The 288358-nt window shown below is 35.8% G+C and overlaps 1 long non-coding RNA gene across 1 annotated transcript; it reads left to right on the top strand.

Moving 5' to 3' along the window:
* The first annotated feature begins 175342 nt into the window (after positions 1-175342).
* LOC123576173 lies at positions 175343-180889 on the top strand. The gene is made up of 2 exons (XR_006701204.1): positions 175343-175397; positions 180757-180889. It is a non-coding gene; the product is annotated as an uncharacterized LOC123576173 (long non-coding RNA).
* Positions 180890-288358: the final 107469 nt, after the last annotated feature.

Below are 288358 nucleotides of genomic sequence, written 5' to 3'. Positions count from 1 at the left end.
TCAATGGCTTCTAGTTTTCTCAAATGAAGTATGATGTGAGAAATGAAATGGCTTTGCAAACAGGTGGCAAAACAATTGATTTGAAATATTATGTTCTGGGGGCGCCTGGGTGGCTCAGTCAGTGGGGCATCTGACTTCAGCTCAGGGCATGATCTCACCACTTGTGAGTTCGAGCCCTGCATCAGGCTCTGTGATGACAGCTCAGAGCCTTGGAACCTGCTTAGGATTCTGTGTCTCCCTCTCTCTCTGCCCCTCTCCCATTCACGCTCTGTCTCTCTCCTTTAAAAATAAATAAATGTTAAAAAAAATTAAAAAAAAAAAAAGAAATACTATGTTCTGCCTAAAGACATTCAAGGGAAGAATTTGACCCATTAGGCTATTGGTCTTGAAAAGAATGGTAAAAGCAAGGATATGTTTTAGGTCTCTTTGGCAATTAGGGAATTGGAAAAAATACATTTTTATAATATAAAGTTCAAATTCCTGGCATAAACAGATTCCACACTGCTCAGGTAATTTTACACACATTCCAAACTGACCTTTTTATTGTCTTATGAGCATGCAATCTTTATTTCTACGTCCCCTAGCTTTTACTTTTTAACAGGGATTCTCTCTTCTTCACCCCTTTCTCTTTTGGCATGTTCTACAAGAGAATGTTCAGTTCCCCCCTTTCTTCACAAAGCCTTCTCTGAAATGACTTCAACCACAGGAATCTCTCTTGGTGGCACTAATATTTGCACGTATTTTACATTTAATCATAGGCTGGTGTGGAGATTTTTACTTTCCAGGCTTGAATGCCATTCTGTACAAATGGATGGCAAAATCTTCGAGAGTGTTGCATTTATACTGTGTATCATAACAACCTAGTGCCTTATGTATGGTAATGACCCATATGATACCTGTTGAAAGAAAATTCAGGAGAAACAAAGAAGATTATAACACTGTAACAAGAAACATTTTTTTCTGCTTGATTTTTTTGTATAAATTATAAATCTTTAGCAAGACAAGTTTTGAAATGTAGGCATGCACCTTATTAAAATAATATACAAATGAATTTAATATATTTTTCCCTTTATATCTTTACCACAGGGTGAGGTATTTATGTGGTTTAATGCTTAAAACTTGAAACTGAATTCTAGCTTTCATGCTCCCTGTTAACCAACTCATTTTTTTTCTCTTGATTTATGTCTCAATTTCCAAATCTGTTTTCATAAACAATAATAAATGTGTCCTTGGAGGAGATCCATGAAATTTAATTTATGTTTTTGGAGGCCTTTGGGACATTCATGTGAAAGTGTGTAAAATGCAAATTATCATTGTGGATTCATACCTTCGATTTTCACATGTTGTTTCTAGTGCAATTTTGGAGAGTAGGAATGTTTTCATGACTTTGTCCAAAAAGATTCAAACAAAACTTTTTCCTTATGAGCAGGTTGGTCCACTGGTGGCACGCTAATCAGTTTTTCATTTTCTGGTCAATTTTTTTTTTAATTAGCCATAGCTGAAATGTTAATTATCAACTTTGGTAAACTGGAGGCAACTCAGAACACTTGTCACTTTCACAGGCAAGGAAGTGGAAAATTCCCAGCGTCCTGAACCTTTTTACATCCCCTGTGAGTGATAGTCTCTAGCATTTTGGTTAAATCCCAGGCATGCTGTGAGAAATCATAGTGGGAGCTTGCTTAAAAGAAGTCCCTAGGCTCAGCTCAACTAGTCAGCTAAAATCTTTCCCCCACCAGACTCAGGCTCATCACTTAGTAGCTGCCAAGGAAAAGCTAAAGGTCTCTGTCCTGGTTATTGGCCTTCTCTGAGCAAGAACCAAATAAAGGAATGCTTGGCAATTAGTTCAAGCCAAAGAGGCTCAAGACCTGTCTGTCTTTATTCTTATTAAAGACCAGGTTGATAGTGAAGAAAGCTTTAGTAATTAGCACAGAAACAGGCAAGACGTTTCTTTTCAAGCTCTTACTTATATGAAAAAGTAAGATCAGATGAATACTTATCATGGGAAAGAATAGTATGAAAAGTTAAGACAATTGTACCTTAATAGGGGATCACCTTTCAGAACACTGAGGTTATAAACTCTCTTTTCCTGAACTTCTTGAGATTTAGTGATAGGGTACTAATCCCACTTTTTAAAAACTGGATTCCTGCCTGACTGTTTTTATGACTAGGAAAGAACAAGGTCTACTGAGTGCTATTCACTGTGCTATGTTCTTGTTCAGACGTACATATTTAGTCTTCAAAACTGCCCACTGTCCTGTCCAGTGTCACTTTACAGGTTGGGGAAATGGGCAAAGAATTCCTGATACTTCGTGGCTTTTTTCAACCTTTATGTTTATCTTAAAGTAGACCTTTAAAACACTGTTAAAATAATGATAGAACTATGAAAATAAAATAGATATGTTATATAGTGCATATAATATTTATTTCCTTTATATAAAAAGGAAATCTTGGAGGAGGGAGCAAATAAATGATAGAAGATAAATTAAATTCTTTGTCAAGGCAGACGAAGACAGGTGCGGATGAAGGAGAATTGGAAATGAAAAGGGAAAAATTCCCTTGAACATATCAAGTCATAATAAGCTATTTTCAACAAAGAAGTATCTAACATAGTAAATTTTGCAAATGTAGGAAATACATTGGGGAAGAGTGTTACACTTCAAATAAACAAACAAACAAATAAAATGCTTATACTTAGAACTGTCATATTGAGAAAGGCTGGATATTTTGTCAATAAATTTTAACACATAATGCTAATATGGTGTACATTACTCCGGTTACAATGAGTAAAGTCATAGGGAACCTTAAGTTCCATCCCCTTATCCACTAATGAATGAACTAAGGAACATAGACACTATAATTATTCAAGTCACACAGGTAGTTATCAGCATATTGGAACTAGAATGCAGATCTTCTAGCTTCCAGCCTAAATTTTCAATAGTCGAGTCCTGTTGCCTATGACTTTCACAGCTCACCCCTGAATATTAAAAGGTCTTTAAAATTTTTTTCCCAATTAACTGTGGAATAAAATCACAGCATAGGTTTCTTTTGCTGGTATTGAAACATATAGATATGACCTATTTATTCTTAGAGTTTTAGTATAGGACAATAGGGTATAAGAAAAATAATGAAATATTGGAAAAATTATAGAGGTTTAGAAAAAAGCCAATTTGTATAGTATTTATTCAGATATTTTAATTATACATAAAGTGGAGCTAGACCAGTCTAAGATCCTCCTCAACTCTTTGTTCAGATTTTCCTTCCTGTATTTAAATTTCTCAAGATGGGACTTATGAAGTTTCCAGACCCTTTTATCCTCTGTATTTTGTCTTTGGGTTTCCACTTAAAGCCATTTCTTTTTCATGATCCACAACCATTTTCTTCATCTTCACTTCAAATGTAATTCCTCATTTGTTTGTTTTTGACCTGTAGATTATTAACGCTTTTTTGGTTCCTAGAATTGGGCCTTTTTAATTATTGCTAAAGTCTTCTAGCCTCCCCTGGTTAATATTGTGAAATTCTACTGTATTTTCTTAGTAATTTCCCAAATAAACATTGGTATATGTATGTTTTACATATCAATCAGGAGACACTGTAATAAGAAAACTGGGCTACCATTGAGATAGCTGTGTTTTCCCAGGTCTACTAACTACTCTCTGACTTTCCATAAGCCAATATCTTATTTGCTATTAATATTCTCTAAGTAACTTTTAGAACCATGACTCTACAATCCTTTAAGTCTGTGGCAGATAACTATAATATAGCTAATTATGTGAGAAATAAACATATAGATTATTACACAAATCCTGTATCCATTTTCTTTGACTAGTTTGCGGGAACGTTGGATTCAAATTAGGTCAAGTTTATGGTTTTTATCTCCAAATAGACAAAATGAACTCTGCTTTGAGGCATGGCCTTAAATAATACTTCGCATGCCTAAACTGTGTCACAGAGTAATTGTCAACTATGGATGGCCAATTCACAAAACTAACAATGTGAGTGTTAATTAGTATTTTAAAATTGGCTATTAGAAAGCAACTCAAATTACACTAATGATAGGCCAATGGCCAAATCTTTTTGTAGAAATGTAACAACATTTGATTTTATGATTGATAATTGATCCTATAGTCAATTTTTTTTTTTTTAAGTGAATGAAGTCTCTGTTGTATCTCCTCTGGTCTATGCATGTGCTAAGCTCAGGGACAGAGGGTGGGGTGGTAATATCAGCAGGGCACAGTTGCTATTTTTAGCAGAAGGTGAGAGGAGAGCTCTCTAATATTTGCAATGCATTTCAAATGTATCTCTCATACGTTTGAAAATTTTGCTGGAAGAAGGGATGCAGTGTTTCCTATAAACCAGATATGGACAAATAGAAACATGAGCAAATAGGACTGATGTAGGGTTGTCTTGAGTCCTGCCCAGTAGAGCTGCTTGGTGAAGTGGGAAGAACTTATCAGAAAGCAGCACAAAAGTATTTCAAGAGTTACCACCCACCAGGAAAGAAAATACATTTATCTAGAACAATGGAGTAGCAGGAATCTCTTGAGGAGTTCTCAAAGGTGGCTTAAAGAAGAAAACAAAAAAATCAGCTATCACCTTCTCTTGGTGCAGAGTAAGAAGCTAACTTCCATCATTACAATATTAGAACCCCTCTATTCCCTTGACTCTCCCCTCTCTCCTCCTGCTTAGACTATGGTAGTGCCAATAGAGCACTGGCAAAGAAGGTTGGGGAAGAGAAGTCACCATACAGAATCCAAACACTTTTTACCACCTCCATTGCTACTTTCTACATTTAAATCTTCTCTCCTGCCTGGACTATTGCAGTAGCTTTTTGCGGGGTTCCCTTTCTTGGGTCCTTACTTCCTTCATTCTGTCCCTAACAAGCAGCCAGAGTGACTCTGTTAAACTGTAAATCGGATCATGTCATTTCTGCAGTCATAATCCTACAGGGATTCCCATCTCAGAAGGAAAGCTTCAGTCTCTAGAAGGCCAGTATGATCTGGTATTTCTCTGACCGTCTCCTTGACCTCCATCTTTGTTATTCTGTTATAGTTGTCTGACCTCCTCACTTTGCCTTAAGAAAGTCTGGCATGCCCATGCTTTGAGGCTGTTCTACTTGCTCTTGTCCCTGCCCATATACTGTTTTATCAAATATATCTCACTCCCATGTTGCAGGTTCTTATACAAATATTACAATGAGAACTTCCTTGGTCATTCAATTTAAAATGTCAATTTACATATGATGCTTTTTTTTTTTCACTTTTTACTTATTTTACTCATTTATCTTGTTTTTGTTTGTTGGTTTGTTTGTTTGTTTGCTTCCCCTACCCCGACTTAATCTCCACCAAGTTAGGGATTTTCTTTTGTTTTGGTCACTTTTGAATCTTCTGAATCTAGAATACATGGGACATAGCAATGCTGAATAGACATTTATAGAAGAAAGGGAAAGGAAAGAAGCAAGATAGGAAGAAAGGGAATAAAAAGTCAGGACCCTATACTGGATTTCATTGTAACTTGAGTATAGAAGGAGAAAATTTAATCTGTTCGTTAAAAAATGACTGGAGTTTTCTTCCAGTAGAGAATATCTTTTGTGGGGGGAAAATCACATAAAATTTTCTCAACAATGTGTTTATTTGGGGTTAGGCACGATGAATATAGCACATTCTTTAATTGTTGCATGGGGGCGCAATCTAAATCATGTCTACTTGCCTATATAAGAATTGAATGTTGACAGATTTATAAAAGGAATTTAACACATGCCAGGCTATTCAGCATAAATCATAAAAGGAACTTAAGGGTTTTTTGGGGAAATAAGAAGACTCCCTGGAGAGATTTTCAGGACCATTTGAAAAGGGGTATCTTTTTATTTTGGATGGGGCCATCCATTGATACTTATATGTACATTTCCCCAAAATGCTTGCAAAACAATGATGTTTTCCCTATCATTAACTCTTTTTTTAAAAAACGTTTTAAATTGCATCCAATACATGGTTTAGTTTTGACAGTGGGCTTGACCATCTTTATTGAGAATAAGGAAATTATGGACATAAATCTTATTTAGACTGTCCCCAGTACATCTTCTAACCTGAGGTAAATGCACAAACTGGAAGCCTTGAACTTGAGAGTTCGGATACTCTCAAAACTTTTACCACCAGATTTGTGAAGATTCTTGTTACTCAGTAAGACAAGACTGGGGGAGCCTGGAAATGACATGCCTGGTTACTGCCTTTGAGCAAAGCAGCACCATCAGAAGCCACATGTAAAATTTCATTTTAAATGACAGGTTTTGCTATATGAAACTTTATGAGATTTAAAATAATAAAAATAACTACCAGTATTAAGTGCACCTGTGTTTTCATGTGTCAAAAAAGTCCTTTATTTTCCTCTCTGGTATCATACATATCAGTGTATCTTTAAATTTTAGTTACACATTTTTTGTCTTCTTACATACAAAAAATAGGCTTTACTTCATCCAAGCTCTCCATTTGAATCAAAGTCATGGCTGGGATTCCATCACTTTTCTTGGTTGTGTGATACCCTCCCGCACAGACATTTGATTGCAAGAGTGTTGAAACTGACATCAACGTACAAACTTCAGGGAGAAAAGCCTGAGAACTAAGAACAGAAAATTAGATTATTAGTGCTTTCTTTCAACCTTGACAGTGCTACTTTTGATGAAAGATTGAAAAATCTTGGCTAAACCCTCTTTTGATTCATTTTGATTAAACCAGAACATTTTTTATAGTGAAATGTTTATATATCACCGAGAGATAGATGGAAAGACAGCTTTTTAAACTGTAAACTTGAGTAGAAAAAAAGATAGCAACAAGAATGTTTATTTGCAAGTTTAGAAGATAAAGGCAGATACTTGAGAGTATGATTTTCTTGCTCTCATAGTCACTTAAAAATAAATGTAAAATTTTCATTGAAATAAGAGTGTGATCTCATGTGAGGCTTTTCATTGTTGTAGAAAACTAGCATTATAGTCAAATGCACTTTGTTCTCAGAAATATGGAAACCAGAAATGCTGGATTTAATTAGGATAGCTCTACTAATTTGAGCCAGAATTATGACAAGTACTTATAACTTAAGTTACTCAGCAGGACACTGTCTCCTACCAATGATGTCAAGGGCTTGTGTTCTAGTCATAAAAATTGGCTAAGATCCTTAGATTGCCAAATAACACAGCCTCAGAGGGACCATATTGCTTTGAAAGAGAGTGATATGGAGATTTTGAAGAGTCAAAAATGAAGTGACATAAAGAAGATACCTGGTTTGGTATATGTGCCATTTCCCCTCATTTCTATCTAGTTACTAGACAATTGATGGACATTCCTAAAGTGCAAAATGCGTTCAATAATGGGGTTTTAAAATTAACTGCTGAATGTGTTTACAGCCTGTTAATAGTGTCAGTGTATGACAAAGGTGAGTTCTGAGAAGATGAGCCAAGTTTTGAAGCCCAGGGGACTTAGGGCTGGACTACTACCATCTGACTTTCCCATTTAGTTTTCTGCACACGAATCCCCTGTTGACCTTGAGTGAGACCTATCTGAAATATATTGGGGAGAAATAGATGAGAACTGGGCAGTTGAATACTAATTTGGCCTCTGTCACTTATTACCTCAAGCTTTTTTGGCTATTACCTCTAGCTTTCAATTGCAATGCCCTCTTCCTTGAATCTGTGCTCTCTGTGCAGAGGCCCTAAGAACGAATTCCTTAATTTTTCAGCACCAGTGCAACAGAGGTGAAGAGAGTCAGATAATTATTTGAAGCTTCTATGGTGCGATGCGCTACTCAGCGTGTCATTAACTGGAGATTGCAATCGGAAGAGTAAATGATGCCCACATTTATATACATATTTATCATTGCCTATGAATCTAGAGTTGGGCTGCTACAGCAGTTTGATGGATTCAGAACCATTTATTAAATTGGCCTCATATATTTTCAAGGTGATGAGTGTAAAGAATTATGTTTTTAAAGGATTTTCACACACTGAAAATGATCTGTAGTCACATTAATGGGAAGGAGCAAATTGAAGACACTCAGGTGAAGAGTTTAGCACAAGGAAGTGTTTGCCATACTTAAGGAGTTTAGGGTGCATTTGAGGTTAAGGTTTCTGTGTGTATGTTTTGTCAGGTTTTACTTATAATTAACTTAATTTTAAAAACATTTCTAGGGACTGTCAGTGTATTAATGTTTTTGTATTCTTTACTATTTTGGTAAAAAAGTCACTAAAGCATATTGACATTACTGCTCGTTGGTATTGAGAGCCACATTAAACAATGGGAAGACATTGGTTTCATATTGCTACTGCTTTTAAACACTGATGTACTTTTCCGCATGATTATGTTAATTACCTCATGATATCAATTACTACCTTTGCACCTATTGCTTAAATAACTATACCACTGATGTGGCCACACTTGTAAATAACTCTAACACTGTCAAATAGGCTATCTCAAATCAATGTTAGAGAATCCAAAGAGCAGGTTACTATATAAATCTTGTGTGTGTGTGTGTGTGTGTGTGTGTGTGTGTGTGTGTGTGTATGTGTATCAGATGCTTTGGATGTTTTTAAGAAATAGGCAAGTTTATAGGTTTTGAGAGAAGTGTGAAAAATCTATCCCCTTCAGTAATCCCATGATTTCAGAGTAGAAGCCAATAAATCTTACTGTAAGAGAAGAAATACTAATGATGTATTTATAGTTAGTGGGCTCTAATATTCTGGGCTTATCGAACACCAGCAAAGATTGGGAAAAAATGGTATGGGAAGGTCAATCTGTCCTAAAAAGTCACGAAGCTCATCTAGGGGAAGAGAGGCCAAAATACCAGCGTTCTGCCTGAGGGGCTGGCTTGTGCTCGGTGAAGAGAAATGCGATGTCCATGGCATCATTCAGAGATCCTTCACTCTCATGCCCAGAGGAGTGAGATTTACCTTTTTTAACAGAGAAGCCTATGTACTCTGAAAGAGCCAGGCTTACTCCAAGTGGGTAGGGGCAGCAGAGAGAGAAGCAACAGGAGAGGTGCAGGCAGTGTGGATGACTCAGTTAATGAGAATGGGAGAATAACAGGCATGGAGGAAGCCACACGGAGGGACCAGGACTCTTTCAGGAGGAAGGCGGTTACCTGAGAGCTTTGAAGTCCTGGTATTCTCATTGGATAGTAATTTGAAGTCCAAGTGTATTGAAATTAATATCTCTGTTTTTAATGATCTTTTTTTTTTTTTTTAATTTTTTTTTTCAACGTTTATTTATTTTTGGGACAGAGAGAGACAGAGCATGAATGGGGGAGGTGCAGAGAGAGAGAGGGAGACACAGAATCGGAAACAGGCTCCAGGCTCCGAGCCATCAGCCCAGAGCCCGACACGGGGCTCGAACTCACGGACCGCGAGATCGTGACCTGGCTGAAGTCGGACGCTTAACCGACTGCGCCACCCAGGCGCCCCTTTAATGATCTTTTTTTTTCTCATGCCTTAGTGTTCCTTATCTCCTTAACCACAAAAATAATTTTGGTTGTTGAAACTTCGGGAATCAAAGGTTAAAGGTTTTACTGTTGTCAGTCTCTCAATTTACAGTTCATATTTCAAAATCTCCAATGGAAAATTTGGTCAATTTCAATAGTAATGCAACTTTTCCTGCTTCTGAAATTGATAGCAACTGTTATTTAATTTTTAATTTTTCTTGCCTTTATTGTGCTTCCTTAGACATTCACTAAAATGTTGACTAGAAATGATGACCGTGGGCAAGTGGGTCTCATTCCTAACTTTAAAGGGAATTCTTTTAACATTTAATTACTGTGTATGTTTTTGAACTTTTTAAAAAATATATCCTTTATAAAGTCAAGCAAGTTCCCTTCTATTCTTGATTTTTGCCCTAAGTGTATGATGAATTGTTTTTGCATCTGATTTTTCTGCATCTAATGAAATATTATGTGTTTTTTTCTCAGATAAGGCATTGACATAGATAAATTCATGGATATATTTTTCTAATGTTAAATGATTTTGAATTCCCATGATAACCCCTACTTGTCAGAAATATAAATTGCTCTATATTTTAGATAATAGCTTACTGAGACTTTTTATATTTATATTCATAAGTAGGATTAGCTTATAATTTTGCTTTCATAAACTGTTTTCATACAATTTGTGAATCAGTTCCATAGTAGCCACCTAAAGTGAATAGGTAGAATTGTTATTTTTTCTGTATTTGGAGAATATTGTATCAAATACAGAATATTGTATTGTTCTGTTTATTGAGAACACATAGCTGGATTTTTTTCCATTTTGAAAATCAAATTCTTTGAACTGGAAAGCTTAAATATAAATGATTATTAGGATTGGTATTATGTATTAGGATATTTATGTCTAAAAAAATTTTAATGTTTATTTTTTATTTTTTTAACGTTTATTTATTTACTTATTTAGAAAGAGAGAGAGTATGAGTAGGGAGGGGCAGAGAGAGATGGAGACACAGAATCCAAAGCAGGCTTCAACTGTCAGCTCAGAGCCCAATGTGGGGCTTGAACTCAGGAAATCATGAGATCGTGACCTGAGTCGAAGTTGGACGCTCGACCGACTGAGCCACCTAGGTGCCCCAGAATTTATTCCTTCTACAGTTTGTGGAACTTGTTAAAATCATCATTCTCCTTGGCTTTATTTTTTCTTATTTCTTAGCTTCTGTTGAAAAAGTTGAATGTCCTTGACTGTCTTGAGTCTTTTGTCTACCAGATTGTAAGTTAGACATTTCTATCAATATAGTTAATTGAAGGTTTTGGTTAAAACACGAAAGTAAAATATATAATGTAGAGCAAAGGGAGGTGCTAGCCCAATACGCAGACTTTTAAAGGAAATCTTTGCTTTTTGTTTGAAAAGTTAAAAAAAAAAATATGCCTACACTGAGGATGTTAAAAATGAGAAGAGGATTTACAAAGAGCATTTCTTTGGAAAGAGCACTTGGTGTGCTGTGACTCCTATGCCCATCCCATGGAGTGTAGAATTTAACTCTTGCATCAACCTGGTGAGAGGGCCTCACCAGGACCACTACAGCCTGATCTCTCCCCTTGCTGGAAGGAGACATAGGAGGAAGACATTTCCCCCCTGTCTGGGAAAAGTAGAGGATGAAGGAGGTGGGCAGCTAGTTCTTGGGGACAGTGAAGGTGTTGGGGGAAGTGATGTGGGTTTCTTTGAACCACATGCAGGCCCTGTGTGCATTGGAGCTGGTGTGAGTGTTGTCCAAGGTGCTCTTAGATAAGCCTGCCTGGAAGCATTAAATTTCTCAAAAAGAGGTTGAAATCAGATATCTGGCTGCCACATCAAGGGAACTACAGGTTCAGAGGCCACAAGCACCAGGGTCTCTAAAGAAGCCACAGAAGTGCTCTGTGACATTCACTTCAGAAATAGTGCCATTCAAATAAGAAAAGTCTCGATTGCCTCATCTGACTCAAAACTGATCTGGCAAGTCATGGAGGATTCTGCTACAGTTGACTATCAGGTTAGGGAGATAAATCGGCAAGAACAAAGGTGATGCTAGCTGCATCCTTTTCCTGAAGACTGGCAGCCCCAGTCTGGAAGATGAAGGGGGAAGTATTACCTTTGAAAAGAGTCAGAGGATTTCATTATTAAATGGGATTAGGCATCCTACGTATAGAATGAGACATGGAAGTTTCTATTACTTCTGTGAGATCAGAGAAGTCATGAAACCAGTTACCTCGCCATACAGATCTGTTTATGTCCCATGAGTTCTGTTTGATAGTACGTTTTTAGCATGCATATTCAAGTATGCTTATCTCTACCCTTCTCCTGAAAAATACTATATTAAAACTAATAGTTTCTAACAAGTTTTTTTTTTACTTTGCTATGTAAAATTTTAGCATGATTCTATAGTTGTTTATAACTTCCGAGTTTCCCCTTAAGACAGCTTTTATCCTCACCAATGCTGTACCAATATTCTAGATCTTCTTCTAATGCTTTTATACTTTAGTTTCTAATCTTTAGGTTGTTGGTCTCTCTAGAAATTTTTTCTGCATATAATATGCAGCAGAAGGTTTAATGACAAATTTTGTCTCTAAGTGGACTTTTAAGTGGATCAGTGGACTCAGTGTATGATTGTTCTGTTTCTAGATTCTTTATTCTCTCTTCTATTGCTACTTTTATACCATACCGTTTTTACATGGCATTAAAGTTTTCCATGTTTCTTTGGGAAACCTGGAAGATTCCTTCTACCACATGAAATTTGAAATAATATTGTAAATTTTTAGAAATATATCATTGGAATTCTAATTGAAAATTTTATTAGGCTCCTATATTAACTTTTGATATATTTATATTTTTATTTAGGGGCACAGACCATCTTTCCATTCATTTAGGACTTGTTTTATGTAGTTGAAGATTTTTCTTCAGGGCTGCCACAGTTTTGTCATTGTTCCTTAATTAATTCCCAGATTCTAGCTATTGTTACTCTTGCTATATGACTTTGCATATGCAGCAATTTGGTAATATGGGTTTTAGGAAGCAGTCTTTGGAATGTCTTTAGGGACACTTAGGTCCAAATATGCTTGAGGCAGAGCAGGGAACAGGTGTGAGCCTCTTCTGGGAAATGTGGCAAGTGCTTAACTATTGTGAAATTACAGGGCAACCAACCTGTCATTTATTCCTTCCACAAAGATTTACTGAGTGCTTCTTATTAAGTTCCAGGCACTGCTCTAGGATACTGTAGTAAACAAAACAGACAACAATAACCACAACAAAAGCCCTTGGCTTTATTTAGTTTATATTTTAGCAAAAGAGATAGATAATAGACGAGTAAATTGCATACTGTGCTCTACAGTGCAAAAAAAACAAGGAGAAAACTAAAGCAGGAAAGGGAGATAAGAGCTGAGATGGGCTGAATTTTCAGATAGGATGCACATTTCTTTTCTTTTTTTTTTGTATGTATGTATGTATGTATGTATGTATGTATGTATTTTTTAGCTTACATCCAAGTTAGTTAGCATATAGTGAAATAATCATTTCAGGAGTAGATTCCAGTGATTCATCCCCTATGTATATTACCCAGTGCTCATTCCAACAAGTGTCTTCCATAATGCCCCTTACCCATTTAGCCCATCCCCCCCCCACCCACAACCCCTCCAGCAGCCCTCAGTTTGTTCTCTGTATTTAAGAGTCTCTTATGTTTTGCCCCCCTCCTTGTTTTTGTATTATTTTTGCTTCCCTTCCCTTATGTTCATCCATTTTCATACTAAAGTCCACATATAATATCCAATGGAATAAAGACAGTCTCTTCAGCAAATGGTGCTGGGAAAACTGGACAGCGATATGCAGGAAAATGAACCTGGACCACTTTCTTACACCATACACAAAAATAAACTCAAAGTGGATGAAAGATTTAAATGTAAGACAGGAAGCCATCAAAACCCTAGAGGAGAAAGCAGGCAAAAACCTCTTTGACCTCAGCTGCAAAAACTTCTTACTCAGCATGTCTGCAGAGGCAAGGGAAACTAAAGGGTGCACCATTTCTAAAGAGGAAAACAGCATTAATAGAAGAGACAAGACAGGTCATGGATGGAGAGTCAGGTCATACAGTGATTTATAGGTCCTAGTAACAATGTTCACCTTTACTCCAAGTGAGATGGAAAGTCACAGGAGAGTTTCTAGCAGGGTAATGAAATGATATGACTTGGTTTAACTGTACTGTTTTGACTCTGGGTTGAGAATAGACTAAATAGCATTAGCTCTGAAAACGGTAGGACATGGCAGGGAGGGTAGTAGGAACTATTCTGAAGCCAAACAGGAAAATTTGGCTGACTCAATGGGCCTGAAGTGTGAAAGAAAACAGAGGAGTCACAAATGACAGCATTGCTTTTGGTTTGAACATCTGAAAAGATAGAGTTGCCATTTAATTAGATGGTGAATACAGGGAAAGTAGATTTTTTGGCCATGCCTTATAAGAGATAACTATTGGAAATCAAGTAGATACTGAATTAGTGGTTGTTGAATGTGGATGTTAGGGACCAGGAAAGGTGATAGAGAGGTGGGAGCTGTCAGAATATAGATGGTATTTGGTGTGCCTGAGTGCTAAGTTGGTTAAGCATTAGACTCTTGATTTCAGCTCAGGTCATGATCTTACAGTTCCTGGGATTGAGCGCTGCATCAGGCTCTGAGCTGTCAGCTCTCTCTCTTTCTCTCTCTCTCTCTTTCTCTCTCTCTCTTTCTGCCCCTCCCCCTTCTTGTGCATATGGGTGCATACGTGCTCTCTCTCTCTCTCAAAATAATAAACATTTAAAAAACAAAAGACTACAGATGGTAGTCAAAACCATGAATTGGAGATCAACCTACCTAGTGAGTATAGATAGAGAAAAGAATCAGGGACTGAGACTTGGAGTACTTTAGCATTTAGGGGTCAGGAGGAAGAGAGTAATCGGGCAAAAAAGATTGAGAAGAAAGGACCAGAAAGGGAGAAGAAACCCTAGCCAGATGTGTATGCTAAGTGACAATACATCAAAGCAGAGAGAATGATTATGGCAAATGCTGCTGAAAACTCAGATGAGAAGTGAGCATTGACCATCATCTTTGTCAACATGGTGTTTATTGATGACTGATGAGAGCAGATTTGGTGAAGTGGTGTAGGAATAGGAAAGCTATGGGACACTACCTGAAAGAGGAAAAGAGTAAAGGGGGGAGGATGGTTTGAGAGGGGAAATTACAATAAGTTTGTATATTTAGGAGAATGAACCCACAAGAGAAAAAAAAAAGCAAAAAGAAAAAACCCACAAACTGATGTTGCAGAAAACAGAGGAAGAGAATAGATGGAGTGATGTTTTGGAGTAAAGCCAGAAGGAATTGTATTTAATTTACAAGTAAAGCTTTGGCCTTGGCTAGGAGCAAGAACATAAATAGAGAATATGGACATCATAGCAGACAGGTGGGTAGATGTGGCAACTGGAGCTTGTGGGATTTTTCTTCTGATTGGTTTATTTTTTCATTAAAAAAGAAACTATGGCCATTAACTGAAAAATAAATATGGAGAAGGGTATGTAGGAGGTTTGCAGACAGGAAAATGAATGAATCACAGGAGTAGGACTGTTCTAGTTCCAGGCTGTGGTAGGCGTATAAAACATGTCTGATTGCCCCCAAACATTTCTTTTTTTCCTCCTTTGTTGCTGTTCTGCCATTTTTCACTGGGCACATCTTACAGAACACTGTGGCCTTCTTTGCAGCTGGATATGGCTTTGTCTAAATTTAGCCAATGAGATCAGATAGAAATGTTGTTTGTAATTTCTGAGAAATAATCTGAAGAAGGAGGGGCTGAATTTCTTTCTCTCTTCCTGCTTTCTGTTGCTTGCATTGCAGAAGAGATGCCTGCTAGTGGAGTAGCCTAATTGGACCAAGAACAGATAGGCCTAGGTTTCTTAGCTATCAGGACTCAAGGCAAACTTAGGTGCTAATTCATTATTTGGGGCACAAGAGTGAAAGAGAAAGTAAGACTAGGAAGGAAGAAAAGCAAATACAAATTGAGGCACCTGAGTGGTGCAGTTGGTTGGGCATCCGACTTTGGTTCAGGTCATGATCTCACATCTCACGAGTTCAAGCCCTGCGTTGGCCTGTGTGCTGACAGCTCACAGCCTGGAGCCTGCTTCAGATTCTGTGTCTCCCTCTCTCTGTGCGCCTCCCCCACTCACACTGTCTCTCTCTCTCTGTCTCTCTCTCTCTCTCTCTCTCTCTCTCTCAAAAATAAAGATTAAAAATTTTTTTAAAAAGCACATAGAAATTAATGTGCCTCTGAGTCAACTACACCTTCACAAGAAAATATAGCTGATTCCATAATCCTTGGAACATCTAACAACAGGGTGGGAGCAGTTACTGCCAGCTTGTTGCTATCTACTGTCTCTTATGTTCATACTTCTTATTTTGGGATGCTCTCTCCCAGGTTGTCTTGCCCGGCCCTTCCAAGTAGGTGCTGGGGAAGCCAGAATCTAAGCATTTCAGGTCAGGTCAAATGTGGGCAGTGGAGCTGCTGAGGTTATAACCCCTACCTCCTGAGGAGGTTGAGCCACTCCATGGTAGGAGAAGATCAGTAACGGTGACTAGGGCTCTGCAATCACGAGGACTTTGACTTGTTGCTGGGGCTGTTCTGGCCAGTAACCAGGGCACAGAGCTATGGGCTCTTCTTCCTACTTTGCTGTGATCAGCCTGGGAGATCATGGGGTAGTGCCTTGAGTTTCCATTTCGTCACCTGTTTCAACAGAACATTTTGGAGAGTAAATACAAATAGTTTGAAGTAATGTCCATTGCCATTCTTGTTACCTGTGATTCAGGAGGTTCAAGCACCTTCTAAATTTAATTCTTCCGGGCTGTATATTTACCTTAGAATGTAGTATTAATAAATTGGAAAATGCTTATACAGGAGACATGATGCTGGATTCTAGATTCTAAATGTGGAGTGTCCTCACTGCAGTGCCGGTGAGTGTGAACATGATCAGATGGTGCAAGAGCTTAAAACAAAATGCTTGTGGGGCGCCTGGGTGGCGCAGTCGGTTAAGCGTCCGACTTCAGCCAGGTCACGATCTCGCGGTCCGTGAGTTCGAGCCCCGCGTCGGGCTCTGGGCTGATGGCTCAGAGCCTGGAGCCTGTTTCCGATTCTGTGTCTCCCTCTCTCTCTGCCCCCCCCCCCCCCGTTCATGCTCTGTCTGTCTCTCTGTCCCAAAAATAAATAAGCGTTGAAAAAAAAATTAAAAAAAAAATGCTTGTAACACTGTTAAGAGAGGCCACAGTATCTTGTGGTTTAAATCAACTTCAACTCTGTCATTAATTGGGGAAAGTAAAGTGCTTTCAAATATTTTGTTTTATAATTAGAAAAGTCCTCATTTCCATCTTTATTTGCTTTCTAACCTATTCTGAAGACTGTAAAGATATGGCTAAAATTTCTGGTTCTAAAATGGTTGGAGCTAGAGAGGAGAAGGAGGCAGTCCAACTTCTTTCTCTAAAAACGGCATGTGCCAAACGAGTTGTAGAGAGAATGAGGCCTGGCTGGGTCACCTAGGGCTGGGCTGAGGAGAAAGGGGACTAGACTTGAATGGGGCCTTGAAGAAAGGGCACTGGTCAGATAAGGTAGCAGGTTGATAAGGATGTGACAGAACTATTTAAATCATTTCAGTAAGAGGAAGGATAACTAAATTAATCCAGGTTGTGTGGATTGGGCCCTAAAGGTTGATACCCTGTCAGTGTTGCTATAGGTTCCCTTGGGAGGTATTTTGGCTCTGGATGAAGTTCTATTGTTGACTTACAGCTTATAATATTCAAAGGCTTAGCAAGAAAACTGACCAATAAAAAGGGACAGGATAACCAATGGATTTGTAGGCTGGCATATAGGGAGTTTCTGTTTTATCCCTGTTAATGGAATAAAATTATGATGTTTGGCTACAAATGATAAGCCAATGTAAAAGTGGCTTAAGTAGAGAAGTTTATTTCCCTCTCATATAAAAGTCCAGAGGTGAGGGTTCAGGGCTGATATAGATATTATGGCCCATGATATTAGGGAGCTGGTTTTGCTGTTTTTCCATGTGTAGCCAAAGACTGTATGGTCCAACATGGCTACTCTGACTCTAGCCATAAAAATTGTTTCAGACAATGAGAAAGAGAGTAGAAAAAGGGTGGGTCAGGTCTGTACCAGTTAAAGACATTTCCAAGAGGCATCTGGCTGGCCCTGTTGGTTAAGCATCCAACTTTTTATTTCAGCTCAGGTCATGATCTCACGCTTTGTGAGCTCCTTACTGTGGAGCCTGCTTGGGATTCTCTCTCTTTCCCTATCTCAATGCACCACCACTGCCCCCCCCCCACCTCTCAAAAAATATATAAATAAATAAAGCATTTCCAAGAAAATATGCCCAATATATGTGTCTAAATAATTTTCCAGACTTAGTTATCTGGATATACCTAGTTGAATGATCATCCAGAAAGTATAATTTTTATTTGATGTCACCGTGTGCCCAATTTGGGATTTCCATTAGGGAAGAAAGGAATAAAGGAATAAAGAAAGACTTTGCGGGGACAACTAGCAGCCTTTGTCACAATCACCTCAGCCATGGGCATTTGGTTTTCTTAGTCATTTGATAATTTTGAACAGTATATTTGCATTGTAATTTTTCTGTCTCTCATTTTTTTAAAATGTAGTTTATATACAATCATATATTATTTTCAGATGTACAACGTAGTGATTCAACAGTTATATGCATTATGAAATGCGTACCACAGGTAAGTGCAGTTACCTTCTGTCACCATACAGAACTATTATAATATTATTGGCTATGTTTCCTATGCTGTACTTTTCATCCCTCTGATATATTTATTTTATAACTGGAATTTTGTACCTCCTAATCTCCTTCACCTATTTCTCTGATCTCCTCATCCCTCCCCTCTGAAAACCACCAGTTTGTTCTCCATATTTGTGAGTCTGTTTTTGTTCATTTTTTGTTTTTCATATTTCAGAAATTACTGAAGTCATATGATATCCATATTTTTCTTACTTATTTCACTTAACATAATACCCTCCAGGTCCATGTTGTTGTGAGTGGCAAGATTTCATTCCTTTTTATGTCTGAGTAATACTCCATTGTATATATCTACCACATCTTTATCCATTCATCTATTGATGGACACTTAGGTTGCTTCCATATCTTGGCTAATGTAAATAATGCTACAATAAGCATAGGGCTGCATATATCTTTTCCAATTAGTGTTTTCATTGTCTTTGGGTAAATATCCAGTAGTGGAATTACTGGATCATATATATTTCTATTTTTAATTCATTGAGGAACCTCCATACTGTTTTCCACAGAATAGTTGTACCAATTTACATTCTGCGATGCAATTTTTAAAATTAGACTAATATTAGAATTTGTTTTTATTTTATTCCTTTAACGTACTTCATTTAAGCAGTGCAGAATTAAGACTAAAATTTCATATAGAATCTTTATATTCAGTTTCTTCCAGAAATCTAACAGTCATAAAATTCTCACTCAACAGTATTCTTTCATTGTGATGGTATCCAAGTTATGCTTTCAGATGAACATATGAAACAAAATTTATCATAGTGCTGACACTTTGTAAATTATTGTCTTCTAGTTTTTCCAGCATCTGTTTGTCAGCCTAGGAAAAAAAGTAAGTAGGACATACTCCCCACCTCAAGAATTCTATTTAGTTCAACAGGCATGGGGTGCCCAGAGTGTTTGTGTCACAGTGCTAAGCCCTGTGTTCAGACGTAACTAGGGTGAGATCCCTGTCTTTGGGAAGATCTCCAATGATGAGGGAGGCAGTGGCAAGCAAAGCCATAGAATTCCATGTGGTAACATATATACAGGAAGTCATAGGAATGTATATACAGGAATGTAGGAAACTGTTACGCAGGTAAGTACAATCTCTTAAATACCTGAATAAGGTTATATCCTAAATGAGGGAGTATCCAATATTTTAAAGACATGAACTTTCTTCTTAGGAAAGGTAGAGTTAATTTTTACCTCTCAGCCAGTATTACAATTTTAAATTGACCATCATTGTCCTTGGCACTTCTTTATCTTCACTTCCACAGGAACCAATGCCTCATGTGTTTTTAGGAACTGTCCTCCCACTTTCAGACCACGGGGGAGGGTGTGAACTTGATTTTTCTCCTGTGCCAATTCTGGGTTGGGCACTGACTCAGACTCTGTTCAGTGAAGCCGTCCTCCTGCCCATTGAGACTGGTATGAGAATGGGCATCTCACCTAAGCAAAGCCAAAGAGACTTGAGAAACTTTCATTGGATAACGTACAGGTGAGAGGTGAGGTAGTTTTCTGCTAATCTAAGCAGCTCAGGGTAGGTAAGTGTGAATTTGCCAAGTGTTCACCATTTGAAGAAAATCTGCCCAGTGAGGAAGTGAACCAGGACAACAGGATGAGGAGAGCCAAAGACTGGGTCTGGAGGTATGAGTGAATCCATAGATTTAGCTATACCCAGAGCCAATTTTAGCTTCAGTATTTTCACTTCCATGTGAGGGGAAACTTTTTTAGGAGACTTAAACCAGTGTAAACTGGGTTTCCGTATTTGCAAACAGAAGAGTTCTGAAAATACATGGAGGTAATAAGAATATAATGACTGAAATGGCTAGCACCTGGTGTGAGGTTTAAGAATCCCTAACTCTGGGGGCGCCTGGGTGGCGCAGTCGGTTAAGCGTCCGACTTCAGCCAGGTCACGATCTCGCGGTCCGTGAGTTCGAGCCCCGTGTCAGGCTCTGGGCTGATGGCTCAGAGCCTGGAGCCTGTTTCTGATTCTGTGTCTCCCTCTCTCTCTCTGCCCCTCCCCCGTTCATGCTCTGTCTCTCTCTCTGTCCCAAAAATAAATAAACGTTGAAAAAAAAAATTAAAAAAAAAAAAAAAAAAGAATCCCTAACTCTGATTTTTTACATATGGATTCCAGGCAGTGTTCCTTGTAAATATGTTTTTTTTTTTGTTTGTTTGTTTGTTTGTTTTTTATAGAGGCAATGATTCTATGAAAAATAGTTTGTTGAAGAGCACTGCTAATTATATCAATCTCATGGGGCTACATTTTGTTAAAATCTCCGAGAAATCTTGCAGAGGACTAAAACTAGCATCCCTAATTTAACTTGTCCATAGACACCACTTTTCTTCATAAACTTCTATTTTGAGACATATAGTTTTAAAAATTTTGCTCTACACTTTTACCTGGAGAAAGATTCTGGGTCACAGGTCAGAGATAATATTTAGACAATATTTAAGCATTTTGTGGCCTTGGAGTTTGATTCCTAGATTGATAAAAACGAAAAGGAAATCTGTCATAATCACCTAGACAACCTTTCTTCATAAAGCCTAAGCCTTGTTAATATATTTTGTTGAACTTTGGGAATGAATGTCATAGCTGTTCAGATTTGTGACATATTAAAGATGACTATTATTCTGGATAATGAACATGCTGCCACATAAAGTCAGCTGGAAAGGTGAAGTTCATCACAAAATTGTCTGAAAGATTCCAGTCAGACTTTGGCTTAACTCTGACACCGGAGTACTAAGCCACAGTTTGAAAAATAGAATAATTCCTTTTGTTATCGTTGGAAAAATTCCTATGTTTTAAAATGATTTAATTGTGTTTTCAATTTACTTCACAACAAGCCTGATACAAAGCAGGCAGAAAGTAACATTGGAATTAGAGCATTTATTCTCATTTATATTCTTTTTCAGTTATTTCCTAAATACATATAGTGCTGTAAAAGAAACAAAGCCTAATAATTATAGTCAACTACAACAGCAACTGTACCACATGAGCTCTTTTATTTGATAGTGAATTATATAAAAGATTTCAAATACGGTATAGGTGTGAAATTTGCAAGGAAAATGATTTAAAAGACTGTAAACAATATAGGATTATGTTATAGTTGAATCATTAAACTCTTACTTAGACTCCTTCTGAAATGAGGTATATTAAGTGATCAATTACAAAATTACTCAGGAAGTTGTAGGAGTTTCATTAGCAGTTTGAAGAGTCAGAATGTGATCCTCACCGCCTTGGATTCTTTCTCTTCATCAATGAGGCCCTACCCTGACTACTCGAAATAAAACCGAAGCATCTCTCACCGACTGCACCCTCTGATTCCTCTTCCCCAGCCCCACTTTTGTTCCGATGGCATTTGTCATTATAGGATATGCTATATCACTTAGGTATCATTATCTTTTCTTGTCTAGAATATAAGCATGGAAGACGCTTGGACATTTGTTTGTTTTGTTCACTGTTGTGTCTCAGTTACCTAGAACAGTGTCTGACTCCTCATCAGTGTGCAGAAATACTTCATGCTTCAATGACGGAATGAACAGAGGGTACTTTATAAATGCCTGTTCAATACTGTTTGTCCTCACAGTTTCTGGAATAATTATCTGATACAAATGTGCCTTGTGCTTAAATCAGATTATGCTCGCTGATGAAGGTGAGAGGCCCATGGAGAACTCTCCTTGCAGTATCTTCAGCAACGCCTAAAATTAAACCATTAGTAGATATCTTCTTTTCTTCCTTCTCCTTTTTTTAACCAAATAATTTTTTTTAGGGAGGTGAGGTATTATAAAATTGAGATGCCTTTGGGAAGAGTAACACATTCCATGCCTAACATCTTTATGAGATCACTACCTATCATTTCTGCTGTTACCCTCTTGATTCAAGCCAGAGGTATCTCCTCTCTTAATTACTGAAGTCGTATTCTAACTGGGTGCTGTTCTTCCACTGTTATCCCTGTGAAGTCTCTTCTTAGCACAAAACTAAGAATCATTCTTTTGAAATTACCACAGTTGATGGGTCTCCTATGCTCCAAACTTCCAGTGTCTCCTCATTTCTCTCATTTCAAAGGCATGAAATTATTCCATGGCCTGCACTGCCCCATGTAATCCGTGACTGTATCTCCTACACTTCATCTCTACACTTCCCTCTGCTGTCACCTCCTATCCTTTCTCTTGCTTACCATGTACTTCAAATGCACCTTAGGATACCAGCATCATCTGTTCCTTCTCTGCTCTTTATCCAGACAGCCTCCTGGCTAAGTCCTTGCCTCTCTGAGGATTTTGTGTACATGTTGCTTTCTCACTGAGACCTACCCACACTACGCTTTTGAAAATTGTCCCCTCTATTGCCATTCTGAAAGCCCTCTACCCTGCTCTACTTTTTAAATCTTTTCCATAGACTTAGAGACTTCTAACATCGTATGGAAGTTTCTTATTTATTAAGTTTAACATAAATTTGTCATCTCCCACCAGGATGTGGATTCCATGAAGGCAGAGATCTTCATTAATTAGGGTATAGGTCTACCCAAGTACCTAGAACAGCATCTAGCACATCAAGTCCTATTTTTAAAATGAATGGATATATAAGATTTCATTTGTGAAGGACAGGAAAATATTAGCAAAATATAGAAGCCTTGGAAGCCTTGAAAACATAGGCAATAACTGAGAAAGAAACCATAGAGGGTAAAGGGTTTTCATGCACCTGACCTGTCAGCAGACCCTCTTGGGCCAGTCTGGCTAGAAACTAACTTGGATCCCAAGCTTGTACTATGATTATCTGATCATTTACTAACTTTATTTTACCAAATCCCCTATTACATAGAAAGAAAATGAACGGTACTAAGCTTAGTCTCATGCAAGCTGTCATACAAAGGCGTGTTCAGGATCCAGTCGGTGTTAACATGCTTGTTTCCTAATAGGAACTCTTTTAACTCCACTGTTTTGAAAATGTTCAAACGTCCTTCAGTTATTACTCTTTGCTGATGACCTTTTTCTCAAAGTACACCCATAAGACAACTGCGGAGAGATTATCAGAAGCTTTGCTGTATCAGCACAATGCTATTGACTGCTGACAAGCCTGACAATAATTTGGGTCATGGACAGGCCTGAACCAGAGATTTAGAGAGAAATACCAAGCCTTAGTTGACATAAACAAGCCTTGCATTCTTACGGAAAACTCTACAGTAGGCAGTGTTTTGCCCAGGGTTGGACTGATTAAGAGATAAGAAGAAAACTAAGTTGGAAGGCCTGTATTTTCTGGAAGAGCTTTTGAGAACTACTGGTGGCAACTGTATTTGGGCTTTTCTAGAAGACCCTTCTAAAACTAGTAGAGAAGTTTGTCCTGAAAATTATTAAAGGAGTCCACTGGTGAAGAAACTATTAGCAGTGGTTACTTCTGGAAATATGCAGTTTTGGAGTAGGAGAAAGACTTTTCATTTTATACATATTTATACTGTTTGAATTTTTGTGGGGCAGTTAGATTGCTTAAAAATATCTGTCAGCATATTTTATGGTGAATTCAATAGCTAGTATGTGCATCTTGAATCCCATGGAAAAACTTGACTAAAATCATAAAACACACACACACACACACACACACACACACACACACACACACACACATGAAACCAAAAGCTTTTGTATTATGCTCACATCCTGAATCCTAAGGAAAGGGTCACCCTATATCCTATATTAGTGTATAGAGACACTAATAGAACTATAGAGACAGTTCTCATCTTGAAAATGGGCATTATGCTAAAATTTATTTATACCTTAGTTTGGAACATGAGATGCATTTTTTCCCTTTTTAATTAACTTTGCACAGGTAATCAAATTCCATTACAAGTCTCTATGTAACTCAAGAACAAACATGTTCACATATCTGTAAAGAAAAGTGTCGGTAAATCTTAAGTTCTAAGCACATATCAACCATGTCTCAATGAAAGGGAAGGATTTTGGAGCTCCCACGTGGAGAGCCAGGGCTCTAACTGCCTCGCTTCATTCCTGTAAGCAGGATGGTGGTGTCCTTTCTTTGGTTCCCACTGCTGAAAACAGGAAGGCTTCCAAGAGCTCAGTCTTTCCTGAGATGATGTTTTCTGGACCAGAGCAAAGAGCTCTGGCATGGGCAGATGATCTCAGATGGTATGAGAATGTCAGGCAGAACTCAGTCCTGGGAACCTGAGAGCAATGAAAACCAGAGGGGTGGGGCCTGGGGCACTCAGCATGTGCAATGTCTGGGTGGAATTTACCTTTCTTGACCTTCCATATCCTCCATTTTTACCACTGCTCACCTTCTTGTGTTTGGCTGGGCAGAGAATGAGAATCAGCAATTCTAACTGCCCTCTGAGACAGCAGGACAGGTTTCTCTTGCTCTTTCCTTCCTCCTTTTCTTGCTAAGATGAAGAAACCAATACCAGGATGCTAGGACCAGAGCAGGGATCATGTGTGAGGAAATAGCTGAAGAGGTCTTCCTTCCCCTTTTCATATTTCCTTCTGCCAGTGGAAGCTGCCAGCCCAAAATTTGTATTCAGTATACTAAGAGGGTCAGAGGAAAATCAAAGACTAGTCATGTTACATGTCTACAGGTAGGAGTGGCTTCATCAGAGGCCATGAACCAAGCAGTTCTCTTGTGGAAATGCTATTTTACATGCAAATAGAATCATACCAGGACAGAAACATATACTCGTGAGTTGATGAGATATAGTTGTGAGATGATATAACTTCCCATAGATTTTTTTATAGGCAGAAAGCATCATGAAATAAAACAAATTGTTCACGAATTGTAAATGTGAATAAATAAATGAGCCTGGAAAAAGGACTCGGGTAAATGTTCCAACAGGCTTTTATCCTTTGTATAAAGCAATCATCTTGGAGAAACTGATGGAAGTCCGTTGCTTGACTGATGTAAAATTGAGGATGATTAAGACGATATAATGTTTTCTTCTATTTCATATTCTTTGAATTTCAGTGGAAATGCACTCCATATGTTACAAGAATTGCATAGTAAACATATTTTACTTGCTTTTATTTTGGATATTGTTACTTTTAAATTATTGAGAGATTATGAAATGCTATTTTAATATTTTATAATGTATTATAGGGTTAAAAACTTAAGTCAATTTTAAAAGCCAGCTTTAAAAATAGAAGAGTAATTTTAATATTTACATTACCTCTGCCATTCACGATCACAGATTAGGATTGGAATATACCGGAATAATAGCATATAGTAATATTGGAAAACAGTAGCAGAATCATAACAGTGAGTCTGTGTGAATCACATGTGCATGTAAGTTAAAAAAAAAAAAAAAAACATTACCATTATCTTGCCTGATGGAACAAAAAATACTTAAATATTTATTAAGAAAGCCATCATCCCAGGAATTAGATACTTGTTCAGTACATCTTATCCTTCTGGAGCATCTGTTTTCCTTGGGAAATGTTAATACTATAATGACGATTCTAAATGATATCATTTATTGAGCATAAACCTCCCATGACAAAACTGTATGTATTACTGCTATTGATTCCCACCTTCCTGCTTCTCCAAGATGAAAGCTATAGACAAAACCGTCCACTAAGCTTCCTCCTACTTACCTAAATAACTGTTAACTTGACAATCTAAGATACCATTTGTTAATATCAGAGAACCAATATAAGGGAAGTTAGTATTAATGTTTACTGTTGAATGCTTTTGTTCTGTGATAATCACACTTACGGTATTCACAAAAAGGTGAAAATGTATTAACTCTATAAATTTCTGACCACAATTGGAATCTGGAGGTTGTGCCTAAACTGTTAAGTCTTGCTAAAGTTTACCTGTGAACTTAGTTTTAATGTTGAACTATATACAACTGATGTCAGACATAATTTTCAGGTTTATTTGGATAGGGAAGAAGAAGAAGCAAAAGGATTAGCCCATGGAAACACTGGCTAATGAGTGAATGTGTTTGAGAGAAAGAGAGAGAAAAAGGAAAAAATAAAAGGAAGAAAGAAGGAAGGGAGAGAGGGAAAGAAAGATAAAAAATTTTTTTTTAAATGTTTGTTTTTTTTTGAGAAAGAGACAGAGTGCAAATGGGGAAGGGGGAGAGAGAGAGAGAGAGCAAGCAAGCACGAGCAAGGGACAGGCAGAGAGGGAGACAAGAATCCAAAGCAGGCTCCAGGTTCTGAGGTGTCAGCACAGAGCCTGATGCGGAGCTTGAGCTCATGAACCATGAGATCATGATCTAAGCCGAAGTCGGATGTTCAACTGACTGAATCACCTAGGTGCCCCAAGAATGAAAATTTTTTAAAGGGCTACTTTGTTATTTAACATGAGAATGGTCTTGTCTGTGCTAGATGAAGACATTTTCCCTTGGTCTTGGAAAATTCTGGTCTATGAGAGTGAATTGTAGAGACCTGCTTTAGTTTTAAATAGCTATAATTATTTCTTACTCTGCAGATTGGTCTTGGGATATTGAAAACACCAAATATGAGATACTATTGAACCACCCTCACTCTCTCTCATAGGTTCTAGGACATTCTGTAACTTAGCTAGGCTTCTGAATTGTGACTTAGTTGCACAGTTTGGGATATACATTATGGCCAAGTAGATTTCTTCCAGGATTCCATCACTTCTAAAGAGTGAGAAGGGTTTTGAGCAAATACCCTTTGTGAAGACTTTTTAAATAAGAGGCATTCCTTAAAATTAGTCTGAAGTGAGAAGTATATAACCCAAAGATAAGCATGAAGTTATCACACTTCTACATATTTGTGATTGGCAAAACCTTCTGGAGACTGGCAGTATTTTAACAACTCTATTTTTATTAATTCTTATAGCTCCAGACAAATCTTTATTCCAAACTCTCTCCAAATAATATGGAAAATGTACATTGATTACATATTTGAGGACTATAAAATGTGGGGAATATTGTAATTTGGAACATCAAGAAATTCTCATGTAACTTTTTATAAAGACATACCATTTAAATATAGAAAATATGACATTGATTCCTTTGGTTGAACAAAACATTCACAAGACCATTGTTCAGGCTGAAAACAGAGCTGCAAATTTATAAAACCAACGTTCCTACCTACAGAGATAAAACTCGAAAATAATGTGGCGATAATTTCCGTAATGTTTGGTAAATTCAGCTGGAGTCAGAAGCAGAATGTTTATACCTTAAGAATTTACGAAGAATGTGTAAGTGCAAACTCATGTTCACATGACACTCTACTTAACAAATTCTTATGTGATAAAACCAGTAGGGGCAAAAAAGGGAAAGAATGTGAAGAGAACACAAAATGTCTTTACTTGACGCTTAACAAATTTAAGTGTCCTCTCCAGATTAGCAACCGATTCCCTCTTTGAGACATCAAAGACGGTATTCTGCCTTACATTTTTAGCACATCCAATAGAAAGGAAAAACAATGATAAATACTTTGAAAAAGCTGACGATATCCAATTATGGTATTTAGTTTGCTTTGGAAAAGGAAAGGAAATTAAAAAATATTTCTCCCAAATCTACTTTAATTTTTTTTCTGACAGAGGAGAAAATAATGGACTTATTCCAAGTTGCTAAAAAGTGTTATCAGATTACTGTCTGAACATGATACTGAATAATTTACAAGGGACATTTTCCATATTGATGATTCCTCTCCTCATTGTTTGGAATAATGTTAGTTCTCTTGATTTACTGTTGGTCCAAACACAAGTAGTTTAAAGCTGTCATACATGTACCCATAAACTAGTTTAAACTGATGTAAATTTGTGAAAGTTGAAAAATGTTTAAACAATGGCCGAAATTCCATTTTATTTTCCTTTGATCTAGAAACCTTTTCATCAAAAGACTAGCAATGACCTTCTGGGCTTCAGCCATTTCCCCCTGGAACTTGCAAACTGGGAGACCTTCTCTGAAAGCCAGTGTATTAAACCCTGACTATATAATTACAGCAGACCATGACTGATTGCTTCCAGAGCATTCTTCTAGCCACCACAAGCTGTAATATTTCATACGAAAACAGGAAAATCCTTTGCTCAATTAGGCTGGGACATACAAACATAGTCAAAGTGGCCACAGCTCATTGCTTCTGAGAGACCCTTTTTTTATCCAGCAGGGAACTGCTGCACCTGCAGCTGAGCCAAACAAGGCTCACATCTTTAGTTCCTTGATCCTTGGCCAGTTGACAGACCACATCTACCTTTGCTTCTAAACTCTTTCTTAAGTTTCTGGGCGTGTTTCCCTGCATTTCAGTTCTCACACTAATTCTGGGTGGCATTGTTATCTATGAAATGAACCGTCTACATCCCTAGATTCTCAGTTCTTCTCCCTCCACCCCGTTGACCTGCACATCTATGTTATTTTGTAAATCTACTCTCATAGATTTGCTACTTGCCATCACCTACACAATGTCACCTATGATGTAATACATTAAATCCTCCAGCTGGGTGACCATAACCTAATGCTTCTTGCCTCTCTCAGCCTTTCCAGCTCTCTTATTCTGAAATATATTGGGAACCTCTGGTTTCTATGCCTTATATATTTTTCTCTCTGGGTTTAACTCCTCCAGCATTCATCTCTTTCCTTGTTCTCCCTAACATCTGATAGGATTCCCTTAGCCACAGGCTCACTCATACCTGTGCCTGTTCTTTCCACCTTCTGTCTTGTTATAGTTACTCCACCTTCTTTTTCCAGCCAGTTCCTCCCATCTGATATATGGATCCCATTTCATTTGGCTTTCTCAGGAATACTGATCTATTGATCATGTTCCTTCACCTGTAGCTTCAAATGTCCCCTCTCACCTGCCTATTCTCTATCATATATAAACATCCTCAAGTCTCTTCTGTCTTAAAAATGATAGTCTTTCTGTCCCATACTCTCTTTCATCTATATTTCATCCTCCTTCTTTCCAGGAAGATTTCATAAAAAGATATTATACTTGCTGACTCTATTTTCTCATCTTTCATTATTTCTTGGAAATTTTTCTTATCACAGTCACCTATGGCATCTTTTTGACAAATGTGCTATTTTCGTAACTTTGACCCATTGACAACACTTGACACAGCTCATCCCTTACTCCTTAAAACACTCCCTTCTCAGGATTGCTAGGGCAATATTTTTGCCTAGAGTTTAGCCTGTTGCTCTAGCTGCTCCTTTTCAGTCTCTTTGAAGGTGTCAGTGATGTTATTTGTCTCTTAAATGCTAGGCCCTTTTTTCATCTCACTTTTCCTTAATGAGCTTAATGACTCCCATGGCTTCAAAGGCAAAATGGATGTTGACGTCTCCCAAGTCTATATGTCTGATTGCAGTCTCTTTCCTGAGATCCAGAACTGTGGATCCATCCACTTATTGGACATTTCTCATTGCATTTTGTATTGGCACTTTCAGATCAATTCATCCCAAATTGAACTTATCATCTACCGTAGAAAACTTGCTTCTCCAGAAGTATGTATTTAAGAGAACAGGATAGCTAACCATCCAGTTGCCCATACCTGAAATCGAATCCTACAAGCCCTCCCTTTCTGACCAAATGAGTTACCAGGTCTGTTGATTCTACATATATTTTTTTAAAGTTCTTATTTTATTTTTGAGAGGGAGAGAGTGTGTGTGTGCGAGTCGGGGAGGGGCATAGGGAGAGGGAGACATAGAATCCGAAGTAGGCTCCAGGCTCTGAGCTGCCAGCACAGAGCCCTACATGGAGCTCAAACTCGTAAATTGTGAGCCAAACTCAGATGCTTAACCGACTGAGCCACCCATTCCCTGCATTTCTACTTCTTAAATATCTTTCATGCTTGTCCACTAGTCCTAGTTCAATGTGAAGTTTTTCTGTCATTAAAACTTAACCATGGCTCTTCCTGCCTTGTTACTTTTCCATATTATAGATTGAAATCTTGCCAAATTCTGAGTATCTGATTATGTTACTACCTTGCTTAAAATCCAATGAGATTGCTACTATAAGATTTCAAACTCTTGCCCATGGCTTCAAAAGCTTTCTTTTGCTCGTATTTCACCCCTCTCCCTGACCCCATTCTCCATCCTTCAACCATACTGAATTAATTTCCTTTATCTAAAGGTGTTTGGTCTCTTGAAGGTCCAATTCTTTGTCTGTCATTCCCATTTTCTCTTCCTGTACATCTTCTTCAACGTTTCTCCCTCCCATTTCATGACTCAGTTTAAATGCAGATTTTCTCTGGGAAGACTTTCCTGATGCCTCCCCACCCCTCCCCCTCTCTTGATCCCCTCCATGTAAATTCTCTTTCTTCTTGTTTTTGAGATAAACTGATAAACACTATATTGGAATTTCATCTTATCTTCAACTTCTCTATATTGCAACCTCCACTAGTGTCATGATTTTATCTGGCTTGGTTAGCATTATTTCCCTAAAGACTAGCACAGGAACTATGTAATAAATTTTTGTTGCATAAACACATAATTGAGTATGTTAAATTTACTGAAGGTCTTTTATATTTTAAAGATGGAAGTCTATAAAGCTGCTTGTATGCTCCCTGCTTTCCAGGAGTTTATAATTAAAATAGGAAAATAAACCTATACTCCTCATCCTTCCCAACAGGAACTCAAAACAAGCCTCACTGTGCCATTGACCTTTAAATTCAGTGACAGTTCAAGAATGAGATAAGGCAGGAGGGGAGATGGAGATCAGATTATCTATGGCCTTGAAGTCAATCATTGAGTTTCGGTTTGAAGCAACACTGTATTCTTCAAGTAACATTAGAACTGTAAGATATCAACTTGAAAAAAAAAAAGAAAGCATAAACTCGTTTTAGAAAGATGATAGGCCAGCATCATTCTTCTATTTCTCAAAATTGCTTATTTGTATTTCGTCTACAAAGTCTGTTGTTGATAGTCACCTATAGGTCTTGGACATAATTACATTCCTTTGGAGGAATCACCATATTGGCTAGGTTATGGTTGATCACATTTCAATAAAGCAGAGGATTTAAGGAGACATTAAAGAAGTCATCATATCTAGCCCCTCGGAAAGGACAATCATATAACTTCATACCATCCAGCTTTAACAGAGACCAGTGTATGTTTGATATTGGCATTAATATAGCTATTATTTCAGGGAGTGCATAGCAATACTTTTATTTTCCTTTTTAAAAAATATTTTCATAAAATTGTCTTTTCAAAGTTTAGCATTCACTTAATCCTGTGTATTCTTGAGCTTTAAGATAAACATCTGTAAAATGGAGTTAATGATGGTATGTACTTGTAAGGTTATTGTTGAGAATTAAATGGATTAGTCAGTGCTTTTCATCCTTACTTTAGATCCCTTTATTGTATAAAGAAACTATTTCACTAGTTACCCAGTATATAAGCGATAATGAGGTAATGAACCCCAGTTCATTACTCCAGTAATGAGGTAGTTCATGCTGGGTCCAGCCTGAGGTTTCTGATTGTCCCAGGACCTGTCTGGCTACACTGAGGCTGCTTGGAAATGATAATCTTTGGAAGTACATGAAACTCACTGGAGGCACACATTTGGAAAACCCTGACTTCTTAAAGCTCTTAAAATTATTAAACATAATGAGTGCTCAGCTATTACTGTAGCTTTACAATAACTTTCTAAACATGAGGCAGGGTACGTACTATCACTATTTTGTAGATGAGCATCCTGGGGCTTGAGGAGATGTGTGATGTAACCAACAATTTCTTTTAAGAGATAAATGATTTTGAGCAGAAATGAGACCCCAAAACGTCCTCTCCCCAGCTCTTATCCCAACCAAGCAAAAAGACATATGAGGATTACATAGAAGTAAATTAAAGTTAGACATGAAATTTTTAATACACGTACCCAAGTTGAAATTTACTCCTATTGTTTGGTATATCTAGTGTCCCTTCTGGTGGTCGTGTGCTCTGTTTTACAAAATGTGGAGAACATTTTGTATCTTGTACAAAATACAAGAGAACCTTGATTCTGTGGGGATGCTTGTCAATTACATGTATTCTTTGGACAATGATGTATTACCAACTGGATAGAGTTAAATGTGTTAAGCACACAGAGAAAAATCACTAGTGATAAAATATGCTCATATCGTTTCAAGAAGCATTTATCTATAATTTGGTCATGTTGTTTTATTCTTCTGCTTCTCTAGAGAAAAGTTCTTTAAACTTGACCCACTTTTTCTTAATTCAGTGAAGTGGTACTAATTTTATCACATCAGGGTTTGGGGTTTCTTGAAATGGAACTAAGGGGCATAATGAAAATATATGCGCACACACACACACACACACACACACACACACACACAAATTCTAAGGTAATTTATTCCGAGGACAAGAATTAAAACACTTGTGTTAATACAAATGTGCAAACACTTCAAAAGAAAACACAAAGAAAGTAGCCTGGCCAATATTCATCAAATTATATGTAAACTACTAAGACATTTTGCAAAAATAGGGCAGAGTTATATAAATTAGTTGAATTATGACATAGTTATTACCCCAACTTTAAAAATGTTACGAATTTTGCCAACTTTAAAAATTTTATGAATTTCTTAAAAAATATTCCCAGTACTTCATTAAATGCTTTTTAAATAGGACCTAAAACATCATTTTACAAAGTTAGTATTTGAGTAGTTTTCTGTTGACTCTGTACTGTTTTTTCATATTTTAATTAAAATCTGATAAACAACTAATGTAATATGAAATTACATTAGTAGCAAATTGTCATTTTTCTTGATGAAGTTAGGTATTGCCGAATAGTCATGAAAGACTGAAAAAAACCCACAAACTTAATAGATAAGTGGATTAATAAGCTATATTAGGCTGGAAGACACTTACCGGGACTTGATGTAAAATGCCTTTCTATACTGGTAATTTACTAAAATAGTCTTCCTGCTTATATAAGATAGGGTAACATTAGAAGAAAACCTTAATAGAGGCACTTGGGTCACTCAGTTGGTTAAGCATCCAACTCTTGATTTTGTCTCAGGACATGATTTCACGGTTTGTGAGATTGAGTCCTGCATCAGGCTCCATGCTGTAAGCACAAAGCTGGTTTGGAATTTTCTCTTACTCTCTCCCTGCTTCTCTCTCTCTCTCTCTCTCTCAAAATAAATAAACATTAAAAAAAAGAAGAACACCTTAATATATTTGGCTTTTAGTAGGAGACTTAAAAATAGCCTAAATACTCAAACTAGCCTCCTAATTAGCGTTCTTATTAAGATACTAAAGAGCAGGAGTGCCAGCTCTCTCTGGTCTCTGCCACTACAAGAAAGTGATCATCTGCAAACTGGGAAGGGAGCCCTCACCTAACAACACGTCCACTACAATCTTTATCTTGGACTTCTCTGACTCCAGTACTGTGAGAAATAAAGATTTGTTGTTTATATAACGCATTCTTGTACTCTGATCATAGCAGCCTGACCTGAGACCTCTATATAGGGGACAGAAGGGGTGTGGGCTTTGGAGCTTGTCCTATTTCTGGGTTTCTCTAGTGCCTGGACATTTAAATAAATATCCATTTAGTGATAAAGAACAAATCTTAATAGTGGATATGAATACTCACCAAATAAACTGCAGAGTCATTACAATAAAATTAGACTCCCCAAAGAGAAAATCACATAATTCTCAGATGCAGAAAACCTTTAACACTATTTATAACAGAAGCATCTGGCAATACCCAGATGTTCTACCACTTGCCTCTAGAAGAAAAACCAACCATAATTCAGTGAAATATTATTAGAAAACATAATTTGAGTGTTTTTCCCCTTGAATGACTATTGATTGAAACAATGCAGAAATATATTCTACATAGATTAACTCAATTTTAAAAAAAGTATATTATGTGCAAAATATGTGCAAAATTCTAGCAGGCATTGGGGAAAATCTAGAAATGGATAAAATATTATCTTAAAATTATTTTTTGTTGTTGAATTTGTATGGTGTCTACGTAGGCTATGTATAAGTAATAGAGAAAGAAGAGAAACTATTTCCTGTTTTTGATAAGTTTAAAAAAAACACATGCCTTAATTAATGTATTTCATCATAAGCAAGTGCTGATTTATTTTAGGTTCTTAATATAAAATGAATATAAGTAAATATCAAACACTCCAGGAAAGCTTAATATTTCATTTACCTGTAAGTATTAATTGCTTTATTAATGGTTTGGTCCTTTAAATAAACTACATCCATACACATATTACCCTAAACTGTGCTATATTAACGAGAAATATTAATGATAACTTTAAAAGCCTTGAGTAATTGATTTATAATGATTCTAAAACTGGTTTACAGTGGAGTTTATTTTATTACTAACTACTTTTCTAAACATTCTATTCATAAGAACATTTCCCAAGTTTTAGTTTTTATCTGTTAATCAAACATAGTACTAATAGTGTGCATGTTAGATAATACATTACTAGGCCTGAATAATTTTAAAAAAGATGGCTAATTCTCAATATGTTTCTACTAGTTTCCAATAGAGAGTTCTTATCAAAGTACCGTGTAGGTATTAGAAATACTGTATAGGTATTGGCCATGACAAAGAGAAGTTTTTTCAATGATAATATTTGTTGTCAGGACCTCCTTTCTCCTCCATTTTCTGTAACAAAGTTTTATAATTTTTCATTATGTGGAGTATGAATTGTACAGTGTGATGGTCAGTCAAGAACTTATTTTGCTCAGTATGCTTTTGAGTATACATCTTGCTGTGTCTGTATATGATTCCAAGTCTACAATCATCTCTCCAACTTTCTCAGATATCTAAGGATGAGGAAAACCAAAAATGTTATATGTAAGATGTGGCTGAGAGAATGTCCAAAGGTAAATTGCATACAATACTGTGCAAACTCATCTTCAAGGCAGACAAGCCAGAATATTGAAAAATTGGAAGTCGTCTGCATGGGGAAATGAGAATATAAACTCTGCCTGGGGTGGGGAGTTTCATAGCTGGTTTCAAGAGCTCTGATGAAGAATTTGAGCAAGGCACTCCAAGGCAAAACAGCTCCATGAATTGGAAGTTTGAGACCTATACTTACAACCTATTCATCTGCTTTTCGGCCCGTGAGTCAAGCTTCCAGACTTGTCTTCATCATCTGTAGAAATCTTACATCATCACTAAGCAACTCAAAGGCACACTGTAAAGTTCCTTTTGCAAAAAGGAAAGCATTAAACACCCTGTAAAGGATACTGGAACCTCTCTTGGTTCTCCTCCAACTAATTCTTTACTAGTTTGGGTAAATTAGAAAGTGAAGGAACCCAAATTTGGGTTTCAAAAGTCTAATCCAGGAAACTGGTTAGAGCCAGGAAATCTTGTCAGTTCTTTGCCCTGACTCCTCCTCCATTTACAGTCTCTCATTTGTTCCTTCTACATTACTTGGAACTCTTAGCCATTACGGGGCAAACAGGAGATAACAGTTGGCCAGCATACTTCAGGGTTTCCCATTCTAGCTTGGAACTGAGGTCTGGAGGTAGAAGTTCCAAATGTTTATCCTAAAGGAAGAAGATTTACAGCCTTGTTTATATTTGCAAATTGACAATAGCATGCATGTATAAAAACAAGTCTACACACACACGTTCACAAACACAAAAATAGGTATCTTTTTGCTCATGGCTATCTTCATGAACAAGCACATTTTCTTTACACTCACATTTAATTTTCTCATTCTAATTTCTGATTAATATTCATAGTACATAGAGAATCAAGGTATATACTTTTAGACTCACAACTGGAAATTCTTGCTTCCAGAAAAGAGCAGCAGTATTCAGAGAGCTGATACCATTGTGGGATCAATCTACTTTCTTTTTTAAGAGCTCAAAGTATCTAATATACCTACAGATGAGCTGAGAAAAGCATTTACAAGGTGAATTACCTTTTCTATGTATGTTGCTTTGAATTTGTTTTAGTGAATCAAGCCCATTGCTTCAAAGACTTGCAATAGTGTGGGACATTGTTTCTTTTGTAAAGGATTAACTAGCCCAGCATCTTGTGATTTAAAAGGTAAGCTAATTATTGTTTTGGATATTAAAAGTATGACTCCATGAACCTAAAACTTAGCAAAGGAGAGGTTACAACAATTGCAAATGTACTAAGAGACAAATCTAGTGCTCTGATTTACTTTTAAAGTCTTAAATATTCAACATATTTGTAGATTCATATGGCAAATTTGCAAAGGTACACTGGGAAGCATGTGGAAAAAAGCCATTCAGAGGGGAAAAATCACTCTCAGGTAAATTGTAATTACTACTCTGACTTCTGGGCAGTAAAGTCTTTCCCCAGACACTGCAGCAGATTCATCAGTGTGGGCCCATTGTCCCTGTGGGCTGGAGAAGAGCAGTGTTGTTTGGGTGAGTTACTGAGGGGACATCTGTGAAGTGACAGATGTCTGGTGCCTGGGCAGTGCTGGGTAAGCCCATGTTTTGTTCATGAAGCAGCCTCTCTGGAAAAAAAAAATCATTTTATACTTGTCTTTGCAGAACCTGGAATCACACTTCTCTTTAAGTGGTACGTGATTTATACATTAACCTAAGTAATTTTCCTCTTTTCTCTTTATTGCGAAAGTAATTCCAATAGACACTCCGTGGACTAACTCCCCTTTTTGAGGTTTTGTTTACTTACTTCAAACGAAGTGTGTAGCAATGTGGGTTTTTTAAAGGTCAGTTCTCAGGAAGATGAGGAGAGTTTAGATTCTAAATACATTTTCAATACCTGAAACGTCTGTTCTTCCCTTTCATTCCTGAAACCCCAACTAGACCCGAGGCCTCGTTTCTATGGCTTGCAGCCCTTGTCAGAGTTATTTCGACTACAAACAGACTTTTCAATTCTCATGCTTTTGTGCTAGCCTCATAGTTTTAAGCCTTATCTTGGGCTTTTCTTCTTCTTCTCTTTGATCCTATGCCAGAAAAATCTTAAAAGGCAAAGTGAATTTGTGGTGTTTGCTCATTTTTAACTTTGCAGTTCTAAGACAGAAATATCAGAAGCATCAGAAACCTTTACCCCGGTACAAGTGACAGTCAATGACGGCAGAAAAACACACGACGCGGATTTATTTTCAGGGATATACATATCAATATAACGGCAGATGTGTGTGTATTTCTGATGTTACCTGCATTTCTACTGGTGAAAACTTCAAAACTGAAAGCTAATGTAGAGGTGGGGTGAGCAACATTATACAAATTAGAAAATATTTTTAAAAGAACAGAGTTGGGTTTTTCAGTTTGTGCTAGAGTTTGGAGGAAGCAAATGTTGACGATGCCTTTTTTGTCAAAGTGTAAAGTTCCTATAGAAACAGACAAACTATGTTTTATATAAAGAAGCTCCTTTATATAAAGAAAACTCGTGCGCAATTTCTTTTTGGCGATGTTTTAAAATTATCACCGAGGGTGTCAGGAATAACAAAGGAGAGTACTAGTTGGATATATTATACCCAATTTAGCATGGGAAATGTAGCCAAATTGAGGCAAATTGAAGTTAGCACTGAGTTGTTTTTTTTTTTTCCCTCCTTGTATATATCATTTGGAATTTCATTTTGTCTTCTGCCTTTCAGAGGAAGGAGGGGAGCCAGGTAGTGTATTTCTTCATAATAAAGTTTTGTAAATTAAGGCTTACCTGAATTTAATATTTTTGGGCTTTCTGAGTAGCAGGTCAAAGTCTGAGCTCTGAGTTGGGCAAGGAAAACAAGAGGGATGCTGTTAGGATGGTTTCAGATCTCCCACTAGTCCTGTGTGATTTGTACAGCCTGAGAGCAGGCTGCCACCTGCTGCTATGAAACAGAGAGGCACGTGGTCTGCAGGGTTCCCAGCATCTTCTTATTGGCCTCCTACTCGTCAAATCCCCACTGGGACATTAGTCCAATTGTGACCTTCATTTTTTTTTAGAGATCGATCTATTCAGAGAGTAGGAAAATAAATCAAAAAGAAAAACCTTGAAGGATCCTAAAATGCTAGCTCTTAAAGGAAGAAGAAAGAAGAGGTTTTAGTTTCAGGAGTAATTTGAATAAAGACCTAGCCTAGTGATTTCTACAGAGCCCAGTGAGCAAACACTCTTAGGTACAGAACAGGAATTGGTTTTTAACTGCGGCATAAGAGCTATGCAGAGAAAGATCTAAGAGCAAGAGTAAACACCTCCACAAAGCTTTGGCATAACTGCCCTTGTCAAGGAGATAATATGTATCCATTTATAGGAAAAGAGTCAGCTGCAGACTCACAAGGGGCGTTTTGTATCTTCCTCTAGATTACTGCTTGGAGCTGATCTTTGGGTATTGTTTGTTGATTTTCTTTTTTAAGATCTTTTTAAGATCTTTACTAGCTATTTGTACTACGATCCAAATTTTGATTTTAAAAACCAAAAAGGCTAAATGAACCATATTTCAGTGGTGGAAAGGTAAAATGTCAAAATAATTATTTTCTTTCTTCATTCATATATGAAATTACATGACTGTGAGACTTATTTTTGGTCATGAATTTGATTTTAATGTTTTTAAGGCTCTCAGGTAAAGCCGTTTCAGAGACCCAAACTGCTGACATTTAGGCAAATACAGAGGCCAGTGGGTGATGACAGTTAGTTTTTATAATCGAACATGGTCCTAGATATTCTCAAGTCTGATTGCCTAAGGAGGATAACAGGGCTCAGAATAGTGAAGTGAATACCCTATTGTCACAGACCTACATAGAGCACAATGGTGGACAAGTGTCCTATCTCCTGAAATTCAGAGCCTTGTTCTTTGTACTGTCCCATGGTTCCCCTCAAAGTACAAGGCATGGTGACTGGGGAGTCATGTTCCTTTATGAACATGGTGCTTCTAATGATTAAAGGGATCAAGGCTTACCCTTAAGTAATGGTTTACAGTGGGAGAGACCAGGTGGATTTTCAGATTTGGAGAAGAAAAATTTTTCTTTCTAAAAAAAAAAAAAAAATCCTGTAAAGTTGCCCTTTGAGGAATACAGAGGAATAACAACAGTAGGCACCTTTACAAGACCTGAAGCAAATCTTCAAAATGACACTGTATTGGGTCAGCCTTGAAACACCTTAAAATTTTGTTCATTCTCTTCATGGGCTAGTGTGCATGTGTTCTTGTCTATGAGAATATCCAATTCTGCCACAAAACAACACAGATAAGCTGTATGAAAGTCATAAATGTGTTAAGTATAAACAAATAGTAGAGCATGTATTAAAAAGGTTAGGTGGACTGGAGATAATTAATATTCATGAGCTACTGATTTATGCATGAGGCATCTAGCACTATTTATGATACACAAAACATACAAGAGATACTAATTACTTAAGGTACACTAAATATACATGGATACTCAATATACATGAGGTCTTGATTGGCCACTCATTGGTGACACCATTTTTGTCCCATGTGCCTTCTACCCAAGAAACACAAACCCATGGTTGTTCACCAGGTTAATTGTTTACCAACTATGGCCAGATATGATTGTCCCTATGTCTTGCCAGTGTGTATTATTGGGTCAGGACCACTTCAATCCAGGATTTTTTTTTTCATATTTCAACATTCTTTTTTTAATGTTGGTTTAGTTTTGGCGGGGGGGGAGATAGAGAAGATAGACAGGGAGAGAGGGGGAGGGGCAGAGAGAGAGGGAGACAAAGAATCCAAAGCAGGCTCCAGGAACTAAGCTGTCAGCACAGAGCCGGACGCAGAGCTTGAACCCATGGACCATGAGATCATGACCTGAGCCAAAGTTGGACATTTAACTGACTGAACCACGCAGGCGCCCCTCAACTTTAATTCTTTAAATACACCGTTGGAGTGGTTTGGAGACTGATGTGGCAGAAAGAAGGAGAAGATACATGAACACTGTTATAGTACAGGAGGAAACTAATATGCTATTCCAGATGTAAAAGAATAGAATAGTTCATAGACCAATTTAAAATGCTCAGATCACATGGTTTATTAAAGGACTTTAAAACACAGGAAGAAGGAAGGAGAAAGGTGAAATGAGTTAATGCAGTTAAGATAAGCTGTAGCATACTACTAGAATCCTGGGTACACCACAAATTTAGTGCCTTAGAATAACACAAATTTATTACCTTGTAGTTCTAAAGGTTTGAAGTCCAAAATGGGTCTCACTGGACTAAAATTAAGATTGTTCTCCTTTCTGGAGGCTCTGGGAGACAATCCTTGCTTTTTTAAACTTCTATAACCAACCCTTGTTTCTTAGCTCATGGCCTCCTTCTAGCTTCAAAACCATTAATGGCAGGTTGAGTTTCTCATGGTGCTTTCTCTCTGGTTCTGACCCTTCTGTCTCTTTCTCCCCTATTTAAGGACTCTTGTGATTATATTGGACCCACCTGGATAATCAAGTATAACCACTTTTATCTTAAAGCCCAGTGATTAGCATATATATATATATATTATTAAAGCCCAGTGATTAGCATGTATATATATAGTTCTATATACAACCTTAGTTCCACCTTGCCATGTGTGTATACACACACACACACACACACACACACACACACACATACACACATGACATATGGGCACGGAATAGGACATGAACATTTTCAGAGGTCATTATTCTGTTTATCACTTTCTTGGCATTGGACCTAGAAGCTACCATTGTATCAACGCAATTTTTCACATGACTACTGGACTTATTCATTTAATAATCATTCATTTGATATTGATTTACTACCATGTGCATGGCTTCATTAAGGAATCCTCAAAGCCTGCCTGCCTGCCTGCCTTCCTTCCTTCCTTCCTTCCTTCCTTCCTTCCTTCTTTCCTTCCTTAACCTCCACCAGAAAGCTTGTAGCTTTATTTTATCCCTTTTACTGTTACTAAAAAAGATCAAGGAGCTACAGGCAAAATCCCAATCCTGCATGTCAGATGGAATTATGAACTCAAAATTAAAATGACCAAACATCCTGGTTTGCCTGGGATTGAGAGGTTTCTGGAACCCAGACTTTTGGTGCTAAAACTGAGACAGTGCTAAGCAAACCCGTAAATCAGAGCCCTCTTTAACCCCCCTGCCCAACCATTCAGTAGCTTCTATAAGCCCCTGGAATTGGAGAATTGGAGGGTTGTGTGTGTGTGTGTGTGTGTGTGTGTGTGTGTGTGTGTATGTATGTTAGTCTTCGGCAAGGAATCTAAAAGCTATGGCTCTGTGGTTCAAATATCTACAGAGTTGTGAGCATCATCTTACCTTACTTTTCCTAAATTTATCCAATGGTAGAATAAAATGTTTGGAGAGATTATCAAAAAGTTGTCTTTCAATTCTAAAATGATACGATATTTTTATTTTTGGTGAAATTATTACTAAACAGCTTTGAAATAAATAGAGAAAAGTTCCGTGCTAGGGCTCTGTTCTTTTGTTATCACATTCCTGAGAAGCCATGCACAGAGGACTGTTTAAGGCTCCCACTGGTTTTTGGCTATTTACATAGAAAGTACTTGGCTCTTTCTGGAGTCTTCCAAGATCCAAACAAATATTTGAAGTTTGGGGCATTTAAAGATTTTAAATAGGGTGAACAAGCATATAATTAGCCTTGGTTTCGCTCACGGCCCTAGGCATGGCTTTTCCAAGATGTTTAAGTTCTGTAAGTAATTATGATGTGTTTGTGTATTTGTGGCAACATGGTTGTTTCATAAGTACTTTTCTGCTTTCTTACCACAAATGGAAATATGGATTGCTTATTCAATAAAATACTCTAGCGAGCAGAGATCTTGAGATACAGCAAACAGATGATGAAACAACTCTTGAACAGTATGTGGCTAAATATGGGGTTTATACAAAATAGTTGATCATTAATGTCTTTAGAGTATGAAGTTAGGATATATAGGATTTGGGTTAGATGTGAGAAAGAGAGACTATTTAAATACCATTGAAGGGAGTTCTTTTACATCATTTAGGAATGTACATCCTCCAGGGAAAGGAGTTAGAGATGAAGCAAAACAATGGATCCTTGTGGTTGTTGGGAAGAATAACCTGTGCTGTTACCTGTTTCACTCCTGCCTGCTGTGAACACTGTAGCTTCTGTGGCCAGCACATGCCGGCCAAACCTGACATTCCAGACAGGCCCCAGAAGCCACTTTTCTTTTCCATTATCCCCTAATTCAAATGTACCTGGCAAGAAATTCAACAGGCAGGTCACCGAACACTGTATTTGCGCTCCTTAAACTTGCTCACCCTGTTGTATCTAAGAAAGAGTACTTGACTTTTCTCTATGGACAGTGGCAGGGAGTTTGAGCCAGGAGCCCAAGGTAGTATACAGTTTATACTGTTACTCCTTTTCCCCATAGAATACAAATTGAAGATTAAGGGAAAGTGGGAAGTTGAAGATAGGCATATCCAAGAAGCACTTGTGAGTTTGGCTTTTAGGAAGGAACTCAAATATTCATTCCTATTGGCCCATCTCTCTGGCCTCTAGTGCAGAGGATTGGACAGTACAGTTTTCTGCCGTTTGTTCCTCTCAATCTTAGTCATTCCTATGGGCTTGGGTAATTATGAGCTGGCCATCCCAGTGGTGTTCATTTTTTTTTAAAACCTTGTACTTTTGTTTTACAGTATCTCCTGCCTAGGGTAGGACAACAGATAGGAAAATGGGCCTTTAGAATGTAAGAAAAAATTGACAAATCTAAAAAGCACATGGATAAATGTGGTCAGGTAAGACTGGGACCACCACAACACGCTGCTTAATCGAAGAGAGGCAGGGCCAAGTATGTGTGATCCATAGATGAAACTTGCCAAAAGGCCTGAGTTTTGTGTGTCCATCTTGGACACGTAAGATGAGAATGAGTTTCATCAGTGGGTGGCTAATTTAAGACCTAATGAAGATTGAAAGATCTCCTATGCCTTTTGTATATTTAGTACTCACTTGGGCCTTCTATCTTTTAAGACCTATAGTTAAAACTCCTATGCTCTGCTTTATCTGTATTTACTGTGTCTTATGAATTGCTTTTCCTTAATGCATATCTAAGTTATATCCTTTCCATTTGTTTTATAGTCTATAGAAGATTTGAATATTCTAAAACAATAAAGCAAATGTATATTCACACTTCATTAGAACATGTGTAGGAAGTGTATAGTCCTTTTACTATGCTGTAAATGTATGGGGTATACTTGTGTGTATATATTAATGGTTTCCAAGTTTTTCCTGTGATTATGTTAAACTAGATGGTGGATTATATGAATGCTTATGTTATTTTAACAACAGGGTTGAGGATTAAGGAATGAATAGGTCTTTTTACTACCGCATTATTATGCTTAAATAAATCATTGGAGTCAGTATTTATTCATTCAACACGTATTTTTGAGAGCTTAAAATTGTAATCTGGTGGTGAAGACAGTATATGGTGACGATATATATATTTCTAAACTGTGCTATATGTCCTAAGAGAAGTGAAAAGATTATAATTACGGAAAAATGTCTTGGTTGAGGGATGAGAAAGTGAAGAGGTCCATCAGGGAAAGCCTTCCAGAAGCAGCATTTGGCCTGAAAAGGGAGCAGGTCACACGAAGAGAAGAAAAAAGAACACTTTAATTTTAAACTCAAACAGCTCGAAACAAATATTGAAGCCCGTGAGATCTTGTACCTGCTGTAGCTAATAAGATGCAGAATGTTTACATCTAATGTCCCCTTGTATCCTCCACCAACCCAAACAGCATTTGTAATTTGTCTAGCTAGATTTCGGATTTAGTTGTGGTGTCAGATGAGACTTAAGTGAGCTGCCTTTTTCATCAGGTGACTACCTTCAGTCTGAAATCTGCCTCCCAACCGTCTCTTAAACAGGTAAATCATGTGAGCGCTTTTTGCTGGTGATGTTGCCAGGGAGACGAGCCTGCGTTCTCTTTCAAAAACCATGTTTTCAATGGGAAGAATTGCCCAACCCATGACTGCCGTGCTTGATTACTATAGCAGGTGGGGGACAGTGGAAGAGAAAAAAAAATATTCTCTTTTCGCACAGAATATGAAATCTCTTATATTTTATTTAGAGATTCAAAAATGAAAGGCGTAATGAAAAACTGGTGCCAAAAAGGGCGTGATTTTGTGGCTCTCCCCAGGCAAGATTCAAAAGAGAAATGAAAGACTGTAGTTCAGAAGACTTTCAATTAATTTACTAATTAATTTTCAATTTACTATAGATTTCCCATTGTGAGCCAATAGCAGTGGTGTCGTATTTTATTCAAATGCCATTGACCGATGAAGGTAAAATTTACTTATCTCAGTAAAAATCTTAATACACTAGGCTTTATACCATGAAAATCTGGAAGGCTAAAGATGATAATTTTTGCCTTTATTCCAATGACTCTTTCATTTTTTATCAAAGGGAATATGTTCAGATCACTCACATTAGCCTGCAGTTGGGCAAAATCATCAAACACAAAACCTATCTTATAATTAAGTATTGAAAATCATGTAATTTGCTGAATACTGTACTGAAAGTAAAGGACGAAATGGATGTATGGGTGCAGAATGGTTGTAAGTGTATCAGTTGTTCACCCTCGTGATTGGGTGGCTGACTGTTGGCTGTGGCTTGCTGCTAGGAAAGGATCAAAATTCCAGATTAGAAGTATGGTTTCCACTGAACGCATACCACCTTTATACCATCATGAGGTCAAAAGATTGTAAGTTGAACCATCATGAGTTAGGAACCATCTGTATGTGTGTAAATCCCCTAAGACGTCAACATTTGACATTCTTAGTCTCAAATACACAAATGCTCATTTACTTTTTTACTTTTTTATTCTTACAAAATCCACAATTTCCTTGCTTATATACAAAGAGGCTACTTTTAAGGCTACTAGTTGAGGAAAAGGGAGGATTGAGTGCTCTCTGCTTAGCGCATTGAGCTTTAGAGGTAGAGCACTGATTTAGTGTTCTATAATCACATAGAAGAAAATTCACAGAAGCTATTTTGTGATAGGCTATAATATGAAGTGAGGGTATTTTGAGATGATGGAATCAATTCCATGTTATGAGCTACTCATGGTTCTACCATGAGACTACCACCTATGTGAAAAATAGAGTAAATAATTGCTATCACCCCCAATAAGAAGTTAGGGTGACCATTTCTATCATTGTTACCTGAGGAGTGGGTCCTTTTTGATGTCTGACTATAGGGAGTCATTTAAATGTGGGACAGCGGCAAAATCCAATCATAATTTTGCAATAGCTGCGGGCTAATGGACTCACAGTTTGGGGTAAGAAGGGGCAGGGGGAGAAACCCCATGGAACTATTACAGAGTAATATGAAACTATATGATAAAATTTTATCTTTAATATAATTGTGTCAAAATACATTCTTCAGAGTAAAGATTATGGGAGGATAGTCCAAGCATCTTGCTTTCCAAATTAATGTCTACTTACATGGAATACTGTTGAAATATGTATATATTTATTATAAACTATTTCTAAAGATTTTCATTTATGGAACTTGTATTTATCTAACCCAAATATATGTTAATTAGATGATCTCTATGCCACCCAATGATGGGATGTAGATTTCCCACCCCATACCCACCCCTTCCTAGGACAAGGACAGCCTTCTGATAGAGCATTTGGCCAACAGTGAAGTCTATCTCCCTCCTGATCTGGAGTGGGATGTGCTATATAATCTGCCCCTCTCCTGATGCCAGGTTCCTCACGGGCACTCTTTTGTACCCCTTTGTTCTCTTTGCTAAGTTTCTGCTTAGGACTACAGAATTAGCATTGCCCCATTCAATGGTACTTTTGCCACTATGATAACTTCTAACAGTGGGTTTTAATGTATGATGTAATTAATGGCAATTTGAAGGATAACAGAGGAAACTGCAACAGTGAGGGGAAAGTGACCTGGAAATTAGATGTTAAAATGACTTTTCTGTAGTCTAAGGACTGAAGATAAGAGCAGAATAAACTATCATAGGGTTTCCCTCTTGAGAACATTCTAATTAATGACTTTGTGTTCTTTTTTTATAGTCACCCTACTAGAGAGAGCAAGAGGAGAGGGGAGTGAAGGGGAACTAGGGGGAGAGAGGAGAGGCACACTGCTCTCTTATGGTGCAAATGTGTATCTCATCAGGGAAATCCTACCCAATGACTATTCCCTTCCATCAGGATACTACTCCATGGCAGTCTGTTTGCAGTAATAACAAATTGTAGTGTTTGGTAAAAGTTTAAGCAAAAGAGAAGGAATTGGACAAAATGCTTCACAGAAATCTTCTATTTAGAATGGATTTTAGAGCTCCTCTCCCTGCCCCCATCCAAGTTTGGTATTTTGATATTCTTTCCTGCTGGTGGATAGCTCTTGGACAAAACACTAACATTCAGATACATACATTCCCAAGGAAAAACTGCATGTCTTAAAGATAAAATAGTACAGCTCAGTTTAAGATCAATTATTATCTTCATTTTGAGGAGTGGAAACTTTGGGAAATTATACTGCAGTTAGGAAGATGGCCCTTTACATTATTATGCAAAGTTGTTTTTGTCCTCTTTTGTCTCATTCTTAGCTTCCATATTATGCCCATGGGGCCTGATTCTCATACGGCATAAACTGGTATCTTAAACAAAATAGCAATTTTCCTTCCTTTGTCCCCAATTTAATGTGGAGATATCGCAGTTGTGTTCTGAATGCTGATTGGGAGCAAAACTTGTTTATTCTAGATGGTGCAGGCCAGTGATACTCTATTCCATCAGAGAAATAGCAGGCCTCTTTCAGGGCCCCAAGGTCTGGGTTTATATGACTTGGGAAGACTATGGTTGACTATTATTGACTTTGCTCCCTTTCTGAGACTATTCTAGGAAATTTATGAAAATATTATGGACTCAGTATACAATACCAGTTTGGTGTCTGAACCAGGCTGTTTTTGTCTGACTTAGAATCACTCATATTTCTCATATGAAATCGTTTAGACTTTCAAATCAACTTCATATTGATCTAGATCATCATGGAACTTACCAAAGGGGAAACTCTGCACAATCATAAAAACAACTCACATGATAGTTGAGGCCACTCTGACTTACCTTTGGCATATTTCTATATGTAACCCTTAGATCACCTAATGTACCTGTGTCTGTGTTTACAAATAGGACTTAGGTCCACCCATGTACTATACTCACATTATGATGGCTTTAGATTGCAATGGCCACCACTTTTCAGGCAAGACCCTTTATCTTTCCATAAACCCCAATTATGTGAGGAAATTCCCCCCAAAATATATATATATGTCACATTCCATTGAGTGCACTGTAATTATCACACAGAAATATCTGCCAAGTCTACCTTTCCTCGGAAGGCTGTTTCTTCTAAGTGAACTTGGTCACCTGCAAAACTGTTAGAAGGAAACCTACTATATTACCTGCTCAAGGTCATCCCCAAGAGCATCTTTGTTTATGCCATGGGATATTATGTCCTGCTAACCTCTGCTTCTCCAAGTCAAAGGGAGAGGCTAGGATTAGCACAGTGGAAGGAAAATGTCCTATTTCATCACATCAGTTGCAGTGTAACACAAAGACCTTATGGAAATAGTTTCCACAGATTCTAGCACTCTTCCAGAATCTCATCATCTTTTATAAACATATTTCAGTTTCTGGAATTAACCTTTGTAACCCAGTGATTCGCAGGAATAGACACCATGTCATTTGCTCCATTACTGTTTTTCTCTTCTCTGCCTCTGTTTTTAACAACCACTTTCACCTTTCATGAAATTGGAAAAAAAAAGTGTAAATATACTTTACGAAGGAATGATGGGAGGTGTTGTGTGTGTATAAGTGTGTGCACTCCTAAGCCAGACTGACTACACTAGCAGTCTAAACATCTCAGCTCAACACGTTGAACCTATTATGCACAATTTAACCATTGCCCTGGGAATAACAGTACTATTTCTAGTAAATACTAGCTGTAAAACAAAGTAAGATTTATGGTTCAAATCTGTCTCTTGGCTTGCCTTTTCTTGGAATGTTGTTGTTGTTGTTATTATTATTATTATTATTATTATTTTATTTTTTTTTTTATCTCTCCAAATTCTCTCTTTATTCTTTACCTCTAATCACAACTTCCAGGAATTGGTAAACTCTGTCTTTCCCTCTTCCCTTAATCTACCCTTATTTACATTTACTGGTGTCTCTCACTATTATTCTCTCTGTCCTCCTCCAAAGAGTTTTCTAGATGGCTCAGTTTGGGTCATTCTCCTTGATCCTTGGATATTTGCATTCTTTTTCTCTTCAGTTTCCCCGGGATTTCTGAACTAGTTGATAATCTAACTTCCAGGAATATAATCCAGAGTGGCTATCATGTAGGACCTCCACTGAAGGTTCACTTTGGTTTTTGGACTCTAAACCTCTGGAAAAGTACATGTTGCTAATTTTGTGTTCATTGTCTGGGCATAGGCAGGACATAGACCCTGAATATTGAATCCTACCCTAGCACAAAAATTATCTATTGCTATATTAGATAAGATTATTGCTTCTGTCTTTTCACAATTATGAGCTTTTATCAGCAGGAAAGATAAAGGTAATTATTTTTGAATTAAATTTAAAATCAATTTTTCTTAAATCAATTTAAGAATTGATTAAAAATTAAATGAAGCTAAAATGCACTTGAGAGACCATAGAATCCACTGAATAGCAGGAATTTGTATTTTCCTTACTTAGACATCTCAAAAACTATAAAAGTTCATGCCTCTTTGCCTAAACTTAGCAGCCAACATCATATGAAAAGGATTTCCTTTATTTTATTCATGTCCCTTATGAAATTAATCCTTTAAGTGCATATAGACTAAGTCTGAAATAAAGGGATTAAAGGATTGGCTGCAATAGTTTTATATAAAATAAAACTATAAATAACATGTACAACATTCAAGTATTAACAGCATAAACCAGTTCTATTGGACAGCCAACGGTATGGAAAAAAAATAAAGCTATACAGTTCACATGATGATATATAAGCTTTGTATATTATTGGGAATAAGAATGGAAAATACATAGCCAAAGGAGTGAAAGATTTAGCTAGTATTATGGGAGAAATTAAAAAGCAAAAGGGGAGATTAGAAGCCTAGTCAGACAACCACACTACTGGGATGACATTGTGGTAGGGAACGATGCTTGAGTCCCTGAGAAAGGCAGGGGGTGTGTGTGGCTGCAGTAGATAGTAGATGCTGTAGGTCTAAGGAAGAGTCCTTCAGGAAGTAGGAATCAAAAGCTGAATCATTGGGTCAGGAAAGTATTTATATAGGATCAGGTAGAGATAAAAATACTTTGGTCAATCTACTCTCTACAAAAACAACAAAAATGAAATGTATGATTCTCAAGTATATAGAATACAAGGAAATAATCAGACATGTGTTTAAAGAAAAAGGATGTATGCTTCAAAATTTCTTATCCTAGCAAACATTAGAAGCATCTAAATTGTCCAACAATCTATTGCTTAGTTAAATACATCGTGGCATATTCCAACATTGGAATAGCTTGTAGCAATTAAAATAATGACATAGATTTTACCTTCATTAACATGGAAATATGTTCATAATATTTATATATAATAAAGGTAGGTTACAAAACAGTATTGAAAGCACAATTCATCTAATATTGTAAAATTACATTACACACACGCAGGCAGGTGGGCCCAGAGGAATAATTTTGATAATGGATCTCTGCGATAGTGAGATTAAAGGTAATTACTTTTTCTTTCTTATGCTCTTCAATGTGTGTTTTGTAAGCTATTACTTATAATGACAATGTATTGATTTTATCATCAGAAAACAATTGGAAGGATAAAGAAAAGGAAGAATGTGTCAATGTAAAGCCACAGGTTAAAATAGAAGCTTGACATTTAAGCATATTGTCAGAGCATTTGACATTTTCAAAAGATGTATTATGATGAGCAAATAATCTGTTCATTCGTTATTGTTTTCCCTCCCTTGGGTGCAACAGTGCTATTGAAAAATGATTCAGAAGGACATAGACCTGAATTGTTCACTAAATAAGGGCACTTCACAAAGCACCATAAAATGGAAGTAATTACAAGATTCATAGAATTTGTGCTGAAAAGGACCTTTGAGGTTTAGTCCAGCTTTCCTCATTTTACACATGAGTATGCTGAGCCCCAAAGAGGGTACTTGATGTACTAAAACTAATACATGTAATAGAAACACAGACAAGACCAAAACTCAGGATTTATTATTATTTTCTTTTGATTTCTAATTTGGAATCTTTCATCATGTCACAATTATTAAAGGTGATAAGATGCAGAAGTGAAAGAACAGAAGACCCAAACTAACTTTTTTAACTTGTCATTTCTACTTTAAAATGTTGAGAACAGGGACACTTGGATGGCTCAGCTGGTTGAGCGTCCGACTCTTGCTTTTGGCTCAGGTCATGATCCCGATCCCAGAATTGTGGGATTGACCCCTGCATGGGGACTCTTTGCTGAGTGTGGAGCCTGCTTAGATTCTTTCTCTCTCTCTCTCCCTCCCTCCCTCTCCCCATCTTCCCCCATCCTCTGCCCCTCTTTGCCTCTCTGCCACTCACACGCTCTAAAAGAAAAAGAAAAAGAAAAAGAAATCGAGAAAGTGGAAATATGCCTTACTAAACAATTGCAACTTTATGTAAATTTTGTGATTTCAAAAAAATCTAATGATCCCAGCTAACAAAAGCATAGAAAAAATCATGTCTGAATTTGTAATCTACTTAGAAATTAATGTATAAAACATTGGTATACATAATTATGAGTTAAATCAAATGGCTGTAGATAAGGTAGAAATGCCCACATGACTCATAGTCTGTGTTTTGTTGTGTGATTGTAAAAGAAGAGGAGGACCAAAGGTCTGACTCTTGGGAACATAATGATCAATAATAAACCCTAAGGGACCTTGGTTCCTTTAAAGTTACACTAGAGACTTAATGTCAACACCAGGCTTCTGGAGGAATGTGGCTGAATCAGCGCCTTTCCTCCCCTAGAGTGCCTCTTTCTACAGACCTGGCCAGTACTCCATGCAGGAAGAAGACACATAATGGGAAATTACTTGTATCCAAACCATGCTACTTTTGGAGATGATATAAAAATGTGAGATCGTCTTTAAGTAACTAGTTCCAAAGTGAATAATTCTTGTTATTCAAAGAACAGCATCTAGCTTAGTCCCTCCTTGTAGAAAACACACACAGCCATTCATCCATTTCCTTCCATGTAATTAATTTGTTTCAAATACCCTTTTTCTAAACTCCTTGCTAAAGCCATGACATATTAAATCCATATTCTTTTCATCAGCTTCCAAAATGTTCACAGAATCACTGCATGAATGCAACCTCAGCTTCTGTAATGTGGATATTTTTTTTTAGCTCTTCTAGGAAAGAATCCAAAGAAGCTGTAAATCAAAATAGAGGAAAAATAATATGGATAGAATGTCTTGTTCTAAGTTTTGAGGTAGAACAGAAATGAGGTCTACCGTGGTTTGTCTGTCTTTTAATTGTCATCACATTGGTCAAATTAAACTCATTTTGTTTTATGGAGTGGTTATGTATGATCCCCCCCAAGAATTCTATGGAGCGGTCACGTGTGACTCCCCCCCAGGAATTCTAGTAGGATTTCACGTGGAGGAGAACTGAGCTTGTGCCAGGTGTAGTAAAGACAGCTGTTGTGTATCTTGCCCCACGCAACGATGCCAGTTTCCAATATCTTGAGTTCTCAGTAGATACTGCTGGTGCTTGAGTCTGGCAACTGGGCCTCACAGAGAATGGAAGCTTTCTCTGGAGCTGAATGTCCACTGAGAGTCAAACATTGACGGATCCCTGGACAAGTTACTTTTTAGATACCACTTCAAGAAAACCTTAGGTCTGCTGCTTAAAGTACTCAATGGATATAAAGAAAGTCTTGTTTCTAATATTCAGTGTAATTGAGAACCAGAGGAAATTTCATTTTACCCCAAATAAAATTTGGGGGAAGCAGTTGAAGCAAACCCAACAAATTCTGTTTGTTTGTTTTCTTTAGCACTTACGGCTTTTAGGATCTCTGACAATACCAGCCTTAGATTTGTTTAAAACACCATAATCAGTATGTTTCTTTTTCTCAGTTGATTTATATAGAATTTAAATTCGAATCCCACATGAATTTACAGCCGATAGTATTCAGTTTAAGAGAAATACGTAACAAGTAGGGGCTCATGTCTCTGAAGAAAGTCAAAATGCACCGAAAGTTCCCTGATTATTATGTTGCTATTGTCACTACATTTTATGTAATCCCTGAAAACGGGTTAAACCAAGATTGTGTTTTGTAGGTTATTTTTAAGGGTATAAGTTAGGTTATTTTCAAGGCTGTGGTTTGAGATAAGATAGGAATTTATTAAAATGTATTATTTCCTATATTAAAGCCTAATTATGCAAATATATGTGCATATTCTTAACAGTTATGTCATGTTGGGTAAGATACTTAAGTTACTTATATTACTTAACTTTTCCCTATTAGAAAAATGGATGATATAGACCCTACTTCAAAGATGTAGATTTGAAATACATGAGTAGAACACCGTCTGCACACAGTATGCATTCAGTCAATGCTAGCTGCTGTTCTTATTCTATTTCCACATATATGCAACTTAGTTTCGATCTTTTGGGAAATCGGTATTTTACAAAGCAAAATATATGTACTGTTAAACTTAGAATTCCAGTTAAATATACATATTTAAAGTTAAAGAAAAATAGTATTTCATTTTTAAGATGTGAAGAAAGGGCATCCTTAGAAATTCATTGGTGTGGAATCTCATTTAGTAGAATAGTCAAACGCAGAGGACCATTATTATTGAATACTAAATTATAACTGTGTGGGAAAAATGTCCACTTATACAATTGTAATGTGTTTGCATTGTTTTGAGACATCAGCAAGATCGTGAAGATGACCAAAAAGATGAACTTCGTGTGACCTCTGTTAACTGGTTGTTTTCATGGAGAAGATACACAGTGAAGAGTTTCTGATTCCACATCTATTGCACTGAATTTATAGAAAAGGAAGAGAATTTGGAACCAATGTGCTTTTTAAATGACAGTCTTGTGATGATAGGAGAGACACATTTCCCATAAAGCAAAGGAAAAAAATGTGTCTAGATAATTATGTTACTTGACCTATATTATGAAATCCATTTCAGAATTCCCTTTCCTGAGATGCTAACATAATCTCACATAGCAAAGGTGTGCATGTGAATGGGTGTGTGTGTAAAAGAAGAAAAAGCTGCTTTTATATGAAATGTTGCTTTGAAAAACTATCTATAAATTCTCCTTGAATTAGGCTGACAAAGGACCAATAAAGGACTCTAGTTGTATGGGGTACAACAAGAGGAAGTTTTTCTCCTCCAATAGGACTTGGACTTTAGATAGAGGACAGAAACTCATAAGGCAAAGGTGAAATATCAACACACATTATTGCTGCCTCCTGTCCTCCACAGATAGGTTTGGAGGAAACCGGAGTGTCCTGAGCCACAGCCAGTAGTAGTTTCTCACAAATCTAAGCAGGATCTCATAAGCTCTGATGGCAGGAATTGGGAAGAGCCTTTTACCCCCCAGGTGAACTGTATAATTTCTTCTGCAGACAAAGCAGAAAAAGTGGAGAAGAGACTCTCAGACAGAGACGGTTATATCCTGGGATAAGGCTGGACCTGAAAGTTGAATACAAGGCCTTTGGTTTTAGAATATCAGTTGGATTTAGTCCTAACTTCTTTGTGACCAGCCAGGAGTCCTGGAGCTGGACTTGGCAAACAAAGCAGCTAATCAAATCTTCTAAAATATACTGCTGAAAGCCAATTACACTCTTGCATTTCAACCATAACATTGGCTCCTAACTGAATCTGTTGTACTGTAATCAAGTTGCCACTTTCCTTTTTTTTATTAACATGTATGAGCTTCAGTTAATTTCTAGAACAGCTGGTGACCAAAGAAAGGAAGTTTTAGTGCAAAATGGCTTTTGCTCCAACCGCTCTGGGAATCAACTGTCCGGAGGGAACTCTTGATAAGATACCACTTTCTAGGACTATTGTGCAGATTGAATGATGTGTGTGTGTGTGTGTGTGTGTGTGTGTGTGTGTGTATAATTACCTGACCTAAAATATATATATTTTAATTACCTGACCTTTTACAGTTTATATAGTTTTAGAAAATCTGAAATACAGAAGTGCCCAACTACTGAATCTGGGAAAATGCTTGTGATATCTTAAATAATAATGCATTTATATGCACAGCCTTAAAGAGATAATAAAATACTGCTTTGTAAGTGATAAATTATATATTTTGTAGCACTGTGTTATATATATATATATATATATATACACACACACACACACACACACATGTATATATATACATATACGTGTATATATATATATACACGTAAGTGACATATATATATATCATGTAAGTGATAAATTATATATTTTGTAGCATTGTGTTATATATCTGGGTAAGGGCAGAGGGAGAGGGAAAGAGAGAATCTCAAGCAGGTTCCATGTTGTCAGCATAGAGCCGCACGCAGGGTTCAGTGTCACAAACAGTGAGATCGTGACCTGAGCTGAAATCAAGAATGGGCTGCTTAACCACCTGAGACACCCAGGTGCTCCTGTGTTTTTTGTTTGTTTATTTAAAGTTTAATAGTTAATATACCCCTCCCATACTATGGTGTGTTTTCCTGGGTATTTGCTGAAGAGGAATACAAACATATGCCCTCAGAAAGGCTTTCCCATGTCTTCGTAATTCATAATAGCTAATAACTGATAGCATCTCAAATGTCTGTCAACAGGAAGGTGGATGAAAGCATTGAAGTATATCCGTGTAATGGAATACTGTTCGGCAATGCAGAGAATAAACTGGTGACATAATTAACAATAGATGAATCCTCACAACTTAATGTTGAATTAAATGATATGGAGTAAACAATACATACCTTATGATTTCATTGAAATGAATTTCAAGAAAAGATGAAATTGATCTTTGGTGACAGAAATGAAAATAGTGGTGGCCTAAGCATTTTGTGGTTGGCTGAAGTGGAGTGTAAGGGAACTTTCTGAAGTGATAAAAATGTTCTGCACTTTGAGGTGGTGGTTATACATCTGTTTGCATTCATCAGAACTTACTAGGGGTGCCTGGGTGACTCAGTCGGTTACGCTTCTGACTCTTGGTTTCGGCTCAGGTCATGATCTCACAGTTCTTGCTATCAAGCCCCACAGTGAGTACATAGCCTGCTTGGAATTCTCTCTTTCCGTCTCTCCCTCTCTCTCTGTCCTTCCCCTGCTCACGTGCACTGTCTTTCTCTCAAAATAAATAAATAAACTTGAAAAAACTTATTAAATTGTACATTTACGATCTACTCATTTAACTGGAAGTTTTACCTCAACTTGAATACTGCATCTTCTCTGAAATAAAGTTTTCAAAGTAAAAGGATTTCACCATGGAGGAGATGGGTGGGGAAAATCGTAATTAAGTGCATCATCTTTTATGGGAAACAGTGATTAGTACTGATTAATTCCAGACATTGCAAGTAAAAATCAAATGTACATGTGCATATTAAATACCTAAAAGTTTAATATTAGCATAGATATTATATATCTAATATACAATGAAGACTTGGAAGTTGAAGTAAGAAAATGCTTTCAAAACTACTATAGGCTAGAAAGTATCAGGTGAAAAGAAAAACAAATCAAGGAGGCAAATAGTGTAAAAAAAGGGGGGGAGCTAAGTTTAAATATGTTAGTATCACAATAACATCAATGAATCATATTTTGTTTTTTTAAAAATGTCGACTGAGGACTTTTGAGTAATGCAAATTAAAACAGCCACAAAACATTGGTTTTTAACTACTATATAGGAAAAAAACTAAAATATTGACAGTATTTACTGAAGAAATAGGTGTTATTCTTACGTACTCGTAGTGTAAATTGGGATGTAAATTGGGGCAATCTTCTTGGAGAGCAAGTGAGCAGAATATATCAAAAGAACAATTGAATACAGCAGTTCACTCGGAACTTGTTATTTTATGGAACTTACACATGAAGACATGTAGGTGCAAAGACTTATCTACATGGATATTTGTTGCAAAAATTTCTTAACATAGTTATAAATTGGAAATTGCATAAAGCCAATCAAAGAGGGCTAGGGAAAATTGTAGTACATATATGCTATGGAATATGTAAAACAGCCATTATAATTAAAGAGGAACTCTATGCTAGCATAAACATATGGTATGATGTCATTTTTTACTTACTTAGTTATTAAAGATGATTGTTTATTTTGAGAGAGTGAGAGTGCAAGCCCCAGAGGAGCAGAGAGAGAGAGAGAGAGAGAGAGAGAGAGAGAGAGAATCCCAAGCAGGCTCCATGCTGAGCTTGGAGCCCGGTGCAGGGCTTGATCTCAGTAATGTGAGATCATGACCTGAGCTGAAATCAAGGGCCTGATTCTTAACCAACCAAGCCACCTTGGTGCAGCAGTATGATATCATTTAAGTAAATAAATATATGCATGTATACACACGCACACAAATATAGAAGAAAGAGACAAGCATTACCCCAAACTATTCACAGTGACTTCTTCCTCAGGGTGTTTGGAGGTTTGGGACATAAATAAAGATTTTCAGGGGCACCTGGGTGGCTCAGTCGGCTAAGCGTCCGACTTCAGCTCAGGTCAAGATCTTGCAATTCGTGGGTTCGAGCCCCGTGTCGGGCTCTGTGCTGACAGCTCAGAGCCTGGAGCCTGTTTCAGATTCTGTGTCTCCCTCTCTCTCTGACCCTCCTCTGTTCATGCTCTATCTCCCTCTGTCTCAAAATTAATAAACGTTAAAAAAAATTATAAAAAAAAGAGAAAAAATAAATTAAAAAAAAGATTTTCATATTTTACTCCCTATGTATCTAGATTGTTTTCACTACAGTGAGAGTCTCTTTTGTTCTTTATTTTTCTTCATTCTTTATATTTACATATTGCATAAAATAGAAGAAAAATCAAGATGGGGATGGGTGTTTAACAAGTAGAATACATTTTAGTACATCTTAGTAGAATGTAGCATCTAAACTATGGGATGGGTATACTTACCTCAGTGTCTAATAACTTAGGGATTCAACTTCCATCCTTTGAAATATTTATATGCATGTGTAAAACAGATAGGTTAGTGCATAGGGATGCCTGGGTTGTTCAGTCGGTTCAGTGTCTGACTTCAGCTCATGTCATGATCTCACGGTTCGAGTTCGAGCCCTGGGTCGGGCTTTTTGCTGACAGTAAGGAGCCTGCTTGAGATTCTGTCTCCTTCTCTGTCTGCCCCTCCTCCACTTGCACAGAGTCTCTCCCTTTCAAGATAAATAAATAAACTTAAGAAAAAAATAGGTTAGTGGCTAAGAGCAGTATCTTGAGCAGGAGAAAGATTTTTGTTTTAAATCTGATGAAGTCATCTCAATATGCTTAAAATTAAAATATAAGGGAAGTAAACTTTTCAGTTGTGGCACAGAAGTCCTGAAGAGGTAAGAAAGGTTGAATAAATGTGGGAGGGGATGAATAAAAGTTTTTGTCAATATTTTCTGTAAGTTCTCAGGATTTGGGCAGGGGATGCTTTGGGCTACCTTTCCAAAACTCATTTCTCAGAATTATGCATGCCCAAATTATACTCTGGAACATGGTATTTAAAAGATATTAGCTGTTATAAGTATGCTCATTACAAATAAAAGAACCATGCTTTTAAATTGTGGTTTAAAAAAGGTGGCCAGATGTAGAAGTTTTCAGAGGTCGAGGGTATGTTTCGGGGAGCCTGGGTGGCTTAGTTGGTTGAGTATCTGACTTCAGCTCAGGTCATGAAATCGTGGTTCACAAGTTTGAGCCCCACGTAGGAGTCTATGCTGACAGCTGGGAGCCTGGAGCCTGCTTCGAATTCTCCCTCTCTCTGCCCCTCCCCCACTCATGTTCTGTCTGTCTCTCTCTCAAAAATAAATAAATGTTAAAAAAAAGTGTTTCTTTTGTGTTTTTGCGAAATTGTATATATGTTGTCATTACATAATTCACATATTTACATTTTCATTCCCAATTATTCTTATTATTCATTTAAATGTGAATAATTCATTTGTACCTAAATTAATCATCAAATCCATTAGAAATTGAATCTTATAATTTCTTATAATTCTAAAATAAAAAGGGATTAGAGGATGGATGTAAATTTTAGAATCTGTATATTTTCTAGAAAACTAAAAAGAACCTTAGCTAAAGCAGTGCACAAAAATGAATCTTAAATAGGGAATTTAGAACTTAATGGGGAATTAGTGTAACTTAAATATTTTTGAATGCCAGTTCTGTTTCAGCTCCTGGGACCAGGGGCAAGTCTTTGAACTGGACTCTCATCCTAAGTAAGGGGTGATGACACTTATAAGAATAAACAAAGAAAGGTAATGCATCATGTTATAGCAACTACAAAGGTGGGGCACCTGGGTGGCTCAGCTGGATAACCACCCAACTCTTGATTTTGGCTCAGGTCATGATCTTGGGGTTTGTGAGATCGAACTCTGCATCAGGCTCTGTGCTGACAGTGCAGAGCCTACTTGGGATTCTCCCTCTCCCTTTTTCTCTGCCCCTCCCCTGCTCATGCTCTGTTTCTTTCAAAAATAAATAGATGAACTTAAAAAAGATAACTTCTGGGGTGCCTGGTTGAGGCCTCAACTGGTTGAGGATCCAGCTCTTGGTTTTAGACTCAGGTCATGATCTCATGGTTCGTGAGTTCGAGCCCTGCATTGGGCTCTGCACTGATTGTGGGGAGTCTGCTTGGGATTATCTCTCTCTCCCTCTTTCTTCCCCTCCCAAACTTGCGGTCTCTCTCTCAAAATAAATAAATAAAACTTAAAAAAAACAACCTGCTACAATGTAATGCAGAGCAGAGAAGAGGGTCAGTGTGTCAAGTGGACAGGTGATATCTTACACAGCCTAATAGAACTCTGAGAAGAGTAAGTAATCAAGACATGGGGCTATTTGGGTCTTGAATGTACCTGGAGTATTAAAAGAACATCAAAGACTAAGTGATATTTCATTGTGTCTGTGTATGTATGTATATACTATATACGTATATATGTATATCATATCTTCTTTATCCGTTTATATATTGATGTGTTGCTTCCATATCTTGGCTATTGTAAATAATGCTGCATTAATTGTAGGGGTGCGTATATCTTTTTGAAATATTTTCATTTATTTGGGTAAATGCCCAACAGCAAAATTACTGGATCTTATGGTATTTCTATTCTTAATTTTTTGAGGAACCTCCATACTGTTTTCCATAGTGGCTGTACCAAGTTACATTCCCACCAACAGTGCATCAGCGTTCCTCTTTCTCCACATCTTCCCCAGAGAGGCAAGAGGTGGGAGAAATGGGCAAAATGGATGAAGGGGAGTGAGGTACAGGTTTCCAGTTATGGAATGAATAAGTCCCAGGAATAAAAGGTATATCATAGAGAATGTAGTCCATGGTTTTGTAATAGTGTTTGTACAGTGACAAATGGTAGCTATACTTGTGGGCATTGCATAACCTATGGACTTGTGGAATCACTATGTTGTAGATGCCAAGTCATATGGGACGTTTTACACATTGGTAAAGAGTTTGGATTTTATTATAATGTGATGTGAAGACATTGGAAGATTTTTGACCAGGGGAGTGGCATGACTAATTTGCATTTTAAAAATGTCACTTTTGCTACTATTTAGAGAATAGATATATGTCAAGTCTGTAGACAAATAGGTTTTGCAGTTGTCCAAATGGGAGAGATAGTAGATAGGGCTAAAGGGAACCATATGTCCCATTTGCTGGGAAGTGTCCTAGTTTGTACCTGTCATCGCTGCATAATTATTAGTAGCACTCCCTTTCGCTCTCAAAAATAGTAATTGTATTATCTCCTAACTAAGAGAGTAATAGTGAAGGTCCTGTGAAATGGCCAGTGTCTGAGTATAATTTGAAGGTAGAGCCAGGAAGACTGTTTGATAGATTATGTGTAAAGTGGAGAAAAACAGAAATCAAGCATGATGACAAGGTCTGAGGGCTGAGAACCGGGTGGTGCTGTTGAGGGAGAAGGACTGGTGAAGGAGCCTTTGGGAGAGGAAAAGGCTATAGGTAGCATCTGAGATTTGAAGCCATTCTTGAAATTAAGAGTTGTGTGCAAGTGATTTAAGAGAGAGGGAGCAGTAGGAAAGGGAAGCAGAGAAAGCCAAGTAAGGATGCCATGGCAGGCTAAGTCCTAGACTATGTATGATCCAAAAGGAGCTCTGGAGAATAAATTGCATCTCAGAGCTTTTCCTGCCTTAAGACTGTTTGGGTATGATCTTCTGGGGTAAGGGGAGAGAAGCATAAACTCACAGGCATTTCTGGTTCCCTGTGATGTCTAGGCAGTTCCAGTAGCCCAAGGGCTATCCTTTTAAAGAAGGTCGTAAGAACTGAATTTTGCTTCCCCCTACCAAATTCATATGTTGAAACCCTAACCCCTAATGTGATGGTATTTGAAGATGAGGCCTTTGGGAGATAGTGTTACATGAGTTCATTAGAGTGGAACCATCTTGATGGGATTAGTGGTTTTATAAGAGGGAGAGAAAGAGATCACTCTCCCCACTGTGTGAGGACTTTGAAGAAAGGCAGCCATTTGCAAACCAGGAAGAGGGTCTTCACTAGGAACCGAATCAGTTGGCGTCTTGATCTTAAACTTTCCAGCCTCTAGAAGTGAGAGAGAAAAAAAAAATTAATGTTATTGAAGCCACCTAATCTCTGGTATTTTGTTACAGCAGCCTGGGCAGCCAAAACAGAAGATTACAAGTACAGTCTATTAGACTCAAATCATGTCAAAGCTTGAGGGATTGGCACAGAAAACAAGAGGAATCTTAGGGTCACCGGATAGAGCACCAACTACATTGGACCTTGAAGTCCACTACAGAGCTTAAAGTTGGGAGTTCACTTGAGCATGTTCTGAGGCATATTGGATAATTAAATGAGTTGGCAGCTGGATATATGACTCAAGTTAGGAGAGAGGGCAGGAATATAGAAGTGTCTGAATCAAATAGAAGGCATTTTTAAGACTAGACCAGCTGTGATCATGCAGAGAATGAATGCCGGTGAAGAGAGGTGCAGTTCTGTGCTAGCCACTGAGCGAGGCACAAAGAAGTATTGTGTGCCCTGAAGCAATCTTAATTTTAGCTGAAAAATAAGAACAGGCCAAGACAGTATGGCTCTCGAGGAATAACCTCTGTGGTAGATCTTTATAATGCTGTTAATTCGTTTGGCTGTTTTATCTTAGGTCATGACTCATTTTTACATCTCTGTCTTTTGCACCTTTGCATGGGACAAGGTACACTCAGCTTCTTTTTCTTCTTCCCTAAATGGGGAAACATCATAAAAATCACAGCAATTTGGCAATAGGCAATTTTAGACCAAAGGTACAAATATTTGGTGCTGTGATGTCTTTGAAAATCCCTTGCGTTCTCGAGTTACCTCATGTTAGTTTTAAAATTGTCACAGCAAACGAATTTCAATAATTCTAAGTGAAACAAACAAAATCCAAACAAGCAGATCCCATGCCTTCGAAGGCAGGGTAGTGTTAACTAAGTAAAATAGGCAGTTAAAAAACCCAGCAGAGTTGGGATTTTCTGTTGGAGGGATTAACTCCTAAGTAGCCCATAATCCTCCTTTTTTTAAAATGTAAGTCTTTATTATTGTAACTCTTTGCTTTGAAGGAGACAAAGGGGATCTGTAGGCCAACCTCTAATGCCTATTTCATCTCCATAAAGCATCAACTAACCTTTGCTTGAATGCTAACCATAGGAAACTTAGAATTTCCTAAAGCCACACTTCTCCCGACAGTGATAGAAAATCCTTTCTTAAAGGAGACCTTGATGTCTCCCGTCCTTAGTCAAGTCTGGACTGTAGAACTCCATTTTGTTTTTTACTTTTCCTTTTGTCTTTACTTCATCAGCCGCATCCTTCAGATAGGGGTTAGACGGTGCTGGAACGTAATAGCTGGTCACATTAACTACCTTACGAGGACCTTTCTAATGCACTTACTATATTAATCTTCACGACTCTATCAGCATTATACTATTATTATACCCACTTTACAAATGAGAGATGCTAAGAAACTCCCTTAGGTCCTTGAGTTAGTAGGTGAAGGAACCGGAATTCAGAGCCCAGCAATCTGGCTCTGAAGTCCAGCCTTGTAGCCACCATGATATACTGCCCCTCTGGTAGTGATGTTGTCTGTGAGACTTGCTCCCCAACCCTTGCTCAACTAAGGCCTCATAGAATAACTTTAGCTCACAACAGCTAAGGCCACTTGTGGTGGTGGTCTTTTATGTGCTTGGCTTCGAAAGGGCTCAAGCCATTGCCTTTCAGGACACAGGAAATTTATGAGGCAGCTTAGCGTCTCCATGCTAGAAACTGATGAAATTCTATTAATCTCTCCTCCACTAATTTGATTTGGTGTGTTCCTTTCATGGAAGACACCGTCTCGTCATAAATCTGACAGGCCTTGTGCTCACGCTGCATTGCTTTTATTATTATTGTATTACAGGGTTTCAGTAACTTGGATTTAGGATTACAGACATAACTGCCAGACAAATTTACAGCGAGCTGCCAGCCCCACATTTTTATGGCGTGGCTTGTTGCACAGTTTCTTTTAAAAATCTCAACACTTATCCCTTGACTTCAGTTTAAAGATGCAATTTGTGTTCTTTCTATCTATAAAAACTGTTTGTGTTCTGAGATAACCGAAGCAGTTCTTAGTTCTTTATATTTTTGTATCTTCAGTGTAGAATTTGGAAATACTCTTTAATAGGAACGTTTCCTAGGTTAGTCAATAGCAATTAGCCATTACTCTTAATTTGTTGGCATTTCATTATTGCATCTTTAAAAATGCACTTTGAGGACACGCAGTGTCACCTCAAATAAAATTCAAATATAATCTGAATCCTTGTAATGTGACTCTTAATTAGTTTTGAAAAAAGGCAAAGATTGTTCATTATTATGCTGAGGAGGACATCTAATTTTTTAAAAGGATGAAGATAATTATTAATTCTATGCTCGGGATTTTATTTTTTAGGCAAAAAGTATGAAATGTACGGTAATTACCTAAATTAATTAATTTTCACATTAATGACGAGAATAACCAGGCTCTGTTCGTATGCCACTCAGAATAATAAGTGGTTTATTTGTATTATCTCATTAAAATGTGTCAGTGATAATTGTTTTAAATAAAAATACAATACGTTGTCTTAGATTTCCCAGAATACAGTTTGTACTGTATCATGTATAAAATTCCTACACACCATAGGGTCTGCTGTGAGTCCTTTTTGTTCCACGGATCTATATTTTCTGCTCTAGTTGTGTGTCAGGGACACTTGGACAAAATTGTGGAGGAGAGACCTTGTCTGTACATTTTCCGTGGGATGACACTTTATATCGGTGAATATTTGAGCACCCCCTCCAGGTGTGCCTGAAACATTCTAGCACAGATGGGCTCTCTTTCCTCAGTACCCAAGCTACTTCATCCTGTTAAGAATGTTTATTTAAATTTTGATAAGGAATGGGCACCTGGGTGGCTCAGTTGGTTAAGCGTCCGACTTCGGCTCAGGTCATGATCTCACGGTCCATGAGTTCGAGACCCGCATTGGGCTCTGTGCTGACAGCGCAGAGCCTGGAACCTGTTTCGGATTCTGTGTCTCCCTCTCTTTCTCTGACTCTCCCCCATTCATGCTCTGTCTCTCTCTGTCTCAAAAATAAATAAACATTAAAGAAAATTAAAATAAATTTTGATGAGGAAATAAAACAAGAATATGGAATGGAGAGGGTGGAGTTTTTTTTTTTTTTTTCTTTCCATTCATTCCTTCATTGTTTAATACTGTTCGAGCTGTCTTTGGACAGGCCTCTTTGTCACCTGTTTTATGGTGGAGGAATCTCTCAAGTCTCTGCTTGGACCTCTCCAGTGATTGATGTGGAACCTTCACCAGTATGGGACTGAGAAACCAGTGCGGGTAAAACCTGATGTTTGATGCTCCCTTGATTAGAGATAAAAGGATTTTAATAAAAAAAACACTTCTGATGAATGCTAATCTTTTAAAGACTTGAGCTTTCTGCTCATTTTCCCAGTGATTTCAAAAAAAAAAAAAAAAAAAAAAGGAAAGAATCAAAGGAATCAAGACTAGTCAGAAAGTTGAGGGCCTATTAGCTACCCAAGTGGAGATGTTTACTAGTTAGTGAGATGCAAATGTCTCAATTTAGGAGAGAAGTCAGGGCTGGGTGGCTCATTTAATATATAGATACAGATATAGTTTCTTTTGACTATGCATACATTTATTTAAATATATTAGCGCAAGGGCTGAGAGTATACATTAGCATGCTTATAAAAATAGTTGCAGTTGGGGGATGTGAATTGGAGCTCAGTCGACAGGGGCTTTGAATGTTTTCAATTGAGAAGGTATTAATGAATGCTATGCAATATCAAAAATTAATAAAATTTGTAAAAAGAAGGAAATATGCTAAGTCAGTCACATACTTGGGTCAGGCTCTGATGAAACAGAATGCTATCATATGTCAGTGGAAAGATTATTCTCTGTTCTCTTCCAAGTGGATGTAGTGGATTAACCATGACTCTTACCTTCTTATTGCCTTATAAATATGTACTCACCAATTAAGAAACTACCAATATTCCTACATTTGTGGCCTCTTACTTGATGACCCCGAAGATAAAGCTTATTGTACCCTCTTTACTGGTTATCTTCCATCCCCCCCTACCCCCCGCCACCTCTTGTCAGAACCACTCTAACCTCTTCTTGATGCCCACCCATGTTCCCTAGCTAATTAGCTTCTCAATGAATTTAGCAACAGGGACTATATAGGTAGATTAGAAAGCTGAGAGAAAGTAAGTTGCGATATTTCTTCCCTTTACTCCTCCTCCTGCAGCTACATCTTTCACAGTGGTCCTATACCACTACGATGGAAGCTTCTGTAAAAGGAGGGAAAGGGGAATGGGTTTCCTTCTCCATGGCTTCAATTCTCACTGCTGCTTTCTTTGGTAACACTGTTCCTTTCTCTTACTCAGACCCAGAGACCCAGATCTGGTAACAGCTTGTTACTGGTGCTAGTTTCTGGGTTTTCAGTAGCCCTTATCAGTTCCATAAGGAATGACTTCCCTTCATTAATGTCTTCCTGTTAAACTTGCAGAATAGATTGATATTTCTTGAGAGGACCTTGACATATGCACTCTGTTTTTTGTGCTTACTGGATTGAGTTGCGTTAACTTTTTATCACAGCATCTATTTATATGGTCATCTTTGATTTTTTTTTTCTCATAAAGACACATGAACTCTAGCTCTTGTTACCTTTGAAATCTATACAGATTCTCATAAATTCTTGCTCCCTCTATGGCTGCCATTCTAGGGAAAGCTGGTATCTCCTGCTCTGATGACTACATTTCCCCCTAACAGGTGCCTGAGTCTATTATTGCTCCATTGCTGTCTATTTTCGGCACAGCCTCCAGAAAAATCCTTGGGAAAAAAATGGCAGATCTTTCCTCTGCTCAAAGCCTTTCAATGACTTCTCATTGCACTAAGAACAAAAAGAAACCTTTCTAATCATGGCCTAGTGGCTTTACCGTATCTACCCCCTACTACCTCTTTGATTTTACCTTCTCCCGCTACATTCTCTCCACATTACATTCCAGCCTCAGTGACCTTTTGTTGTTGTTTGCATGTGGGGCACTTAACTGCTGCAGGCCTTCGCGGATTTTCCTTTACCTGGAGCACTGTCCCCAGATAATTGTCACTCCCACGGGTGCTTTAGGCCTCTGTGTAAGAACCACACTGAGATAGTCACCCTCTTTCAGAAGTCCCCTTGACTCTGCTTTATCTCTTCTTTGTGGCTCTTAACAGCTTATCTATACTTACATTTTTTTCCCTCCTCTCCCTACACTATAAAGTCAATTCTATGAGAGAAAAAATGTTCTGCATTTTAATCACTGCTTTCTCAAGTAGGTTTTTACTTACCTCAGAATTTATTAGTGGATGTACTAATGCAGATATTTTTATGTGACACATATATGATGTTAGAGAATAGACATATTGGTCATGTATCTTTTTAATTTTTTTATATTTTAATGAATTATTTCTATGTTTCATTGAGACACTGAGTGTATATATAGTTCTATGTTTGTATAAGTGGATCTTTTTGCATAGATCTTAATTACATGTGTTTTACCCAAATTAAAGAGAATTAATGTGAATAATCAACATGTTGATTCTTGTCAATAGCTTGAAAACATCAGTGATCATGGAAAACCATACCAATTAATTTACAAATGGAGACATAGGGGCTGGTTGAGTAGTTACTTTGTGAATATTGTGTGCATTTATAAGTGTATGATCTTTATTATCTCATTTGGTATATATGTTTACTTATAGTGCTAGGTTTTGCTGGTTGTTTAATCTTTATTCCACTTAAGAAAGCTAATATAACCCTAATTTGCATGTGATAGCAATGTGTCTGTTTAAAAATACCTACCTTTCCAGAATCTAAGGGTGGCCATATGACCCCATTCTGATGGGTGAGATGTATAAGTGAGATGCATAATTCTGGGTGAGTTTCTGGGAGATTTATTGTATTTCGGAGTGGGTGGGAGGAAGAGACGACGTCGACTGATGCACACTTGCTAGCTTTTCCAATCTTGTGGAAAATGTGGTACCTGGAATTGGCTCACTGCATACTTTTGTTTGCTCTTCTCCCCATCTCCGCCAGGAAACTAATGTCAGTCACCCGATGTATTATTCTGAAAGCTTTTTTATCCTCATATAGTCAGTTACATATTTATATACATGTTATTGTTTTATGAATATGGAACTGTTGTATCCATTAATTTATGTTTTATTTTTTATAATTAGCAATGTTTCATGAAATTTCACCAAATCACTTGGAGGAAGACCTCTAACTCATTCATTTTATTTTTTATTTATTTATTTTTATTTTTTTTTTAAATTTTTTTTCAACGTTTATTTATTTTTGGGACAGAGAGAGACAGAGCATGAACGGGGGAGGGGCAGAGAGAGAGGGAGACACAGAATCGGAAACAGGCTCCAGGCTCTGAGCCATCAGCCCAGAGCCCGACGTGGGGCTCGAACTCACGGACCGCGAGATCGTGACCTGGCTGAAGTCGGACGCTTAACCGACTGCGCCACCCAGGCGCCCCTCATTCATTTTAATTACAACATAATCATCCATGGTATAGATAGGTGTCAGATTATACATCACTATTCTATTATTGGAAGACAGTCAACTGGTTTACAATTTTCTTTTCCCTTGAGATTTTAAACTAGAATTTTTATGGGGCTAATTGATTATAGATTCATCTACGGTTACACGGAATTATACAGAGATATCTCATGTACGTTTTATCCAGTTTCCTCAGTAATACAATTTTATAAAACTAATATTGAAGTCAGGATATTGGTATTGATACAATCCATTGATCTTATTCAGATTTCTCTGGTTTTACCTGTACTCGTTTGTGTGTGTGTGTGTGTGTGTGTGTGTGTGTGCGTGTGTGTGTGTGTGTGTGCGCGCGCGCGCACGTGCGGTTTCATTTTAGAAAAGTGTATCTCATAGGTGGGCTTGTGTATTCACCAGTATCACAGTCAATATACAGAATAGTTCTTTCACTGCAAGGATCCCTGTAGTCTTTTTATAACCACACCCACCTAAACCTAGGAAAGCGCCAATCTGTCCTCTATTTCTAAAGTTCTATCCTTTCAAAATGTTGTATAAATGAAGTCCTACAATATACAACTTTTTAGGATTAGCTGTTTTACCTCAGCAAAATTCTCTGAAGTTCATTCCAGTGGTTGCATACACCAAGAGTCCATCCTTTTCATTACTGAGTGGTATTCCATGGTGTGTGTGCTGCAAAGTCTGCTTAGCCATTTCTCTGTTGAAGGGCAGCTAGGCTGATTCTAGTTTTGGGCCATTGAAAACAAAGCTAATATAAACATTAATGTTCAAGTTTTTGTGTTAATACGAGTTTTCATTTCTCTGGGATAAATGTCCAGGAATGCAATGACTGGGTCATATAATAATTGTATGCTTAGTTTTATAAGAAGCTTCCAAATGTTTTCTGGAGTAACTGTACCATTTTATACTCCCACCGACATTGTATAAGTATTTCGGTTTATTTGCATAGTCATCAGCATTAGGTATTATCACTGTTGTCTGTTTTTTTTTTTTTTTTTTTACCATTTTGATAGGTGTGTAATGATACCTTACTGTGGTTTTAATACACATTTTTTTTCCAGTGGCTAAAGATGTGGAACTTTTGCTCATGAGTTTAGTTGCTATCGTTATGTTCCTTGAAATAAGTAATGCCATTTATTCATTTTCTAATTGGATAGTTTTATGTTAAACCTTGAGAGTTCTTGTCCCACATAAGGTATGTCAGTCAATTCATGCTGCCGAAACAAAATACCACAGACTGGGTGGCTTCAACAACAGAAACTTACTTTCTTGCATTTGTCCAGGAAAAGTCCAAGATCAAGGTGACAATAGGGTTCGATGTCCGAGAGCCCTTCTCGGGTTGCAGATTGCCACCTTCTTACTGTGTTCTCACATAGCTGATGTCTGTCCTTACAAATACATGAATCTGTTGGATGAGGGTTCCATCTTAATGACCTCATTTTAACCTTAAACAATTTTTAGAGGCCTCAGCTCCAAATATACTACACTGGGGATTAGGGCTTCAACATGGAAATTTGAGGGGATACAATATTCAGTGCATAACATGTGCCTTGTAAATATTTCCCAAGTAGGGAGTTTGTCTTTATATCCTCTTAGCAGAGTCTTTCACAGACCAAATATTTTTAATTTTAATGAAATCCAATTTGTCAAATTTTTATTTTGAACCATACTTTTTTTTTTTTTTTTGTAACGCCCAAAAATCAGTTGCCTAGCTCTAGATCTTGGCAATTTTCTATCTTTCTTTTTTTTTTTCCCAACAGTATTTTTATAATTTCACATTTCACATTTAAGTTGTTACCCATTTTTTCATTAAATTTTGTATAAGGTATGAGACTGAGGCTTGCATTCATTTTCTTTGCCTATGGATGTTCAGTGTTTTCTTACCATTTGTTGAAAAGGCTATCCTTCTTCCATTGAATTGTTTTTGCATGTATGTTAAATCAGTTAAGTATTTTCTTGTAGGTCTATTTTTGTGTTCTCTGTTCTGTTCCATTGATCTATACATCTATCCTTCCACACAATCCTTATTTCTATAGGTGAATACTAAGTCTTGAAATCAGATAAACTGATTCCTACCCTTTTATTCTCCACCCCCCACACAAATTATTTAACCATGCTAAACAATTAAAGCTTTAATAGTTACTTTGCTTTTTAATATAAATTTCAGAATAATTTTGCCTATATCTTCAAAGTCAGTCTTGTCAGAATTTTTATAGGAATTGTGTTAAAAATATAAATCATTATGGGAGAATTGACATTTTAATTATGTTGAGGTTTTCAGTACATTGACATGTCATGCTGATTTAGATCACCTTTGATTTCTTTCAGCATTTTGTAATTTTCAGAATACAGATTCTTTGTATGTGTTATGAACTGCGTGCCTAAGTATCTTATTTTCTTTGTAGCTGTTATAAATGGTATTATGTTTAATTTTGGTTTCTGCATAATCATTGTTAGTTAGTAGAAATGCAATTAATTTTGTGTGCTTCTTATGCCTGAAAATATACCTGGTGACTTTTTTTTTCTTTTTTGTGATGATGACTATTTTCAATAAAATTGTGAGAAAATACGTTTTTATTTTTGAACAACTTGTTTAAAATGAAATTTTTAGAAAGAAGCTCGTCTGTATTTGAGGTTGAGGAATATATCTCAGAGTAGGCATGGTGTTTTGGACAGAGTGTTTGCAAACCTCAATTGCCTAGTGGATAATTCTTACTTAATAAATTTTCCTTTTATTATCATTGCTGTTTTTCATACCCATTGATATATGCATGCATTAGGAAGTTCACCTTTCTCTAGTGCTTTTAAGTAGAAAATCCATGCTAAGTAAAACAACTCTTTCGAAGAAAAATAGCCATAGCTGTACATACACAGTTAAGCAAATATCTGGATTTCACTTGCAAACTAGAAATATGGTAAACATATATTTTGGCTTTTGTTATTTAAATAGTATTTCTTGAGTAATTGAATAATACTTAAATTCTTTGTACAATTTTCTGAGTAGATATAGCCAGATCATATAAAAGGAAATTAAATGTATCCAACAAGCATGTCAACATGGGATTGGTGGAATATTTTGTTACATTGCACTACTTATTAAAAAGTTGGTTAGTTGATCAAGTCAGCATCATTTTATGCTGCTTTCAAATGTGCTTAATACCTGCACATTTATGGAAAAAAAAACCTCAAGATTTAAATATAGAAAGCAATTTTATAAGAGGCAATTTACAAATGATTAGCAGTCTCCCAAAGGAAGTACACAAAAATCAGAGCAAACCAGCACATGTAGCAAGTGAAAATCATCCTTTTAGTGCTTCTACTTGGGAGATGAATTCAAAGTTGTTTTTCTGAGCCCTCCCTTTTCTTCCCAAAGCTGGAAGATGAAATGGTGAACTGGTTTGTGTATAGCATATCTTCAGTGACATGTTTTGGAAGTCAGGTTAAAAATAAAATTTTCTATGCAGAGATTTTCCAGACAGCAGGGAGTAGTCATGGGACAAGGGACTTGCAAGTTTTGTTTACATTGCCTTAATGGTGTAGTTTTTCCCCGGAATCTAACTTGTGCATGTGTATGGCATGACTAAGCAAGTATTGGAGAGGACTGTCTGAGAATAGTGTGAGAGACTAGAATTGGGTCCCAAAGGAGAATGTAGAGGCTCTAGATCCCTAGGACTCATTGAATTTCATTATAGAGTTTGCACAAATTGTAGAGTAGCATTTTGATCCCCCTTTCTACTCCAGGCTGACCTCCATGTATTCCATTACTAGTTTTCCTCCAAGGGTACAAGAGTTTACTCCTCTTGTTGGAAGAAAGTATGGCAATGTGGATTTCAGATATACCTGGGACCCTGGCCACATAACCATACATATGCTATAATTATTATATTGCCAAAACTTCTTTCCTGTTCTTTAATTTCATTTTTTTGTTGAAATAAATCAGTTTGCCAGGGTCTTCTCCCACTCACCTTAAAACACATTTATTCTTTCTTAACCTAATTGCATTGCATTGACACTTACCTTGGTCTATTGGTCACTGTCAGTACCTAATGATTTTCTTCCTTAACTTTTACATGATGAGAACAAGGATGGCAAAATCAGCATGCCATTCAAGAGTCTAGACAGATATAAAAGAGAAGCAGGAGTTTGCAAAACCATTCTGTGTTTTAGTATATGCCACCAAATGTGTAGATAAATTCTATTTAGGGATTCATATATTTTTCTAGTAATTTTTTCTAGAATACTTCACATTTTAGTGACCATTTCTATTATGTTCGGCTTAGATGTTTCTAGTGACAGGAATTGCTGCTTAACATCAGCCTATTCTACATTATTGGGTAGACATGATTACTAGAATTACCCAATTATCCTCTGTCCATTGGTCATAGTTCTGACCTCTAGAGAAACAAAACAAGTTCACTTTTTCTTGTCTATGAAAGAGATTTGTTCTTGCGAATTTAGTGAGTAATTTCTTGCCTAATGTGAATATCCTCACTCAAACCTTCTCAATATGGCACAGACATGATAATCATCCTATGGTTATGCTCAATTTTGCTAGGAGTCCTGCTTTTTATTCCATTATCATCCATTTATTTGGTACCTGCTCTATGTCTGATACTGGGTTAGATTCTGGGGAACATTTACTTTTATGTAACAGAAATTTACATAGTACATTCTCTGTTCTAGAATTTGTTCTTAGTGTCTTACAAAAATTAACACATTCAATCCTCTTATCAAGCCTATGGTTTAGGTACTATTATTATTTCCATTCACATATGAGAAAAGGTTTTGAATGGAGGGAATCTATCTCCAGAGTCCACCAAGGTATGCTGATTCTCATACACTGTGCTTCCTCTCATGCAAAGATCCTTGATGAACAGAGGATGTATGTAACCCTTAAAGCCCACAATGTGCAGCTCAGGCAGAGGAAGACAGTGGGAAAAGGGAAAAACAAGATGCTCCCTGGATGTTTTAGTAATCTCCTAAATCAAGCATCATCTGAAGCAACTACCCTAAGCCAGTTTTCTATATAATAAATCCAGTTTTCTAGTACAACAAAACGTCAATAGTGAAAAAATTATATATATATATATATATATATATATATATACACACATAAATTATGTAATATATATAATTCTTGTGATCACCATACTATACTTCTTTGAATAGTACTTAAGATTTCATTTTATCATGTGATATTGTTCATTTTGGGATTTGAGGATTTATTAAATTACTCAGAATTTTGTTTTCTTTGTTATGTATTGCCATATCAGATTTTTCTAATACTGTTCGCATGCAATTTATTTTTTAAAATACAGATAAAAGAGTATCTCTGTTAAGTTACCTATTGGTCTGGGCCACCTGGGATGAGGTTATTGCATTAGTTATATCTTAGGACTGTATAATACAAGGTCTTCACTACCAAATGTTACATGGAATCCTATGAACATAAATGTAGTAGATCCTGAATGTCCACTACTATGGATGGAATTCCTTCCACAAACACATACACATTGTTTTAAGAATCAAGGGAACATAATCTTGGCAAAATCCATCTTGGTCTATTTTATACATATTTGGAAATATTTTGAACGGTAAGCAACTGTGAACATTGCACACTTGGAGTCACCAGATATTGTAATGGCTTTATAGATCTGAGAAATTCAAAGTACTTCATGGAAGTTCACATGAAATTTCTACATGAAAATTTCTTTACGTAACAGTTTGGCTTTGTGTTAATCCATTTAATATGTAATATACACATACCATTTTACAGAATTGAAATTTAATGCAAATCATAGAATGGAGGAATACATGATTATACTTTGCAAACTATTAAGTGCTAATGAGTAAGAGACAACATTCCTAAGTTACAAGTTTTCAACCTCCAAATTATAGGCATTCTATAGAAGATGGATTACTGTTGGAAATACACAACTTGTAAAATCTCAGCCTATAAAATCTGAATGATCTCAGATTCCCTTGTGTGTCCGTAACATGATTATACAGTATTTAGTTCTCATATATGATCCTAAACTTACAGTATTAATAATGGATACATTTGTTGAATGTTTACCACGTGCTGAGCCCTGTGATAAACTCTTGCTGTGATGATCTTACTACTCCTTAGGTGAACTCTGAAGCTGAGTATTCTTATTATCTCCCTGTTACAGATGAAGAAATTAAAGCCTGGAGGGAATAAGATACTTATCCAAAGTCTTAACACTAGTCAGTTGACAAACTGAAATGGAACTCAGCTTTCGACTTTAAAGCCTAATCACCTCAACCACTTTTGAATCTTTCCTCCTGAAATTAGTTCTCTACTACTATACAAGAAGCCACACACCACTCTTCCTGCTCAGACATTGCCAGAACTCCTATTAGTGGATTGTAGTGACAGCCAGTTTATGATTTAAAGAACAAGGGTGGTCTTTTTAATGCAACCCATATAACTGTCTCAGGTTAAATTCCTCTGAAGCAGATCAGGGAGGCGAGCTCTACCAGGGAAAAGTTTGCTGGGGAAAGTGGTCAGGGAGTAGAACAGGGAAATGGAAGTACCTATTTCCTAAGTATGGATGTGAATACAGCCAGTCCTCACCACAGCTTAATTTTGCAAGTTAGCCCTGGAATATGAAATACACATTGAGGTGTGTTCCAAGGTGAGGCAAGAAAGTAAGAATTTCATACTTCAGCATTTACCTGTAAAAGGTCACCACTCTCAGAGTCACAGACAAGTGTCAAGCTCAGAAACAAATTACACAAAACAGGAGAGGTTGGGCTCAATGAAATGCTAAGTGAATTCAACGGGCAGATCTTAGGTCATTGGTTCCTGATCTTCCTACACTAGGTTCTATTTCTTCATCACATTGTTTATCAAATTCAGTTCTGAAAGTTTTTTTCTTACAAATTAAAAGAAAAAACAACTTAAAGACTTAAAATAATGGAAATATATCAGCATCAATGATGACTGAAAGAAAATACTTGTTTAGATGTAGACATCAAAGTACTGTTACATTTCATTTGGTAAGTTTCTTATTAATGCGCCCAGCCCTTCACCTGTTACTGAATACAAAAATGCCACATTCAAAGTAACACTGCACACTCTTCTTCATGTATTAAGATGGGGGGCGGTGTACCACTTTACAAATATTCTCTAGCATTTCTAGCAGTGCTCACATAAAGCCCTCTGATTATTCTCTGCTTCGCTAAACTAACAATTCGTTTTAGGCAAGGTTCTCTGTTTGCTCAAGGTCCCAAGGAAGTAGGAGGTGGTTATTCTATGTCGTTATAGCCCTAGTGTCTATTTTATTCTTTGATGGTGATTGTTGTCGCTCACAGACCATAATCCACTCATTACCTTTGCTAAAGTTGCTAAACTACTGTGCTGGCCAATAATAAAATATAGCCAATTTACAGATAGGCTCATTAGGATGGAAATCCTACAGTAGACCTGTTGGTTTCCCCAAGCCTGATCTTTTCGCATAGTTCTTTCCTTATCAGGAAACACAGATTCTCTTAGGGCAGGTGATATATGACCCCTTAGCCCAGGAAAATCAAAGGGTGTCTTTGGATAACTGTTTCTTTGCCTCTTGAACATTAAATGGCAGTTAAGAAATTCTCTAATCATTGTCATATTATAACAAGTTTATAGCTCTGACCATCTATATTTTACTTAAAATCAAATATTTGGCAAGTTTTTAGATTATTACTAGTTACAAGTACTGTGTATATGTGTGTGTATGCTATGTATACAGATAGCATGTATCAAGTATTGTTAATAATTACAGCACTTCAAGGCATCTGGGTGGCTCAGTCAGTTGGGCGTCTGACATCGGCTCAGGTGGTGGTCTCGCACTTTGTGGGTTCGAGGCCCGCACTGGGCTCTGTGCTGACAGCTCGGAGTCTGGAGCCTGCTTCGGATTCTGTGTCTCCTCCTCTCTCTGCCCCTCCCATGCTCATAGTCTCTCTCTGTCTCTCAATAACAAATAAACGTTAAAAAATTAGAAAAAAAATAATTACAACATTTCAATACAGGAAGATTGGCTTCCTACCTTGAGTTTACAGATGGAGGCTTTTAGTAACTGATAAAATTCATAACTTTCCCACTGGATCAACTTCCTAGGGTTTCCAAAGCAAAGTACCACAAACTGAGTGGCTTAAAACAACAGAAATATATTTTCTCATGGTTCTGGAGGCTAAAAGTCTAAAAACTATGGCAGAGTTGGTTCCTTCTAAGGGCACTAAGGAGAAATCTATTCCATTATTTTCTTCTAGAGCTTGGTGACAGCTAGTGATCCTCGGTCGTTCTTGGCTTGAAGATACTTCCTCTGGTGTCTATCTCCATTTTCACACACTCATCCTCCCTGTGTCTGTGAGTCTTCACATGACCATTCTCTTACAAGGACACCAGTAGAGGCCTACCATTCTTGAGTATGATCTGATCTTAATTCATTGTATCTGCAATGATGTTGTTTACAAATAAAGTCACATTCTGAGGTACTGGGCAGTAGAATTTCTTTTTTTTTTTTTTAATTATTTTTAGCGTTTATTTATTTTTGAGACAGAGAGAGACACATGGGGGAATGGGGGAGGGGCAGAGAGAGAGGGAGACACAGAATCTGAAGCAGGCTCCAGGCTCTGAGCCATCAGCCCAGAGCCCGACGTGGGGCTTGAACTCACGGACCGCGAGATCGGAACCTGAGTTGAAGTCGGACGCTTAAACAACTGAGCCACCCAGGCGCCCCTGGGCAGTAGAATTTCAACACATTTTTTTGTGAGGCAAAAAAACTTTTTTTTGGGGGGGGGCATAGTTCATCCCATAACCTTCCTTTACTCGGCAAAACAGAAATTCCAAAGCAATTTTGTGTGACTCCCAGTTTCGTGATTTTTCTGTTCTTAGAGTAGAGGGAGAAGAACGCTGGGCATATAGGTTAAAAACTACAAAGTGAAAGGTAAATGGAAATATATTTTCCCCTCTACCTTTTATTTTATAGTAAAGACAGAAGAATAGTACTTTTAGATTTCTTCACTATCATAGCTGCAGAGTTTTGTTGAGCAAAATTAGGGGATACATGACTAAGTTTGTAAATGGATAGTATGAAATTTATCTGTGAATTTGAAGACAAAGAAAACCAGAGTAGAAAAGATGAGTGGCATGTATTTTGAACAGCGTACTTATTAACATACAATATTCCATAAACAGTGTTTCACTGATCTGGTTTGCTTGAGGCTTGAATGTGTATGAAGGATAGAGTAAATCATAAGGAAATGGCTTAAAGGTAAGAAATGTGAGAGTAGAGATATAATTAAAATAACAGGAACTGACAAAAATTGTTTCTTAAGTAAGAGAAATACAGTGCTCATAATTGTAAATGCATTTATTTATTTAAAAAGAAAAAAAAAACATAAGGAACAAGTTAGTACACCTGCTAACATACAGTAGGAGTGAAACAATGTAATTTGGAGAGTAGAGACTTTGCCTTGTAGAGAAACAGCATCAACGATTGAACTGCAAACTAGGAAGGTATAAAGATAGTCTACCTAATGGCACAGGAGACCTAATAGGTCTTCAAAATCAGACAAAAAATTTTTGAATAAATGAATGAAGGAATAACTCCACTATGCATTTTCTTCTAAATTACCAAAACCCACATGTTATTTTTGTGAATAAGGACATAAATGACGCGGTATTTTTCTCAGTAAATCCTTTGTATATTTTTAAGAGTGTCTTTATGAAGACCTGAGCAAAATCAAAGAGCCTACAATGTAATAGGTGATCTATAGGGACTTATTTCCAAACCTCAAAATGTTTCAAATCTTGTTTTAGTTACTAAGAATAGATAGTTTAAGAGACACATTTTGCAATGCTATAATAAAGACAGTAGTTTGGTTGCCCTTGAATAATAAAATTAATTACAAGACACTAATTATTATTGTTTCTTTTTTTTATTTTTTTTTAATGTTTATTATTGAGACAGAGGGAGACAGAGCATGAGTGGGGGAGGGGCAGAGGGAGAAGGAGACACAGAATGTTGAAGCAGGCTCCAGACTCTGAGCTGTCAGCACACAGCCCGACGTGGGGCTCAAACTCATGAGCCGTGAGATCATGACCTGAGCTGAAGTTGGATGCCAACAGACTGAGCCACCCATGCGCCCCTAATTATTATTATTTCAACTTTCTACTCCAACTGAACTATTGTGGCTACAGACTGGGAAGGTAGAAGTTTTTTTGAGAGAAATCAGAAGCCACATATTCTTTTCTAAATATTATGATGATGCTTCATTTTGTTGTGTGGTTCATATGTGCTTGAAAGCATATACTCAATTAACAATAAAACTATATTGATAATCATAACACTATTGAAAGGTATGTTTAAATATTTAATTTTGATCTCAAATTGGAATCATTCCTCCATGCCCTCTTAAGATGAATTTGCTTATATTGATGTCCAAAGTAAAGAAATGACATAATCTGTCTGATGAAAAAGCTGGAAATGTTCAGGTTTTCTAGATTCTTCCAAATGTGATTCTAAATAAAAGTGATAAGATTTTTAGAACCCAAGGAATATTATTTGGTAAGTCATAACACAAAAGCATGCATAACACATCACCCATATGTGACTTAATGTTTATTTATTTATTTTTAAAATTATTTTTGACTAAATGTTTAGATACCAATTCAATTAAACTTAAGATTTTACTTAAGGGCAGATCTTTAAGGCTCACGTTAGGTCTAAAATCACAGAGTGATAGGGTCATTTAGCTCTTCACCTGCCTCTTCAGTGGGCTGCATATTTAATCACAGGATTTAACTGCAGAAGGAATCCAAACTTTAAAGTTTTTGTGGGGGAGGCAGGGAGACAAATTTAGCATATGACATAAAAAAGAAGCCCGACTAGGTTGAAAAAAGAAAAGTTTTTTCTTTATAGAAGAATGCTGGCTAATGTATCTAAAAATAAGATAGAATTATAAAAATAGTTATTTTCCAACCTGCAGTATAATATAATCAGGCATGAATCATCAATGGAGGATAAATCATTGGATGAGAGGTTATTGCAGAACAGGATATTTGTATAGCACCAGATGTAACTCCCCAGATTGCTTAGCCAAGTATACCTACTAATTATAATAAAGGAAATATAATGCAGAAAATTAGCAGTCATCACTGTAACCACTTTAACCATAGGACCAAACTTAACATCACTGATACTGGGGCAACTTGATATATGCCTTTTGATGTGATGCAATATGAAATACAGAGAATCAGCCTTGAAATGTATTTTTCAATAATGCACAACCTGAATCTAATAAAGCTTTCAGCACCTAATTCCTGTTTATAGGATTCTGAAATAAGAAAAACTTAAACAATGCCACAAAAACTAGATAAATCTAGAAGGTTGAAATTCTGTAACACAAGTGACCTGGCTTATTCTAAACAACAACAACAACAATAACAACAACAACAACAAAAACCAAGAAAGAGACAGAATCATAATAATTGAATGCAGTGTACGAATCTGGATTACATGGAAGAATAAACAGATATAAAAGACATTGGAACATTTTAAAAAATCTGAATATAGGCAGTCTGTTAGAGAACATTATAGGATTATTGTAATTTTCTTAGGTACATTTTTAGGATTGAAATTATATAAAGAGAATGTCCTTATTTTTAGTAGACATATGCTGAAAAAGAGTCATTGTGCATGTAACTTACTTTCAAATAAGTCAGAGAAAATAAAGGCTATATTTAGAAATAAAGCAAAAGTGGCAAAATATGAACAACTGGTGAATTCAGGTAAAGAGAAACAATTATGTGTCAAACCATTTTTTTTTCTGTAGGTTTGATAACTTTAAAAATAAAAGGTTGGGGCAAAACCAAACTTGTTCTCTCATATTAGCTAAATTAATTCTAGATTTTAAATCCTTGATTCCTTTTAGGCAAAATACTTAAATGATCTGTGATGCTTTATGGACTAAAACGTGCTTCACATAGTGGCTATAATTTTTGACTATAATAAACTTGCTCTGAATTATGTGTTAATTTCTCCACAGGTAAATATTTTCATTAGGTGAAGTGTTTTGTTTGCTTGATTTAAAAAAAAAAAAAACTGAAATGGTATTTATCATAACAAGGAACTAATCTATTGCTTTACCGTATTTGTTTCTGCTATTTTTACTCAGGAATTTCCGCACTTTTAAATACTAGGGCTCTGAATATTTGTCTTCCGCTATGCCACATGTGACTGGAAAGCTCTGTGCATGACTGCCACATCCTTAGCTAGAGTAGCCAGCAGAGATATGGGGCAACCTGTGTTCTGTCTGCCTTTTTGCTTTCTCTTCTAACAAAAGCCTGATCTTCTCATTATAAGTAATTTTTACATTTTTTTTAAAGTATACTTTGATACATGAAACTTGGTTGCTCTCCATGAGTTAGAGTGCTCTAAAATTGCCTTTCTCTCTTTGGAGAAGTGATGGAGAATCTATGAGGTAGATCAAGCTCTAGTTCTCCTTAGTATTAGCAAAGGGCTCTTCTGGGAGTGAAGAGAGGAGTTTCTCTTCTTTCTTATCCTAGAATTTACAGAGTTTCTGTGCTTACACTTGGCCAAAGAAGGAGGTAAATATACTATTTTTTTTGGTGCCATTGCCCTCTACAGATACTATATATACTTATATTTATGCCAATATTAGCACGATATCCAAGAATATAGCTGAATGTAGTTCCATCCTTTCCATTATGCTGTCGATACAACCAGTCTCACACCTAAGCCACAATGGATACCAAAAATGAAGAGTTCGAGTGAGTATAGTCATTTTAAAATTACAAAGATGTGATACAGACTGGATTAGTGGTAGCACAAGGCATGAAAAGGGGACTTCATCGCAAAATGTTTAGTGAAAGCCTTCTCTGTGGAAATCTCTCTGCCTTTCGTTGTCTGTAATAAAACATTGAATAAAATTTGGTTTTTGATTTCCAAAACTTTATTATTCAATTGGAGAGACAGAATTTGAACACAAATGGCTAAAACCAAGGCAGGATCTGCGAAGGGTCATATGAGTATCCCAGGAGTTTAGAAAGTGCAATTAAATCATCTTTAGGCATCAAGAGGGCAAAGAGATGGCTTTTTCATTCACGTCTTGAATGGATACATGACAGTGGAGGATGCTGGCATCCTGGAAAAAGACCATATGTACAGACAGAAACAATCAGGTGAGCCTATTGCCTGATTGTCAAACACATTTTCAGCAAAAGTATTCTGTAGAAAAATTATGAAAGGCCTTAAGGGTCTGGATAAAAAAATTAAATTTTATTCTTCACACAATGGATTCTCAAAGCATGATTGAGAATCACATGCATCAATTTTCATGGGCTACTTACCAAAAATATGGAATCCCTGTGAAACTCATGAGAGCTACTGAATCTTGGTTTCAGGGAATAGGACTTGCAAATGACCGTGTACCTCTAAACATCTGGATCAGGCTTCTGAAACTGCACAGATTTCCAAGCCAAATTCAGAGAACTTGAGGAGAGACTGACTACATTACAGTGTCAATTTTTTTCCGAGTTGAAATTCTGATGTCATTTCCTGGTTGTATGAATTTATATGTACTGTTCTTAGTTTTACTTTCTTTGGTATAAAGGATGCATAAATAGTTGATTACTCATAGAATTTTTAAGATTACAGGGGCGCCTAGGTGGCTCCTTGGTTAAGCGTCTAACTTTGGCTCAGGTCATGGTCTTGAGGTCTTTGAGTTCGAGCCCACGTTGGGCTCTGTGCTGACAGCTCAGAGCCTGGAGCCTGCTTCAGATTCTGTCTTCCTCTCTCTCTGCCCGTTCCCAGATCACACTCTGTCTCTGTCTCTCAAAAATAAATAAACATTAAACATATTTTAAAACAAAGATTACAAAGATGAACACTTATAAGGTGCTGGACTATGTTGAAAGAATTACTGAAAAATCTACAAATTGATTAGATTGTAGATTATGACATCATCTTTCTATACCCTTTGTTATTTTATCTGTTGTTCTTACTGGTAGCTAATGTTTTTTTTTTTTGTTTTTGTTTTTGTGTTTGGTTATTTGTTTTTTATTCTTTTAATAAATAAACAAAAGTATACTAAATATTCCAAAGGGTGAGAAAAATTCATTACAGTGTCCATGAGAAATAACAAAAATACATTTATTTAGATATCATAACAATGAAAAGTGACATTTTGACAGCTAACATATTTTACCAGTACATAGTATAAAACAAATCAAGCCAAAAAAGGACATAATTTATTTGTTTCCAAAATGCCTAGGAAGAGCCATAGTCATCTGACCACAATTTTAATCAAGTATCACCATACCAGGTAGTCATTTTTGTGTGTGAGTTAATGATGGTTGAGAAGGATGCTGTTTTGAAATTCCCTTGTCCCACTTTTTTCCCTCAAAATATATATACCCCATTGTGCAAAAGTAGAAATATTTGATCCACCAGATCATTTACTAGTCAATTTTTATTTTCTGTCATGTTTTAAACAATGAATTAATATGGAATATTTTATCAATGGGAATGAGATATTCTATAAGTTATCCTATTGATGTCACCAATTGATGACAAAAGCTATTGTAGAACAGCTTTCGGCACATAGTTAGAGCTCATGCAGAGTACAAAATAGAGAATTTCCTACCCTTGAAGATACAGGCAATGGGGGAAACAGGAGAAAGCCCCATATAGTGTTAGTCAGCTTCACTATGTTGCAAATATACCAATATTCTCATGGGATATGGTGATTTTTTTCATTCTTTTCCATGATTTCTAAAATCATACGCTTTTTGGTTACCATTAAAATCCAAATATTTTAAATTGTTGTTAAAAAATTCACATGCCCAGGAAAGTGTTACTCTTAACGTAGTTTAGCAACACTGCGCTATTTTCTTTCTTCCTTCCCATATTCTTTCTCATACAGCTTCAGTACCATGAGTTACTTATATATATTCTGTCTTCATTTCTCTGGAATTTGACCGTTTTCCCCTTTGCTCTGCCACCTTTTTTCTTTCATCCCTTTAGCAAACCTTATAATCAAGTCTTCAATTGCAATTTTATAACTTTGCAAGAGCCACTCGAGTCAAAAATGATTGGGGTTGATTCAACTAGTCTGGTTGGTTAAGGTGGGTGTCCCCTTGCTCCCTCACAGCCCCATGTGCATCACTCCTGAAGCTGCCTGCTTCCTTGGAAGAGGGTTACATACTAGATAGAGGGGGGGCTTTGTCGGTCAAGGGTATAGGAGTAGATGTACTCTCCTGCTAGAACTTCCCTAGAAGCTCTCAAGGTCTGTTTGCTGGGTAGGCAAGCTTCCAAGACTCCAGACACATCCAAATGAAGTGCTCTGTATAGCAGCCTGCCTTTCTTTTTTTCTTTTTTTAATTTTTGAATGTTTATTTATCTTTGTGAGGAAGAAAGTTAGAGCACGAGCTGGGGAGGGGCAGAGAGAGAGGACACAGAATCTGAAGCAGGCTCCAGGTTCTGAGCTGTCAGCACAGAGCCCAATGCAGGGCTTGAACCCATGACCCGTGGGATCATGACCTGAGCTGAAGTCGGACATTTAACTCAGTGAGCCACCCAGGTACTGGCCTTTCTTAAAAGAAAAAAGAAAAAAGAAAAAAAGAAAAGAATGGACATTCTGAAAAAGTTTTGTTTTTGTTTTTTTTTACTTTAAAAATCTTTTACTGAAAACAATAAGCTTATATTGACGAATGTGGGCTCCGCTCTTAGATCACTTGGTTGTTAATCCTAATCATGCAATTTTTTTCTTTTTTTTTCCTAACTCCAGTTTTCTAACCAGACAAAATATTTGGCAGTTTTTGTTTCAGTTTTGTTCACAAAATGACAAAATAGCCCCTTCCTCTAGGTTTTGTATACTAAAGGAGACAATTCATGTAGAGTGCAAAGCACATACTAACTGGCTTAAACTAGAGATTTATTGAAGAATAATGCCTTTATTTTACATTGTGCAAAAGTAGTCAGAATACTGCATATAATTTGCAATGATTCAGGTAGTCCTTTCCACCACTAGAGCAATCCAGTTATGTAATTAAATACTTGAGTAGCTGTAGTACCCCAAAATAGCCACATAAACACAACATTTAATATGGGAACTTACAAAAGCAGAAGAGATCATTCTAATACTGACTTTTGGAAAAACTTATAAGACAAGTAAAATTTTCCCCAAAGAATAAAATGTTTGCCTCTTTGATAAGTTACAGTAGAATGAACACGTGCCTTAAGTCACTGGACCTTAGTTAAGACCCTGGGTTTAATGTCTGTATTTTCTTCTCAATGTTCACATGTATAAAATCAGGGTGATATTGTTTTTTACTGCTCTGTTATAAACTTGCTCTAACTTTTCCTTTCTTCCTCCTTCCCATCTTCCTTCCCTTCTTTCTTCCTTTCCTTCCTTTTTTTCTGATTTACTTTCCCAAACACCCTGCTCTGTCCCAGAAACTCTAATAGATTCTGAAGTGAGCACACTGAAAATACAAATATCATCTTTTCATTCTTGAAGCTAACAGTTTAGTGGGAAGGAAGGAATCTAAACAAGAAATTTCAATAAGACCAGATACATTATATCAGTGAAAGTTCTGGTACTATGAAAAATTAAATAATGAAACAGCTCTAAAGCTTTCTACAAACATAAACCCAACTATTAAACAGGAATACTGTGTAATCCGAAAATAGCCAGTCTTAGACAATGTGCAGTTTAACCTGTGCACATGACATGCTGGACAAAATAATGCTTCTTTTCAATGAAAAATCCCTTTGTCTACAGTGACTGGAATGGTGCCAGCTGTCCGATCTCATCAGGCTCCTTCTCCTCCAATAATAGTAAGGCATTATTTTCATTGTGCTCAAGTGACTGATCTTTCAGATACTGCTGTGCAATTGTTTCTTTCTGTGAAGTATTTCAAATACAAAATAGTGTATAGAGAATAATATAACAAAATTCACACACTCATTATCCAGCCTCAGCAAATCTCATCATTTTGGCATATTCTTCTCAGATTTTTAAGATAAATCATAAAATACAGATACAGTTGAGGCCCCTTGTATATACTTTTTAAATTCCGTCTTCTGTTCTCCTTTCTTGGTGACACCTAAATTATGTGATTATCATTTCTATGTAAATATTTGCAATATTACTATAGTATTTATAAACAATAAGTAGCATTGTTTTGCATATATTTAAACTATATGTAAAATACAATGTGAAATTGTGTCATTTTATATCATATTTTGCTCATTTATATACAACATACAAATATAGAATTCATATGTAATTTATAATATGAGCATACACACACACACACACACACACACATAGATACATACTTCATTTTAGTGGCTATTCTGTATTCCACTGTTGATTATATCAGAAATCGCTTGTCTATCTTTATTGAAAAGCATTAAGATGGTTTATAGTTTTCGCCGTTACAGATCGTGCCACATTGACCATTATTGTAGAGGCTACCCTTTCCCCAAGTTCTTTTTTTTTTTTAAGTATATTTATGTATTTTGAGAGCGGGCATGAACATGGGAGGGGTGGAGAGAGAAGATCCCAAGCAGGCTCTTTGCTGCCATCACAGAGCCTACACGAGGCTCAGACCCATGAACCATGAGATCATGACCTGAGCTGAAATCAAGATGCTTAACTGACTGAGCCACCCAGGTGCCTCTCTCCTTTTTTTTTTTTTAATAGTATGTGAAAAGAAGTCTGGGATGCCTGGATCAAAAGGAATCAGATCTTTAGCTTTACTAGATACCTCTCAAGTTGCTTTCCGATGATTGTACTTACTATCTTTCTGTATCTATAATGAGATTTTCCTTTCTTCTCCTTTCCAATATCTGAGATTGTCAGATTATTAATTGTTTCCAAACTGATGAATGTAAAAGTATGTCTTGTGGATCATTTTATTTGTTTGTTTATTTGTTTTTACCTGATTACTATTGAGATCGATTTTCTATTCGTGTTTTTTGGTCATTTGTGTTTCCGCTTCTTTGTTGCCAGTTTATGTAGTTTGCCCATTTTCAAATGAGTTGTTTGTCTTTTTTCTTATTGAGGTGTTGGAATTCTCTAAAGTTATGCATACTAATCCTTTAGTTATATGACTTGAAAATATTTCTTCCGTTGGTAGTTTGTTGTTCTTTGATTTAGTAACTTTTGATGACCTAAAGGTTAACATTTATGGAATATATATTTAAACTATGTTTAAGAAATCTTTTCTACTCTGACATAAAAAATACTTTACATTTTCTTCTAAAATTTAAATATCTGGTAGGTCAATTCTTTAAATTTTTTTAAATGTTTATTATTTTTTATAGGTCATTTCTTATATTTGCTATTCTTGAAGTTATCTTAACCATCCTTGGCCTTTTGGCCTTTTATATAAATAATGAAATGAGCTTGACAGTTTCCATTGGTGAACATTTTAGATTTGAAAGAAATGTCTTTATGAAATAATTGAGGCAAAATGACCTTATTTTTTTATTTTTGTTTATGTTTGTTTAAAGTTTATTTTTGACAGAGACCTAGGGGGTGAGAGAGAGAGAGAGAGATAGCGCGCGCATGAATGGGAAAGGGGCCGAGAAAGAGGGAGAGAGAATCCCAAGCAGGCTCTGTGCTCTAAGCTGAGTCTTACTTGGGATTTGATCTCACCAACCATGAGATCATGACCAGAGCTGAAATCAAGAGTCACTGCTTAACCAGCTGAGCCATCCAGATGCCCCATGGGTAGAACTACCTTTAAACAAAATTAAGTTTTCCAATTCATGAATAGACTGTCACTCTCCATTTATTCATATCTTAGTTTTGTCTTTCAGTGATGTTTTAAAAGTGCCCTTAAAATATTCCAGTAAATGTGGGGTGCCTCGGTGGCTCAGTCGGTTAAGTGGCTGACTCTTGATACTGGCTCAGGTCTGATCTCACTGTTGGGGAGTTCCAGCCGGGCCCCGCATTGGACTCTGCTCTCACTGTGTGGAACCTGCTTTTGATTTTGTCTCCCTCTTTCTGGTCCTCCCCTGTTTGCTCTTTCTTTCTCTCTCTCTCTCTCTCTCTCTCTCTCTCTCTCTCTCTCACACTCACACACACACACACACAGACACACTAAATAAATAAATAAATAAATGTCAAAAAAAAAAATTCCAGTAATCTTATTGGGTATAATCAGAGAATTTACATATTATTGTATTTTGTTTCTCTGAATTTGATAACAATTTCTCTTTAATTAATACACATTTACACAAATTACGTCAAGTTTTAGATGTTCATCTTCTAACCAAGATTTTTGCTTAAATCTTTATAGGACCTATACATTTGTGTAATCTTTTTAGATTTTCTTTGGAGACACTTATACTCCATTAGAGATCATTTTTTTACCATTTTCCTTCTATCTGATAGCTTTTATTTATTCGGCTTGTCCTACTGCCTTGAGTATGATAATTTGTATGAAGTTGGTCAGCATGGAGATTGGAGAATCATTATCTGATTATTACATCTGAAGGACACAGGTCTAAAGTTTCTCCCTTGAAGCAATATTGCAATTGGTTATCAGGTTAAGAAAATTTGTTTAGTGCTGTTTTACTTTGTAATGATTGATTTTTTTCTGAAGTTATTGTAATGATCACATAGTTTCACCTTTAACCTATCACTGTGGTCTAGTATGTCAATAAAATTTTCCAATATTGAAATATCTCTGATTTGCTTTTAAGAACTGTATTTAGCCATGGTGCTTTTGATATTTTTTTAATGGACTGAAGTTGATGTGCTCATTTCTTTTTCTTTTTAAAAAACTTATAATACTTGTGTATATTGTTTGATTTTTTTTGGATAATATTATTATTTGTGTTCCAGAGGCATTAATTAACTTAATCTACTCTTCTATTTCCCAAAATAATTTATAATAATTATAAAAATGCACTCCTTAGTTTGGTAAAACCACTTAAAAACCTGACTAGAACTGGTGAATTTTTGAAGGGGAGATTTTGGTTGGCTCTTCATATTTTAGTAATATCTGTCTAAACCTCTCTCCTTGCCATTCCCCTTCCTTCCCACTTTGTTTTTGCAGCTTCTTTTTAATCTATTTTCGGCCTTTCTTATTTACAGTTTTTCTCTCAAGGGTACAAATTTCCTTCTGGGTATAATTTCCACTGCCTTCTTGAAGTTTTTATACGTGATTCTGTCACTGTTGTTTACTATGTAATTTCTCTAGCACTTTCTTCTTTAACCCATAAATTATTTAGGATTGCATGTTCAAGTTTCTAAACATACGGTTTCTATGGTGTATTTGTAAATGTGCTATGAGTTTTAGCTATAATTTTGTTGATGCACTATTGCATTTTATCTTGGTTAATGCTTTTTGTTGGTAGGATTGCAATTATTTGGAATCTGATAAGCCTGAGTCTCTGACACGCTCATGTTTTTTTTTTGTTTGTTTTGTTTTTTTTTTTTTGTTTTTGTTTTGTTTTTTTGTAAATGTAAAATATGTCCATGAAAAATCTCTTCTTTCTACAGCTGGCATAGTATTTATATACATGTCTATGCGTGTAAAACATATGTGTAAATATTTAAAGTTTTCTTATTCTTTCTAAAACTTTTGGCCTGCTCGATTTATCCTTATGTGATAGAAGTATGCATATTAAAGTCTTGAAGTTCAGAATTTGCTAATTTCTTTGTATAATTTTTTTCAGTTACTTGTTTTATCATTGTACCTCTTCACAAGTTCATTCTTATTATATGTATTATATCATGGTTATGTGTACTTGATGGATGATTGTGTGATTTTTCATTACTTTTATAACCTTTATATTTTCTAAATTTGTATAATTATAGATATTTGTTTTGTATTTTAGATATCTGTATCATAAGTGCGTATTTGCATCATTATAATACCATTGTTATATCAAATAATATGTAGTGTCCTGCTTTATCTTTATTTCTTTTTCCCTTAATTCTATTTTGGTTGATTATAATTTCATATCTGTCCCATATATGTTTGTACTGCTTTATTTTGAATCTTAATGTAGTTTTGCATTTTGTTTATTTTGTTAAAGTGGTGTACAGCTTGATTTAAAAAATATATAATCTAAATATTTGTTTCATCTCTTAGGGGTGGACATATATATTGTTGAGATATTTAGACTTATTTCTAAATCATTTATTTTTATTTTTTCCTGAGTTCCATCATTTTTCTCTTTTAGCCCCCTTTCTAACTTCTGTGAGATTGATCAGGTTTTCTATTACTTTGTTCATTTTTTTCTTCATTCTTTCTTTCCTTTCTTTTTCCCTTCACGTTTGGTCTGCTATTTACAAGCTATAGACTCTGTGTGTATTTTACTCCATATAAGTAATGCTGATTTTTCACGAAATCTCAATTTACTCTGCTGCATAACTATCTCATCCTAACTCTGATATGGATCCTATCGCCCTATGACCATCCATTGCATATCCCTTGATACGACCTACCATCTTCTCATCATCACTTTGAAATTTACTTTGAGTTTTCTTAACATAAGAATTTGTTGTCTTATAGTCAATAAAGTATTTTTATCAACATATTTTATTAATTTTTGTTCTGTTTTGTCCCAGACATTCTTTCTGGTTTCTTATTTCATAAGTCTTCATGCTTGAATGATATTTTGGCAAGTTATAATATTTTAGGTTGACAGTTAAATCTTCAAAGCAATGGGAAAACATTGCTCCATTATCTTTTCATCATTTAGCACTTTTGCTGATGAACCTATGCAATCTGTAGTTACTTTTTGGTAATCTGTTTTTTTGTTTGTTTGTTTGTTTGTTGATTTATTTTTTTTTCTTTTTATTCCTGAAATTATACAGTTTACTATGCTGTGTCTAGATATGAGCTCATCTTTATTCTATTATCTACTAGGAATATACTTTCAAACTGAAAATTCAGATACTTGCTCAGTTGACTTCTTCTGAAAAGCTTATTTGAAAATATATGATGGAGACTCTTTATTACTTATAGTAAATCCATCTGTATTTTACAGTTCAACCACTTTCTAAGACTCTGTGGCTATTCTAGTGACGTTCTATTAAATAATGTTTTTCATTTCCAAGATTTCTAATAAGACGTTTTTCCCACACCACCTGTTCTTTTTATAGTTAAGCTAATTTTGTGCTTTAGATTTTCACTATTCTTCATGCATTTTACAGGTATTTGTATACCATACTTTGTCACTTATTCCATAAAACTAATTGTGTCTGGAATAAATGTGTTACATGTAGGTTGGATATCTTTCTTAGCCTTACTTTGCTCCATGTGATTTATAATTTGCAGTGGTTAATTCATTGTAATTGATTCATTTATTAATTTGTTCATTTATTTTCTCTCTGACCCATTGCTTTTCCTCATCTATTATGAGTTGCCTCAATCTGGCTGCACTCAGGGGGAAGATATCAGAAAATATAAGGGAGAAGATGTCCAGAATCAGATATTATAATGACCTCTGGATCCACTGTCTCCACAGTCATAGTACTGATCATAGCTTAGCATTATTATTCCATGTCTGGCCCATTGGAGATCTTTGTTTGATTTTTATGTGTGGCAATTTTATTTTGGGTTTCTAGTTTTCAATCTTGTCTCTCCGTGTGTATTTGCAGTACAAGTGTTGAATCAAAGCATGGACTCATTTTGCCATTTTAACTGGAAGTCTGTGACTGATTACTTGTCTCTTTTTGTTGCTAATGTTGTGGATTCTTGTTCATGTACTCATTATTATGTAGCATCATTATGGGAAAACTTCAACTGTCATAAGGCTTTATACACTAAATTTATCAAAATTGAAAATTAATTTGAAGATTTGGAATTAAAGTTTCTCAAATTATTTATTTTGTATGTAGACAGTGAAGTGAAGACATTTGACTAAAATATGACTTAAGGTACTACTTGAAGTAATAATAACTGAAGTATTATAGGTAAATATTATATAAGGAAATGTGGGCATTTTATACAGAGGGGAGAATAATAGGATGATAGTGTGGAATATTGAGAACATTGGGCTCTGAGTTAGGAGATGGGACTCTATTCTGGGCTTTTTTAGCAAATAGGTGAAAGAGGTCAAAAGATTTGGAATCTTCTCTAAAGGTTCTTTGAACCTTTGTCTTATCATTTGTAAAATTAAAACGTTGGGATACAGAACTTCTAAGATTCTTTTTTGTCTCTGATATATGATCCTGATATTCTAATTGGTCTTATGCTTCTGAAATGATGTCTAAAATTTTCAAATCATTTTAATCAGAGTAGAAGCAATTTCTATAGAGGCTAGAACTATAAAGATAATAGATTATAAATGAAGCACTTGGATTTACAAAGAAAAATAACTGACAATAATGCATAGGTAGAAAATGGCATAATAACAGAAAAGAACACAGCCATAGTCACACCTTACTTCAATTTCTGAAGAGTTCAATTTTTTTTTTCTGGAAAAGAATATTCTATCTGAGTAAATGAGGAGTACAATATTATGTTATCAACTTTCAAATTTGAAAATCACTTTGATCTGCCACTTAGTTTTTATTTTAGCCTTGAACATAAAAAAGAGTGCATATCTCATTAGTGCTTTCTGTGCAGCGTCCAAAACATTTTTGCCTACTTCAAGGTTGTGAAGACATTATGTTTTTTTCCTAGAAGCTTTTTTTTAGCTTTTATGTTTATTAAATTTTTAAAAAAAATTTTTAAGTTTATTTGTTTTTTTTCCTTTTAATATAATAGTAGGATCTTTTAATAGAACAGAGAGGGAGGCAGGCAAAACATAAGAGACTCTTAAATATAGAGAACAAACTGAGGGTTGCGTGAGGAGTGTTGCGTGGGAGGAATGGGCTAAATGGGTGATGGACATTAAGGAAGGCACTTGTTGCTATGAGCGTTGGGTGTCATATGTAAGTGATGAATCACTAAATTTTACTCCTGAAACTAATACTATTCTATATGTTAACTAAATTGAATTTAAATAAAATCTTGGAAGGAAAAAAAAAGAGTGCATAGAACGCTAATAAGCACAGTCATTCTGTCATCATATTTCATGGGGGTCTTCCATTCACTGACTTGTGTGTTGTAGGAATAGAGGGAAGTTGAGAAATATTTACTCATTTTCTGAAAAGGCAGGGGAAAACCACTCCACACATTTGATTTTCATCTTCCTTCAGAAATAGAATCATTTTTAAATATAGAAAATCACACAATGATAGTTATTTTGTGTTGATCATGTACTTGGTGTCAGGTATATGAAAAATGCTTTATTTTGTTTTTTGATAATTGAAACCTTGCAATCGATTTCCCTAATTTATAGACACCATGTTTTCAAAGAATCAAGACAACTCAAAAAACGTTATCATGAGTTTAACTGAAGGCAAGTATCAAGTAGGAATCACGTTTGTATTTTTAGTGTCCATCATAATATTTAGTTCATCTTTTGCATTGTTTACTGAACTGATTTTAAAGAGAAGGTAACTCTGAGAATGCAAGGTTTGTAGAGCTTTTAAATGTTCATCAATCTAACAAAATCTACTTGGACATTTCAGAGCTTTGCTAGACTCGTTAAAAATCTTATACAGGGTCGAGAAGTTTTTATGCAAAGCTCTGAGTTTCATAATTCAAACTACTTTATATTTTAGAAAGTGATTTTTGCGTATATTGTATATTATCTATCACCTGCAGAAGTGCATATCATCACATATATAATTTCTGTAGCAAAAAAAAAAAAGTTCATCTTAGGCGAGATAAATAGCTTTCCAACAGATCAGGTTTTGCTGCCAAATGAGGTTGTGGCATACTTCACAAAAACAAATTTTTCAGAGCTTTTTTTTTTTTTGTTTTGGAATTGTAGAGAAAGAATGGTGTGCCTACCTTATATTATCAGAACAGAGAACCAGATGCAGAGAACCAGATGCAAGAGTACAAATGTATGTTTGAAAAGGTCTATTTGTATGCTGCAGAAATATACTGTAATTCGACAACCTTTGAGGACATTGATATGTTTAGCCGACATAATCACAACATTTTTCATGCCCTCTTGAGACAACAAAATTGTAAAGATGACTGATTGGGTGGACTTAATGGGGCAATGTGTGTCAGAAAATTGATTTTTTTTTTATAGGAAGTTAATTTAAAAGGAGATAGACTTAGGGCCTTGACGTCTTCAGCTACATACACTTAGCAATAAAATCAGAAATGACAAAAGTGAATAGATAATTAAAAAAAACAGTTTAAAAATTGATGAGCTGCCATTAAAATCCTGGAGCCACTCTGGAGAGTTAGATTTATCATGTTGCTCATACTGGAGGTCAGATGAGAGCAAATTCAAGTAAAAAAAGATTTCTTCAAGATGGAGAGAAGAGACATTTGCTAAGTAAATAAATAAGTGAATAAGTTAAAAAAAATGTAGTTGACATATAAACTTTCTTTTAACAACAGAGGGAATTTTGTTAAATGTATAAATACATAGTTAGAATTTGACATGTATTCACTTAGGGTTTGCATGTAATTTTAAATTTTGCATCATGCAGCGAGTGTTAGTCTAAATACCCTCTCCGTATTTCAAAGTCAATGGCAAAAAAATGGATGGGGAATAATTCTGCCTATTGTGGAAGGGATGTTGTCTGAAGCAGAGTTACTCATTTTAGCATAGAAAGACACAATGTCATAAATACAACATTCTGAAAGGCAAAATTGTTTCTTTAAGATTTTATCTTCCCCAGGTAAGTAGTGATATCCCTGTTTAGAAAAATAGGTAATATGCATGGAAATTGTTTTGTGTCTGTAACTTTTATTATTCTGTTATACCATGTGGTGTTTTTTACCTCACCATTAGGAAAGAAACACATTGAGTAGTGAGCCAGGGGCTTAGGGAGATTAAATTGGGTGACATCTCAGGCTGAGCACTTGCTGGCTGTGACAGAATGGGAATGACAGCCTGGGGTAAGAGGTCACGTGTGTCTGAGCAGTGCATCTCTAGTTGGAAGAGAGCTGGGCGGCAGTCAGATGGCAGTTCTTGCCAGTTGGACATCCCCTGGCAAGCTGCCTGGGCTTCTGACGCCTATTGTTTTCGCGAAATAACGACTAACTCACAGACTTGCACATAACAGCATTCTGTAAACCAAGAAGAATAGTAATGATAAGAAAAGGCAGTGTTAATATTACATTCAGAGGTCTTAACAAGAGTCCTCTATTCTCAATGCTGGGAGACCATTTTAAATATCTAAAAATGAGTATTTTATAGAAAAAAATGTTTATCCATAATCTAGTATTTATAAAAATTCTAAAGATATGTGTAATGAAAATTTATGAGACATGCTTGGATCTTTTAGGATTTACTGCAGTATCATTCTCTAATTTCATTTGTGGGAGGGGGGAACTGTGGTGTGAGTTAAGATTTGGGAATGCCTTTCACTTCTTTGTGATCAGAGTAGAAAAATATAGCCCTTAATTTGGGGAAAAAGTGTCAAAAGGGTTAAAGGTCTACCAGACTGACCAGGTGGATATTCAATACCAGGGAGCTGCATTTCTGCATTTCTGGAAAAAGAGTTACCATTTTCCCAAAGTTTGAGTCCTAGTGACAAAATTCCTGAATTTAGTTGAATAGAGACAACCTTACACCTGGAGGAATCATACTAGATTTTGGGAATCCCAATCTGCTGATGGTAGACTGATTGACTTTAATGACAAGAACATCTGTGAGATTTATTCCAGAAACTGGTAATAAGGAAGTCACAGGACAGATTCCTTTACCTGAGTAAATGAGAGTGGCAGCATTGAGAAGTATAAGGATTTGATGACAAGTAGATTTGAAGTCCCAGAGTTATGGCTTGCCCTAAAGAAGGGTCATTTATAAAGGAACATTCTAAATAAAACTAGGAGATCAAGGTCAGTTTAAAGTATGAATCCATGATTAACTGAATGTTTGAATGATTACAATTAAAGATTAATGAGGAAGTTAGTAGATTTTACGTAAGTGCATCACTATTTGATAATATAACTGACTTTACTAATTATTGTCACTTAAATTATTTTAATGGAAATACTTATCTCATGCCAATAATTTTCACTGGTAATTTTGAGTGTAGATTCCAGCTATATTTCTGAGTTTGTGACACATGATATATCTGCTTTAAAAATCTAAGGATGATTGCCAAATGCATATACTGGGTTCCATTCCATACATTTTAAATAAAATTACAGAGTTGGTGCTCACAAACCTGCATTTTTAGAGCTTTCTAGTTTTTTTTACTGCATAGTAATATTTAAGAACCATTAGTTTCAACTCTATATATAACATAGCCATGTGTAATTGAGAAAACAGTAACTAATTTAGCCAGTAATAGGTTCAAACACCCTGACTGGGGGATAATCCTCTCGTAATTTTAATCTATAAATGTAAATCTGTGAGACCACAGGTGCCAACATATTATGATTATCATAATTCAGTTTGGTTCTGTATTAATATTTGTACTTGAAATTTTGAAAGATATGACTAATTTTAAGAAACAAATACACAACCAGAGAGTCTCAAAGTGCACGATAAATTTCATCTGTGATTGGGTCCATTACGTCAAAACAGAATGCTGACTGCTAGAAATTTGAAGCAAGTATAAGGTATAGTGTACCCCAATGAAATGTGGAGAATCTAGAGAAACGTATTTCACAAACAAAAAAGAGATTAATTCTCCATTGAAAAGTAAAGCATACGTATACATGTATTGAATTACACTCCGTGTTTTTCCATATTTTCACCGATTATTATTTTAAATTCAGTTTTGATAAGGCATTCCAGTAAGTCCTCTCTACATTTTCCTTTTACCACAAATGAAGTTTCAGTGTGGAGAACATTTTCATTATGAGTAAAATACTTCTAAACGCAATGGAAATGCTTCTGTGGTGCCGGCAATGTTTATAAACCTTATTTTAAATATAATGAAAACTGAGATGAAGGGAGCTTAAATGTTTTTTCCAGGGTCATCTATGCAGTCAGCAGCAGGCAGAATTAAAATGAAAAGCAAATGGTAGCTTATACTTATTAAACTCAGGAAATGGATTTGTTAACTTTAAAAATGAGAGTTATTCTACTGGCAAGAATGGATTTATTTGAGAATAATGGAAAATTGAGTTTGGGAACATGCAAGTTATGGCAAAACCATAGGCAAGCCCAACAAACAAAGGGGAGGAACATGATTTTAGGCGGAAGGAGGAGGAGGTTGGGAGGGGTTGTTTTGAAGGAAAGTTTGGTGGAGAAAAACAGATGTCCATGAGGATCTCACTGGATGAGTTACAGGGGTCGTCAGTTTCTTGCAGGAGATGCCATGTGTACCTTTCCCCTTTGGGGCCTGTCATTGATCATCCCTTCTCACTGATGAATCTTCTTCTGTTGGGGTCTGTATTGGACAGTTCTTCTGGTACTTAATGTTGAGTCTAGTCTCCCCTTCTAGCTTCCCTATTCCATTTTAGTGAGGTTTCCCTTTATTAATGTCCAATATCCAAACACATGTTGTTACCAGCAGGGTATTTGAATTATTGTCTATTTTAGCTACACAGGGGTGTGTGCGTATGTAGGCACACACACATGTCAATTCTCCATATTCATTGTTACAAGGATTTATTTTGTATTTATTTATTTTTTTAATTTTTTTAATGTTTATTTATTTTTGAGACAGAGAGAGACAGAGCATGAACAGGGGAGGGTCAGAGAGAGGGAGACACAGAATCTGAAACAGGCTCCAGGCTCTGAGCTGTCAGCACAGAGCCGGACGTGGGGCTCAAACTCACGGACCGCGAGATCATGACCTGAGCCGAAGTCGGCCGCTTAACCGACTGAGCCACCCAGGCGCCCCGGCTTTATTTTTAATTACATAATTTTTGAGTGATAACTCTGCTTAAAGAATCAAGAAGGATTCTGTTTACCATGGCACCAACCTCGCTTGGATTTTAGGCTCAGAAGGAAGGTTAATTTTTAAGTTTTAATGTAGGCCCTGGTTAAAAACTTTGGAGACCTTTGATAAAAGACCGTAATAGTTAAGTTTTGTTTTTACGTAGGAACTTTTTTTTTTTTTTTTTTTTGAAGAGAGAATCCATTTATAGATAGGGAACTCATCTGATTTTTTAAAAACCAATTATGTTTAAGCCCTAGGGGAAAAATAATAAAGACATTGTGATAGATCCTTCCATCCTTATTTTTAAACTGGTTGAAAGTTTTGAGGATAATTTAAACCATATGTTTCAGATTTACTCACAACTCAGTTCAATAAAGATTATTGAATTGTATGGAGGAGGGGAGTGATAAAGGCATGGACCTCACAGCCAGAGGGCTTATAAATCTTTCCCTCCTTTGCTCCTTCTCTCTCTCCCTTCGTCTTTCTCTTTCTCTCTCCCTTCCTTCTTCCCTTTACTCCTCTCCTTCCCTCCTCCCAATTTTTTTCTGTTTTCTCAGAGAATATTTTTATTGAGATTTCAAAAGGTAATAGAACCCTTTATTTATCAATTATGAATCCCATACAGGAACCAGAGAGAGATAAAAATCATTAGCAGTGAAATAAAGAATGATCTAAGGTTTTTCTAATTGTCTCCTCCACCCCTAAGTCATATCCCTGGAGGCACTGAAGGGAGAGGAGAGAACTAACTACACATAGTCTCCACATGGCTTCAAGGCAATTTCCAGGAAGCCTCACTTTTTGCCCTGAACCCTAGTGCTGAGGCCTTTGGACGTATTTGGTAGCCTCTAATCCTGTTTTGGGCCTCAAGTCAGGTATTCTTATCATGTGGACTCAGGAGATAAGAGAGGCTGCTTGATTTGTGGGCAAGCATCTCTGAAAGAAAGAGCCCCAAAAAACGTAGGCCATATTAATATAGCAAATTGTTTCTACAACTCACAATAAGGTAAGTTATCCCTCCTCCTGTGGTCAAAATTAGGGAGTAGCTAGTAGGAAAAAAGAACAAATCTCTTAAATTTTTTGGAAGGCAGAAAGCAATGGTTACTTTACAACTTTCTGAGCTGATTGGCCATCTTAAGCCCTTCTGTTCCTTTCTCCTCTAAGACATATCCGTGACTCACTATCTTATTACCATAGTGCACTTTAAAGTAAATTAAATAATTTTACCCTTTATAATAGAGTACTAAACCAGTGGCTGTCAGTCTCTTTTCACATTAGAATCACCTTGGTATCATTTTAAAAACTAATAATTTTAGGTCCCCAATCCCTAATAGACTTATTTAATCTGTCTAGGGTGGGACCCACACATTACATTTTTGTAGAGTTCCCCGAGTGATGTGATCATGCAAACAGGTTTGAACACCATTGCTATGATTGGAAATTGGCAACAAAATAATTTAAGTAATACAATATATAAAATGTGACATTTGAACGTTTTTATGATATATAATCATTTTGGAGGTCCGAAATTCTTTATAACCTCTTGACTCAAAAGATTCAGGAACAAAGCTCCATGCAAATCCATATTAAACTCTCTCCCCTTGTCTCCAAACACAGGCAAAATATAGCAGAATCAAATGGCCCACCTGGCTTCTGCCTCACTATGATCTGTTTGAGGATGGAGCTCTGGCACTGGTGTGTAGGACAGATTGAGCGAGGAGAACATGGAAAGAAGCAAGAGGCTGTTTTGATAGTACGTGAGAATGAGATCTAGAGCATGGCAGGTGGCAAAGGCATTAAAAAGGAGATGCCAGATTGTGTTTTATGATAATTACTCAAGCTCCTGCAAGAATCTGAAAATACTTTCAGATAATTTTACAAAGTGAAAATTAATGAAGTCCTCATAAGGGAGCTTAGATTAAAACAAAACAAAAGAAAAGAAATGCCCCCCTGAGCTCCTAGAAAATTACAAATCTTGTAAAACTTACTCCTTCATTCCCAAATAATATTGAATGAGCTTTTGAAGTTTTTCTATGGGATCTTGGGTGTGGCTGCACCAACACGTTTTTGATAGTTGAGGTTAGGGGGAATGACACAAGATTCCACCTGCCCCCCTCAAATCCCCCCACCCCCAATTCTCAGGGTCACCAGCTCCCAACAGCTCTCAGCTCCCATCAGGTTCCTTCTGTGAGTCAGAGTGAGGACTTGTGGGGACCATGGTCAAAAACAGCACAAAAATATGTTCTGCATCAGATTTATGGGAGATTTCTTGGATTAAGAACAGTCAGAAAACAAATTAACGACATTTTCTTCAGGTTGATATATGAAACAGAACATTTCCACGGTGTTGAACTCCTTGAAATGTTAGGACATGTTATCGATGGCTTTGCATTGCTACTGAAAGCAAAACATAAGCAATTTCTAATGAAATTAGAGGTGCTAAAGCTAAAGAAGGCTCTAGAAAACCTGAACAGTGCGTACAATGTGCACAGTATTCTTACCACTACGAGCAACAAAAAAAGCTTACCATCTATGTTGAATTGGCAGTTTTGTATATTTTTTGAAATATGTAAAAATTAGGAGACAAATCTGTTATCAGTCTAATATATGTAAAAGGTCAATGTTTTGACAATTGTAAGTGAAAAAATATACGGACTAAACATAGCTTTCTGCTATATCATGGCCACAGTATATTCTAACTTTTGTCTAATCATTGCTTCATTGTGTCACTTCTGAAGTTTCACAGAAATGAATGAACTTTGTCATCTATGATGTGAGTGAGATAATTATGGGAGTGGTAAGAATTATGACTTGAATTCTTTGTTTTGTTGCACACAGATATAATAGTGTGTTCTCTTTTATAATGTGCTTTTCACATTGCTACAGGCCTTAGTTACATCCTAGGAAACAGAGTATTTCCTAAAATAAAACTAAGGTATGAGCCTTACTCTTCCCTTTGTCCTCTCCCAGAAATATGACAGGGATATCACCTGCCCTAAGCCTTCCTTCATTAGAGATATTACCATACTCTGGAATTTGAGTAAAAGCTTAAATCTCTAGGCTTTTAAAGCACAAAATGCAAATAAAAGCTGAGACAGTAAACCACATTCTTCAGATTATTCCTCACGAATATTCCCCTTCATCTGCAGCTCCCTAGAATGATGAGCACTGGTTTGTGGAGGCAGTGCCGGTGGATGCTCAGCCTGCCTCTCAGCTCATTCCTCCTCTTCCTTCCAAAGGCTCTTGGCAGGGCCTTTCTAGTTCTCCCAACCTACCCTTGGTCCAGTCCCTCCTGACCCAAGGAAGGAGACTTGGAGTTCTGCAATGTACTGCCATTTCCTGGCTTTATTTAAAGGAAATGAAGCAGGTTTCCTCTGTAGAGTTCTGAAAAAGTCGATTCTGGAGAGTTCTTTTATGCTTTTCCTTGGTCAGGTATTTCTCACATATTTTGTTATCAAAGTACCATGCCAACATCGTAACTTGCAGTTGCATGGAAACTGTTTTGTAATGAACAAAATCCCTTCACTAGGGGCATGAGTAGTATTTAATAAAGTCTGTTTGTAAAGCGACAGAAAACAGAACAGTTCAAAAGGAATATCTCAAAGTGTCCTCGTCATGAAACTTTAGATGATGGTCACCATGTAAAAATATAGGCCTAGAGAGGCCACATCTTCCTATTTTTCAATAGAAGCCACAAATCAGAATGTTTAAGAGAAATGACCAATTTGTAAAATTTTTTGGGGGTGGGGAGGAGACCAAATCTACGAGTTAGAATTAGCCCACGGGCTTCCAGGTTGAGACCCTTGGGTTAGAGACACAAGAAAGGAGAGGCTGTGGCTGCAGTTCTGGTTTACCTCCGCGTGGGGGCTCCATAGAGGTGTTCTCCTTGCCTATTAGTAGATGTCCTCTTTGGGCCCCTGTTTGGCATCCTCTACGTCCTCCATTTCCCCTATTCCACTTAGCCCTCTCCACTAGCTCTTATAAATCCTTGATTTATGTGTGGATTGGCACTTTCCACGTGGGAGTATAGGATCCTTGATGGAAGGCATCATCTTCTTATTTTAGAACCTAACAGTATGTCCTCCACTTGCAATCTCAAGGGTACGTTAGATATAAATGATCACGTTTATTCTGTTAACCACCAGGGTGCAGGGGCTGTTAGTATGCTTTTCTTACAAAAGGGGAAACTGAAGCTTAGATGATATATAATCTGTCCAAATGCAGGCAATATGCGGTAAAGCCGAGATGTTTGACTACAGTGGCTGTGCCTTAGCCACTACAGAGCGCTTAACTGCCTAGTCTTCTGATGATCTGCTCTTCCGTATTCAATAGAATGGGGGGAAAAAAACAACTAACATATCAGGAGAAATATGGTACAGTGACCTTGCTACTTGATTGCCAGTCTTTGTGGGCTAAAATTGAAGTGAAAACATAGGTTAAATATTTTATACAATCGTTTTATTTGTCATAACATTCTGTTAGTATTATCTCTCTTACTCTCAATCAGTTTGGAAGATTAAGTACCATTTGCAATACGAATATCTACAGTTGTTAGGATTTGAAACCTGGTATCTGACCCAAAGTCCAATATCTAGTGCTCTTCTTCCCCCCTTATTTACTCACTCTTAACTTCATCTTTAATCAAGGGACTATGTAGCAATGTGGCCTTGCTTTGACTCCTGAAGATACCTTGTCCCTTCCTTTCAAAAGTAGGTACCAAACCAGTAGAAAATCTTGTTAAAGCAGTACGCCGACTCTGTTGCTTTTACGTACGAAAGATTCTGAACTCAAGAGAAGAGGATGGATTTATGGTAATTTTTTATAAACTTTATGTTTTGTATAAAGAAAATGGAAGTGATTACTCGAAAGATATGTTGAAAAGTATCTTAATATGCAAAGAAAAGAAAATATAAAGCTCTTCATGATTTAACTAGACAATAATACTCCTTTTCCTGAAACTTCTCTTCATGTCTAAAACTTTTGGGAATTTCGGGAGAAGCCTTGAAAAGTTTTCATTCAATAATATATCATTATAATATCTGACTTAGTGTCACCAATCATTGCTTTTACTCTGAATTTATAGTCCCTTTTGCTCTCTCATAAGAGTAGTTTGACTCTGAAGGCATTAGTCTTGTCTAACCAAAAATAATGTCATACAATATAGATCTGTCATTTTAATACAGACCTAGAATTTCTTATCCTGAATTTCTACAGATTTTGTTTCAATGACATACTGAAGCTAGAAATCAAAGTATTGAGTTCCAAAAATTCTATGTTATTAATTTAACTCTAAAATGATGGACAATTTAATTATGCATATTTTCTACACTCCCTACATAATGTATGCATATGAATGCTCAAGCAGATTGCCAATTTAGGTCAGTGAGAAAGATTACTTTCACAAGTGTTTTGACTCCTGGTCCTTCTGATTGCTTTTTCTTGATTTCCAAAACAATGTTAACAAACACTGTGAACCATAATCTTCTGAAGAACTCAGAAAAGTCTTGAAAAAGAAGGAAAGAACACACACACACACACACACACACACACACACGGCATTGGAGTAGCATAAAAAAAAAAAAGATAAACTTAAAGGAAAAGGCATTTAGAGTTACAGTTGTTTGTTGGCAAGAAAATACAGGCAAGAAAAATTTTAAGAGTTTAAATGATGTTAATGCAACTGGAAAGCAACGTCCAAGTGCATTTTGCTTTCAGCAAGCAATTTTCTGCTAAGATGTTATTGATAAAGTTAAGTACCAAAGTAGCCATTTGATGGCAGTTTATTTGAACTAGTGTAAGAAATATATCCTGAGTCGTTATATGATATGCTCTTGAAAGTCGGCCAAAGATGGAGTGTCTCACAATTGTCAATCCTTGACCACGATATGATATTGAACTGAAGAGTGATAATCAAACAATGGGCCTGAAGCTTTACTCCAACAATGAAAAATATGTAAATTAAAAGCTACAAAGGATTAGAAAGTTTCCTTTTGTTATACATGCTGTGACCACTGGTCTTATGGCTTCCAGTGAATGCAGAGCTCAGTGGTAGGTAGGATTTAGCTTGGTGCAATGTGACTGTGCTGTTCCTATTGCCTAGAATCACCTACTATTACAAGTGCAGGAGCTTAAGGGGCACAGCTGTGCTGAAGTTGGCATGATCGCAAAGATTACACTATCAGAGATAGATTGAAAAGTTCAGATCTTTTTATCTTCCTAATTCCCTGCTACACACAGATAATATGTATATATATATTCAAGGAATGCATTGTTTTGGGTGAGGGAAAGGTGTCAAGGTTAATTAGAAGGAACATTGAAGTCATCAATTCAAGGAAGGGTTTAAGAAATTGTAGAAGGATGAGGGGTGCCTCAGTGGCTCAGTCAGTTAAACCTCTGACTTCGGCTCAGGTCATGATCTTGCACTCTGTGAGTTCAAGCCCCGTGTCGGGCTCTGTGTTGACAGCTCAGAGCCTGGAGCCTGCTTTGGATTCTGTGTCTCCTTCTCTCTCTGCCCCTCCGCCTCTCATGCTCTCTCTCTCTCACTCAAAAATAAATAAACATTAAAAATTAAAAAAAAAAAAAGAAATTGTAGAAGGATGAAAGGAAGGAGGGTGGAAACTAAGTAGTAACTAATTAATTAACTATATTTGTGGTAGCATTAAATTACTTTTTAAACCATTTTGATGTATGTAACCTTATGTAAATTTTAAACCCAGTAGCATTTAGCATGCTTTATGCATCAGGGTATGGAAAGCAGATAATTCACTGCATTGGTAAATGAAGGGTGAGGTGTTAAAATCTCAATATTAATGAACATTATGAGCTAAGAGACTGAGAAAAGTGCCTTTTCTACTATTGCTTAGAGTTAATATTAATCTGTAATGAATGTATGAAACTGCTGAACACATGAAAATTAGTTCTTCAATACAGCCGGTGTTTTGTTTATGTATCACTGTGTGTTTATATGAATATGACATTGTTATAATTTTATAGTTTGGATCCAAGTGGGGAAATAATGGCATGTAGTGGAAAGAATATGGAATTGACCCTAGAAAACCTGGTTGCCCCATTGCTGCTATTTTCAACTACGTGTACATGGTGCTTCGCTCAAACTTTTTACATTTAGTTTGTTAATTTTTCAGATGAGAATAATTATATCTATCTTAATTGGGTTTTTATATTTGCTGAGATGACATTAATGGTTTTCATTTAATATGTATGAAAATAAATTTTAAACTAAAAAGAAGTATCTATTTTTTGGTTGCTACAATTCTGTTTTATGGCTTATTTTAAATCGTTTGGAAATAATGCTTGCTAGTTCCTCTTTTACTAACTATTCTGTGATTGGCAATGTTGTAGCTGCAATAGTAAGTATGTTTTCGTGTATGGAGAACCCAAGAAATACGCTCTATATTACTGTAGAGACTCTTGTAAGAGACAGTATAGATAAATATAGGCAACTATATTAAGGCACAATATAGCTCAAAAACTTAATGTTGACATCTCAACCAAGTATGCCAGCATGTCATATCTACCTGTTTTGATTTATACTCAGTGGTAAAGATTACAACAAAATGATGCAAAGATCTCTGAACCTCAGATTGTATGTAGTTTAGTGAGAAGTATATCAGTACTGAGACTGTCCCTTTAATTCTATTACATTTCCCTCTTGGCTGAAATAACAGCAGCAAACAGAAAGATAATGGAAAAGGGAAAATGAAATGCAGTATACTGTGAAGAAAAAAAAGAGGGGGCCCCCTAATAGCTGGAACTTAGGGGGATGGAGCAAACATCACGATGAGTCATCAACTACTACAGACTAACAGCATCCCTTGTTCTAGCAGTAGTCTTCGGGTTAGCAGCAGTAAGCTTGGCCTTGGTAATGCTCCCCCTTCAAAGGGTCTGTGTAGACTCCTACAGAATACCTAGAATGTTCTGTTCTAGTTTCATGGGTACAGTGCATTCTTTTATTTCTGTGAGGCTCTTAATCATAATTACTGATTTTTAAAATTCTCTTCTCCCAATATTATGTGCTCATATATTTTCAATTACATTGTTTAGTTGGTGGTTTTGTTTTCTGTGCTTTTTTTCCAGTTTATTTTGGTTTCTCGGTTGTAATGGTTAGAGACTTCAATAATCTGTGATTCTTTTTCTCCATGTGTTTATTTAATGCAATATTTAAAACTGAATATTTTAAACTGACATGATAAGACCCTAATGGAAGCTTTTTATCTTTTTTTATTTTTAGTTTTCTGTCTAACTGGGCTATTCTATAGGTGATCTGACCACTTTATGGGGACGATGAAATGCCAGAATTTGTATAATGTTTATTTGAGGCTTCTGAGTTTCCCTAGGGAGGGCTAATCCTTCAAACTTTTGCCTGGGGAATAGGAGATTTGCTATAGTTATTTGAGAACTGAGTTGTGGAACGTGAGCTCAGCCTCACTACTCAGTGAGGTCTTATCATTCATTCCCTGAAGTAACACTATAGGGAAATATGTTATTTCAAATGATTTTTAAATTTGGAAAAATAAAGTATGTTTTTCTTTTTATCTCAGTTGGCTTCAGTCTGGTCTCTTCCCCCAAGTCATGTCTGCAATATAGAAATTGATGAATATTTTTCTAAAACTCTTGTGACCATTGGAATATAGACTGCACAAGCATCGTAAATTATCCTGGGATTATTCATATTTATACCTTTTTATATTTTAGATTACACATTCTTCACAGAAGACCATGTATATAACCTCAATATATGACCTCAACTTGTTAAAAGAAGAAATTTGGGGAATTTATGGAGGAATTAAGAACTTGGCAAACAAACCCCTCCACAAAAACAAGTGTAAAGGAGGACAAATTGTTACAGACAACCATTTCAGGGTTTGGCGAGTTGACCCAAGGCTAGCAACAAACTGAGAAGTAGTTGTTCATAAACTGCAGGTAAAAACAATGGGAGTGGAAGTAGTCTTTTCTGGATCCGCACCACAACTCTGCGGCTAAGATAACTTTATCAGGACCCGGCTAACCTTGAATACTAGTAGATTTGCTTTCAGAGGGAACCGCCATGCTTTGGAGTGGAAGGCAAACATCTGTGTCTAGTAAAAATTTCATTAAATGTAGCAAATTTAGTAGGAAGCAAGGGAGAACTACAGCTTAACTTGTTTGAGATTGCTATACCCTTTGAGGCAACTTGAAGACCAGACAGAAATTTAATGAGGGGATCCTGGGACTGAAGGATCCGTATTAGGATTAGATAAACACTTTGTAGGTCCATGGCTATGCAAATGTGGGATGGGGGGCCAGAGACACCTGACAGTTAAATCTGAGGCAGATACTAAACGTTCAAAGTTCCCAAACTTTGAATGTGTTCCTCAACTCACACACAGATCAGTCTCTAGAGGGAAGCATTATGGGATGTAGTGATTGAGTAGTCTTTGCCCATTCATTGCCTGACCAGTGACTATGACATTAGGAAATGTTTGGGTGTGATGAAAATACTGTAGAGCTGAACAATGACGATCATTGCACAATACTAGGAATCCTCTGAAAATCACTGTACTGTGTGCATTTGCAATAGCTATATTTCATATTGGGTAAATTGTACTTTAGTAAATCTAAAGAGGTTTCAAAATAAAATCTACTTTCAATATTTTTACCAAAGAAAATTTTGCTTTAGCATTTTTACCTTTTGTATTTATGGGGCGATTATTCCAATTAACAAAGTAATTTCTCAGCTCTTGTCCGCTAAGCATCATTTTTTTCCCACTCAATGATCTGGCAGAAATCATAAATCTCTAGGGTAACAGCTCCTTTTCTAAAGTGAAGTCCGTAAAAACAAAGATTAATCTTCTCATGTTGAAGTAGAGTTACTGTTAAAAATGCAAAACATTACCTTTTTTCCTTGTGGTATACCGACTTTCCTGAGGAAGCTACATATGTGAGTTCCAAGATTTACCAGCTGCCTTACTACACAGTAAAACCTTGGCTGTTATCTATTTACACCTATGGAGTGACCACCTTCCAGTCTGTCCTGGGATCCCAGAGTTCTCAGGATTTCCTTTGTTCCTGACTTTACCAACCCAGATAAAAAATATGTAAATTGTCTTTGGGGACCTATATCCCTGTTCTGAATTTAGACTTCTCCTCTGAGAGAACCGTTGAGAGTTTGGAGAAGTTAGCTGGAGACTTAACTTCAGAATTGATGATAAAAAACAAAACAAAACAAAAAAAAACAACAACAAAAAAAACATGCTGCTGGGGTGACTGGGTGGCTCAGTTGATTAAGCAGCAAACTCTTGATTTTGACTCAGGGCGTGATCTCACAGTTCCTGTGTTTGAGCCCAACATCGGGGTCTGCACTGACAGCATGGAGCCTGCTTGGGATTTTCTCTCTCTGCCCCTCCCCTGCTTGCACCCTCTCTGTCTCTCCAAACAAACAAACAAACAAACAAACAAACATACTTTAAAAAAGTGTGAAGCGGCATGACATCAGACAACTGTATGGTGAGAAGGCTGCAATCAGTTGAAAGTCTTGTCTATGAAGAAGTACCTAATTGTCTGATCAAATAAATGGCGAGAAGTACCTTTGGGGGTGAGGGAAGTATCTAATTGATTTAGAGCCAGGCAAGATTAGTTTCAGCGACACATGGAAAGAGAAGCAAATTTTGATTTATTGTAAGATTGAGTGGTAACAAAGTAATTGGACAAGTCTTTCAAACTTATTGCTATCTAGAGGTATCAGTTTTAAAGAATACAATTTAAGATGGGAGACTAGGAGAGCATTTTGGCATGTAATGCCAAAGATCCAGTAGAGCCTGAGTGATTGATTATGCAGGAAAAACATGGTCAGGGCCAGGTTTTGAGCTGGGAGTAGGGTTAGGGCTAGGGAATAAAGCAGTTATGCCTTTCCAGGTAAGAGGTAGGGCACAGCCATTGGTGTGTGGGGTTTTTTTGTTTATTTTTTGTTTTGTTTTGTTTTTATGAAAGGAAGGAAAATAACAGATAAAGTTTGGAGATCTAGGGGTTGAAATTTTAATAAACTACCCTCAGGTGGTTTCATTAAATAATTACTAAAATTATCAAACTCTTACAATGTAGTACATATTGTGTTAAAACTGTTTCACATGTATTTAATTATTTTTCTGGCAGAGAGCCACAATGTGTATTACTGTTTTTTTTTGTTGTTGTTGTTGTTCTATATCCTATTGATGGAAATATTTTGTTTTCTTGTTATTGCTTTAAATTGTCTTTTAACTTTTTTTTGACAATTGCTTGTTGTCATTTTCTTTCTTTCTTTCTTTCTTTTTTTTAATTCTGAAATATCCTTTACGTGTTGTTTAAATCTCTTAGGTGATGAAGATTCTTCCAAGTTCAAATTCTAGAATGGGATTTATTTGGGACATGAACTCTCTCTTTTTATGGCCAGACCCCATCTTTTCCCACCCTTTCTGCCTACTCATGTAATTACTTTGTAGTAAAATATATCCTTGATTATTTATTATTTGTATTGTGTGTCTATTTTGACATAATTATATAATTGATATTTGGTCATTATTTTTATTTGTCCATGGCATTTTGTAGGAAGGAAGCTGTTCTATTTGTCCTTCAGATGTTTCATTTAACAATCTTTGCATTATGCTTTTAATTTCAATTAATTTATTTTTTTATTTTTTTAAATATGAAATTTATTGTCAAATTGGTTTCCATACAACACCCAGTGCTTTTCAAATGACAGTTTTAGGAGTGCCTGGGTGGGTCAATTAAGTGCCCAGCTCTTAGTTTCGACTCAGGTCATGATCTCACAGTTTGTTAGTTGGAGCCCCACATTGGGCTCCATGCTGACAGCGTGGAGCCTGCCTGTGGTTCTCTCTCTCCCTCTCTCTCTGTCCCTCCACTGCTCACTCATTCTCTCGCTCTCTCGCAAATAAATAAACTTGAAAAACAATAAAAAAATAAAAGACAGCTATATGAATCCTTGCCTCATGTATAAAAAAAAAAATGCCAAGAATGAATAGTTTATTGTGAAGGGGGTAACAGTGAAAAATTTAGTGAAGGGGATACTGACAGGGGTAAATTTCAGTGACTTTTAACAATATACTCCAATGTTAAAAGGTAGAAACATCCTGGTACCATTAAGGCTCTATCTCAATAGGCAAGGATTCAATGGAAATGTGTCTTAGTGTCACTTCCAAGGTGATCATAATGGCTCACAGGAGAAAATAGAAATAGGATCATTATTTTTTTACTTCGTGAGACTTTTAGATGGAAATAATTTCAATGGAAATATCTCATATGCTCGATTCTCTAATTTCTGTTGTGTGTAATGAAAATTGAAGAAATCATATACTAAATTTTAGATTTCAGGTGCCAATGGTCTTTCATTGATCCATATATTACTTTATTGACACTTTCTAGAATAAAAAAAAGGGGTACTGCCATACCTATGTATAAACAACTGTCAAAGTCTATTGATACTATATTAACAAACTGAGATGTGAAGAACTATAACTTAAGTTACTGCCTGAAGAGCCCTTAGATTCTGTGTTATAAAGTCTCTTGATATGCCTGGTTAATCACATAGCATACGTTTATGTCAAACATTTACACTTATAAAACATAATTTTCTATCGAACCGTAAGGTTTTGTTTTGTTTTGTGAGCCTGGTGGAGATTGCTGACTGATTTCTATCTGAAGAGGTCACTAAAACTATTAACGGTTCAATCTCACAGCCATAAGAGTGAGATCCAAATCCATCTCTTTAACCAAAATTGTACTTTCTGTCAAATCTGGTTGTATTTATATAACTTTCTCCTCTAGCAAGGAATGCAAGTCGGTTGACACCTTGATTTTAGCCTGATGGGATCCACACTAGCCTTCTGACCTGCAGAACTGTAAGACAAGAGACTTGTATTGTCAAGTTATTATGGTTTTGGTGATTTGTTAGAGCAGTGATAGAAAACGAATACTCTGAGTTTATAAAAATGTGTTTCACTTTCTTTGGAAATCGTTTGGGTTACTTTTGTTGCAGTTGTTGATGGACTGGTACACCTAAATGATGAGTCAGGATGTCACAGTGTTTAGGTGCCAGGCTGTGGACTCTGGATCCAGCTGACAGTCTGTTAGGTTAGCTTCAAATAGCAGATCCTCTGTTTACCAGTAGTAAGAATTTGATAAGCTACTTAAACCTGCTGCCTTCCACTTAGTTGCTATAGCTGTGACAGATGAAGTAGATGCTGTTGTGCCCTCCAAGTTACGAAGCAAGTACCTCTATCCTCTAGCTTCCAGAAGTTGCAGCTTCCAAAGCTCACGTCAAAGATCTGTCCTCAACTAACAGGAACTACCAAAGTTGACTGGGAAAAAAAAAAGCCAATCTCAGAAGGGTATATACTATATGATTCTATTTACATCTTCTTCTTGGGGTAAGGAAGGAGGGAAGAGGGTGTGGCTATAAATGGTCAACATGATGGGTCCTTGTAGTAAGGAAAATGTTCTGCATCTTGACTGTACTGTTGTCAATATCCTGGTTGTTATATTGTACTATTGCTTTGAAAGTTGCTACCATTGGAGTAAACTGAGTAAAGAGTACATAGGGCCAGCCTGTATTATTCCTTATAATTATAATTGTTTCAAAATAAAGTAATTTAAAAATCCCAAGAAAATCACAAACAATACCACTAAAATATTACTGTCAATTTGAAAGTGACTTTAGAATCCTATGTACTTTTTTAAAAATAACATGTTTGGAAACTTTTTCTGGAAATTCCAATCTTACTGTAAATTTTCTTGAATCATACCTTTATTGATTTTCATTTTTTTTTCTTTTACAAATTTCCTGGTTTTATTCAATGCTCGTACTGGGCATTATTTATTTTTTTTCCTTTTTCTGGCCTACCCTCAGTGATTGCAGGTGTTCATGTTTTGAGAATAGATTTAGTTTTGGGGAATGCTATTAAATAATTAACAACCCGGGTCTAGTGAATGGAACAGCAGTGAACCTAGGGTAATGATCCTTTTGGTAAAAAACAAGACATAATTTGGGGTGCCTGGGTGGCTCGCTTGGTTAAGCAACCGAGTTCGGCTCAGATCATGATCTTGCAGTCTGTGAATTTGAGCCCTGTGTTGGGCTCTGTGCTGACAGCTCAGAGCCTGGAGCCTGGTTTAGATTCTCTTGTCTCCTTCTTTCTCTGCCCTTCCCCCACTCATGCTCTGTCTCTCTCTATCTCAAAAAATAAATAAACAAAAAGAAATATAAAAAACAAGATACAATTAGAAAATGAACTGATTTTATTGGTGATATTAGAACTATCTCTCTAGTAGTTTCCAACGAGGTATTTTAAGTATGCTTTTAATTGTAGTGACATAAAGTGTGTATATGCAGATTCCCAAGCCAAGGAATTTGGATGCTTCCTTTCTGTAATATTTACTTAAAAGGTGTTTAATGATGGGATTAAAATATCTCATTTATCTGTTGGCCATTCCTCATATCAGCAGGGAAAGAAACTGTGAACCAGTGGCTAAGCAGGTACTACAGACTGATTACGTGTTTCTACTGTATTGGCACAGATTGCTATAACCTTCCCCAAGACAGCCCTCGAAAAACAGCTGAGAGAAAACACCAACATGGGGAAAAACCTCTAAGAATCCATTTAAAATGCCCTAAATGAGTGGGCATGAAGCCATGTGAAGTGAGGCAGGGATTTGCCTTTCTGGGAGCGGGGCAGGGCTGTCGTAGCTGTAAGATAATAAAATTGGAAAGACACTGAAATCTTCCCTTGATTCTTCCACTTCTGTTGCCTTGGGACAATTAGTAGCAACTTAGGAGTCCTCATAAATAAAGCCTTGGTGACAAGAAGTCTTACTCTGAGAAGAAACTATAGTGGAAAGTAAAATTTGTGGGGACGTATCAGACAGTTAGTTGCCTTTCCAGTCCTTCTACTGAATCTCTGGGTTTCTTCCCCACTGAATGTCACTTCTTCCTGGGAGACTGAATACTCAGTCAGTTCTAATAATTAAAGAGTAAATACAGAAAGGGCTATTCTCACTTTTACATGTAACAACCCAATTGCAAATATTTTGCTGCTTCCTCAAAAATTTGAGTCTCTAAGGTATCAATTTCCACACAGTTTTACTTTCACTAAAAGGACACAAATATGGTTCCTTAGAACTAAAAGTAAAGATTTCACTTGCCATTTAATGAGCACTCATACAAAGAGGTGACTGCCTTGGTGAGTTTGATCCTAATTTATACAAAACTGAGAGGAGAATCAAGTCTGGAACCCAGGTCCGCTAATGATTTAGCTCTTTTGTCAGAGAACATTTGATTCATTTCACTAAGAACTTTGACCAACTGAAATGCCAGTCGAGGGAGAAGAAAATGTAGAACTTAGAATAAAAGATGAAAGTGATGAATAAAAACGGTGGTCACGTGATCAATTACAGAAACAAGGACTACAATGCCTATAGATATTTTTTCTTGCGTATTATTCATTTTTTGTGTAGTAGGTATTTCTCTACCTCTTCGCTGTTATTTTAAATAAAGTTGTTTTTGGGTAACTTTATAATTTGCCTTTATGTTGCAGACTACATAGATGTGATTGTGACTGTATTACTAACGGAATGAACATTTCTAGAGATGAGTCATGGACCTTTGGGACCATTTTGGGAGTGTGCCTCTTTGTATGAAGACCGACTGCTTTCTGGTATTCAAAAGCATGATGTGATTTTATTATTGTTATGTAGAAGATTATTGTCATGGATAGCAAGATGTAGAGTGCCCTTACCAGCTGACTTCCTGCTCAGTTCTGCCTACGGCTGGCAGAAGAAGAAAAAATGCTTTTTTTTTTTTTTTTTTTTTTGGTGCTTACTGTTTCCCCTCTGGCCGAATGCTACCCAAGGACATGCGAGCGGCATTATTAATGACAGTAGTAATAGAAACAGTAGTAATAGTAATAGTATGGTGACAGCACCCTGCTTACCCTGCTTACAGTCCAGAAAGCAGAAGCATCCAGTGAATACAGGCTGCTGGATTCTTTCTAGCACCTATGTTCCCATAAGAGCAGGCACAGTGACAGTGAGCGGGGGCTCAAAGTCACACAGTCCTTTGGCTTCTTCCCAGCGATGTGGAAGCTTCTGCAGTAACTAATTTCTGTGTAACACTACCTAATCCCTTTTTGTTCCTCCAGGCATTTCAAAGCCTTCATAAAACACCGACGACAAAAACAACACAATTTTTAACTGAATTCTCGCTATTAAGTGTCCTCTTTATTTGAAATAACTGCAGCTGTTTTATTTTTTCTAACTTTAAGTATGTACCCAAAAGAGAAAGTCTTATATACGTGTAGCTGAGCACAGGCCCAAGAAGGCTCACAGCAGCACTATTCATATTAGCAAAGACTTGTAAATAGTTTGAAAACTTATCACAGAGGTTTGGTGAAAAAAAAAAAACAGTGGAATATTATACAGATATCAAAATAAATGAATGTTATGTACATGCAGTAATACGACTGAATATCAATGTGTTTTTATGACACTCATTAAGTATAATTCACATAGCATAAAATTCCCTGTTTTAAAGTACACATTTCAGTGTTTATAGTATATTCACGGAGTTGTACAATGAGCATCACAGTCTTGTTTTAGGACATTTTCATTTCCCTCAAAAGAAGCTCTACTGTCGTCAGTAGTTACTTAAGATTCCATAGCCCATTGCATCTTCCCAGCCCGAGGCAGCCACTAACCTACTTTCTGTCTGTTTCTCTTCTGCAGATTTTGTATGAGTTGAATCATCCAGTATGTTTTCTTTTGTGATTGGTTTCTTTCATGTAATGTCTTAAGGTTCATCCATACTGTAGCATATATCAGCATATCAGTCCTTTTATTTCTAAGTAATACTCTACTGGATGGATATGCCACATTTTGTTTACCCATTCATCAGTTGATGGACATTTAGTCTGTCTCTCTTTTTAATCATAACAAATAATGCTGTTATGAGAATTCATGTGTAAATTTTAGTAAGGACATATGTTTTAATTTTCTTGGGCATATACTTATTAGTGAAATTGCTGAGTTATATGGTAACTCTATGTTACCATAGAGGTAATTGACAATTTGTTTTTCTCAGTGGCTTCACCACTTTATAACCCGTCTAGAAATGTGTAAGATCCAGTTTCTCCATATCATCACCCACCCTTGTCTTATGTGTGTTAACAGTCCTAGTAGTTGTGAATTGGTATCTCATTATGGTTTTGGTTTATATCACCCTAATGGCTAATAATGTAAAGTATCTTTTCACGTGTTTTCGGGCACTTGTATATCATATTTGGAGAAGTGTCTATTCAGCTCCTTTGCCAACTTTTATTTTGGCAATTTGACTTTATTGTCGAGTTGTAAATGTTCTTTATATATTCTGGATATCTTTATCTAAATCTCTTATCAGATATATGGTTTACAAATACTTTTTCGCTTTATGTGGGCTGTCTTTTCACTTTTTTGACGTTGCCTTTTGAAATATACGCATACTTAATTTTGATGAAGACGAAGCATCTATTCTTGTTTATTTTGCCACTTACGCTCTTGGTATGTTATCTAAAAAATCACTTAAAGTATCAGAGATTTATGTCTTTTTTTCTTATAGTTTTATAGTGAAACCTCTTATATTTAGGTATGTGATCCACATTGAGTTCATTTTTGTGTATGATGTGAGGGAAAGATCCAATTTCCTTTTTCTGCATATACATATCCAGTTGTTTCAGCACTATTTGTTAGAAAACTACTGTTCCTTCATTTAATTGTACAATTACATTTTTAAAGAAATGTTTACACTATGTTGTTATTAACTACAGTCACCATGCTGTACATTAGAACTTATTTATTCTAGAACTTATCTAGCCTAGAACTGAGAATTGGTACCCTTTGGTCACACCTCCCCATTCCCTCCCTTTTCCTGACCACATCCAGCCCCTGGTGACTATCATCCTATTCTATTACTATGAGTTTAATTTTTGTAGATTCTATGTATAACTAAGATTATGCAATATTTATCTTTCTCTGTCTGGCTTGTTTCACTTACAGCATCTAGGTTAATTCATGTTGTAAATGGCAGCATCATCTTTCTTTTTTTAAAGCTGAATGATGTTCTAGTGTATGTGAGTGTGTGCGTGTGTGTGTGTGCGCACGCGTGCTCGCATGTGTGTGTATCATGTTTGGCTGCTATGAATACTGCAGTGAACGTGACAATGCAGATATTTCTTTGAGATGATGATTTACTTCCTTTGAATATATACTCAGAAGTGGAATTGCTGGATTACATGGTAGTTCTGTTCTATTTTTAAATTTTTGAGATATCTTTATATTGTTTTTCACAGCAGCTATACCAGTTTATATTCCTATTAAAAAAACACAAGTATTCCTTTTTCTTCACATCCTTGTCAACATTTACTATCTTTTGACTTTTTCGTAATAGATAACTGTCCTAACCGGTGTAAGGTGACATCTCATTGTGGTTTGATTTGCATGTCTCTAATGATTAGTTATCTTGAGCATCTTTTCATATACCTATTGTTCTGTGCATTTCCTATTTGATAAAATGTTCAAGTCCTTCACTCATTTTTTTAATCAGGGTTTTTTGTTTTGTTTTGTTTTTGCTATTGGGTTGTATGAGTTTTTTTATATACTTTGGATATTAGTCCCTTATCAGATATATGATTTTAAGTATTTTTTCCCCACTCTGTAAGTTGCCCTATAAGTTGATTGTTTCTTTTGCCATGCAGTAACCTTTTAGTTCATTTATTTTAGCTTTTGTTACCTAAGCTTTTGGTGTTAAACCCCCCAAAAAATCACGGCTGAGACCAATATCCAGGTGATTTCTTCCTGAAAGTTTTATGCTTTCTGGCCTTATATTTAAGTCTTTAATCATTTGAGGTCATTTTTGTATGGTGTAAGATGATTTCCAACTTTATTCTTTTGCATGTGGCTATCTACTTTTCCCAGCACCACTATTGAAGAGACTGTCCTTTCCACATTGTATATTTTTAGTGTCTTTGTCAAAGATTAGTTGACCATACAGGTATGAGTTTCTTTCTAGGCTCTTTATTCTGGTCCATTGGTTTATGAGTCTGTTTTTATGCTAGGGCCATACTGGTTTGATTACTATAACTTTGTAGCATAATTTGAAGTCAGGAAATATGAGACTTCCAACTTTGATCTTCTTGTTCAGGTTGCTTGGCTATCTGTGTGTGTGTGTGTGTGTGTGTGTGTGTGTGTGTGTGTGTGTTTGTGTGTGTGGTTTTACACACGTTTTAGCATTTTCTATTTCTGTGAAAAATACTGTTGGAATTGTGATAGAGATTGCATTGAATTTTTATATTTCTTTGGGCAGTATTGTCATTGTAACAATATTCTTCCAATCCATGAACATGAGATATCCTTCCATTGACTTGTGTCTTCAAATTCTTTCATCAATATTTCGTAGTTTTCTGTGTAAGATCTCTCACCTCCTTAGTTAAATTTATTCCTGAGTTTGTGTGTGTATGTGTGTGTGTACATGATGCTGTTCTAAATTTAAGTGTTTTATTAATTTTTTAAGATAGCCTATTGTTTATAGAAACACAAGTGATTTTTGTATGTTGATTTTGTGTCCTGCAACTTTACTGAGTTGGTTTAACAGTTTGAAAAAAAATGAAAAAACTCTAAAGATTGAAAAAAATCTTTAAGGTTTTGTAGATATAAGATCATGTCATTTGCAAATGAAGGGAATGCCTTTTAATTATTTTTCTTGCCTAATAGCTCTAGATAGGATTCCAGTATTATGTTGTATAAAAGTGGCAAGAGTATGCACTCCTGTCTTGTTCTGATCTTAAAAGCATTCAGCTTTTCACCATTGAGTATGATGTTAGCTGTGGGCTGCTCATATATTGTCTTTGTTATGTGAGATACATTCCTTCTGTAACTAATTTGTTGAAAGTTTTTATCATGAATATGTTGGATTTTGTCAATCCTTTTCTACACCTGTTAAGCTGATACTATGTTTTTTTTATCCTTCATTCTGTTAATATGGTGTCACATTTATTGATTTCTGAATGTTGAACCATCCTTGTCTCCCAGGGACAAATTCCATTGATCATGATATATAATCCTTTTAATGAGCTGCCGAATTCAGTTTGCTGGTATTTTAATGAGGATTTTTACATGTTCATGAGAGATATTGCTCTGTAGCCTTCTTTTCTTGTAACATCTTTGTCTGGCTTTCTGGTCTCATAAAAGCAGTTGTGATGTTTTCCCTCAGCTTCTGTCTTCTGAAAGGGGATTGTAGAGAATTTGTATAATTTCTTTCTTAAGTGTTTGGTAGAATTACCAGTGAATCTGTCCAGGCCTAGTGCTTTCTGGAAGGTTGTTAATTATTGATTCAATTTCTTTAAGAGAAATTAAGTCTATTTAGCCTATCTATTTTTTCCTAGGTGAGTTTTCACAGATTGTGTTTTCCAAGGAATTGGTCAATTTAATATAGACTAGCAAATTTGTGGGTATAGAGTTATTCATAGTATTCCTTAATTATTCTTTTATGTTCATGGAGTCTGTGGTCATGTCTGTTCTTTCTTTTCTGATATTAGTCATTGTTTTTTTTTATTATGTTTTCTTGCCTAGCTAGAGACTTATTGATTTTATATCTATATTGATTGCGTGTTTTTAATTTCATTGATTTCTTCTCTAATTTTTATTCTTTTATTCTCCTTTGGTTTTAATTTGTTTTTTGTTTTGTTTTTTGGTTTTTGGTTTCTTAAAATGGGAGCTTAGATGATAGATGATTGATTTTAGCTCTTTTGTCATTTCTGTTCTTTATAATTCTTTTATTCACATCATTATGAACCCATTGTACATTGAAAATGTCATAAGTTGAAAATGCATTTAATACAGCTAACACAGTGAACAGCATACCTTAGCCTAGCTGACCTGAAACATGCCCAGAACACTCACATTAGCCTCCAGTGGGGAAAAATCATACAACACAAAGCCTATTTTATTACAAAGTCTTAAATATCTCAGGTAGGTTATTGAACACTGTACTGAAAGTGGAAAGCAAAATGGTTGTGTGGGTACAGAATGGTTGTAGGTGTATCAGTTGTTTCCCTTCATGATCATGTGGCTTACTGAGAGCCGTGGCTCACTGCAGCTGCCCAGCATCATACGCCATGTTGCTAGCCTGAGAAATCATCAAAATTCAAAATTTGAAGAATGGTTTCTACTTAATGTGTATTGCTTTTGCACTATTGTAAAGTTGAGAAATTGTAAGTCAAACCATCATAAGTTAGGGATGCTATAAATTTCCTTATAAACACTACTTGTGTTGCATCCCACAAATTTTTATAAATTGTGTTAGACACATGTTAAGGATTGTTATGTCGTCTTTGGAGAATTGACACATTTATCATTCTGTAATGTCTCTCTTTATTCCTAATAATTTTCCTTCATCTGAAGTCTACATTGTCCAAAACTAGTATAGCTACTCATATTTTCTTTTGATGTCTGTTAGCATGGAATATTTTTTCTCCATTTACTTTCAATTTATGTGTTTTTATATTTAAAGTGGGTTTCTTGTAGACAACATTTAGTTGGATCTTGTTTTTTGACCCACACTCATAATCTCTGTTTTTCAATTGCTGTATTTAGAACCTTGATGCTCGAAGTGATTATTCATAATGTTGTATTAACATCTATATTTGTTTACTGTTTTCTATTTGCTGTCCTTATTCTTTGTTCCTGTTTTTGTTTTCCACTCTTTTTTTTAACTTTTGTGATTTCAGTTGAGTGTCTTATTCTAATTTCACTCCTTCCTTAGCATATCAATTATCTTTTTTTTCTTTTTATTAAGTGGTTGCCCTAGATTTTCAATATACGTTTACAATTAATCTAGTCCACTTTCAAACAACACTATGCTGCATCACAGGCAGTGTAGGTACCTTATGATAATAATCCTTATTTCTCTCTTCAGTCCATCAAAACATTGCTGACCTTTATTTCACTTACACATAAGAATACATGATCAAACACATTGCTAGTGTTATTATTTCAACAAATTGTTATATGCTAGATCAATTAAGAATTAAAAATTTGGGGTACTTGGGTGGCTTAGTCAGTTAAGCATCCAACTCTTGATTTTGGCCCAGGTCATGATCTCATGGTTCATGAGTTCCTGCCCCACGTCAGGCTCTGTCTCTGACAGTGCAGAACCTGCTCTGGATTCTATCTCCCTCTCTCTCTGCTCCTCCCCTGCTTGCTGTCTATCTCTCTCTCAAAATAAATAAAAATAAACTTAAAAGAAAAACAGTAAAAAAATTTAAAAACTTATTTTACCTTTACATTTCTATTTAATGTTCTTCCTTTCTTTATGCAGATCCAACTTTCTGACCTATATCATTTTTCTTCACTCAAAGAACTACTTTCAAGATTTCTTGCAAGGCAAGATTCCTGCTACTGGCAACAAATTTCTCAATTTTTTTTTCATCTGAGAAAGTCTTTATTTATTCTTCACTTTTAAAGAGTAATTTCCAGGGTACAGAATTCATGATTGGTGAGTTTTTGTTTATATGTTTGTTTTGCTCGTTTTCAACACACTAAATATTTCATTCTATTATTTTTAAAATTTTTTTAATGTTTACTTCATTTTGAAAGAGAGACAGAGCATGAGCAGGGGAGGGGCAGGGAGAGAGGAAGACAGAGAATCTCAAGCAGGCTCTAGGCTCTGAGCTGTCAGCACAGACCCTGTAGTGGGGCTTGAACACAGGGACCAAGAGATCATGACCTAAGCCAAAGTCGGATGCCAACTGACTGAGCCACCCAGGCAGCCCTATTTCACTCTACTTTTGCTTACATGCTTTCTGAGAATAAGTCAGATTTTTTTTATCTTTGCTCCATTATAAATCATTTTTTCCTTCCTCCTTTGGCTTCTCTCAGGAGTTTTCTTTATTTATGATTTTCTATAGTTTGAAAATCATATGCCAATATGTAGTGTTTTTGTTTTTAGTTTTCAGTTTGGTGGTTTCCACTGAGATATCCTCATGTTTATAAACTCTTTCCTCAGCTGTGTCTCATCTACTGGTAAGTCTCTCAAAGGCATTAATCCTTTCTGTTAAAGTGTTTTTGATATCAAGCATTTCTTCTTGATTCTAAGAATTTTCACTTCTCTTTTGACCTTGTACATCTGTTCTTGAATACTTTCTACTTTATCAATTAGAGCCACTAACATTCATAATTTTTTTAAAAATCCTGATAATTCCAACATCCCTGCCATGTCTTAGTCTGGTTCTGATGCTTCTTGCTCTGTCTCTTCAAACTGTGTTTTTTTGTGTTTGTTTGCCTGATAGTAGCAATTTTTTCTTGATAGCCAGATGTGACGTACTAGGTAAAAGATCTGCTATAAATAGGCCTTTTGTAAAGTGGTGATGGACCCGGGTTGGGGGTGGGGCAAGCATTCTATGGTTCCATGATTAGGTCTCAGTCATTTAGTGAGTCTGTATGCCCTTGGACTGTGAATTTCACATGCATTTCTCATTGCACCCCCCTTCACTCAGTTAAGACAGGACGTCTAGAGTAGGCTTGAGGTGGGTATTTTAATTCCCTTAAATCAGTTAGGCTTTGGTAAAACTCGAATAGATTAGGCCTAAGTTCAGACTTTGTTAAGAAAAACAGAATGCTCTTGTGTATTGCAGAATAGTTCCTTTTCCTCTTCTCCTGCTGAAGGCATGAGGGGATATATATTATTTTTTTCCCTGATATCCTTTGTGAGGACCTGCTAGAGCTCCAGGAGGTAAAACTCACAGAAGCATGTGGGTCCTCTAATGATAAGTCCCCCTGAGGTTTTTATATCTCAGACTCGACTCGGACTAAGCCTCTGACAACTCATCAACTGTGATTCAGTTTTCCCTACCCTTGGCACTCGTTCGCGTGTAGGTGTCAGCTGGAGGGTTTTTGTTCTCAAATGTTGTGATTTTCTGTATTTGCCTGTTGGTGTCTCCAGTTTTGGAGGCAGGAATTTGTGCTTTGATTTTATTTCTCTGACAGATCTAAGAAGAGTTGTGGATTTTTCAGTTTGTTCAACTTTTACTTATTCTTAGGATGTAGTAGGAGCTTCCAAGCTTCTTACATGACAAACCAGAAACTGAGAGTCCTCTAAAGACATATTATTCCCCAGAGATACTTTACGTTTTTAGATCAGCTTCTTGTTTGCCACAACTGGTATCCACATTATGCATCTGTGATGGCAGAGGATTGCTGCTGATTGTTTTTGGCAAGTGCCCTGGGGATGGGACATGTTTTGCTAAGTATGCTCTGAATCAAAAGAAAAGACATGCTCTGAGAATGAGATTTGTCCAGGGAGCTGCCAGGTAGGCGTAATAATACCCATTCTGTGGGGATAGTTTGAGGGAGCTCCAAAATCATTCTTCCCCCTCCAATGCCTACCAGTCTGTTTTCCCCCACAGCTACCATTGTGGTAAGACTGTTTCAAGGCTACCGAGGAGCTGGGGGTAAAGGGCATAGTAACAGAAGTAGTTTGAATGCCATGGACCTCACTGTTTTTACCAGGATTCATCTCCTTTTCTTAAATAAACACTTCATGGATTATTGCAGACTGGTTAAATTCCAGAATTCAGAAAATAATAATTTTGAAAAATTTTTACAGTGTTCTCACTGCTTTTACAGAGGATTAGATTTCAGACATTCTTATCTTGCCATAGAGAGCGCTTCTCATCAACAATGTGAATTTATGTGACCAAAGTTAAGTCCTAAAAGATAACGTATAGCGTAAGTTAGCTCTTTTTGTAGAATTAAAAAACAAACAAACAAACAAATAAGATTACAAAAAAAGGTTTGGAATATACACTAAAGATTCCAAAAGGCAATACAGGAAACAATAATACTGGGATTTGGGATAATGGTCATCTTGGACAGGGAATGTAGGGAGGGGGGATGGTAGTCACACATGAATGAGAATAACATGAAAAAAATGTATGTCTAACCTCCCTGATTCCAAGTAGGAATGAAGGGAAAAATAAATATCTTTTTAGTTTAAGACCATCTAAAAATTAGTAGCAAATGAAACAAACAACAACAATGACAAAAACAGTGGTCAACTTCAGTTTTCCTAAATTATAGTTCATTAATGTATATTATCCATACAATGACATATTATCTAAACAGCTACATGTGTTCCATGCACTTATATATTTATCCATCCACTCACAGGGGTGTGAATGCATACTCTTCATAAACAGCATCAGATATTTCATATATATTTTATCAGCTGCTTTTTAATGTGTGGGATAAAGGATCATAAATTGAATGTTTATGTGTCTTATTTTCTGATTCAGCTCTACAGCAGAAATTAAGAAACAATCTGTTAAAACTTTAAATAAAAATTATTTCTTACTGTTTTTAAGGAAATGTGTTTATTCTTTGAATGTTGCTCCTCTGATCTTTAGTTGTATGACTACCTCAAAAAAACGATTACTTCTTTTAAGGTTGCACAAACTACTTAGGCAATTATGATGTTGAAAAGGTAGTCAGCAAGGCAGTAAAAATGTAGCCCTTGCTTTAATAAATCTAAAATCTGATTCTAAATGGTTGGTGCTAATCTGCATGCATCATCATTTTCTGCTCAAAATGTAGCTGCCTATAACCATAATTTTGCAGTAGATATTTATGTTTGGGTTTGCTCAATCGAACTACTTACAGTGCTTCACTTATGAACTTGGCCTGGGAATTTATGGTAATATAGTAGTCTTAGAAAAGCTGAATTTAGTGGAAAACACCTAAGTCTCCTAACCCCACTTACCAGTATTTTTAAATTTGGCTTCATTTTCTGCTCCATTTTTCTTTATCTAGCTGACATTGAGCTAAAAGCTAATAGAGCATTCGCTTACTCACTCACTCACTCACTTTAGAAGGATATTTGAGGGGTCTTTCCCCTATCAGATTTGAAGACTAGAATGGCAAATGTTTATAAAGGAAAAATTAATCTCCATAAATCTTTCCAGGTGGGTGTCAGTGTCGCCAAACCATAAGTAGGAATTTATACTTTCTTTCTTGCTCGATGATAAACGTTTGTATCAATAGTATAATAAACATAGTCCAACAAGGGAAGGAAAAAGAAAGTACGAAAGGACTCAGGGCTTAGAAAACACTACAAGACCCATGTGTTGTTATTTCTTTTAATTTTCTACCTCATTAACATCTCAGATGGGAATATGCTGAGTGTGCAGAAGTTGTCCCCCTTTATCGTTAAATGCTTCACTGCAAGCCAGCTCTTTATTGTCCTCAGAGTGTGTGTGTTATACATATTGTGTTATTGTGTGTGTGTATGTGTGTGTGTATATAAGTATATATATATACATATTATATATATAAATATGTGTAAATATATATTTATGTATATATTTTATATATATTTATATTTATATATTTGTATTTATATATGCAAAATATGTGTGTATATATATACATACATCCACATTTGTATATGTAAAATGTTTTACTGATGCCCATACAGTTTATGTCTCCATAGTTTATTTGAACCACAGTAAAAAGTGTAAAAGTATTAGGTCTGGGATGATGTACTAAACTTTTGATGATTTTGTTTGTGAAGTGCTTTTATTTAGTACAAAAATAACCGTATTCCAAGATATTTCATACCTAAAACTGTGTGCTATTAAGCTTTCTATAATATATAGGGAAGTCAGGAATAAGAACCCAGGATATAGGAGAAAGAATTCATTCCAGTCTCATTTCTAGCACTGAATGTTTGGGATAATGGGAACGTCATTTAGATTTTCTCATTCTTAAATTCACTGGAAAGTAAGTATTCGAAATGTTGTTTTCAAGGTCATGATTATTCCGTGTTTTCTTCTCAACTCCGTATTTTACCACAATCTTTAAAAAGTCATCTGTTGTTTTATAATGATCTATTTACTTTCTGCCCAGCTGAGCAAAATATAAATTCCTGGAAAACATAGTCTTTAACTTGTTTATCTTCCTGTCACACATATTAGTGAATCCTAAGTTTATTTGCAGCTTTAAAACTACACAAAGTTCATTTTGTCATTTTTCCTAATGATTTAAATACATAATTTAAACTTTAATAAGTATTTAGCAAATTAATATATTAATTAACGTGACAGAATAAGACCACATGTCCTTTGAAATTATGATATGCTGTCTAAAAAGGCTTTACTCATATTTGTAGACTTATGCAAAGCTACCTTCTTTTACATAAAATTATTATGGCGCACATGTGTCTTTTTGTTGATTTTTCTCTTTAGATTGTTAGTCAAGTGTACATACTTAAACCTTAGCAAAAGTAAATCACTTAATATTTAGTTAGAAGCTTAAGCTGTTAACATGAGGAGAACTCAATATATATATATATATATATATATATATATATATATATATATGTACATACATATAATGTTGCAATTACAAAACGTACAAGATACAGCACTTGAAAATGTTTAACATGCTACATTAAAAATCATTACTTTTCTAAAGCAAACTATGTGACATTACATTTGAAGCTGGGATCATTTTTTCCTTCTCTGCATGGTACTATACAATGTACTTGTTTCTACCAGTACATTAAAAAAAAAAAATCAGTGTGTCTTTTCTTTTTCTTTTCTATGTATTTATTTAGTTTTTTGGTCTCTATCAGTCTGTCTGCTGATCACTTCTTTCAGAATAGTGGAGCTAGTGTAATTCATTTTGAATAGTAGACTATGTTAGTTAAAGATTCAGAGATTATATGCAGCCCCGCATGAGGTATCAGAGCCTGCCGGTGGTAAAGAAAGTAGTCACAATGGAAGACAGCCAACCCAGGGTAGGAGAGTCAGAGCTAAGGAAGGAGGAGGTCCCCTTCGAAGTTCAGCCCGACCGGGACATCAGAGCTCAAGCTGGTTGAGGAGGTTGTTCATGGAGGGGGACATCTGGCATGTCATGTCAAAGTCCAAGAAGCTTGAAGAGGTGTCTTCACAGAAGAGCAGAGCACTGTGTGGTGTCAGAAGTCAAGCAGGGAGTGCAGGGTGTCTGCATGGGAGTGCTGCCAGGCATGGGGCATTGAAGGCTGAGCAGGATGAGGAATGTCCTCATTGCTCATGAATGTCCTCATTAAATGGTGGTGTAGTGACAGTAGCTTGTCCTGGAATTTCTTAGCCTAAGTAAAATGAGGAGGGCATCTGTGCAAAAGAAGAGGAGGAGTTTAGTAGGGATCATGTATTGTTCTCTTACAGGAAGTTGAACAAATAAGTAAACACATGAAGAATAATAGGTGCCAGTTTCCTTATTGTCAAAGAAGGGAATTATAAATATGGAAAGAGATAACATTAGCATCAGCTCTGTGGAGTTGGGTTTAACTGGAAGCATGTGAGTGAACTCATGGTTTTCAATAGATAATATAATCAAATATGAGTGTACATATATTTATGTGTATGTATATAAATAGAATATACATATGTGTTTATTTTATGTAGGGATGGGTGTGCGTGTGTGTGTGTGTGTGCATGTGCGTGTATCTCTAACTCTGTCTGGTAGCAGGGATACCACATAGCAATAATCATATCTAGAAAATAAATCTTGTCTTTTAAATATTCCCTACTAATGAATCAGTGCTCAATGGAAAAATGGCTCATTACCAGGGGCAGGACAATAGAAGACAAGTGTAGAATATCATTTTGTGCCAGAGAGTAAAGAAATGATCAAAGATTGATGGTGACATATCAAAATGATAGCAAATGCCACTTCCTAAAGCTGTAACCATTTACACATCAAAATAAATATTTATCGTATCAGATTACAATCCATTGAATACAATAGAAATAAAGAAAATATGAGTGTATTGAAATTAATTAATTAATTAATGGAAAGTTTGGTAAGTGCATTCATTTTATATGCTGTGTAACAAATTACCACAAATATAGTAGCTTTTAAACAACATAAATTTATTGTCTCACAGTTTCTGTGGATCAGGAGTTGAGCACAGAATGACTGGGTTCTCTGCAAGGCTGCAGTTAAGGTGTTATCCAGGGTCCTCTGTAAGGTTCTCTGCAATCAAAGTGAGCCAGGGCTGGGTTCTTATCCGGAGGTTCAAGTGGGGAAGATTCTGCTTGCAAGGTTGCTGGAAGAATTCATTTCCTGATGGCTGTAGAAGTGTTAGCTTAGTGTTCTCTGACGCCAGCCATGGAGAGTATGACTAGAATGAATCATCTAGCAACACAAAGTCTTATATATTAAAAAAAAGGAAAGAAAAACATGATCACAGGAATGACATTCTGTCTCTTTTATCATATTCTGATTAGAAGCAAGTCACAGTTCTTTCCTACAGAGGATACTGTATAAGAGCATGAATGGTAGGAATGGGAATCATAGGGATCAACTTAGGGTGTGTTTGCAATATGAGGAACAGAATACAGTTGACCCTTGTGCAACACAGGGGTATGGGCTATGACACTTCCCCCAGGCAGTCAAAAGTCCATGCATAGAGTTTAATTCCCCAAAATCTTAACTACTAATAGCCTACTGTTGACTGGGAAGCCTTACCCATAATATAAACACACATTTTGTACATTATATGTGTTATATATTATATTCTCATAATAAAGTAAGCTAGAGGAAAGAAATATTATTTTAAAAAATCGTACAGAAGAGAAAATACATTTACAGTGCTGTACTGTATTTATTGAAAAAATCCATATGTAAGTGGACCCAATACAGTTCAAACCTGTGTTGTTCAAGGGTCCACTGTATTTACACTGTAATTACACAGCTAAAAGTACCATCCCACAAATGACTTATTCATTAGAAACTGAGAAAAGGGTAACATTACAGTAGGTGAAACGTGGCACAGACTCCAGTGATCAAGTAAATCTACCCTGTGACGCAACAAACAGAAATTGTGTGACATCTTACAGAATACAATGAAAACAACACAGCATCACTTGTATAATTTTATCTGTCAAAGTTCTATAATATTAATTTAATCACGAGGAAGCATCAGAGAAGCCCAAACTGAAGGGTATTTAAAAGTACGTGGCCTGGAGCGCCTGGGTGGCTTAGTTGGTTAAGTTTCCAACTTCAGCTCAGGTCATTATCTCATGGGTTCGAGCCCCGTGTTGGGTTCTCTGTTGACAGCTCAGAGCCTGGAGCCTGCTTCAGATTCTGAGTCTCCCCCTTTTTCTACTCCTCCCCTGCTCGTCCTCGGTCTCTCTGTCTCTCTCTCTCAAAAATAAATAAACGTTAAAAAATCTTAAAAAATACGTGGCCTGTAATCTTCAAAGGGGTCAAGGTGATGAAAGTCAAGGCAATTTTCCAGACTAACGGTGACTAAAGACAACTAAATGAATTACATAATTCTGAGCTAAAACCCTATATTGCAAAGAACATTTTTGGGCTAAGTGGCAAAATTTGAAAGAAGTCTGAAAATTACATTGAATTATTGTGTTCATTTTCATTTACTTATTCTGATGGTTCTATAATGGTTATGTTGGAGAATGTCCTTGTTGAACATATTTGCTAATGTTTTCAGGAGTTTATCAGGAATAATGGAAGGTGAATTTAGCAACTGACTCAAATTGTTTAGAAAATAATTATTTGTCATTATATTTATAACTTTTCTTTTGGGGCTTTTACTTTGGGGATATTTCACAGTAAAAAAAAATAATTTAAAAACTATTGATTGTTTTGACTGCCAACGGTGGCATTTCCTAAAGTGTATTCCTCAGGGTATTCATGCCAATTGCATTTAAAATGCTTTAAGTCAAATACATTTGGGAAATGTTGGTTAAATAAATTTAAACAAATTTCTTAAATGCAGGACTTCTTAGAGCCTTAAACATAATAAATATGTTGCTAGTCTCAGAAAGTGTGAAATAATATCTAGTATTTCTTGACTTTGTTATTGTTTCTGTCTCCCCATGAGAATTTCATGGGACTAGAGTAAATGCAAATGTATAAATAAATTAAAAGTTTCTGAGGCAATTATACCAAGCTGTTGTAACTTACCCTTTATCAGTTCTCAACTTCATACTCCAGCAATTAAATTTCTTTGGTTAACAAATTAACGAAATCAATCTATAATAAATATTTTAACTTCTAATCTTTGACATTTTATTTGTGAAAGTATAAAGAAGAACTAAGTATAAAGAAGAAAATAAAATTCATTAGAATTTATTAGAATTCAGAGACCCTGAATACAGCATTTTGTTGTCTTTGTTTTCATTAACTTTTTTCATTTCCCGAGGTACATGTACCTGTCTTACACATTTTATCGTTAGTTTTGTATTGTGTATGTTATACTGTAGCAATTTTTTACCTGACGTTTTATTAGTATATTCATTAGTTAGTAAACATTCTTTAAACCTAATTTTAGGGGCGCCTGGGTGGCGCAGTCGGTTAAGCGTCCGACTTCAGCCAGGTCACGATCTCGCGGTCCGTGAGTTCGAGCCCCGCGTCGGGCTCTGGGCTGATGGCTCAGAGCCTGGAGCCTGTTTCCGATTCTGTGTCTCCCTCTCTCTCTGTCCCTCCCCCGTTCATGCTCTGTCTCTCTCTGTCCCAAAAATAAATAAACGTTGAAAAAAAAAATTAAAAAGAAAAAAAAGAAAAAAAAATAAACCTAATTTTAATGGCAAAACTGTATATGGATATTCTATAATTAGTTTCCCCATTGTGCTAGTATAGGAAATTGAAGGTGATTACAGAATATCTTTATTCTAAACAGTTATGAGATGAAAAGTTTTAAATAAAATTTCTGTGTACATCTTTGATTATTTTGTGGAAAGATAATGTAGAAATAAATGTCTTGAATGAAAATATATGAATAATGGTTTTAGCTACCCAATACCAAATGAAAAATAATAAAAATGTTACAGTTATTCTTACATAGACTTTTTTTTAGGGGAGTTGGGTTCAGAATGAAAATGAGCAGAAAGTACATAGAATTCTCACAGCCTCCCCACTCCACCTCATCTGCCATAGGCCCAACCTCCCTTACTATTACACCTCCCACCCAGGTAGTACATTTGTTCTAATCAATGAACAGAGCTGACGTGTCATTATCATCCAAATTCATAGGGTTGCTCTTGTATTTTCAAAGGGTTTTGGCAAATGTATAATGGCGTATGTCCATCATTATGTACCACACAGAATAGTTTCACTGGCCTCAAAATCCATGCCCTGTGCTCTCCCTCTTCACCTCTCCCTGATCTTTTTACTGTCCCTCTAGTTTTTACTTTTCCTGAATGTCATACAGTTGAAACAGTGTTTTTTAAAAGTGCATCAGAACTTTCCAAACTACCCCACACACTTGACAATCGTGTTAGCGTTAAAAATATTGACCAATTTAATCATTGCAAGATTTTATTTAATTTCAGCCTCGTTCTTGTTATTTGTCTTTGACTAGTCTAGTGCACACTTGCTTTCCCACACACTACCCATAAATTTGTAATAAAATACAGTTATGTTTTATCATGATCTGTGTAGCTTCTCATGAACTTACCCCCACCCACTTCTCCACTCTTGTATCACTCTCCTGTTGTCCTAATATCCGGTACCTTTTAAATTAAAAAAAAAAAATGTTTTTTTTTTTAGAAAGAGAGAATGAGCAGGGAAAGGGGGAGGAGAGAGAGAGATAGAGGGAGGGAGGGATGGAGGGAAAGAAGGAATATCAAGGGAGCCTGAGGCGGGACTGGATTTCATGACCCCTGGCATCATGACCTGAGCTGAAAGCAAGAGTCATACCCTCAACCAACTGAGCCACCCTGGTGCCATTTATCCCCTTTCTCACCATTTGTTTACCCCACAAATACTCAGTACCTACTATGTGTTAGGCATTTTTCTAAACATTAGGCATAAACAGATTAAAGTTCCTACATGATGGACTTACATACTATTCCTAAACTAACCAATCACATTGTCACTTCAGAGCATTAATATTTGTTTTTCTCTTTAGCTACAATGCTTTTCACTACTCATTTGTATCTTTAAGACGGTAGCTCAGATGTCACTTCTAAAGATGTGGCTCAGAAAAATATGCCTTATCAGGACTCTTAAAAATGATCCCCTCTTATCAGAGCTGCTCTTTATTTTATTATCTGAGTTTCTTAACACTTCTTACATTTGTTGCGTTTGTATATGGAGAAATGCTTATGAATTTACAATTTATTCTTGGCTATAAGATCCTCAGTTCAGCCCAAAATCAAACCTTCTGGACTCTATTTCCCATTAATTGTATCTCTAATGCTTAGCATTGTGCCTGGTACATAACAATGGGTTGATAAATGCATCCTGAATGAGGGAATGAGTGAATGATTAGATGGATAAATGAAGAATGAATAATTGAGATAAAGATAAGATGTCATTAGAACATAAAATAATGTTTTTACTCCTGTGTTGGAAGGACCAGGAGAAGGAAAAGTGTTATAGAATTCCTTGCTTTTTAAAAAAAAACAATGTTTTTAAATGTTTATTTCTTTTTGAGAGAGAAACAACACACTGGAGGGACAGAGAGAAGGGAAACAGAGGATCTGAACTGGCCCTGTGATGATAGCAGAGAGCCCGATGTAGGTCTCAAATTCATGAACCATGAGATCATGACCTGTGCTGAAGTCAGATGCTTAACCGACTGAGCCACCCACGCTCCCCAAGTTGCTTGCTCTTAAGCTGAGTCTCGAAAGATGAGTAGTATTCATCAGGCAGATCTGGAGTAGAGAACATTCCAATGAGAGAGAGCAGAGGGAACAAAGGTTTAGAGATTTGGAAGAACATGGTACATGAAGGAGACGAAGAAGAATACCCTGACTGAAGGAGAGAAATGAGAGTAGATCTAAGAACAGATGAATGTGGAAAAATCAGTACAGAGCCAGTCTCATTGTTCATATTGGGTTTATGGTTCAGCAGTAACAACTTAAGTATCATTACCCACGCATGATCTGTCTTTTCACATCATTATTACGCTGGAGAATCCCAATCATGGTTAAAATCAGAGCTTTCTTGGGGCACCTGGGTGGCTCAGTCGGTTAAGTGTCTGACTTCAGCTCAGGCCATGATCTCGCAGTTCGTGAGTTTGTGAGTTCGAGCGCCGCATGAGGCTCTGGGCTGACAGGTCAGAGCCTGGAGCCTGCTTGCGGTTCTGTGTCTCCCTCTCTCTCTGCCCCTCCCCCACTTGTACTCTGTCTCTCTCTCTGAAAAATAAACAAAACATTAAAAAAAAATCAGAGCTTTCTTGTTACTACCTCTTTGGTCTTCTCTGACTCCATCAAGTGAAGCTTATAACAACAACCCCTTCTGTGCTGCTTCAGCACAGAACTTGTGTATAACAGGATTCAGATGTATCACTTACCAAAAGAGTTGAAGTCTCTCCTGAGCTTTTTGGAAAATCTTAAATGCCAAAATGGTGTCTAATTTTTTGTTCTTCTCTGGTACTTAGCACAGGTCTTGGTGGTCCAGACTCAAATGTCAGAGTCATTTCCTTCTGAATTTCCCCAATGTTACCTTCCAACTTGTGACAGCTTATGCAACGCTGCCTAATCATAAATGATTCATTAGAAGCAAACTTAAGTATTGTCAACAGACAATGCAAGTTTGAGATGCTTTGTACTTGTATAAGTAAGGAAGGAATAGTAATGTTGGTGCATGTATCAAAGAAGAAAATATTACTACCAATGATTATTAAATCAGGTTTTAAACAGACAAAGAGAGAGAGATTGAGATAAATAAAACATAAACTCTTCACTTTGTTGTTGAGCTTTATAGTAATGCTTTAATTCTTGCTTATTCCTTCTTCTGGTTGAACCTTAGACAATTAAATTGTTCCTCAAGGGAGAGATTTTCATAAACAGAGCATCATGCTAAATTGTTGCACAGGGTCGCATATTTTGGGGCTGTTTAACTTGACATATTTCAACATGCTCAGGTTGAAGATTTAGCTAATTTTTGCTGTTTTTTTCCCCTTCTGCTTCTGAGAATGCAGATTAATCCAGTTCCATTCAGACTGATTAGAGTTGTTAAATAAGTTACCCATAGCAGACTCTGTGAAATAAATCTAGTAATGCAATTCTCAATGGACTGTAAAAAGCTGTTATTAGTTAATTATCAAGACACTTCTGAGTGATATTAAATTATCCCATTTGTCTTCTGATTATTATTCTGGTGTCATGTAAAATTGTAAAATGTGTGAAGAATGTCCCGTTAAATACTAAATGTCCAACATGAGTGATTTTTACAACCACAAATTCAAGTTTTTACTCCTCAAATTTTAAGTTCCTCTTTGACATTTTTCTTTATGATTCTTTACTTCGTGGACAACTGTATAATTTGATATTAAGGTGGAATTTTTATTGTAGTCATTAGATTTCACTGAAGATATATCACTGTTAGTTCAGCTGACTGAGGCGCCATTTGTAAATCCAAACCTGCAGATGAGCTCATCTGCTCTGCACTAATGCACAGGGACCGGCAGTTTTGCTCACCTTACTGGCCAATTCTGCTGTGCCTGCCTTCCTGAAGCCAATAAACAGTTAATTCACTAACAAAAAGATATTTGGTTGCTTAGTCGATATCACATACTCACTTTGTGGGGTGGCTTTTTAATCTCTAATACAGGAACGTTATATATCTCAGGGTTGTTGTCAGGAAAACAGGAGCTCCTTGGCATTTAGAACCTGTTCAGCAGATATTAACTTAATAGTATTACAAGATCTTACAGATTAATGCTTGGTGGGCTTTATCAGGTGGGTTTTATGAAAGGCATCAGATATAGCAGGAGGTTCGCATAAAATTGAGACAAGAAGTTTCTACTGGAATCATGAGTGTGAAGGTTCTCAGTCTCCATTGTATTTTTACCCTTAGGTTCATGCTTGAAGGTAGAATGGCATTCTTTAAAACTATGGGCCTTCGTGAAGTATTTTCTTTTCTCTTATTGGGTGCTGACTAAATGAATAAATCATCACTTTTCCTGCCTGCTGGTACACATGAAGTAAATCTTTTTGGTACCAACCATTCAGTTAGAGTCATGCTTCTAGGATTTTCTTCTTTTAGACTTATTCCATAAAAAAAAAAAAAAATCCACTCAAGATCTGTGAGCTGCTTCTAGAGGGACCTCTGCCTGCACTCAGTACCTCTTAAAGCTCTTGAAATGATTCACAGTTTTGTATCGCAGCCACCCCTAATATCTTTACCTCTCATTCCTTGGCTTGAATATTATGTTCTCTCAGGCAGGTCATTCAAGAAAGAAGACATATTAAGAAATGGAAAAAATGTAATAATAACATAATTATCTGTGCTTTCCAGGAAAGCCCAATTAACAATTAAAGGCTGTGTTGAAATAGGCTTTATCAGAAATTATGTATTTGTTCTCTATTTATTCCTACGGTGTTGTTACACAGTTCATTGCTCAAATTTAGCAGAAAGCTAAATGATAAGTCAAATGAATGTTGTTTTAAACAGCTTTAACATCCTTCTGAATAACAAGTCAAAAGCAAAAGGACTGAGTTTAATTGCTTAATGATTCTTGGAGGAAGAGGTATTTTAATAGGTTCATTAGGAACTGTGAAGGCAAAATCCAGCTTTTCCTCCTCCTATGTAGGGAAAAACTCAGTTCATCTACTAGGAGTTTCTTCCCTGTTAGTGCCTCCTTTTCTTTTACACAGAACACTCTACTTCTGTCACTTCTGGTCACCAAATTTGTTGAAGGTTCTCCCCCTAACAGGCAATTCTCTGCAGCATCAGCAAAATGTTCTGTTATTTAACTCAATTCTGACACAATCTGTAGAGATCATGTCAGATCCAACAGTGTACAAGCTCAATCCTGTAAGGCTGCTTCCCACCATACTTAGGATGCCAAGTGCAAAGAGCAAATAGTAGGTCCCCAGAAACCCACAACTTCCATCTGATTTGGCTGCCCCCTTCTCAGATTTGACTCATTTGCTAGAGTGGCTCACAGAACTCAGGGAAATGCTTGCTTACATTTGCCAGCTTATTATAAAATATGATAAAGGATACAGATGAAGAGAGTCAGATGAAGAGATCATAGGGAAATGTCTGGGTAGGTCCTGAATGCAGGAGCTTCTGTCTGCCTGGACATGGGATGCATCCCCTCCTGGTATGAATATGTTTGCCATCCTGAAAGCTCCCCAAAGCCATACTTTTGGGATTTTATGGAGGCTTCATTCATCACATTGCATGACCATTTATTAACTTCATTTTCAGCCCTTCTCCCTTTTCAAGAGATTAGGAGCCAGGACTGAAAATTCTGAACTTCTAATCATGCCTTGGTTTTTCTGGTGACCAGCTCCCATTCAGGAGCCATCCAGGAGCCCATCCGGAGTTGCCTAATTAGAATAAGAGATGATCTTAGTTCTCTTATCACTTAGAAATTAAAAGGGTTTTAGGAGCCCCATGATAGGAAGCTGGTGCTGATATCTATATATTTGTTTTCTATTACCTCACAGGAACAGTCTAGCATATGGTTTGAGAATGTTGTTAATCTTTAAGGTGAAAAGATCCTAATTAACAAAGATAAAGAAGAAAAAAAAAAAACCTAAAATAATAAGTAGGAATCAAAGTTAGGAGTTTGCAAAAAAAGTGTAATTTTTTTGGTAAGTATTAACACATCTAAGCTGTAGTTTATTCTCATTTTCTCACAGATATCTAAAATTAATGTAGTTTATATAAGTTAAGAGTATGTCTGGGTTATGAGAAATTTTAATATGGAATTTAATCAGATGACGGAAGTTTAGAGGCTTTTTTAAAGGCTTATATCACCTGATCTAATCTCTTAGGATATTGGCATATCTTTTCAAAAGGAGAATATCATAATGATAAAATTATATTCAAAGGTTGACTAAATGGATTCTGTATTTATACAACTCATGGGCAGAAATAATTTTTCAAAACTTTGCTCCAGTATGCTAGCAACTATAAATTTTGAAAAATTGTCCTTCTTACTAACCTTAGAACAGTGCATTACCCATTATTAATACATTGTCATTTTATGGAAATCACAGATTTGTAAACATAAATTATTTTCTAATAATTATTTTAACATATAGAAAAACTATGAAAAAGTAATGAAAATGTGATATTAGAGAAAATGATAAATATCTTCTCCATTGAAGGAAGAAATTGTACTCCTAGGACAGTACATATGAGTGCGAATGCATAGATTCCTTGCGTATTTGAGCACTTAATAATTGTCAACAGTTTTTGCCCCTAATGTATTATTGTATATATTTATATATCTCCAGGTTTATGTCTTCAAGAAATTGAAAATCTAATTTGAGTTTATAATTCGTGCAAAAGAAAATACACATATATACATGTATACACATATGCTACATGCACTATGTACATACATATATGTGTATACACACACACATATAAGGAAGATATTAATGTTTTCTAGATAAGCCAATCAAGGACAAAGAACAGGAAGGTATTCTCCTTGGAACGCATAAGAAAGCTATGACTTAGAGAGAAAGTCATTTGCCAAGTTGCAAAACTGCTATGAGAAGCCAAGCCCATGCCTTGTTAGTTCTGTGTTTTCATATGGGGACACATTTGGTATTTGAGTGTGATAATTCTGTCTTTAGTGCGCTGGCCCACTCATTGCATGTATTATGTATGTGTGCCACTTGTTCACTAAGCAGCATTCCCAAATGCCCATTGGGGGACATAAAAACTTCGACTGAAAACCTTTTTAATACATGAAGTCATTTAATCACAGGAAACAAATATTTGTGATAAAACTTTAAGATAATAGAAGAAACTCTTGGCCAACTGAGCATTTATTATTACGGCAATGATTATTTAGTTTTTCTGCTGACATTCCTACAAAATGCTTTCTGGAAATTCCATATAGAACTTTTTCACCAACCTATAGGCTATAGATAGGGTTGGCACATAGATTAAATACTACTGCACTACAGGACATTTTAATACATGATGAAACTCTATAAGTTCCCTTTCATGTTTTGCAAGCACTTTTTCTACTCTACGTGTTGATATACTTTAATAGGAAAATTGTTTGACTTGATTACCACCCAGTAATGCTCTTCCGGCATTTTACTATGCATTTGTTCAACAGGTTCTTAATAAATACCTTTGGAAGTGACTTAAATATAGGGCTTTCAATATGTTGCAACCGGAAAAACTGTACATCAGAAGTCAGGGACATCTCACCAAACAAAGGAAGAGACATTTATTATAGGGTTTGTGAGAACTGCAGAATTTAGATAAAATTTAAATGTAGCAGCATATATCAGGCTCAATTAGATATATTGTGACAGACTTAAACTACAAATTCTCACTCAGCTTGAAATAAGTAAACTTTCAAAGATAAAGCTGGATTGAAAGTAAATGTAACACATTTTAATCAGGGATTAGAAATTTAAAATCCCTCTGCCTTCACTGGCCAGCTTACATGGGTTAAATAAACAGACAGGGCCTGGTGGGGATTTTGAACTTCAGAATACTTACCTTCTCTTCTCAGCTCCATCAGCCAGGAGACCGTAGCCCTCGTGTGGCCGTCCCAGACCTTCCAATTTTTCAAATAAATTACAAATTGAGATGTTGGTATAAAAGTCCATTTTTAAATGTTTTAAATTAATTAAATATTTTTATCCCCCAAGATTTATTGAGGTATAATTGTGAAATGACATGTATTTCAAATGTACAATGTGATGATTTGCTATACATATTTACCCAAATCAAGTTAATTAACACATCTATCACCTCACATGGTTATTATTTATTTATTTATTTTATTTTTTTGGTGAACATGCTTTTTTGGAGATCTGCTGTCAGCAAATTTCAAGTATACAATACAGTTTTGTTAAGGCATCATGTTGTACATTAGATTAGCAGAAACTGGACATCTGATAACTCAAAGTTGGTAACTTTTGGCCAATATCTCCTTCTTTCCCCAGTCCCCCAGCTCTTGGCAACAACCATTCCATTCTTTTTCTTCTTTAAATTCCACAAATAAGTCATACCATGCAGTATTTATCTTTCTCTGTCTGACTTATTTCACTTGGCATAAGACCCACCAGTATCTTAATTAAATATTTATAGTAGGATAACCTATCAAAAATCTACACATAAAAAGGAGGAATGTATTAGAAAGTACCCAAAGCAATTGTATCAGAATAAACTCCATAATAAATCATTCCAAGAATAAAGAAACCTCTCAATTCTGAGCCTTTCTATGTGGAATATTTAAAATTCATCTTGCATTTGATATGCTAAATATCACAAATATTATATTTATGAGAGTAATAAAGGGAACTAATAAGCAATTATCATTAGTTCATAATGGAAAATGACTATTGTTGAAATGAATTGAGTAGGAAGCATCAGATTATTAATACAAAATGGCAAAACTTATGCCTGACTCAATAGAATCAGTTTCTGCCTCAATAATAAATAGTGCCGGTGTCTTCAAAAACATGATAACCACATAAATGTAATTTGAAAAATTAAATGCACATTTTTTAAATGCTATTTATTTATCTATAATCAGATACTGTTAGGAAGGACTTTACAGCATGTTATTAAAGATTATCTTAAGTTTAACTATATTTCTTATTTCTCACCAATCTGTTTTATAAAAAAAAAGACTAATACTAAATTTTGACTAGGCTATTGCAGGAGATCTCTCTAATAAAAACAGAATGATGATATGATTTTCATTACCCTTGAGGTCACCCCCTGCCAAATAATTTTATATAAACTAAACATGTTGAGGGTACATACATACAGACATGTACATATGGTCAATTGTCGTGGTAATGTTTAAATATATCACTTGTGCAATTGAAAGGAACCATATAATTAAGACATTCCGTAATTCAAATTACATTCAGAACCTAGATCCCAGAGAACAGAATTATTATTGCTGAAGGGAGCATTAAAGTTTATTTCAACTAGTCCCAGTGTTTAAATTGAGGAAATTAAGTCCCTGAAAATGTTGCCCTTAATATTGTGTGTGAGCTTTGAATTGCCAATTCCAGTGACCTGTTCAGTCTTTCCTCTTGATTGATCTTTCAGCTGAATCTGACCTTCCTGATGTTCTCATATTTGGCTTGTACTGACTGATCTTTTTTAGTTCTTGTTCTTAATTTTTCTCTCTCTTCCTTTTTTTCCTGCCATTGCCTTGTGGGCTGATATTTCCAAAGTTCTGCTCTACATTCCTCTTCTGTTACATTCACATGTACTGGCTTATGACAGCTATTTTTATCGCTTCAGGTATAACCCATATCTAATTTATAGCCTATGACCTTTATCTTGAACCTCACATCCACATTTCCATTCTTTATTTACAAAGACATTGCTTTTCTTCACAATTTTATAGCATCTTGGAAAATATGACACCTTGTCAACCTTGACTGGCATTCAGTCTCTATTTTTACCCTAATCCAATATGCCCTTAGCATTCTGTTGTCTTCTAAATAGATATCATTATTTTGTCCCCAGTGTCTGTGGTACTCTTTTCAAATTCCTCACTCTTTGCAGATCAAGTCTTTCTGGCTTTACTTCCCAAGTTCCAGGCCTCTGAATTACTTTCCATTCCCAAGCATGCTTCTGTTTATTGCATCCTCATAGAAAGAACCCTTGGCTTGGTCTGGGTTCCCATCACATCTTTCTCTAGTAGAATCTTTCTTCTTATCAGTTACATGAGGGACACTAAAGAGGAAACCAAAGTAATCTTTCCTAAGGAGGTACAGTTTACCTTCCAAGTAATTCTTTCATTCCTCAGTATTTCCAAAGGTAGTGTGCTCATTTAAAGAGCAATGTTTTAATCAGCTTTCATCACATATTAAACCAATTTTAGGGGTATTTAAATTAAACTTGATTTTTACTGGTATAAAATTGTCATATAACACATCTTTTTTAAACTCCTTTTTTTCTGTGGAATTCATTTAAATTATTATTTTTAATATTCTGTTATAAATAATGACTAATATTTATTTTTTCTTTGCCTAGATTTCAATAATAATATTTGTATCTATATAAATACCTAAATGACTAATCATTTAAAAATTTTTTTCACTTTTATTTATTTTTTGAGAGACAGAGAGAGACAGAGCACAAGTGGGGGAGGGGCAGAGAGAGAGGGAGACACAGAATCTAAAGCAGGCTCCAGGCTCTGAGCTGATAGCATAGAGCCTGGCGCGGGGCTCGGGCTCACAAACCATGAGATTATGACCTGAGCCGAAATCAGACACTTAAGTGACTGAGCCACCCAGTGTGCCCCATAAACGACTAATCATTTAAACAAGCATACCTCACAGGATAAATAATAAAATGTACTCTTTTTATCTCCATTGAAATTTTACATTCATTCAGTGAGGGAAGTTTTGTCTGCCCTTTGATTAAAAATTAGAGGAAGTCTTATGTCTTTTCTGACCATTATCAATTGATACAAGGTTCTCCTTTCCATAATTAAAATGTCCAGTCCCTTGGAGAAGACAAAACTCTTGGTTTAATGGTGTCTTATTTCTTCCATTATCCGTGGCCTATCACAAATAGGGAACTGGTAGTAGGAGAATGGGGACATATGTGGTTTCTTTTTTGTTTTGTTTTCTTTTTTTATTCCCACATAGACTGTCAGTTTTTGTCCATCCTATCCAGCTTGTTGGGTATGGCTTCAGATACTTCAGGTCAGGTGATAGAGTTTGGGAAGCATGAACAGAGAGGAGGTGAGAAGTCGTTATGGCTGTCTTGTGAGCTGGAGTCATATTCTCTAAGTCTGAGTGGTCGTTAGAGATAGCTCTAGTAGGTGTGTTCTTTAGAGATTTCCTTTCACTGGGCTACTTCACCTACAGCTTCCTTGACCCAAATGAAGTTATTTCTACTGTCGATTGTCATTTATACAGTCTATAGTCTATAGTTCCACAGTCTATTGTGTATTTGACAACACCTTTAGCTTCTGTCTGCTGATGACCCTATGGCTCTCTAGGTGGCTTATCTGGGCCTAAAATGACTGCATATGACTTTTCCTTACACTTGGCCACATCTGGTCCATGAGAAGAATTCATCCCCAAATCTCTTGCTGACAGGGACCAATCCACTCTGTCCTTCAACTACAGGGACACATATTGGGTTCTCCCAAAGGATCCATTTAAGTGCTTCTCACATGGTTTGCTGTGAGGAGCAGACATTCTTTTTATGTACTAGTCATTCCCTCAAAACCTCCCTCCACAAATGGCCTTCTCTCTCTACTCTTTGGAAATACTTATAAATGAAATATAGGTAAGGTTTAAGATTGTCTAACTGGGGGTCGCCTGGGTGGCTCACTTGGTTAAGCGTCCGACTTTGGCTCAGGTCATGATCTCACAGTCTGTAAGTTTGAGCCCTAAGTCAGGATCTGTGCTGACAGCTCAGAGCCTGGAGCCTGCTTAGGATTCTGTGTCTCCCTCTCCCTCTTCCCTTCCCCCACTCATACTCTGTCTCTGTCTCTCTCTTTCAAAAATAAATGAAACTAACTAAATGAATAAAGACTTATCTAACTGGTTCCTGTCCACACATTACCTGCTGGCCATGGAGGACCACAACTCATTTGCATATGCAATATTATTGTGAAATCTTAGCTAAAACTTTCATTTTACCTACGTATTTCACTTGTTAACAGGGACATGTAACTCCATCTCCTGAGTGTAAAATGAAAGTTAAAATGGAAATTCTAGGTTTAAAATAAAAGTTCTAGAAGATGGAGAGGTGTCATTAGAGATTCTCACGCATTTCCCTAAAGTGAACTGGGAGATCGTCATCATATGGAATTCTCAATTTGAGGCTTACGTTTGGAAGTTTTCAATAATAGGTGGGTTCTAGCAGGTATCCTAAACTCAAGTCAAAGAGCTAAAATTAGAAGATCTGGTTTCAGACTACCACAATAAAGTGAATATTGCAATAGAATGAGTCAAATAAATTTTTGGTTATGCAGTGCTTATAAAAGTTATGTGTTTACACCATACTATAGTCTGTGAAGTGTGTAATAAATAGTATCATGTCTAAAAAGAACTATAGATCTTAATTAGAAAATACTTTATTGCTAAAAAAATGCTAGCTGTCACCTATGTTTTTAGTGAATCTTGATTACTGATCAGAGGTCATCATAACAAATATAATAATAATGCAGGAGTTTGAGATATTGTGAGATTTACCAAAATGTGATACATGGAGTGAGCAAATGTTGTTGAAAAAATGGCACTGATAGACTTGCTCATTGCAGGGTTACCATAATCCATCAATTTGTAAAGAAACACGATATCTACAAAGCGCAATACAGTGAAGGACAGTAAATCAAGGTAGACCTGAATAAATAATGGTAAGGTGTGGTATAGCTGGAGGAGAACTGAAGAGAGCTGAAGCTCATCATTGGTGTGCCATACCTTAGTCCCAGTGGCCATTTCGTCACTTCACTTCATCACAGGGTTGGCTGACTCCTTAGGTTCTGGCCCTGTAGCCACTCCCAAGAGAAGGGAAGGGAAAGAAAAAGGAAAAGGAGGAGCCCATATCTTATTACTTTTTTTTCCTATTGAGATTATTTTAAACTTAAAAAGGAATCTCAAAAATTCTACAGATTTCCCATATGTCCTTACTTAGCCAGCTTCTCCTCATGGCAACATCTTCTATTACTATAGAATGTTTATCAAAAGCGCAAAATTAGCCCTGATAAAATATCTTAACTACAGAATGCATTTGAATTTATCAGCATGCCCACTAATGTCCTTTTTTCTTTTCCAAGGTCCCAAATTGCATCGACTTGTCATGTCTCCTTTGCTTCCTCCAATCTGAGACAGTTCCTTACTCTGTCCACATCTTTAAAAGACCTTGATATTAGTGAAGAACACTGAGTGATTATTTTGCAGAATGTATCTCAGTTTGGTTTTGCCTGATAATTTCTTATGATTACATTGAGAGAATGAACTGTTGGGCAGAATACAAAAAAGCTATGTTCCCTTTTTAGTGTGTCATATCAGGGATTATATAACATACCTATGTATTACTGGTGGTACTAATAAGGTGGGATCTGCCAGAATTCTCCACAGTAATTTTTCTATTTTTCTAATTGTTAAATATTTTACAGGGGATACTGAGACTAACTACATATCTTGTTTCTGCTTAAATTCTCTCCTACTAATTTCAGCATCCATTGATGGGATCTTGCCTTCATCAGTTATTATTGTCATATTCTAATAGTGATTTTTTCCATCTTTTTAATTTCTCCTGCATTTATTAATTGGGCTTATATAAAGAAAAATCGTCATGATTATTCATTTATTGACTCAGTCGTTATGTTAGTGCTGATTTTGGGCTATTTTACTATTTGGTATACAGCCCAAAACATGGTTATTTATTTTTTGCTCAGATTATTACAACTTTGTCCATAGGGAGCTCTTCGTGCTGGCTCTTGTGCTCTTTGGATATGCCTCCACACCTTTTGTTTGTAAGCACTTCCTTACTTTCTGGCACCAGAAAATCAGAAGATGCCTCAGATTTATCTTGTATTATTCGTACCCCAACTGTGGAATCAACTACGTCTCCAAAGAGCCTTGGCAGTTATTATTGGAATATAGCACTTAGAAACGAAGATCATGAGTTCTGTGTTTTTTCATTTCGAATGGAGGGTCACTGCTTTCATCCTCTCTTACTTAGTAGATAAGTTATATATACAATCATACAGTAAGCTGTGTGGATATACATACCTAAATTTATTTCTATGTCTTTGTATTTCTCTATCTCTTTATGTGACTATGTATTGATACTTCAACTCCAGTTGACCTGAAAGGGTTAATTCTAACCCTTTTAATTTCTTTGTTTGTATCTTTAAAAAAGTTTTGTTAATTAAAAAAAACGGCTCTCCTTATCTGTAATATCTTAATTTATTTTTTCAAATGTAATATTCAAATACAATAGTTACAGAATTCCTCATAACCTGTACTATTTTAAGAACAAATTTTATAACTGTAATGTATTTATATAAAGTTATTCTTATCTTAACTTTACATTGTCCTGCCAAAGCACTGTTTTCCCAAGTCAGTTAGATCAGCTCCTTTCTTCCTAATACTTTTCAGTGTGGTTAAGTGATCGATTTGTTTTTCAGTTAGATTCACATATAAAGGTCTGTATACCAGCTGAACTCCATATACTATGTTTTTGAAATGAGTTTATTTTTTTTCTGTCTACTTTTTTTTTTTTTTTTTTTAGTAATTTCCACACTCAGCATGGTGCTCAAACTCACGAACCTCAGATCAAGAGTTGCATGTTCTTCCAACTGGGTGAGCCAGATGCTCGACCATATACTTAAAAAAATGGTAGATATATATAACAAAATTCATCTTTTGTGGTATACAGTCCTATGTATTTTGAGAAATACATACAGTTATATATTCACTATTGCAGTTCCACACAAACCATGTTCCATCACCTCATATGTCCCCCTATGTTACCTTGAAACAAACCTTCCCCTCACCCAGTAGATTGACAACTGCTTTTCTGTTTTTCTCCTAATAGTTTGCTATTCCACAGTATATTAATTAAATCATGCAATATGTAGCCTCTTGGATTTGCCTTTTTTCCTTAGCAAGATGCATTTAAGTTTCATTTAATGCTCTTGTATTCATCGAGAGTTCAGTCTTTATTATTGGGTAGAATTCTATTATATGGATATATCGCAGTATGCTCATCTATTTACCAGTTAAAACGCTTTGATGTGTTTGGAAATTATGAATAAACTTGCTGTAAACATTGGCATACAGGTTTTTATGTGAACATAAATTTTCATTTCTCTTGGGTTAAAAACCCAGGAGTGTAATGCTGGGTGATGAAGTGAAAACTGTCTAAGAAACTGCCAAAGTATTTTTCAAAGGGGGTATCACTCTGCATTTCTACTAATGTGTGAGAGTTCCAATTGCTTTGCATCCTAGCAAGCGCTTGTTATTGCTAGGTTTTTAGCATCCTAATAGGTGTATAGCATTATCTCATTATAGTTTTAATTTTTATTTCCTAAATGACACAAGGTATTAAACTTTTTTTTTCACGAATGTGTTTTTGTTTGCTTGTTTATTTTTGGCATTCATATATCCTCTTTGGTATCCTCTCTGAGACCTTTTGCCTATTTAAAAGAAAAAAAAAACTTTACTTTTATTTCTTTTTATCTTAGAGAGAAAGTGCGAGTGGGGGAGAGAGGCAGAGGGAGAGAGGGAACCCCAAGCGGGCTCCATGCTCCATGATGCAGGGCTCGATCCCATGACTCTGGGATCATGACCTGAGCTAAAACTAAGAGTTGGAGACTCAACCAACTGAGCTACTTAGGCTCCCCTGAAAAAGTCTTTTAATTGTTGAATTTTTAATTATTTTCTTTTTCTCATTCCTGGATTTTGTGAGTTCCTTATAATTTCCAGATACCATTTATTTCCCATATATAATATACAAATATTTACTCCAAGTTTGTGGAATGTTTTTCAATTTATTGATTAATATCTTTCACACAGCAAAAGTTTTTGATTTTTAGTAAGTCCAATTCACCATGTTTTTTTTTTTTCTTTTACAATTTATGTTCTTAGTGCTGTATTCAGAAGCTCTTTGTGTAAGTCAGGATCACACAGGCTTTCTTCTGCAAGTTTTATAGCTTTATGTTTGACATTCAGGTCTATTATCCATTCTGAGTTAATTTTTGTATAATGTACAATGAGTCCAGAATCATTTTTCTTGGCTATAGATGTCTAACTGTTCCAGCATCAGTTGCTAAAAAACTGTTGTTTCTTTCAATTGTCTTTGCACATTTGTTAAAAAAGTCATTGACTCTTACTGTGTGTGTATATGTGTGTATGCATGCACATGCATGTATGTGTATGTTTTCTGGATCCTGTTCTCTTATATTGACCTACATAAACCAGGTAATGAAATCCTCCAACTTTGTTCTTTTTCAAAATTATATTACCTATTTAGCAGTTTGCTTTTCTATAAACAATTTAGAATTTTCTGTTAAAATCTATAAAACACAACTGGAACTTTGATTAGGATTGTGTTGAATCTATAGATCAAATTGGGTAGAATTGGACTCTTTATAATAATTTTAATCAATTAAATAATTAAGCCTTAATTTTAACCTTTGAGCCTCCAGTCTAGGAATATAGTATCTTACTCCATTAATTTAGTAGTCTTTGATTTCTTCCTGTGTTTCATCACACTTTTAGAGTACAGATTCTACAGATAATTTGTTGGATTTATATCCTGGCATTTCTTTTGCTTTTACTTTTCTTTCTTCCTTCCCTTCTGTACTAATTTGTTTGGGAAAAAATATCACAGACTACGTGGGTTAAATAACAGAAATTTATTCTCTCATGGTTCTGAGACTAAATGTCCAAGGTCAAAGCTATCAGGAAATTTGACTTCTTCTTAGGTCTCTCTCCTTGTCTTTCAGATGGCTGCTTTCTCTGACCCTTCCTCTGACCACATTCCCTAGTGTCTATGTCTGTGTTTTAATATCCTCTTTTTTTATAGGAACCATTGTCAGAGTGGAATAGGGCCCACCCTAATGACCTGACTTTTTAAATTTTTCTTGAGGGAGAAAGAGAGAGAGAGTACCCCGTGTTTGCACTTGGAGGAGAAGCAGAGAGAGAGGGGAAGAGACGATCCCAAGCAGGCTCCGTGCTGGCAGCACGGAGCTCAATTTAGGGCCCAGTCTTATGAACCATGAGATCATGACCTGAGGTGAGATCCAGAGTCAGACTCTTAACTTACTGAACCACCCAGATGCCCCCACAATGACCTCAACTGAACTTAATAACCTCTTCAGAGTCCCTAATTCCAACTACAGTCACATCCTGAAGTACTGGAATTAGGGCTTCAACATACGAGTTTTTGGAGAGACACGATTCAGTCAGGACAATTTTCTTCTTGCCTGCCTTCTTGCATTCCTTCCATTGTTTCTTCACCCCCATCCCTTTGGTGCTCTTTTAAATGGTATTTTTTAAAAGAAGATTTAAATTTCAATTGTTCCTTGCTAATATTTTGAATTCCATTGATTTTTATGATACTTTGCATACCAAATGATATGGCATGTTGCTGACCTTTTCCATTAGCGCCTTAAATATTAAACTTTCTAATAATAGTTAGGAAATTCTTAGATTCTTTGACATCTGTGTCGTATCTGAGTCTCATTCTTATGACCAATTTGTCTCTTCAAGCTCTGTTTGTTTGTTTGTTTGTTTTTTGTATTTTTGTGCCTCATAATTTTTGGATGAAGGACAGACATTTTTTGTGGGTCATCAGAGACTGAGAGAATTCTCATATCCAGGTATGTGTGTACTTTTCCTTCTGTAGACCTTTAGAGCAGGGTTTCATTTAATATATTTAGAAGTTGGAGTAGATTTGGTGTTATTGTTGCTATGGTTACTCTCACTGCATATCAGATATTACGTTTCTGTAGAGATAGATTAAGTGTAGGGTGGAGGATGGTTTACTAAAGAAATGTGTGTTTTATTCTGAGGTGTAGATCTTCAGTTTGCACTGTGCCTTAACGAAAGCCACTGTACATGTTGTTGTTCCTGTCCTGCCCCTCTTTAAGCACTATTCTGCTGTCACTTGTCATTTGCCGCTTCTTGGCTTGTGGTGGGGTGTGCCCATAGCTTCCCTGACCAAAGCCTCAGTCTTCCATGCACCGTGTCACTGGGTAGAGGCATGTGGTTGTGTCAGTTCCCTTATCCCTCTCTCAGCCACAGTTGTGGGCTCAGCACATAGTACTGCCTCTCATCCAGAAGTCGAATTGTTTTCTTGTTCCTTTTCCCAGTTGTAATAAATTTTTGCTAGTGCTCTAAGGACAACAATTCTTCTTGCCTGCTCCCCCCGCCAAATTAAAGCTTTTGTTCTATAGTGTATATAGTGTATACAGAGACATTTATGAGTTGAATTTTGTTCCTCCTAAAACATATGTTGGAGTCCTAACTCCCTCTCTCTCAGAATGTGATATTATTTGGAGATAGGATCTTTACACAAGTAAAAAAAAAAAAAAAAAAGAAAAAAAAAGAAAAAAGGAAAAGTGAGGTCATTAGAGTGGGCGATGATCCAATATGACTCCTGTCGTTTTAAAAAGGAAAAAAATGGGGCGCCTGGGTGGCGTAGTCGGTTAAGCGTCCGACTTCAGCCAGGTCATGATCTCGCGGTCCGTGAGTTCGAGCCCCGCGTCGGGCTCTGGGCTGATGGCTCAGAGCCTGGAGCCTGTTTCCGATTCTGTGTCTCCCTCTCTCTCTGCCCCTCCCCCGCTCATCCCTCCCCCGCTCATGCTCTGTCTCTCTCTGTCCCAAAAATAAATAAACGTTGAAAAAAAAAATAAAAATAAAAATAAAAAGGAAAAAAAATAGATACACAAAGGTGCACAAAGGGAGAACCTCATGTGAACCTGAAGGCAAATATTGGGGGGATGTGTCTACAGCCCAAGGAATGCCAAAGTTGCCAGAAGCTAAGAGGAAGGCATAAGTGATATTCTCCTTCACAGTCAACAGAAAGAACAACCAACTGATACTTTGATTTCAGACTTGTAGCCTCCAGAACTGTGAGAAAAAAATTCTGTTGTTGAAGCCACTTCGTTTGTGGCACTTTGCTATGACAGCCCTAGGAAGGTTGTGCAGCACAGAGGGACCTTCGTGGAATGCCTTTCCCTCTCACATAGCTGTTGTTCTCTTCCCATTGGGCTGCCTCATTTCCTGGGTCTGTGTCCAGTCTTTTCTGTGAGCACCTGGTGCCATTAATAGAATAAGAACCTGCAAAAAGGTCTGGACTTGTCAATTTCTTGGCCTCTTAGAGATTTCCCGCTGTTGCACAGTCTGCATTTGATCTTCACCAATTTGTCAGCTATTCTGGCTGAACTCTTCTTACCAGTGTCCAGTTTCATTACCCCGACCTGTGTGCTCACTGTGCCCTTGTGTGCGTGTGCCAGATCCAGAGATTTGGTGCCATTTTTTGCCTGGCAATTTAAATGGTTCAAAACAAGTTATACATTTGAAATTAATCTAGCTTGTTTTTATTGTAAGGTGGGGAGCAGCGCCCCCTCTAACTTTCTATATATTTAGGTAGAAGCCTGAGGCCACAATCTCTTTAGTAGTGCTGGAGAAATCCTATATCCAGTGGGCTTTTGAGGGTTATATTTTGTTGTCTGTTTTTATACGTTGCTTTTATTTTGTTTTGTGTCACATCATGCTGTGCTATAACATGTATTGTACTCTCTGTGACATACTCAGTCATTTTCAATTTAAAGTTTGGAAAAATTCAAATTATCAAAGTTTTTTTTTTTTCTTCATCTCTATTTTTTTTATCTCACATCTTTTTTTCAGATTTAATACTTTTCCTTTGTTTGCTTTGCTACAATGTACTTGTTAGTATTTTTTTTTTCTGAAAGAATGTCTGGGAATTGAATTTTCTAAGTTCTTGAATTTCTGAGCCAGTATTTATTTTGGTTTAAATTTAAGTGATACTTTGCCAGAGTAAATGATTTTACATGCAAAATAATCTCTAAGAAATTTACAGACTATACTGTTTACCAGTAACATATATGTTTGAAGATAACAACGTTTGATGTTATTCTGATCTCCTTTCTTTTTAAAAACCTCATGACTGTATTTTTTTAATTGTTTGGAAATTTCAGTGTGCAGTTTGCAATCCTAAAACTCTGGGAAGGTTTGGACCAACCTCTGAATAATCCATGAATGTTATTGTCAGAAGAATAAATTATTGTCTGCCCATGGTCTCATTTATAAGAAACCAAAATTCAAAATGTAAAGACTAATTTCTATTTAGTTTTCTAGTAGAGATATCTTTCTCTTTTCAAAACTTCTTGGGCTGCCTGGGTGGCTCAGTTAGTTGAGCATCTGACTTTGGCTTGGGTCATGATCTTGTGGTTGAGTTCTAGCTTGCTGCTCTCAGCACAGAGACCGTTTGGACCCTCTGTCCCTCCCCTGGTCATGTGCACATACATATTCTCTCTCTCCCTCTCTCTCTCAAAAGTAAATAAATCATTAAGGAAAAAAAAAACTTCAGTAGCAGTCAGTATTTATCAAAACAATATTTTATTAAAGCACTATAATATATTACCATGTGTTATATTTTCCACTCTAGTTTATAGCTAGTTTTAAGGTAGACCTAAGTTTTATTTCTATTGTACCAAGGAATATAAGAATTCCACTATCTTAATCCTTTAGAATTTTATTGAAATTTCATTTAAAGGCCAATTTTAAGGCATTTTCAAAAAGAGTATTCCATTCTATCCACATTCATGTAAGCTCCTAGTAACCACATATTTATTCATTTCAAATATAATTTCTAAAATTAAAACCAAAACACAGAGAAAAAAGTCCATTTTATTTTAGTTACTTATGCAGATTTCTTAAATGTTTTCTAAAATGTCTGTTATTTGGTATATAATATAATATTAATATAAGAAAGCATAATAATATAGAATGTTAACTAGTATTTGAATTCTAAAGTAGCAGTTGCCCTTATTTTCTACTTAGTAGTGATCATGTGTCATTGAAAATTCCCTGTAATATACTTTAGAGCTCACCGTTCCATTTCATTCTTTAGGACTTAATACATATCTGGCTCATATTCTGTGCAAATACTTTGAAACTTGAAAGGTGCTAAAATACCTTATAGATTTCAATTTTCACGTTAGATTTCTTCAGAAGAAAACATGGCCCAACTGTCCTGTAATTAGCTCTGTTTACTGAGATTTGAGTTTTTAATGACTTTCTTCACTATGGACTGGTGTTCCATTCCTATTTCTCTTCTTGGCTCTTTTAAATCAATATATTAATAGAAAATAAGCAAGTAGTTTATTTTAGATGAATATGGTAATTGAAAATTGGAATGAAGAAAGTTATTCATGCTGAAGCTTCTACATGGCATTGATTTTAAAGTTTTGGAATGTTGGGTAAAGAAACTAAAAGTGGTCATAGGAAAATGCTAGCACTGTTGGGTGGTTGACAGTGAGAGATTTAGAGTAATTAGCATATGGTTGCATTGCCCTTTGATCTAATGTAAAAATGTGCAAACATTTGGCTTCTGAGGTCAGAGTGCAAACCTCCACAGTGAATTTAAAATCAAATCATTTTGGTTAAGAGAATAAACTTATTCTAGAGTATGGTTTATCTTTAGCCTTATCTCTATATAATCAGTCTTTATTCTTTGAACATCTATTTGTGCTGTACATTCTGCTAGAAATTTTATGTTCATTAAATTTTCATGGCCATAAGAGGAAGGCATTACTATCCCTATTTTTTAGCTGAGGAAATAGATGCTCGGAGACATTGAGGTAACTTCCTCATATATCGTACTTTTTGGAATCAGTTATGCAAAAGTATGTCTTTCACTAAGATCTGACATCTTTTTTATTGCTTTATGCTGTGTCTCCGCTACTCGTATTTTCTTCCTCAAATGTATAAGGCAACTCTTATTCTGCAAGAAAAATGTAATCTTTCTATGCTAATTGAAAACATTTTATTAAATATGAGTGTTGACTTTTTGAGCTGGGTAATTCTTCTGGGAGTAGGCTCACCTGTGTATTTTGTGTATTTTATGATATTTGGCAGTGTTGCTATTCTCTAGTCACCAGATGCTAATAACACCTCCATAGTTATGATAACCAAAAATGGCTCCAATAATTTCAAATTCCTCTGTGTGTGGGTGGGGGGGAGGAATGACCCCAGGGTTAAGATAGATAGAAAGTTAACATAGTATATGTTTGCTAAGGTGGGGTTTCTTTTCTCTTATTTAAAATATTTTTAAAACATTTTTAAACATTTAGAATATGCCATTTTCTGATGGCATTTTTAGGAGGGGGAAGTAAGGGAAATATGATAGTTGACTTACATTGCAGAAGATATTGTGCTATTTTTATTTACATAAGTTGTGTCTTTTTATAACCAAACAATCCTATGAGTTATAAGTTAAATCGTTATCATTTTGCCGATAATATGTTAAATATTTGGCCCAATCAAACAGATAGACTCTTGATGGGCTTGTGATTCAAATTCTTAGTTTTTCTTTGCACGAATAATATGACCTTCTTAGGGATAATTTTCAGTCTCTTCATAAATAAAGACATGGAAAAATACATTGGAATATATTCATTCCAATTACTGCACTGTTGAACGGTTGAACAACCGCATTTCAAGGGCTAGCTAATTTCATACGACAGTTGTCATCTTTGTTTCCTTTAGTATTTATATTCTTACATCACTCATCAAAAATTTTGCCTCTCATTGGCTTGCAGTGATTTCTTTTACTTGACAATGTATTTCTGGTGTCCATTCCTCAAAAAAGCAAATTCCCTAAGCCAAAAGTCACTTATTGCATTTTCTTACTCTTGTGGTATCATTCAATATGATATTTCTATCGTGTTGGAAAAATTACTTGGGTGATACATTACAATAAAGAGAAATAGTTTTCTTCAAAATTCTGTATTCCTTTAAAGTGCTCTCAGTAAAAAAAAAAAACTATTACGACACACCCAATGCTTATAATATCGGAATATTTGATAGATATACAATATAAATGACCAGTCATTTAATTTGTGTAGTTAAGGTCCATTTTTCTCCTTTAGTTGAGGATAATAGAGAACACTTTGATAAAGAAATAATGAAAATCTGTTCTCGACTAAACACATTTTAAAATAGCTTCACTCAGATGTTATTGGAAAGGAAAATTCATGTTTGTTGGAGTGTCCTTGTTGGGAGACAAACAAACTGCACTTCCATGTATTTAAAACAGTCTCAGTTTTGATGTTAGCAATGATTCACCATCTGCTTCATGGAAAGCGATATCAGCCTTGCAGCTGAGATAAGCAGTTTATGATATCAAATAGATAAATGGAGGGGAACCATCATTCTCTGTCAGAAAGTAGGGTAGGCAAACCAATTTCCATATATTACATTCCCCACTAGTGTTTTTATGTTTCTAACATCTAACTTACATTGGAGCACTGACATTGAACACATTTTTCCTGCTAATCTCTCACTTACATTGGAGAAGTCCAAAGCCCACACCTGTATTTCTACTTGACACTTACTGAACATTGACATATGATGCCCATATCAAGTGATGATGAGGCACAAAGGAAACATCAATTTGTTTAGGGAAATCTTTAGTTATTCTGTCTCTTCTATGAATTGAAGGAATTTACTGGATTTTCCATTATTTTTGGAAAATTACTCAGAATAATTATATTTGTTATTGTTAGTCTTGTGCATGGACCAATGTCTTACTTAGTTAAAACCATCAAGATGACTGAGGCAGTGATTGATATCAGTTTGGGAAATCATGAAAACAGAGGAGCTCAACATAATGAGTTGTAGTTGTGATTTTTCATTATAATTCAGTGAATGCAATGAGCATAGGAACTTCACTGACAGGTTGTTACTCTAACAATTAAAAAAAAAAAAAAACTGATTCCCAGAGCATAATCAATAGCTACTTTTTGTCATATAGCTATTGGCTGTCAGGAAGAATGGCAAATGGCTTGAAAGGGTTTTTTATTTTTTAATCACACCAATTCTGCGACTCCTTTTTGCAGATGAGAAGACTGAGGTTTGAGACACTAATTTATCCAAGGCCACACAGCTATTAAATATGATAGTTTAGAGTAAAACCCCTCTGTTATATTTCATAGATGGTACACTTTGATTCCTCAACACTACCATGTCTGTGGATTCTATTACTAGAATCCACTGGAAAAGGGTGCTACTTTGGAAATCTGGTAAATTATTTAACACATGTTCTATGGAATTACAGCCATATCATGATCTTTACTGAAGGAAAGATGTGTTCTTCTCTTCCCGTTTCCTTTAGTTTTCATTTTTAAATTTGAATTTCTCTCAGTAATAATGCACATAACTTTGTCACATGTTTGTCTTATAACACATATAAGGAGCAGTCTCCTGCCTGAAACCTCCTCATTAGATTTTGGCTTTTCAGAGGTAAATATGTTTTATATTGTTGCCTGATATTTCTGATACTTACATTCCTATTTCTAGCACATGCTTATTCTGCTACTTAGTTTTTGTTTCCAATTTTATATATTATTTGTTGATTTTCTATGGAAAACTATGAGAACTTGACTTTGTTCACTGCACCACTCAAACACATACACTTGTCCTCTCATACTCTTAATAGAGTCCTACCGTAATTTTGGCCTTTATATATATTCAGTGTTTGTATTATGATAATTATGTAAATATTGTTCATGGCTCAGTGACCTTTGTTTAAGTTCCACTCCTAGTCACATTTCTTTATCTTTCTTGGAGTCAGTAGTCACTAATATTTTGTTGAATAGTTTTATAAATAATTTATTTTATATAATCTTCCAATCATTTGACACACTTATTGTGTCTAATTGATCTAATCTGATTGAACAGAATCTTCTTTCCTTCTCCAAATTGGACCTGGTCTCTAGGCCTCCTACAGAGCACTTGTCCTGGGCCCTACCGTCATCTTAAAGAATTCTCTTCCTCTATTTTCCATGTGGATTCTCCTGTTCCCACGATCCAGTGGCATCTTTGTTTTTGTTTATTTCATCATTTTGTAACATATTTTGTTTAATATATTCTGCAACATCTTTATGAGAATAGGTAGATGGAAATTAAATGTTTGAGTCATTGGGTATATTAATATATGCCGATTTTACCATCACAGGCTCAGGTTCTTTATCACTTGAAGGTCCACTGAGAAGGTTAAGAGGCTTCCAGTGAGTATTAAATGAAGTCATCTTCTGCGCCTTCCAGGAAAACTATATTGAAAATTAAGTCCATAATCTAATTATAAGTGTAGCAAAGACACAAAGGAGACTTATGAATAGCATTAACAGCTCTCCTCTGACAAAATTGTGGACCTGATAGAGAAAGAGTGACAGCCTGAACCCTTTTTTGTCCCTTTCTATGAACATGTTTGAGAATCTCCAATTCCTGAACATTCCAAGCTAATAAGAAAATCTCCCTGCATTTAGAGAAGAGCAGCCTCCTCTTGACTTATAGAAACTTCAGTTCAGGAAGGTGTCTCATCAGGTTATGGTTTTGTACTTCAAAGAGGGAACCTCTCAACTCCTGGAGAATAGTCAAAGGGAAGTCACAGCACAACTTGAGCAAAGGAAATTTTGTTTCTTCTCCAGAATTAAATAGCTTATACCCAGAAAGAATTGTAGGACTTCACTTCGGCTATGCTAGGAACTTGGGAAAGCAACTGGGTGTGGCTCTTCTGAGCTGTAGATAAGGGAGACATTCATAAAGGGCCAGAAATAAAAATAGATAAATGAATAAATGAATAAATAAATAAATAAATAAATAAATAAATAAATAAATGACATTGGAATGCTATTTGTGAATCAAAATCAAAGTCCTCGTAAGAACTCTTGGAATCAGTCCTAATATGCTATTGGGATGACTCCTTGAAGCTTGGACGTGTCAGTGATCTAAGGGGAGATACCAAAATTGCTTTGATCCAGAATTGAGGAGAGGTCTAAAGCTTCATGGAAGCAGAATGCTTCATGAGCGTAGATGAAGACCAAAGAATCTACACCCTGGATGTGCTCCCTAGAAGCACTCAAATTTCATTCAATAAGGCAATACACAAGAAATCACATATTTAAGAAGATTAATGGAGATGGTGCATTAGGGACCAGGGTTGAGAGGAAGACATCTGAGGTACAGCACCTCAGTTCCTTAGTACAGAACCAATGAGGATGGTGGAATTCGAGAATATTAGAGTCCATGTGCAGTCAATTAAACATCAGTGACAAAGAGGATATAACATTAGTGGGAAAATTAGTGTTGTAACCAAGTTTCTTTAACATGCAGGGGTCGTCTATTTGATGTCTAATACACCACTGCATTCTTATGACAAGATGGATGGCAAACTGTTTTCTTTAACTTTATAACCAGTAAAAGACCTGGCCAGGAGAAGGCTGATACCAGTCATCACAATGGAAAATCTTAATTTCCTCTTCACTGTCCAGATTTGATCCTATTCTGATTCTCAAAGTCCATCAGTTTAACATTGAGAAGGGTCCCCTTATAGAAAAACTCAGCAAGAGATAAAACAGACATATACATAAGATAGTTCTTACCCAATATTATCCCCAAGTGACCAGTGGCCAATTGCCAATCTAGCTGTACTTTGAAAAAGAGGGCATACTCAGACCTCATTGGAGCTGTTGAATACAGAATTTGAGCTGATTCTGATACCAGGGAGCACCAAAGGCCATCATGGTTCAGGGTAGGAGTGGAGATTGATGGAGGCCATGTATTAATTGAAATCCTAGCCAATGGGTTCAGTAGATTCAGAGACTCACCCTATGGTGACTTCCTTGATTGGCAAGTATAATTGCCAAATGCCTTGGATTGGTTCCCCAATGAGAGGCATCAGAGCCATTATTATAGAAATGTCCGGTGAATCTTCTATATAAATTAAATAGTAAATTAGAAGCAAATGTGCACCTCAGAGGAATTAGATAAGCATCATATTTCCAAAAGTCATAGGATGCAAAAGGGATGGGAGATGTACCTTCTTTATCTGTATGGCCACTGGAAAATTCATATTGGCCATAGTAGAAGATGGCACATCACTGCAAACTTAGTCAAGTTGTGACCCCAAATGCCTATAGCAATGGCCAATTTGCTAATGTACTCTTGGATTAACTTTGTTTTATCCCCATAAAATATTTTTCGTTACTATTTCTTATGGACATTTTGAGAATATCTAATTACAAGTCCTTTGCTTAGGTTCTGAATTTCTGGAAAATTCAGGCTAAACCAGCCATTTTATTTTTAAATTATACATAGCTTCTCAAAATGGCCACCTTGATTTACATTTCCTTTTATCAAGAGTTCAATCCATTGAATCAGTCTTTGAGTCTAGGCTAGGCTTCTGACTTTTGACTAATGGAACTTAGTGGAAGTGCCATTGTGCCAGTTCCAAATTGAAACATAAAACGTTCTTGTGGCTTCCACTCATCCTGGTTTTGGTACTCCATGATTGCCATATGGACTAGTTGCCATATATGATACTACAAAGAGTGAAGCCACTGTTTAAACCATCATAAATCAGCTAGTCACAACCAACTCTCTAGCTAACGGATATGGGAGACTGGCTGAGATCCGTCTGCCTCAAACAAGAAGAGTCACCCAGCTGCTTGGCTCAAAGCCATCCAACCCTCCAAAGGAGAGTCACTTAGATGATTGACAGCTGACTACAGACATATGACTGACCCTAGAAGAAGAATGGTCCAGCTGGGCCCAGACCAAATTACAGATCCACAAAATCATGCGCCACATAAATGTTTGTTGTTGTAAGTCACTAAATTTTGGGAAAATCTATTATACAGAAAAAGCTAACTGATACAGAAATTGGTCCATAGAATAGGAGTGCTGCCATAACAAAAACACTGAACATGTGGCATTACCTTGATGAGGCTGGAAAAGTGGTGAGAAAGTTATAAAAAATTCTGGAAAAACAGCATACAAACTGGAAGAGCCTCCTTACACCTGTTAGAATGGCTATGTATATTTCTGGGAATTTACACATTTCTTCTAGGTTATCTAATCTGTTGGTACATAAGTATCCATAGTAGTTTCTTACAATCTTTCATATTTCTGTGATATCAGTTGTAATGTCTTCTCTTTCATTTATGATTGTATTTATTTGAGAATTGTCTCTTTTGTAATTAGTCTAAAGGTTTGCCAATTTTTTTTTATCTTCTCAAAAACAAACTCTTGGGTTTATTAATATTTTTATTGTTTTTCTTATCTCATGTATTTCTTCTCTAATCTTAATTATTTCCTTATTTCTGCTAACTTTAGGTTTAGCTTGCTCTTCTTTTTCTAGTTCCTTCAGGTATAAAATTAGGTTGTTTATTAGAAATATTCTCTTTTTTTCTTAACAGAAGCATTTATCACTATAAACATCCCCTTAAAATTGCTTGTGCTGCATCTCATAAGTTTTGGTATGTTGTGTGTTTCTATTTTAATTTATCTCAAGATATTTTTATTTTTTTTTTTTCAACGTTTATTTATTTTTGGGACAGAGAGAGACAGAGCATGAACGGGGGAGGGGCAGAGAGAGAGGGAGACACAGAATCGGAAACAGGCTCCAGGCTCTGAGCCATCAGCCCAGAGCCCGACGCGGGGCTTGAACTCACGGACCGCGAGATCGTGACCTGGCTGAAGTCGGACGCTTAACCGACTGCGCCACCCAGGCGCCCCTCAAGATATTTTTAAATTTCCATTTTTTTCTTTCTTCCTTTCATTTTTTTTCTGACCTATTGGTTGTTCTGAAGTGTGTGATTTAATTTTCACATATTTATGAATTTTACAATTTTCTTTATTTTATTGATTGCTAGTTTCATGCCATGTGGCTTGCAAAGATACATGATATGAATTGTCTGTCTCACTGCCAATATTCTCGTTTACTGACAGAACCTCAATTTTGTTCAATTTTGTTGGGTAACAAAATCCCCAGCTACAAAACCAATTTTCTTAGCCTCCCTTAAGCCAGGAGATGACTATTAGACACAGTTCTGGTCTATGCACTGCAATTAGAAATTATTTGTATTATTTATATGAAAGCTCCTAGGAAACAGGACAAACTTGGCTGGTACCTCTCTTTGTTTTCTGCCTCTTATTTCCCTACTGCTGGAAAATTATTTGTGATCTTTGAAAATGAGTCAGCCATTTTGCATTTACTAGAGGAGGGCTAGAGAATCAGAGATTCACTAGGCTTTTATGTTTTTGATTCACTGAATAAATGCTTACAATAAGATATTTATTTTATGAAAAAGATGAAGCCCTACTAGGCTTAATTAATACTAATTTGACTTTTTTGTTATATACATTTCTAACTGTTACAGAGAATAATATGGAATAACACATATTTAGTTCTTAAAATAGGCAGAAATCAATGGCTTTCTTCTAGGTACTAACATAACTCTGGTTTTTTTCCTTGGCCATTATGTAATAAAAATCAAGTATAAATGCAATAACTGAGTGGAAGATATTATGAGTCTTAGTGTAAAAGACTCAGAAAACCTGAAATTCATTATTAAAATTTGTTGCATTTTTCTAACTTAAATATATTAATTATGGAAGAGGTAAGTAAAAGTGACCACTAATGAGTATTTCTCACAAAGAATGACTATGTACAATTTTAGTTTGAATTTTGAAAGAGGAATTCACATAATAGCAGGAGATAAATGTAATTAAAAAGTATCATCTTACCATAAGTCTATTTATCTACTCCTTGTTTTAAATAGAAAATACTTGTGAAATTATCACAAAACTGTGTTGTAAGATGACAGTGGAAAAATTACAATAAGTAGAATGTATTTGCAATTGAAAGAGTAAATAAAATAGAAGCACACAGCAGAATTTCCTACTTCTTTAAGTTATGATTTATGCAATGTAATAATGAAAATATTGAGTGTGAAATCATTAAGAGGCAAGAAAAGGAAGCTATAGAAGGAACTGTACATATTAAGTACATAATGCAAGAATTAAAAGGAGAAAAAAATAATGCAGATAATTAAAATCTCTTTCAAGTTCACTTACTATTTTTTGTTTTAAAAAATATTTTTCTGCAACTGGAAGCAAAGCAATTATCAGGTCTGCTCTGTTCTTGAAAATTGATGTTGTTCCATGTGGTAGTCAGCTCAGGCTGTCATAACAAAATACTGTAGATTGGGTGGCTTAAAGAATAGAAATTTATTTTTCAGATTTCTGGAGGTTGAGAGGTCCAAGATCAGAATACATATGATATAGATTTCATTATGAGGCCTCTTCTCTTGGCTTATAAGTATCCTCTATGCCACTGAATACTTACTGATTTGTTCTTCATGTACGCATGGTTTCTGGTGTCTAATCTTATAAGGGTCCCACCTTTCTTCTTAGGAGAGCCCCACCCTCATGAGCTCATCTATCCCTAATTACTTCTCAAGGGCCGCGTCACCAAATGCCATCAAATCGGGGGTTAGGACTTCAACGTAGGAATTTTGTTGAGACACATTCAGTCCACCACATGATAAAAGCTTTTTATTGTGATTATCAAATTGATTTCATTGGCAAGCTAACAACTTTACTAATATGACAGTGTAAAATATACAAATATTCAATGTGAATATATTACATTTTGATCCATTTAAGTAGGGATGGGTTATATCTTTCATAGTAAAGTCTTTGAAACTTAGTTGAAGAGGATACACATGTGATGACAGTACTTATTTTCTGGATAGCAAGAAGAATTTACTTCCTTTTAGATTTAATCTTGAGTATTGCTTGGACAAAATAATGAGGACAGGGAGTTAGTGGTTTTCCAGTATGTGTTATTTTTGTCTTGGGCTGTGGGTTCACGGACAACCCAATCTAAAGGTAGTCCTGCTACCATTCCTCTTAATCTTTACGCAGCCAAGTCCCAGAATTCTGACATTCTTTTTACACCATAAATCTGAGACAAAATGAATTAAAGTTATGATTGGTGGTGTGGAGAATTCCAAACTGGTGTGAAGAAAAGTGCCAATAAGTTATCAAATTCTCTGAGATCTTATAGTCAAAAAGTTCTTCTGAGCCAAGAAGAAACCAAGGAAATTCCAGGAGAAGTCCCTGGAAGAAGGAAATAGGGGTTTTGGTTTGGGTTGGTTCTTTGTCTACAGTTGAGAGTATCATGCCATCTAAGATGACTAAGGCAGAAGGAGGAACAGATTTGGGAAGCAGTCTGGGGTATGCATTGAACGTTTTCTAGACGCAGCTTTTAAGCCAAAATAATTGATTCATGGCTGTGCGTGGCGAAAAGCTATTGATCTTCACTGTGTGCTTTTTAGTGACTGTGAACTGCACACTAAGTGTTGATATTAGCTGTGTATCTTCCCTTAGTTTTAAAAGAAGTTAACACTGAAGGATATGTCAAAAAGGAGACATTATAAACATTTAATCAGTTTAAGCTGTGATCAACGTAGCCAGTGATGCTCAGGCCAGGACATTCGGTGAAGGAGTTTAGTAACAGAAAGTGTGAGACATGATCCCATTGCAGATGCGTGAGGAATATATTTTACTGATGGTAAATGACTTAATACTCAAAATCCAAAACCTAAATTAAAAATCTAATTATATTTAAGTCATGCATAAAGATAGTTTAAGAACATGCTCATTCTTTTCCCATAGGTCATATATAATACTTAGGTCTTTTTAAAATTACAATATTTAAAATACCAACTAATTGAAGGATTCTATTTTTTATGACAAATTCCCAATATCAATAAAAGAAAGAAGCAAAATTGTGCATGTTTATCTAGCTAGCTTACTTGCTTCACATTTATTTTTTAGGCAAAATGCTAATCATTGCTAATAGTTGTGTGCAGGGCCATCAATTACAGAGTTCCTTTGTTTTCCTCAAAAAAGGAAAAAAGTGTTCTTCAAAGTCTTATAAACTCTAGGGTATTGTGAGATGGGGTTTTGTGTTCCTTGCAGTAAAGACATGACCCTTCTGTTTCAATACTAAAAACATTTGGCTTATTCAAAATCGGGGTTGGCTCTTAATATTATGTTGGTCACAGTAGAAGAGTCTTCATTCTAGTTTCTGAATAAAATAGTTCTCTGCTCAAGAGCACCTGGCTGAAGGTTAGGTCACTTGAGGAACTCTCTCCTACATAGTTGCTCAATAACTTTCTGGTTCTACATATATTCAGTCCAAAGTCATGTGCTTTCACTGTATAATGAAATCATGATTCATTTTAAAGTTACTCTCAAGGGGCATCTATTTTCATTTTGGTTTTAAATTAATGATTTCTTCTAGCCATGCAGTATTCTTCAAAGCCTAATTAATGGGTGTTGCACTACACTATATTTTTGAGTGTCTTATTGATCTTTTTAATGAAGGATTTCAGTGCTGTTTATGAGGAAAAGATCTTATTAAACTATACAGAGGATTTACTTTAAACTTTCCTTTTCTGTGACTGTTCATTTTAATAAAAACTTTATTGGATTTTCTGAGGAGAAACTCAGCAGGAGATGTTTCTTTCATTAGAATATTTACAGTGCTTAAGGGAGTAGAATATGTTAGCTTTTTATTTTCAAATTCATTACACTTTTTCCTTATATTTGGCTAGTGGGACCTTAGGCAGGAAGGAAATTATCTTGCATTTTCCTATACTTGATAATCCATATTTTTTATACAATGATCTTTGCAAAATCTGAGCTTAGAGAAGTTTTACACAATGCATAAAAATTTGGGGAGATAAATAAAATATTAAATTCCTTTCCCAGGATAAAGAGAAATAATAAACACATACACAGTAGAACATTTTATCTAAATTTCATTCCATCTGATGACATTTTCACACTTCTGCAGCAGGTGTAGCACATATGAATTCACTGCAGCTTATTAGATCTATAATCTGATTTTGGCTTCTGGGAATTTGTTTTTTGTTTTTTCGGGTTTTTTCCCCCTAAAGTTTTCATAGGCGTACATTAACTTTAATCTGCACAAAAATATTCACACTGTCTGGAGCTAAGAAAAGAATTCTTATGTAAATGAGTTATTTAAAATTCTGAATAGCAGCTTCAGACAAATGGAGGAGAAATGACAGGGAATTAAAACTTTGGAAGAATATTTTCAATATGGTAATTGGATTCAAATAGTTTATTTTTTTAGAGAACATCAAAGACCCACTCACAAGCCTGTGCCCAGATTAAGTGAAAGTTACAAGACATACATTTGAATATATTTAAACACTAAAAATTTTCTAACAATTTAAAAATGCAATTCCTACATTCATTATACTGCCTTATTATGCCCCAGTCTTCTTCACATCAGTGTTGTGAGTGGGAGTGATAATAAAAATATGATTATGTCTTTCTGACATGGGTATGAGAGACAACTGACCAAATAGGATGGACAATAGGCCAAAACCCTTTGGTTCAGATACACCATTTGTCTATTGGATGAAATATTGATTTTGGCTCCCATTCATCACTTTACTCTTGCTTCATCATGGATTGCCATAAGGAATGTCTGGCTTCTATGATTTCCTCTGAGACGTAGGTGTTTTCTTTTTGTTCTTTGGACCACCTGGATCTTAGATCTCTGACTAGAATCTCTCTTCTCATCTGTTTAAATTTCTATGAATGAAAAGAAAAGTTAATAAAGCAGCCATCATTTTTAAAAATGAACACACTAATACAGTTGATCAACACACTTCAAATCTGATGATGCAAAAAGACTAAAACATTAAAGTAGATAATCTCTTTTCTGCAAATATGGATAAAAATAAAAGTAAGAACGTTCAAATAAGCCATATACTAATCTGAGAATTGAGTTTAGTTAGAGATAAATATGACATTAAATTTTATGAATACATATGTATTTAAAAAAAAACCTTTGAAAACAAAAGATGGATCAATTTATAGTACATGTGATCAGCAAATACATCTCAAGAATTAGAAAACCCTGTAATCACCAACAACTATACATTTTTAAGTTGATATTTAATTGCACAATTAGACCCAACCTCAGATAGTTCTGTTGACAATTTTACTGAATTTTCAAGGAATTTCTTAAGTTGTAAAGTTATCACAGACTATTAAAGGTTGAAAACTGCCTGAATTTGTGTTAAGAGATTAACGGTACACCAATACTAGGACAAAATGGGGGAGGGGTTGTGGATGTTATGAATAGGAAAACAAAACAAAAAATGTTTGTATAAGTGTTACCAAATTTATACGTTAGATAAAAACAAATCATTATCCACCAGTAGTTAAAAGATTGTGTAACATTTGAAAAAATCCATTAATGTCCTTTACATTAACAAATCAAAATTGCAGAAACATCCCAACAGTTGCAGGAGAAACATTTGATAAAATTCTACCAACATTTTTGGTAAAATATCTTTAGCAGGCTGAATAAATGCGAACTTCTTTTTTCTGATAAAAAACTCTTCATTATAAATGTATGGCAATAATACTAACAGTTAAATAATATTCCCACTGAAATGACGAACATCACAAGATTCAATCACCGTTGTAGTTTCTAGTCAATCTAAACTTTTTCAAAAAGAGGAAAAGAAAGTGAAAGCTGTCATTATTTATTGGCAGTAAAAATGTGTCTCCAGAGAATTGAAAAAACTTAATGGATAAATTATAACTAATAAGAGGTTTTAGCACCATGACTAGACACACATCAGTATGCAGAGTAATCAACCTGTGAAGGTTGATTAAGAAACAGGAGGAAAGATTGTAACTTTGTAACAAAAATTAAAAGAAGTAATAATAAATTTAAAACATAAGAAAACTTTGATGAAGTAAGTTATAAAATTAAAGAAAGGGTACATAGATAGGTATATCATGTATTTGAAATACAAAATGCCACTTCTCTCTAAAGCTACCTCTATATTCAATATAATACATTTCTGCAAAACCTACACCAAGCTGTATTAAAATAAAAGTTCATGAAGAAGGACAATTATCAGACCTCAAAATATAATTATAGTTACATTGTAATACAAATACATTATAAGTCACATTTACATGTAAAGTAAAAATTATAATTAAAACCATGTGTTATTAAGTCAGCAATGAAAAAAATATATATCAATGGATATATGGGTATGTGATATATGATAATGTTGATATAGCAACACAATGGATGAAATATAGGTTTGGGTTTACCAATATTGGCCATTCTTTTTTGGAGATAGAAAAAGAATCCTACCTCTCACCTTTCCCAAAATTTAAATGGACTAAAAATCTAAGAGTTAAAAAACAAAATCTAGAAATATTTATCTCACTCAAGCTTTTACTGGAACGTTACCTTTTCAATGAGAATCTACTATGACCACCCAGGTTAAAAGTACAACCACCCCTCCATTCGCTTAACATTATTGATTCCACCATTTACATTAAAATGTAAACTTTTCAACATTTCCGAGTACTTTAGCAGCATACATTTATGCAATAAAAATACTAAATATATAAGTGTGACTTTATCTTTTGATATGTATTAAGGTATGTTGCCACAACCTGCCTTTTCTTCATCATCTTACCCTAAACATCCCTGATACATTTTCCCAATTTATTTTTCACCAGATGCATATATAAGTACACAACTTATTTTCCTCCCCAGAATTGATGGATACTTTTCATGTTTATTAAGGATATATGTATAAAAATCCTATCTTACTATTCGTATTTTAAATCAGGTATTCTGGCCATTATATGTAAATGCTTAACAGAGATTGCCTTGGGGGAAATATTCTCTTTACCTACTGTAACCATCTTTGTGTAAAGATGCCTAATAATTTTCACTTAAACATACATAATTGTATTTGGACATGTAAAAGAAATTCCAATATGGTTCCTCTATGAAATTCTGAATATTATATGAACTAGGTTTCACTGATGATCATAAGACATTACCTAATTACATGAGTACATATATCAATGGATTAAAAGAATATGTTTAGTCTGTGAAAAAAGTTGTTAGTTTTGTCACAAATAATAATAATATGTGTTGCTCCATCTTCCATTTTAGTTCTACTTACTTTTTTATTATGAAGTATAAAATTTAATGATGAGTATTCACAAGGGGCTCACAAAGCATTCATTGTGATACCAAATCAACAATCAAGGCTATATTTACATAAATCAAAGAAGGAAATTTTATGTTAACTGAAACTAGACTCAAAATCAAGGTTTTTAAAATGTGGCAGAAAACTGGAGAAGATTTTAAAAGAAAATACATCTCTCCCTTGATAGAACAAGCTAATTTACAGTCCTATTTCAGATACATGGCAATTTTCCCATGTCTTTTTAACCTAACTTTCTTGTTTCTTTTCATTAACACCTGGTTGGAGCTCAGTACCCCATTGGGAAACACCTGTCCACAGTTAACAAGGTGTTAATTGTAAAAACAATAAAAAGTGGAGTCAGGGAATTAGTTCACAGATTTTCAAAACAAATTATAAATAATTCAAGAGAGTAGGCAATAAAAAAGTAGGTTATTTTAATAAGGATCAGTACTCTATAGTGATTCTAGCTCTGTAACTTTGGGCAAGTTATTAAACCTCTCAGTGCTTTCCTTTACTCAGCTTGAGAATGGAGATATTGATCATGTATATTTCATAAAAATTCTTGTTAAGATCAATGTAGGCAATACAAGTAGATGTTTAGCACATAATAAGCACTGAAAAATCATCATCATCATCAATAGCATCATTGTTAAAATTATTTTTAATATTTTTGGTTGGATTTTCCATATGTGCATTTTTTATGCACATGAATAAAGCATTATATTGTACTATAGATATATGTGGTTTTCATTGTTCTTTGTGCTGTGTTCACTCAGTCAATAGTTCCATGAAAGCTGGTGAAGTGGTCTGTACTATTTTCTCATGGCTAATAATTTTGGGTATACATACATAAAGCAAATGCTGTGAACCAATGTGGTATATCAATATTGTGATCTGAACTTGTTGTACAATTTGCATTTTTTTCTTCATGTGGCCTATCTTTCTACCTTATAGATTTTATCTACAATGGCTTTTAAAAAGTACATTTGATATTTCGTTAAGAGATAGTGAAAGAGAATCAGGCTAAATATTGATATAGAAATTTTGACTTCTACCATACATGCTGACCTACTGGAACAACGATAAGACTGACTACAATACAGGTGGCACGTGTTTTTCAACACTGGAAATAAGGAACACAGTACAGTGGTTCTTGAGAGAAGGAAATGCACAAGGTGAACCCTGTAATTATCTCATGCATGGTAGCATGTCCTGACATGGCCCAGAGAGGTGAGGCCTACACAAATTATGGTAGACCTATTGATCTGAGGAGACAGTGATTTGGTCTCCAACTAGTGGAGCATCTGAGCTTTATAGAGCACAGTCAAGAGAAAGAGGGAGCTCCTAAAAGGGGTCTCCAAAATTCTATGAGTTGTATTCATCATAGGTTTTTGAGTGAAGGCTAGACTACATCTAGAAAACAAACCACAAAAGTCCAAGCAGAGTCTACCTGTTGGGTTGAAACTAAAATACGATACCAGAGTCATGCAATACCTGAGTAAAGAGACATTGATTAGTACCTCACCCCCCAATTAAGTCTCATGAAACTCCATGTTTAAGGAGGGAGAAACATGCCCTAAAATAAATGTCACTTTCTAGGAGGAGGACTAAGTTGAATGTCAGAGTCAACACTCTCTATCCAAAAATAAAATCAAACATATTAGGATCAAAAATTTCAGCCAGCAATTTACCCGATGGAAGAAAATCAATAATCTTTAAAGGAAAATGTTATATCTAAGTCTTTATAATTATAATATACAACGTTCAACATATAATCAGAATTTCTAGACCTGAAAATAAGTAGTAAAATATGACCCATAATCAAGAAAAAGGCATTGAGACAGCCTAAGCATTGCTATTCTCAGATGAAAACTCTGAAACAATTATGAAATATATTTTTAAATATTTGAAAAGAATATGATTATAAAAAGTGAATAGATGGTGAATCTCAGCAGATAACTTGTGACTATTAAAAAGAAAATAACAATCAAATGGAATTTTTAGACTTGAAATGAAAATTTTACTAACTAGCGTTATCAACATTGAGATTGCAGAGATAGAACTGATACATGTAAAGGAAGAGCAATAGCAATTATTTAACCTAAAGAAAAATGAGAAAAATGTTTAAAAAAAAAACCCAGTGTCTCAGCGACTTGTGAGACAATATCAAGTAGTCTAACATAATTGTAATTGGAATTTCAGGGGAAGAGTTTCAAGAGAATGGAGAAGAAAAAAAAAAGATATGTTTGAGTATTTGAAAAAATCATGTTAAAAATTCCCAAATATTTGTGAAAAATATAAGAAACTCAGCAAACCCCTAACTGGCAGGATAAATACCAAGATACACCTCAGCATGTTATAGCAAATTGCTAAAATATAAAGATTAAGAGAAACTTTAAAAGCAGCCAGAAACTTAGTATATGAAATAACTTGGGGCCATGCACACATGTGATGACTGAGTTTTCATCAGACCAGTGTTAAAGGGGAGGCAGTGGAATACTTAATCTTAAGGTGCAAAAAGCCAAAAATATTCTTCAAAAATGAAGGCGCAGTCAAGTCGTTTTCAAATTAAAACATGGAGAGAAATTTGTGCTAGCTTATCTGCAGCATAAAAAATTTAAATGAAGTTCTTCAGGAAAATGACACCATATGGAGGCTTATATTTTCAAGAAGAAATGAAGAGCAACAGAAGTGCTAAATGTGTGGGTAAATATAAAAATAATCTTTCATATATATTAATTTTTTAAAGAGCAGTGAATATTTGAAGCAAAAGTAACCACATTTTATTGTGAGACTTAAATATGTATAAAATACACATGCCTTTAGTACTAAATATGGAAAAAATAAAATAATTGTGCAATGTAAGGTTCTTAAATGTTACACAAAGTCATAGAATGTTATCTTCAGGCTTATAATAATAATTTGTCACTGCATATTGTAATCCTTATAGCATTAATTCTAAACAAATGGTGATTCCCCCCCCCCCCATAATTTGGACATTTGGCAATAAAACGAAACACTTTTGGTGATCTGTGAAGATACAGTCTTACTGGCATCTGGAGGGCGGAGGGCAAAGATGCCACTAAATATACTGCTGTATAAAGGGCAGGCTCCTCACAACAAAGATTTATCCAGCTTTAATGTCAATGAGGTTAATGCTGAGAAACCCTAATACAGAACAACTATTTAAACAGTTAAATAAAAATGTATGGATAAAATGCCAACAGAATTAAATTAGCACATGGAAAAGTATTAACTGACCCAATAGAAGACATGAAAGGAGGAATAAAAGAATGAAAAAAAAGGAAAAACACTTGGCCACCAGGAAGCAAATAGCAAGTTAGTAGACATAAATCTTACCATATAGGGGCACTGGGGGGCTCAGTTTGTTAAGCATCCTTCTCATAATCTCACCATTCTTAAGTTAGAGCCACACTGGGCTCTGTACTGACAGCTCAGAGCCAGAGCCTGGAGCCTACTTCAGATTCTGTGTCTCCCTCTCTCTGCCTCTCCCCTGCTTGCACTCTGTGTCTCTCTCTCAAAAATAAACAAACATTAAAAAAAATTTAAAAAACCTTACTATGTAAATATTTTCATTGTATATTTAGTATATAAATATATTACATGTAGTTAATTAAATACTCCATTTAATAGGCAGAGATTATTGGGATAAAACACACACACACACACACACACACACACACACACACACATATATATATATATATATACATGCTATTTATAAGAGTTTAAATACAAAGAAAAGATTAGATGTAAAATATATGTAAAATAATGAAAATGCAAACATGAAACACAGGAAAGCTGGAACATCTCTCTATCAGACAAATGAGACTTCAGACAAAGAGTATTGTCAGGAAAATGAAGGTATAATGTGATGATAATATGTGTACATTCATCTAATAAAACTTCAAAATACATAAAGCAAAAATCAACAGAACTCCATGCAGATATCAGTAGTTCTGTAATCATATGTGGAACTTTTTATTACCTTTCACATAGTAATTTATAGTAGAACTAGATAAAGATGACAAACTGCATAAAATATTTGAATGCTATCAAACAACTTGACATTATAAAAAACATAACATTGCATAGCCAGAAAGCAAACTTTCACACTGTACATATAATTATGGAACTTTCACAGATTATGGTCTCTTTGACAATGGAAATAGATGAGGAATTTATAATAATAAAATTATTTAAAAATTCCTAAGTGCTTGGATAGTAAAATAACACATTAAAGAGCTCAGAGACCAAAAATCAGAAAATACGTAAAACTTTATTTTTAAGATATAGATAAAGCAGTATTTGAGGGAAATTTATAGCTTTAAGAAATTGTATTTGAAAAAAAAATGCTTAAAATCAGTGATCTAAATTTTCCCTTAAGTTCAATGAAAGCAGAGGAGGTTAAATTCAAAGTGTGAAGAAAATAATTAAGATCAAAGAAGTCTCAATGAAATAGAAAAAGAGATAGAGGAAATTAACAAAAACAAAATCAGACAAATGATTTAAAAATTCATTTATAATAGAAGCGAATAAAAAAACAAGCAAAGTAAAATTTTGGAACAAAAATGTTTAAAAATTCTACGCTGAATAATACAAAATATTGAGATAGCCTAAATAAATGGAGAAGAAATAAATCATTCTCATGAATTGGAAAATCCAATATTGTCAAGATGTCAATTCTTTCAGTCTCAATAAAAATGCCAATAATCTTCCTTTGAAAAATTTGATAAGTTTAATACAAATATGGAAATTTGAGGGACTTGGGAAGACTCGCAATAGTCCTATAACAGATCCTTGTTGTAGGACACACACTCGCGATATCAAAGTTCACTATAAAATATAATAATATAGTATACTATTGGGCAAGAATAGAAAAACAGATCAAAGTCAGAATAGAATAGAAAATCTAGAATAGAAAATCACATTTATAAATCAACTGATTTGGGAAAAAGTTCTAGGGAAAAATCAATGAGAGAAGGAATTTTTTTCCAAAGAAGCTTGAAAAGATTGAAAAGTTTACAAAAAAAGATTTTTTTTCAAAAATCTTTACAAGATATTCATGACAAATATATATGGAATGTAGAAATAATTAATACAAATTGATAGTAAAAGTTGAACAACCCAATTTAAAACCTGGTCCAGAGATTTGAACAAGCATTTCACAAAAGTCATATATAGATGACAAATAAACGAGTAAACCATCACCATCATTTCTTATCAGAGAAATATAAGTTAAAATCACAACATGGTGTATCTACTAGACTTGCTAAAATTAAAATGACAACAAGAACAGTTGATTAGCAAGGTTGTGAAGTAATTGAAACTCTCCTACCTTGTTAAGGAAGTAGAAGATTATATAACCACTTCAAGGACAAATTAAAAAAAATGAGAAGATAAAAAGTTCTAGTCAGGTAAGGATTAGAGATCCTTTGGCATTATAAAGTGCATTGTAAAAATCACTTTAGCCTGAGAGGGTTGACCAATAATTATATGAATGAAGATTAAAATAAAGAAAATCTTGGGTTGCCTGGGTGGCTCAGTTGGTTGAGCTCCCGACTTTGGTTTAGGGCATGATCTTGCTGTTCGTGAGTTCTAGGCCTGCGTTGGGCTCTGTGATGAAAGCTCAGAGCCTGGAGCCTGCTTCCTAATCTGTGTCTCCCTCTCTCTCTGCCCCTCCCCCACTCGTTCTCTCTGTCTCTGTCTCTGTCTCTGTCTCTCCCCCCTCAAAAAATGAATAAACATTAAAAGTTTTTTAAATAAAGTAAATCTTAAAATATTTATTGAGTGAACTATCTGAACATTAAGGCTAATTATAAATGTATATAACCAAGGAACGAGATTTACTAAATCCGTATAGAGCTATTAGAAAAATATTTCTTAAAAAAATCATTAGCAAATAGCTGCTGAAAGGAGCACCATTATGTGGGCATGTGCAAGAATTCTGCTTTGTTTTTATGATCATGATGTTAATGGAGTCTGAAAAGTAGGTAGGCCAACTCATTACTCTGTCCAACATTTCGAACTAGCGCTCTTATAGATCCTCTTGTAAATGTAGATCTTCCTAGCCTCCTCTTTACCCTGCTTTAATTCTTGAAGAAGGAGAGGAATGGGAAGGGGGAAAGGAAAGTCATGTTTTACTCAAATTGAGACTTTACATGCAGTTTTAAGCGCTCCTAAAACTATCACAGAAATATAAGAATAAAATTGGAAACCAACTTGAACACTATGCAGTGATATTCAAACTTTTTTTTTCATTTTTTACCTCCTAAAAGGATTTTGAGAAAAACTCTGTAGATCGTTGCACATTTTGAACTTAATAACTTATTATTGATATTTCATACGGTGTAAAGGATTCTGGCATTTCGTTGGTTGGATCCTGCTTTAAGCACACAATAAAACCTTTTGAAACTGCAAACTCAGATACAATGCTCTTGTTTTCCATCCTTAACAGCTGCTTCACTCTGGTCATTTGCTTAACCTTGCCATAATTCAACCCTTCAGTTAGTGCAATTTAAATGTCTGAATTACACTTAGAGTGGTAGGATAGAATTTAACTTCATTTGTCAACACTATCAAGCTTCAGATTTAGTCTTCACATTTGGGAAGTTCCATTATATAACCTAAATGGCAAAAGTAGTTATTATTAGCCAAAATCACACTGAATTTCCCTAGAAATATCTTTTAATTTAAATATAATCAACTTTTTATTCCTGTGACCGAAATCTCTTTACAGAATTCTGAGATGAATAAGTTAGATCAACTATATAGAAAACCCCACCCTTTGTGTCTTACCTGGATGAAATAGAGTGCTTCCTCTTCAATTATCTTTCTCTTTATTCAGCCCTCACAATACTCTCCTAAAAATTACCTAACATACTCCTTTGGTGCCTAACTGTTTTTACGTCGTGGCTATGCACCACATTAGATGAGGTGGGTGAGATGTATCCCTTTGTTTTGTATGGTGGTAAAAGGGCAGTGTTGAAAGGGGAGGTGAAAACCAAAGTTAGCAAATCACAGCTATTTTCTGGCAGATTGATTTATGGTAAGGACACATTTTGAAGTTGAAGGTCTGGAAATTGACTTCTTAAAGAAGCTATCTATGGCTGTGTCGACATACCTACTAGAAAATCTTTGTGTATTTATAGACACCTAATTTTGAAGACTACTGCTTTATAAAATGATAGTTCAAAAATGTCTTAGTGATGTTTGTCATATTTGCTTTCCACCGATAAGACCTTAAATATTGTTCTGAAGAAAATTACATAAAATACTGATTCACATTAGGAACAAGCAGGGTGGTAAGTATGGATTTGTTCTTCTCCTTCACTATGGTGTATACCGATGTACGCATGTACATGAATGCCCAATTTTGCCTGCGACAGAAAATAGCCATTCATGTTTTATACCCATTATTAAAGAGATTAATAAAGTTATTTATCTACTTAACCACGCTGCTAAGCTCTGTGAATATAAATATTTATAACATGCCATCCCTCATCCAAAAAGCATACAGTGTAGAGAGGAAAAATCCTGACAGTCATTACTTTGCCACTTCCTGAGTGTGTCATCACATGACAGTGATTGGTGCACACGCAGCTACAGAGCACTAGCACGGCTAGGAGCTCGTGGGCTGCAGAATGTCCTGCCATCTGGCATCAGCAGGTGTTGGCATATTTACAGCTGCTTCTGTGTGGTCCCCCGTGATGCTTTCTGGTAGTGGTGGCTCCATGTGGATTAAATGTTGTTGTGCCTATGGAGGTATCGTCATAATGTCTATTTGTTTTATCTTATTTGTTTTTAACGGTAGTCTCAAACTCAAGAAAGAACCAATGCCTCACCGTTAGATTCTTAACCCTATATGAGAAATTTGTTCTTTTGGGTTTTTATGTAGTGTCTCTCTTTCAAATGAGTTATTCCAGAGGGCTGCCTTACATTATGAAAATAAAATAGCTAAATAGTCTTGACTGTGAAAATGAAAGAAAGTGTTTGAATGCATAGAGGGCTATAGTTTCAATTATATCCATGAAAGAAATTGATACATGAAGTCTTTGTAGCTTCTTAGCACTTTGCGTATCTCTTATATTAATAGATTTTTTAAAAGCATATTTGGCATAAAAAGTTAGGCTTATTCAATTTCTTAACATAAGTTCCTGTCATCAAAATTCATTGTCTTTAACTTTATTTTGAATATGTTTCATGGCCATCAAATGAATCTATACTGAGCAGAAAAAAAACAAAACAAAACACACTTTAACGTAAAAACTGCAACCTAGAAACAAAAAAGGAACCTAAATACAGTTTGCATTTTATAGATTTTCCAATGCTTGAGTACAAAGTAAAGATTCCTTCCTGCCAGTCACTAAAAGTATGGCAATGAGGTTCATTTTGTTGCCACACAATAATTTTTATTTACCAAAAGTAAGTCTCAGATAACTGCATCGATTCCTCCACACTTGAGGCCATCTAATAGGGAAGAAAAGCATTGTACAAAGGCATTTTAAAGTAACAGTAGCAGCAAAGGGCAGCTGCTAGATCTTTAATGAGATTTTCTGTTCAGATAAAGTTTAGCGTTCCTGCAGAACAAGATCAATATTGGCTTAGTTTACTTATTTTGGAAGACTTTATAATAGTGATATTTTTAAGTCATGGAGTCTACTAAAGGACTCATGACAGGTGGCAGAAAGATCCATATAATTGCTCAATCCATACTAAAATTGATCACATTCAAAATACTGGCTTATCTTTTCTCTAAATTTGATCTAAAGAAGTGAGAATTTTCTGGACCAACCATATGGAATTCTAGACCTTGTGAAAAGCAAAAGGAGGGATACATAAGATACCAATAAGAAATATATTCCAAATGCCATACTTGCTGGAATATGCACATTTCACAAAACCATGCCTACTCTTAAAATAAGTAACTTCCCTTTCTAGATATGAATGTCTCCTTCCAGCAGACCAATTTGGAAGTGATTAGAATGAACTTAAACTATAACGTAGGGGGCTGGCGGCTTTGGAGGACAAAACAACTGTGGTTGTTATTAGTAGTAATCCTACTGTTATTATTTTTTAAATTTATTAACATTATGCAAGTACTATGTCACACATAATATTTAACGTATGTATAAACATTACCTCAAACACAGGTGCCTAAGAATATTTGTGAGGAAGGTATTTTTAATCTTCATAATTTTATAGATAGGGTCACCAAGGCTAAAAAAAAAGTAAGTTATCCTGTGTCGAGCTATGAATAAGTATCTAATCCAGGGTATAATACTGGGTAAGACTGATGCCAAATCACATGATCTTACCAGTATTAGAAACCTGAAAACCTCTAAGCAAGAGATTTCCATACTAGAATGGTTACTTTCATCTAACGATTCACGAAAGCAAAAGTCATGAAGTAATGTCTTTATCTTCCACTTCAAAAATGGTACGCAGGCATGTAGGATTCACAAAATGTAATTGTCACGATCCCTTAATAAATTTGAAATTTTGATTCTGAGAGACTTAACAGAACTAAACTATAGGATTTCATTGGTTTACTCCCAACTGTATTTTATGAATGCTCTAGTTTGATATTTAAGTTCTTAAACTTGGCTATCTGAAAAGGGAAATTTGGAAGTATCCTTTAGAATAGGAAATGTATTGGCCATTGATCCAAACAGTAAGTATAATCCCTTATTAATCTTCAACTGACAAACATTAATTTTTAACCATGACATTCAGTTTGTTCCATTACTTATGACTGAATCTACATCCTTGTTTATCAGCAAATCTCTTGGGCTGACCCTATATTAGGTAATTTTGTCATGCAATTTCCAATTTCCAAGTGATACAATAGAAACAACTAATAGAATATATTCCCTGCACAACTCCTGAAATTTTAAATGACTTCAGTGTACAATATTTGCATTGAGACTGTAGTAAAATATTGTATTGGTAGATACTCTCTGAAGTACATCAAGAATTTATTTTTTAACTAAAGAAAAGTTCAAGAGAAAAAAAAAAACAACATTATTAGTGAAATCTCTTCAATGCATACTGATTTATTAGATTTTTTAAAAGAGTTGGTGGAGCAAATACCTTAATATATTGCTTAACAATCTACTTCAGGGACAGGTCCCTTGATAGCCTTACATCATACTGATTTGATTTGTGGGAGATGGGAGATAAATACCAGCAAATTTCCACTGTAACATTCTGAACAATATATGACATTAGATAACTAACTGCGTAACTATATGGGAAAAGAATATGCTCAATTCTCAAAAGAAATGTTAGTTCTGTCACATAATATTTGCTTTACATGAAAATTCTGCTAAGTTTAACTACTACGTATTTTTTCATCCCTTAGAAAAAACAATTTTCTTGCAAAATATATTGCTTTTAATGTGAAGTTTTTAGTGTTTAATAAACATTGATTTTAGTGGAACAGAGCAGTGTTCAAAGGTATATTTAAAAATCAAATCAACAGCTTTAGTGTTGGTATACACTGGTGGCTCCCAGCACTCAGTGTTCATCAGAGTCACATGCAGATCTCAGGCCTCCCCCCAGAAATTTTTTTCCGGGGTCTGGGTTTTGGGCCTGAGCACAGACACTTTTTCTAAAGTGTCCTAGGTAGTTCAGATATGCAGGCAGAGCTGAGAACTCCTGGTTTGGATTAACATCGAAGACGTGAACTAAGAACATTTTCTGAATCCTGGCAGAAAATGGAAAGTGATTTTTAAGAGAAATACTCCCTTGATAGAATAAGGTTATTTACCACCCAGTATCAAATACATACCATTTTTTCTGTCTCACAGTCACCTAACTTTCTTATTTCTTTTCATTAATGGTTTGTTTCTATTGGGAAACATCTGTCCGCTGTTTCGCAAGGCATTTACCAGAGAAACATTTGACAGAGGATTCACAGAGCCAGTATGTGGATTTTGAAGGAATAAAACCATTTTTGCGTGGCAGTGTTCCTAAGTTTACCCACATCCCTGAGAAGCCATGCTAATAAGTTAATAAAACCCTGGTAATTCTTACTGATTTTTATAAATATATGAAGCAAACTGAGAGGGGATTCCATCTATTGTGTCTTGTGAGTAAGCTGAAGTAGCAAGGGTAGTAAGGTAGGGAAAAAATAGGCAGTATTTTGCTCTTTCATGAATTAAATGTTTCCAATTGTAAAATTGGAAATCCAAAAATGTCTTCCAACAGTAATGGTGTTCTGTCAGTTGATGGTGGGAACATAATACAGGTCATTTTAACAAAATCTGTGACATGAGAGATGAGAGGCATGACAGAAGCTCTCTTCCTCTCTCTCTCCTTCCATGACACTGTCCTTAGAAGACAGAGGGGAGGGGCGCCTGGGTGGCTCAGTCGGTTAAGCGTCTGACTTCAGCTCAGGTCACGATCTCGCGGTTCGTGGGTTCGAGCCCCGTGTCGGGCTCTGGGCTGATGGCTCAGAGCCTGGAGCCTGCTTCCGATTCTGTGTCTCCCTCTCTCTCTGCCCCTCCCCCGTTCATGCTCTGTCTCTCTCTGTCCCAAACATAAATAAACCTTAAAAAATATTAAAAAAAAAAAAAGAAGACAGAGGGGAAAGCAGAGGAGAGAGGAAATGACAAGCTTCGTTGAGGGGGACCTAATCTATAATTCTGGGATAAGGGTAAAATAAAAGGAAGAATGTACTCACTGTCAAAGGGAAAATTCATGAGCAAGATTATTTTAAATGACAGGATTTTTTTAAAGGATGAAAGAAAAATCTACATTTTTGCAAAACACAGTAAAAAATTATCCCAGCCTTGTAAAAGGACAACATAGAGACAGAAGTAGATTATCCTAAAGTACTTTGAGAAGTCAACATGGCAGAGAAGTAGGGGCAACCTAAGTTCCCTCATCCCAAAAACACAATAGTATTGAGGCCAGAAGACTTGGAATTCCAGGAATCTGGGCTACAGAATGACAGAAACATCTCCAAAGGCCCAAGGGGACAACTTGGCAGGCCATAGACATTTTTAATCTATTCTTTTTACACCCCTTCTATATTTCCTTCCTCTTTATTTTCCTCTCTCTCTCTCTCTCTCTCTCTCTCTCTCTGGATTAAGCCATACAGTTTCTCTGATTCTCTGCCTGGTCAATTTTTTTTTCTTTTTTTTTTTCCCCCCCACCTCTGTCATTTCTCTCTTTGTATGGAATAAGGCTTCTTCCACCACCAACACCACACCTTTTTATAAATTTTTTTCCAGGATTACTCAACGAACAAATCAAAACACACATGGTGGTAGGCCCAAACCACCACTACAAGTAGGGAGATAAAGCAACCACAGTCACAACAACAGAGAGCACACCGCACACTCCAAAAACACTTCTTGAAGGACCAGGCCCTGGGCAGTTTATGACCCCTTTTTAATATAGTAGTGCTCACAGGTGCAGGACACATAATAAGCTATTACAATGCATAAGGGACAGAAAACTAACCCAAATGGTGAAACAGAAGAATTCTCCCCCCAAAGAAATTCCAGGAAGAAATGAAACTAGAGAATTTCTCAAAACAGATAAAAAACAATATATCTGAACAAGAATTTAGAGTAATAGTCATAAGATTAATCGCTGGGCTTGAAAAAAGCATTGAAGATAGCAAAGAATCTATTGTTGCAGAGATCAAGGAAGTAATAGTCACAATGAATAAATGTTGTAAATGATGTGCAAAATAAACTAGATGCAGTGAAAGCAAGGATGGAAGAAGCAGAGGGGAGAACAAATGAAATAGAAGATAAAATTATGGAAATGATGAAGCCAAGAAAAAGAGAGATAAGAAAATAATAGACCATGAGGGGAGAATTAGAGGACTAAGTGATTCAATGAAATGTAATAATATCCATGTCATAGGAGTTCCAGAAGGAGAAGAGAGAAAGGGGCAGAAGGTTAATTGAACAAATTATGGCTGAGAACTTCCCTAATCTGGGAAAGGAAGCAGACATCCAAATCCAGAGGCACAGAGAACTCCCTTCAGATTTAACAGGAATAGGTCTTATCCATGTCATATCATAGTGAAACTGTCAAAGTACAAAGAAAAAGAGAATTTTGAAAGCAGCTACGGATGAACTGGCCTTAACCTACAAGGGTAGACACATAAGGGTAGTAGCTGACTTGTCCATTGGAACTTGGCAGGCCAGAAGGGAGTGACAGGAAATATTCAATGTGTCAAATAGGAAAAATATGCAGCCAAGAATCCTTTATCCAGCAATGCTGCCATTCAGAATAGAAGGAGAGGTAAAGGCTTTCCCAGGCAAACAAAAACTGAAGGAGTTCATGACAACTAAACCAGCCCTGAAAGAGATCCTAAGGGGTACTCTCTGAGTGGAATGCTGGAAGGACTACAAAGGTCCAGAGACATTACCACAAGCATGAAACCTCACATAAACACAATGACACTAAATTCATTTCTTTCAATAATAACTCTGAATGTAAATGGACTAAATGCTCCAATCAAAAGACACAGGGTATCAGAATAGATTAAAAAAAAAAAAAAACAACAAGATCCATCTATATGCTGTCTACAAGAGACTCGTTTTAGACCTGGAAACACCTTCATATTGAAAATGAGGGGATTGAGAACCATCTATCATGCTACTGGAAGTCAAAAGAAAGCTGGAGCAGTCATACTTCTATCAGACAAACTAGATTTTAAACTAAAGGCTGTAACAAGAGATGAAGAAGGGCATTACATCATAATTACAAGGTCTGTCCATCAAGAAGAGATAACAATTGTAAATATTTATGCCCACAAATTGGTACATCCACATATACAAATCAATTAATCACAAACATAAGCAATCTTATTGATACAAATCCGGTAATTGCAGGGGATTTTAATACTCCACTTTACAGGAAGGGACAGATCATATAGGCATAAAATCAATATAGAAACAATGACCTTGAATGATACACTGGACCAGATGGACTTGACGGTTATATTCAGAACTTTACACTCAAAAGCAGCAGAATGCACATTCTTCTTGAGTGCACATGGAACATTTCCAAGATAATTCACATTCTGGGTCACAAAACAGCACTCAATAAATATAAAAGAATTGAGATCACACCATGCATATTTTCAGATCACAATGCTATGAAAGTTGAAATCAACCACATGAAAAAATTTGGAAAGCCTCCAAATGCATGGAGGTTAAAGAACACCCTACTAAAGAATGAATAAGTCAACCAGGCAATTAAAGAAGAAATTAAAAGATATATGGAGGAAAATGAAAATGTAAATACAACTGCAGCATAGGCAGTCCTAAGGAGAAAATACATTGCACTCTGGGCCTATCTCAAGAAACAAGAAAAATCCCAAATATAAAACCTAATCGCACACCTAAAGGAACTAGAAACAGAACAGCGAAGACACCCCAAACCCAGCAGAAGAAGAGAAATAATAGAGATTAGAGCAGGAATAAGCAATATAGAATCTAAAAAAAAAAAAAAAAAAACAATAACAAAACAGTAGAACATCACTGAATCTATGAGCTGATTCATTGAAAAAATAAACAAAATTAATAATCCCCTAGCTAGACTTCTCAAAAAGAAAAAAGAACCCAAGTAGAAAAATGATGAATGAAAGAGAAGAGATCATGACCAACACCACAGAAATACAAACAATTATCAGATAATTCTATGAAAAATGATATGTCAACAAGCTGGACCACTTGGAAGAAATGGACAAATTCCTAGATACCCGCACACTACAAAAACTCAAATGAGAGGAAATACTAAATGGAACTGACCCATGACCAGTGAAGAAATTGAATCAGTTATCAAAAATCTCCCAACAAATAAGAGTCCTGGGCCAGATGGCTTCCCAGGGGAATTCTACCAGACATTTAAAGCAGAGTTAATACCAATCCTTCTCAAAGTGTTCCAGAAAATAGAAATGGAAGGAAAGCTTCAGGCCTCATTCTATGAAACCAGCATTACCTTGATTCCAGCACCAAAACCCCACTAAAAAGGAGAATCACAGGCCAATATCCCCAATGAACATGGATGCAAAAATTCTCAACAAGATACTAGCAAATCGATTTCAACACTATATTAAAGAATTAGTCACCATGATCAAGTAGGATTCATTCCTGGGCTCCAGGGCTTGTTTAATATTCGCAAATCAATCAATGTGATACATCACATCGCATTAATAGAAGAAAGGATAAGAACCATATGATCCTGTCAATAGAAGCAGAAAAGCATTTGACAAAATACAGCATTCTTTCTTAATAAAAACCCTCAAGAAAGTTGGGATAGAAGGAACGTATCCTAACATCATAAAAGCCATATATGAAAAGCTCACAGCTAATATCATCCTCAATAGGGAAAAACTGAGAGTTGTCCCCCTGAGATCAGGAACATGACAGGGATGTCCACTCTCACCACTGTTAATTTAAAATAGTGTTGGAAGTCCTAGCTTCAGCAATCAGACAACAAAATGAAATAAAAGGCATCCAAATTGGCAAAGAAGAAGTTTAACTTTCACTTTTTGCAGATGACATGATAGTCTACATGGAAAACCTGAAAGACTCCACCAAAAAGCTGCTAGAACTGATGCATGAATTCAGCAAAGTCACAAGATACAGAAGTGCTTTGTAATGTGAAGCAACAATGTGAATAAATATTCAATAGAAAAACCCAAAAGATGCATTTATAAAACAGTAAGAGAGGTCAAGATAAACTAGTGATATAAGAAAAAAAAAACTTGCGCCAACACATCATAAAAGTGCTGAAATAATTAGAATGAAAAGAAACGTACAGACATCTAAAATTAAATTGCTGACAACGAGGCTTGAGGTAACTGCAATGGTGATGTATGAAAAAGACAAAGGTATTAAAGTATCAGTGAGAAGCAAAATCACATGAAAGAAACAAAAATTGATCCAATTGGAAAATGATTAATTTCCTCAGTGTAGAGAACTTAGCAAATTTATCAAAATTTTGCAGGAATATAAGAGGAAAGTTCTCTGAAATAAAGAAAAGACTAATCTTTAGTATGAAAAAGTATACCTACTTCTAGAAAAATTTCATGTAGCACATTAGACACAAAGATTAATACTTTGTCATTTATAAAAATTTGTCCATGAAGAAAGAATATTTTGGACATCCATATATAAAAAAGGAAATCTTCCAAGAGAAAAAAATCAAGACAGGCTGCCTCAAGATCTTTGCAGAAACTTTCAATGCATGAGACCTTACAGTAATATGTACTAAATCCTGAAAGAAACAAAAAAGTGATCCAAATACCATAGTCAGCAAGTTGCAGTTCAATGATAAAGCAAACATTTTCAAAAGCAGAACTTAAGAGTAGCCAGGGTTTCTTGCTAAGAGATTATCTGTTTTTTTTGTTTTTGTTTTTGTTTTTGTTTTTTTTTAAACCTATCAGGAGCCTAGATGGCTCAATTGTTAAGTAGTTAAGCACCCAACTCTTTATTTCAGCTCAGGTCATCCCACTGTTCATGAGCTGGAGCCCTACGTTGGGCTCTGCTCTGACAGCATGGGACCTGCTTGGGATTCTCTTGCTCCATCTCTCTTTGCCCCTCCCTTGCTTGCTCTCTCTCTGTCTCTCTCATTCAAAATAAATAAAATGCATTCTTTAAAAAAATCTAAAAAAAATAGGGTTCATTTTAGTAAAACAACAAATAAGAAAAATATGCTGCATTAAAAAAGTTTACATAGAGACACCTGGGTGGCTCAATCGGTTAAGCGTCCAACTTTGGCTCAGGTCATGATCTCGCTGTTAATGAATTTGAGCTCCGCGTCAGACTGTGTGCTGAGAGCTCAGAGCCTGGAGTCTGCTTTGGATTCTGTGTCTCCTTCTCTCACTGCTCTTCCCCTACTCGTGCTCTGTTTCTCTCTCAAAAATAAATAAACATTAACAAATTATTTTTTCAAAAAGTTTATATAGACCACTGAATCTTCTGTAGTGTTGAAGAAATTCTACTATTCCTAAGAATCTCAGTGCACAACAGGTGGGAAATGTTATAAACTTGGACTCTACAAAACTGTAGTATAACTAACAGAAAGTAAGTGGTTATTGTTCAGTATTTCATGAAAGAAATTCAACACTACTGTCTGTAATTGAAATCTATAGTTAAAGACTGCCTCCTTCCCGTAATACAAAATTTGTTTTCTCAATTGTATAAGACTCTTTTAAGAAATACATCTTTTGGTGAAGATATATTTATTTGAATATTGGCAGTTGCTTTAGTTTCTTTCTATCTATATCAAATAACAGTATCTCTACTACTTTTCACTTAAGAGAGTAGGAAACCATATTTTCTTTCTGTATGCATGATTAAAAAGATGGCTGGAATGATTTTTTTTTAAGTTGGAAGGATGCTGGATTGCTTATATTCCTTAAAATGAGTATAAGAATGTATTAGTTTTATTTATGCAAAAATATTTTCAAAATGTTGGTTTCAGTCTATAGTTTTTAATTATAGATTTCTTCACCATTTGATTACTTGCATATCTATGCATTACTCTGATAAATAAACAAAAGGAGTATGTTTAATGAGTCTCTAGTGGGGCACCTGGGTAGTTAAGTCAGTTGGGCAACTGACCTCAGCTCAGGTCATGATCTCACGGTTCATGGGTTCGAGCCCCATGTTGAGCTCTGTGCTGACAGCTCAGAGCCTGGAGCCTGCTTCCGATTCTGTGTCTTCCTCTCTCTCTGCCCCTCCCCCACTCATGCTCTGTCTCTCCCTCTCAAAAATAAACATTAAAATAATAATAATAATAATAATAATAATAATAATAAATAAAATGTTTTCTAGTAATTCTATGATAAAATTAGTACTGCTAATAATAATCAATAATATAAAATATATGATTATTACCTAACACTATGCCCATTACTTTGCATGTAATATCTGATAATAGGTAGCATGACATCTGATAGGTATTTTTGGATAAAAATGTTTTCCTGTTGGTCCATGCAATCTCAGCAAATAGGCAGATTCACATTTGTTGATGTTCTTTTCTATTCAGAGATAATGTGACAACACCTTGGTAAACAAGATGGCGTTACTTATATCTTAGTCCTACACAGGGCACAGGTTATTGACATAACAAGAATCACACACAGATTCATGAAGCATTCTCAGTGCAGCTAAGGAAGCCCAACTGCATCAGTAGGACCAGCCAGGGCAGAAATATACTGAGTGTCATAAGTAGCTTCATGGTATTTTTTTCATGTATCAATATGGGGACTCATATAACAGAAATGGTCAAGTTCAGTTCTCAAATTACATGGCATAGAGTGTTCATTTTACCATTAACCAAAATCTTGGTGTAGTATTTATGGCCCACAGCATCATATACTCTCCCCTCTGCCCTCGTGTTCCATGCATTATGGCTTTCTTCTAGTTTTTAAAGTATGCACATCCATTCTCCTTTTTGCTTTGTCTGTTCCCTTGGTCTTAAGTATTCTTCCCTTTTATCTTGTCATGGTGGGCTTCCTTTTGTCATTCAACTTTAATGTTAAACTTAACTTCCTTCGAGAGATCTTAGCTTGAATTCCTAATCTAGAGTTTTACTCAGTCACTATCACATGAATCTATTTTATTTCTCTGCAAAGCACTTGTCACCACAGGAAATTTTCTTATTTATTTATGTGTATATATATATATATATATATATATATATATATATATATATATATATTTACTTATCATCTGACTTTTTCCACTGCAGTGTAAGATCTTTGAAAGCACGGACGTTTGATTCTCAGGTTCCTCAAGCTTAGTAAGTTTCAATAAATAATTGTTGTATGAATGAATGAAATTAACTTTCAGCTGTGTTACACAAGTCTACTCTTTAAGACAAATTGGTTAGAAAATAAACACCTAGGAAGAAAAATGCATTGACTTGTTGCATAAAGTCTCTAGATATAAGCCAGTTAAATATTGAAAAGACATTTGCCCAACACAATTACATAGGGCTTAGATTAATTGATATCTGTACTTTTGTCTCCATAGTATTTAACGGACTATTCATATTTTAAACCAAGGCCACCTAGTCCTAATTTGTAAAAGTAAAATCATATTAGGATATAAAGGGAGGGGTTGCTTATCCTCATATATCCTGTTAAGGGATATTGGAGTGAATCAAGGACACTAAGTATTGTTGTTTTTTTTTTTTTTCTATGAAATATTATCCTATTAGACCTTGTCAAAATGCTGAGTTCACAGAACTGGTTTTATAAAACAAATTCAGTGTAAGCATTTGTGGCAAGGGACAATAATGGGTTTATTCAGCATGGCACTTATTGGGTTCCTAGTCACAGAGTCCATATCCAAGGAAAACCCAATAAAGGCCACAAGTATTCTTTGCTACCTTCAGTATAATTAGGAATTATTGGTGAACAGAACAGTATGAATGATGGAATAGCAATGTCTAAGACCAACCTGCTTCTCTGGAAAAATATTGGCTACAGAAGCCCAGAATTACAATTTATCCAGTGGAAAACTTGAAGGAGCAACTAATTGATTAAGATGGGGAAACGAAGAGTTGCCTTTTTAAAAAGTGTGTTAGAATTTTCAAAACAGATATGTCTGAAACAGGTTTTAAAATAAAGAGAGCCTAGCATTTAGTGCTTCGTGTAAATATTTCTAGAGTCAAGGAATAGCTCTCATTGGTATATTTAGTTGGAATTTTAAAATGTGTTATACAGTATGATTATATACATATATACATATCATATATATACATATATAATATACATATAATATAACATATAACTATATATATGTATATGTATAATACAGATAATACACATAATATATAATTATTTTATAATTATATATTAATATATACATGTACATACATATAATATAATATATATAACATATATAATATATATGTGTATTATATACATGTATATGTATATAATTATATATACACTATGATTATATATGATATATATGACACTATGATATATGATATATATGATATATATACACAATATGATTGTAAATGATATAGTATTTTATATATGCATATTTTAAATGGTTCAATTACATGGTACATAAACTTAGCAAAAGAGACAGTGCATACTAAAATACTGATGGTGTAGTTTTCCTGCGTAAGAAATAATTGTCCCCAAATTGGAAATAGGACAGAAAGATAGCTGGCATGCATTTTCAATGTATACAGGATTATGACCTCCCCCCGCCCCACCACAAGTTTAGGGAAAAATACTTTCAATTCACTACACACTGTTAACTTTCTCACATTTAGTAAAGTTAAATGTGAACTTGTTGATTTTTGTCCAATATAAATCCAATTTCTACTTGATGTCACAAATAACTCAAAGGTTATGGTTTATTGCCCTTTTAGACATTAACAAGTTTTAAAACTAATCCAACAATCTTAACCTAACAATTTTTTTTAAATTGCTAGTTTCTCAAATGTTAATGTTTTCCTCTTAATTAGTTGAGCCAGATATTTGCTGTATTCATTTTTTTGTTTGCATAAATTTCATAATTTTGCCTTTGAAAAATTATACTTTAACACCCTCAATCCATATTGTCAAATCAGTAATACCTCCTTAATATTATATCTCCTTAAACAGTTTTCTCTACAACCGCAACACAAGCTTTATATGTGTTGTCACTGCCTTAAAAGTCCTTAAAAGCCCTTTGTCTATAGGATAAAACCCATACTATTTAAGAAAGAATTCTAGTTAACAAAGTTTAACCTCTGTCTATCTCTCCAGCATTTTGTCTTGCTGTATCTGCCCTCACATTCTATGCCCCACCCAATTGGGTTGTTAGTAGTTAAAATGAACATGCCCAGGTGCTTCATAGACTTTCTGCTTTTTCTATTATATTTTATTGATTGAATGATTGATCGATCTGAGAATGCCTTTATTCTAAACACCTGACCCATTCCTTGTCATTTTTTTTTTCAAAAATATCACCACTTTTTAATACAAAATCTTTTTGGATCAGTCACAAAAATGCCTTGGGCAAAACTAGATTTCTTCCATGGTTCCCTAATTCTAATTTAAGAGCTCCCTCAGTGCACATGCAGTTCTTTATTACACTTATTTATTTACATGTCTTTCTGCATTTACCAGACTCTGTACTTATGGGAGAGTATGTGTCTTATATAGCTTTGTATTTTCACTAATTCTGCTGCAAAGTTCTCTGATTCAAAGAAAGTAAATGACACATGTTTATTAAAAATTAATTATGGAAGATCTGAATTGGGGAGACATTCATGTGGGCAAACATCATAAGGGGAAAGCCAGAAAAGATTGTAGAGATCAGCTCGCTTAGTGTTTGTAACATATGACTCTGGGTGGGTAACTCATCTGAATTCTACATTTTAGACGTTAATGGCAGAAGATGGAACCATCCCTGTTTACCAGTGGAGAAACACTCAATGATACCAAATCCTTATTTAGGGGAAGAAATTGAGTCCCAGAAATACAGCAAATTGTTCACCATCATACAACAGTTGGGCAACAACAGACATTAGATTAGCTCTTTTGTCTTGAATCCCAAGTGCATATTCTTATAAGTGGTTCCAGGACAGGAAGTTGTATGTATGTATGTATGTATGTATGTATGTAAGTATTCATTCATTGATTCATTGATTGATTGATTGATTGATTGATTCATTCATTCATTCATTCATTCATTCATTTATTTTTGGAAGTATTTTTTAAAAGGTCCTTTCTGATTCTGATGCTGACTTTAGCCTCTCCTTTAGAGAACTGCATCTACAGACAGGTCTGAGCCTGAGTGGAGGATGACCCCTAATGCCACATTGCCTTTTCACCATCCCCAAGGACTTTATGACCTTTTAATTTCAGTTTCTTAATTCTCTGAGATAACCATATCCCCTCAGAGTAGCACCAGTGGTCATTTCAGTTTTCTTTCAAGACAAAGTAACATTACAGTGCTGAGCTTCTGCTAATAACTTGACCTTTCAATTCACTGACGCTCATACTGATACCACATGAGATTTCTTTAGGAAGGGAAGAAAAAAAATGGAAAAAGAAAACAGTGAAAGGTTTGTATTTTTCTGTTAGAAATTCCAGCCTATTGACTCCCATGGTGTATAGGCAGAAAGGCTCATAAATGCCATTTTCCTTTTGTATACAGAATTACAAATCACTTTCTGTTTATTTAGGGAAATAATGCTCAATTATGAAAAAAAAACCTTTAAGATATTTGTGAAAAGTAAACAGACTTTAAAATTAATAGTTTAAAGAAGAGATCATTGGAATGGTCTTAGTAAGTATAGAAAAAAAAAAAGCATTGTTATTTACACAAAGATAATTCTGATGTTTACAGACCTTAAAGCAATTCCTGATAAAATAATTTTAAAATGATAACATATCACTTGGGAATATATTACCCTAACCTTTAAATGATTTGTCTGAGCTCTAGAAAAATAATTTTTGGGAACAGAACTTAATATTGGCTGATAATATGTGGTTTTGTTCTCTTTTGAGAAACTGTATGGCAGGTACTATGTTTAAAAGGAATTGAGACTTATATTTTCCGGGAGGCCATACTATCTTCTATTCTTAAGGTACAAAATATTGGTGATTCATTTTTCTTCTTTCCTCTCTTCCTCCTTTAACCCAGCGTCTTTGCTACATTCCTTAGTCTTTAATTGCTCAAGAATACTTACTGCTGTCAGTGTTTCCAGAGTAAATGAAAAAACAAGGGGATCAAGAAACAGTCATTATTTTATGGGTGCCTGGTGGCTCAGTCGGTTAAATGTCAGCCTCTTGGTTTAGGCTCAGGTCATGATCTCACGGTTTGCAGATTTGAGCCCCGCATTGGGCTCTGTGCTGTCAGTGTGGAGCCTTCTTGGGATTCTCTCTCTCCTTCTGTCTCTGCCTCTCCCTTGCTCTCTCTCTTTCTCTCTCTCTCAAAATAAATAAACTTAAAAAAAAGAAATAGTCATTATTTTAGCTAAGAAAATAATAAAATAATAATTGCAAGTATATTCATCTGTAAACTATTCACTTCATTCTGTTGGTAACATAATAACTGAAATATAGTTACATCCCACCTCCAACATAGGATACATAGACTGTGATGTAAGTGGATTTGCAAACAAGATTATTTTTAAAGTCATATTGACTTCATTGGTTTTCATAAGGGTGTACTCTGTTTTATATAATGGGGTTTTTACTTACAATTTACAGGTAAACAGTTGAAATACTTTAGGGCATGTTTTTCTTACTGTAGTGAGAGAAGCTAAAGGTGAAAATGTGTCACAATTAACCCTGAAACTATTGGGTTTTATTGGTTTGTGCTTCAACCATCTAGTATTTAAATATGTCTGTGTGGTTGTATGTTTATTTGCCAACACATACTCAAATAGGACAATTTCTACATTTCAAGGTTAATCGTGACAACACTGAATCGCAGGGTTTATTAAAGACACTTTCCTTTTAGTGAAATAGAAGAAAATGCTTATGAATAAGCTACATAGACTTTTTTCCCTGAATTACAGCCAGTTTATAATTCTCTACTGGATTACCACATGTGCACGCACACATCCACAAATGCACACTCATGCACTTTGATGGCACAAGTCCCAGCAACTGTTGAATTTTTACATCATTCTTGCTTTCTGGGGTCACAATCCCTACAAAAACAATGATCACTTTACTCGGAAGCTTCTCCAACTTCTAGAGGGCATCAAGTTGAGAATAATTTGAGTTTCTTCACTCACTCAGGATCCTACGTGATTAAATATCTTCATTTTGAAAGAACTTCAAAATGAGACAGCAGAGTGCTTTTTAGGAATTAACGGAGATCGTAAAAGTACTTGAAAACTTGATATGGAAAACCCCCAATCTCCTCCCCCCCTTTTTTAATGGGCAAAGAATATATTTATAAATTCTGAGCTAGTGAGTCCCACATTGATTTTGGGCAGGTTCCTAGGATGAATTATTATAGAAGTACTTTAAACCTTTCTACCTTAATTGCTTCTGCTCAAAGCTATGACTTAACTCCCTATAAAGCAGAACGGGGAAGGGGGGGGACAAACAACAAAAAACCCATAACAAAAAACTGATCTGATTGTGAACATGGATGAGACAGATTTGGATTCCAGATTTACAACTGTATGGCTATGGGAAGGCTATTTCACTTTTTAGCGGGGCGACTTCCCACAAGTTACACAATCTCTCATTTTCCTCCTCTGTGAAATGGAGGTTATAATACTATCTTTCTTATAGAATTACTGTAAAGTTTAAATTATTTCATATGTGGAAGACACTTAAAAATGTGGTTGTACAGGAATGCCTGGGTGGCTCCATCGGTTAAGCATCCGACTTCAGCTCAGGTCATGATCTCACTGTTCTTGAGTTCGAGGCCCATATTGGGCTCTGTGCTGACAGCTCAGAGTCTGCTTCGGATTCCATATCTCCCTCTTTCTTTGCCCCTCCCCCATTCACACTGTCTCTCTCTCTCTCTCTCAAAAAATAAATGTTAAAAAAATTTTTTAAGCGGTTGTATATAGTATTAGTGTCTACCATTATTATTATTATGGTGAGAAGAATAATTGTCCCCCAGAGATATTCATATCCTAATCTCTGGATCTTGGGAATACATTACCTTACATGGCTAAAGACTTGGCAGATGTGGTTAAGGTTGCAAACCTTGAGATGGGCTGATTATCCCAGAATCTCCCAGTGGACCCAATATAATTACATGAACTTTTAAAAGCAAAAAATAGAGGCAGAAAAGTGGATCAGAGAGATGAAACACAAGGAGATACTTGAAGCATGAGAAGAATTTATCCACAATTGCTGACTTTGGAGATGGCAGAAAGGAGACACAAGCCAAGGAATACAGGTGACATCCAAAAGCTGGGACTGGAACTGAGCTGACCATCTGCAGAAACCCAGGAACTCAACCCTGTAACTTGAAGGAACTGAATTCTGCCAACAATCTGAATAAGCAAGGAAACAGTTCCTCCCTTCAAATATCCAGGAAGAGGGGCACCAGTCAGTTAAATGTGGGACTCTTGATTTCATCTTGGGTCATGATCTTGTGGTTCATGAGTTTGAGCCCCAAATCGTGCTCTGTGCTGAAAGTGTGGATCCTGCTTGGGATTTTCCCTCTCCATCTCTCTCTGCTCGTCCCCTGCTTGTGTTCTCTCTTTCTCTCAATAAATAAATAAATAAACATTAAAATTCTCCAGGAAGGAATAGCCCTGACAGTACCTTGATTTTAACTCATAAGACCTGTGTCAGACTTCGACCTGCATAACTGTAAGATAATAAAATTGTAGTTTTAAAACACTAAGTTCATGGTAGTTTGTTATGGTAGCAATACAAAACTAATACATTTATCATCACCATTATCTTTATTAACTTTTATGTTTCATCATTGGTAATTTCAACAAATAATTGACAGAAGAACCTCATTGAGAGTCATTGTATTTCCAGAGACACAACTGATATCTATATATTTGCAGTCAGAACTTGTTCTTTCATAGGGTTCCAACCCTTGCAAGAACAGGAAGCAATCTGTGATTGGTCATGTTTATTTTGTGCTGGTCTCTCACACAGGATGAAGAGCAATGTGTCACATTAATTGGAGTCTCTTAATAGGGGCAATATCCCCTTGTCTTTTAACCTTATTTCTGTTAATGTTAGAGTCCCATAAACTTCTCTCCATGTATGGAGAAATTAGAAACGACATATTTTTCATACAAGTAAAGAATGCACAATGAGGACAGCTTTGGAAAATAAAGTTGGAATCGGGTGCCTGGATATTTCAGTCAGTTAAGCATCCAAATGATTTTGGCTCACGATCCCACGATCATGGCATCGAGCCCCATATTGGGCTCTGCACTGACAGTACAGAGTCTGCTTGGGATTCTTTCTTTCCTTCTCTCTCTCTGCCCATCCTCTCCTCAAATAGAAGAAAAGGAAAGAAAAAGTTTATATGCAGAAGCACAGGCCTAGCTTAGAATGTATTATAACACATGTTGTTCAGTTTAGAAAAAATGGAAATAGGTTTCCATGGAGCTCACATAATATCACGTATGTTCCTATCAAATTTTTTTCCAGGAAATCTTTCTGAAATGACTGTTTTGAGTATCCATCAAAGTTCCTTTTATAATATTTGAAAGTCCAAAGGTTGAAAGAAGAGAAAAATCCCTTAAATTTTAGCGTACAATGTATTAAACTATAGAAGAAGGTCATGAACACACATTAACTTGTTAACTTGTTAACGTTGCCAGAGAATATTGAAGCTGGAGTAATTCCCAGATTAATACACAAAAGTTACACTAATTATTAGCATTAGATTTTGACATCATATATATTTTCTTAATGTTCTTTTTTATGTGATGGACAATTGCACTAAAATTACCAAGTTTCATAGGCTGGCCTATAAAGACTTTTTTCTAATGTACATGGAGGTGCATCATGAAAATACATACTTTAAATGAGCTCTATCATCTAACATTATAATTGTTTTTCTGTACATGGTTTTAGTTTTCCTCCTAAACCTAAAAAAAAAATATTTATCATTTTTCAACAGATCAATTACCCACTGTCTTAATCTACATTTTCAATCATTAGATGAACAAAAGGTAGTCAAATAAAATTTAAAACATTAACATTTTCTAATTTTATTTTTTTTGGCCAAGTTTAATTTCTAAGTCTAAAACTTCATGCGAGCATTATAATAATTCTTTAAATTATGTTAAAGGATTGATAAAACTATGATGTTATAGAAGGTTGTCAGAGAGCAATGGACAGATTAAAAAAAAAGAATATGTGCCTTTTGTTTAATGTGATTAACAAATCGCAGCTGTCTGTAGATACCTAGAAAGTCTATATATTCATTCTTAGCTTATAACACATAAATGCTTCAATTCCCAAACAACCCCTTTACAAATTGGCCACGATGTTCAGTCATCACAACCCCATTCAAATTCTTTGATGGACAGTCGAAATTGGTGCTTATATGTTATTTGCCTCTAAGTCTTTTCTGTTTTTCTTTTTGTTTTTGACTACAAACACTGTCTTGTAGAAACAGCTATGAACATTGATCCTTATATCAAAGAAGTCAAAAGTCACACTGAAATGCTCTTCTCTGAAAATGTACAGGTTGTGTGTGTGTGTGTGTGTGTGTGTGTGTGTGTGTGTGTGGTGATAGCATTAAATGCAAGCAGTTTTTCACAGACAAACATTCACAACTTACACATATGAAATCTTATTTATCTAGATGGTGCCTGACTTTTAATGATTCCCTTTGACTCAAGTTTTATGTACAGACAGCCCATACTCCAGGAAATATAAAATTCCTAATTAACTATATACATTTCTAAAGATTAATGTTATGTACTTTCTTTCAGTTTAAGTTTTTCTAATTGAAAATTAGGCATGCATTTGGACAATTTCATTGGAAAACTATGCACACAAGTTACTCATTTTTATCATTAACTGTCTTAGAGTTCTCCAAGGTCATTACATACATCATTAATGTCTTCTATATAATGTATTCCCCTTTCATGTTGCGTTGTCATCAAGATTTTGATCTCATTTCATTTCCTTTCCCCTTCTATTAATAGTCATGACTCAATGTTTTTAGCTGAGCTTACCACAATTTAGTATCTACAGGCTATGATTTGTTGGTAGATCATTTAAGAGCGGTTGCTCATTTGTTGGTTCCATTATTTTCTCATACAGGGTCAAGTTTGAAATAGAATTGAAATCAAACATCATTCATAACTGCATTTCAGAAAAACTATTTTGGAAATCCTAAGTATTCAAAGGAATCTGAAGATTCTATTCCCAAATCCAGTTGTTTCATACTCTTAAATAAATATGATTTCATGTAAAGGAAATCATGGAGTCCAAATGCAACTGTCATCATTATCATCTGTATGGCTTTTCTTTTCCACAAAAAATAACAAATCTGTGAACTCAATGTATTATATGATTTTAGTGCTTATGTTTTATAGTCCAAACACTGTCTCCATTATACACCTGCTACATTTGCATGCCCTACACATAAAAGTTTTGTTTCTCAAACTTATAATTGGACATTATCCAACATTTTATTTAATTTTTTAATTAATAATTATATTAACAAAAATGCCTAAAGGGGGACAAATAGTAGGAAAAAAAGCTAGAAGAGAGACCAATGAAAAACCAGGGAAGGAAACAAGGAAAGAAGACAAGGGAAAGGACTAACTCCATATTTTATAATGTAGAATTTATATCCTATCTCAAGTAACCATACTTTTCAGTAATATGTACAGTAATATTTATATTGGGTGAGATTTTTTGTGTAAACTATTAAGTGGAAAAAAATCTGGGATAGATGAAGTAGGAGAAGAGCTATACTTTATCTTTTTTTTAATTCAAGTATAATTAACACACAGTGTTATATTAGTTTCAGGTGTACAATATAGTGATTCAGCAGTTCTGTACATTTATCAGTGCTCATCAGGATATGTCTCTTCTTACTCTTCTTTATCTATTTCAACCATCCCTTCATCCACCTCCCCTCTGGTAACTGCCAGTTCTCTCTGAGGGTGTTTTTTGATTTGTCTCTTTTTTTCCCTTTATTTGTTTCTTGAATTCTACATATGAGTAAAATCATATACTATTTGTCTTTCTCTGACTAACTTATTTCACTTAGGATTATACCCTATAGTTAATCCATGTTGTTGCAAATGGTAAGAATTAATTTTTTATGGCTGGGTAATATTCCATTTATACACACACACACACACACACACACCATCTTCTTTACCTACTCATTTATCAATAGACAAATGGGCTGCTTCCATATCATGGCCATTATAAATTGGGCTCCAATAAACATAGGGTTTCACATATCTTTTTGAATTGGTGTTTTCATTTTCTTTGGGTAAATATCCAGTAGTGGAATTACTGGATCATATGGTAATTCTATTTTTTAATTGTTTTAAGTTTGTATATTTATTTTGAGAGAGAGAGAGCAAGCAGAGAGATTGAGAGAGAGAGAATCCCAAGCAGGCTCCATGCTGTCAGCCTGGTTTGAACCCATGAACCATGAGATCATGACCTGAACCAATACCAAGAGTCAGACGCTTAACCAGCTGAGCCACCCATGCATTCCTATTCTATTTTTTAACTTTTTAAAGAAATTCCATACTGTTTTCCACAGTGATTGCACCAGTTTGCACCCACCAAGAGTGCATGAGGGTTTCTTTTTCTCCACATCTTTGTCAACGCTTACTTTTTGTTGTGTTTTTTATTTTAGCCATTTTGAGTGTGAGGTGATGTCTCATTCTGGTTTTGATTGACATTTTCCTGATGATAAGTGATGTTGAGCATCTTTTCATGTATATATTGGTCACCTATATGTCTCTTTTGGGAAAATGTCTATACATGTTCTCTGCCTATCTTTTAAAAAAAGTTTAGTTATTCATTTAATTAATTTATCTTTTTTTGAGAGAGAGAGAGAGAAAGCATGAGCAGGGGAGGGGCAGAGAGCGAGGAGAGAGTGAGAATCCCAAGCAGGCTCTGCACTGCCAGCAGGGAGCCTGATTTGGGGCTCCAACTCATAAACCTTGAAATCATGACCTGAGCCAAAGTCAAATGTTTAAACACCTGAGCCTTCCAGGCACCCTTGTCCTCTGCTTATTTTAATTGTGTATGTATGTATATGTGTGTGTATATATATATATATACATGCTGAGTTGTATAAGTTCTTTATATTTTTGTATAATTTCTTTAGATATTTTGGTTATTAATACCTTATCAGATGTATCATTTGCAAATAAATTCCCCCATTCACTAGGTTGCATTTTGTTGTTTCTATTGATGGTTTCTGTCACCATGAAGAAGCTTTTCATTTTGGTGTAGTGTCAATACTTTAATTTTGCTTTTGTTTCCTGGCTGGAGGAGGCATGTCTAGAAGAAGGTTCCTATGGCTGATGTCAAAGAGACTACTGCATATGTTTTATTCTAGGATTTTTTTGGTTTCAAGCCTCACATTTAGGTCTTTAATCCATTTTGAGTATTTCTGTGTATGGTGCAATACAGTGGTCCAGTTTCATTCACCTGCATGTAGGTGTCCAATTTTCTCAGCACCATTTGTTGAAGAGACTGTCTTTTTCCCATCAGATATTCTTGCCTCCTTAGTTGTAAATTAATTTACCATAAAAGTGTGGGTTTGTATCTGGACTCAGTATTTTGTTCCATTGATCTGTTTCTATTTTTCTATCAGTATCCTTTTGTTTTAATTACTATAGTTTTTAATGTATCTTGAAATCTTGAAATGTGATAGGTCTGGTTTTGTTCTTCTTTTTCAAGTTGCTTTTGCTATTTGGAGTGTTTTGTGCTTCCATACATATTTTAGGGTTATTAGTTTTAGTTCTTTGAAAAGTGTTATCAAAATTTTGTTAGGGATTTCATTAAATCTGTAGATTTCTTTAGTAGTATAGACATTTATTTTCCTTTTTTAAAGATTTATTTATTTAAATTCAAGTTAGTTAATATACAGTGTAGTATTGGTTTCAGGAGTAGAACCGAGTGATCATCCCAGCAATTGCCTTTCTTAATGCCCATCACCCTTTTACCCCATCTTCCCACCCACCTCCCCTCCAGTAACCATCAGTTTGTTTTTTGTCTTTAAGAGTCTCTTATGGTTTGCTTCCTTCTGTTTTTATCCTATTTTTCCTTCCCTTCCCCTATGTTTATCTGTTGTGTTTCTTAAATTCCATGTATGAGTGAAATCATATTTGTCTTTCTCTGACTTATTTCACTTAGCATAATGCACTCTAGTTCCATCCATGTTGTTGCAAATGGCAAGATTCCATTCTTCTTCATGACTAATATTCCATCACATATATATACACACACATACACACACACACACATACATACACACCACATCTTCTTTATCTATTCATCAGTTGATGGACATTTGGGCTCCTTCCATAATTTGGCTATTGTTTTAACAGTATTTGTTCTTCTAATCCATGAGTATGGTTTATCTTCCCATTTGTTTATGTCATCTTTGATTTTTTTCATCAGTGTTTTATGTGGTTTTTAGATACAGATGTTTTACCTTCTTAGTTAATTCCTAGGTATTTTATTATTTTAGTGCTATTGCAAATAGGTTGTTTCCTTAACTCATTTTTTCTGGTAACTAACTATTAGTGTAGAAAAATGCAACAGATTTCTATTTATTAATTTTATATCCTCCGACTTTACTGAATTTATTTATTAATTCTAATAGTTTTTGTGGAATCTTCAGCATTTTCCGTATATAATATCATGTCATATGCAAATAGTGAAAGTTTTGCTTCTTCCTTACTAATTTGATGTTTATTATTTTTTTTCTTGTCTAATTGCTGAGGCTAGACTTCCAGTAGTATGTTGAATAACAGTGGTGAGAGTGGGCATACACAGAGACAAATGAAAGTGCAAACACAATGTCCCAAATCTTTGGGATGCAGCAAAAACTGTTCTAAGAGGGAAGATTATAGCAATAATCTACCTATGTCAAGAAGCAATAAAAATCTCAAATAAAAGACCCAATTTTACACCTAAAGGAGCTAAAAGTAGAGCAAGCAAAGCCCACATCCAATAGAAGGAAAGGAATAATACAAATTAGGCAAGAAATAAGTGAAATAGAGTTAAAAAACCCACAATACAACAGATCAATGAAACCAGAAGCTAGTTTTTTGAAAAGATCAAAAAAATTTATAAACTGTTAGCCAGATTTATCATAAAAATATGAGAGGACTCAATAAAACCAGAAATGAAGGAGAAATAGCAACTAATACCACAGAAATAAAAAAAGATTATGAGAATATTATGAAAAATTAAATGCCAAGAAACTGGACAACTTAGAAGAAGTGGATAAATTTCTAGAAATGGAGAACATACAAAATCTGATTCAGGAAGGAATAGAAAATTTGAACATGCTGATTACTACCAACAAAACTGAATCAGTAATAAGGAAGCTCCCAACTAACAGAAGTTCAGGACCAGATAGCTTCACAGGTGAATTCTACCAAACATTTAAAGAAGAATTAATACCCATTCTTCTCAAACTATTTCAAAATTTGGAAGAAAGCTTCCAAATTTATTTTATGAGGCCATCATTATCCTGATACGAAAATCAGATAAAGACACTACAAAAAGGGAAAACTATAGACCAGTAAAAACATGGTTGCAAAAACTTTCGACAAAATGTTAGCAAACTGAATCCAAAAATCATTAAGAAAAATCATTCACCATGATCAAGTGGCGAATTTTATTACAGAGATGCAAGTGTGGGTCAATATTCACGAATCAATCAATCAATACATTACATTAAACAGAGAAAGGATAAAAACTATATGATCATCTCAAAAAATGCGGAAAAAGCATTTGACAAAGTACACCATATCTTCATGATAAAAACTCATAACAAAATAGGTTTAGAGGGAACATATGTCAACACAATAAAGGCCTTATATATAAAATCCACAGCTAATGTCATAATGGTGAAAAACTGACAGCTTTTCCTCTAAGATCATGAACTATACTTTAAATAACCATACCCATTTCATATTATTTTGAGGTTTAAATGAAAGGATTTAAAGGGTTTGGGGAGCCTACCGACTGACTTCAGCTCAGGTCATGTTCTTGGAGAGCCAGGAGCCTGCTTCAGATTCTGTGTGTGTCTCTCTCTCTGCCCCTCCCCATCTCACATGCGAGCTCTCAGCGCAGAGCCTGAAGTGGGGCTTGAACTCTTGAATGGCCAGAACATGACCTGAATGGAAGGAAGTCAGATACTTAGCCTACTGAGCCCCGCAGGCGCCCCTTTTTTGAAATGGCTTAAAGGGTTTGGTACCATGCTTGTATCAGAATAAGTAATTAACAAATGGTAATTTATTACTTGACTGCTACCACAGTTGCTATTATTGTACGCATTATAAGACATTTTCAGAACCATGGGTGCAGATTCCAAGTTGAGAAACAGTACAAGAGTTGCATGTTGAGAGAATAGTGTAGGAATTGTCTTAAATTGGAGAAACAAAGGAATAAGGGTGGAAAGTTATAAGATTGAATAGATTTTTTTTGAAATCTTTGTTTTATCTTTTATGTTAATATATATTGGGGAAAAAAGTACTCTAGAAAATTTGAGAAAACTAGAAAAATAATTTAAAATTTCATCATTTTAATCACTGTGAACATTTTGGTTTATACTTCCATCACAGGAAGCAGTGTCTCTACAGGATTGTTTTTAAATATTTGACATTATAGTTGATGTTATAATGCCTTAAATATATATTTATTTTTGTACCTTGATTCTTTTTTATTTTTTTTATTTTTATTTTTTCAATATATGAAGTTTATATTCAAATTGGTTTCCATACAACACCCAGTGCTCATCCCAAAAGGTGCCCTCCTCAATACCCATCACCCACCCTTCCCTCCCTCCCACCCCCCTTCAACCCTCAGTTTGTTCTCAGTTTTTAAGAGTCTCTTATGCTTTGGCTCTCTCCCACTCTAACCTCTTTTTTTTTTCCTTCCCCTCCCCCATGAGTTTCTGTTAAGTTTCTCAGGATCCACATAAGGGTGAAACCATATGGTATCTGTCTTTCTCTGTATGGCTTATTTCTCTTAGCATAACACTCTCCAGTTCCATCCACGTTGCTACAAAGGGCCATATTTCATTCTTTCTCATTGCCACATAGTACTCCATTGTGTATATAAACCACAATTTTCAGGTCCCTTGTTTCTTTATTGACCGTGTGTCTAGAGGATCTATCCATTTCCATAAGTGGAGTGTTAAAGTCCCCTGCAATCACAACATTCTTATCAATAAGGTTACTTATGTTTGTGATTGTTTTATATATTTGGGGGCTCCTGTATTCGGCGCATAGACATTTATAATTGTTAGCTCTTCCTGATGGATAGACCCTGTAATTGTTATATAATGCCCTTCTTCATCTCTTGTTACAGCCTTTAATTAAAGACTGTAACAGACTAGTTTGTCTGATATAAGTATGGCTACTCCAGCTTTCTTTTGACTAACAGTAGCATGATAAATGGTTCTCCATCCCCTCACTCTCAATCTGAAGGTGTCCTCAGGTCTAAAATGAGTCTCTTGTAGACAGCAAATAGATGGGTCTTGTTTTTTTTATCCATTCTGATACCCTATGTCTTTTGGTTGGCACATTTAGTCCATTTACATTCAGTGTTATTATAGAAAGATATGGGTTTAGAGTCATTGTGATGTCTGTATGTTTTATGCTTGTAGCGATGTCTCTGGTACTTTGTCTCACAGGATCCCCCTTAGGATCTCTTGTAGGGCTGGTTTAGTGGTGATGAATTCCTTCAGTTTTTGTTTGTTTGGGAAGACCTTTATCTCTCCTTCTATTCTAAATGACAGACTTGCTGGATAAAGGATTGTCGGCTGCATAATTTTTCCTGTTCATCACATTGAAGATCTCCTGCCATTCCTTTCTGGCTGCCAAGTTTCAGAAGAGAGATCGGTCACGAGTCTTATAGGTCTCCCTTTATATGTTATAGCACGTTTATCCCTCACCGCTTTCAGAATTTTCTCTTTATCCTTGTATTTTGCCAGTTTCACTATGATATGTCGTGCAGAAGATCTATTCAAGTTACGTCTGAAGGGAGTTCTCTGTTCCTCTTGAATTTCAGTGCCTTTTTCCTTCCCCAGTTCAGGGAAGTTCTCAGCTATTATTTCTTCAAGTACACCTTCAGCACCTTTCCCTCTCTCTTCCTCCTCTGGAATACCAATTATGCATATATTATTTCTCTTTAGTGCATCATTTAGTTCTCTAATTTTCCCCTCATACTCCTGGATTTTTTTTATCTCTCTTTTTCTCAGCTTCTTCTTTTTCCATAATTTTATCTTCTAGTTCACCTATTCTCTCATCTGCCTCTTCAATCTGAGCCGTGGTCTTTTCCATTTTATTTTGCAGCTTGTTTATCGCATTTTTAGCTCCTCCTGACTATTCCTTAGTCCCTTGATCTCTGTAGCAAGAGATTCTCTGCTGTCCTCTATACTGTTTTCAAGCCCAGGGATTAATTTTATGACTAGTATTCTAAATTCACTTTCTGTTATATTGTTTACATCGTTTTTGATCAGTTCGTTAGCTGTTGTTATTTCCTGGACGTTTTTTTGAGGGGAATTCTTCTGTGTAGTCATTTTGGATAGTCCCTGGAGTGGTGCAGAACTGCAGGGCACTTCCCCTGTGCTGTCTTGAATAACTCGCGTTGGTGGGCAGGTCCACAGTCAGCCCTGATGTCTGCCCCCAGCCCACCGCTGGGGCCACAGTCAGACTGGTGTGTGCCTTCTCTTCCTCTCTCCTAGGAGCCGGATTCACTGTGGGGTGGCGTGGCCCGTCTGGGCCACTTGCACACTGCCAGGCTTGTGGTGCTGGGGATCTGGCATATTAGCTGGGGTGGATCGGCAAGGTGCACGGGGGCGGGAGGGGCAGGCTCAGCTAGCTTTTCCTCCTGTGATCTGCTTCGGGAGGGGCCCTGTGGCAGCGGGAGGGAGTCAGGCCCGCCGCCGGAGGTGTGGGTCCCCAGAAGCACAGCGTTGGGTGTTTGCGCGGTGCCAGCAAGTTCCCTGGCAGGAACTGGTTCCCTTTGGGATTTTGGCTGGGGGATGGGCGAGGGAGATGGAGCTGGTGAGAGCCTTTGTTCCCTGCCAAACTGAGCTCTGTCATCCCTGCTCAGCAACTCTCCCTCCCGTTGTCCTCCAGCCTTCCTGCTCTTCAAGCAGAGCTGTTAACTTATAACCTTCCAGATGTCATGTCCCGCTTGCTGTCGGAACACACTCCGTCCGGCCCCTCTGCTTTTGCAAGCCAGACTCAGGGGCTCTGCTTGGCCGGCAGGCCGCCCCTCCACCCTGGCTCCCTCCCGCCAGTCCGTATAGTGCGCACCGACTCGCTGCCCTTCCTACCCTCTTCCATGGGCCTCTCGTCTGTGCTTGGCTCTGGAGACTCTGTTCTTCTGGTGGTTTTCTGGGTTATTTAGGCAGGTGTAGGTGGAATCTAAGTGATCAGCAGGACGCGGTGAGCCCAGGGTCCTCCTACACCACCATCTTCCCCTAATTTTTCTTTCTGAAAGTCGATTCTTTTTTAACTTAACATTATAGCACATTTTCTGTGTAGCTGCATGTTGTATAAAATTTTTCATTGAACGATTATCAACCAACTTCTCTCCCTTTACCTCATTACCTCCTACATATAGGCATAGCAATCTGCATGTATTTTCTTAAATATTTCAAGCTGTAGTTTCCATGTCTGTAACTTCTCTTCCTCCATCCTATGAATTAAACTATTTCTCATTCCTATATTGCCACCAAACTGATTTATATTTTTTTTTTTCGCTCAAGCCCTAGTTCCTCTCTCAAGACTTACCTCATCAATTGAGTCTTGAACATCAACAAAGGAGAGAGTGGGTAATTTTGTTAGAGGGTTTTATTGTTGAGTCAAATAGGGTGAGAAATAGAGTGAGAAATGAGGCAAGATTTCAGGTAGAGATATCCAACAAGATGATGAATATATGAGTCTGTAGCTCAGAAGAGAGGTTTTTAAACAGAAATTTAATATGTGAGTCAAATGGTCCATAGTAGGGTGAGAAGAGGAGAGGAAAGGAAGGGAAGGGTGACTAGGGGAGGGGAGTAGATAGAGCCTTGGAAACATCACCGTACAGAAAGCTAATTAAAGGAATTAAAACCCAAAAAGGAGACTGAAAAGGAATGGAAGGAGAGTTAGATTAGAAGTTGTGGTATAATGAAAAGCATTGAAGGATGATTTGCAGAAGGGAATGATCAATAAGACAAATGGCACAGCTAAGGTAAATAAAAATAATTTAGTAAGGTATTAATTGTATTTTCCTTTCCACTTCCTTCCACTTATGGAAAATTGATTATTAACTCTTATTCCCCTTTAGTTAAAACTTCTCAAATTTAAATACCAATAGTTGGAATACTTACTATGTGCTAGATGCTGTTTTAAGAGCCTTCTAGTCTTAATTCATTGAGTCAGCATTATAGCCCTGATATATCAGTTATAAAATATGAGGTTTTATCCTCATTTCACATAAGAGGAAACCAAAGAAGGCATGAAAAGTCTAAATACATTGAAAGGGACAACTTTGAGAAACCATCTAATTAACCTTTTATCATTATGGGCTAAGTGTACGGGTCTTGTACATCTTTTGCTTGTTTATCCCTAATTATTTTATATTTGTGATGATGTTTTAAGTGTTATCGTTTAAGTGTTTTTTATTCAAGAAATAAGATTTATTATTTGTATACTGATACTGTATTCTGAAGCCTTGCTAATCACATTACCTTTAGTAGCTTTTTTAAAATGTAGATTCCTTTGAATTTTCTACATAGAAAATCATATCACCTGTGAATAAACACTTCTTCCTTTGTAAACTGGGTTCATTTTCATTTCATTTTCTTGACTGATTGTAATGGCTCTCAGCTCCAATAGAGTGTTGAATGGTAGTGGTAAGAATGGACATCCTTGGGGTGCCTGGGTGTCTCGGTTAAGTGTCCGACTTGGCTCAGGTCATGATCTCATGGTTTGTGAGTCTGAGCCCCACATCAGGCTCTGTGCTGACAGCTGGGAGCCTGGAGCCTGTTTCAGGTTCTGTGTCTCCCTTTCTCTCTGTTCCTCCCCTGCTCACACTGTCTCTCTCTCTCAAAAAATAAATAAAGATTAAAAAACCTTCTTCTAATAAAAAAAAAGAATGGACATTCTTGTCTTGTTCCTGAAGTTAGGAAGAACATTAACTATAAAGCTTCTCCTAGATTTCTCATAGATGCCCATTATCAGGTTGAGATAATTTCTATTTCTCGTTTGCTGATTATTTTTGTCAGGAATAGATGTTGGATTTTGTCAAATGTTTTTTGGTGTCTACTGACATTAGTGGTGGAGAACTCAGGCTTCAGTTATACGTGTTCTAAGATGGTTGGGAGGGGCCTTTGTTCAACAGGGGCTCTGAGGACAGGGTCTTTGATTCTGTCAGTAGTAATATTAGCAGTAATGATACCAGTTATTGCTCATGCATATGGGCTGTTTATATACTGTCTCTCTTCAGGGACTGTCTGTCCACCATATTGTGTCTCCCCAGTTGAACTTAAATAGTTTATCGCATATTTCTTTTCCCTTGTTAGGACATACTAGAGACTCTACTGTCTTCTCCATGCTACTTTAGAATACTCTTATTTAGTAAAAGAAGTCATTCTTTTTTTCCATCTAGAAACATTAGAAAGAAAATAGCAATTTTACTTCATGCTATGCCTCAGCAATTGAGTTCCCAAGAATCCTGCCATCGCATATGAAATCTGTGTATTGGATTATTTTCAGTGAAATTGTTAAATAAGAAAATTTCTTAGAACTATGAATGCAAAGTGAAGAAACCAGCAGTCTTCATTACGCTAATTTCCTCTCAATCCTAGAAAAATTATTTAAACTCTCTGGGCCTCAATATCTACATTTGTAAGATGAATTGGACTGAGTATTCATTCAAGTTGTTCCCAGTTCTTAAATTCTGTTATCTCTTAGTTTTTCAGTATTGAGGACATCTCTAGGAATCCTCCTCTTCTGAATTATTTGGTTTATAAAGTTTGCAAAGCCTAAACTAGTCTTTAAGTAAAGATAATAAGACTGTCTCTTTCCCTGAGGGATTTTGAAGCTTGGAGTCTGAAGTCAGCCCTGAGAATTGGCCTGATTTGCGTGACCTATTAACATCAATAAATCATTGTATCAGAAGTGCCTTTGATGGTCTATATTTGCATCCTTGGCTGACTCCTTTGTCTTTACATAAGCGCAATTTTGTTTGGGTTTGAAATGTTTTATATGATGCTTTGCATTCTTGGGATAGATCAGTAGTAGAGTGGAAATTTTTCTTTGAAAAAGAGAACCTACATGCCAAATACAGATATCAGTAACTATGATTGTTACTTTAACATACCACAAAGAAGAGTGGATATGGAAAGTGAGATAGAAGCTTAGTAAAAGACCCATTTTCAGATACATTAGTCAATGCTTTTCTCCCTTCTAGGTCAGCTTGCATTCAACAAGGAAGCAATCAAGGGCTTTATGTATAATCTTCAGTTTGCAAGTGCAACTCTTATCCCAGCTCAGTTACTCTAAAATGGATTAAGACTTGGTATGAGGAAAGGGTTTTATAGGGAAAGGATTACAGTGAAGTAGTCCAGGCATTATTTCTCTCTGATGTTTAGATGTCAACACTCCCTACGAGAATAAGAGGACTTAAAAAAAAATTATTTATTTTAAGAGAGAGTGCATGACAGGGCAGGGGCAGAGAGAGAGAGAGAATCCTAACCAGACTCCCACACAGCCCAATGTGGGGCCCTGTCTCACAAACCATGACATCATGACCTAAGCCAAAATCAAGAGTCGGATGCCCAACTGCCTGAGCCACTCAGGCACACCAATAATAGGACATTTTTTAGGCTGAATCCCTTTTAGCTCAGTAACTCCTATTCACCCTGCTGTTGATGCAACTGCTTCTACTCATGCTCTAAAATTAAAGCCAAAAGTAGAAATCCGTGAGGTTTACACTCACGGATCTTATGAAAGTAGATCTGATAAAGTATGTTACGACACTTTGAGAAGAGGTAGTGCATTTTTGGCTATACACGTTGTTTTATGAATTCTTTGGTTATTTTTTTTTTCATTTACCTATTTTCTCTGTTTCCACAGAATAAGGATCTGGATGCAAATAGATTTTGGAAGGTTTTATCAATGTCACATAGAAGAGCCACGGTATTTGTGATTTCAAAATTCCTATACCCTGATGTTTTATAGTTACTTAGTGGAGGCAGATTAGTAATATAGAAAGGACTTGGTGTTTCAAATTAGACAAAGAAAATTTAAGCTACTAATTCCACCACTTAGCCTATATGAAACTAGTATGTAATTCAATCTTTCAGATCCTGAGTTTCTCAAATGCACAAGTAACATAATAGTAATTCCTTATAAGCAATTAATTATGGGAAAAAATGTGTGTAAATCAACTAACAGTCTTTGGCATGTTATTGACAAGTTTTAAATGTTTCTTTTCTTTTCTTGACTTTTGCTTCTTTCATTCCTAAATCTTTTAACAGCATTTTTGTGCTTTTAATATTTTCAGTAGTAATTGATGTGAAAGGCCCTGATGACAAATTGAGGGGGCATACTGTTTTTTTTTTTTTTTTTTTCAATAGAAGGCACACTTTTGAGTTCAGGTGCATTTAATCAACTTGAAATTTTACAAATTTCTTTTTGTACACTGTTCTCTGAAAATGAAGGGTGTTGTTGTTAACCAAACTTCTGAAAGCAACTTTCATAAACAAGGGGAAGAAGTTGACTTCTGTAGAATCTATCAGCTGAGTTCTTGAAGAAGGTGTCCCAGAATTAGCCATAATTCAGAGGTTTAGGACATAGTTCCCAAGACTATCTTCCCTTCTGACACCAATTGCAAGTTTAGGGGTTTTTCTGAACCCTCTTCAGTTTTAGTGATTCACTAGGAGAACTCTTAGAACTCATTGAAAGCTGTATATGCAGGATTATGATTTATTACAGGAGAAGATACAGATCAAAATCAACCAAAGGAAGAGATGAATGAGGAAGAGTCTGGGAGGGTTCCAAATGCAAAGCTTCTCTTGTCTTCTCTCATAGAGTCCAGATAGTCTCTTAGCATTTATGTGTGACAACTCACTTGGAATATTGCTAAACAGCCCCATGCTTTGGTGTCTAGAGTTTTTATCGAGTTCCATCACATAGACATGATTGATCTCAGTTTTCTGGTAACTGATACAGAGTGATTGAAAGCCTTCACTCCAAATTACATGGTTAATATTTCTGTATGGTCCACCTCAACCTAAGACTCTTAAATGTGGTAGTCTTAGATCCCATGTGGTTGGCCTCTGAACTAAACAAAGACATTTCTATCAGGTATAACATAGATACCTTCCCAGAAGCCAAAAGTAAAAGTCAGACTTTTCTTGGGGCTGGGCCAAATTCTTTACTACATAACTAGAAATGAAGAACTTTTTTTTTCGTTTCATTAGAAAATAGTTTGTTAGTAGCCCCACCCATTTTTCATGGTAGGATTTAATTGTAATGACAAATTTGTCCTATAACACTTACAATTCCATTATAACATATTAATATACTCTTGCGTTTGGAAAAATCTTTCAATATTTTCTCTCCATTATCTCCCATAGCACCTTAACTATACTGAGTTTCTTAAACTCGATTGTAATGGCAGAAATCAATGCAACCAGAATGATTTGGACACAAATGTCAATAGAGCATTAGAAACTCAAGAGGACTTCAGAATTTCAAGGTAGTGATTTAGCAGAATGATAACCATTAGAAGAAATTGGATATTGGGAAAGTACCTAGATTGGTATTGTTCACATAGTTAGGTGATGGCTCTTGGTGATTCATTAAATGATTCCTTACTGTTAGAGTTGAAAAATATTGCTTGTTTTGCTCGAATGCTGAGCCACCTTAGTGCACCAAGAGAGAACTTCCAACTTTTCTGTTGCATTTTATGAGTAGCACTTTGACAAGTTATGATAATATCAGAGGCAGGGAAGCATGAAATGATATGATTTAGTTACTACCTTGACTTACCTAGACTCAACAACTATAGCAATTTCTCTGCAATACTCAGAAATTCATAGGACACATTTGCATTTAACCTCTCTTTTTTTGTTTCCTCTTTCTCTTCCATTCAAGTTTCCAGCTAGGATCTTACTATAGCTAGTGAGTATTATTACCACCATTGCCACTGCCCCAGTTTTACGAAACTGCTTAATTGCCTGCCCAGTCTAATTTCATGTATTCTTTTCCCTGTGCCTATAACCTGGGGTATGGCTGTGCAACCTATGATATATTCTGTGGGGACTGACATATATTCTTGCTAATGATTTTAATGTTGGTAGATCTTCCTCTGAAGGTTTACGAATAGTATTGTACTTCTGTGGCCAAATTAGGAAAAAATCTAGATGTTTACTTTTCCAAGTGATATTATTCTGACCTATAATAAGTGAATAATGTTTATTTGTCTGTGTTACCTGTTTTTCTGAATTTTTGTTGTTGTTGTTGTTTTTAGATTATTATTGAGCTAGAAGAAATGGTATCTTTTTTAGAAAGGCGAGTATCTTAAGTTTTTCTTCAGGTTAGACATAATTATTTCCAAAATAATATTTGAAATTTAACATATTAATATATTCTCCTTGTCAACTTTAATCCTAATCATTTTGCTTCTCAATAGTTTGTTTGGAAAAAAATCTTATTTTTCACACTACTGAATAAACTGAAGCAAAGGAGAATATGACTGCCATTTTATGTAAATACTATACAAATCTGTATTGAGAGATACTTAAATAATTTGATTACAAAGTACAGGAAAAGGAAAAAGAAATATTGTAGAGAAACTCACAATAGTTTAAATCATATTTTAACTCCAAGTAAGTTTGTCACAGTTTATAAACATGTTTGTTTTAAAAGATATAATTTTAAAATATATAATTGTCTTAAAATATATATAATTTCAAAAATATATAATGTTTTCAAAATATAATAATTATGGCCAACAGATTTTATACTATAGTAGGGATTAATTTATTTTTGTTTTTGACAATATTATTTTCACATTTATTTTTGATTATGTAGAGAATTTCACAATTGTATTTTGTTAGTTATCACAACAAATAACCCCAAGAAACTTGGGAATTTTGACAGGAATCAAAGAAATCTATTTATTATAACTTATGTAAGTGGTGCTAAGAAACTCAGCCACTAAAAAAAATATGTTTCAGAAGTGAAATATTTATGTAAGTCTTATTTTAGTTTCTTGTAAGTCAAATATTTTACACCATCATTTTAGAAAGTTACTTAATATGAAAGTATCATAAATTTATCTTGAAGTTAGATTTCATATTTTACCAGTTTTTCAATTTTCTCATTTTATGACAGTAGGTGACCAAAACCAAACAAAACAATTAAACATGGACTTTGGCTATTTTGCTAAACCAATACCAAATGTCCTACAGGGTACTCCTGTTTTCGTTTTACATAAAATTTATACACTTACCTATCAGTTTGATCTTTGAAGTATTTTTCATAGAAATCTAGCATAAAATATATCACAATTGTACAGAACTTGCTCTGTTATGCGCTTGTTATAGAATATCAAGGACAATTTGACTTTTAGGTTTTTTTTTTCCCTCTAAGAGAAAATGACACTGATTTGGGTTCCCATTATTAGACAGGATATAGGTGCGGGTATCTTATTACTGAGAGAAGAAAAGGTATCTGGTTCAACTGCATGCAGCAAGAAACATGCGTGCAATCTACAACCCGCTACAGACTAAAGATGAAGTAGAAAAGAATAACTTGAAAAGTAACAAATATTTGAGTACAGGGTTGTATATAAAAAGGATAACAAGAAAGTGAAGAAAGAGATAAGTGAAGGAAGATGATAAGGAATAAATGGAAATACCCTCAGCAGCGTATCTTTTGACCAAGATAGTAATTCAAATGTTACCTGGTTGCTGTTTTGGGCAGAATGACAAACATAAGCAGAATTGGTACCATATGGGATAAACCTTTATATGATAGTATTTTATACAGATGCTTGAACATATGACTATTTTTTTTTATGTTTACTTTTGAGAGAGAGAGAGAGAGAGAGAGAGAGAGAGAGAGAGAGAATGTGAGCAAGCAGGGGAGGGGCAGAGAGACAGGGACACAGAGAATCCAAAGCAGGATCCATGTTGCTGTTAGCACACAGCCAGGTGTGGAACTTGAACCCATGAATTGTGAAATCGTGACCTGTGCCGAACTTGGACACTCAACTGACTGAGCCACCTAGGTGCCCCTTTAATGACTGTGTTCAATGAATATCTGTAACTTAGTACTTCACAGTCTTGGTGCTGTTTGTTAAATTACCCTTCTCATTAATGGAATTTCACTTCGTTAATCTGGTATCAGTAATTCTTCCTTGTCAAGGGACAGTGGGAAAAAAATCATCTTGTTGTTTAATATTAAATATGATAATTATGATTTCCTAAACATTTATGACTAAATAAGATATATGTAAAATGCTTGGTACACAATACAGATTGGGACAATGTCATTTCCTTTTTTTTTTGTGCACCACTCCTCCTGAGGATTAAAAAACATAGTACATATATATATATATGTCTGTGTGTGTGTGTGTACATATACATATACATATGCATATACATACATATACATCTATATGTACATATATATAACTATTAGACAACTTAGAAAATATTAACTGTTTATCAAATAAATTTTTCTTTGCCTAAATAAGGACACGCAGAAGAAGCTATATATGTTGACAGACTTAAAAAAGTCAGTTTTTTTTTTCTAGAAAGTGCTTACAATTTTCAGGATGAAGAGATAACATTTTTATGAAAAGAAACTTTGAAAAATTATGTGACAATTTTGACTGCTCAAAAGAACAAAGTATTTTATTTTATATTTTTATTTAAGAATAATTGGCATACAATAATCTATTAGTTTAAGGTGTACATCATACAGATGTGATACTTGTATACATTATGAAATGGTCACTACAGTAAGTCTAGTTACCATATGTCGCCATCCAAACCATCCAAAGTTGTTACAATATTTTTGACTATGTGCTGTACATCACATCCCAGTGTCTTATGTTTTATAATTGGAAGGTTGCATCTCTTAATCCCCCTTCACCTCTTTTGTCCATCACTCTACCCCCCTCCCTTTAACAACCATCTGTTTTCTGTGTTTATGAGTCTGTTTCTATTTTGTTTTGTTTGTTTTGATTTTTAGATTTCACATATATGTGAAATCATAGTATTTATTATTTGTCCTTCTCTGACTTATTTCACTTAGCATCATACTCTCTAGGTTGATCCATGTTGTCATAAATGATAAATATTTTATTTTTTCATTTATTTTAATTTTAATTCAAGTTAGCATTTAGTGTAGTATTGGTTTCAGGAGTAGAACCCAATGATGCATCAGTTATATTTAGCACTTAGTGCTTATCCCAAAATGTGCCCTCCTTAAGGTCCATCACCCATTTAGTCCATCCCCCACCGCCCTCCCCTGCAGCAACCCTGAGTTTGCTCTCTGTATTTGAGTCTCTTATCGTTTGCCTCCCTCTCTGTTTTCATCTTATTTTTCCTTCCCTTCCCCTATGTTTATATGTTTCAAGTATTTTAAATTTTTTATGGATGAGTGATCTTTTGGCATGTGTGTGTGTGTGTGTGTGTGTGTGTGTGTGTGTGTGTGTGTGTACATATCACATTTTCTTATTCACTCATCTGTTGATGGACATTTAGGTTGCTTTTATATCTTGGCTATTGTAAATAATGCTGCAATGAATATAGAGATATGTATGTCTTTTTGAATTAGTGTTTTCATTTTTTTGGATAAATACCTACAAGTGGAATTTCTGGATCATGTGGTAGTTTTATTTATATTTTATTTTAAAAGAAAACTCCATACTTTATCTATAGTGGCTGTACCAGTTTGCATTCTTATCAACAGAGGACAAGAGTTTCCTTTTATCCACATCCTTGCCAACAATTGTTTCTTATCATTTTGATTACAGTTTTATTACAATTAGTATAGTAATAGTTCTAACAGGTGTGAGGTGATCTCTCAGTTTGCATTTCCCTGATAGTTACTGATGGAGAGGATCTTCTCATGTGCCTATTGGCCAATGGTATGTCTTCATTGGAAAATGTCTCTTCAGGCCCTCTCTCCATTTTTTAACTGGGTTCTTTGGTTTTTTGATATTGAGTTGTATGGGTTCCTTATATATTTCGGATGTAAACCTCTTAAAAGATACGTCATTTGTGAATACCCTCCACTATTCGGTAGGTTACCTTTTCATTTTGTTGATGGTTTCCTTCACTGTGCAAAAGCTTTTTAGTTTTGTGTAGTCCCATTTGTTTATTTTCACTTTTGTTGCTGTACTTGAGGAGACAGATCCAAATAAACATCATCAACACCAATGCCAAAGAGCATACTGCCTTTTTTTTTTTCTTTTAGGAATTTTGTGAATTTTGTGGTTCGAGGTCTTACATTTAAGTCTTTAATCCATTTGGGGTTTATTTTTGTGTGTGGTGTAAGAAGGTGGTCCAGGGGCGCCTGGGTAGCTCAGTTGGTTGAGCGGCCGACTTCGGCTCAGGTCATGATCTCGCGGTCCGTGAGTTCGAGCCCCGCGTCGGGCTCTGTGTTGACAGCTCAGAGCCTGGAGCCGGTTTCGGATTCTGTGTCTCCCTCTCTCTGACCCTCCCCTGTTCATGCTCTGTCTCTCCCTGTCTCAAAAATAAATAAAACGTTAAAAAAATAAATGAATGCTAACATTAAAAAAAAAAAAAAGAAGGTGGTCCAGTTTCATACTTTTGCATGTAGCTGTCCAATTTCTCATCACCATTTATTGAAGAGACTATCTTCTTTCTTGTATTTTCTTGCCTTTTTAGTCATAGATTAAATGACCATATGAATGTGGGTTTATTTCTGGTATTCTATTTCACTCATCTCCGTGTCTGTTTTTGTGCCAGTATTACACCATTTTGATTACCACAGTTTTGTAGTCTAATTTGTAACCTGGGAGCATGATATCTTCATATTTGTTGCTCTTTCTCTTGGCTATCTGGGGTTTTTGTGCTTTTGTACAAATTTTGGGGTTATCTGCTCTAGTTCTGTAAAAATGCCATTGGTATTTTAGTAGGACTGCATTGAATCTGTAGGTTGCTTTCAGTCGTCTAGAAATTTTAACAATATTAATTCTTCCAATTCATGAGCACTTATGTATTTTCCTTTAGTTGTGCTGTCATCAATTTCATCAATGTCTTAGTTTTCAGAGTGCAGGTATTTGTTTTAATGATTAATTTATTCCTAGGTATTTTATTCTTTCTTTTTGGTGCAATTGCAAATGGAATTACTTAATTTATCTTTGTGATACTTCATTACTAGTATGTAGAAGTGCAACATTTTTATGTAATGATTTCGTATCCTGTAATTTTACTGAATTCATTTATTAGTTCTAACAGGTTTTTCTTTTGTGGAGATTCCATGTTTTTTTATATATAGTATCATGTCACCAGTAAATATTGTTTTACTTTTCTTCCTTTCCAATCTGTATATCCTTTACTTCTTTTTCTTGCCCAATTGTTGTGGCTAGGATTTCCAATAACATGTGAATAAAAGTGGCAAAAGTAGACATCCTTCTCTTGTTTCTGGTCTTAGAGGAAAACCTTTCAGTTTTTTACTATTGAGTATGGTATTAGCTATGGGTTTGTCATATATGTCCTTTATTATGGTGAGCTACATTCCCTCTATACCCACCGTGGTAAGAATTTGTATCAAATAGATGCTTAGTTTTGTCAGATATTTCTTTCTGCATCTATGAAGATGATCGTATGATTTGTGTCCTTTATTTTGTTAATGTAGTGATCCCACTGATAGATTTGCAGATATTGAACCCTTCTTGAGTCCCTGGTGTAAATCCCACTTTATCATGATGTCTGACCCTTTAAATGTATTGTTGAATTCAGTTTATTAATATTTTATTGAGAATCTTTGCATGTTTATCAGGTGTATTTTCCTATAATTTTCTTTTTTTAGTAGCGCCTTTCTCTGGTTTTGGTATCAGAGTAATGCTGGCCTCATTGAATGAGTTTGGAAGCATTCCTTCCTCTTTGAATTTTGTAATAGTTTGAAAAGAATGGGTATTAACTCTTCTTTAAATTTGGGTAGTATTTACCTGTGAAGTCATCTGGTCCTGATCTTTTGTTTTCTGGGAAATATTTTGATTATTGACTCAGTTTCATTGCTAATAATCAATTTGTTCATATTCTGTATTTCTTTCTGACTCTGTCTTGGAAGATTGTATGTTTCTAGAAATGTATCTATTCATGTTTTTTGTTTTTGTTTTGTTTTTTTAGATTTGTCCAGTTGGTGTGTAATTATCTCTTATAATCCTTTGTATTTTTGTGTTATCATTTGTAACTTCTCTTTATTTCTGACTTTATTTATTTGGGACCTCTTTCTTTTTTTGTTGACAAATCTGGCTAAAGATTTCTTTTCCTATCTTTTCAAAGAACCACCTTTTAGTCTCATTAATCATTTCTTTTTATTTTTTATTTTTTAAGTCTCTATTTATTTACACTGTGATCTTTATTATTCCCTCCCTTGTACTAACTTTGGGCTTTGTTCTTATTTTCCTAGATCCTTAAGGTCAGATGTCAGATTGTTTATTTGAGATTTTTCTTGTTTTGTGAGATGGGCCTGTATCACTATAAAATTCTCTCTTAAAACTGCCTTTGCTGTGTCCCCCAAATTTTGAAACATTGTGTTTTTATTTTCATTTGTTTTAGGTTATTTAATTTTTCTCAAAGTTTTATTTATTTATTTATTTATTTATTTATTTATTTATTTGGGTGAGACAGAGACAGCATGAGTTGAGCAGTAGAGAGAGCTGAAGAGAAAGAACCCCAAGCAGACTCTGTGCAGCCAGCACAGAGCCTGATGCAGGGCCGGACTCACAAAACCATGAGATCATGACCTGAGGTGAAACCAAGAGTCGGACACTTTACCAATGGAGCCATCCAGGAGCCACTGTTTTAAATTACTTTTTTGAATTCGTCTTTGATTTCTTGATGTTTTAGTAGTATGCTGTTTAGTCTCCATATATTTGTTTTTTTTTTTTTTCTAGTTTTCTTCTTATAATTGATTTCTAGTGTTGTATACTGTTATGGTCAGGGAAGAGTCTTGGTATGATTTCATTCTCTTTAAATTTCTTGAGACTTTTTTGCAGCCTAACATATGATCTGTCCTGGAGAATGTTTCATGTGCACTTGATAAGAATGTGTATCACACTGATTTTGGATAGAACATTCTGTATACAACTATTAAGTGTGGTCTAATATGTAATCTGTACATATCTATATCTAGTCCAAGTGCCTCTTAAGGTCAATGTTTCCTTATTAATTTTCTGTCTGGTTAATCTGTCCATTGATGCCAGTGGGTTGTTAAAGTCTCCTATTATTATTGTATTACTGTCAGTTTTCCCCTTTGTGTCTGTTTAATATTTCCCTATGTGTCTTTATATTCTTAGGTGCTCCTATGTTGTATTCATAAATATTTCCAAGTATTATATCTACTTGTTGGATAGATCTATTTATCATTATGGCATTCCCATCTTTGTCTATTGCTACAGTATTTGTTTTAAAGTCTGTTTTCTCTCACAGAAGCATTGTGACACCATCTTTCTTTTCATTTCTATTTGCATGGAATATCTTTTCCATTCCTCTACTTTGAATCTTTGTGTGTCTTTAGATAGGAAGTGATTCTATTTTGTTTATTTATTTATTTTTAAATTTTTAGGATTTTTAAAATTTATTTTATTTTATTATTATTATTATTTTTTTGAGAGAGAGAGAGAGAGAGCTGGAGAGGGATAGAGGGAGGGAGAAAGAATCTTAATCAGGCTCCATGCTCAGTGAGGAGCCTGATGCAGATCTCGATCCCATGACCCTGGGATCATGACCTGAGCTGAAATCAAGAGCCACCCAGATGCCCCAAAGTGAGTCTCTTGTAGATAGCATATAGTTTTTTTTTTTTTAATTCATTCAGCCCCTGTGCTTTTTGATTAGAGTATTTAGCCTATTTACATTTAAAGTAATTATCAACAGATATCTGTTTATTGCCATTTAAATAAGAATTTTAATTTTTATATGTGAGTACCTAGCAAATGCTGTGAATTCTTAGATTTGGTGAGAATTAAAACATTTTACATAAATTCTGGTCATGTTATCCATGTATTTAATATGGAAAGTGAAGATATACAAAGAGCACTGGCATTTGTAAATACAATAGGCAATGACTATTCATACAAAATGTTTTTTTCCTTGGCTCTTCGTTGGCTCTTGGTTTCATCTCAGGTCGTGATCTCAAGGTTTTGTGGGTTTGGGTCCTTCATCCATCTTCATGCTGACAGTGTGGAGCCTGCTTGGGATTCTGTCTCCCTCTCTCTCTGCCCCTCCCTCACCCGCACTGTCTCTGTCTCTCTCAAAATAAATACATAGATTTAAAAATTAAAAGAAAATGTTTTTCCCAATCAAATATACTCTAGAAATATCTATTTATTCTGTATCAAGAATAATTATTTTTTTCTAAAATATATTAAGTATGTTAAAGATTTTTATGGTCCCATAAGGTGAAACTTTAAAGGAGAATAAAGTAGCTATGGATAGTGTCTTTTACTTATGTTTTGAATCATCAGAGTATTGGTATGTAACTAAAATGTTCTTTTAAAAGATTTTTTTTAATGTTTATTTTTGAGAGAGAGGGAGAGAATGAGCATGCACACGTGTGCATGAGCGGGGTAGGGGCAGAGAGGGAGAGACAAAATCCAAAGCAGGCCCCAGGCTCTGAGCTGTCAGCACAGAGCCTGACAAGGGGCTCAACTCACAAACTGTGAGATCATGACTGGAGCAGAATGCTTAACTAACTGAGTCACCCAGGTGCCCTGGTATGTAACTTAAAGGAGATGTAGCCTAGTTTTTATCAGAGTGCACTTACCAAATGAATGTACCACACCTCATAATAGATTATCTGAAAACAAAGAGATGCATAAACTCTATCTGCCTGTGAGGTGTTTACAAATAGGTGTATAAGTTAAAAAAAATAGAACTTAGGTACCAATACAGTTAAGTTGGGCATTTTGGAGGAAGGAAGTTAGCATAAGTGACCCAGTGGAAATTATTTAGTTTCATCCTTCAGGAATGTTGAGTTGGCCAAATTTTCAGATAGGAGGAGTCTAATCTAGAAAGAGAAACAGCTGTGTTTCACTTCGAGGGATGAGAGGCTGAAGTTGTGAACTTAAGAGAGATGAATAGGGGCACTTGTACCCCAATGTTTATAGCAGCACTCTCAACAATAGCCAAATTATGGAAAGAGCCTAAATGTCCATCAACTGATGAATGGATAAAGAAATTGTGGTTTATATACACAATGGAGTACTATGTGGCAATGAGAAAGAATGAAATATGGCCCTTTGTAGCAACGTGGATAGAACTGGAGAGTGTTATGCTAAGTGAAATAAGCCATACAGAGAAAGATAGATACCATATGTTTTCACTCTTATGTGGATCCTGAGAATCTTAACAGAAACCCATGGGGGAGGGGAAGGAAAAAAAAAAAAAAGAGGTTAGAGTGGGAGAGAGCCAAAGCATAAGAGACTCTTAAAAACTGAGAACAAACTGAGGGTTGATGGGGGGTGGGAGGGAGGGGAGGGTGGGTGATGGGTATTGAGGAGGGCACCTTTTGGGATGAGTACTGGGTGTTATATGGAAACCAATTTGACCATAAATTTCATATATTGAAAAAAAAAAAAAAGAGAGATGAAAAACTAATGATCTAAGGAAAGACACATAAGATCCGTAGTGTTATGGGCAAGAGTCTGGTTTTATTCTGAAAGTCACAGAGGGCAAAGAACAGGGAAGTGGTTTGTTCTTGGCATTTTAAAACAGATCTCTTCAGGTACAAGGGAAAAATCAGTGAGAAAGGACTATGACTGAAATTAGGAAAATTGGTTAGGAGGCTATTACAAAAATTTGGGAAAAAATGATGAATATTTAAACTTATGTGTTGTTTGAAGGACTGGAGAGACCAGGGTTCACTTGAGAGACATGAAGGCTGGAGAATGATCTGGTCACTTTGAAAGATTTCATGTACAGGTTGAGAGAGAGGAATGATAAAATGTCTTTCATATTTCTGGCTTGTGTGACTGGATGATTGGTGTTGCCGTTCCCTGAGATATACCTAATATAAACAAGGAAAGAGTAAGTGTAGAAAAGGATAAAATAAAAATGAGTTTAGCGCTTGACATGTTGAATTCAGAGTGCCCTTGGGACTTTGGCATGCTGATATAGATTATGCTAGGATAAACTCCTTGCTAACAGATCGTAAACTCAAATTTATTCCTTAAAAGCAGTCTCTTTCATAATAATCTAATCATAAATGTATAAGCATAAATGCTTGCCCAAACCTTTTAATATGCCAAATTCAAGCAGTTAAGCACTAATGCCTCCTTTATATCAATGAATGGTTATATCTACAGTTAGATTCTATAAGTGAAAAGTGCATTTTCTCTTTCTGAGCTTAGATTCAATCACTGAAGAAGTTGTATATTTGCATTGTTACTGCCCCAAAACTCTAATTTCTGATTATAATGCATTAAATAGAAAACTGGCAGAAGGGATTTTTTTTATGCATGACTTTCTCAAATGGCTATCTGATTTGGATGGATTTTAGGGAAATAAATACTTGAAACATTTAACTTTGCCTCCATTTTTCTATTGGGTCAAGATGAACATCCTCAATTCAAAGTCTTATTTCAAGAGTTGAGTTTTATATAAAATTTATGCTCAGAAAAATATATCTGTTTACTTTGTAATGCAGTCTTCTCCATGTAATCTTCAGAGCCTGAGAAAAAAGCCCCACACTTTGGTTGAAATCTTCCAATTATTCTGATGGCTTGTATTTCTCTCTTGGTTGTAACTGTACAAATAATATGGAATTAGCTAGTGCGTTCATACATAGGCTGGCTTTCTGGAGTGTCCTCTATTGGGTAAGACCAAAGAACAGGGGTACTGTTAGATGATGTTGTGTAGAGCTCCTTTAAGCCTTACTAAATCTTTTTATCAACAGGAGGGAGACATCCTGCTGAGATAATTTGCTTTCACATTCTCTCTCTGTCTCCCTTCTCCCAGACCTGAAAGCAACATTATACTGCAGAAAGCGTGTATGAACCGAATGGATGCTTAGACTCTTCCATAAATATACTCATACATAAATCAAAAGCTGCCATCAATATGTAATGTCTATTCATTTGAAAATACATATCAAGCCCCTACCTCATCTCAAACACTATGTTAGACTCATATATACAAAAGCAGACTCAATAGTTGCTGTCCAGCAGCTAAGATGGAGTATAGTAGGGAATATAAGCCGTGATTATTATTTAAAAAAAATTTTTTTTTAACGTTTATTTATTTTTGAGACAGGGAGAGACAGAGCATGAATGGGGGAGGGTCAGAGAGAGGGAGACACAGAATCTGAAACAGGCTCCAGGCTCTGAGCTGTCAGCACAGAGCCTGACGCCGGGCTCGAACTCACAGACCGCGAGATCATGACCTGAGCAGAAGTCAGCCGCTCAACCGACTGAGCCACCCAGGCGCCCCAAGCTGTGATTATTTTTTTAAAAAAAGATAATCATCAGTACATAAACCATAATATCATATAATTTTCCCTTTGTTGACATCTGCCTGAGGACCCTCAGGGTTAACTTATGACATCAAGCAAGTAGCCTTTTATTTTAGGGAAATCTTCCATAGCCTTCTTGTTACTGTAGCTGTGTTGGAAATGCATCATGTGTTTTAAAACAACTTATTTGGATCAGAGTGGTTGAAAGAGAAATAAATCAAAAGAATTAGTGAATAAAAAAAAAGCGTTTGCAATTCTTTGGTGCCATTGATGTTGGCTTAAGTTTTAACTTCTGAGGAAATTTTGTTAAGGTTGTAAAGTAAGATAGAATCCTGTATTATATATGTATCCTAATAATTTTATTCATTTTCTAGACCTTAAAATTGTCATTCATTTTCATTTTTTCATTTTTTTCTTTTTTCTTTTTTTTTTAATTTTTATTTTTGAGAGGCAGAGAGAGACAGAGCGCAAGTGGGGGAGGGGCAGAGAGAGAGGGAGACACAGAATCGGAAGCAGGCTCCAGGCTCTGAGCTCTCAGCACAGAGCCTGATGCGGGGCCTAAACTCAGGAACTGTGAGATCATGACCTGAGCTGAAGTTGGACTCAACCGACTGAGCCACCCAGGCACCCCTCATTCATTTTCATTTAATTCTCTATGCTGTATTAATTTGCTGATATTTAACACATTTTAAAAGTTACATTTCTGACAAAAATTATATTGTCTGAATATAAATTTTCAGAACAGATATAATTGGTGGAAATTTTAACATTTTTTTAAAAGCTGAATGAAATGAAAATATTTTTTTTCAGAAAAGCAAATATCTCCTAGAATAAATATGAATGAATCCCCCAAACCAGAAATCTGGAAAAAAGGATGAATTCCTTTTGAAACATCAAAAAACATATAAAATTGTGTTATTTTACATAACAGAAAAAAAAACATTAAAAATGCTAAAAAGTCCATTTAAAATTTTAAAAAATGATCAGTAGGACTTCTGATCCCTGGTTCCACATGTAAGGACCTAGAACTCACCACTGAAGCCTAACAGCAAATAAAAAGCTGAACAAACTGAACAATCAACAACTCTTTTTGGATCCACAGAGAGAAAAGGACATTAAAGGGCAATAAAGGAATGCTGTGAGCAACTCTAGGCTCACAAGTTATAGGAGGAATGGACCAAGTCCTTGGAAAACATAACCTGCCAAAACTCATGCAAGAACTAGAGATCTAAATAAGCCTGTATTCGTTAAGGAAATTGAGTCAATGAATGATAACCTTCTAAAATGGAACAGAAAACACTGGTGCCAGTTGGGTTCACTGGTGAATTCCATCAAATATGTAAGGAAGAAATTACACCAATTCTCTATAATCTCTTTCAGAGGATAGAAATAATGGGAGTATTTCCCAAATTATTTAATGAGGCCAGTATTACCTATTACCCAAACCAAAGGCATTAAAGAAAATGACCAATATCTCTCCTGAACATAGATGCAAAAATCCTCCACAAAATGTAAGCAAATTGAATCCAAAAATGTTTAAAATTAATTATCTATTATGGCCAAATGGGATTTATTCCATGTAGGCAAGACCGGATCAACATTCCAAAATTGATTAATGCAATCCATCATGCTGATAAGCTAAAAAAAGAAAAATCACATGATGATACCAGTAGATGCCAAAAAGCACAGACAAAAAGCACAAGCCACTCATGACAGAAACTTCCAGTAAACTAGGAATAGAGGGGAACTTCTGCAGCTTGATATAGAATAAGTACAAAACCTACCACTAACATCATAGACAATGATGAGTAAGCTGAAGCTTTCCCACTAAATCAAGTACAGAGCAAGGATGTCCCCTGTCATAACTCCTTTTCAATATCATATTGGAAGTACTAATGCAGTAAGACAAGGAAAGGGAATAAAATGTATACAGCTTGAGAGAGAAGACATAAAACTATCTTTGTTCACAGACATGATCAATTGTAGAAAATGTAGAACATCTGGAAGAACTGACAACGTCCCATAACTGATAAGCAGTTATAGCAAGTTTGTAGGATACAGTGTTAATATACAAAAGTTCTTCACTGTTCTATAAACTAGAGATCAACAAGTATAATTTGAAGTTGAAATCACAATATTATTTACATTAGATCCCCCCAAATGAAATACTTAGATATAAATCTAGCAAACTGTATACAAGAATTATATGAAGAAAACTATAAAACTGAATGAAATCAAAGCTAAACTAAATGGAGAGATATTTCATGGTCATGGGTAGGAACAATGGCAACAATATTGGCATCAATATTGTTAAGATGTCAGTACTTCCCAACTTGAATATTAGAGTCAATGCAATTTCAATTAAAAAAAACCCCAGTAAGTTATATTGTGGATATTGACAAAATTCATTCTAATATCTATATGGAGAGGCAAAGACCCCAAACAGCCAACAAAGTATTGAAGAACAAAGTTGGCGGGCTGATACTACACAACTTAATTCCTTCTTAGAAAACAACAGTAATCAAGACAGTGTGGCATTAAGAAAAGACAAATAGATCAATGAAACATAAAAGAGAGCCCAGAAAGAGGTCTTCAGAAATAGTCAACTGATTTTGGATAATGTAGTAAAAACAATACAATGAAGCAAAGATAATATTTTCAACAAATGGTGCTGGAACAACTGGGCATCCAAATGCAAGAAAAATGAAGCTAGATACAGACATTACACCCTTCACAAAAATTAATCCAAAATTAATAAATGTCAAATCCAAAAGTATAAAACTCCTAGAAGATAACAGAAGAGAAAACCTAGATGAACTTGGATATGGGGATGTTCTATGAGGTATAATACCAAAGATATAATCCATGAAAGAATTAATTGCTAACCTGAACGTGACAAAAAAAAAAAAAACAAAACAAAACAAAACAAAACAAAAAAAAAAACATCTTCTGCCCTATCAAAGACAATGTCAAGTGAAGGTAAGAGGACAAGCAACAGACTAGGAAAATACATTTGCAAGAAACACATCTGATAAAGGACTATTACCTAAAATATGCAAAGAAATTACAAAGCCCAAGAGTCAGAAAGCAAACAACTCAATTTAAAAATAGGCCAAAGTCCTTAACAGGCATATCACCAAAGAAGTTACACAGATGGAAAATTAACATATGGAAAGATACTCCATATCATATGTCATCAAGGAAATGAAAAGTAAAAATGATCATAATGACATACCACTATATACCTAAGACAATGGCTAAAATCCAGAACACTCACAACACCCAATGCTGGGTAACAATGGGGAGCTACAGGAACTCTCATTCATTGGTGGTGGAATACAAGATGATGCAGCCATTTTGCAAGACAATTTGATCTTTTCTTACAAAACAAAACATTCTCTTAGCATATGATCCAGCAAATGTGCTCCTTCATATTTATCCAAAGGAGTTGAAAACCTTATTTCCACACAAAAATGTGCACATTAATATTTAGAGTTGCTTTGTTCATAACTGCCAAAACCTGGAAGCACTAAAGATATTTTCCAGTTGTTAAATAGATAAACTGGTACATCTGGCCAATGGCATATTATTCAGTGCTAAATGAGTTATCAATCCATGAAAAGACATGAAAAGTAAAATAAGCCAATCTGAAAAGGCTACATACCATATGATTCCAATTATCTAACACTCTAGAAAAGGCACAACTGGGGATGTAGGTTAAAAAAAAAGTCTGTGGTTGCCAGTAGTTTGAGGCAGAGATGGGAGTGGGTGTCGAGGGATATAGAGGTGCAATACAGAGGATTTTTAGGGCAGTGAAGATACCCTGGACGATGCTATCACGATAGATACCTATCATTATACATTTGTCTCAACCCATAGAAAGTGCAATGCCAAGAGTGAACCTTAATGCAAACTATGCACTTTGGATGGTTATAATGTATCAATATAGGTTCATGAGCAGTAACAAATGTACCATTTCTAGAAGTGGATATTGATAATAAGGAAATGCTATGTATATATGGGGGCAAGGGGTAAACAGGAAATTTCTGTACCTTCCTCTCAATTTTGTATTTATAATTCACAGTATTTATCAATCCATAAAAAAATGCATCTTTTCCCCCCAATAAATCCACTTGGAGTTGGCCACAGTTGCCAGTGGATTTACAATTATTTCCTTGATAATAAATAAATAAACTAAGTAAGTAAGTAAGTAAGTTCCAAGTGCAGTGGATATCTTTCTCTCCCATAAGTCACTCTCATCTTTGGCTTGCTCTCAAAATATCTTGGGAGTTATTGTTGCTTTTGCCAGTACCTCTTACATAAGCATCTTACATTGCAACAACTTCCAGGTAAATAAACTGCTTTGCTTAGAGTCTTAAAATTATATAGTCCCATATACATTTTGCCTAGAACAAATTATTCAGTTTTTGTAGCATATATGTGTCATCTTTTTTTGGTTTTTACCCTTAATTCAGATGTTTATTTCTTAATTGTGTTTTCTGTCAGTCCTTTCCTTAGCTTTTTTATTAAAAATATTTTTAACATTTATTTATTATTGAGAGACAGAGAGAGAGACAGAAAGCACGAGCATAGGAGGGGCAGAGAGACAGGGAGACACAGAATCCAAAGCAAGCTCCAGGCTCTGAGCTGTCAGCACAGAGCCCGATGCGGGGCTTAAACCCACAAACTGTGAGATCATGACCTGAGCAGAAGTCATACGCTTAACTGACTGAGCCACCCAGATGCTCCCTTTCCTTAGCTTTCATTGATGGTGACTTGGTATGAAATTAGCAGGGGCTTGGATAGGAATGATGCCTGCACTCACATTGCTCCTCTTTCCTTGAAAACTTCTGCATATCCTCATTGGAGAGTAGTGTATCAAATTGAAGAACAAACAGAGTGCAAAAAGCAAATTAGTGAGATGTTGAAAGTCAGTCTAAATCTGATTCCTTAAGTGTCATATGTCTAGAAAGCCTTCCCTAAAGCTGGCATCTAGATAAGTATCCTTTATCAGTTTACACACAGTAGTGTGTGTGTGTGTGTGTGTGTGTGTGTGTGTATACATGCCTATGTGCATGCGTGTGTATACGTAACTGAATTTACTGCGTTACAATATAATTATCCCTTATTAGAGTGTGAGCACCCTGGAGGTAGAGAAATATATATATATATATATATATATATATATATATATATATTTCTCTATATATAGATATCTATATCTATATCTATATCTATATCTATATCTATATCTATATCTATATATATATATCTATATCTATATATATATAATATTAGAAATCCCAAGACCTGATTTAATACCTGAACATAGAATAATTTCAATGTTTATTGGTTGAAATAGGTAAGGTCAATTTCATACAAATGAAAATGGATGGTATTTCTTCTCAGTATGAAGTGTTATCATAAAGTATCTAAATTTATTTCCTATTTAGATAATTGTGTATGTTTGCCTAATTTGTTTAACGTGATCATACTCAGTAAGAGGATGTGTTAAATGTGAAGTTTAATGTGAATGTGCTGCTTGACTAGTGTACTTTGGAACTCTATCTTAATAAAGGGCATAAGTCTGTTAATAGTACCCTTAATAAATTTTCTAGAAGAATCTCTTCTAAGACAGAGTGATCTGAACGTTACTTAAAAATACCTTGTTGATGGGGCACCCAGGTGGTCCAGTTGGTTAAGCGTCTGACTTTGATTCAGGTCATGATATCATGGTTTGTGAGTTCGAGGCCCACATCGGGCTCTGTTATCACCACAGAGCCTGCTTCAGATCCTCTGTTTCCCTCCCTCTCTTTCCCTCTCCTGCTCACTCTCTTTCAAAAATAAATAAACATTAAAAAAATGTCATTGATGATTAATATGTACTAATAGATATTTAAAATTAATTACATAATTATGTTTCCAAATGCTGAAGTCATGCTAAAATTATAATGACACTAACTGGAAATGGCTTCTTGGCTTATTTTCACATACTATTGAATAAAAAAATCAGAATAAGTTTTTAGTTGGTTTAGCAGCTAACAATTCAGCTTGAATTTAATCTGACACCCACAACAAATACAAAATTGGATTTGTCTATTTTCTAATATGATACCAAAAGCCATCTTAAAACATCCATGAAAGAACCCATGACCCTGGTGATAAAAGGATTTAGTGTCTAACAGAGTATGATAGAAGCAGCCTCTCTGCAGATACTAAGGTGTCCTAAAAATGAATGCAGAAGGTGTAGAAAAGTTGGATTTAGAACAAGAATAAGGTGTAATATGTAACTACAATTAAAAAAATGTAACGACAATAATTAAGGCCTATTCACATGATATAAGTTATCAAAATGGTCGTTTTTACTGCTTATGCTGCTAGTTCATGGCTTATAAAATATATAATGTCAGCAGGAAAGAAAGAACTGAATTCTGATTGCTATAATCAACCCCTGAGGCCCTGCATATGTTTTCTGCTATTTCTGAGACCAGATATAGTTAGAACACAGGCCTCAAATACTCCTTGACCGGTCACTTATTGGAAGGGCCTCTGGTAGTGATCTGAGATACACAGAATTTAGAATCTGTAGAAAAAACAAGTACCCATAAAACATAAATGGCAATAGTGCTCAGAGTTGGTATAAATAATGATTAAGTCGGGTTAACAATAATGTTAGAGAACTTTATAGAGGCCATGACCATTTATTTATAAGTTTTGGATAGATTAGACATAGAAATGAAATAACAAATATATCTGCCATCACTGAGTATTATGGTACTTAATAGCATTATGTTAAACAACTATGCCGTGAAGTGGCTCTTACTGTTCCCATTTTATCCCTAAGAAAACCAGGTAACTTGTACAGGAGATATACAGCTGATAAATGTGAGAATTGGAATTTGAGTTCAGGGCTCAACTGATTCTAAATCCCAAGCACTTTCCATTATACCGTGCTGACTGCTAATATCATCTCAAAGTCAATTTTCCCTATTTAAACAATGTAGTTCCCTATTTAAACAACATAGTTCCAACTTTCAAGTAATGAAGAATTGTAACAGAATAGATAAAAGATGAGAGCTTAAAAATGAGAAAGTCAACTTCCCCAGACATCTCATTATAGCCGCTTCTTAGACTTTTTTTTTTTTTTTCCCGATGTGTACCATTTGACCCTAGTCAGAATGGACAACGAATTGGCTTAGAATTTCATTCAGCTGCAAGTAACACAGACCAGAAATAACTCTAGCTTCAATATGATAAAAGTTTCTCTCTTGCTCTCTCACTCTCTTTTCCTCTCCCCCTCTCTTTCTCTTTGTTTCTTTCTCAAACACAAAGACTAGAGCTATGTAATGCTGAGCTATTTTGACTGATAGGTGGTGACTCAATAAAGGGCCCTTTTTTCCCCCTCTTTTCCTATTCCCATTGTTTGCATGTGTCTCCCATCTTTAGGATCGGCTTCTGATCCAAAATGTCTGATGGAGCTCTAGTCATCATACCTGCAGTTCAGAGAACCAGCAGGAATAAGGGAGGAGGTACCTGATAACTCTGGCTGATTCTGAAAGAGCTTTCTCTCAAACCTACCCACCAACTTCCACTTGTTAGTTACCTCCAGCTGCATGGGAAAATGGGAAATGTAGTTATTTAGCTATAAAAGTTGTTACCTAGAGTTAACCCCCGGTTTTGTTACTAAGGAAGAAGGAAGAACAGGATTGAGTAGCAGTTTGATCCCCAAGCACTAAAGTAACAAAACAGTGAACATATTCCAGACATGCATTTCAGTAGCTTGGCTCTCTTGTTAGGGTTAATTGGGAGTCTGTGCAATTCCCAATGGGAGAGTTTCAAAGGGAAAACTGAGTGATCTAGTAATTTATGCAGCTCAAGTCAGGTGAAAAATTCAGTTAAACTCTTATGATGTGCTCTATGTCACAAAGCTGTCTGTCTGCTTACATTTTCTCTCAGCCCATCAGAAGGAATTAACTTAATCAGCAGTACAAGATCAAACTGTATTATGTATGCAATTTTATATTCTGAGCAACTTGCCATCAGTTTAAAAGCCATTTTCATGATAAATCATCAAAATCATGTCTATATTTTCACAGTCAACTTTTTATTTTTATAATTCACATTCATAAATATATAATATCTGACATCCACATGTCCTGATGATATTTAGATATCATGTCCCTTGGGAAACATTTCAAATGATGCAATTCACAATATGGAGAAGATTTATGACAAGTCAAGTTTAAGGTTGCTTCCATATTTTCCTTTGATCTAAATTAATTCCTTGGTAGGAATGTGTGTGTGTGTGTGTGTGTGTGTGTGTGTGTGTGTGTGTGCGCGCGCGTGTTTAAAACAGGGAAGCAGTGTAGCACTGTAGAAAGAGTGTAAAGTTTGGACTTGAATAAATCTCACTTTAAATCCCATCTTAGACCATTGTTTATTTGGTATTTGACTTTGCACAAGTTGTGTAAATTCTCTGAGCCTCATCTTTAATTGTTAAACTGTGATTTTGGCTCATAGCTAGGCCTGAGAACCTCTGTAGTGTGGTGTATTTCAGAAATGTCTATTGGGGGCCTGGGTGGTTCAGTTGGTTAAGCGTCTGACTTTGGTTCAGGTCATGATCTCACAGTTCGTGAGTTCGAGCCCCATGTCTCACTGTGTGCTGACGGCTCGGAGCCTGGGGCCTGTTTCAGATTCTGTGTCTCCCTCCCTCTCTGGCCCTCCCCTACTCATGCTCTCTCTCTCTTTGTCTCTCAAAAATAAACAAACATTAAAAAATTTTTGAAAAGAAATGTCTATTTACTCCCTAATCAGTAGCCTACCAACAAGTCAGTCTTCCTTTGTTAACTCAAAGTAAACCGAGTTCCAAGAACTGGGCACCTGCTTTCTCAAGTCACCACCAGTTCAGAGATGGAGCATGTGCAGCCAAAGTGTATCTTCCTGGTTGAGCACATTCTATAGGATGGAACACATTGTGGTTTGTAACTAATTCTTACTGTCCTGAGGGGACTGTGCAATCTGGACACAGTACAGTGTCAATAAACTAAATTTGTCCTCATGCCAGCCCTTTAAGTCCTAGGAAAGGAACAAGTTGTGAGGAAAAATGAAAACCGGAGCAAAACGTAACCAAGTACGACTGCTATGCTACCTCTTGCAACACAGAAACTCTTGTTTTGGGATCCGCTAAAAATTCAGTGGGGAAAATGCATTATCTCACTTTTGCCATGAACTGTACTTGTATCTTTTGCCTCCCAAATCCTAACTTGAGTGCCTGGAAGCTGATGTTGAATAGCTGCAGTACTCACCATAAAAAGTAGGACTGCCAAGAAAAACAGGACCATCCCTAAGAGCGGAGTGGTGGATGGTAGAGATGCCCACCATGCCCAGCCCAGCTGAGATGGCGCCTTGGCAGAGAACTGCTCAGTAGACTGTTCAGGAGGAACTTCAGTTCCTGATGACCGAGTGTGAAAACTACGAGAATGGAGCACATAAAAGTCACCCTTTCAGAGCCTTCCAGAAATACAGAGGAGGACGGGGAATACAAGGGATTAAGAATCCTGAAGGCAAGCAGATGCAGATCACGAGTCTATGAAATTTGACCACGTATCTATGGTGATACTCATTTATATTTACCCTTGTATTCCAAGTCTAGCAATCTGGTTTCTGTTTTATTCACTATGTATTATATTGTGTATCAATGATATTTTCAACTGAAAACCTGAGTAAAGGTAAATCTTGATTGTTAGTACTCTAGGAGACAGCAAATGTTCTAAGATTCTCCTAAGGAGCAGTGGCAACATGTTGGGGCCTGATACTAGATAGCATGAAGCAAAACTAGTGGATCTAGAGTATGAATCAGAAAACACATATAGAGAACAGGCTACCAAAGCCAGTATGGTCGACTGAGAAGCTAAAATAATCAAGAAGTCAACGTTGAGTGTACATATCCAAGAACTATTCTGGACAAGAGAAACCACACTTTGGGTAAAAAAGAAGGAGACTGAGAGACCGTCAATGTGGTAAACAAATAAATATGAAGTAATTAGTATGGGGCAGCTGATATATGGATAAGTGTGGCCACTTTTTGTTTGGTTACTCTGACCGTAATAAATAGGAACAAATTAAAAAACGTGGCTGGATTTTGTAAACAACCTGTGAGCTTGAGGCTTGGATCTACCTAGAATCCCCTTCATTAGTTTGGAGATCTCACTTCCTTAATTTGGAGATCCTACATAGATAGGGCCAGTCCTTCAGGATACTGGAATTCTGTAACTTGAGCCCCAGACTAATTTACCCTAATAATTAGCTGCAGTATATTAATAACAGGATTTCCCATTTGCTTGAAATTTTCTTTGCCCAGATTCTGCTTGGATTTGTTTTACCTATCTAATGGCATCCTCAGAGAACCCCTGCTGATGATAACCTATATTATATATATTATCAATGGATGATACATCAGCCTTTAAGTGCCTTGTTCCTTAGTAACAATACATCTAAGTTCCGTGTCCATCTTCTTAAATGGTCAAGTAAGAGTCACTGCTGAGAGTACCTTCTCTTCCAATCTGATCTTTACTGGCTATTAGGATGATGTCAATTATGCAGACAAACCTGCTAGCCCCAGACACAAAGTCTTAGCCATAATAGAAACTTTATTCCAAAGAGCTAGTATGATTTAAAGTGAATTTGATATCTTAGCTTAAAGGAATGGGAAATGAAACAGACTAAAATGTAAATTTACCTGTCATCAAAAGGATCAGGACTTAGGGTCCCACTGCATGGTAACCATCTGATTTGGTGAAGTGATGGAGAATGTGCCCTCTGACTAGGTGCATATGCTAGTGACCGGACAGCTTAGTTGCTTAGCCATATGATAACCTTTGTCTGGAATTGATCAGTGCTTCTAGGATTTTTGACCTCTTCTTAAATGGTTTCCCCAGAATATGGCCTCTTTATCAGACAATCCTGGGCTCTTGAATTTGCATCCAAAGCTATCTATTTTTTATTTGATTTTGTTAATCACCTCACCTCCTGAAACAGGAGCTGGTCTGGAATGAGATTTGAGAGATCATTAATCTCCTATAAATATATTTGTTTGGGGATTACAGTGACTCCGATGCAGATGGAGGGTTTATCTTTGCAGCTGAGGGTTCTTTTGGGAACCTCCTCTCTCTTCTTTCTGAGTTTCAAATGAAGTGCTATGGTTTGTACAAAACCTCTTTTGGAAGCTTGTTATGCCAAAAGGAGGAACAGGCGAGCTGGTTCACCTGTCTGTAGTCTCCCACCAGTAATTGTGTGGGATCATTATGATCCGGATCTGGTCCTCAGTTTTTCAGGTTGAGAAAAGTAATTTATATGATTTCAGTTTTTCAGAGTCTGGGAGATAAACTCACAGCAAAGTATTAGATGAAATGTCACATTAGTAGGTCACTTGGCTTGAGAACTAGGGCTGTTCCACTGCAAAGAGCTCTTTGCTTTGTCACCAAAAAGACTAAATTACAAATCTGAAGGTAACATGATAAGAGTAGAGCAGAACAAGGGATGCTGGATGTGCTCAAAGTATTTTTATCAAATTATCAGACATGGATTACTTCCTCTGATTCATATTAAAATGTTCATGATGAAATAACTAATATTGGTCTCTGGGAATCAGCCATTAAAATTCTTTGATGAGCAAGAGGAAACAATTTAATTCTCCATCTTTTAAGTTTTGTATTCTAGATTTCATTTAAATTGCATGAGAAATGTTATGACAGTACAACTCTTAACTCATGCAATTGAATATGAGAGAGTTTTGGAGTGAAACTCATGTCTTCCTGGTTAGAACTAGAGCACATATGGGTCCCAGTATATTTGAAAACTTTCCCTTTGGGTATGTAATTACATTCAGGATGTATATTTGCCTAACGTTGCCCCCAGTTCCTGAAAATGAAAATTGTAATCCCTATCACGCAGATAACATATTACGTTCTCTATGGGAGGAAAAATGGTATCTGGTGGACACTTTCAAGTTGATTTATTTATTCCTCATGTACTTAGCTTTTATTTTTAAAAGTAGCTTGCCTTGAAATTTAAAGTGTATGGGACTCACTTCTTCAAAAGCAAATGCACTGGTCCAGCAGATTTAGAAACATCCTTGCCTCAGTGGCTTATCAGTGCATGGTAACCTCTGAAGCCAAATATTCTAATCTAAGCCTGGGTTATTCTTTTGAAAGTACATAATCTATGCAGTCCCAATTTTTTTTTATTGGATAACTTAGAAGAATTTATTTAAAAATTCTCAGATAACAAAACACTAGACTAACAAACGCCTTACATATAGTAACCTGACTTACAGAAGGGCTTATCACTGTACACCATAAGAGTCTACAAAATGCTGTGTAGTCATAAGTGTTCCAACTATCCAGCAGGGATTTAAAGACTTATCTTATTTGAGTAAATATATTTTGAAAAATATCATTTATTTTTCCAACTCAAGGGTGATTATTGAGATGTATTTCAAGCACACAAATTTTTCTAGTTAGATCAATTTTCATTGAGATGAAAATGTTGGCAGCTTATAAGTAAATGATTTCAATACGCCAGGTGCACTGATATTTTATCATGAACTAGCAATGTTTGCTACCTCTGCTGCAATTATTTTTTTATGCGATTTGGAGAAAGATGACGTAGTAAGGATTAAACATAAATTAAATCTAAGCATTTTCTGTAATCTTTTGCACTCTGATAGTTTTGATGATTGGCCTTATTTAAATATCAACCACCCGAGGAATAGCAGCGCACATATATCTTGATATTTACAATCAGAACCCTCATTTCATTAGCTCTGCCTGTCCTTTAGCATTAAATTGTTTCCATTTACCAAAGACAATCTGAATTATGTGAGTTTATCCAAGGTGCCCTTTACATTTTTGTGCATTGCTCTTATAATCTTGGTGATGCTAACAAATCACAGGGAAGAACACAGTGTTCCCTTACATGATTGATTATTTTTGGGTGTTAATACCTAGTACTTGTAAAGAACAGAAGATTTGAGATTTTATCCTGCTTTTGAAGCTAACAAGTTATCCTGCCACAGTTTCTTGGATGGTGGAGAATACATGACACTCTAGGGTCAGAGACAAAGGACTTTATCTTTTACAACATAGCAAGCAGCTTGTTTGCTTCGGTTCCCCTTGCTCCCGAGTCCCACAAAGACATGTAGAATGCCCCAAATGGATGTTGCACACGCAGTGATTTTGCATTACTGTTGAGGAAGTTTAAACATAGATTACTCAAATGTTTTATAAAGCAACCACCCAAACTTTTCCCTGGAGGGACACATTATCTTTGTTATACTGGACTATAAACAGACCTGTGCTCTTTTCTGGACAAAGTTACTGTCTCTGTGTTCCAAGGCCATTCCATATGCAAACATCCTTGAAAAAAAATCTGGAATGAAAAACATACCCATACCTCTGCTTGCAAGATGTACAGAAAAACAAGAGACTCACAAGACTTGCCTCCCAACTATACTTGATAGAGATATGTTTTATGGTACTTAATGAGAAAAAGTATTCTTGACAAATTAAGACTTTTAGACTAAATATTCAAATAGACAATGGCCAGACCATATGTGAAAATTGAACTCCCTGTGGCCCCTAACCTTTGCAGCAACCAGCCCTGGAAGCCAAACCAGAATCTCTGTACAAATCAGCCCTAAACAGACAGGACTTGGTCAGTGATTACTAGCTTTCCTATTTTGCCTCCCTGCTTCCAACTCAGGACCAGACAATGAAAGCCCAATGTATTTCCCAAACCAATCCCATAAAAGGCCTTGCTTGCAGTTAGCAAGCTTCCAGCTCCCTTCTTCCAAAAACCTTCAATCAGGTATACCTAAAGTTGTTCCTTTGTATCCGCTATAAGCTGTTCCTACTGCCTGTCTGGTTTGAGTCTCTGCCAAACCCAAGTGATAGGACTCACTCTCTTGTGATAATAAGCTCTGAATTGCCTCGTTTACATTTTATGGGTCTCCATTTATTTCCACTATATACATATTTAGAAAAATATAAATGTGAGGAATGAATCCAACAATAGTTTAATTTCTGTAGAAGAGACTAACTTAAGACATTATGGCTGTGCGTGTGTGTGTGCGCGTGTGTGTGTGCGCGTGTGCACGCGCACGCATGCGCATGGGCGCGCGCATGTGTGTTTGGAAAGATCTGAATTAGAATTCAGGGAAATATTCAATCTAAATGGTATAATCTTGTGGGCTTGTATATATTTCTGATGTAGGTTCTCAACATTAATGACAACAGAAGTCTCATAGCCCTTTCCTCAAATTATAGATTCAATCTTTGGAAACATAGAATGCCATGTAGCTAGAGATACTCACCATGAATCACTTCTTAAAATCCCTCTACCATATAAATATTTAAAAATCTATTAAAAGTCATGTTGCTTTTATAACCTTACTACCCATGAAATGGTTTAGAGATAACCTTCTACACTGTTGTTCTTCATTGCAAAGGAAGAAGGGATTTTGTAAGCAATAGCTGGCCTTATCAGTATTGGTGACATTTTGCAGCAAATGAAGAGCCCTTATAAAATGTACATACTGAAAGGTAAGAGGCAGCAAGATTTAAAAAGTATGCCCTTACGATAAAGATCAAAGAAATTTCATACAGAACTTACTGCGTTTTATAGTTTTGGCTGTGTCGGCCAATATTCGGTATTTAAGCATATTCGTTTAATAAATGTGAGAATATTTTTAGAGGCAGAGTTGTGAACTTAAGGCTGAGTTGCAAATTCAACTTGTTCTTGTAGCCTTGAACACTCTGGGACAAGGAGGAGGCACTTGGCTGGGGATTAGCACCTTATCTGTAGCCTCCTGATCCCTGTATACAGTTCAGTGGATATTTCAGAGCTATCAAGATGGTCACCATTATTAGGCACAAAAACAGCTCCACTCTGTGATCTATAAATGCTCCCACCCCCAGGGAAAAACCTCCATGGGAAAGTAAAGCTTCCAAAATAATTGGGCTAATTATAGACTTGGAAATAATGGCATTCTAGCTATGCAGTGACTAAAAGTGGGAGGACGAAGATGAGAATGGCTCTTGTTTATGTTTCAGAAAACCTTACAAAATGATAGAGAGCTTAGAAGTAAGACTCAAAAACCATATCTATACCATTTCTGACATGTGATTATCAGCTTCACATTTCCTGCTCAGGAAGCTCAGTCATTGTGAAGCAGCCGATTTTATTTTCAGAAGGTTTAAATATTAAAAATATTGGCCTGATAATAAGACAAAACGGGCCATCCTATAATATCCATCCCTGTTCTTGCCTTCTAGGGAATACAGCCAATCTTTAAAAATATTCGGAAAAATGGGGCACCTGGGCTCAGTCGGTTAAACATCCAACTTTGGCTCAGGTCATGATTTCAACGGTTCGTGGTTCGAGCCCCGTGTTGGACTCTGTGCTGACAGCTCAGAGCTTGGAGCCTGCTTCAGATTCTGTGTCTCTGTCACTCTCTGCCCCTCCTCCACTCATGCTTTGTCTCTCTGTCTCTCAAAAATGAATAAACATTAAACAAATTTTTTTAGTATTCACAGGGAAAATTCTGACAGGCCTTCCCCATATTATCCCAAGTTCCAGAATAAGCATACATTATTATCTTGATCAGTCACTTTGATAAACCCTTTTCCAAATCTCCAAGCATTCAGATTGTCTTCTTTGGGATTGCATTTATTTGTAGGCACTCTTTGAAAGGAGAGTGCTATACCTGGATGTAATTCTCCAGACTGAACTCATTAATTTATAACAGGACCACGATCACTCTTGATGTGAACATTGCACTATCTTAACATTTTGAGCTGTGAACAAGTTGATACCCCAGGAGTATCTGTTAAGGTAGATCATTTGTTCCATATTTATGCAACTAACCTTGTAAATCTGCACCTTGAGATTATGCTTTTTCAGATTATGTATCATTTTATTTTTTCTGAATACTGACTTCTGTGAGTCAACGTCTCCTGTCATTCAATGGCTGGGTTACACCTCCTTGTTTCTGTGCCAACTAGCCACCAAATAATAAACTCCCTTCCTTATTTTCCTATAAGTTCTTGATAAGAATGTAGAAATAATAGTGTACTGAGCACGGGTCCGAAGCAACACCTCAGTTGCCAGGCACAGGAACAGCATTAATCTTTTTTCTTCCTCCCTCTTCCCCAAGCTAACTCACATGGAGAGAAAAGGGGCCTGTGATTAGAATCCCATGGTTGGGGCATGGAGGTAGAAAGGTGTTCTGCAAGAAACAAGATGTGTACATTTCCGAGAACATGGGAAGAACTGCTTCTTAAGCCAACAGGGCAAAGAATTCTATATCCAGCCTAGATTCTGAAAAGCCTGGTGATATGCCAGGATGAGGTGGATGGTATTGAGTTTGGGATAATACAGTGAGTTCAGCATAATTTATGTTGAATTTTAGGACAATTTTATATCTAAGTCTTTTAGGCATTGGGTCAATAGAATTGGCAATGTGTGTGAAACAACCTGAAGCTGTGTATTGAGTCATCAATTTGGAAGTGATGGCTGGCCTGTAGGAGTGAGATCGGAGAACGGATGTTGGTAGAGAAACTTAAGAGAAGTTGTTGCATTTGAGAAGCAATGCCTTGGTGCTGGTTATGTATAGCCAGTGGGGAAACCAGAATTAGAGATATAGAAAAAGACTGAATAATGCCTTACTCTGGCTCACCTGAATAGCATCATACAGTGCCCCTCCTGGAGGCTGCACTCTGCATTGTAGGCCAAAGTTAGCTCTGTTTCTGTACTAGGCCAATCCTTGAAAGTGACCTAAAACATGCCTAAAGTGAATCTAGGGTAGGATTTGTTTTCATATAGTTTTATTTTCCCTTGCTTTTGTGTTATAAAAAGAAAACAAAACAAAACAAAAAACCTTTCTCTTGAACAAATGACAGTATAGAATATAGGATATAAACTTAGAAAATCAAACTAAAAGCAAACAAAAAATCAATTTACTGATATAGCATGCAGAAAGAATAAAACTATTTATTGTTGAACTTCTAAAAGAATTCACTGCTGTTTCAAAATCTTGTTCTAGAGTAATAAAAATCCAAGTGGCCAGATAAAAATGCTAATTAAATTGGCTTTTAGCTCCAGCACTGTGAGGTTTGGGATAATTACTGGCCATTCTCTGTCACATCAAATGAATGAGGCTTAACCTTAAGACTATCAGAGGAAAATCAACATTCTTAAAAGCTGCTTCAGGTTCTCCTTTACTTTTTTGATGAGTCATTATCAAAGAACTTCTACTTGACTTCTTGTAGGATACTCTAAGGCATGTCATTTAGTTGCCTTTTTTCCTTTTTAAAAATTAATTAATTAATTAATTAATTTTAATAATTGCTTTGGACCTGGAGGTGAGGAAGGGCTAAAGACTTGCCAGTTATTTGTGATACTACCTTTGGTATTTGTGACTTTCTCAGGGCAAATACAGGTGGATGCTTTATTTAGCTAACTGATTAATTTCACTTGGGAAGCATTTAAAAAATTTCAAGAAAAACGGATTGTTTTGCTGAATCGATAAAATCAAGTGGTAATTTTGGTGCCTTAGGGAAGTACGTAAATTGGGATTCAAATAATCCAAGAGGTTTTCCAGCTAGACTTGTTTGCACCAAGATGGACTTAATGTCTTACTCTGTGAAAATAGACCTTATTATAAATTCATATATATATATATATATATATATATATATATATATATATATATATATAAAGAGTCTTGGTCTAAATCATGTCTAAGGTGTCTTTAATGCTTACAGTTTGTATATCATTTTAAGTTAAGGTGAATTTTTTATTAGATAGTTTCCAGAGGAATCCTTGGTTTGAACACTGTTCTGGCAGATATTGCAATTTGGGATCCAACTTGAGTACAATTGAGGCAAACCTTGTCTTTAAAACTTATCTGCTCCTGGGGCGCCTGGGTGGCTCAGTCGGTTGAGCAACTTCGGTGCAGGTCATGATCTTGCGGTTTGTGAGTTCAAGCCCCGCATCGGGCTCTGTGCTGGAAGCTGAGAGTCTGGAGCCTGCTTCAGATTCTATGTCTCCCTCTCTCTCTGCCCCTCCCCAGCTCTCTCTCTCTCCCCCCACCCCCATCTCTCTCTCTCTCTCTCTCTCTCTCTCTCTCTCTCTCGAAAATAAATAAACATTAAAACTTATCTACTCCTTCTAACTTTATTTCAATTTCCCTCATGCACCAAACATTGACTGTCTTACATACCAGTATGGTCAAGCTATTCTGAGCAAGCAGCCTCATGATCTTCTGAAAGAGCAACATCCTGAAAAAATTTTACATGATCACAATCTCGGGGGGGGGGGGCTTGTCTGGGTGGCTGGGTCAGTTAAGTGACTGATTCTTGCTTTCAGCTCAGGTCATCGACTCATGGTTTGTGAGATCTAACCCACATGGAGCTCCACTTTGATGGCATGGAAGCTGCTTGGGATTCTCTCTCTCCCTCTCTCTCTCTGCCCCTCCCCTGCTTGCATGTGCGCCCACTCTCTCTCTCTCTAACAATAAATAATGAAACTTAAAAAAAAAAAATAAATGATCACAATCTTCGGGCACCTGGGTGGCTTAGTTGGTTAAGTGTCCCGTTCTTGATAAAGGCTCAGATTGTGATCTCACAGTTGTGGGATCCAGCCCTGCCTCAGGCTCTGAGCTGAGTGTGCAGCATGCTTGGGATTCCTTCACACCCCCTCCTCCACTCATGCTCACTCTCTCTCAGAATAAATCCAAGTAAGTAAGTAAGTAAATAAATAAATAAATAAATAAATAAATAAATAAAATGATTACCGTCTTTCTTACACAGGGCTGTCTCCAGTCTCAATTCTCAATTCCTGTGTAAATGGAAGTTTTCATCCATCTGTGCTTTAGATTCTAAACCATAAACTCTTATTCATAACATCAGAATAAGACGTCAGGCCTCAGTCACAACATTGTGTGGAGACTGAATTGTGCTTCTGACTCTCTGCAAACCCTATTTCAGACCAAAAGCGTAAGTGCTGCATCCAGTAAAGCCACATCCAAATGAAGCTCAGAACTTTCAAACCACTGACATCACTCTGTTTGATACCTCTAGGCCTCAGTGACTTCTCATTTGTAAAGAGCAAATTATTGGAAAATTGTAGCTTGTACCTATTGTAACCGTGCCTCCTGCATGATGTAAATGCTGTCACTAGATGACAGTGTGGCTCCCGAGAACGATGCATCGAGCCCGCTAGCCCAAACCCCTGAAAGCATCCTTAATTCCTCCCCCTTCCTCTCCCTCCAGTTCATCCTCTTTGCTGTTCGCTCTCCTTACAACATGTAGCTTTCCCTTTCAAAGGCCACCACCCCCGTCCTTGCCATCACTATCTCTTACCTAAGCCATTGCAGTGTGCTCCTTGCTGGGCTTCTCACTTCCATTCTCACTCACCAATAGCTCATGCTCCACTCAGGAGTAAGGATGACCTTGTAAAGACTGATATCAGTTTAGACATTGCAAATAAAACCATGGAATTAGATCCATACATCTCCCCATGACTGAGAAGGGTTTGCGTAGCCACTTTCTACACGTCTCTTCCGTGAATTCTGTAGCTTCTCCCCTTTTCTTGTTGGACCCCACCTGCCCTGTTCTACTTTCTCTGAACATCACACAGATGGATTTTCCTGACTCTGTGCCTTTGGCCTTCCACAGAGTAATTCATCAGGGCTTGGTGCGTGCTGGGCTCCTTTGCATGCTTAGCCTCCTGGCCCATTCCCCACTCTGTTCCTTCTTCTCTTTACTTCCCATCACATCATTGCGTTTATTGCCTTTATGGCATTCAGCACACAGTGATTTTATTTATTTATCAGGTGTTTATTTTCTCCCCGTGCCCTGGAAAATACAAGTTTCCAAGGGCAAAGTCCTGCCTTTCTTATTCCCCTTTGTATCTTCTGCATCCAGACTAGCAGCTGACCAGGAAGTACTCAATAATACTGACTGAACTAGTGATCTATGTAATCATTCACTGCCAATACGAGAAATCCAATTCCAGGTACCAAATATCCATTTTACAATGTAAAACTTGTTTTTACAAATTCTGTAGTGATGCAATTTTTTTTTTTAAATTTACACAGCCCCTTGGGGCGCCTGGGTGGCGCAGTCGGTTAAGCGTCCGACTTCAGCCAGGTCACGATCTCGCGGTCCGTGAGTTCGAGCCCCGCATCGGGCTCTGGGCTGATGGCTCAGAGCCTGGAGCCTGTTTCCGATTCTGTGTCTCCCTCTCTCGCTGCCCCTCCCCTGTTCATGCTCTGTCTCTCTCTGTCCCAAAAATAAATAAACGTTGAAAAAAAAAAAATTAAAAAAAAAAAAAAATTTACACAGCCCCAACACAAAGTAGGATGATGTAATGGAGAGAACATAGATTGCAGCATCAGGCCAGACTAGATTTAAATTTCAACTCTAGTGACCATCTGAGATGACTGGTTTTAGTTTTTGAAGTCAGGATGGTGTTTAATTTGGGGAAGGGAGGAAGTATGAGGGCAGGTTCTGCGGTGTTTGTAATGTTTAACTTCTTCATCTGAGCAGTGGTTATATAAGTACATTTACTGATAATTTATTGACTTGTAACTTATGATAGATGTGATCTTATAAATCATATATATTATATAAATTATATGTATATTATTACATATAATAAGTATATATTTTGTATATAATTGTATATAGTGTAGTTATGCATAATAAATTATGTATATTTATTTATATATGTCAATATAGCCATATATATATATATATATATATATATATATATATATATATATATGTAAAATCCTTAAGTTAAAATGTGTATGAAATAGTGAATTGCTAGGTCCAAGGGTCTGAGACATATTTAAGTTCTTGAGACATATTACCAAATTTTCCTTCGCAAATTATTGCCGGTTTACATTCCCATCATTTGTTCACTCATTCACTCAATAAATGTTTACTGTTTATTTACGAGTTGCCATTATTAACAGGACCTTGACAAGTCAGAATAATCTCATTTAAATGTCTTTATTATTTAATAGCCAAATATATAGCACATTTTACTTTTTCACAATTAGTGAAGTATTTTTAATATTTTTAATATTTTTACATATTACAATTTTATTAAAATAAATAAAATATTAAAATAAAAAAATAAACAATTTTTAATATTTTTTCTACTGAAATTTGTTTTCTTGTTAATTATGCATTCACACGTTGTTAATTTTTCTTTGGAAGTGGCAAGTTCTTTCAGTATTAATTAATAATTGATTATTTTATTTAGTATCGTTCCTCATTTTCCCCTTTACGGAAGAGGATCCTGGAGAGAGGTTGTGGCTCCGTAAAAGTGCCACCAAACTTCTCCTATCTCTCTCTCAATTATGTTCTCACTCTTTTATGTGGCAAGAGATTAGAAGGCAGTATACTAAAATATTGTTAGAAACTTGATGATGCTCTAGAGAAGTTGAATTTTCTTCTTTATAAATTTAGTGTTTCTAACTTTCAAATTTAACAGCTATAGGGTTTGTAATTTTAAAAATACGTAGAAGCTACGTCAGTTAACACAGGATTTGGTGCACAGAATATGTTTTTTTTCTACCTAGGGTGCTTATTTTCTTCTTTTATTCCCTCTTCTGCTGGATATTTTCCATGCTATAAAAATTCTAGGATACTTATAATAATATAAGGATAGAATAATATTATAATAATCCATACTTTCTGTGAAATTTCTCAGTGGGAATATGTGTCCATCTTAGAAGACAAGTGTAGAAATCTCATAGGAGAACGAAGACACGTTCGTTAGTGGCTTAGTAGAGGTAGCAGCAGTAGTGAGGGTAGCACTGCGTGTCCTCTGAGAGGCTGTTGATGGGGCTGTTGGTGGGGCTGTTGATGGGAATGTTTAAGCTCTAGATTGATGATGTTGACAGTGGTGATGGTTGAAAATACTTATTGACTCATATGCGTCAGTCATTCTCTCTATGCTTCGTCTCATTTAATATAACATGCGCATGTTGTAGGTTTTAATGTTATCTCTATTTACATAAAAAGATACAAGGCAGGGTACAGTTTGTGTAATTTGCCCAGAGACACCCAGCTAGTAAATGGTGCATGTAGGATTCAAACCTCATTGACGTCTGACATCAGGGACCAGGATCAGCAGTGAATGGGCCAGGAATAGTGAATATGACCGGCTAGGGGCAAATGAGTAGTTTCTGGCCCCAGGGACTTCACTATCTCGTGGTGATACAATATGAACAGAGTGTTCATTTTAACATAGATTGATAAATGCTGTTCCAGGAGGAAGCATAACACTGTCAGAGCATAAAGGGCTGCGTAGACCCCATGTTAATGTTGAGTATTTTTTTCTTATCCCTGAAGAAGTGTTTTTTCTTGCTACAAGAGTAACTTAGATTCAGTGAAACACAATCCAAATACCCATATATGTAAACGGAAGACAAATTTAAAACAAACAGAAATTTTATAAAGCTATCCCTTAAAGAAGGTGTTATCTTTTCAGACCTTTTTCTACAAAATTTTTACAGAATTGGGATCACGGAGCATGCATGCTATGCTAACCAAGGCTTCCATGAGTTAGGCCTTACCACTTGTATCCTTAGCTTACAATATTCTTTCTTTCAAACTTCTCCTGTCAATTTCTATTGCTTAATGTTTCACTTTAATGTTACTTAGCTTGAAAACAAGTTAGGTTACTCTTTTAAATTTGTTCATACTACAGCTGATATTTTTGGTATTTGCACTTATTACAACTTCTTATTAGATTAGAGATACATATTTAAGCAGAGATTTTTGTATTTATTACTAACTCTTCCTTTATGAATATTTCCTTCATATTAAATGACACATGTTGGAAAGGTGATCACACATTAGCAGCATCCTTTCCATTTATAGGTTGTTATATTTGAATATTGGACACTGAGAGTTTTTTTTTTTTTAATTTCTTTTAACGTTTTTTATTTATTTTTGAGATAGGGAGAGACAGAGCATGAACAGGGGAGGGTCAGAGAGAGGGAGACACAGAATCTGAAACAGGCTCCAGGCTCTGAGCTGTCAGCACAGAGCCCCGTCGGGCTCGAACTCACGGACCGCAAGATCATGACCTGAGTCGAAGTCGGCCGCTTAACTGACTGAGCCACCCAGGCGCCCCTGGACACTGAGAGTTTTGAGTTCAGTGATGGGAGACTTTCCTAAAGGTAACCATAGAGAACCGCTTGATAAACATTTGTTGAACTAATGATACATTTTGAACATAATTTAATTATTTTCTACATTACTTTTTTTTTAAGTTTATTTATTTTGAGAGAGAGAAAGTGGGACAGGGACAGAGTGACAGGGAGAGAGAGAACACTGCACTGTCAGTGCATAGCCCGATGTGGGGCTCGAACTCACAAACTGTGAGATCATGACCTGAGCCAAAGTCAGTTGCTTAACTGACTGAGCCACCCAGGCGCCCCTCTACCTCATCTTTTAATACTATTTATTAAATGTCTATACCATAAACTATTTATTAATTCCAAATAGCTGAACAGCTTGCCTTATTTACATTTTTATCAGGAATGTGGCAGCAATAAAAATACACTTTTATCCAAAATATAAATGTCTAGAAATAGAATTGCTATATACAAAAAGATTTGCATTTTAAGATTAATAACAACTAATAAAATGTGATAGAATAACACTCAGAGATCTATACAGTATTCAGGACAGGCCATTTATTTAATAATTTGCATTTTCTTGGTCTCCTAGAAAAGCAGTCATATCTAATTGTATTCTTTAGTTATGTTTTCCTTTCTTTCTCTCTTTTTGTTGTTGATATCCTACTCTGGTCGAATGTACAGAGATTATCCAAAGTTGATGAGTTCAAAATTAGGAAGAATGGTAAAGAAAAAGACTCAGTTATTAATGATGATTTATTTAAGACATGACACATTAGGGCCATGCTTATATTTTGAAAGTATAATCTCACTTTTCTCATACCACATTATTGAAACCCATCTATAAATCTTGGGTGGTTGGTATTGATTTTATTTGTCATTAGGATAGTGTTTTTGCATATCTGACAACTTAAAAGCAGACGTTTGAGTACAGTTATGAATTATTATAATACAATTGTCATAAATTAAATGGTGTCACTAGTTATCTTGCTTCATCATTAACTCACATTATGGTTGTATAACTATAATTCAGGAACACTTTTATCTATGCCACGTAATTTTATAGTTAAAGCATTCTTCAAGATTTAATAATTGTACAAATTTAATTATATGGTAGAAAGTGCTAATTGGCTCCCAGAATTCCAACCTTCTTTTCCTCCTTAATAATAAAACTGTAATATTTGGGGTAACAATGAGCCTTGCTAAGAGTCTTGATTTCTATAGCTTCCTGGCAGCTGGGTGTAGCTACATAACCGAGTTTTGCCATAGTAAATGTAACGAAAACTGTCTATGGCTCTGGATAATTCTCCTTTTCCCTTTATTTCTACCACTTGCTGCCTTGAGATCAAGCAGTCATCTTTGACCACGAGGGTATGCCTTAAGCGGTTGTGAGCCAGCTGACAATGGAGCGCAGAAACTAGCCCTGAATTGTCTATATCTGAATTTGTTTTTATGAGAAAATACAACTTTTTGTTTGAGCCTAGTTATTTAACATGTTTGGCATATACCATCACACTTACTCCTGGTACAAAATATTGATATTTATTTCAAATATCCAGACTATGTTCAGAAGACAGATTGCCAGGTTCAGTGTCCATTGTCGTCTACGGAGTGTTAAGTGAGTTCAGCTGTAAATCATAAGGTAGAGGAGATAAGATCTGCCTGTTGCCTAGGAGGGCAGGTCTGATAGGCGATCCCAAGGAAGTCAATGTTTTTCTCCCACTATATATTCACTCCTTATTTTAACTACCTTTTACTATGTTACAAATTATCACACATGAGTGGATTAAAACAAAGTACATTTATTATCTCACAGTTTCCATAGTTCGGGAGTGTGGTCATGGCTTTGATAAGTTTTCTGCTTCAGGGTTTCATCCGAAAGCTGTGGTGAAGGTATGGGCTATGGTCTAATCTCAAAGTTCAACTGAGGAGAGAATGCTTCTAAGTAATGTGGATCATTACAGAATTCAGTTTCTTAGAGACTTTTAAAGTGAAGCCTGAGTTCTTTGTCGGCTCTCAGCAAGAGGCTGCCCTCATTTTCTAGCCAGTTGTTGACCAGAGTTCCTCCTCTCTACCTCACCTTGTAGACTTCCCCCAACAAGGCCACTTCCTTCATCATAGCCAGCAAGAGAGAGCATTTCTAGCAATACAGATGTGGGCATTTTATATACCATAATCACTAAAGTGACATCCTCTCACCTCTGCTCTGTTCTATAGGTTGAAGACAGTCACAGGTCCTACTCACACAAGACAGGAAGGCACTGCACAAAATGTGGGTGCGAGGAAGCAGGAGTAAAGGGGGATCATCTCAGAATCTGTGTGGCACAGTTCCTTGAAACACTTAATTTTTTTTCCTTCTTGTCCATTATATGTTTCCACTTACCTTTTACACTTATTGACCTAAGGTCATTTGCAGAATCTTATTTTGCAGCAACTTCTTTGAGCTGTATTGTTTCCCAAGGAGTCAATGGAAACCCACCTGGCTTTGGAACAATCTGCAGACACAAACTATACTTTTCAAATCTTGCACTCAAACCATCACAGATCTTAAGTAATTCTGATCTAAGTATTTATCTCAGTCGTTTACCATTGAATCAGCTTAAGAAAAAAGAGAAGTTTGCACTTAAATTGATTTTGTCCATTTTGAGATAAATAGGAAATGCATATGCTTACTGTATGAGAAAATATTCATACTCACATGCTCCTGCATTATTGAGAATGGCATTGAATACAGAATATAGGCAAAGACAAATATTTTGCACACAAGGTAATGGTTCTTCACTGAAGTTAACAATGGAGGTCGAGTAGAAGTATACTTTTGTTCCTGGGTCAACACCAAATATTTAAATCAGGGCCTAGAATATTACATAAATGAAGAGCTATGTTTTCTAGCATGGTTCCCAGACTTTCAATCCTAGTTGCTGAATATTCCTTTGGCATGTTTTAGATTTATGAAACTTTGTTACCCTATTTAGAAAATTGGTGATAATTAAAAAAAAAATTGGGGATGTCTAAAAAATTGGCAGGATAGAAATAGAGAGCTTTTGCAATGCAGTTTTGAGAGAGATATGGAGAGCTGAGCTAAATATACTGCAGCCTTAGGACTGTGTTTGTCAGTATTTGGGAGAAGGGAACTGATCCACAGGTGAAGGGGCTGACCGTTTCATGGTTTACTTCTCGAACTTGCTAAGATCTGGCACGAGGCAGTACATTATAGTGTTACAAGGGCAAATTGTGGAGAATACGGAGTTCACATTGTCAGGGAAAATTGCTTGATGGGTGACCATGGCAGGATCATTTATTATATTTGAGCCTCATTTTCCTCATCTATAGATTGGGATTACAATTCATACCTTTTGTGGGTGTCACTCAGTATTCAATGAGATAGTGTTAGTAAAGTGCCAAACAGTTCCACAAGTGATGTATATATAACTGTAAAGCCAAAATGGAAAACAGATAATGTGTATGAGTGTGTATGTATGTGTCTTTACTTGTGTGCGTGTGTGTGTGTGTGTGTGTGTGTGTGTGTTTATTTTGGACAGGTAAGGGTTGTAAAAGGAAAATCATCCTTGAGTGTTCCTCTAAAGTTATCCACAGAAAAAATATCTAGTAAATTCATTTTTTGTAGTATTAATATACAATTTTTTAAATATTTATTTTTGAGAGAGGCAGAGTGTGAGCAGGGGAGGGACAGAGAGAGAGAGGGAGACACAGAATCCACAGCAGGCTCCAGGTTCAGAGCTGTCAGCACAGAGCCTGATGTGGGGCTCGAACTCACAGCCATGAGATCATAACCTGAGCTGACATCGGATGTTTAACTGAATGAGTCACCTAGGCACTCCCCACTTTTTGTAATATTGAAGCTTATTACAACACAGCCCAAAAGCTGATAAAAGACCAGAAATAGACTCTGCCTATTGGATATTTTATTTTATGCGCTTAATACATTTATTGGCTCATAGTAGACCCTCAATAAATATGAATTCCTTTTTTTAACTATCCCCAGTCCATTATTGAAATTCAATAAAATCTCTCTGGATACAAATGCCTTTAATTTTATAAAATGAAAAATTTTGTCCCAAAAAATGCACTTAAAATTTCTTTAGGAGATTCACAATCTAATTTACTCTTATTATAGTAAAATGTGCTTATGGATAGAAATTATGAGATGATATCCTTTGTGGGAAGAATTTGTGAAATTAATTTCAAAAAAACCCATAAATCTGTGAATGATGAAGATTGTAACTTGTATATTAAGTGATATTCTACTTTCAAATTTTTTCTGAGAACATTTTTCAACATGTGTATTAGAAGCATTTTAATATTTTCAATGGCACATTATATAGCCTTATCCCAACTGCTAAAAATAAACCTCAGAAATTTTAAAGAAACCAGACTTTGACTAAATCTGCTCTTAAAAGCTGTTTCTCTGCATTGCAAAGTCACATTAGTGTTCTACACTTCAAAAACTCATTCAGGGGCATACATCTTTTCTGATCTTTCTGGTCTTTGCGTGTTATCAAGTGTATTATCTTAAACTCATTTTATACTGCAATTGAATCATTTCTGTACTAATTCACTTGTAATAAGTTTGGTATAATCTTTGAATTTTATGGGTAGGTATTATCTGTTAACTGTTAAGTATTAGTAATAATCAAGAATGAATCTATTTGGAATTAAAAATAAAACTGTAAGTGCTTTCTGGTATGTTTATTTTCCATCAACATGTATATAGAATATACCTGAGAACAAATATCCAACTGGATGCTGAGTAGCTATGGAGGAGCTGTGCTAAGTGTTTGATGCTTGTAAAATTAGCAACATCTGTTGCATAAAGTGAATGTAGTAGCATATAATAATAAACATGTGAGTTGAGTGTTTGGGGAATGACATAAGACACATGGGAAGTCTACTCTCATTTAACTAAATCTTGAAAAGTATTGGAAAAAAAAGGAAAGCCATATCTGATGAAATAATTAATATAAACAGAATTCTCTTAGGCATTGCACTAAACTTGAAGTCAAAAGTTATGACTCATGTCCCTGATTTTATACTTGCTAGCTGAGTGAAAGCAGCAAGTCATTTAACACCTCCAAGTCACAATTTCTTTATCAGCAAAATTGAGATACTAATAGCCACTTCACATAGTTGTTATGAGGCTTAAATTACACATGTGAAAGTTCATTGCAAATTGCTGGACAAATGTTACTCATAACTAAAGTGTATATGAAAGTACTTTGTCAAATATGAAACCCTATTCAACCCTTACATATTATTATTGAAAAGTAAATACAGATTTTTTCAATAATGGTATTATTAGAATATATATTGAAAGTTAACTTATTCAGCAAACAGTAGTTCCCATAAGGCATCCTTGTTCTGGAGTCACCAAAAAGCATAAATAATTCTTAGATATTTCCATCTATGTTTGTTTGTCTACATGAATCATGATGCTGAAAATATAACTGATGTAGATGGGGTCTGTACAAATGCTGTTTACAGCAAGGAAATTGGTTGAAATGTGACCAACTACAAAACACGGGAAAATGAGTAAACTAAGGCCTGCTAAACAAGAGTTAGATTCCTTTTCAGGTTTTTTTTTTTAAGGTGATTATTTCATTTTCCTAAAGGCTTAGTATCTTGTTTCCATCTTCTTGTTGTTACTACTAATTCCTCCAGTAAGGAAGCATCTCAGGTATTTTCTTCAAGTTTCACTTGGTTTCAGATTGAAAGAGTTGATTTCCCTTGGTCTGATTACCAGTAGAGCAATGGTAGGACTTACCTGGAATCCACCACGTGGAGAGATAGTGTATAACACACATGGGAAAACAGGGAAATATTAACCAATGGATTTTGTTCTGCTCTGAATGATCCATGATTAACATAACAAGATGGGTGATTTCCCCCAATTTGTCTCTTTTCTCCCTAATTTTAAAAATTGATCTCTATTACTTGTATGCAAGGTTTGCATGTGGAGTATGTTGAGCAAAAGACTAAATTCAGACATAGATTCAGATGCTAGCTCTGGACCCTGGAGCAAGCTGTAACTAGTTGAATCTTGGTTTTATGGTCATTAAATGGGAAGAAATAATATTTACTGTAAAGTGTCCTTGGCTACTCATCGGGCTACTCTTTAAATTTTTATATAAAAAGCTCCACCAAAACATCTCATTATTCCACCAAAACGTCTCATGCCAGGGACATTAATCATCTGGATGTCTCTATATCTCAAGGATGTTCCCGTCTTCTATGGAAATTTGACCTCTCGTCAGCTTTTGCTTGAAGTGATCATCCATTCCCAAACAGTGTCTTCCGATCGGCATCATTGACACCACATTTTTCCTGTTTTTCCTCTACTTCACAAGTCATGCCATCTCATTCTCAAAAGAGTCATTGTAAGTGACCCAGAGAATACACAGAGTTTTCAGAGGCTTTCTTCTCACTTTGCTCTCTCTCTAAGGGAATTTCATCCTTTTTCTTGTTGTTATTTATCATCCACGAAATAATGACTCACCATTACATAACCATACCAAATCTCTGCTCTGAGCACCAGACGTATGAATCAAAGCACCTTCAAAATTTCCACTCTTGTGGGATGTTTCAGTCTTATCTCAGATTCAGTATGTCCTGAGACTGAATTCCTGATCTTATAAATCCTCTCTCCCAAAACAAATAAAAAGACAATGACAAAGCATTATCCCTTGTTTCTAATTGAACATTTCCTGTCATGGTGATGAATTTCAACACCAATCTAAGCGCACAAATCTTCCAAAACCTGGGGATTATCAACACTGGCTTCTTTCTCCTCCCAGTCACTCATTATCAAGTTCTGACAATTTTACATCTTTAATACATTTCTTATTCACTTCTGTGTCCCCATTGTCCCCAAGTTCAAGCTGCTATTTTCACTCATCCAGGACCTTTGCAATGTCCCCTGCTTGCGTCTCCTACTCTCCACTCTGGAGCCCTCTCTCAGTTCTTCAGACTAACTACTGTTCTCTTCTCTGGACACAAATATGATGGTGTCGCACCCCGCCCCAGATTGATTGAAATCACTTCTTCCTCATTGTTCTAGGAAAAAGTCCAAAGTACTTCATGTTGCAGAACTCTCGCCTAGCTGCCAATCTCCTTTTGTGTCACTTTCTCTTGCTATCTCACTGCTCTCCAGTCTTAAAGGTTTCCTCCCACTTTCTCCTGTCACAGAGCCTTTACACATTCTGTACTTAGTGTTGAACGTTCTTACCAGCCTCTCCTCTCCTGTTTATATCTTACTCCTCTTCCTGAGACTGGATCAAGTAACTTCTGCAGGAAAGCTTGCTCTGATATTCCTGCCTGTTCTGGTTCTGCAGTTAAAAACTATTATTGGGGCACGTGGTGGCTCCATTGGTTAATCGTCTGACTCTTGATTTCAGCTCAGGTCATGAGCTCATAGTTCCTGAGTTTGAGCCCTGTACGGGGCTCCATGCTGATGGCGCAGAACCTGCTTGGGATTCTCTCTCTCCCTCTCTCTCTGCCCCTTCCCCACTCATGGGCACTCTTTCAAAAATAAATAAACATTTTAAAAATAAAAACTATCATGCTGTGCCCCTTTCCTTCTTAATACTCTACTCAGTCTCAGTTTATAATTATGCCCTTTTGGTCTGTGTGATTATTTGCACAATGTCTGTCTCTATCTGTAGACCTTAAGCTCCTTGAGAAGAGTAACCGTTTTTGTTCTCGCTCATTCTACAGTACCCAGAGCATAATAACCTAAATAAATATTTTAGTCATATTGTTGTTAAAGGTAAAGAGCTCCACAATGTCTAGGCTTATTATACTATTGTTGATTTATGCCTGTGCATGTATTTATTTTCATCCACATCTCCTTTCTTAATTTACATCAAGGTGTTTGAGAAGTTATTTTGTGAAGTATTTTCAATAATAATGATAGCCAATTTATGTGATATTTCTATGAAAAAGCACTCATGCACCTCAAATAAATGTGATTTACATATGATCCTTTTCTATATCTTCAATTCACCTTACTTTTAAAAAAGGCATTTAAGAGCAAAAGTACCTTGACTTGTATTACACCCATAATGTTAAGTGGAAATGAAATACCATTACGCCGTCTTGTCCTTTAGGGTCTATTGGAGCATGAAATCAAAATCACCATTAGCTCAAGTACAATCAAATATTCTTTCCAATTTCTGTCACTTGCTGTCACCTGTACTTGCAATTGCATGACACTTTTCTTTTACACACTTGCTTTCTGCACATTTCTGCAGAATTCCCACAACCCTGTAGAATTATCAAAGGGTCACTGTTGAGCTGACTAGGATTAAAATTAGAATAAAAGATATGACTTATGTAATGGGAGCCTGATTATCTCACTTTCCTTTTTTACTCTGCCTATACATTCTGTTCTCACAGGAAAGCAGGGTAATGGAATCACAGCAATTTCAGCAGGCTCAGTGTTGTGAGGAATGAATCAGTTATTGACAGCAGAATGTGGCACACTTGAAGAGACTGATCCCTGAAATATACGGACCTGCTAGAATGGAGGGAACACCAGGAACAACAGGACATTGGATAGCCTGGAATGATCACAGAAAAGTGCTAGCAACAAATTAGTAAACTAAAATACTTGGCTCAGATGAGAAACATGAAAGGGAATTTAAGAGACACAGAATAATTTGGATGAACCAGTATTCATCAAAGGGAACGTCCTTAAAATAATCAGGAACTGGAAGGGAGGAAACATTTAAAAAATAATAAAAACCTCCTCCAGCTTATGATAATGCCAACATCCTTAGATTGAAAGGCTCTACCAAGGACTGAACAGGATGGATTTAAAAGAGATTCATCCCTAGACATATTTTGGAGGAGATTTAAGAGTACTGAGCATTAAAGATGAACTCTAACCCACTCCGGTGGGAATCAACAGATTTCCTTTAAAAAATGAAAATCACATTATTCAGACTTCTTATTGGTAATGTCAGTTGTAAGGGAAAGGTAGAAAATCAGAGTAAAAGTTCTGAGGGAGGAAACTTAGTGCACAATTTCTACAGGACATACTTGAATAAAAAGAAAAAATAAAGTCAATGTTATATAAATAACAGTGTACAAATAAACTATTAAATGCTTTTGTTTTACATTTCATTTTAAACTATTCTGAAACATGTGTTAATATATCATTTTAACAAGTGTAAACTTAACAGCAACCTGGAAATAAAATACCAGACTTCAGTGACAAGGAGGTTGCTGGCAATCCGTAGAATTTAGAACATTTGCAAAAAAAGAGAAGGGTGGTAAAAGTACACGAGTATTCTCATTTGTGTCTTATTTGGAGGAAAGGATGCCTAGGATCGAGAGAAAATATGGGTGCAAGTTTTGCGTCAAAATTCTGTAAGGCTTACTGTACTGATCGGCATAACACGTAAAATACGGTAGAAAAGATTAAGGTCACGCAGATGAATATTCACAGTATGTCAGAATGACTTAACCTATTAATTACTTCTTAGAGCAAGTTAAAAACAATCAGGCAAATGTTATGAGATATGTTAAAAAACAAACAAAACAAGAATTCTTTTATATAAGAAGTTCAGGAAAGGAAAAGAGATGTAGGTGTCTGTTGAATGGTATATATATATGTAGGTATGTGTGTGTATATATGTATACATATATGCATATGTATATGTATGTTTATATATATACACACACATACATACATATGTATGTCTTTTTTTAAATTTTTTTTTCAACGTTTATTTATTTTTGGGACAGAGAGAGACAGAGCATGAACGGGGGAGGGGCAGAGAGAGAGGGAGACACAGAATCGGAAGCAGGCTCCAGGCTCTGAGCCATCAGCCCAGAGCCCGACGCGGGGCTCGAACTCACGGACCGCGAGATCGTGACCTGGCTGAAGTCGGACGCTTAACCGACTGCGCCACCCAGGCGCCCCTACATATGTATGTCTTAAAAATAAAATTTTCAACATAAAGTTAAGTGTTTTAATTTAACATACTATTGTGTTTAGTCTACACACATATACATACATGTATACACACACAACAAGTACACAAGCACCATAACATCATCCAAAATCGAACTCCAGCCAAAAGGCATGAACTGCTACAATGGGGGATATTTCATATAATTTCCTCCACTTAAGAAACAATTATGCCTGTGTTGTTTTCACTTTCAATTAAGATGATGATTTTAGACTATAACAGAAAGAAGAGAATATTATGTTTGTTGCAGCAATTGTTTATCCTTTGAGAAAAATAATTACATCATTAATTGAATTTGTTTTCAAACACAAATTTAAAATGGAATTAATTAAAAAAATGTTAAAAGGAATCGAGACTATAGAATCTGGGAGTAGGTAAGTACTTCTTAAATAAGCTACAAAATATCAGAAGAAGTGGAAAAAATATTCATTAAGTTGCATAAATTTTTAACAATTGGTTCAAGAGAATACTCCAATATATAGAATTAAAGGACAAATAAAAGTATGTGAGGCAGATGGTTGTAATACTTATAACAGAAAATTGACTAATATTTTAATGTAATACTTTCATAGACTGTCAAGTGGGATTAAAAATTGATAAAGATTTTCGAGGGTAATTTGGCATAAATAAACATACCATTTAATCCATCATTCATCAAAATGATGGGAATATCCATCACAGACAAATGGCTATGTGAAGTATAGTAGAGCCACACTCTGGAATACTAAACAGGAGTACAAAGCAGAAGATAGATCCATATGTATTGACGAGAAGAGCTATAAGACATTAAATAAAAAACAACCAAGGGCAGAATAATATCTACAGTATGACACCATTAATGTAAAATATACTAACACATGCGAGCTCTGTGGGTACTATGGAGGGATTTAAAGCATTAAAAACAAATTCTTGGAAGACACACAGTAAAATGATGTTAATGGTTATATCTGGGGAAGGGACTGAATTAGAATGAAGTCGTAATCAAAGGGGATATTCACTATGGCTGCATTGTTTAAATACTTTAGTATTAGAGTATGTTAATAAATATTAATACTGTATGATTAAAAATTAAAGCAATATTCATAGGGTTAAAAATAAAAAGCCAAAAACTAAAACTTAAATATAGGGGCTGAGTTATCAGTGCAGTTCAGGTTGCTTTAACTCTGGAGAGGAAAGGGGCCCCTGGGTGGCTCGGTTGGTTAAGCGTCAGACTTAAGCTCAGGTCATGATCTTGGGCTCCTTGAGTTCAAGCCCCACATTGGGCTCTGTGCTGACAGCTCAGAGCCTGGAACCTGTTTTGGATTCTGTGTCTCCCTCTCTCTCCGACCCTCCCCCGTTCATGCTCTGTTTCTCTCTGTCTCAAAAATAAATAAATGTTAAAAAAAAAAAAAAAAAAAACTCTGGAGAGGAAAAAAAGTCCCTAATCTTTACAACTAGCCTTATAAGGCATTGATGTTATAAAATTTTTAATTTTTTTTTTTTTTAGTATCGAAACAGAAAGGTCTGTATATCCTATTCAAAGAGGAAATCAGCTGTCAGCACATTCACCTTTAATTCCAAATATTGCTATTCTCGAGACATTGTGCCTTAGTTTTGTTACATTTTTCCTGATGTCAGTTACTGTTTTCATAGTCTTATATTTGGTACTGAATAGGGGTTGCAACATTCGGAATCCCGAAGGGGAAATAGAAGCATTGAATGCAGCCATGGGGTACATGGATGGCTCAGCTGGTTAAGAGTCTGTCCAGCTCTGGCTCAGATCATTCTCAGTTCATGAGTTTGAGCCCCCTGTGGGGCTCCGTGCTGACAGCTCAGAGCCTGGAGCCTGCTTTGGATTCTGTGTCTTCCTCTCTTTCTGCCCCTCCCCGACTCATGCTCTTTCTCGCTCTCAAAATATATATATTTCGCCCATATATATATATATATATATATATATATATATATATATATATGGTTTTAATGTAGGCTTAATATGGAGCATTATGTCTTGAAAATAAAATTTTCAACATAAAGTTAAGTGTTTTAATTTAACATGCTATTGTGTTTAGTCTAGAACCATGCTTATACAAGTGCTTAATGTAGATGTAGAACAAATTCTTTATCTTTCAGAGTAGAGACTTTTTTTGAACAAAAGTATTTCTGAATATGACACATAAAATCTGACTCTTAAAAAATGCTCTAGGAGTTAAATGAGATGATGGATATTAATAAGGATCTTAATATAAAGTATTTGAGCATTCAGTCATCCATTAGCTCAACAGATGTTTACAGAGTACCATACACTGGACTATGGGTTCAAGAAACAGAGGATTAAGCCACAAACTCTCTACTTTCAGGATTTACAATATAGTTACTAAATCAATTATGTACCGAGAGTATAATACAGCACATTGTAAGACAGAAATGTATTATTACAGAAATATGTAGTTGGACAGGTATTGTCTATTTTCTGAGATTTCTTTGAGGAGACGATTTATGAGCTAAGTCTTAAAGAATGAGTAGAGTAAGGAAAAAGATATCATAAGCGGAGATTAGCCAGTACGGAAGTTCTTCTCCTTTAATGCACTGTCAGAATTTCCTGCTCTTTTTTTCTGCTTCTGAGCATTTAATCATTCTGTTTTCTCTTTTTGGAAAGGTCTTACCTTTGCTGCCACTTCAGCTCCTGCTTAACAGTCCCATACAGTCCTTCAGAGCCCACATGGGAGCCCTTCATGATGACATTCTAGAATCGTGATTCTCTCTTACCCCATCTCATTGTCCCTTTGAATGGCTTGTCTTTATAGATTATTTGTCCATAGGTTGTATTCTCTTTGGTTGACCATCTTTTTGGAAGCAGAGATGATGCTTAGTTATCCCCCTATCATAGACAACTTTTTGCCCCATTCTTTGCACAAATTAGGGACTAAAAAATATTTCCTCATTTGCTGACCTAGACTTTGAGCATGATCAGGCCCAGTGTAAGATAATCATGTTTAGTGGTAAAAAGCATGAATCAGGAGTGGGGGTTGCTAAGAGTATATATGGACATAGATTGTAGCAATCATATAAAGAAGCAATGCCACATTAATTAAAAATAAAAAGTAAGACGCTTGTGTCTCTCTTCTCTGGCAAATCCAGTGTTCTCTGCATACTAAAGGTTAGGAAGGATATGGCAGAGGGTAGTCCAAATGCTTTTGAATGGAAAGTTACTTCTTCAGTCTATAAAATCATGAGGGCCATGTCATGTCTTAACCAAGCCCATTAATAATCAGCCCTTCAAGTGGTATTACAGAGTTTTCCTATTGCCATTTCCATTTAAACCCTTGGGGATCTGAAATGAGTAGCTTATACCAGCATGATTATTTTTATCTGTGAGCGGTGTAAAATCTTCAGTTTAATAAAGTACTTCACCAAGTACTTTTTCACCCTATAATGGGGTAAGATATATTTTCAGCAAGTTGTTGTTCTTCAGAGGTAAGTAACTCTCTATTTTTTTCGGATCTCTTAAATACATAGTTAATATTTATGCATTTTATTTCTAATTTTGAGGAGATGTCCAGATACATCTGAATAAAAATTACAACTTCTGGGGACATATTTTTGAACTGAACAGTTCAAGGACTACATCTTATCCGAATAAAAAAATAACATCTAAGCAAACACTTCTAAAATTTCACGAAGCACTTAATGTACCTGGAAATAAAGATTATACTTAAACGCAGAGTTTATTTTCACTTGTTAAGAAAAAATCCAGGTAATTAACTCTTCATAAACCTTTTAAACAACGAAGAAAAAACTCATGGCATTTTGCCTTCAAAAGAAACTTAGGGAAGTAGGTTTTGAATCAATTTGGTTTTGAAAGCTGAGCTAAATGAATTCTATTCTAAACTTCAGCTGTGCTGTGGGTGAGAAGGAAAAGCTGCTCTCTGAAATGAGGTCAAGTTCATTGCTGGCCCAAAGGCAACTGTTCTCAAGTATTTGAGTTTCATTCCCGCACCTGCAATATGATAGTGCCAGAATTGCTGACTGGCCTGCTCAGCTGTCCTGTCTATCAGATGCCTAGACTCAGCTTGTTACTACAGCACCTCTAAAAAGTAGTCCAAGACAATGAAGGGAACACATGACATATTTGATCTTGGTTCACATCATTGTTTGCCCACTGGTGCAATACATTATATTTAGACAGCCATGGAATGCAAAAAGATGGTTCTGGAACATATAATGCAGCATAATTCATGACTGCATGGCTTTGTAATGCCGTCCACAGTTAGCAGCACTCACGAGTACTTCAGAAGGGCATAGGCTGTTTCTGATGATTGATTTATTGTGGATTCTCAGAAAGGTATTTAGGAGACACTAAAGCAACTAAATCATTCATCTTGTGAAAACACATATGAGGTTTTGTTACTCAAGTTATTGAGAAATATCGCAGCCTCTCAAAATGTCTGTGTCCTGAGTATTCACAGGATCTACTTGTTGGGGGTGAGTGACCAGTAGTGACCCCTACCATCCTAAAAAGTACATGATCCTTTTATCCTGCCCTCTCTCAGTGTCAGAGAAACACCATCCTGGTTGGTTTCCTTATTGGTTGCTTTGCTCTCTCTCCTTCACCAATTTTCCTTCCTCTTTCTCCAAGAAATGGGAACATCAGAGAAATGGGAACATCCTCAAGACTCTGTAATATCTCTTTATCTTCATCAAGATTTCTTTCCTGATCATGACAGTTAATAACATTGCTTAAAAGGGCCCTAAATTTCCATCCTCCTTATCCATTTGTGTCAAATGGCAGTTTTCTTTCATTTATTGTTTTCTCCAGAAATTGCAGAAATGGTTCCTTTGACATGCAATTATTCAAACATCTGAATTTAGTTGAGGGGAGATTCTTCTGCATTATTTTTGTCTCTGGCTTTTCTCATCCCTAATGCCTCCAATGCACATGATACTGGGATTCAAGAAGCTTAATATTTCTGTGATACATGTTCCAAAATATGTCTACTTCCCAAGACCTGAGAAATTCCTTCTCTCAGCGTTCATTCTTTGCTCAACTATGGCTGTTCTCTTCTGCTCTGATTCTCTTTGGCTCTGATTCTCTCCTGTCTATACCTCACTAGCTGTACTACTGTTGTTGTGGTGATGGCAGAGAAGGGAGAGAGAGAGGCTGTCGTGGTCAAAGTGAAGAGTAATGGTATAAAGTGAGATTGTACAAATCTGTATCTTGTGATCACAAAACTCTTTCCAGTTTGTATACAAAATACAAAGAATTTGCGGGGGGGGGCTATATAAATCTGGCTTTCAGAAAGAGTCTGTCCAGTTTGAATGCTGCTTGCAAAGCTTTTTTCTTCCCACACTTTATAAATATCTGAACCTCTGATAACTCCTCTCCAGCATTTTAAAACATATTCTCTTTACTCCCACCTAGCATCCAAGGAATCAGTTGTAAGTTCATTACCTTCATGTCTAGGCCACGCTGACTCAAGATATGTTCACAGTAAGTTTGCATAGAATGAATGACTGACAGTAAATTAAATAAAAAAAAATATTCCCCTCTCTGAAATAGAAGCCCCAAATTTTACTGTGTTCACTGATTAACAGAACCGCAGTTGTATTTTGTACACTCTGTTGAAATGAACACAAATGGGGAAGAAAGGCTTTGGTTTGTTCTGTTCATCTGAGAGAAAGCAGAAACATAATACTAATGGAGCTTGTTAAGTAGAAATCACTGGAGCAGCAGTTAATGACCAGCTTTGCCTCCCATGGAGTGTCATATTACTGTATTATTTTACTTTTCATTTACTAAAAAATCGGCATGCAAATTGTTCATAGTTGTATACTCGGTGATTATGTAGTAGGTCCATCTTAGACAAAAGAGTCCCAGAACAATCTTTTAGTATTTGTATGTATGTTCTTACACACACACACACACACACACACACACACACACACATTGTCCCAAGATTTCTGCCAAACATGAATAAGCAATGTGCTTTTACCTAAAGCACAGTGAGTTTAAAATCACTCTTTTCCATTTCAATGTGCTTAATCAATCCTGCTATCTCTTTTTCTCCAGAGAAGAGTTTCTAGTATTATACCTGAATGAATTGATACAGTGTCAATAATCAGGCTTTTGGGACTCCTTTCTGAGAGGCTATGAGGATCTTTCATGGTTAGATTTTTCCCTGTTCATTTACAATCTCAAATTTCAGATGATCACATAAAATTTTAAATACTCCCTGATTTTATTTATTCATTTATTTATTTTCTTTAAATTTCAGATGATCACGTAAATTTTTAAATACACATGTCAATAAAATTTAAATATTTAAATTTTAAATATTTAAAATAAATTTTAAAATTAAATACATTTTAATTTATGTAACTACTGAAATATTTAAGAATTTAATCTTACCCCAGCAGAGCTTTGATTTACAATGGCCTTAGTGTGTTGGTTTAATTAACACGAATTTTGGAAAATATGAAAACAACACAGCTCTTTAGGCAATTTGGCACTAAAAAACATGAGTTATTATTTGAGCAGGAAAACATACTCAAATGGTATTGTATTTACCTTTGAAGAACACAATGGCCCATTGTGGGACTTTGGGCAATCTTTCATGGTCTGACCAGTGTGCAACGATTTCCTTGCCCTTCTCCATATTCCAGATTTTGGCACTATTCCTTGCAATAGGAACCATCTTCTTTTTTTTCTTTTTTCTTTTTTTTAATATTTATTTATTCTTGAGACAGAGGCAGAGTGTGAACAGGGGAGGGGCAAAGAGAGAGAGACACACAGAATCTGAAACGGGCTCCAGTCTCTGAGCCGACAGCACAGAGCCTGACATGGGGCTTGAACCCACGAACTGTAAGATCATGACCTGAGCCACCCAGGCACCCCAGGGACTATCTTCTTTATTGAAGTCTGTCTTACTTTGGAATTGATAGTGGTAACATTTTTTTGGAAAAGATGCTAGTAGAGATTCACTTCTGAAAACCAGATACGCAAAGTCAGGAAATCTAATATCTAGAAAATAAATGAACAGAAACAGCACACCTTTAATAAATGACAGCAATTGAAAATATTTACATTTTTAAACAATGTTTATTTATTTTTGGTAGAGAGACAGAGTGTGAGCAGGGGAGGGGCAGAAAGAGAGGGAGACACAGAATCCAAAGCAGGCTCCAGGCTCTGAGCTGTCAGCACAGAGCCCGACATGGGGCTCGAACTCACTAATGGTGAGATCGTGACCTGAGCTGAGGTCGGACGCTTAACCAACTGAGCCACCCAGGTGCCCAACAATTGAAAATATTTATATCAATGTGTCAAAATACTCATAGATCGACTAGGGTCATGGTTGAATAGTGTAGGCAAGCAGCAGTATCATGTTTACTCTTCATTTATCATTATGATGTAAATGTAGAAACCTGTTCTGTATTGAGAGTCCATAACGTTAATTTGATTTTATTTAAAAAAAATTTTTTAATGTTTTATTTATTTTTGACAGAGAGAGAGAGAGACAGAGCATGAGCGGGGGTCAGAGAGAGAGGGAGACACAGAATCCGAAGCAGGCTCCAGGCTCTGAGCCGTCAGCACAGAGCCCGATGCGGGGCTCAAACTCACAAACCGTGAGATCATGACCTGAGCCGAAGTCGGAGGCTCAACCGACTGAGCCACCCAGGCGCCCCACGTTAATCTTAAAAACAACATTGATCCACTATATTCTGTCAAAAAAGGTCAAAACGTGTAAACAAACAAAGAACTTTGAGATCCACCAATACTTTTCTAAATGTACAACTTTTCTAAATGAACAAGATGATACCCTTTGGGTTCCCAAGTTTCTGGTTTCCTAAGTTGTTAAGCCACTGAGTCTTAGATTTCTCACTGTTGGAGTATATTCTCATGATAAAAGAGATACCACATTTTTTTCAGGCATTCTGAGTTGGCTTTAATGCTGTCAACATTTTGTAACTATCTCTAACCAACAGCCCCTAACCCATAGTTAGGAACCATTTACTAAGGTCTGTTTTACTTGAATTTTAAAGTTAAGAAAAAGAAAATTTTCTGTACTTTCTTGTTTTATAACTGGCTGCTACTTTCTTCTCCAATGAAATATTATTTGTGAAGTCTGTAGTACCTACTAATTAAAAAGTACATAAACACTTCAGATTCTTTGTTAATGAAATTCAGATAAATAAAAGAAAAAAGTCCATGTATATAAAACTAGAATGGTCAATTTTAAAGATAGAATTTTACACTGAAAAATGTTCTGAGAACTGATTTTTGCATCCATATTATACAAAAGGAAATTTTTATAGGATTTGAGAGGGAGAGTTGAAATCATATTGTACTAATAACAATTAAACCAGACTCAGATGGTTAGTAAAAAATTAAATGACAGTCTTGTTGGACGCACACACATGCACACGTGTGCCCGTGCATTTATGAGATAGTGATTATCTTCCCAGAATTCTCCATTTTATTCTTATTCTGTAACAGCCAGTTATTTTAATTACATTGACCTAACTCCAGTTGCTGGACTGGCCCTGGTTCACCTAAGCTAATTGGCTATTAGCTTAAGATGGCTTCACTAGCCTCACTGATTGGTTCAGAGGATGAGTCATCATCTGTCATGGCCCAATCAGAATGGAGCCCAGAAAAAACATTCAACCGTGATGATAGTGGTGAGGGATGCTCTGCCTTTTCTTAAAATGCATGTTTTGTTGATGTAGAATTAAAGCTGCCTCAAGTTCTTTGCTTCATTGAGAAAGCTTGAGTAGGAAGCTGATAAACAGTAACCATCAGAACAAATAAAACTTCCAAAAAGTGGATCTGGTGTCTGAGCATGTTTAGGGTTTACCCAGCTCCTAGACTAAGTACCCTTGATTACTTAAACCAGATTAAACCTAGATTACTTAATCCAGAGTTAGATTTCCTGTTAGTTGCTATTGAGAGTATCTTAAATTATAAAATGAATGTAAGTTTATAAAATAGCTCCCTGGTTTGTCATATGGATCTTTAGCTATCAAACAACTTGTTTCCATTTCATTGTTGACTTTCCATCAGATTTTGTCCATTCTGTCAGGCAATGTTAGCCTCCAATTATATCCAGTTCTTCAGTCTCATAATGCTTCGTTTCTTAATTTATTTTGGATACAGCAGTAGCTTAATTTAAATCAAATGAGTAAGAGTTTGATGTGGGGCAACCTATCAAGAAGAATTTTGAAGAGACAACACTGAAAAATCTAAAAGAAAGGTCATTTTATGTGAACAAAGATTAATAATATTAATAAAAGCCACTATTTACTAACCATATACTACATGCTGTGGATTATATATATGGCCTAGATTATGACTATTTCTTATATCAACTATTCAAGGTCTGTTTTATTATCATTATTTTGGAGCTGAACAAACTGAGACTGACAATTTTGATAACGGGTCAGATTTATCCACCTAATAAGTGGAGTCTTATAAATAAAGCCCAAATTATTTTGGGTCCAAAAGTCATGAAGTTAACCACTGAAATGTTTCTTTTCCACAAATTTGTTTTCCCAAAAATTTACTGAGGGCCTGCTATATTGAAGATACTATGTCCAAGAATGAGAATGACCCAAGATTGCCAAATAGATTTCCTGAGAGCCAGAGTATTCCATCTACAGAGAGAAAAAGGAATGCATGAGTAAATTAATAGTAATAATTACTTGAGGGCAAAAAGTAAAGAATAATATATAAAGAATTCCTGATCAGACACAATGAATTCTCGCTCTGAAATCATGGACTGTTTCAGAAACAGAGCTTTATTTTAACTCAGTTTAAAAGGAAATGAATATTGCTCTAGTTACAGAGGTGGAGAGGCCATTCTTAGCTCTAGAATATTTGTGAGTTAATACATGAAGGCGTATAGAGGACAGACCTATGAAGACAGTCTGGCCTGGTGAAAAGATACAGTAAGAAGAGAGATGAGGACGGATTTCCTAAATTTCCTAGGTCCGGAGATTACAAACGAAAGGCCAAGTAACTCTCCTTAGTCTATACAGTTGTTTAACATGACCTAAAAATGTCTTGAAAATATTTGCATCATGACAGTGTTGGTTTGTGATCTTCAATTGCCACGGTCTCCACCACTCTTTGTTAGCTGACACCAAGCAGCTTGACTCATCACAGGGTACCCTGACTGGGACCTGAAAAGACCCTTGAAGACCCTCAACATTCTTTTGTAAAATGGGTATGGGGTACGTGGAAGTGACATTCCAACTGCTTTTACATGAATAACTCAAGTAACAGTATAGGGGATAAGGAGGGCTACTGGATAAAATGACATTGGGTTAGTTAGAAGGCTAGAATATGGGTTTCATTTTGAATAATTAAAAAGCCCGGGGTGCCTGGATGGCTCACGGTTAAGCGTCCGACTTCGGCTCAGGTCATGATCTCATGGTTCGTGGGTTCAAGCCCCGCATCGGGCCCCGCCAGCTTCGAGTCTGGCGCCTGCTTTAGTTTCTGTGTCTCCCTCTCTCTGTGTCCACTCCTGTTTGTGCTCTCTCTCTCTCTCTCTGTGTTTCTCTCTCTCAAAAATGAATAAACATTAAAATTTTTAAAAAAAGAAAGAAAATAAAATAAAGAGCTGGGGTGCCCAGATGGCTCAGTCATTTGAGAGTCCGACTCTTGGTTTCTGCTCAGGTCCTGATCTCATGGTTCGTGTGATCGAGCTCCATGTCAGGCTCTACACTGTCAGTCTGGAGTCTGCCTGGTATTCTCTCTCACCACGCTCTCTGTCCCTCCCTCACTGGTGCTCCCTCTCTGTCTCTCTCATAGTAAATAAATAAACAAAAAAAAAAAATTAAAAAGCCATGCTTCAGACCCGTGGCATCAGGAGTGGAAATATAAGAGTGGACTAAACAGGACTTTGTGTTAGGATATTGAGAATGAACAAAATAAATTCAATCACTGAGAGGACCCCTAAAAGGGAAAAAGGATGCACACATACAAGGCCCACAAACAATGTGTGCTTTGTAAGTGAGGATATCTGTGATAGGTGGCATGGATTCTAACAAGCTCTCTTAATTTTGGAAATCAAACTGAATGTGTTAATTTATATAACAGCATGCTTGGTGTAGCCTGGGACTTAAAATGGACATTTTGAAAGAAACAAGCAGTTTCTACCCCTTGAGGTCAGGCTTGAAATTGTATTTGGGGCACAGTGCTCTTAACATTATGTAAGTTCATTAATGTGTCTTTCATGTTTGCATTTATAAGGCAAAAGTGCAACCATTTGGTGGATATTTTCACTCCGGACCTGACCCAGACAAAATCCAAATGCAGTTACTTCGGGCTGAGTTATGGTGTATGTGGTGAAATTTATGCAGGCATATGAATTTGGTGTTTCTTCAGCACAATTATATACCATGAATGTAGCAAATTTCTTCTCTTCCCATCTATATTTAGATTGACTTTAACTGAAAAGAAGAAAAAGTTCCCTCTTTAGACATGTGAGTGCTTATGTAAGCCCTTGGTCACAGGAGATTAAGAGTGGAGATCATGTGGCAGCACAGATTGTGTGCCGGCTAGAGGATCTTTTTGTCTCTTGCCAATAGAAAAAATGGAAAACAACTGCCCTGAACTTGGCACGGTGCTACCTGGAGCTGTTTGCTGCTGTGCCACATCTGTTCTCATTTGAGACTTAATAATCCGGACTCTTGGAAGCATATGGTCAATTAATCTGATTATCTTTAACCCAAGGGCCATAGGACTCAATAGCTCTTTATGTGAGTGGGTAGAGTTTCCCTTGAAGATAGTAGATGTTCCCCCTGTCAAATCCTGGAAAGGAGGCAACTGTGTGGCAGGAAATGAAGTAACTCTTAAACCAGATAAGAAAAAAAAAAAGACCTCTTCCCTTTCTAGGCCTTTGGGCAAACTGTGCCTGAGATCAAAACCATGGAAATGTTTTGAAAATAATGAGAGTGGGAGTCTGTTTGAGTCAGCCACATGAAAGCTGAGCAGGAGCCAGACACATACCATGACAAGTCTTATTCAGCTAATCACCCAGTACTTCTCCTTTGCAAACATATAGCATCTGATTCCACTTACTTCTCAATTCCCATCACAATGAGAATTGTCCAGGAACTGTCCACTTTAAAAAATCTAGGTTATTCCAAGGCCCATACTGGTCTTATTGTCTCCTAGCTCCCTTCCCTAAAGGCACTGTTACTCTGAAAGAAGGAGCGTTCAGAAGTACAAGTCTATGCATGTCACACTTCTTCCCAAAATTGCTCAATGGCTCCCCATTACTTTGCAAAGAGCGGTCTTTGAAAGATTTTATGACTAAACTAAAAGTAGTTGACAAAGACCATGCCTTCAAGATTTTATGTATGGCTTCCCAAACAAATCATGTGCATAAGGAATGCTTAAGAAGTATTCTTTTCATGAGGAATAATAAGATAACAGATAAGTGATTAAAGAAAAAATATATTTAAAATTGTAAAATGTATGGAATAAAATTTGGTCTCTTCAGACAGCTATTTTTGAGTCACGCTCATGAAGGTTGGTAGCTGTATGTCTTGCGGATTCTGTCAATGTAGACAAAGAGGGAAGATTATTCAGTTATTACTACATATTGCCATAAAAACATACAAGGTAAAAATTTGAGAGTTTGAGAAATAATAATATAATAATCACATGAACATATTCAGTTAAAAGACAATATAAAAATACAGTGTATTGTGGTTCTTAGAAGCAATAACTTAGAAGTTAATTCTTCCAGGAATTATATTAAATGTTAGAAACCATAATGGGCTGGTATTCTGATTCCTTTCCCCAATCTCTCATTGCTCTGAGGAATAGTAAATCAAAACTGAAAAACATATGTTCCCCTCAATATATTAGGGTCTAATTATTTTAGTGCATGATATGCAAATTTTTGATGTGCACTACAGTAAATGTTCATTGCTTAAAATCTTGTATTCAATTGAAACTGGATAAACCATCATAAGATTGCAAATCTACTTCTCTACTGCAATACACATACTCTTTCCCACAGACACTCATTTGCGGACTGCGCATGTACTCTTTTGATTGATACCTGGGATTGCCTGCTTTAGTAAATAGGCTTTTGAAACCAACCCAAATGGTTTACAAAGAAATTTGGGGCAATTTCTACTTTAAAATAAAGAACTGTTTCATAGTTACACATTTGATCTGTTTAACCTCAACTCCATTGACCCGTTACTCTCAACCCTAGGCCATTTTATTCAAAATAAAAATTCAGCTAGTCTTCTACTGAAGGAGAAGCTGCCAGTTTGGTCACTGGGTATATGGAGGAGGCAGTGGCCGTTTGGAGATATATCCATTTTCTTGCAGTAATTAAAATGTTGAAATAGCCAAAATAATGTTGACATTGGCAGGATCAGGTAATAGATATATGTGTTAATCCATTCTTTTATTCACAGTGTTAATAATTTAGTGAATGGCTACTATATACTTAAGGCCTATGGATAAGGCAGTAGAAAAGATGGATGGAAGAATAAATAAGCAAATAGATATTAGTTCTGTGGAGAAAAAATGAATAAAGGAGTAATAGAAAGTAGTAGTGGTTGTAATGTCTATTTTATATTAAACAACCAGAGAAAGTCTTGCTAATTGGGTGACATCTGAGTCAAGTGCAGAAACTTGAGGGTGGGTATCATGTGGTGGTCCTGGAGATGGGCACTCTGGGCAAAGGGAGCATTAAACACAATGGCATCAAACATATTCAGATTACTTGAGGAAAGTAAGAAGGCCAATGCAGAGAGGTTGAGTGTCTAAAGGGGAGAGTTGTAGGAAAGCAGGTCAGAGAGTTGGGGTTGAACCAGAACATATAAGGCTTTGAGACCTTTGTCACAAACTATTCACCAAAGTAAACTTCTCCCGTGACTGGGCACAAAGAGTACATTCCCAGTTTTCTTTGCCATCAGTTGTAGCCATGTGACTAACTTATACTCAGTAGAATGTGAAGTGAGGTGACATGACATGTTCCATTTGTAGCCCTAGCTTATAAAAATCTCTCAGGCTGTAAAAAGCTCTTGCACGGTGAAGGAAACAGTCAACAAAACTGAAAGGTAATGTACGGATAGGGAGAATATATTTGCAAATGACATGGCTGATAAAGGGTTAGTATCCAAAATATATAAAGAACTGACACAAATCCATGCTTCAACACAAAATAATTCAATTAAAAATGGGCAGAAGACATGAACAGACATTTCTCCCAAGCAGATATCAAGATGATCAACAGACACATGAAAAGATGCTCCTCATCACTTATCATCAGAGAAATACAAATCAAAACTGCAATGAGATACTATCCATATCTTTCAGAATGACACACCAAAATAAAAAAAAAACAAAACAAAATCCACCAGAAACAAATGTTGGTGAAGATGTAGAGGAAAAGGAACTTTCTTGCACTGTTGTTAGGAATGCAAACTGGTGCAGCCATTGTAGAAAACAGTAAGGAGTTTCCTAAAAAGGTTGAAAATAGAGCTACCTATAATCCGGTAGTTGCATTACTATGTATTACCCAAAAACGCACCAAACAAACAAACAAACAAGCAAAAAAACCCACCCACCACTAATTCAAAGGTCTGCATGCACCCACTATGTTTATAGCAGCATTAATTATAATAGCTAGATTATGGAAGCAGCAGCCAAAATGTCTATCCATAAATGAATGGATAAAGAAGACACACACACACACACACACACACACACACACACACACACTCACACACACAGGAATATTAGTCATAAAAAAGAATGAAATCTTGCCATTTGCAACAACATAGAGGGAGTTAGAATAATGCCAAGTGAACTAAGTCAGAGAAAGACAAATACCATATGATTTCACTCATGTGGTATTTAAGAAACAAAACAAATAAGCAGGGAAAGAAAAGAGAGAAATGAGTCAAGAAACAGACTCTTAACTATTGAGAATAAACTGAGGGTTGCCCAAAGGGGGGGGGGTGGGGGAGATGGGTAAAGTAAGTGATAGGGATTAAGGAGTGCACTTGTGATGAACACTGGGTAACGTATGGAAGTGTTGAATCACTATATTGCACACCTGAAGCTAGTATAACACCGTACGTTAACTGTACTGGAATTGAAATGAAATGAAACAATAAAAGAAAATATATCTCTCGGTTTGAGCATCATTCTGTTTCCCCATTTGCTCTTACTTGAGACAACACAGTGACTGTGGAAGCCGCGTGCTCAAAAAGGCAGAGGCACAAGATCGAGGTTGTGTTTTTAAGCTACCACGGAGAAGAGACCACCTTCCATTTATAAACATGTCATATCATAAACATAGGAGAAGGAAAAAATAAACGTCTATCACATTTGAGACATTATCTATTTCTGGCTCTGTTTGCTATAATATCTAGCATTACAATACCTTAACTAATATTGAGCCATTGGGAAGAATTTGCCTTTTACTTTGTGATGACAGGGGGCTTTGAGAGAGACGTAATGTTATCTTAAGACACGCTGAAACATAAGAAACAGGATTCGTTAATTTGCATATATTTTGCAATATTTGTTTTCATTATTCCTTATCTTTATTATTGCATTGAAACGAATTTGTATGATGGGATTCCTAGTCTATTCTTTAATATATATTCACTTAGTGTGGTTCTTGATAAATATGTGTCCCATTGGTTATAATCTTGGCTTCATAGTAGAATAACTTGAAAATCTTTTCAAAATACCTAGGTTCACTTCTACCACGGACTCATAATTCTAGTGGTGAGGCATATCCCTTTTCTCCTTCATTTAATCTGAGGTACATTTTCAGTCTTTTGTATTCTTACCTTCATAAGGCTTAACAATTTTAATCTCCTCTGTAGTCTCTAAGAGCTGACATTAAGAAAGATACTGCTCATACGTCTTTCCCTGGAAATGGGTGCCTGCCCAATGAGTTTGTAGTTACTTTTCCCCTGGGAGGAAAAAGCCAGATACAGTTAAGTTTTTCAGTCATTTCTGTTTCTGACCCTCCCTGGTCCCTGCTCTACTATTATATATATGATCATAGGTGAGTGGATGGGTACATTTGTGTGTGCACACACCTGAGCTCAGGGCTCCCTGCTCTTTGCTGCAGGAGTCTGGCATGTTCAGTACTGGAGGGGTCAGAGAACCTCATATTCCTGAAGAGCAGAAGCATCATCTCACAACGTAAGCTCTGTGAAGTGGGCAAGGACCACCTTTGTGCTAATGCAGAAGAGCCAACTGGGGGAATACCAGCTGGAGGTGCTTGCGAGGATGCTGGAGAACCTGGTGAGTCCCTTCTTATTGTCCTCCATGCCAGTCCATTAGGGATTAGCCCCTAGAACTAGTTAGTGCATGCCATTAGATGGACATGGGAACTGCCAGGATTACAGCCAACTTGTTAAAGTCTTGTTGATTAACAACTTGACGTAGAATTTCGGGTCATTCCAGTAGTAGATGAATTTTCTTTTTTTGTGTATGTGTGCATTTATTGTTTTTTTAACTGAGTTACAATTGACATATAACATTATATTAGGTTTGGGTGTACAACATAATGATTCAATATTGTATATACTGATAAATGATCACCAAAATAAATCCAGTTAATGTTCATCATCACACACAGTTACAGATTTTTTTCTTGTAATGAGAGCTATTCTCTTAGCAACTTTCAAATATACATAGAGTTTTATTAACTGTAGTCACCATGGTGTACATTTCTGGGACTTATTTATATTACAATTGGATGTTTGTACCTTTTGACCACCTTCACCCATTTCACCCATTGCCCAACCCCTCAAACTTCCTCTAGCAACCTCCAGCCTGTTTTCTGTTTCTATGAGGTTTCTATCTTTTGTTTTATTTTGTAGATTTCACACATAAGTGAAATCATATGATATTTGCTTTTCTCTGATTTATTTCAGTTTGTATAATACCCTGCAGTCAATCCATTATTGTCACAAATGACAAGATTTTCTTCGTTTTTATGGATGAATAATTTCAGTGTGTGTGTGTGTGTGTGTGTGTGTGTGTGTGTGTGTGTGATTGTGTATCAGTTGCGTGTGTGTGTGATTGTGTGTATATCACACTTTCTTTTATTTATTCATCCATGGATGAACACTTAGGTTGTTTCCATGTCTTGACTATTGAAAATAATGCTACACTAAGCATGGAACTGCAGTTATCTTTTCAAGTTAGTGTTTTCTTTTCCCTCAAGTAATACCCAGAAGTGGAGTCGTGGGACTGCATGGTAGTGTCATTTGTAATACTTGGAGGAAACTGTACCCTTTTCCATAGCTGTACCAGTTTCCATTCTCACCAGGGTGCACAAGGGTTCCCTTTTCTCCACATCTTAGTTATTTTACCTCTTCTTTTTTTCCATAATAACCATTCTAACAAGTGTGAGGTAGGAACTCCTTGCAGTTTTGATTTGCATTTCCCTGATGATTAGTCTTGGAATCCTTTTCATGAGCTGTTGGCCACCTGTATGTCTTCCCTGGAAAAATATCTCTTCAATTCCTCTGCCCATTTTTTAAACCAGGTTATTTATTTAGTTAGTTACTTTGTTATTTGTTCTTTTTTGTTTGTTTGTTTGCTAATGGGGTATATGAGCTCTTTACATATTTTGGATATTAACCTCATCAGATATATAATTAGCAAAAATTTTCTGTCATTTGGTAGGTTGCTTTTTCCTTTTGTTGATGGTTTCCTTGGGCAGACTCTTTTCAGTTTGATGTGGTTGCAATTGTTTCTTTTTGCTTTTGGTATCAAATCCAAACAAATCATCAGCAAGATCAATGTCAGGGAGCTTATTGCCTACCTTTCCTTCTGGGGAATGGCTTTAGGTCTTCCATTCAAATTTTTAATCCATTTTGAGTTAATTTTTGTATATGGTGTAAGACGGTGGTCCAGTTTCATTCCTTTGCATGTGGTTGTCCAATTTTCCCAACATCATTTATTGAAGTAATTGTCCTCATGATTCTATGTGGTGCCTATACATTTTTAAAAATTTTCCCCAAATGATTATATTGTGCAATCAGCTTTGAGAAATACTGATTCAGGCATGGCAGTCGTGAACCAAAGTAAAAATGCATAAACCAGAAGAAATAAATAATTCCCTTCCTCAGTCGACACCTTTTTTTATAGCTCTATTACAGCACTCATCCTTTTATACTCAGGTAAATTTTGCATGTCACTGTGTATCCGACTAGACTCTGAGTTCCTTAAATTGAGACTCACAACTGATTCATGTTTGTGATCATTTTGAACTTAGCACAAAGGCTTTCACAGACAGGTTTATTTTATGATTATGTGATAGCTATGCCATCACTGAAGATACAAAGTATTTTTTTTTAAATGAAGGAAACCTCCAAACAGGTATTATACACACAATGCTTCTTTTTTAATAAGCTTTTCCCAGGTGGTATCATTCTCAATTACTTAATATCACTATTTTCTGTAAATCTATCATAAAAATTCAATATTACAGTGTCATATTTTGGTTTCATATGTAGAACATCAGGCATTTAAATTTTTTGGGGGTCCCTCACTAGGAGTTGAGCTTTTGTCATCTAGATGGGGATTAAAATTTTAAAAGGTATAATGAATTCTAAAGTTGACAAGACTTATGGTGTGCTGGCTATTCAGGGTGAGTTATTTGATGTACTTGTACCTTCAACAAGGAAACGGGAGTGCAAGTCTTCACTGATGACCAGATGCTGTGTTAGTGCTAATGTGTCCTGGTAATCAGAGAGTAATCTTACAACATAGTAAAAATAGAAGGTGGAAGAAACAAACAAACAGCAATGCAATTCCACAGTCATTAGAAATTAATATACAGACTTCCCTTTAGCCTCAGAGAACATACATAGCACACCATTAAAGGGGAACTATTTCATATTTTTACTCTGAGACTATAGAGCCAGTAGAGGTATTGTTTTTAATTTTTTTTTTTCAACGTTTATTTATTATTTCTGGGACAGAGAGAGACAGAGCATGAACGGGGAGGGGCAGAGAGAGAGGGAGACACAGAATCAGAAACAGGCTCCAGGCTCTGAGCCATGAGCCCAGAGCCTGACGCGGGGCTCGAACTCACGGACCTCGAGATCGTGACCTGGCTGAAGTCGGACGCTTAACCAACTGCGCCACCCAGGCGCCCCAGAGGTATTGTTTTTAAAATACTTAAATTTTTTCACCCGTATGAATTCTCCTTTGATACCAAGGTTTGAGCCCCATTTAAACAATTTGGTTTCAGTACCACTCCTGCCAGAAATATTTTTCAAAAGCAGTTAAAATGAATGACTAGTGAATATTTTTACAGAGTAAGTGATCATTAATACCCCCAAATTGTCTCTGGTCTCAGCAACTAATCTTGACAGAGGATATAAAACAGCATTAATTATGTGCTTTGTATCTGCCTAGCTCTGTGTTGATAAAATCTCAATCAAAGAAACTTTCCAAGTTATCCATGAACGCAATTTATTGTCTTTTCTCTAACGCGCACCTCACCCTCTCTATCTGCATTCCTACTACTGGACTTCAGAGTTCAATAAACTTTCATAGTATATTATAACAACCTCTTAACTTCTTTTTTATTATCTTTTCCAACTCTAGGTTCTCTTTTAGGGTTGCCACTTAGATTCACAAGTGCCTTTGATGGTAAATATGCTTGTCATCCTTTTGCGGAAATATAAAGAGAAGAAAAAGTTCATTCCATATGATTTAGAAAAGAAACTCAACTGGCTTTTGAGGCCATTTAGTTCAGAGATGGGCAGATTTTCAGAGGCATGAGTGAGTAATGTCAGCTGTAGAAGCACCCTTACCAAGGGGGCGACAGGAGACAGTTACTGATAGGTTGGCAGAAGGAACCCATTCATTAGAATCCATTCCTGATTGACCAATTAAAAAAATAAATAAAATTAGGTGCTGTTATTAATTGATTGACTTCCAGAGGCCTGTTCACTATGAAAAATTTATCAGTGGTTAAATGTAGATTCACACTGGATTTTGGTAGTTTTATAGCTATGGAACTGTAATTTATTGATTAAACATGTCTAGTTCTAGTGGTTAATTATTTTCATGGCTAAAGAATGGTCCGTTTTTTCAGGGAGTTAGAAAATTTTAATCTCACTCCTTACTTCTTCATGTTTCTATAGCCAAAGCTGCATGAGAGACTATCAAGGACTATCTAAAAATATCATTGTCATCATTATCATCATCAAGATTTTAATCATTGTTTTTAATTCCCTTTCAACATAAAGTCTTTTGTTTTAATTTTTTTTGGTAAAGGACTGATTTTACGCTCAAGTATGATCAGCTTAATTTCGTTATGTTTTTTGTCTTTCAAATTTTCTTTGAAAAGTAGACTCTACCTATGGTATTTTAGGGGTTATATCACAAGATGAAGAAGTATCTTTTGGTAATGGTCACCAAATAAGTTATAGGTTGGATTTGGGGAAGGATTTAGGAATGTTGGACATTCTTATCTACTAGAGTGGTTCTAGCAAACTAAGGTAAGCAGTGCATTTCCCTGTCAAGTTGTCTACAACTTACTATTCACCTTCAAGTTTATCACTTACGATGTTCTTTCACATTTTGGCACAATTTTATTTTTAAGAATATCCCCCTTTTTTGTCTTTCTTGTTTTTAATACTGGTTACTTTACCTCCCTCTTTTCTAGTAAAATACTTGTAAACTTATTCAGGAGATCTGATGTTCTCTGGGAGTGGTACTCTGTCAATAAGAAAGTTGAATTTTTGTCTACATATATTTATAAATATAAATAAAGTTCTCTTGAAAATTTAGAGAAAAATAGGGAAATTTTCAGCACTCATGTTGCCCTCAGAGCATAATTGGGCACATTCTGTACAGTCGCCTTTTTGTTTCTTATGCAACATGGGACTTTGCTTCTTCCAATGGACCTTTGTTTGCAGTATCTACAGACATCCTATCCACAGGCTCTCAACTCTTAAAAAACAGAACGCTTTTGTTCTTGTTTTTATTTCAAAAACCAGTTGTTTTATCTAGTGTGCCATAAGTTTGTTTTGATTTCTAGCATGTTTATTTTCTAAGATTTCTTTTAAAATGTTCAGCTACATGTCAGTGTTTTTTTTTTTTTTTTAATTGGCAATTTTATGTTTAGATTTTACTTTCTTCCTTCCCTATTTCTGAAAATAGAGCCCAAAGCTGCCTTTACTTCAGCTATCAAATCTATGCTAGAATATACCAGAATGCTATTTGAAAGTTTCCTATAGTCAATTTCTCATCTTAATCTTCTTTACCATTTTCAATCTTTGTGGAATATGCCCTTCAGTGAAAAGCTTTTGAGATGGACTTAGATAGTATGTTTCCTTTTGCTTCCTTCTCAATTCAGTTTTAAAAATTATAACCAGCTGTTGTTTATAATCTTTTATCCTACCTTGATAATTTGAAACATTTCTTTTAATTTCTCTCTCTTTTTCTTTCTATTTGTCTCCCTCACCCTCCCTCCTTCTCATTTGAAGGGCTATTAATTAAGTGATTTAATTGGTTAAGATCTCATAGTCCAGGACACTATGCATGCAATAAAAGCTTAAACTTTTCCACAATTTTCTATCCATTATTCTGAAGTTTGAAGAACTCCTTAATTGGAGCACTTCACTCAGGTCTAGAACAGGGTTTAAGTTCAGCATCTAAATATTTGTCTTATGGCATAATAATTTTAAATGATTGCTGTTTTCTTGGAGAGATCCTAAAGAAAGGTAAGTCCATTTGGAGGTCGGATGAAGAAGCAGCATAAACAAAAAAAGGAATATAGATGGATGGGTTGTGTTGATAAAGCGGAGATAGCAAGAAATGCAAGGAGGGCAGGTTTCAGAAGATGAAAAATACAACATTTGAGAGTGACTATTTTGGAGTTAGTTTTCTCTTATGATTTGGTTTAAAAAAAACCTGACTATTTTGCTATTTATCTCCTAATTTTTCTAGAACTCCCTCTTTAATGTACTAGTTAGTTGATTTTTCACATGTCCAAAATATCCTATAATGGCCACTGTTAAGACAAAATGTTATTTTTTTACCAAAATAAGTAAAACGTTTTGACTATAATGTGAGGTTATAACATGAAACAGAATTTCTTGCAAAAAGAGAATGTGACATTTGGATAATGATAACTCCATGATAAATAATAAAGAGACCATTATACTTGGTAAAGGTGTATGCCTATGAATGATCTTTAGCCTATACAACAAGGTAAGAGCTAAGAAGGGTCACATCATCAACGACCCATCAATTATTGATCCCAAAATAGAGACTAAAGAAAATGATCACTTTTTTTTTTAACAAACTGACACATACACGCTTACGAAGATTTTGTAGGGGACTCAAGACAAAGCCTGTTGTCCATTTGTTCTTGCTGACATCTTAATTTTGGACTTCTGGACTCCAAAACTGTGAGATAATACATTCCTGTTGTTTTCTATATTTCTGGTAATTTGTTACAGCAGTGGCAGGGAACTAATGCAGTGACATTATGCAAAAACTTACTTGGTACATGCCCTAGGATGATAGAATAAATTCAGAAACAAGTGCTTAGTAGTAACAGAGCTCAAACTGTTGCTCAACTGACAGCAAATCTAAAGGAAAAACAGAATAAAAATGTCATTTATTGATTAAGCAGTTCTGGTAACTACTTGTTATCATGGTCATGGAACAATTAGTCTTTTCCTAAGAGTGTGATAATTTCTTTAGTTGCTCATAAGGGATCATGTCTTACTCATTTTTCTCTACCTGAATACATGATTTTAATTAGTCTCAGAATAAATTATTTTATAATTAATGAAGGTTTATGGTCATGAAAAAAAGACCTTATTGAAATGTAAGAATAAACTATTTGCACTGGAACTAAAGGGTTGTTGATTGCCTATAGCCCTCTTTACTTTCCAGAGGCTAAATGATCCCTGGAAGTAAAGGAAAGAAATGGCCATAACAAATCTCTGAAAATTTTTGATATTAGAGAGGAAATGAAGAGTTTTTAATCTATGAATTACATTTAACAGGAATTCCTGGATTTTGTAGCCTACTCACGAAGGTAAATCTAGATTTATAGATTGATGGGTCATGACCTGATAGGAATGTCATATCTTCTATATATAATTTTTAGAATATTAAATAGAGTTGTTTCATAACTGAAAGGGTACCTTTTGTGCAAGTGATGTCCCATGTGCATCATTTTGAATTGCATATGTTATATGTAGACCAAAGTCAGTTCTAGTATGGTGAGAAAGGATCTGGGGAGCTATGTGGATACTTTCAGACTTCTTTAAGCTTTGCCAGTATCTTATTACCATTGCCATTTGAATTATTCACACAGCTTGTTACTGAGAAATCTCTCTATTCTTTTGAGTTTGATTTGATAATTTGAGCCTTTGTGTTACCAGTCAAACCTTGATTATTTAATTGTCTTGTAAAAATTTTTTTCTGATTATTCAGTGTACTCTCATGTGTATTATATGTTGTTTTTGAGAATCACAGCTATAAAGAATCCAGTATGACAATATTGGAATTAATTTGGGGGACTACTAGTATAAATAGTAAGTGAGAAATAATAAGTAAGGTTTGTGTAGCATAGCGATTCCAAAAAGCTAGAAAGCGGTTTTAAGATTTCCAATCATGGGAGATGTTGTTGGTACATTGATCCTTACTTGTTGATACAAGCAGTATTTTAGGAGATTAGTCATGAAACTTAACAAGGAGACCCACTAGCCAATGTTGCTAAGGTCTTTGGTAGTCATCTCGACATTTAGGAGGCAACAGTTTGACTTGGGGTTAACTGTTGAAATAATATGAAAATATAGAATTCAAAAAGAAATTAAAGAAACAATCAACAAGACCTAACAAGAGATTGAATAACAAAATGTAGTGAGGAACAACCAAAGATAGCTACAGAATTTCTATCTAGAATCAGAAAAGCCTCCTATACAATTTCCCACTCAGAGTAGTTGTTCATTACTTTGGCATGGATTAGAGGGTCTTTTTTTTTTTTTTTTAAGTTTATTTGTTTTTGAGAGAGAGAATGTATGCATGTGCGAGTGGTTGATGGGGTAGAGAAAGAGGGAGAGAATCCCAAGCAGACTCCACTAGTCAGCACAGAGCCCAACACAGGGCTCAATCTCACAAACCATGAGATCACGACCTGAACCGAAATCAAGAGCCAGTAGCTCATCTAACTGAGCCACCAGGTGCCCCATAGAGGGTCTTAAGTAAGTTTTTGATCCTAAAGATAAAACTTAAATTAGATACTTTTGGGGCTGACTGAGGTTGTTGTTGGCAAAGTACATTAAATATATTGGTAACAACAATAGAGACATTATGTAGTTGACATTTTCAACGTATCAAATGAGAGTACCACCAGTTTTATAATTCTATTCACTTTGTAAAAATTACATGAATTACTTCCAGCTTTCTCCTTTGCATTTTTATTGAAGCCTCCTACAATTTTGATCTTATATCGCATTATTTCTTTCATTCGTTTAAAATTGACCATGCTTTAAGCATAATTGTAGGCAATGGGAATTGGTGCAGCTGTTAAGACCACATATTCAGATTTTAAAATATATTAAGCCATTTCCTAAGCATTGTGTTACAAAAAGGAAAGAGCTGCAAGATCACCATCCAATGTGCTTTGCATGCCCCTTCTTGGCTCGTTTCAGAAGTTGTCTAGCAGTTAACAAGGGAGAAGTGGTCCTATGACACTTCAAACAGTAAGGGAGATTTAATTTGGTTGTTATAAATTAACAAAATTATAACATTATTTGAGAGCAATACTAAAGTTACTAATAAAATCTATCTTGAAGACATCAAAGTGTTTACCCCATAAAACAGGTAGGAACTGTCATTTGGTTGATACTTTGGCTTTCTTTCACTGGCTATATAAGGTAGTATTGCTGTATTGAGGAGAGGTTGATATAAAAATACAGTCTCTTTCAGACTTCAGAGAAGATTAAAAAATCTAAAACACATTTCCTTATTTCTTATATGATGCTATTCTTAATTATAAGAAAATCTACAAAGGCAGGTGTCTGGGGGTGTGGGAGAACGTATATATTTGCATTTTAACTACTTAATGTCACACAGTAAGTAGTTCACTGTGCTGGTGAAGGACACAATTTGATTGCCTTTAACCAAATACTTAATAGGTATTGCAGTTAATAATGGCTTCATACCATTTCATGTTGTGAAGTGAAAACTTATGACTTCTTTCCCTTTTACTCAGTCCAGAGTTAAGGAATCTATTTTAAGACAGTAGCATTTAATAGTAGCAGAGATCATCGTCAACAAATCTGCAAATGTTAAAAGAATGACATGTGAAATTGCTAGTATGCACAAAGAGGCACTCATTCTTAAAATCATTATCTGTGTATGGTAGGAAACATTTTGGCTCAGTACATACAGTCAAACGTGTGAGTCATATATTTGGTGCGCTACTTTCCTGATTGACAGAGCTCTGAAAATGTCACCTGCTCTAAAGCCGCTCACTGAGGGACGTGGAAACCGTAACTGTGTTTCTAAAGGCACAGTAGTCCTGAAGGCAGGGCTTCCCAAGCATTTCGCATCATAGGACACAGAGAAAGTGATTAGATGTAAATGGCATTCAGTCCTAAACAGACCAGACTGTTCACGGATGGAGGTTATTGTTCTGGCTCTTTGAGGCTTCACTTGGCTTTCTCTAAATGTGAGAGGGCTTCTATACGTCATGACTGTCCAATTCAGTGATTCAGTAATAATTAAAATATATTCTAATGATGGAAGATATATTATGTGATATTAAAAAATGAATCATTGTAATGCCATGCTCTTTTATTTAGTAAGGAAAGAAGCAAAATATTAGTGAAAGAAACTTCAGTGACCCATTTTTTTTACTTTCAAAATGGCAGAAATTGTATATATCTGGTCAATATTTAATTTTTGAATAATCAAAATCTAGATTAGTAAAAGATTGGTACTGATTTAGAAATCATTAGAAGTTGTGCTGTTAACATATGTGTCCAAATATACTGTAACCTCTATGTTCTCCTTTATTGTCTCAGTATAAAAAGTTAAGTTAGGTTTCTTTTAAAATTAAAATTGATATAAAGATTCTCCTTTAGTACATAAATGGCTTTGTTTCTATTTTGGGGAAACAACAGTTCTACGTGCAGATAGTATAACAGGATGTGGAATAAATCCTCTGTTCTCTGATGCTACGGATGCTGCTGTTGAAGGGGGTGTCATTTTTAGTCTAGCAAAAGTATAATTTACTTCTATTTCTATGGTGACAGATGTTATTCAGTACTTTTTGGAGAGAAAGAGATCTCCTGTTCTGTTTAATTACAATCAGCCCCAGCATATTCAGCTTGGGTTCCCAAGGCTATACAGCAATCGCATGATGTATTTGTTTGTCTGTTACTATATTTTTACCAGCAACACCCACACCTATACCATTACCTGCTCCTATCTCTAAACTAGTACCTATCCTTATAATTATACCTAGTTCATAAATGAACCACTTGACTATTGGAACAAAATCCATTTTAAATAATAATGTGGCAAATAGCATACTTGTGGGGATATCTCTTTCAGTGTTTACTTTCCATTCCAAGCAGTTTCTTTTCCCCAAATATTTTAAAGCTTCATATTTCCCAAAGAAGAAGACTTTTAGCTAGCTCTCATGGCACCTTATGATAGGAATTTCAGTAGCTTTTCCAAGAATCTCTTTCACTACTTTTCTTTGTGTACCCACACTCTAGACGTTTTCTATTATTGGTTAAGAAACCAATTCTGGGGGCGCCTGGGTGGCGCAGTCGATTAGGCGTCCGACTTCAGCCAGGTCACGATCTCACGGTCCGTGAGTTCGAGCCCCGCGTCGGGCTCTGGGCTGATGGCTCAGAGCCTGGAGCCTGTTTCTGATTCTGTGTCTCCCTCTCTCTCTGCCCCTCCCCCGTTCATGCTCTGTCTCTCTCTGTCCCAAAAATAAATAAACGTTGAAAAAAAAAATTAAAAAAAAAAAAAGAAACCAATCCTGTGTTTCTATAATAGATATTTTGTATTACTGGTTAAGATAACACTCTATTATCTCACCCTTCAATAGGTTGGAAATCTGGTAGTTATGCTGGGTTCTCTGTTCAGAGTCTGGCAATCTTGAGATGCTGTCTGTGCTGGTTCAGGGTCCTCTTCCAAGTTCATGTGGTGTTTGAACAATTAACTACCTTGAGACTGTAGAGTTCATAAAGGATGATCTTCACAGCCAGCAGGAAAGCACACCTCTGAGTTTGAAGCTATCATCTGACTAGGTCATACCCACCCAGGATAATCTCTTTTTGATTAACTCAATTGACTTAGAGGGTTTAATTACATCTGCAATTTTTTTTTGGGGGGGAGCAAAGAAAATAATACAATTGTGGGAATTATATACCCTCATGTTCACAGGTCTGCCACACTCAAGAGGAGCATATTGCATACAACATATAGATCAGGGGATAGGAGTCATGGGGGACCATCTTAGAATTCTGCCTACCACAAGAGACAAACTAAACTGTTGGCTTTTACTTAATGCTTTACGTGTTTTCTTAATACTTTTTTTTTGGTGAGGATATTTCTGTCTAGAATGGTTGCTTTTCCTGAAAGTTACATGTATAAACAGTATGTAGTTTTTTAATCCATCATTTATCATAAATAGCATTTCATTGATGAAGCTGGTTCTCCAAGTAGTTCAGTATTTTTGAACTCTGTAGTGATTATTAATGTGTTGTAAAAAGTTGAATGAACGAACACCCAATATTAAACAAGAAGAAATATGATACAGTAGAAAATATTAGAGGGTATTTAATGGACAAAAATAAAATACTGTTCTTTGACACATTTGTTTCAGATACACACACACACACACACACACACACACACACACACACACACGCTGTAAAATGAATTTATTACTGCAGGGGGAAGTAAAGAGAAGTTTAAGAAACACTGCTGCAGCAAATCTCTAATGCCGATTGTCATTTTCTGCCTTGAATTATAGTATCGCTATTTCATATCTGTCCTATATTCATTCCTCCAAGGAAGAACCATATCTCATTTATCTTTGTATCTCCCATAAGAGCAAACATAGCACCTTTTACATAGTATGAATTCAGTACAGATTGCAGAACAAATGAAAATAAAGTTTGTTTTATATTTTCAATTTTGTTTTTAAATAAATATTAAGTTAAATGTGAATCTTTTTTTCAAGTTCTCCCGATTTTATATTAAATTACTTAGTATTTAAACACAAGGAATACTTGTTTCAATAATGAATCATTATAAAGTTTTAGATGTTGGCAGTATATAGACATCCGACTGATTAAAATTTTTACTTTATTAAATTATTGGCCTTCTGGAAAAAAATACTTTTTAATTCACTAAGCATTTATTAAAAGTTAGTGAATTCTGGCTACCAGAGATATAATGGAGCATGGTACAGTAAAGCCCTTGACCCCGGGAAGCCTGCTGAGAAAGGTAGTCAACACATAAATGGAACATTGTGACTATCATTATGAAAGGCAGAGTTCTGTAATACAGCATCACTGTAGGACCTATTGTAGGGAAGAAGTCAACAGTCTTTTCTGAGAAAGAGAACATCAAGTTCTTAAGAACTTGGAAATTGTGAGATATTTTAATTCTAGGCCAGAAGATATAACATTCACAGGTAATTTACTGTGAAATCATGTGATTATATCTTGATATAAAATATTAATTATACTCTAGCATTTTTCATATTATTCAATGGTTTATAGAGTTATTCATTACATATTACATTATGCTATGCAAATTTTTGTATTGATGCATTTTTGAAGACTCAAAAATGTATTTAGTCCTTACATAAAAATTCAAAATTCTCCCTCTATATACATGTCTCTTTCCATATTTATATATGTGTATACTATACATATGTAAGTTTAACTATATTAGTTCATCTTTCAATCTTTTGCTAACATCTGAAAATGTTAATAAAATGCCTATGTGATTGTTTCCTGTGTATTTAACAATATAAGCATAATTATATTTTATTTAACTGACATCAGCTATTTGATCCAAATAATTTTAATTTGGAAAACACAAAGTCAGTATTCTGCTTTTAGACTGTACTTGGTTTTTTGTGTTCTAACTGAAAGTTTACTATTGTCAAAAGTCCAGAAATAGCAAAATCAAAACCACCAAATCAACAAATACTATTAGTTTATTGTGCATATAAAGAGCAGTTCACAAACTGGGAGCGTTCACATTCAAAGACTCATATGAGACTCCAGGGCATGAAGTTACAGGATACCTCATACAATAAACACGAGGGAGTTGTCACCCTTTACAATAACTGGTTGTCACATTGGGGGTTTCCAGAGGGCAGGCGATTGGCTAAAAGTGATCATCTCATACCATTTTCAGGAAGATGACTGAAGTTTGTTTTATGATTGTCAGAAGCATGTGAAAGAAATAATCCGAGTTAAGTTTCACTTAAGTTCATGAAGTGAGCTAGATTTAGTTTTGCTTCAGTGACTAACATGGTTTTGTCTGCTCATGATATTCTCAGTCCCATCCGTATCTTTAATTTAACATTGTGATTGGGGAGGCAGAGTTAATAAAGATATTATTTAAAACCAGCATTTTCAAAAATAGATCCTTTGATATTAGTGAATATATTGTCAGTCATATATTTTGACATCCAATAATTTAAGAATTACATTACCAACTACTTTTCTTTTTTTATCTCTTTTAAAATTTTTGTTTTATTTTTTGAGAGAGAGAGAGAGAGAGAGAGAGAGAGAGAAAGTATGAGTGGGGGAGGGGAAGACAGAGAGGGAGACACAGAATCCAAAGCAGGCTCCAGGCTCTGAGCTGTCAGCACAGACAGCTGTATTTTTTGTTTTTTTTTTCTGACATAAAAGCTGTGTTCACTGAACTAGTAATAAAATTCAGAAATTACAAATATTCCGAAACTGCAACAAATGTTGTTATGTTGTTCGTAAACATACCCTTCCACCTATGGTTAGAACGGCCAGGAAAATGCATTAGAGTATGTTTTTTTAAGCTTTTATTTAAATTCCATTTAGTTAAAATACAGTGTAATATTAGTTTCAGGTATACAATGTAATGATTCAACTATCATACAACACCATATGCTCATCACAAGTTCATTCTTTAATCCCCCATCACCAATTTCACTCACCCCTCCCCCCCGCCCCTCATGTCCCCACTGGTAACCATCACTTTGTTCTCTATAGTTAAGAGTCTGTTTCTTGGTCTGCTTCTCTCTTTTTTTCCCCCTTTTGCTCATTTGTTTCTTAAATTCCACATATGAGTGAAATCATATGGTATTTGTCTTTCTCTGACTGACTTATTTTGCTTAGCATAATATTCTCTAGCTCCATCCACGCTGTCGCAAATGGCAAGATTTCATTCTTTTTGATGGCTGAGTATACATAAAGTATGTTTCTAATAAAAATAATTTTCAACAGTACATTTATGACACAACATTAATGTGCTGCTTAGGGATATACTTCTCTGGTTGTATTCTGATTTTCAATTTAAGACTGGAAGGAGTATTCCTGCATCAAGATAATGAATTTTTAGTTTTTACTGTCTTTTAGAGTTTGGAGCGTGCTAGTTCCCAATTTTAAGGCTGTTAACATCCACTGAATTAAATGCAAAAAGCTCAGCATGGGATCTCAGGATCTTTGGAACAGAACTCTAGTATCCCATTTCAGCCTACTTGCCAACCACCCCCTGCGTACAGCCTGAATTGTATCCAAACAGAAATTCTTCTTGCTCTTTTCTAAGCAGGATCCCTCAACTTCAGTGTTTGTGCCTTAGCTCTTATTCCTGCCCGTGAAGATTCCTACCTTTCTAACGGCTTTAATTTTAACCTGGTCTTCAAGGTCCAGTACAAATACAGTCATTTCTGGGAAAACTCTCTGCATTCCTTGCAAAGAATATAATCTCTTCCTCCTTCGTGTGCCTTCGTAGCAATTTGTTCTGAACTCTGTTATGGCAACTGTCATTCTGACTTGTATTACTATTTTTGTATATTTATCCGTCTTCCAACACTAGACCGTAAATTCACTGTTTCTTCATCTTTATGGCCCAATTGCACTCAATGAATATTCTCTGACATTGTTCTTCAGTGGCAGCTCTGGAAAGCTTCATGGTTTATACTTTGATTTGTAAGCTTTAAAATGTATTTAAAACACTATTTTCTCCTGGATTATTTAAATTTATACTTGTGCCTACAGGAATCACTTAGATTTTAGGCATTTTTTTTTGAAATCTTATATTCTTAACTTTTACCCAGAAGTCACTTGGCGGATTATCTTTGTTTCTTGTATTCTATTGTTATTTCTTTAGGCAAATCTATAGAGCATTATAAAATATTACATTAAGGGATAGTACGTTCTATGTTGTTATTAACCATTGTTTCCTCTGATGAAACATTTTTGAAACCTTTTTAAGAAAATCTTCGGTGTGGGTAAATATTTAGTAAGTCAGTAAGTTTTTGTAGTTCTAAGTACATGTGAATTTGTATGATGCCCCTTTATTTGCATATTTAAATTTTGTGTTCATTAAACACAAAGAGTAACCAAAACTAGAGTGAATTAGTGTTTACTGGTTTTAAATTAGTTGCCATAAGAAGGATATTTTTCTGTCTTTACATATCAAACAAATAAATATGCCTCAGTGTTATTATTTAATAAGATTAGGGGAATATGAGAAAATATCCACAAAATAGTCTTTTGTGTGTGAGAGAACTATACTGAGAACACCTTCTTCTAGGAAATTGGAGTAGATTGATTTATGCAGACTCAGACGGAAATGACAACATTCATTTTCATTAATTAAACTCATTAAGGTCTGGGGCCTTCTCTTAGGCCCATGTCCTCTGCTTCCAACCCTAAATTTTTACCACTTTTATCTAAGTATGACTTTTCAGATTGTATATTTAAGTAAGGAGTGCATAACAACAGCCCAAATACGATGAGGTCAAGAACCGCCAAAAACTAGCCAACATATCACCCTAGGGAAATGGAAAAAAAAAGACTGTCCCCATGCCTGGATGTTTCAAGAGTCTGGCATTTTTCTGGAGGAAACATAAAACAAAATTCTCCTTACCTGAAGTTCTAGCTGTAGACATTAAAATAGCTGTGTAGAAGAATGTGATTTATTATCTTATTAAGGATATAATATTTTATACACAGGCTTTAGGTCCAACTGTGTTTCAATTTCTCAGTGACATACATTTGCTTATTCAGATACTCATGAGTACTTAATGGTACACTAATAATAGCCCTAAAACTTTATGATTTTTCTATAGAAAGAATTTGATAAATCTTTCTGACAACCAGCTGGTGTTCAAACACTTGAACCTGAATAAAAGGCTTTTAATAAATTACTAGACACGTTTGTAACTTGTAATTCCAATGGTATGGAAAACACATTTGTTTGAATGAAAGTTTTTCTTCAGGAAAAAAATCTGTGTTTGAAATTAATTATCATAATCCATTACAGTTTGCATAACATTTGACGGGAAAACATTGTCTTGGAAATTCTTAGGCTTATAGTCTGCAGAAAGTGATCTAACAATCACATTAGTGTATGGGCCAAATAGACACTCAGAATTTTTTTTTTTTTTATTTGTAGTGGATCAGAAAGGATTATACATAGACATTATTCCATTCGCATGATGACTCTGATTCAGAAGGATGGCTCCTGCATGGAATGTAGCATCCAGCATTGGAAAATTTATCATAGGAACTATGAAATTTGAGAAAGCATTTCTTTTTGGAATTGCTTTAAGTTGTTCTGAATATAATCAATGTGTCTGGCTGACACTTGGGAAATTTTCACTTAAGTAAAAATTTCTGTTACTGCTTCCACTAAACAAAACACTACAACCTCTATTCCAGCTTCTCTTTTTCTCGCCATTTTGCTACCAACTCACACTTCTCCACCAAACCCATCATCCCAAAAAAGATGAATATGTATTATTCCCTTGGCAGAGGATAGACAACTATGAACAAAGTCCTCTCTGAACAGAATCCTAAACGATAAAAGGGATTAGACCTCATAACAAAAACTTTTTTTTCTTATAAATACCCTTACTTATACCTGGTCCACAAGTCAGCCATGATAAATTACTAATACAATTATGATACTTTTCAAATATGTCTTTCCTACTAAATATTCCATCCGTACTCATCCATTGATTCAATTTATTCATTTTATATTAACTATATATTTTGTGCAAAGGACATGGGAAGTTAGCTATATAAGCAAGTAATTATAAAAAAGAATAAAATAATGTGTTTTTTTTTAACAGAGGTACATTAAAGACTATAAGAGTAGTAAGAGAGAATTGACCAGGAGAACTGGACCATCTTCATAATGGAGATGATATTTGAACAGCTGTGATTAGAGAGTAGATAGGAGAAGGGAAATAATGACACAAGGAACTTCATACACACAGTTAAGAAAATAAATGAGACCTGTTTGGGGAAATATAAGAAAAATAAAGAATTAAAAGATTGTTGAGCAGGTAGGCAGAATTCAGATTGTGGCAGACTTGGATGTTACCCTAAAATAGACTCCCCAAAGAGTCAGCCAGGAGCTGTCTGTGGCCAACCCTGATGACCATTGTTCATTGGATTCTTATGTTTGCAGCTAACGTCAATGATGTTCACGTGTTCCATGTGGCCCGTGGAAGGTTTTATTATGAGCCAGGACACAAAAGTCCTGGGAAAGAATTTATGTGTGTTCGAATTTTTGTTTGCTTGGCTTTATCTTTTCAGATTTATTTTTAATTAGGTATTTCTTTTATATAATTACTAGATTAGAATAATTTATAATCTAGTCAGGGTGGTCAAATCAGGTAATCTGGGGGAAAATGTAAAATAAAAACAACAAAAAACTGTAACTCAATAAGTGACATCATACAGTATGTCTGAAACAATGGCATAATTCAAAAAATGAGAGGACAAAGATGAATAATTTTCTGCATGTTTCCAGGATTGAACTGGCAGGAAGGATAACTGTGAATTACGAAGAGAAAATTTAGTTTTACTTAGCAAGCAGCAAGTGTTTACATATATGTACCAGACTATTTATTTGAAATTTGGAAACGGATGAAAGAGGTTACTAGGTGTTCTTTTACAGTATCATGGGCTTGACTTTTTATTTAGGGGACAATTTTAAAAATCCATAAAGGGCAGGACAGAAGGCAAATTGTAGAGTTTTGTCCAGTAAAAATGCAAATAATTTCTATGCCCTGCAACAGATTGAACATCAAAGATTATGGTTTATAGCTCCCTTAGGTATTAAACACTTTAAAAATAATTCAATCTAGCACTTATATCCTTTTTTTTGTATTAATTGTCTCTATACACCTGGTTTGTCAAATGATCTTTGAACCATTTTAAACATCTTACTGGTGGTATAATTAATAAGCAGAATAAAATCTTTGACATGGCTTCATTTTACATTCATGTAAGAGCCCTGATTTTATCATTTTTTTAAAATTATACTTGAATATATTCTTATAATGGAAAGGACATTAGATTATCATTATTTTCCATTAGGGTTATCATACGTTCATTACTTTTCTGCTTTACAATCAACTTTTTAATTTTTTTAAAGGTTTATTTATTTATTTTTGAGAGACATAGCGTGAGCACGGGAGGGGCAGAGAGAGAGGGAGACACAGAATCTGAAGCAGGCTTCAGGCTCTGACCTGTCAGCCCAGAGCCCGACATGGGGCTTGAACTCATGAACCGTGAGATCCTGACCTGAGCTGAAGTCAGATGTTTAACCGACTAAGCCACACAAGCACCCCACAAGCAAATTTTGATGATAGTTACCTAAATTCCTGTGAGGATTGTGTTTTGCTGAAATGTGTGTTATTTCCTGCTGAGAAACTGGAGTCACACTACTTGGGATACTATTCCCGATTGTTTTATATATTAGGTTATGACCTAGGGGATTTCCCACCTCATTGGTAAAATGAAGGAAGACCTGTTACACAGTGCTATCATGAGAATTTAAAAGGAATATTTCATTTTGAATGTCTAGCATGACTGAAACAGGAATGCAACACATTCTAATAAGTCCTATGTGTGCTGAAGTTAATGCATGGCTTTGCCTTGTTCTTATAAGAATTTCTTGTGATTAGTTTCCTCTGTTGCACTTACTTAACACATCCATTACTCAAACACTGTCTCTGTTTGTTATTGTGGAATTTGCATTTTTAAATTTTTTATTGGGAAATCGTTCTTCCCTTCCCCAGATGTTTCTGTTATTTGTTGCCTGCTTATCCATTCCAGGGATTATGTAGTGATTTTGTTTTCTCACCAGTATTTTTGGAAGGAGTACACAGGCATGCTTGACTCAGCCCTTCACTCTCCCTCATGGGACCCAACAGAGTGCAGGAAGCAAACCTTTTCTTGATGTTTCTTTAGAGGCAGATCCTCTGCACATTCCCTTAATTATTGGAGGGGCGTGGAGGCGTATCTATGTCTAGGTTTGCAAATCAGCCAAAGTCTGGATTCAGTTAACAGATCTATTTTGCTTCACACTCAGCTGGTACTCCATGTTTGTTTGTTTATCACTCATAAAGGTGATCTTTTGTTCTCCACTGCCACTCCCGTTTCTCAGTTCTTTAGGATATGTCTTGGGAAGCATGTTGCTCTCAGGGTGGGGGGTACCTAAGATATCCTATACCTACCTCAACTTCTTCCTTTTTCTTTAAGACATTTCTTTGTTTTTTCTGGTCCTCTGACACTTTCTCTCCTGTTTTGGGCCATGGTTTGTCCATTGCTGTGTAAGGCATTCGTATTTTCTTGGGATTTACCAAGTCTAAAGTGACCCAGGTATTCCTTTACTGTTGTATGTTACATAATTTTATCTAGAAAGTTAACACCCTAAACCATGTGGGTCAAGATTTATTATTCCTAATTTATATGTATGTTTAATATTGGTCAAGCATCATCTAATCAAATTCACAATAAAATCGTCTCCATTTTCCAGAAGAGAAAAAACTGAGTCACAGAATAGTTAAGTTAACTGCCCAAATTAACACAACCATAGAATTCCAGCAGGGCAAGAGCAGGAATCTAACTAAGCAGGTTGACTTCAGGAACTTTTAAATTCTTAGCAACGGTGTCTCTTAGTGTATGAGAAAGCAGAAGCAAAGAGAGGCTCGGGGCTTGCCTGTGATTCAAAAGATTTGCCCATCTGATATCCAACATTTAATAACTATGAAACCTTGAGAAAATTTATCTAACATCTTTGAGCCTTGTGTTTCTTGTGTGTTCAGTGGAAATATTAATACTTGCCTGCATTCTTACCAGACTTATTTGAAGGGTAAAATGAAATATATACATATATATATATATATATATATATATATATATATATTATATTATATATATGTATGTATGTATATATACATAATATGTATATTGTGTATATTGTGTATACATATTATGTGTAATGTATGTATATATATAATATATGCATATATAATATATATATATATATTTAAAAAATATATATATATATTCTATTTGTCATATAGTACCTTGGTTCAGAAAGAATGTATCACACTGTGAACATGCATATGGAAGCTCTTTTGTAACTGTTCATTGTTAAACAGCTAAGGGTAGTCATATTGTTGATAAACGTAAAGCCTAGCAGAGGTGAATGTTTGCCTGCTCTAAGACAAGAAACTTTGCTGTGGCCTGACATGTGTTTCACCTGTTGGATGAGGAATATTTTATGGAAACACACCCATCATGGTTGTGCGAGGGAGTGGAGATTTCTAATGCATTGATTGCCACCATGCCTTTTGGAGTCCTCTGATCCAGAAAGGATAGCTGAATAAAAATAAATCATAGGACTTCAGAATTTTGAAAGATGCAAGCTGAAAGCCTGGCACCATAGAAGAGGAAACCATAGAAGGAAACCATAGAAGAGGAAAAGGGGGTAGCAATGATCATGGAATTTATAAAGAGACAAGAAAGAACTGCGCATTAAGGACAGAAAAACAGAATTTGTTCAGCAGATATGAGATAGTGCAGAGAGATTCTAAGTAAAAAAAAATAATAATTTAAAACTGCTGTGTTTAAAAGCTACGTAGCTTTCTGGACATTGTTCGCAAGCTGCTGTGTTTTCTTCTGCAGTTGCAGAAATGCTCAGAGTTCAACAACACGTGTAAAAAATTATTGTCAGGGAATAAATGACCCATTTGTATTCAAACCACTGATGCTAGTAATGTGCAAAGTAAGTGAATCATACCAGCTAGTGGGTACTTGGAAACCAATTTAGCCACAAGTATTACAATATAGGGAATGCATGCTAGTTTTAAAAGCATAGAAAAGAGTATGATTCTGGCAATTAATATTTCATTGTGTCACACTGGAATATTATGTCAGAATAAAAAAAAGTTGAAAGAAGTCAGGAGACATTTCCCTATATTTTAGAATGTATATCAAAATGAAATTACACACATAATTATACTTTTTTATAGGAATAACATTTCAAACTAATTTCCAATTTTTATGTTGAGATAACATTAAAATGGAGAAATAAAAATAGAAGAGTAATAACCTGAAAATTCTATATTTTGCTACTAGGCATAAGAAATCTTTGGTAAAGAACTTTGGTCATTAAAATAATGGCCTTCTGAGTCAACAGACTTGATCTGCCACTGCTTTCTAGTGATGGGCTCTTACGTAAATTTCCAAAATCACTCATGCCTCAGATTCTCTATCTGTAATATTAATATCAGTTAATA

This window comes from Leopardus geoffroyi, chromosome C2, assembly GCF_018350155.1.
Source record: "Leopardus geoffroyi isolate Oge1 chromosome C2, O.geoffroyi_Oge1_pat1.0, whole genome shotgun sequence".
In the NCBI taxonomy this organism is placed as follows: domain Eukaryota; kingdom Metazoa; phylum Chordata; class Mammalia; order Carnivora; family Felidae; genus Leopardus; species Leopardus geoffroyi.
The sequence above is the reverse complement of the archived record's forward strand: the minus strand, read 5'-3'. Positions and strand labels throughout refer to the sequence as shown.